Here is a 288358-nt window from a genome sequence, read left to right on the forward strand (position 1 = left end):
CCTGCAAGAAGAGGGATGCCTGGTGGATGTTCATCAGACTGTGATCTTCATTGTACACTAGCACAGTAGACCTAGAACACAGAGACCAGGGTTGCAGTTGGTTTTTAACTCTTTTTCTTCTGTATTCCTGGATGACAAAAACACAAATATGTCTTTCGACCAGAAACTGCTTTCTTTCAACTCATGTCCACTCTTGCATCTCTTCCTTTGAAGTGCCTCTGTCTGCAATAAGATGCAACATTCTGTGCTGTTTGGACTAGTTGGTCAAGTGTAATCTGCAGAGGAATATCAGCAAGTGGTTAATTAATAGTCTGAACCAGATTTTGCTTGTATGTCCTTTGTTTATAAAAATAAATCATGTCTTAAAAGTTCAAAATATCCAAGTAATTTGGGGCTATGATCCATTGTCATGATGGAATGTATATTTAAGGCTGGTTAAAATATGTCTGAGTTATGGTATCAGCAGGGAGACAGGAATGACAGGGTCATGGGATCCATCCTGGGGCAGGTTAGATGTGAACTCCCTAATGATTTGTCCCTTGGTTCAAGATATTATGCAATCAAGATTAGTTGAGGTGGCCCAAGGACTTTGGAGAAGTTTTCCAGCAAACAGACAGACATTCTTGGCCTTTTGGCTAAGATCAAGCGCCATCAGATCAAGCCCAAGATGGGATGCAATGTCTTATCTTGTCAACTTGGATCTTGTTTATCTCTGTTGTGGATACCATGAATTGAATTCCACTGAATGCCTCGGAAAAGCAGCCAGCATAATTAAGGGCCCCATGCATTGCAGACATACTCCCTTCCACCTTCTTCCGTCAGGAAAAAAATACAAAAGTCTGAGATTACATACCAACCAACTCATAGAATCCCAACAGTACAGCAAGAGACCATTCGGCCCATTGGGCCTGCACCAAAACAATCCCACCCAGGTCCTATTCCCGTAACCCCACATATTTACCCTGCTAATCCCCCTGACACTAAGGGGCAATTTACCCAACCTGCACATTTTTGGACTGTGGGAGGAAACCCACGCAGGCACAGGAAGAACGTGCAAACTCCACACAGACAGTGGCCCAAGGCCGGAATTGAACCCGGGTCCCTGACAACAGGGAGACAACAGTGCTAACCACTGTGTTACCGTGCTGCCCTCAAGAACAGCTTCTTCCCTGCTGCCATCAGACTTTTGAATGGACCCACCACATATTAAGTTGATCTTTCTCTACACTCTAGCTATGACTGCAACACTACATTCTGCACTCTCTCCTTTCCTTCTCCCCTATCAACTCTATGAACGGTATGCATTGTCTGTATAGCGCGCAAGAAACAATACTTTTCATTGTATGCTAATACATGTGACAATAATAAATCAAATCAATGGGATTTTAAATTTTATTGTCACCTGTATTTACAGTGAAAAGTATTGTTTCTTGCGCGCTATACAGACAATGCATACCGTTCATAGAGAAGGAAAGGAGTGCAGAATGTAGTGTTACAGTCATAGCTAGGGTGTAGAGAAAGATCAACTTAATGCAAGGTAAGTCCATTCAAAAGTCTGACAGCAGCAGGGAAGAAGCTGTTCTTGAGTCGGTTGGTGCGTGACCTCAGACTTTTGTATCTTTTTCCCGACGGAAGAAGGTGGAAGAGAGAATGTCCGGAGTGCGTGGGGTCCTTAATTATGCTGGCTGCTTTGCTGAGGCAGCGGGAAGTGTAGACAGAGTCAATGGATGGGAGGCTGGTTTTTGATTTGATTTGATTTATTGTTGTCACATGTATTAACATACAGTGAAAACTATTGTTTCTTGCGCGCTATACAGTTTGTGTGATGGATTGGGCTACATTCACGACCTTTTGTAGAATTTGATTTTGGGAGCAAGCAAGGAATGGATTTGGGTTTTCCCAGTCCATTGAATTTGTAACTTCAAGAATGGAGTTTTAAAAAAACCCAAAACAATAGCCCTTATAGATCAGTAAACCTCAGTAATAAACATAGGTATTTATAAATGTACCCTAGCAAACTTCAGATATCACTGTGTGTGTGTGTGTGAGAACATCTATATGAGGCGTGGATGGGCTGGAAAGTTTGCAATTGAGTGCAATGGAGAGATTGAGGAGCTGTGCTCGTGCCCGAGCTCTTCACCCTTGGGTGGCAGGTGCGCGCCCCCGATGGCTGCTCGGGGGCGTGCGGCAGCGCGCTCCCGGCCCCGGGGAGGAGCTGCGCTGAGACAGGGACTGCGCTGCGCTGAGACTGGGACTGCGCTGCGGGGCAGTCGCTGCAGAGATGGAGCTACGGAACGAGCTGCTGAAGTCTATCTGGTACGCATTCACAGCGCTGGATGTGGAGAAAAGTGGCAAAGTGTCCAAATCTCAGCTCAAGGTAAAAGTTGCCCTGGGGTTGGGGGTTTGCTGGAATTGCACACACACTGTAACAAACTCAGCTTCCAGGCTCAGAGTTAGTGTTGATATTGTGGAGTGTGGCATGTTTCAAAACAACTCCATTTCAGGCTTTGCTGTTTGTATATTTCTGTTCTTTTTTTAAAAACAAAACCTCCCAGCACGTTTCCAGTGACAGGAAGTTACAGTGTGTCAAAAAGGCAGGCTGTCGTTTTAAAAGTGTCTTGTTGCGATTGAAATGAAATAGCTTGTGTAATATTTTTGTTACATTTGGAGCTCTGGGTGTCACCCCTTTCCCCGCCCCGGGTTATTTGAACCGTAGATTGGCCCCGGGAAACTTTACTTTCCACTTGTAAGCCCCGACAGAGATCATGTCAAGTTTCTGCTCAACCTTGGGACCTCTGCATCAAGACTTTCAAAGTTGCCAAGCGCGACCAGACTTTTCCTATGTGTCAGAGATACGCGCACACAGGAAATACACAGCTACACCAGCACAGAAGTGGTCACAGTTGCTCTGCGGTACAGCTTCAGTCGTGACTCACGGGTTCTTTAAAACTAAACATCCCATAATCATGGGGCGATTAACGAGAAAGATTAACCCCCCCCCCCCTCCCCAAGCACATACATTTCATTCCTGGGTTTTGTTAAGTGTTGCTCTAACTGATCTGAAGTTGCAATGCTTAGTGCACACGAGGTTGACTGCTGACGTGAAAGATGCAGCTTGGAGGGTTTGACATCCTGGACCCTCCCTTTGCAGCGAATTCGTTGGGCACTTGGTCAGGCAAAAAGTTGAACTTGACGTCTCGTACAGCTTTAAACCACATGCTGAGTAACATTCTGAAAGATAGCTCTTATCAGCACTGATGTGCCTTTTCAATAAGCCTTTGCCAAGACCCTTCTCTTGTTCAAGTTTAAAAATAGATGAGAAGGGGAGTGCAGAGGAAGTCCTGTTACTGCTGATGCAATAGGCAACCCTATTGGTTCAGGGCTGAGGAGGTACAAAGAAAAATTCAGGCCTCTGAGGGGAAGAATGAAAAACAATTAATGACTTCCGAGAGCTTTGTGAACGCAGCACGCTTTACATGTTTCAGAATCTGTACAGTGCAGAAGGAGGCCATTTGGCCCATCGAGTCTGCACCGACCACAATCCTGCCCAGGGCCTATCCCCACAACCCCACACATTTACCCTAGCTAGTCCCCCTGACACTAGGGGAGAATTTAGCATGGCCAATCAACCTAACCTTTGGGAGGAAACCAGAGCACCCGGAGGAAACCCACGCAGACGTGGGTAGAATGTGCAGACTCCACACAGACAGTGACCCAAGCTGGAATTGAACCCGGGTCCCTGGCGCTGTGAGGCAGCAGTGCTAACCACCGTGCTGCCACATTTTCTGGTGTGTGTGAGAGAGAGGAAAGTGGCTCTAGTTTGATTCTGACTGATCACCGGTGAGAATTGCAATCAGAAAATGAATGTTCAGCCATCTGTATAAGGGGAGCTTTGTAAATCAGTATTAACAAGTCCCCATGGTCCCAGATGGCCACAAGCTGTGACTGGTGGTAATTTAACCTAAACATACAGTCTCTGTTCAAGGCGTTTTAGTTGCTCTGTATTACAGGGAAAGTTGCAATTTAATAAATTGTTACGTGGAGTATAGTTTCCCCGTCTAGACAATAGTCACTGAACTTCACTTGCATATGAAGTGTTTCGAGATGTTTCTGAGAGCTGTGAAAAGATATTGTGTTTTTAAAGTATTTACAGTGTTACTGCTTTGGTCGGAGTGATAGTACAAAGACCCAGACGATTTTGTTTTTCATAATATTTAAAAAGAGTTCATCAGTGTCATACTGGTTATAGGAAACTATATTAAGGAAAGAACTTGCATTTAGATGGCACCTTTCACAATCTCTGGATATCCCCAACACACTTCACAGCCAGTAAAGTATTTTTGAAGTGCAATGGCTGTTGTAATATGGGCGAATGAGGCAGCCAACCAGTGCTCAGCAAGATCCCACATGCAGTGACAGGGCAAAAGATCATCTGTTTTTCAGAATCGCAGAATTGTTGCAATGCAGAAGGGAACCATTTGGCCCATTGTGTCTGCACATGTGGCGGTGTTGATTGAGATGAACGTTGGGTCTGGGCGAACTCTACAATCATCTTTCAAAAGAAATTGCAATGGGATCTTCCCTGTCCATATGAGAAAGCGGACAGATATCTCACCCAATAGACAGCACGTCAGAGAGTGCAGCCTTTCCTTGGTACTGTGTCAAAACTTAGGTCTAGATTATGCATTCAGGTTCTGGGAGTAAGGTTTGAATCTGTGATGTTCTGACTGAATGCTACCACTGGGCCAAGGCTGACACTTTTAGCTTTGATACAAAAACAGAAAATGCAGGAAAATCTCAGCAGCTCTGACAGCATCTGTGGAGAGAGAATAGAGCCAACGTTTCGAGTCTGGATGACCCTTCGTCAACTGGACAAAGAGACAAACGGAAATTCTATTTTCTCTGACGAAGGGTCATCTAGACTTGAAACGTTGGCTCTATTCTCTCTCCACAGATGCTGTCAGGCCTGCTGAGATTTTCCAGCAATTTCTGTTTTGTTCAGATTCCAGCATTTGCAGTATTTTGCTTTTAAACATTTGCTTTGATGTTTCGTTTGACCAGCAAGTGAAGCAATGAAATTATTTGGTGATGTAGGTTTGAGTTATTCAACACAACACTAGTTGGAGCTGAATTATTGGAGACTGTCTCCTTCATACTCTCATAGTTCTCCTCACCCTTTGATTAATGTAATGCTAAAGTTCATGTGCTAATCCATTTGACACACCAACCATCCATTTGGTCTTTGAAGGGAGCTCCTCAAACCGTAACCATATTTATATTTTCGTGTGCACGCACATGCACTGTGTTACAAGGTCTCAAACTCGAACTCCACAAATAATCAAAAGAATTATCTCCCACTCACATCCCTAGAGAGAAAGGTCCATGTTCTTCAGGTACGCCCCCCCACTCCTCAACTCCCGAATTAATTCTCCAACATTGAATCTTGCAGCAAGATTTTGTTCCATAGGCTCATTTAGCATCTTGCCAAACAACCCCTTGACAGTTTTAAATTTAGATGTTTCGCTAGCCAATTTAGGAGCGATTTAGAAGGAATCACTTCTTAGATGGTAGTGGAAATCTGGCACTCTTTCTGCATGACCCCCCTCTTCTGTATTCCAAACAAAATATCTTTAATCTAAGCAATATTTCATGATATTATCAAATGTAAAGAGTGTGGGCAGAACTTTAGTGGCCCCTGGGTGGCACGTTGGGGGTTGGGGGGGGGGGGGTGATCAGTAAAAGTGCAGGGAGCTATATTGGGATGGCTCCCTGATGCAGTCCTCCCACCGGGGAATTTTCCTTTCCGGATCGCCTGCCTGCTGCAAGGGAGCTGATTGATATCAAGGCACATTCTGATCCGACTGAAATTTCCTCCTTCCAGTTTACTGAAGGAGCCAGATGTTGCGGTTCAGTGTCTTGGCCGCATCCAAAGCTTCATCATAAAGTTTTAAAGTTTATTTATTAGTGTCACAAGTAGGCTTACATTAACACTGCAATGAAGTTACTGTGAAAATCCCCTAGTCGCCACACTCCGGCGCTTGTTCGGGTACACGGAGGGAGAATTTAGCATGGCCAGTGCACCAAACCAGCACATCTTTCGGACTGTGGGAGGAAACCGGAGCACCCGGAGGACACGGACAGAATGTACAGACTCCACAAAGACAGTGACCCAAACCAGAATCGAACACGGGTCCCAGGCGCTGTGAGGCAGCAATGCTAACCACCGTGCCACTGTCATGTTGTTGAAGTGGCCATTCTTCCCCATCCTAGGCACTTCATTCCAGCAATCCAGTTGGGCAAGGGGAGCATCATGAACAACATTACAATAGGTGCCTCCTGTTGGTATGTGCCAGAAGTCATTTCATTAGCAATGCAGAATGGGGATTCTACCTGGACCCCAGGGGTGTCATGACCCGCTATTTTTTATTCATTTGTGGGACATGGCGTTACTGGCTGGCTAGCATTTATTTCCCAAGGGCAGTTGAGAGTCAACCACATTGCTGTGGGTTTGGAGTCACATGTAGGCCAGACTGGGTAATGATGGCAGACTTCCTTCCCTAAAGGACATTAGTAAACCAGATGGGTTTTTCCCACAATCGACAATGGTTTCATGGTTATCAATAGATTCTTAAAAAGATAGATTTTTTAAAAATTCAAATTCCACCGTCTGCCATGGTGAGATTTGAACCTCTGTCCCCAGAACATTAGCTGAGTTTTTGAATTAATAGTCTAGCAATTATACCATTAGGCCATCGCCTCCCCTGTTGCATGTTGTTGCATGTTGTTGCATGTTGTTGCATGTTGTTGCATGTTGTTGCATGTTGTTGCATGTTGTTGCATGTTGTTGCATGTTCCAGTTAAATTCACACAACTTGGCACAGAATCGAACATTTGTGGGTGGCTTAACTTTGGATATTTCAAAAGTTAAAAGACAAGGTGAGAACGCCAAGCGATTTAAAAGGGTAGTCAGTCCCTTGATATTAAATCAAATGGCTTTAGAAAAGAGATCACGTAACTTTTTACTGAACTTTTTCCTTAATTTGTGTTGAATATTGTTGGTAACTATTGTAACTTGGTCGTCGGGAACAACTAAACTGATTGTACTGATATGGAGTCACAAATTCATGGAAAGGTTGTAAATAAACTTGAAGGGCAGATAAGGTCTGTATAACTGTCACAATCTGTATTTTGTTTTAAATTCCCTGCGGTTTAAACTTGAACAGGCTGCAGCTGCAACGGAGAGCTTTTTTAAAAAACTCGACTGAACTGCTTTGATTGACTGTCTATCTGCTGTAGGTCAGAAAAGATCAGTACCATTGAGCAGTTTCAATAGAATTCTTTGTTGACATTTTCCCAAGGGTTACTGTTGTGTCATTATGATTGCTTGGCTGGGTTTCGAAAGCTACGATTATCTCAGCAGGGTGCTCTGACTTCACTGTTTGATTGACAGTTTAAAGTGGGTATTAAACGTTTAACTGTCTTGTTGCTGCGGGGGGGCTGCAATAAAGTTTGCTTTTCTATGAGATTAATCATTTGAGATTTAAAAGCTTTGCATGGATTTTATGAATGGGACTTTTTCACTCAAGTGTGCATGAGTGAGAGCTCTGATGTGGAGATGCCGGCATTGGACTGAGGTAAGCACAGTCAGTAGTCTCACAACACCAGGTTAAAGTCCAACAGGTTTATTTGATAGCACGAGCTTTCGGAGCGCTGCTCCTTCATCAGGTGAGAGTTGTATTAGATTGTTAGACGTGCTTTTCATCTGCAGATGCCTGTTCATGGTGAATACTGGGTGAATGGCTGTGGAGGGGAGATGGGGATTAGGTGATGGCCTGAGTTGGCATTGAGTCAGCATGAAGGGTATGGGGGGCCGGGGGGACTAAGAGGGTATAGTTGGTGGGGGGGTTGAGGGGTGGTGATGGTGAGAGCTTAGCAGCTTCTGAAACAACTGGTCTGCAGACCTTGAGAACCGAGGCAGGCCTTCTAACCAGCCCCACCTCGTCGACTTGAGCCACCCGCCTTGGGAGGGAAAATCAGGCCGAAGATGTGTATCACAAAGAAACAGTTTAATAATCGACAAATGAGTGCTTTCTGAAGATAGTCAAAAAACGCACCTTAATCACACAAAGACACCATAGGACTTAAAAAGAGTGAAACAGATTCAGTAAAACACGATGAGAAAATCAAAGAGGAACAAAGACTGCTGCAAAGCAATGGAATGAAGTGGAAAGTGTGTGAGAAAGAGATAAGAAAATGGTACAGACAGCAATTCTGTAAAGTCAGTGTTTAGATTATCGAGTTGGCAGGAAGTAGTTGAGATGCAGATCTGGAAGTTTACACTGCGCTTAGTTGAAATGGGGTAGGAAGTCAAAGAGAAACACCGTGTACCTATCAGTTCACCACATGGCCTCTGCATGTTGTGTTGTGTACACATGTAGATTTGAACATGCTCTGACATGTATGGGTAAAATGGCAAAATCCTGCCAAATTAGTGGTGAAATTAGTATTAAGTATTTCTCAGTACCAGATTAAGCTGAATACTGGAGGTAATTGTGTCATTTCCATATACTTAGCAAGAATTTTGCTCTAGTTCAAAGAACACACATTATACACAGTAACTTTCTTAACCTCTCACCCGTTAATCAATCGCACTCTATTCTCAGTATGACATTGAAATGTAGAAAAGATGTAATGAGTGATTAGCTTTTAAATACCTGTAGGAAGTTGAGGTGGGATAATTCCATTGGCTGCTTGTAGTAATTCTCTGAATGTTTCCACTGAGTGCGGCATCATTTCGTCCCCCTCCCAGTCAGTGTGTGGAATGGGACTGCAGTATGGGTCAGTCAGTGTGTGTGGAACGGGACTGCAGTATGGGTCAGTCAGTGTGTGTGGAACGGGACTGCAGTATGGGTCAGTCAGTGTGTGTGGAACGGGACTGCAGTATGGGTCAGTCAGTGTGTGTGGAACGGGACTGCAGTGTGGGTCAGTCAGTGTGTGTGGAACGGGACTGCAGTATGGGTCAGTCAGTGTGTGTGGAACGGGACTGCAGTATGGGTCAGTCAGTGTGGAACGGGACTGCAGTGTGGGTCAGTCAGTGCGTGTGGAACGGGACTGCAGTATGGGTCAGTCAGTGTGTGTGGAACGGGACTGCAGTATGGGTCAGTCAGTGTGTGTGGAATGGGACTGCAGTATGGGTCAGTCAGTGCGTGTGGAATGGGACTGCAGTATGGGTCAGTCAGTGTGTGGGGAACGGGACTGCAGTATGGGTCAGTCAGTGTGTGTGGAATGGGACTGCAGTATGGGTCAGTCAGTGCGTGTGGAATGGGACTGCAGTATGGGTCAGTCAGTGTGTGTGGAACGGGACTGCAGTATGGGTCAGTCAGTGTGGGTGGAACGGGACTGCAGTATGGGTCAGTCAGTGTGTGTGGAACGGGGCTGCAGTATGGGTCAGTCAGTGTGTGTGGAATGGGACTGAAGTGTGGGTCAGTCAGTGTGTGTGGAACGGGGCTGCAGTATGGGTCAGTCAGTGTGTGTGGAATGGGACTGCAGTGTGGGTCAGTCAGTGCGTGTGGAATGGGACTGCAGTGTGGGTCAGTCAGTGCGTGTGGAATGGGACTGCAGTATGGGTCAGTCAGTACGTGTGGAATGGGACTGCAGTATGGGTCAGCCAGTGTGGAACGGGACTGCAGTATGGGTCAGTCAGTGCGTGTGGAACGGGACTGCAGTATGGGTCAGTCAGTGTGTGTGTGGAATGGGACTGCAGTATGGGTCAGTCAGTGTGTGTGGAACGGGACTGCAGTATGGGTCAGTCAGTGTGTGTGGAATGGGACTGCAGTATGGGTCAGTCAGTGCGTGTGGAATGGGACTGCAGTATGGGTCAGTCAGTGTGTGTGGAATGGGACTGCAGTATGGGTCAGTCAGTGTGTGTGGAACGGGACTGCAGTATGGGTCAGTCAGTGTGTGTGGAACGGCACTGTAGTTTGGGTCAGTCAGTGTGTGTGGAACGGGACTGCAGTATGGGTCAGTCAGTGTGTGTGGAATGGGACTGCAGTATGGGTCAGTCAGTGCGTGTGGAATGGGACTGCAGTCTGGGTCAGTCAGTGTGTGTGGAACGGGACTGCAGTATGGGTCAGTCAGTGCGTGTGGAATGGGACTGCAGTATGGGTCAGTCAGTGCATGTAGAATGGGACTGCAGTATGGGTCAGTCAGTGTGTGTGGAACGGGACTGCAGTATGGGTCAGTCAGTGCGTGTGGAATGGGACTGCAGTATGGGTCAGTCAGTGCATGTAGAATGGGACTGCAGTATGGGTCAGTCAGTGTGTGTGGAATGGGACTGCAGTATGGGTCAGTCAGTGTGTGTGGAACGGGACTGCAGTATGGGTCAGTCAGTGTGTGTGGAATGGGACTGCAGTATGGATCAGTCAGTGCGTGTGGAATGGGACTGCAGTATGGGTCAGTCAGTGCGTGTGGAATGGGACTGCAGTATGGATCAGTCAGTGCGTGTGGAATGGGACTGCAGTATGGGTCAGTCAGTGTGTGTGGAATGGGACTGCAGTGTGGGTCAGTCAGTGCGTGTGGAACGGGACTGCAGTATGGGTCAGTCAGTGCGTGTGGAATGGGACTGCAGTATGGATCAGTCAGTGTGTGTGGAACGGGACTGCAGTATGGGTCAGTCAGTGCGTGTGGAACGGGACTGCAGTATGGGTCAGTCAGTCTGCGTGTGGAATGGGACTGCAGTATGGGTCAGTCAGTGTGTGTGGAACGGGACTGCAGTATGGGTCAGTCAGTGCGTGTGGAATGGGACTGCAGTATGGATCAGTCAGTGTGTGTGGAACGGGACTGCAGTATGGGTCAGTCAGTGCGTGTGGAATGGGACTGCAGTATGGATCAGTCAGTGTGTGTGGAACGGGACTGCAGTATGGGTCAGTCAGTGCGTGTGGAACGGGACTGCAGTATGGGTCAGTCAGTCTGCGTGTGGAATGGGACTGCAGTATGGGTCAGTCAGTGTGTGTGGAATGGGACTGCAGTATGGATCAGTCAGTGTGTGTGGAATGGGACTGCAGTATGGGTCAGTCAGTGTGTGTGGAATGGGACTGCAGTATGGATCAGTCAGTGTGTGTGGAATGGGACTGCAGTATGGGTCAGTCAGTGCGTGTGGAATGGGACTGCAGTATGGGTCAGTCAGTGCGTGTGGAATGGGACTGCAGTATGGGTCAGTCAGTGCGTGTGGAACGGGACTGCAGTATGGATCAGTCAGTGTGTGTGGAATGGGACTGCAGTATGGGTCAGTCATGGAGTCATTCTGTGCAGAAAAGACCCTTCAACCTATCAAATCTGCACTGACAATAACTACCACTAATGTCGAGCTAATTCCATGTTGATTTGATTTATTATTGTGGCATGTATTGGGATACAGTCAAATATATCTACATAGAGTACATCAGGGATCAGAAAAGGATAGGGTGCAGAATGTAGTGATACAGTTACAGGTAGAAGAGAAAAATCAGCTTATTGTGTGATAGGACCATTCAAAAGTCTGACATCAGCAGGGAAGAAGCTGTTCTTGAGTCGGTTGGTACGTGTCCTCAGACTTTTGTATCTATTTCCCGGTGGAAAAGAGTATGTCTGGGGTGCGTGGGGCCCTTAATTATGCTGGCTACTTTGCTGAGGCAGCGGGAAGTGAAGACAGAGTCAAATGATGGGAGGCTGGTTCGAGTGATGAAATGGACTTCGTTCACAAGCCTTTGTAGCTTCTGGCGGTCTCGGGCAGAGCAGGAGCCATACCAAGCTGTGATACAACCGGAAAGAATGCTTTCTATGATGCATCTGTAAAAGTTGGTGAGAGTCATAGAGGTCATATCAAATTTCCTTAGTCTTTTGAGAAAGTAGAGGTGTTTGTGGGATTTCTTAACTATAGCATTGGCGTGGAGCGATCAGGACAGGTTGTTGGTGATCGGGACACTAAACACCTGAAGCTCTTGACCATTTCCACTTCATCACTGTTGATGTAGACAGGGGTGAGTCCACCACTGTTTCCTGAAGTCGATGACTAGCTCCTTCCTTTTACTGACATTGAGGGCGAGATTATTGTTGCTCTACCAGTTCACCTATTTCTCTGTCTCTTTCCAGTGCTACATGTCGTTATTGTTTGAGATCCGACCCACTACAGAAGTGTCATCAGCAAACTTGAAATTGGAGTTGGAGGGGAATTTGGCCACACAGTCATAGGTGTATAAGGAGTATAGTAGGGGGTTGAAGACACAGCTTTGTGGGGCACCCGTGTTGATAATCATGGAAGAGATGTAACCTTTCTTTACTGATTGCGGTCTATGGATTAGGAAGTCAAGGATCCCATCGCAGAGGGAGGAGCTGAGCCCTAGGCCACGGAGTTTGGAGATTGTTGGAATAATGGTGTGGTCAATAAATAGGAGTCTAACATAAGTGTCCTTGTTATCTAGGTGTTCCAGGGTTGAGTGCAGGGCCAGGGAGATGGCGTCTGCTGTGGACCTGTTGTGGCGGTAGGCAAACTGTAGTGGATCCAGGCAGTCCAGGAAACCAGAATTGATGTACGCCATGACTAACCTTTCGAAGAACTTCACAATGATGGATGTCAGAGCCACCGGCCGATAGTCGTTAAGGCACGCTGCTTGGTTTTTCTTTGCTACAGGAATGATGGTCGTCGTCTTGAAGCAGATAGGGACCTCAAATCGGAGTAAGGGGAGGTTAAAGATGTCTGCGAATACCCCGGCTGGTCCGTGCAGGATTTAATTACTCGTGCCGGTCCCCCAAGCAGGCCAGTTGCTTTCTGAGGGTTGACTTTCAAGAAGGCTGATCTGATGTCTCCGATGGTGACCACGGATACCGGTTCAGCTGAGGCTGTCAGAGGGGGTGATATCCTCTTGCTGACCTGCTCAAAACGGGCGTAGAATGCACTGAGCTCATCGAGGAGGGGTGCGTTGTTTCCGGCGATTCTACTCGTCTTCACCTTGTAGCCTGTTATGTCATGTAGACCTTGCCACAATTGATGGGTGTCAGTGTGGCTAGCCTGGGGCTCTAGCTTGGTTCGGTATTGTCTCTTGGCATCTTTGATGGATCTCTGTAGGTCGTATCTGGACTTCTTGTATGGTTCAGGGTCACCTGACTTAAATGCTTCAGACCTGGACTTCAGGCAGTGGATATCCCTGTTCATCCATGGTTTCCAGTTGGGGAACACGGATTTGCTTTTTTGGCACACAGTCTTTGACACAGTCACGAATGAAGTCAGTTACTGTAGAGGCGTACTCCTTCAGGCTGTCGCAGTTTGTAACTACTGACCAATCCACTGACTCGAAGCAGTCCCGTAGGAGATCATCCGATTCTTCAGACCAACATTGCACGACTTTCTTTGATGGATTCTCCCACTTCAGTTTTTGCTTGTAAGCCGGGATCAGGAGCACAGCCTTGTGGTCTGATTTGCCAAAGTGTGGGCGGGCGATAGAGCGGTAGGAATGGTTGATGTTTGTGTATCAGTGCTCGATTTTCCTGCACATGTCGCATATCCTTGAATGTTCTGATATTTGGAGTGTTCATCCAAATATTTTTTTCAGGTTGTAAGGTTTCCAGCCTCCATTACCTTCCCAGGCAGCGCATTCCAGGTTCCCACCACCCTCTGAGTGAAAAGGTATTTTCTTGAATCCTATTTGAATCACCTGCCCCTTACCCTAAAACTTTGCCCCCTCGTGATTGACCCCTCAATCAAGGCAATAGCTGCTCCATACCCAACCTGTCCATACCACTCATAATCCTCCACACCTCAATCATGTCCTCTCACAGCCCCTCCCATTATAAGGAAAACAATCCAAGCCCAGCCAGTCTCTCCTTAAAGCTCAAATGCTCCGTCCTAGGCAACATCCTGGTGAATCTCCTCTGTGTCCCCTCCCTTGTGATCATATCCTGCCCACAGTGAGGTGTTACAACACCAGGGTAAAGTCCCAACAGGTTTATTTGGTAGCACAAACCGCAAGCTTTTGGAGCGTTGCTCCTTCATCAGGGTGAGTAGGAGTCGTCTTCACAAAAAGGGCATTTAAAGACACAAACTCAATTTACAAGATAATGGTTGGAATGTGAGTCTTTACAGGTAATCAAGTCTTAAAGGTACAGACAATGTGAGTGGAGAGAGGGTTAAGCACAGGTTAAAGAGATGTGTATTGTCTCCAGCCGGGACAGTTGGTGAGATTCTGCAAGCCCAGGCAAGTCGTGGGGGTTGCAGATACTGTGACAGTCTTCTACCACGACTCATTCTGCCTGTGGAACGGGACTGCAGTATGGGTCAGTCAGTGTGTGTGGAATGGGACTGCAGTATGGGTCAGGCAGTGTGTGTGGAATGGGACTGCAGCATGGGTCAGTCAGTGTGTGTAATGGGACTGCAGCATGGGTCAGTCAGTGTGTGTGGAATGGGACTGCAGTATGGGTCAGTCAGTGCGTGTGGAACGGGACTGCAGTGTGGGTCAGTCAGTGTGTGGGGAACGGGACTGCAGTATGGGTCAGTCAGTGTGTGTGTGGAACGGGACTGCAGTATGGGTCAGTCAGTGTGTGGAACGGGACTGCAGTATGGGTCAGTCAGTCAGTGTGGAACGGGACTGCAGTATGGGTCACTCAGTCAGTCAGTGTGGAACGGGACTGCAGTGTGGGTCAGTCAGTGCGTGTGGAACGGGACTGCAGTGTGGGTCAGTCAGTGCGTGGGGAACGGGACTGCAGTATGGGTCAGGCAGTGCGTGTGGAACGGGACTGCAGTATGGGTCACTCAGTCAGTCAGTGTAGAACGGGACTGCAGTATGGGTCAGTCAGTGCGTGTGGAACGGGACTGCAGTATGGGTCAGTCAGTGCGTGTGGAACGGGACTGCAGTATGGGTCAGTCAGTGTGTGTGGAACGGGACTGCAGTATGGGTCAGTCAGTGTGTGTGGAACGGGACTGCAGTATGGGTCAGTCAGTGTGTGTGGAACGGGACTGCAGTGTGGGTCAGTCAGTGTGTGTGGAACGGGACTGCAGTATGGGTCAGTCAGTGCGTGTGGAACGGGACTGCAGTATGGGTCAGTCAGTGTGTGTGGAATGGGACTGCAGTATGGGTCAGTCAGTGCGTGTGGAACGGGACTGCAGTATGGGTCAGTCAGTGTGTGTGGAACGGGACTGCAGTATGGGTCAGTCAGTGTGTGTGGAACGGGACTGCAGTATGGGTCAGTCAGTGTGTGTGGAACGGGACTGCAGTATGGGTCAGTCAGTGTGTGTGGAACGGGACTGCAGTATGGGTCAGTCAGTGTGTGTGGAACGGGACTGCAGTATGGGTCAGTCAGTGTGTGTGGAACGGGACTGCAGTATGGGTCAGTCAGTGTGTGTGGAACGGGACTGCAGTATGGGTCAGTCAGTGTGTGTGGAACGGGACTGCAGTATGGGTCAGTCAGTCCGTGTGGAACGGGACTGCAGTATGGGTCAGTCAGTGTGCGTGGAACGGGACTGCAGTGTGGGTCAGTCAGTGCCTGTGGAACGGGACTGCAGTATGGGTCAGTCAGTGTGCGTGGAACGGGACTGCAGTATGGGTCAGTCAGTGTGTGTGGAATGGGACTGCAGTATGGGTCAGTCAGTGTGTGTGGAACGGGACTGCAGTGTGGGTCAGTCAGTGTGTGTGGAATGGGACTGCAGTATGGGTCAGTCAGTGTGTGTGGAACGGGACTGCAGTATGGGTCAGTCAGTGTGTGTGGAATGGGACTGCAGTGTGGGTCAGTCAGTGTGTGTGGAATGGGACTGCAGTGTGGGTCAGTCAGTGTGTGTGGAACGGGACTGCAGTATGGGTCAGTCAGTGTGTGTGGAACGGGACTGCATTATGGGTCAGTCAGTGTGTGTGGAATGGGACTGCAGTATGGGTCAGTCAGTGTTTGTTGAACGGGACTGCAGTATGGGTCAGTCAGTGTGTGTGGAACGGGACTGCAGTGTGGGTCAGTCAGTGTGTGTGGAATGGGACTGCTGTGTGGGTCAGTCAGTGTGTGTGGAACGGGACTGCAGTATGGGTCAGTCAGTGCTTGTTGAATGGGACTGCAGTATGGGTCAGTCAGTGTGTGTGGAACGGGACTGCAGTGTGGGTCAGTCAGTGTGTGTGGAATGGGACTGCAGTGTGGGTCAGTCAGTGTGTGTGGAACGGGACAGCAGTATGGGTCAGTCAGTGTGTGTGGAATGGGACTGCAGTGTGGGTCAGTCAGTGTGTGTGGAACGGGACTGCAGTATGGGTCAGTCAGTGTGTGTGGAACGGGACTGCAGTATGGGTCAGTCAGTGTGTGTGGAACGGGACTGCAGTATGGGTCAGTCAGTGTGTGTGGAACGGGACTGCAGTATGGGTCAGTCAGTGTGTGTGGAACGGGACTGCGGTATGGGTCAGTCAGTGCGTGTGGAATGGGACTGCAGTATGGGTCAGTCAGTGTGTGTGGAACGGGACTGCAGTATGGGTCAGTCAGTGCGTGTGGAATGGGACTGCAGTATGGGTCAGTCAGTGCGTGTGGAACAGAACTGCAGTATGGGTCAGTCAGTGTGTGTGGAACGGGACTGCAGTATGGGTCAGTCAGTGCGTGTGGAATGGGACTGCAGTATGGGTCAGTCAGTGCGTGTGGAACGGGACTGCACTATGGGTCAGTCAGTGTGTGGAACGGGACTGCAGTATGGGTCAGTCAGTGCGTGTGGAACGGGACTGCAGTATGGGTCAGTCAGTGTGTGTGGAACGGGACTGCAGTATGGGTCAGTCAGTGTGTGTGGAACGGGACTGCACTATGGGTCAGTCAGTGTGTGGAACAGAACTGCAGTGTGGGTCAGTCAGTGTGTGTGGAACAGAACTGCAGTATGGGTCAGTCAGTGTGTGTGGAACGGGACTGCAGTATGGGTCAGTCAGTGCGTGTGGAACGGGACTGCAGTGTGGGTCAGTCAGTGTGTGTGGAATGGGACTGCAGTATGGGTCAGTCAGTGTGTGTGGAACGGGACTGCAGTGTGGGTCAGTCAGTGTGTGGAACAGAACTGCAGTGTGGGTCAGTCAGTGTGTGTGGAACAGAACTGCAGTGTGGGTCAGTCAGTGTGTGTGGAACGGGACTGCAGTGTGGGTCAGTCAGTGCGTGTGGAATGGGACTGCAGTGTGGGTCAGTCAGTGTGTGTGGAACAGAACTGCAGTATGGGTCAGTCAGTGTGTGTGGAACGGGACTGCAGTGTGGGTCAGTCAGTGCGTGTGGAATGGGACTGCAGTATGTGTCAGTCAGTGCGTGTGGAACGGGACTGCAGTATGGGTCAGTCAGTGTGTGTGGAACGGGACTGCAGTGTGGGTCAGTCAGTGTGTGGAACAGAACTGCAGTGTGGGTCAGTCAGTGTGTGTGGAACGGGACTGCAGTGTGGGTCAGTCAGTGCGTGTGGAACGGGACTGCAGTATGGGTCAGTCAGTGCGTGTGGAACGGGACTGCAGTATGGGTCAGTCAGTGTGTGTGGAACGGGACTGCAGTGTGGGTCAGTCAGTGTGTGGAACAGAACTGCAGTGTGGGTCAGTCAGTGTGTGTGGAACAGAACTGCAGTGTGGGTCAGTCAGTGTGTGTGGAACGGGACTGCAGTGTGGGTCAGTCAGTGCGTGTGGAACGGGACTGCAGTATGGGTCAGTCAGTGTGTGTGGAACGGGACTGCAGTGTGGGTCAGTCAGTGTGTGTGGAACAGAACTGCAGTGTGGGTCAGTCAGTGTGTGGAACGGGACTGCAGTATGGGTCAGTCAGTGCGTGTGGAATGGGACTGCAGTATGGGTCAGTCAGTGTGTGGAACAGAACTGCAGTGTGGGTCAGTCAGTGTGTGTGGAACGGGACTGCAGTGTGGGTCAGTCAGTGCGTGTGGAACGGGACTGCAGTATGGGTCAGTCAGTGCGTGTGGAACGGGACTGCAGTATGGGTCAGTCAGTGTGTGTGGAACGGGACTGCAGTGTGGGTCAGTCAGTGTCTGTGGAACAGAACTGCAGTGTGGGTCAGTCAGTGTGTGGAACGGGACTGCAGTATGGGTCAGTCAGTGCGTGTGCAATGGGACTGCAGTGTGGGTCAGTCAGTGTGTGGAACAGAACTGCAGTGTGGGTCAGTCAGTGTGTGTGGAACGGGACTGCAGTGTGGGTCAGTCAGTGCGTGTGGAACGGGACTGCAGTATGGGTCAGTCAGTGCGTGTGGAACGGGACTGCAGTATGGGTCAGTCAGTGTGTGTGGAACGGGACTGCAGTGTGGGTCAGTCAGTGTGTGGAACAGAACTGCAGTGTGGGTCAGTCAGTGTGTGTGGAACAGAACTGCAGTGTGGGTCAGTCAGTGTGTGTGGAACGGGACTGCAGTGTGGGTCAGTCAGTGCGTGTGGAACGGGACTGCAGTATGGGTCAGTCAGTGTGTGTGGAACGGGACTGCAGTATGGGTCAGTCAGTGTGTGTGGAACAGAACTGCAGTGTGGGTTAGTCACTGTGTGTGGAACAGAACTGCAGTGTGGGTCAGTCAGTGTGTGGAACGGGACTGCAGTATGGGTCAGTCAGTGCGTGTGGAATGGGACTGCAGTGTGGGTCAGTCAGTGTGTGTGGAACAGAACTGCAGTGTGGGTCAGTCAGTGTGTGGAACGGGACTGCAGTATGGGTCAGTCAGTGCGTGTGGAATGGGACTGCAGTGTGGGTCAGTCAGTGTGTGTGGAACAGAACTGCAGTATGGGTCAGTCATTGTGTGTGGAACGGGACTGCAGTATGGGTCAGTCAGTGCGTGTGGAACGGGACTGCAGTGTGGGTCAGTCAGTGTGTGTGGAATGGGACTGCAGTATGTGTCAGTCAGTGCGTGTGGAACGGGACTGCAGTATGGGTCAGTCAGTGTGTGTGGAACGGGACTGCAGTGTGGGTCAGTCAGTGTGTGGAACAGAACTGCAGTGTGGGTCAGTCAGTGTGTGTGGAACGGGACTGCAGTGTGGGTCAGTCAGTGCGTGTGGAACGGGACTGCAGTATGGGTCAGTCAGTGCGTGTGGAACGGGGCTGCAGTATGGGTCAGTCAGTGTGTGTGGAACGGGACTGCAGTGTGGGTCAGTCAGTGTGTGGAACAGAACTGCAGTGTGGGTCAGTCAGTGTGTGTGGAACAGAACTGCAGTGTGGGTCAGTCAGTGTGTGTGGAACGGGACTGCAGTGTGGGTCAGTCAGTGCGTGTGGAACGGGACTGCAGTATGGGTCAGTCAGTGTGTGTGGAACGGGACTGCAGTATGGGTCAGTCAGTGTGTGTGGAACAGAACTGCAGTGTGGGTCAGTCACTGTGTGTGGAACAGAACTGCAGTGTGGGTCAGTCAGTGTGTGGAACGGGACTGCAGTATGGGTCAGTCAGTGCGTGTGGAATGGGACTGCAGTATGGGTCAGTCAGTGTGTGGAACAGAACTGCAGTGTGGGTCAGTCAGTGTGTGTGGAACGGGACTGCAGTGTGGGTCAGTCAGTGCGTGTGGAACGGGACTGCAGTATGGGTCAGTCAGTGCGTGTGGAACGGGACTGCAGTATGGGTCAGTCAGTGTGTGTGGAACGGGACTGCAGTGTGGGTCAGTCAGTGTGTGGAACAGAACTGCAGTGTGGGTCAGTCAGTGTGTGGAACGGGACTGCAGTATGGGTCAGTCAGTGCGTGTGGAACGGGACTGCAGTATGGGTCAGTCAGTGCGTGTGGAACGGGACTGCAGTGCGGGTCAGTCAGTGTGTGGAACAGAACTGCAGTGTGGGTCAGTCAGTGTGTGTGGAACAGAACTGCAGTGTGGGTCAGTCAGTGTGTGTGGAACGGGACTGCAGTGTGGGTCAGTCAGTGCGTGTGGAACGGGACTGCAGTATGGGTCAGTCAGTGTGTGTGGAACGGGACTGCAGTATGGGTCAGTCAGTGTGTGTGGAACAGAACTGCAGTGTGGGTCAGTCAGTGTGTGGAACGGGACTGCAGTATGGGTCAGTCAGTGCGTGTGGAACGGGACTGCAGTATGGGTCAGTCAGTGTGTGTGGAACGGGACTGCAGTATGGGTCAGTCAGTGTGTGTGGAACAGAACTGCAGTGTGGGTCAGTCAGTGTGTGGAACGGGACTGCAGTTTGGGTCAGTCAGTGCGTGTGGAATGGGACTGCAGTATGGGTCAGTCAGTGCGTGTGGAACGGGACTGCAGTGTGGGTCAGTCAGTGTGTGGAACGGGACTGCAGTATGGGTCAGTCAGTGTGTGGAACGGGACTGCAGTATGGGTCAGTCAGTGTGTGTGGAACGGGACTGCACTATGGGTCAGTCAGTGTGTGTGGAACGGGGCTGCAGTATGGGTCAGTCAGTGTGTGTGGAACGGGACTGCAGTATGGATCAGTCAGTGTGGAATGGGACTGCAGTATGGGTCAGTCAGTGTGTGTGTGTGGAATGGGACTGCAGTATGGGTCAGTCAGTGTGGAATGGGACTGCAGTATGGGTCAGTCAGTGTGTGTGTGTGGAATGGGACTGCAGTATGGGTCAGTCAGTCAGTGTGTGTGGAATGGGACTGCAGTATGGGTCAGTCAGTGTGTGTGGAACGGGGCTGCAGTATGGGTCAGTCAGTGTGTGTGGAATGGGACTGCAGTATGGGTCAGTCAGTGTGTGTGGAACGGGACTGCACTATGGGTCAGTCAGTGTGTGTGGAACGGGACTACCGTATTGGTCATTCAGTGTGTGTGGAATGGGACTGCAGTAAGGGTCAGTCAGTGTGTGTGGAACGGGACTGCATAGAACCATAAAAAGTTACAGCTCAGAAACAGGCCTTTTGGCCCTTCTTGTCTGTGCCGAACCATTTTATGCCTAGTCCCACTGACCTGCACTTGGACCATATCCCTCCACACCCCTCTCATCCATGAACCCGTCCAAGTTTTTCTTAAATGTTAAAAGTGTTAAAAGCATTTACCACTTCATCCGGCAGCTCATTCCACACTCCCACCACTCTCTGCGTGAAGAAGCCCCCCCTAATATTCCCTTTAAACTTTTCTCCTTTCGCCCTTAACCCATGCCCTCTGGTTCTTTTCTCCCCTAGCCTCAGCGGAAAAAGCCTGCTTGCATTCACTCTATCTATACCCATCAAAATCTTATACACCTCTATCAAATCTCCCCTCAATCTTCTACGCTCCAGGGAATCAAGTCCCAACCTATTCAATCTCTCTCTGTAACTCAGCTTCTCAAGTCCCGGAAACATCCTTGTGAACCTTCTCTGCACTCTTTCAATCTTATTTACATCCTTCCTGTAACTAGGTGACCAAAACTGTACACAATACTCCAAATTCGGCCTCACCAATGCCTTATATAACCTTACCATAACACTCCAACTTTTATACTCGATACTCCGATTTATAAAGGCCAATGTACCAAAGGCTCTCTTTACGACCCTATCCACCTGTGACGTCACTTTTAGGGAATTCTGTACCTGTATTCCCAGATCCCTCTGTTCAACTGCACTCTTCAGAGTCCTACCATTTACCCTGTACGTTCTTCTTTGGTGTGTCCTTCCAAAGTGCAATATCTCACACTTGTCTGCGTTAAATTCCATTTGCCATTTTTCAGCCCATTTTTCTAGTTGGTCCAAATCCCTCTGCAAGCTTTGAAAACCTTCCTCACTGTCCACTACACCTCCAATCTTTGTATCATCAGCAAACTTGCTGATCCAATTTACCACATTATCATCCAGATCATTGATATAGATGACAAACAACAATGGACCCAACACCGATCCCGGCGGCACACCACTAGTCACAGGCCTCCACTCAGAGAAGCAATCCTCCACAACCACTCTCTGGCTTCTTCCCTTGATGTGGAGATGCCGGCGTTGGACTGGGGTGAACACAGTAAGAAGTTTAACAACACCAGGTTAAAGTCCAACAGGTTTATTTGGTAGCTCTTATTTATAAGCTCTGTTTGTGAACAGAATTCCCACTCACCTGAAGAAGGGGCTTAGAGCTCCGAAAGCTTGTGTGGCTTTTGCTACCAAATAAACCTGTTGGACTTTAACCTGGTGTTGTTAAACTTCTTACTGTGTTCTTCCATTGAGCCAGTGTCGTATCCAATTTACTACCTCCCCATGTATACCGAGCGACTGAACCTTCCGAACTAACCTCCCATGAGGGACCTTGTCAAAGGCCTTGCTGAAATCCAGGTAGACAACATCCACCGCCTTCCCTTCATTCACTTTCCTGGTAACCTCCTCGAAAAACTCTAATAGATTGGTCAAACATGACCTACCACGCACAAAGCCATGTTGACTCTCCCTAATAAGTCTCTGTCTATCCAAATATTTGTAGATTCTATCCCTTATCACACCTTCCAATAACTTGCCCACCACTGACGTCAAACTTACTGGCCGATAATTTCCCGGATTTCTTTTGGAACCTTTATTAAACAACGGAACAACATGAGCCACCCTCCAATCATCCGGCACCTCCCCCGTGAGTACTGACATTTTAAGTATGTCTGCCAGGACCCCTGCAAGTTCAACACGAGCTTCCCTCAAGGTCCGTGGGAATACCCTGTCCGGTCCTGGGGATTTATCCACTCTGATTTGCCTCAAGACAGCGAGCACCTCCACCCCTTTAATCTGTAAAGGTTCCATGGCCTCCCTACCTGTTTGCCCTATTTCCGTAGACTCCATGCCCATTTCCTCAGTAAAGACGGATGCAAAAAAACCATTTAGTATCTCCCCCATCTCTTTTGGTTCCATACACAGTCGACCAATCTGGTCTTCAAGAGGACCAATTTTATCCCTCACTATCCTTTTGCTCCGAACATACCTATAGAAGCTCATTGGATTTTCCTTCACTCTTTCTGCCAAAGCAACCTCATGTCTTCTTTTAGCCCTCCTGATTTCCCTCTGCAGTATGGGTCAGTCAATGCGTGTGGAATGGGACTGCAGTATGGGTCAGTCAGTGTGTGTGGAACGGGACTGCAGTATGGGTCAGTCATGTGGAACTGGACTGCAGTTTGGGTCAGTCAGTGTGTGGAATGGGACTGCAGTATAGGTCAGTCAGTGTGTGGAATGGGACTGCAGTATGGGTCAGTCAATGTGGACCGGGACTGCAGTGTGGGTCAGTCAGTGTGTGTGGAACGGGACTGCAGTATGGGTCAGTCAGTGTGTGTGGAACGGGACTGCAGTATGGGTCAGTCATGTGGAACTGGACTGCAGTTTGGGTCAGTCAGTGTGTGGAATGGGACTGCAGTATGGGTCAGTTAGTGTGTGTGGAACGGGACTGCAGTATGGGTCAGTCAGTGTGTGTGGAACGGGACTGCAGTATGGGTCAGTTAGTGTGTGTGGAACGGGACTGCAGTATGGGTCAGTCAGTGTGTGTGGAATGGGACTGCCGTATGGGTCAGTCAGTGCGTGTGGAACGGGACTGCAGTTTGGGTCAGTCAGTGTGTGGGGAACGGGACTGCTGTATGGGTCAGTCAGTGTGTGTGGAACAGAACTGCAGTATGGGTCAGTCAGTGCGTGTGGAACAGGACTGCAGTACGGGTCAGTCAGTGCGTGTGGAATGGGACTGCAGTATGGGTCAGTCAGTGTGTGTGGAACGGGACTGCAGTATGGGTCAGTCAGCGTGTGTGGAACGGGACTGCAGTGTGGGTCAGTCAGTGTGTGTGGAACGGGACTGCAGTATGGGTCAGTCAGTGTGTGTGGAACGGGACTGCAGTATGGGTCAGTCAGTGTGTGTGGAACGGGACTGCAGTATGGGTCAGTCAGTGTGTGTGGAATGGGACTGCAGTATGGGTCAGTCAGTGTGGAATGGGACTGCAGTATGGGTCAGTCAGTGTGTGTGGAACGGGACTGCAGTATGGGTCAGTCAGTGTGTGTGGAACGGGACTGCAGTATGGGTCAGTCAGTGTGTGTGGAACGGGACTGCAGTATGGGTCAGTCAGTGTGTGTGGAACGGGACTGCAGTGTGGGTCAGTCAGTGTGTGTGGAACGGGACTGCAGTGTGGGTCAGTCAGTGCGTGTGGAACGGGACTGCAGTGTGGGTCAGTCAGTGCGTGTGGAACGGGACTGCAGTATGGGTCAGTCAGTGCGTGTGGAACGGGACTGCAGTATGGGTCAGTCAGTGCGTGTGGAACGGGACTGCAGTATGGGTCAGTCAGTGTGTGTGGAACGGGACTGCAGTATGGGTCAGTCAGTGTGTGTGGAACGGGACTGCAGTGTGGGTCAGTCAGTGTGTGTGGAATGGGACTGCAGTGTGGGTCAGTCAGTGTGTGTGGAATGGGACTGCAGTATGGGTCAGTCAGTGTGTGTGGAACGGGACTGCAGTGTGGGTCAGTCAGTGTGTGTGGAACGGGACTGCAGTATGGGTCAGTCAGTGTGGAACAGGACTGCAGTATGGGTCAGTCAGTGTGTGTGGAACGGGACTGCAGTATGGGTCAGTGAGTGTGTGTGGAATGGGACTGCACTATGGGTCAGTCAGTGTGTGGAATGGGACTGCAGTATGGGTCAGTCAGTGTGTGTGGAACGGGACTGCAGTGTGGGTCAGTCAGTGTGTGTGGAACGGGACTGCAGTATGGGTCAGTCAGTGTGTGTAGAACGGGACTGCAGTATGGGTCAGTCAGTGCGTGTGGAATGGGACTGCAGTATGGGTCAGTCAGTGCGCGTGGAATGGGACTGCAGTATGGGTCAGTCAGTGTGTGTGGAACGGGACTGCAGTATGGGTCAGTCAGCGTGTGTGGAACGGGACTGCAGTATGGGTCAGTCAGTGTGTGTGGAACGGGACTGCAGTATGGGTCAGTCAGTGTGTGTGGAACGGGACTGCAGTATGGGTCAGTCAGTGTGTGTGGAACGGGACTGCAGTATGGGTCAGTCAGTGTGTGTGGAATGGGACTGCAGTATGGGTCAGTCAGTGTGGAATGGGACTGCAGTATGGGTCAGTCAGTGTGTGTGGAACGGGACTGCAGTATGGGTCAGTCAGTGTGTGTGGAACGGGACTGCAGTATGGGTCAGTCAGTGTGTGTGGAACGGGACTGCAGTATGGGTCAGTCAGTGTGTGTGGAACGGGACTGCAGTATGGGTCAGTCAGTGTGTGTGGAACGGGACTGCAGTATGGGTCAGTCAGTGTGTGTGGAACGGGACTGCAGTATGGGTCAGTCAGTGTGTGTGGAACGGGACTGCAGTATGGGTCAGTCAGTGCGTGTGGAATGGGACTGCAGTATGGGTCAGTCAGTGCGTGTGGAACGGGACTGCAGTATGGGTCAGTCAGTGTGTGTGGAACGGGACTGCAGTATGGGTCAGTCAGTGTCTGTGGAACGGGACTGCAGTATGGGTCAGTCAGTGCGTGTGGAATGGGACTGCAGTATGGGTCAGTCAGTGTGTGTGGAACGGGACTGCAGTATGGGTCAGTCAGTGCGTGTGGAATGGGACTGCAGTATGGGTCAGTCAGTGTGTGTGGAACGGGACTGCAGTATGGGTCAGTCAGTGTGTGTGGAACGGGACTGCAGTATGGGTCAGTCAGTCTGCGTGTGGAATGGGACTGCAGTATGGGTCAGTCAGTGTGTGTGGAACGGGACTGCAGTATGGGTCAGTCAGTGTGTGTCGAACGGGACTGCAGTACGGGTCAGTCAGTGCGTGTGGAACGGGACTGCAGTACGGGTCAGTCAGTGTATGTGGAACGGGACTGCAGGATGGGTCAGTCAGTGTGTGTGGAACGGGACTGCAGTATGGGTCAGTCAGTGTGTGTGGACCGGGACTGCAGTATGGGTCAGTCAGTGTGTGTGGAACGGGACTGCAGTGTGGGTCAGTCCGTGTGTGTGGAACGGGACTGCAGTACGGGTCAGTCAGTGTGTGTGGAACGGGACTGCAGTATGGGTCAGTCAGTGTGTGTGGAACGGGACTGCAGTGTGGGTCAGTCAGTGTGTGCGGAACGGGACTGCAGTGTGGGTCAGTCAGTGTGTGTGGAACGGGACTGCAGTGTGGGTCAGTCAGTGCGTGTGGAACGGGACTGCAGTATGGGTCAGTCAGTGCGTGTGGAACGGGACTGCAGTATGGGTCAGTCAGTGCGTGTGGAACAGGACTGCAGTATGGGTCAGTCAGTGTGTGTGGAACGGGACTGCAGTATGGGTCAGTGAGTGTGTGTGGAATGGGACTGCACTATGGGTCAGTCAGTGTGTGGAATGGGACTGCAGTATGGGTCAGTCAGTGTGTGTGGAACGGGACTGCAGTGTGGGTCAGTCAGTGTGTGTGGAACGGGACTGCAGTATGGGTCAGTGAGTGTGTGTGGAATGGGACTGCACTATGGGTCAGTCAGTGTGTGGAATGGGACTGCAGTATGGGTCAGTCAGTGTGTGTGGAATGGGACTGCAGTATGGGTCAGTCAGTGTGTGTGGAATGGGACTGCAGTGTGGGTCAGTCAGTGTGTGTGGAACGGGACTGCAGTATGGGTCAGTCAGTGTGTGTAGAATGGGACTGCAGTATGGGTCAGTCAGTGTGTGTGGAATGGGACTGCAGTATGGGTCAGTCAGTGTGTGTGGAACGGGACTGCAGTATGGGTCAGTCAGTTTGTGTGGAACGGGACTGCAGTATGGGTCAGTCAGTGTGTGTGGAACGGGACTGCAGTATGGGTCAGTCAGTCAGTGTGTGGGGAACGGGACTGCAGTATGGGTCAGTCAGTGTGTGTGGAACGGGGCTGCAGTATGGGTCAGTCAGTCCGTGCATTTGGAATGGGACTGCAGTATGGGTCAGTCAGTGTGTGTGGAACGGGACTGCAGTATGGGTCAGTCAGTGTGTGTGGAACGGGACTGCAATTTGGGTCAGTCCGTGCATTTGGAACGGGACTGCAGTATTGGTCAGTCAGTGTGTGGGGAACGGGACTGCAGTATCGGTCAGTCCGTGCATTAGGAACGGGGCTGCAGTATGGGTCAGTCAGTCCGTGCATTTGGAATGGGACTGCAGTATGGGTCAGTCAGTGTGTGTGGAACGGGACTGCAGTATGGGTCAGTCAGTGCGTGTGGAATGGGACTGCAGTATGGGTCAGTCAGTGTGTGTGGAACGGGACTGCAGTATGGGTCAGTCAGTGTGTGTGGAACGGGACTGCAGTATGGGTCCGTCAGTCTGCGTGTGGAATGGGACTGCAGTATGGGTCAGTCAGTGTGTGTGGAACGGGACTGCAGTATGGGTCAGTCAGTGTGTGTCGAACGGGACTGCAGTACGGGTCAGTCAGTGCGTGTGGAACGGGACTGCAGTACGGGTCAGTCAGTGTGTGTGGAACGGGACTGCAGTATGGGTCAGTCAGTGTGTGTGGAACGGGACTGCAGTATGGGTCAGTCAGTGTGTGTGGAGCGGGACTGCAGTATGGGTCAGTCAGTGTGTGTGGAACGGGACTGCAGTATGGGTCAGTCAGTGTGTGTGGAACGGGACTGCAGTATGGGTCAGTCAGTGTGTGTGGAACGGGACTGCAGTATGGGTCAGTCAGTGTGTGTGGAACGGGACTGCAGTATGGGTCAGTCAGTGCGTGTGGAACGGGACTGCAGTATGGGTCAGTCAGTGTGTGTAGAACGGGACTGCAGTATGGGTCAGTCAGTGTGTGTAGAACGGGACTGCAGTACGGGTCAGTCAGTGTGTGTGGAACGGGACTGCAGTGTGGGTCAGTCAGTGTGTGTGGAACGGGACTGCAGTACGGGTCAGTCAGTGTGTGTGGAACGGGACTGCTGTGTGGGTCAGTCAGTGTGTGTGGAACGGGACTGCAGTATGGGTCAGTCAGTGTGTGTGGAACGGGACTGCAGTATGGGTCAGTGAGTGTGTGTGGAACGGGGCTGCAGTATGGGTCAGTCAGTGTGTGTGGAACGGGACTGCAGTATGGGTCAGTCAGTGTGTGTGGAACGGGACTGCAGTATGGGTCAGTGAGTGTGTGTGGAACGGGGCTGCAGTATGGGTCAGTCAGTGTGTGTGGAACGGGACTGCAGTATGGGTCAGTCAGTGTGTGTGGAACGGGAATGCAGTATGGGTCAGTCAGTGTGTGTGGAATGGGACTGCAGTATGGGTCAGTCAGTGTGTGTGGAATGGGACTGCAGTACGGGTCAGTCAGTGTGTGTGGAACGGGACTGCAGTATGGGTCAGTCAGTGTGTGTGGAACGGGACTGCAGTATGGGTCAGTCAGTGCATGTGGAACGGGACTGCTGTATGGGTCAGTCAGTGCGTGTGGAACGGGACTGCAGTATGGGTCAGTCAGTGCGTGTGGTGCGGGGCTGCAGTATGGGTCAGTCAGTCAGTGTGTGTGGAACGGGACTGCAGTGTGGGTCAGTCAGTGCGTGTGGAACGGGACTGCTGTATGGGTCAGTCAGTGCGTGTGGAACGGGACTGCAGTATGGGTCAGTCAGTGTGTGTGGAATGGGACTGCAGTGTGGGTCAGTCAGTGTGTGTGGAACGGGACTGCAGTGTGGGTCAGTCAGTGTGTGTGGAATGGGACTGCAGTGTGGGTCAGTCAGTGCGTGTGGAACGGGACTGCAGTATGGGTCAGTCAGTGCGTGTGGAACGGGACTGCAGTATGGGTCAGTCAGTGTGTGTGTGGAATGGGACTGCAGTGTGGGTCAGTCAGTGTGTGTGTGGAATGGGACTGCAGTGTGGGTCAGTCAGTGTGTGTGTGGAATGGGACTGCAGTGTGGGTCAGTCAGTGTGTGGAACGGGACTGCAGTATGGGTCAGTCAGTGTGTGGAACGGGACTGCAGTATGGGTCAGTCAGTGTGTGTGGTGCGGGGCTGCAGTATGGGTCAGTCAGTGTGTGTGGAACGGGACTGCAGTGTGGGTCAGTCAGTGTGTGGAACGGGACTGCAGTATGGGTCAGTCAGTGTGTGGAACGGGACTGCAGTATGGGTCAGTCAGTGCGTGTGGAACGGGACTGCAGTATGGCTCAGTCAGTGTGTGTGGAACGGGACTGCAGTGTGGGTCAGTCAGTGTGTGTGGAACGGGGCTGCAGTACGGGTCAGTCAGTGTGTGGAACGGGACTGCAGTACGGGTCAGTCAGTGTGTGTGGAACGGGACTGCAGTATGGGTCAGTCAGTGTGTGTGGAACGGGACTGCAGTATGGGTCAGTGAGTGTGTGTGGAACGGGACTGCAGTATGGGTCAGTCAGTGCGTGTGGAATGGGACTGCAGTATGGGTCAGTCAGTGTGTGTGGAACGGGACTGCAGTGTGGGTCAGTCCGTGTGTGTGGAACGGGACTGCAGTACGGGTCAGTCAGTGTGTGTGGAACGGGACTGCAGTATGGGTCAGTCAGTGTGTGTGGAACGGGACTGCAGTGTGGGTCAGTCCGTGTGTGTGGAACGGGACTGCAGTATGGGTCCGTCAGTGTGTGTGGAACGGGACTGCAGTGTGGGTCAGTCCGTGTGTGTGGAACGGGACTGCAGTATGGGTCCGTCAGTGTGTGTGGAACGGGACTGCAGTGTGGGTCAGTCCGTGTGTGTGGAATGGGACTGCAGTATGGGTCAGTCAGTGCGTGTGGAACGGGACTGCAGTGTGGGTCAGTCAGTGTGTGTGGAACGGGACTGCAGTATGGGTCAGTCAGTGTGTGGAACGGGACTGCAGTATGGGTCAGTCAGTGCGTGTGGAACGGGACTGCAGTATGGGTCAGTCAGTGCGTGTGGAACGGGACTGCAGTGTGGGTCAGTCAGTGTGTGTGGAACGGGACTGCAGTATGGGTCAGTCAGTGTGTGTGGAACGGGACTGCAGTATGGGTCAGTCAGTGCGTGTGGAACGGGACTGCAGTGTGGGTCAGTCAGTGTGTGTGGAACGGGACTGCAGTATGGGTCAGTCAGTGCGTGTGGAACGGGACTGCAGTGTGGGTCAGTCAGTGCGTGTGGAACGGGACTGCAGTATGGGTCAGTCAGTGTGTGTGGAACGGGACTGCAGTATGGGTCAGTCAGTGCGTGTGGAACGGGACTGCAGTGTGGGTCAGTCAGTGTGTGTGGAACGGGACTGCAGTATGGGTCAGTCAGTGCGTGTGGAACGGGACTGCAGTGTGGGTCATTCAGTGCGTGTGGAACGGGACTGCAGTATGGGTCAGTCAGTGTGTGTGGAACGGGACTGCAGTATGGGTCAGTCAGTGTGTGTGGAACGGGACTGCAGTATGGGTCAGTCAGTGTGTGTGGAACGGGACTGCAGTATGGGTCAGTCAGTGTGTGTGGAACGGGACTGCAGTATGGGTCAGTCAGTGCGTGTGGAACGGGACTGCAGTGTGGGTCAGTCAGTGCGTGTGGAACGGGACTGCAGTATGGGTCAGTCAGTGTGTGTGGAACGGGACTGCAGTGTGGGTCAGTCAGTGCGTGTGGAACGGGACTGCAGTATGGGTCAGTCAGTGTGTGTGGAATGGGACTGCAGTATGGGTCAGTCAGTGTGTGTGGAACGGGACTGCAGTATGGGTCAGTCAGTGCGTGTGGAACGGGACTGCAGTGTGGGTCAGTCAGTGCGTGTGGAACGGGACTGCAGTATGGGTCAGTCAGTCAGTGTGTGTGGAACGGGACTGCAGTATGGGTCAGTGAGTGTGTGTGGAACGGGACTGCAGTATGGGTCAGTCAGTGCGTGTGGAACGGGACTGCAGTGTGGGTCAGTCAGTGTGTGTGGAACGGGACTGCAGTGTGGGTCAGTCAGTGCGTGTGGAAAGGGACTGCAGTATGGGTCAGTCAGTGCGTGTGGAACGGGACTGCAGTATGGGTCAGTCAGTGCGTGTGGAACGGGACTGCAGTGTGGGTCAGTCAGTGCGTGTGGAATGGGACTGCAGTATGGGTCAGTCAGTTTGTGTGGAACGGGGCTGCAGTATAGGTCAGTCAGTGTGTGTGGAACGGGACTGCAGTATGGGTCAGTCAGTGTGTGTGGAACGGGACTGCAGTATGGGTCAGTCAGTGCGTGTGGAACAGGACTGCAGTATGGGTCAGTCAGTGTGTGTGGAACGGGACTGCAGTATGGGTCAGTCAGTTTGTGTGGAACGGGGCTGCAGTATGGGTCAGTCAGTCAGTGTGTGTGGAACGGGACTGCAGTATGGGTCAGTCAGTCAGTGTGTGTGGAATGGGACTGCAGTATGGGTCAGTCATTGTGTGTGGAATGGGACTGCAGTATGGGTCAGTCAGTGTGTGTGGAATGGGACTGCAGTATGGGTCAGTCAGTGTGTGTGGAACGGGACTGCAGTGTGGGTCAGTCCGTGTGTGTGGAACGGGACTGCAGTACGGGTCAGTCAGTGTGTGTGGAACGGGACTGCAGTATGGGTCCGTCAGTGGGTGTGGAACGGGACTGCAGTGTGGGTCAGTCCGTGTGTGTGGAACGGGACTGCAGTACGGGTCAGTCAGTGTGTGTGGAACGGGACTGCAGTATGGGTCAGTCAGTGTGTGTGGAACGGGACTGCAGTATGGGTCAGTCAGTGTGTGTGGAACGGGACTGCAGTATGGGTCAGTCAGTGTGTGTGGAACGGGACTGCAGTATGGGTCAGTCAGTGCGTGTGGAACGGGACTGCAGTATGGGTCAGTCAGTGTGTGTGGAACGGGACTGCAGTATGGGTCAGTCAGTGTGTGTGGAACGGGACTGCAGTATGGGTCAGTCAGTGTGTGTGGAACGGGACTGCAGTATGGGTCAGTCAGTGTGTGTGGAACGGGACTGCAGTATGGGTCAGTCAGTGTGTGTGGAACGGGACTGCAGTGTGGGTCAGTCCGTGTGTGTGGAACGGGACTGCAGTACGGGTCAGTCAGTGTGTGTGGAACGGGACTGCAGTATGGGTCCGTCAGTGGGTGTGGAACGGGACTGCAGTGTGGGTCAGTCCGTGTGTGTGGAACGGGACTGCAGTACGGGTCAGTCAGTGTGTGTGGAACGGGACTGCAGTATGGGTCAGTCAGTGTGTGTGGAACGGGACTGCAGTATGGGTCAGTCAGTGTGTGTGGAACGGGACTGCAGTATGGGTCAGTCAGTGTGTGTGGAACGGGACTGCAGTATGGGTCAGTCAGTGTGTGTGGAACGGGGCTGCAGTATGGGTCAGTCAGTGTGTGTGTGGAACGGGGCTGCAGTATGGGTCAGTCAGTGTGTGTGGAACGGGACTGCAGTATGGGTCAGTCAGTGTGTGTGTGGAACGGGGCTGCAGTGTGGGTCAGTCAGTGTGTGTGTGGAACGGGGCTGCAGTGTGGGTCAGTCAGTGTGTGTGTGGAACGGGACTGCAGTGTGGGTCAGTCAGTGTGTGTGTGGAACGGGGCTGCAGTGTGGGTCAGTCAGTGCGTGTGGAACGGGACTGCAGTGTGGGTCAGTCAGTGTGTGTGGAATGGGACTGCAGTGTGGGTCAGTCAGTCAGTGCGTGTGGAACGGGACTGCAGTGTGGGTCAGTCAGTGTGTGTGGAATGGGACTGCAGTATGGGTCAGTCAGTGTGTGTGGAACGGGACTGCAGTGTGGGTCAGTCAGTGTGTGTGTGGAACGGGGCTGCAGTGTGGGTCAGTCAGTGAGTGTGGAACGGGACTGCAGTATGGGTCAGTCAGTGTGTGTGGAACGGGACTGCAGTATGGGTCAGTCAGTGTGTGTGGAACGGGACTGCAGTATGGGTCAGTCAGTGTGTGTGGAACGGGACTGCAGTATGGGTCAGTCAGTCAGTGTGTGTGGAACAGGACTGCAGTATGGGTCAGTCAGTGCGTGTGGAACGGGACTGCAGTATGGGTCAGTCAGTCAGTGTGTGTGGAACAGGGCTGCAGTATGGGTCAGTCAGTGTGTGTGGAACGGGACTGCAGTATGGGTCAGTCAGTGTGTGTGGAACGGGGCTGCAGTATGGGTCAGTCAGTGTGTGTGGAACGGGGTGCAGTGTGGGTCAGTCAGTGTGTGTGGAACGGGACTGCAGTATGGGTCAGTCAGTGTGTGTGGAATGGGACTGCAGTATGGGTCAGTCAGTCAGTGTGTGTGGAACGGGACTGCAGTATGGGTCAGTCAGTCAGTGTGTGTGGAACGGGACTGCAGTATGGGTCAGTCAGTCAGTGTGTGTGGAATGGGACTGCAGTATGGGTCAGTCAGTCAGCGTGTGTGGAATGGGACTGCAGTATGGGTCAGTCAGTGTGTGTGGAACGGGGCTGCAGTATGGGTCAGTCAGTGTGTGTGGAACGGGACTGTAGTATGGGTCAGTCAGTGTGTGTGGAACGGGACTGCAGTATGGGTCAGTCAGTGTGTGTGGAACGGGGCTGCAGTGTGGGTCAGTCAGTGTGTGTGGAATGGGACTGCAGTATGGGTCAGTCAGTCAGTGTGTGGAACGGGACTGCAGTGTGGGTCAGTCAGTGTGTGTGGAACGGGACTGCAGTTTGGGTCAGTCAGTGTGTGGAATGGGACTGCAGTGTGGGTCAGTCAGTGTGTGTGGAACGGGACTGCAGTATGGGTCAATCAGTGTGTGTGGAATGGGACTGCAGTTTGGGTCAGTCAGTGTGTGTGGAACGGGACTGCAGTATGGGTCAGTCAGTGTGGAATGGGACTGCAGTATGGGTCAGTCAGTGCGTGTGGAACAGGACTGCAGTATGGGTCAGTCAGTGTGTGTGGAACGGGACTGCAGTATGGGTCAGTCAGTGTGTGTGGAACTGGACTGCAGTGTGGGTCAGTCAGTGCGTGTGGAACAGGACTGCAGTATGGGTCAGTCAGTGTGTGGAGAACAAGTCTGCAGTATGGGTCAGTCAGTGTGTGTGTGGAACGGGACTGCAGTGTGGGTCAGTCAGTGTGTGGAGAACAAGACTGCAGTATGGGTCAGTCAGTGTGTGTGGAACGGGACTGCAGTATGGGTCAGTCAGTGTGTGTGGAACGGGACTGCAGTATGGGTCAGTCAGTGTGTGTGGAACGGGACTGCAGTATGGGTCAGTCAGTGTGTGTGTGGAACGGGACTTCAGTATGGGTCAGTCAGTGTGTGGAGAACAAGACTGCAGTATGGGTCAGTCAGTGTGTGTGGAACGGGACTGCAGTGTGGGTCAGTCAGTGTGTGGAGAACAAGACTGCAGTATGGGTTAGTCAGTGTGTGTGGAACGGGACTGCAGTATGGGTCTGTCAGTGTGTGTGGAACTGGACTGCAGTGTGGGTCAGTCAGTGCGTGTGGAATGGGACTGCAGTGTGGGTCAGTCAGTGTGTGTGGAACGGGACTGCAGTGTGGGTCAGTCTGCGTGTGGAATGGGACTGCAGTTTGGGTCAGTCAGTGTGTGTGGAATGGGACTGCAGTATGGGTCAGTCTGTGTGGAACGGGACTGCAGTATGGGTCAGTCTGTGTGGAACGGGACTGCAGTATGGGTCAGTCAGTGCGTGTGGAACGGGACTGCAGTATGGGTCAGTCAGTGTGGAACGGGACTGCAGTGTGGGTCAGTCAGTGTGTGTGGAACTGGACTGCAGCATGGGTCAGTCAGTGCGTGTGGAATGGGACTGTAGTATGGGTCAGTCAGTGTGTGCGGAACGGGACTCCAGTATGGGTCAGTCAGTGTGTGTGGAACGGGACTGCAGTGTGGGTCAGTCAGTCTGCGTGTGGAATGGGACTGCAGTATGGGTCAGTCAGTGTGTGTGGAATGGGACTCCAGTATGGGTCAGTCAGTCAGTGTGTGTGGAATGGGACTGCAGCATGGGTCAGTCAGTGCATGTGGAACGGGACTGCAGAATGGGTCAGTCAGTGTGTGTGGAATGGGACTGCAGTATGGGTCAGTCAGTGTGTGTGGAATGGGACTGCAGTATGGGTCAGTCAGTGTGTGTGGAACGGGACTGCAGTATGGGTCAGTCAGTGGGTGTGGAACGGGACTGCAGTATGGGTCAGTCAGTGCGTGTGGAATGGGACTGCAGTATGGGTCTGTCAGTCAGTGCGTGTGGAACGGGACTGCAGTATGGGTCAGTCAGTGTGTGTGGAACGGGACTGCAGTGTGGGTCAGTCAGTGTGTGTGGAATGGGACTGCAGGATGGGTCAGTCAGTGTGTGTGGAATGGGACTGCAAAACGGGTCAGTCAGTGCGTGTGGAATGGGACTGCAGTGTGGGTCAGTCAGTCAGTGCGTGTGGAACGGGACTGCAGTATGGGTCAGTCAGTGTGGAACGGGACTGCAGTATGGGTCAGTCAGTGTGTGTGGAATGGGACTGCAGTATGGGTCAGTCAGTGTGTGTGGAACGGGACTGCAGTATGGGTCAGTCAGTGTGTGTGGAACGGGACTGCAGTATGGGTCAGTCAGTGTGTGTGGAATGGGACTGCAGTATGGGTCAGTCAGTGTGTGTGGAACGGGACTGCAGTATGGGTCAGTCAGTGTGTGTGGAATGGGACTGCAGTATGGGTCAGTCAGTGTGTGTGTGCAATGGGACTGCAGTATGGGTCAGTCAGTGTGTGGGGAACGGGACTGCAGTATGGGTCAGTCCGTCAGTGTGTGTGGAATGGGACTGCAGTATGGGTCAGTCTGTGTTTGTGGAATGGGACTGCAGTTTGGGTCAGTCTGTGTGTGTGGAACGGGACTGCAGTATGGGTCAGTCAGTGTGTGTGGAACGGGACTGCAGTGTGGGTCAGTCTGTGTGTGTGGAATGGGACTGCAGTTTGGGTCAGTCTGTGTGTGTGGAACGGGACTGCAGTATGGGTCAGTCAGTGTGTGTGGAACGGGACCGCAGTATGGGTCAGTCAGTGTGTGTGGAATGGGACTGCAGTATGGGTCAGTCAGTGCGTGTGGAACGGGACTGCAGTATGGGTCAGTCAGTGTGTGTGGAACGGGACTGCAGTGTGGGTCAGTCTGTGTGTGTGGAATGGGACTGCAGTTTGGGTCAGTCTGTGTGTGTGGAACGGGACTGCAGTATGGGTCAGTCAGTGTGTGTGGAACGGGACTGCAGTATGGGTCAGTCAGTGTGTGTGGAACGGGACTGCAGTGTGGGTCAGTCATTGTGTGTGGAACGGGACTGCAGTATGGGTCAGTCAGTGTGTGTGGAACGGGACTGCAGTATGGGTCAGTCAGTGTGTGTGGAACGGGACTGCAGTGTGGGTCAGTCAGTGTGTGTGGAATGGGACTGCAGTTTGGGTCAGTCAGTGTGTGTAGAATGGGACTGCAGTATGGGTCAGTCTGTGTGGAACGGGACTGCAGTATGGGTCAGTCTGTGTGGAACGGGGCTGCAGTATGGGTCAGTCAGTGCGTGTGGAACGGGACTGCAGTATGGGTCAGTCAGTGTGGAACGGGACTGCAGTGTGGGTCAGTCAGTGTGTGTGGAACTGGACTGCAGCATGGGTCAGTCAGTGCGTGTGGAATGGGACTGCAGTATGGGTCAGTCAGTGTGTGCGGAACGGGACTCCAGTATGGGTCAGTCAGTGTGTGTGGAACGGGACTGCAGTGTGGGTCAGTCAGTCTGCGTGTGGAATGGGACTGCAGTATGGGTCAGTCAGTGTGTGTGGAATGGGACTCCAGTATGGGTCAGTCAGTCAGTGTGTGTGGAACGGGACTGCAGTATGGGTCAGTCAGTGTGTGTGGAACAGGACTGCAGTATGGGTCAGTCAGTGTGTGTGGAACGGGACTGCAGTATGGGTCAGTCAGTGTGTGTGGAACGGGGCTGCAGTGTGGGTCAGTCAGTGTGTGTGGAATGGGACTGCAGTATGGGTCAGTCAGTCAGTGTGTGGAATGGGACTGCAGTGTGGGTCAGTCAGTGTGTGTGGAACGGGACTGCAGTTTGGGTCAGTCAGTGTGTGTGGAACGGGACTGCAGTATGGTTCAGTGAGTGTGTGTGGAACGGGACTGCAGTGTGGGTCAGTCAGTCAGTGTGTGTGGAACGGGACTGCAGTATGGGTCAGTCAGTGTGGAATGGGACTGCAGTATGGGTCAGTCAGTGCGTGTGGAACAGGACTGCAGTATGGGTCAGTCAGTGTGTGTGGAACGGGGCTGCAGTATGGGTCAGTCAGTGTGTGTGGAACGGGACTGCAGTATGGGTCAGTCAGTGTGTGTGGAACTGGACTGCAGTGTGGGTCAGTCAGTGCGTGTGGAACAGGACTGCAGTATGGGTCAGTCAGTGTGTGTGGAACGGGACTGCAGTATGGGTCAGTCAGTGTGTGTGGAACGGGACTGCAGTATGGGTCAGTCAGTGTGTGTGGAATGGGACTGCAGTTTGGGTCAGTCAGTGTGTGTGGAACGGGACTGCAGTATGGGTCAGTCAGTGTGGAATGGGACTGCAGTATGGGTCAGTCAGTGCGTGTGGAACAGGACTGCAGTATGGGTCAGTCAGTGTGTGTGGAACGGGACTGCAGTATGGGTCAGTCAGTGTGTGTGGAACTGGACTGCAGTGTGGGTCAGTCAGTGCGTGTGGAACAGGACTGCAGTATGGGTCAGTCAGTGTGTGGAGAACAAGTCTGCAGTATGGGTCAGTCAGTGTGTGTGTGGAATGGGACTGCAGTATGGGTCAGTCAGTGCGTGGAGAACAGGACTGCAGTGTGGGTCAGTCAGTGTGTGTGGAACTGGACTGCAGTGTGGGTCAGTCAGTGTGTGGAGAACAAGACTGCAGTATGGGTCAGTCAGTGTGTGTGTGGAATGGGACTGCAGTATGGGTCAGTCAGTGTGTGTGGAACGGGACTGCAGTTTGGGTCAGTCAGTGTGTGTGGAACGGGACTGCAGTATGGGTCAGTCAGTGTGTGTGGAACGGGACTGCAGTATGGGTCAGTCAGTGTGTGTGGAATGGGACTGCAGTGTGGGTCAGTCAGTGTGTGTGGAACGGGACTGCAGTATGGGTCAGTCAGTGTGTGGAGAACAAGACTGCAGTATGGGTCTGTCAGTGTGTGTGGAACTGGTCTGCAGTGTGGGTCAGTCAGTGCGTGTGGAATGGGACTGCAGTGTGGGTCAGTCAGTGTGTGTGGAACGGGACTGCAGTATGGGTCAGTCAGTGCGTGTGGAACAGGACTGCAGTATGGGTCAGTCAGTGTGTGTGGAACGGGGCTGCAGTATGGGTCAGTAAGTGTGTGTGGAACGGGACTGCAGTGTGGGTCAGTCAGTCAGTGTGTGTGGAACGGGACTGCAGTGTGGGTCAGTCAGTGTGTGTGGAACGGGGCTGCAGTATGGGTCAGTCAGTGTGTGTGGAACGGGGCTGCAGTATGGGTCAGTCAGTGTGGAATGGGACTGCAGTATGGGTCAGTCAGTGCGTGTGGAACGGGACTGCAGTGTGGGTCAGTCAGTCAGTGTGTGTGGAACGGGACTGCAGTGTGGGTCAGTCAGTGTGTGTGGAACGGGACTGCAGTATGGGTCAGTCAGTGTGTGTGGAACGGGACTGCAGTATGGGTCAGTCAGTCAGTGTGTGTGGAACGGGGCTGCAGTATGGGTCAGTCAGTGTGTGTGGAACGGGACTGCAGTATGGGTCAGTCAGTGTGTGTGGAACGGGACTGCAGTGTGGGTCAGTCAGTGCGTGTGGAACAGGACTGCAGTATGGGTCAGTCAGTGTGTGTGGAACGGGACTGCAGTATGGGTCAGTCAGTGTGTGTGGAACGGGACTGCAGTATGGGTCAGTCAGTGTGTGTGGAATGGGACTGCAGTATGGGTCAGTCAGTGCGTGTGGAATGGGACTGCAGTATGGGTCAGTCAGTGTGTGTGGAACGGGACTGCAGTATGGGTCAGTCAGTGCGTGTGGAACGGGACTGCAGTATGGGTCAGTCTGTGTGTGTGGAATGGGACTGCAGTTTGGGTCAGTCTGTGTGTGTGGAACAGGACTGCAGTATGGGTCAGTCAGTGTGTGTGGAACGGGACTGCAGTATGGGTCAGTCAGTGTGTGTGGAACGGGACTGCAGTGTGGGTCAGTCTGCGTGTGGAATGGGACTGCAGTTTGGGTCAGTCAGTGTGTGTGGAATGGTACTGCAGTATGGGTCAGTCTGTGTGGAACGGGACTGCAGTATGGGTCAGTCTGTGTGGAACGGGACTGCAGTATGGGTCAGTCAGTGCGTGTGGAACGGGACTGCAGTATGGGTCAGTCAGTGTGGAACGGGACTGCAGTGTGGGTCAGTCAGTGTGTGTGGAACGGGACTGCAGTATGGGTCAGTCTGTGTGGAACGGGACTGCAGTATGGGTCAGTCAGTGCGTGTGGAACGGGACTGCAGTATGGGTCAGTCAGTGTGGAACGGGACTGCAGTGTGGGTCAGTCAGTGTGTGTGGAACGGGACTGCAGTATGGGTCAGTCAGTGTGTGTGGAACTGGACTGCAGTATGGGTCAGTCAGTGTGTGTGGAACGGGACTGCAGTATGGGTCAGTCAGTGTGTGTGGAACGGGACTGCAGTGTGGGTCAGTCAGTGCGTGTGGAATGGGACTGCAGTATGGGTCAGTCAGTGTGTGTGGAATGGGACTGTAGTATGGGTCAGTCAGTGTGTGCGGAACGGGACTCCAGTATGGGTCAGTCAGTGTGTGTGGAACGGGACTGCAGTGTGGGTCAGTCAGTCTGCGTGTGGAATGGGACTGCAGTATGGGTCAGTCAGTGTGTGTGGAATGGGACTCCAGTATGGGTCAGTCAGTCAGTGTGTGTGGAATGGGACTGCAGCATGGGTCAGTCAGTGCGTGTGGAACGGGACTGCAGAATGGGTCAGTCAGTGTGTGTGGAATGGGACTGCAGTATGGGTCAGTCAGTGTGTGTGGAATGGGACTGCAGTATGGGTCAGTCAGTGTGTGTGGAACGGGACTGCAGTATGGGTCAGTCAGTGTGTGTGGAACGGGACTGCAGTATGGGTCAGTCAGTGGGTGTGGAACGGGACTGCAGTATGGGTCAGTCAGTCAGTGTGTGTGGAATGGGACTCCAGTATGGGTCAGTCAGTCAGTGTGTGTGGAATGGGACTGCAGCATGGGTCAGTCAGTGCGTGTGGAACGGGACTGCAGAATGGGTCAGTCAGTGTGTGTGGAATGGGACTGCAGTATGGGTCAGTCAGTGTGTGTGGAATGGGACTGCAGTATGGGTCAGTCAGTGCGTGTGGAATGGGACTGCAGTATGGGTCAGTCAGTCAGTGCGTGTGGAACGGGACTGCAGTATGGGTCAGTCAGTGTGTGTGGAACGGGACTGCAGTGTGGGTCAGTCAGTGTGTGTGGAATGGGACTGCAGGATGGGTCAGTCAGTGTGTGTGGAATGGGACTGCAAAACGGGTCAGTCAGTGCGTGTGGAACGGGACTGCAGTATGGGTCAGTCAGTGTGGAATGGGACTGCAGTTTGGGTCAATCTGTGTGTGTGGAACGGGACTGCAGTGTGGGTCAGTCAGTGTGTGTGGAACGGGACTGCTGTATGGGTCAGTCAGTGTGTGTGGAATGGGACTGCAGTATGGGTCAGTCAGTGTGTGTGGAACGGGACTGCAGTATGGGTCAGTCAGTGTGTGTGGAACGGGACTGCAGTTTGGGTCAGTCAGTGTGTGTGGAATGGGACTGCAGTATGGGTCTGTCAGTGTGTGTGTGGAACGGGACTGCAGTATGGGTCAGTCAGTGTGTGTGGAATGGGACTGCAGTATGGGTCAGTCAGTGTGTGTGGAACGGGACTGCAGTATGGGTCAGTCAGTGTGTGTGGAACGGGACTGCAGTGTGGGTCAGTCAGTGTGTGTGGAACGGGACTGCAGTATGGGTCAGTCAGTGTGTGTGGAACGGGACTGCAGTATGGGTCAGTCAGTGTGTGTGGAACGGGACTGCAGTGTGGGTCAGTCAGTGTGTGTGGAATGGGACTGCAGTTTGGGTCAGTCAGTGTGTGTGGAATGGGACTGCAGTATGGGTCAGTCTGTGTGGAACGGGACTGCAGTATGGGTCAGTCTGTGTGGAACGGGACTGCAGTATGGGTCAGTCAGTGCGTGTGGAACGGGACTGCAGTATGGGTCAGTCAGTGTGGAACGGGACTGCAGTATGGGTCAGTCAGTGTGTGTGGAACTGGACTGCAGTATGGGTCAGTCAGTGTGTGTGGAACTGGACTGCAGCATGGGTCAGTCAGTGCGTGTGGAATGGGACTGCAGTATGGGTCAGTCAGTGTGTGTGGAACTGGACTGCAGCATGGGTCAGTCAGTGCGTGTGGAATGGGACTGCAGTATGGGTCAGTCAGTGTGTGTGGAACTGGACTGCAGCATGGGTCAGTCAGTGCGTGTGGAATGGGACTGCAGTATGGGTCAGTCAGTGTGTGTGGAACGGGACTCCAGTGTGGGTCAGTCAGTCTGCGTGTGGAATGGGACTGCAGTATGGGTCAGTCAGTGTGTGTGGAATGGGACTCCAGTATGGGTCAGTCAGTCAGTGTGTGTGGAATGGGACTGCAGCATGGGTCAGTCAGTGTGTGTGGAACGGGGCTGCAGTATGGGTCAGTCAGTGTGTGTGGAACGGGACTGCAGTATGGGTCAGTCAGTGCGTGTGGAACGGGACTGCAGAATGGGTCAGTCAGTGTGTGTGGAATGGGACTGCAGTATGGGTCAGTCAGTGTGTGTGGAATGGGACTGCAGTATGGGTCAGTCAGTGTGTGTGGAACGGGACTGCAGTATGGGTCAGTCAGTGTGTGTGGAATGGGACTGCAGTATGGGTCAGTCAGTGTGTGTGGAACAGGACTGCAGTATGGGTCAGTCAGTGTGTGTGGAACGGGACTGCAGTATGGGTCAGTCAGTGCGTGTGGAATGGGACTGCAGTATGGGTCAGTCAGTGTGTGTGGAACGGGACTCCAGTGTGGGTCAGTCAGTCTGCGTGTGGAATGGGACTGCAGTATGGGTCAGTCAGTGTGTGTGGAACTGGACTGCAGCATGGGTCAGTCAGTGCGTGTGGAATGGGACTGCAGTATGGGTCAGTCAGTGTGTGTGGAACGGGACTGCAGTGTGGGTCAGTCAGTCTGCGTGTGGAATGGGACTGCAGTATGGGTCAGTCAGTGTGTGTGGAATGGGACTCCAGTATGGGTCAGTCAGTCAGTGTGTGTGGAATGGGACTGCAGCATGGGTCAGTCAGTGTGTGTGGAACGGGACTGCAGTATGGGTCAGTCAGTGTGTGAGGAACGGGACTGCAGTATGGGTCAGTCAGTGTGTGTGGAACGGGACTGCAGTATGGGTCAGTCAGTGTGTGTGGAACGGGGCTGCAGTATGGGTCAGTCTGTGTGTGTGGAACGGGACTGCAGTATGGGTCAGTCAGTGTGTGTGGAACGGGACTGCAGTATGGGTCAGTCAGTGTGTGTGGAACGGGACTGCAGTGTGGGTCAGTCTGCGTGTGGAATGGGACTGCAGTGTGGGTCAGTCAGTGTGTGTGGAATGGGACTGCAGTTTGGGTCAGTCAGTGTGTGTGGAATGGTACTGCAGTATGGGTCAGTCTGTGTGGAACGGGACTGCAGTATGGGTCAGTCTGTGTGGAACGGGACTGCAGTATGGGTCAGTCAGTGCGTGTGGAACGGGACTGCAGTATGGGTCAGTCAGTGTGGAACGGGACTGCAGTGTGGGTCAGTCAGTGTGTGTGGAACGGGACTGCAGTATGGGTCAGTCTGTGTGGAACGGGACTGCAGTATGGGTCAGTCAGTGCGTGTGGAACGGGACTGCAGTATGGGTCAGTCAGTGTGGAACGGGACTGCAGTGTGGGTCAGTCAGTGTGTGTGGAACGGGACTGCAGTATGGGTCAGTCAGTGTGTGTGGAACTGGACTGCAGCATGGGTCAGTCAGTGCGTGTGGAATGGGACTGTAGTATGGGTCAGTCAGTGTGTGCGGAACGGGACTCCAGTATGGGTCAGTCAGTGTGTGTGGAACGGGACTGCAGTGTGGGTCAGTCAGTCTGCGTGTGGAATGGGACTGCAGTATGGGTCAGTCAGTGTGTGTGGAATGGGACTCCAGTATGGGTCAGTCAGTCAGTGTGTGTGGAATGGGACTGCAGCATGGGTCAGTCAGTGCGTGTGGAACGGGACTGCAGAATGGGTCAGTCAGTGTGTGTGGAATGGGACTGCAGTATGGGTCAGTCAGTGTGTGTGGAATGGGACTGCAGTATGGGTCAGTCAGTGTGTGTGGAACGGGACTGCAGTATGGGTCAGTCAGTGGGTGTGGAACGGGACTGCAGTATGGGTCAGTCAGTGCGTGTGGAATGGGACTGCAGTATGGGTCAGTCAGTGCGTGTGGAACGGGACTGCAGTATGGGTCAGTCAGTGTGTGTGGAACGGGACTGCAGTGTGGGTCAGTCAGTGTGTGTGGAATGGGACTGCAGGATGGGTCAGTCAGTGTGTGTGGAATGGGACTGCAAAACGGGTCAGTCAGTGCGTGTGGAACGGGACTGCAGTATGGGTCAGTCAGTGTGGAATGGGACTGCAGTTTGGGTCAATCTGTGTGTGTGGAACGGGACTGCAGTGTGGGTCAGTCAGTGTGTGTGGAACGGGACTGCTGTATGGGTCAGTCAGTGTGTGTGGAATGGGACTGCAGTATGGGTCAGTCAGTGTGTGTGGAACGGGACTGCAGTATGGGTCAGTCAGTGTGTGTGGAACGGGACTGCAGTTTGGGTCAGTCAGTGTGTGTGGAATGGGACTGCAGTATGGGTCAGTCAGTGTGTGTGTGGAACGGGACTGCAGTATGGGTCAGTCAGTGTGTGTGGAATGGGACTGCAGTATGGGTCAGTCAGTGTGTGTGGAACGGGACTGCAGTATGGGTCAGTCAGTGTGTGTGGAACGGGACTGCAGTGTGGGTCAGTCAGTGTGTGTGGAACGGGACTGCAGTATGGGTCAGTCAGTGTGTGTGGAACGGGACTGCAGTATGGGTCAGTCAGTGTGTGTGGAACGGGACTGCAGTGTGGGTCAGTCAGTGTGTGTGGAATGGGACTGCAGTTTGGGTCAGTCAGTGTGTGTGGAATGGGACTGCAGTATGGGTCAGTCTGTGTGGAACGGGACTGCAGTATGGGTCAGTCTGTGTGGAACGGGACTGCAGTATGGGTCAGTCAGTGCGTGTGGAACGGGACTGCAGTATGGGTCAGTCAGTGTGGAACGGGACTGCAGTGTGGGTCAGTCAGTGTGTGTGGAACTGGACTGCAGCATGGGTCAGTCAGTGCGTGTGGAATGGGACTGCAGTATGGGTCAGTCAGTGTGTGTGGAACTGGACTGCAGCATGGGTCAGTCAGTGCGTGTGGAATGGGACTGCAGTATGGGTCAGTCAGTGTGTGTGGAACGGGACTGCAGTGTGGGTCAGTCAGTCTGCGTGTGGAATGGGACTGCAGTATGGGTCAGTCAGTGTGTGTGGAATGGGACTCCAGTATGGGTCAGTCAGTCAGTGTGTGTGGAATGGGACTGCAGCATGGGTCAGTCAGTGTGTGTGGAACGGGGCTGCAGTATGGGTCAGTCAGTGTGTGTGGAACGGGACTGCAGTATGGGTCAGTCAGTGCGTGTGGAACGGGACTGCAGAATGGGTCAGTCAGTGTGTGTGGAATGGGACTGCAGTATGGGTCAGTCAGTGTGTGTGGAATGGGACTGCAGTATGGGTCAGTCAGTGTGTGTGGAACGGGACTGCAGTATGGGTCAGTCAGTGTGTGTGGAATGGGACTGCAGTATGGGTCAGTCAGTGTGTGTGGAACAGGACTGCAGTATGGGTCAGTCAGTGTGTGTGGAACGGGACTGCAGTATGGGTCAGTCAGTGCGTGTGGAATGGGACTGCAGTATGGGTCAGTCAGTGTGTGTGGAACGGGACTGCAGTATGGGTCAGTCAGTGCGTGTGGAACGGGACTGCAGTATGGGTCAGTCAGTGTGTGTGGAACGGGACTGCAGTGTGGGTCAGTCAGTGTGTGTGGATTGGGACTGCAGGATGGGTCAGTCAGTGTGTGTGGAATGGGACTGCAAAACGGGTCAGTCAGTGTGTGTGGAATGGGACTGCAGTTTGGGTCAGTCTGTGTGTGTGGAACGGGACTGCAGTGTGGGTCAGTCAGTGTGTGTGGAACGGGACTGCTGTATGGGTCAGTCAGTGTGTGTGGAATGGGACTGCAGTATGGGTCAGTCAGTGTGTGTGGAACGGGACTGCAGTATGGGTCAGTCAGTGTGTGTGGAACGGGACTGCAGTATGGGTCAGTCAGTGTGTGTGGAATGGGACTGCAGTATGGGTCAGTCAGTGTCTGTGGAACGCGACTGCAGTATGGGTCAGTCAGTGTGTGTGGAACGGGACTGCAGTATGGGTCAGTCAGTGCGTGTGGAACGGGACTGCAGTATGGGTCAGTCAGTGTGTGTGGAACGGGACTGCAGTATGGGTCAGTCAGTGCGTGTGGAACGGGACTGCAGTATGGGTCAGTCAGTGTGTGTGGAACGGGACTGCAGTATGGGTCAGTCAGTGCGTGTGGAACGGGACTGCAGTATGGGTCAGTCAGTGCGTGTGGAACGGGACTGCAGTATGGGTCAGTCAGTGTGTGTGGAATGGGACTGCAGTTTGGGTCAGTCTGTGTGTGTGGAACGGGACTGCAGCATGGGTCAGTCAGTGTGTGTGGAACGGGACTGCAGTGTGGGTCAGTCAGTGTGTGTGGAGTGGGACTGCAGTTTGGGTCAGTCTGTGTGTGTGGAACGGGACTGCAGTTTGGGTCAGTCAGTGTGTGTGGAACGGGACTGCAGTATGGGTCAGTCAGTGTGTGTGGAATGGGACTGCAGTATGGGTCAGTCAGTGTGTGTGGAACGGGACTGCAGTATGGGTCAGTCAGTGCGTGTGGAACGGGACTGCAGTATGGGTCAGTCAGTGTGTGTGGAACGGGACTGCAGTATGGGTCAGTCAGTGTGTGTGGAATGGGACTGCAGTATGGGTCAGTCAGTGCGTGTGGAACGGGACTGCAGTATGGGTCAGTCAGTGCGTGTGGAACGGGACTGCAGTATGGGTCAGTCAGTGCGTGTAGTGCGGGGCTGCAGTGTGGGTCAGTCTGTGCGTGTGGAACGGGACTGCAGTGTGGGTCAGTCAGTGTGTGTCGTGCGGGACTGCAGTGTGGGTCAGTCAGTGTGTGTAGTGCGGGACTGCAGTGTGGGTCAGTCAGTCATTGCTTTTGGAACGGGACTTCCCTGCACGGGATTATTTGCAGATATGGTCATGTGATGGGGGAAGTTGTTCTTACACAGAATTCAGGCTTCGTGCTTTTTTTAAATGCTGCTTTTGGTGTTGAGAGTCAGCAGTGACTTTTTTTATCCCCTCTGTGAAGTTGGAGACTGGAATCTGCGAGTAGATCAGGTTCTTTCTTTTGGAGATTCCTCTTTCTCTTCGAGTTGCTGTTTTGGAGGTTGCAAAGAGAGAGGTGACCTCTTCTGTCTCTGGGGTGTGAGACTCGGAGCTGCTGGAGACTGTATTTGCTTCTGAATTTTTCCTGCTTTGACGATATATCCTGCTCTGAAGATTACTGTCTGGATCTCTGTCCAGAGGTGGTGGGCTGAGGGTCGAGCATCACGTGGGCACCTTTGGTTTGTCTGCTGACTGACCCTACAGAAAGAATTTCTGTCTATGGGGTATTGCTTTAAATTGGAACAACAGAGATAGGACTGTACTTTACCAAGTCCAAGTATTTTAATTGGTAAAAGCTATGTGGACTCTTTTTGTTATATTCTAACTGTGTTCTTAAATAGAGTTTGTTTTGATAAAAGCTTCCGAGTGGGTCACTTGAATCATACCTGGAGTGAAACACCTGATGCCGAAATCAAATGTCGAAGTTAGGGTCTGGCTAACTTCACAATATACCTTGGAGTTTCTGGTCTGGGCATTAGCAGTATCCTGTGGTTTGATATATTGGTACCACAATCTTGTATGAAAAGTCCTGAAGACATTGAAGTGCTGATTACATGAATTATAGAATCCCTGCAGTGTAGAAAGAGGCCATTCGGCTCATCGAGTCTGCACTGACAACAATCCCACCCAGGCCCTATCCCCGTAATGCCAGATATTTACCCCACTAATCCAAATTATTTACCCCCCCAATTTCAAATTCATAGATCATTGGGAAATCTTCAAGAGAGGATGGCACCTGTACAGAAAGGATGGGTTACACCTTAACTGGAAGGGCACAAATATCCTGGCTGGGAGTTTTGCTGGAGTGTTTCGGCAGGGTTTAAACTAGTGTGGCAGGGGGGTGGGGATCAAAACAGTAGGTCAGTAAGTACTGAGGCTGGGGTCGAGCTGGGGGCCAGGGCAAGGCTCGCTAAGAAGAAGAGCACTCTGGAGCAGGATGACCTGAGTGGGCCTGGAGGTCTGGAGTGCATCTGCTTCAATGCGAGGAGCGTAACGGGTAAGACAGACGAACTTAGGGCCTTAATGCTTACGTGGAATTTGGATGTGGTTGCGGTGACGGAGACATGGTTAAAAGAAGGACAGGACTGGCTGCTGAATATTCCGGGGTATAAGTGTTTTAGGCGAGACAGAGGAGGGGCTAAAAAAGGCGGGGGAGTAGCGGTATTAGTTAGGGAGCATATTACAGCGGTGCAGAGGGTGGACAATTTAGAGGGGTCATGTAATGAGTCGCTGTGGTTGGAGCTCAGAAACAGGAAAGGTGCAATCACTATGCTGGGGGTATACTACAGGCCACCCAACAGCCCACGGGAAGTGGAGGAACGGATATGTCAGGAGATTCTGGATATGTGCAGAAAAAATAGACTTGTTGTAGTGGGAGACTTCAATTTCCCTGGTATAGACTGGAAAGTGCTTAGGGCTGGGGTTCGGGACGGGGAGGAATTTGTAAAATGCGTACTGGATGGTTCTTTGGAACAGTATGTAGATAGCCCAACTAGAGAGGGGGCTATACTGGATCTAGTTCTGGGAAATGAGCCCGGTCAGGTCGTCAAAGTTTCGGTAGGGGAACATGTGGCAAATAGTGACCACAACTCTGTTAACTTTAGGATAGTAATGGACAAGGACAAGTGTTGTCCTAAGGGCAGGGTGCTAAATTGGGGGAAGGCTAACTATAGCCGGATTAGGCAGGAATTGGTGGCCGTTGATTGGGAGAGGCTGTTCGGGGGTATGTCCACGTCTGGCATGTGGAAGTCTTTTAAGGAACAGTTGATAAGGCTGCAGGACAGGCATGTGCCTGTAAAAAGGAAGGATAGGAAAGGTAGGATTCGAGAGCCGTGGATAACCAGGGAAATTCGGCCACATGAACGGAGTGGGAATAGAGGGATACAAAAGAATGGTCTAGTTTGGACCAGGGAGCAGCGCGGGCTTGAAGGGCCAAAGGGCCTGTTCCTGTGCTGTATTGTTCTTTGTTCTTTGAGGATTTGATCAAGAGAGGCGTACGTTGGGTCCAGGCAACTGAAAACAGATGGAGCTCTGGAGGAATACAGAGAGAGTAGGAAAGAACTCAAACGGGGAGTTGGAAGGGCAAAAAGAGGTCACGAAATGTTCTTGGCAGACAGGATTAAGGAGAATCCTAAGGCATTTTATTCATATGTTAGGAACAAAAGAGTTGTCAGGGAAAAAGTCGGACCTCTCAGGGACAAAGGAGGGGAATTATGCTTCGAACCCAAGGGAATAGGGGAGATCCTAAATGAATACTTTGCATCGGTATTCACAAAGGAGAGGGACTTGTTGACTGGGAATGTCTAGGAGGGAGGTGTTGACCCGTTAGAGAGAATCTCCATTACAAGGGAGGAAGTATTATGTTTTTTAGGTGACATTAAAGCTGACAAAGCCCCAGGGCCTGATGGCATCTATCCTAGACTGCTCAGGGAGACAAGAGATGTCATTGCTGGGCCTCTGATGGAAATCTTTGTCTCTTCATTGGACACAGGTGAGGTCCCTGAGGATTGGAGGATAGCGAATGTGGTACCGTTATTTAAGAAGGGTGGCAGGGATAACCCGGCTACTTATAGGCCAGTGAGCTTGACGTCCGTGGTAGGGAAGTTGTTGGAGAGGATTCTTAGAGACAGGATGTATGCGCATTTAGAACTAAACAATCTCATTAGTGACAAACAGCATGGTTTTGTAAGAAGGAGGTCGTGCCTTACAAATTTGGTGGAGTTTTTTGAGGAAGTGACAAAAACGGTTGACGAAGGAAGGGCCGTGGATGTCGTCTATATGGATTTCAGTAAGGCATTTGACAAAGTCCCTCATGGCAGGTTGGTTAAGAAGGTTAAGGCTCATGGGACATGAGAGGTAGCTAGATGGGTAGAAAACTGGCTTGGCCACAAGAGACAGAGGGTAGCAGTCGAAGGGTCTTTTTCCGGCTGGAGGTCTGTGACCAGTGGTGTTCCGCAGGGTTCTGTACTGGGACCTCTGCTATTTGTGATATATATAAATGATTTGGAAGAAGGTGTAACTGGTGTTATCAGCAAGTTTGCGGATGACACGAAGATGGCTGGACTTGCGGATAGCGATGAACATTGTCGGACAATACAGCAGGATATAGATAGGCTGGAAAATTGGGCGGAGAAATGGCAGATGGAATTTAATCCAGATAAATGCGAAGTGATGCATTTTGGAAGAACTAATGTAGGGGGGTGTTATACAATAAATGGCAGAGCCATCAAGAGTATCGAAATACAGAAGGACCTCGGTGTGCAAGTCCACAAATCCTTGAAGGTGGCAGCACAGGTGGAGGAGGTGGTGAAGAAGGCATATGGTATGCTTGCCTTTATAGGACAGGGTATAGAGTATAAAAGCTGGAGTCTGATGATGCAGCTGTATAGAACGCTGGTTAGGCCACATTTGGAGTACTGCGTGCAGCTCTGGTCACCGCACTACCAGAAGGACATGGAGGCTTTAGAGAGAGTGCAGAGAAGGTTTACCAGGATGTTGCCTGGTATGGAGGGTCTTAGCTATGAGGAGAGATTGGGTAAACTGGGCTTGTTCTCCCTGGAAAGACGGAGAATGAGGGGAGACCTAATAGAGGTGTACAAAATTATGAAGGGTATAGATAGGGTGAACAGTGGGAAGCTTTTTCCCAGGTCGGAGGTGACTATCACGAGGGGTCACGGGCTCAAGGTGAGAGGGGCGAAGTATAACTCCGATATCAGAGGGACGTTTTTTACACAGAGAGTGGTGGGGGCCTGGAATGCGCTGCCAAGTAGGGTGGTGGAGGCAGCCACGCTGGCATCGTTTAAGACTTACCTGGATAGTCACATGAGCAGTCTGGGAATGGAGGGATACAAACGAATGGTCTAGTTGGACCAATGAGCAGCACAGGCTTGGAGGGCCGAAGGGCCTGTTTCCTGTGCTGTACTGTTCTTTGTTCTTTGTTCTAATCCCCCTAACACCAAGAGGCAATTTAGCACGGCCAGTGTGCCTGAGCTAATGAAGCACTGTGCTGGATTTTCCATGGAGAGGTAATCACTGTCCGATTGCCTTGTCACTCTTACCCCTTTTACCCGGCATTGGAGCTCTGCATTTCTGGTCTGGGTTTCTGAACTGGGTCTCTTCAGAAATGCAGGGTGCACTTGTTCAAATGTCCTTCTTCATAATTCCAGATCATCAGGGGAAGCAAAGCCAGGTCCCCTTTAACCACTGTATTTGTCCAAGTCTTCAATCATCAACAGTGAAAAGCTTTGGGACACCTGAATAGCATTTCATTGTGTGAACAAGTAAGTACGAGTGAGGTAAGTGGGTCGGGTTGTAGCATGCCAGCTGGGCAGGGTGGCAGGGTGATTGGTTGTAGGGTGGGTCAGGTTGGGGTGTGGGGCAGTTGCGGTCCGGCGGGGGGGGGGGGGGGGGGTGCGGTGAGGAGTCAAAGGAGGTCAATTGTATATTTACCCAGGAGTTCGGCCTGGTTTTTCTCTGTCTAACCTTTCCTGGGTAGCCATTCAGGTCAGTGAGCTGGAACCCCCTGACTGTAACTTGGAAACTTTTTCAAGGATTCGGGTTACAGGGGAATTGCCAATCGGAAGTTAAAACATCCTCGGCAATTCCTGCGGAGTCTTTAGGATTTGCTGGAATCCAGTAGCTCATCCTTGGATACGTTTGGTATGAAGCAATATGGACACCATTAGTTCTGGACTATTATGTTTCGCTGGCAGAAAACTGGTATTATTTGATCCCTCTGTCTCTGACTTGCAGATACTTAATTCAAGTCATAGAATCTTAGAATCCTTACAGTGCAGAACGAGGCCATTTGGCCCATCGAGTCTGCACCAACGGCAATCTCACCCAGGTCCTATCCCCGTAACCCCATATATTTACCTCCCTAATCCCCCTGACACTAAGGGGCAATTTAGTATGTCCAATCAACTCACCCACACATCTTTGGACTGTGGGAGGAAACCGGAGCACCCAGAAAAAATCCACGCAGACACGGAGAACGTGCAAACTCCACACAGACAATGACGAGGGCGGCACGGTGGCACAGTGGTTAGCACTGCTGCTTCACAGCTCCAGGGACCTGGGTTCGATTCCCGGCTTGGGTCACTGTCTGTGTGGAGTTTGCGCGTTCTCCTTGTGTCTGCGGGGGTTTCCTCCGGGTGCCCCGGTTTTCTCCCACAGTCCGAAGATGTGCGGGTTAGGTTGATTGGCCGTGCTAAAATTGCCCCTTCATGTCCTGAGAGGCGTAGGTTAGAGGGATTAGTGGGTAAAATATGTAGGGATATGGGGGTAGGGCCTGGGTGGGATTGTGGTCGGTGCAGACTCGATGGGCCAAATGGCCTCTTTCTGCACTGTAGGGTTTCTATGATTCTATGACTCGAGGCTGGAATTGAACCCAGGTCCCTGGCGCTGTGAGGCAGCAGTGCTAACTTCTGTGCCACCGTGCCACGCTAAAACCTAAAATTTTTGACATTCGAGTTTGACTTGGAGAAAAAGAAAGGTTTTTTTAAATCAATCCAGTCACAGATCCAAAGATATTTTGCCCAAATGTAGCCAGAAACTGTTGAAAAATTAGATTAAAAATGTTGTGGAACATGTGGTGGAAGTCTTCTGTTTACCGCCAGAGGTTTAATCAACAAATCAACAAATATCTGTTCAGTTTAGAATCTTCTGTGCTGCACCTGATGAGAGGAAAATGGTTGAAATTTCAGGATTTAGTGGTAGGCGGTGTTAAGAAGCTGAATCTCCTTTATATGTCAGCCTTGGCTCGGTTGTCGCTCTCTTACCTGTGAGGCAGGTGATTGTGGCTTTGAGACTGGGATTACACTACAGTGCAGTACTGAAGGAGACCATTCAGGTGACGTTTTCCTCTCTCTGCCCCCTCCACTGAGTGCTAAAGATCTTCTGGCCACTATGTGAGGAAGGGCAGGGGAGATATGTAAATGTCCTGGCCAATATTCAACCCTCAACCAACTTCACCAGACAGATTATCTGGTCATTGTCATGCTGCTATTTGTGGGACCTTATGTCACGCTCTAGATTCCAATTTAGCACTTCAATGTGCTACCAAAGAGTGTCATTTGCTGTAAAGCTATTTGGGATGTTCTGAGGTCATTAAAAGAGTTTTATAAATTCCAGTTTTCTCATCAGTAATTCTGTTTTTTAAAAAAATTTGTGGGACGTAGGTGTCACTGGCTGGCCAGCATTTATTGCCCATCCCTAGTTGCCCTTGGGGGGCGGCTGAGAGTCAGCCACATTGCTGTGGCTCTGGAGTCACATGTAGGCCAGACCAGGTAAGGACGGCAGATTTCCTTCCCTAAAGGGCATTAGTGATTCAGATGGGTTTTTACTACAACTGACGATGGTTTCATGGTCACCAATAGGTTTTTAATTCCAGGTATTTTTTATTGAATTCAAATTCCACCATCTGCCGTGGCGGGATTTGAACCCGAGTCCCCAGAACATTGGCTGAGTTTCTGGATCAGTAGTCTGGCGATAATACCACTAGGCCATCGCAAAATATTGCACCTTATCGGGTGAACAATACTAAGAAAAGGTACAATAAATGGAAAAGATTTCATAGGTGATCTGCTCTGGGATCACCCCCAACTGTGTCCATGTGCTGTTAAACTGCTAGGGGTGGTTTTGAGGGTTACTGAGCCCTTCAAATGTCAATAAAGGGTTAACCACACATTGATGTGGGACTGGAGTTGCGAGCAGGCAGACCAGACTGAGTACGGCGACATGTTTCCTTTCCTGAAGGGCACGAGGGAGCAATTTGGATTGATGCGATAGTTAGTCAGCTTCGTGCTAACTCTAATTTTGCTGGGGGTCCTTTTTTTTAAAGGTTCCAGATTTTTCTCAAAGCTGAATGTCAGTCCTCGCCGCCCTGGCGGGGATTTGAACTCTTCGTTCTCTCGCTGGATTCAGTCCAAGGTTCTGGACTGCTGGTGAAAAGTGAAGCTGGTGATGCTGTTTTCAAAGTTTCACAGCTCAGCGAATTGGAAAGTAGCCCCCATGAAGAATGTGGCTTCCTGGCGTCCCAGAGGCTACAGTTTTTTCTCTCAAAAGCAGTGGCACAGGGACAAAGGTCAGGAGAGCTGCTGCGGTGCTGAATCATTTCCCTGATTTCTAAACAAAACATTTCACTATAAACAGGACAAATGGCTAAGAGACACTAAATATTCTTTGGTTTTGGTAAAATCCCCTCACATTTTTAGAGTCACAGAGAGTAGGACAAGTTGCTGCCTGCTTACCACCTGAGGTAAAAACCCCTGATGACCATAGACTGCTCTCCCCTTTCAGGGGGAGAGCTGACCGGCGGTGATTTAACCTGAGGCTCACACCTCAGGCAAGGGGCAGGCTTGAGAAAGTGAGGCCTTCATGAATAATAGGGGAGGCACGGTGGTTAGCACTGCTGCCTCGCAGTGCCAGGGGCCCGGGTTCGATTCCCAGCTTGGGAGAATGTGCAAACTCCACACAGACATTCTCTCCCGTGTCTGCGTGGGTTTCCTCCAGGCGCTCCGGTTTCCATAACCATAAGCATAAGACCATAAGACATAGGAGCAGAATTAGGCCACTCGGCCCATCGAGTCTGCTCCACCATTCAATCATGGCTGATATTTTTCCCATCCCCATTCTCCTGCTTTCCTCCCACAGTCTAAAGTTGTGCGGGTTAGGTGGATTGGTTATGCTAAATTGCCCCTTGCTGTCAGGGGAACTAGCTCGGGTAAATGCATGGGGATAGGGCCTGGGTGGGATCGTGGTCAGTCCAGACTTGATGGGCTGAATGGTCTCCTCCTGCACTGTAGGGATTCTCTGGGAACCTCAGCCGGTGTGGGTATTGAACCCATGCTGTTGGCATTGCGCTGCATCACAAACCAGCCACCCAGTCCAACTGAGCTAATTCCATGGTGACTGTGCAGAGTTTGCACATTCTCCCCGTGTCTGTGTGGGTTTCCTCCGGGTGCTCTGGTTTCCTCCCACAGTCCAAAGATGTGCGGGTTAGGTCGATTGGTCATGCTAAATTGCCTCTTAGTGTCCCCAGATTGGGGGGGATTAGTGGGGTGAATGCGTGGGGTTAAGGGAATAGGGCGGTGTTGGGTCTGTGTTGGATACCCTGTCGAAGAGTCGGTGCAGAATCAATGGGCTGAATGGCCTCCTTTGGGGTCTCTATGATTTAGAATAGAATAATCTCTTTTGGACTAGGTTTACTAGTCCAAAAAGGACTAACTTAGGGGTTTTTAAAAAAAAGGGCGGCATGGACAAGTTGGGCCGAAGGGCCTGTTTCAATCCTCTACGACTCTCTTGTGCCTAGTTGCTGTTGTTTGAGGTACAGTTACTGTACGCAGTCACTGATAGCTGGTGTAAATGAGACTTTGACAATTTCAAAGTGGGTTAACAAGTATCAGCTTTATCAAGTGATGTCTTTCACAGTCTTGTACTGCGTTGCTTTTAGTATTGAGGTGACTGAACTCCCACTATTGGGTCACTGATGGTTAAAAAAAAAAACTGCTTCACTGAACCTGCCAAGAAAGAAGTGGCCCACACTGCAGCACAAATTCTGCACTGACTGAATAAACCCTTGTTTTTTTCAATCTTTGCAAACACAAATTAAGATGTAACTAATTTATGTTCTTCGCTGATTTTGTGGCTTGACTCTGCCCCATTTCTTTACTTAACACAAACGTGACTGAGGAGAAGCAGGAGCTGTGTGTGAGTCACAGACCTAACACACCCCATGGAGCTGTCATACTGATACTGAAACTCATTTTAAATTCATAGGACGTTGGTGTTTGATTCAGTCCTGTCAGGCTGACTCCTGCCATGTGGTTGCGTATAACTGTAGAATGTTACAAACATCCGATGGCTTCCCATTGATAAGTAAATAAGAAACTGAACCATTCTGAGCAGGAATGCCCCAAGTATGATTCTGGGACTGTGCTAACTACAGCTTGGAGCCCATAGAATCCCTGCAATGCAGAAAGAGGCCATTCAGCCCATCCAGACTGCACCAACACCAATCCCGCCCTATCCCCGTACTCCCACGCTTTTATCCTAGCTAATCCCCCTGAAAATAAGGGACAATTTAGCGTGGCCAATCCACCTAACCCGCACACCTTTGTACTTTCCTCCCATTCAATGAGATTGTGACTGATCAGTGACCCAGATCTAATTAACTACCTTTTCCCCCATATTCCTTAAAACCCTAGATACTGGAAATCTTTGATCTCAGATTTAAAATTGCAGTTAACCTAACGTCAACTGTGACTTGTGAAAGAACGTTCTGAACCTCTACCAACCTTTTTGTTTTCTGAAGTCATTTTATGTCTGAAAGATCTGGTTCAAACTTGTAGACAATGTCCTCTCATCCTCAGCTGCCCAGTCAGTGGAAACACTTCTCTCTGCCCACCCCACCTGTCCTTATTAATATCTACAACACTTTAAGCAAATCACCCTTTAATTCCTAAATTCCAGGGAATACAATGTTGTGGAGATGCCGGCGTTGGACTGGAGTGGGCGCAGTAAGAAGCCTCACAACACCAGGTTAAAGGGCAACAGGTTTATTTGGAATCACGAGCTTTCGGTGCGCTGCTCCTTCATCAGGTGAGTGATCTGTAACTCACCTGATGAAGGAGCAGTGCTCCGAAAGCTCGTGATTCCAAATAAACCTGTTGGACTTTAACCCGGTGTTGTGAGACTTCTTACAGGGAATACAATGCTGGTTTGTGTAATCTCTCCTGGGAGTCTAATTATCATTTTAGTAAATCAGCTCTGCACTCCCTCCAAGGTCAATATATCCTTCCAAAGCGGTGCGCAGAATTACTCGCAATACTCCAGCTGTTGTCTAGCCTGCATTGCCTGAAGGAGAATTTTTGACTATTACACTCTTCCCTTCCCTCTTACTGGTTTTTCCACCCGAGCCTCCATGTTACACTTCTTCTGACCACCCTATACCTTTTCCACCAGGACCCTGGTCCCAGCTTGGTTCAGGTGGAGTTCCTACCAGTGCTGGTGACAATACCCCATGAAATGGAATCCCTCTCTCCCACGCCACTCCTTCAAGCACACGCCCGCCTCCCCAATCTGTTCATCCCTCTGCCGATTTGCACTTGATTTGGGTAAAATCCAAGAGGTTATAACACTGGAGGTCCAGTTCTTTAATTTTGATCCCAGTTCCTGGAATTCTCCAAACACGCCTCCTTTCCTACTCTTTGCCATGTTATTGGTACCAACCTGGATCATGAGAATTGCTTCCAACTTTGCTCCCTCTCCAATATCTTTTCAAGACGGTTTGAGATATCCCTGACACTCGCACCAGATAAACATCACCCCTAAAACCTTCCAGTCTTCAGATTGTTGGAAATCAGAAGTACGACTGGGGATGTGTGTTGGGGGCCCTGTGAATGTCCAGATGCACTGAGCCATGTGGGAATTGAAGTTTGAGCTTCCAGTGGGTAATTTCCCTGTTCCCTGGGATCCCCTGGGAATATCCCTAACTCTGAGCTAAAGCCGGAGACTTTGGGCAGTTTCAATTTACCTATCTGAGTGAAAATGAAAATCTTGAAACTGAATCGAATTCCTGAGTAACTCTAGGACTGATACCCGAATCACTCTCACGATTACGCTTCGGGGAGGCGATGGCCTAGTGGCCTAGCTGGACTTTCAATCCAGAAACTCCACTAAGATGTGCAAGGCATATTTTTTTACACAGAGTAGTGGGTGCCTGGAACTCGCTGCCAGGGGAGGTAGTGGAAGCAGACTCGGCAGTGACTTTTAAAGGGCGTCTTGACAAATACATGAATAGGATGGGAATAGAGGGATATGGTCCCAGAAGGGTAGGGGGTTTTAGTTCAGTCGGGCAGCATGGTCGGTGCAGGTCTAGAGGGCCGAAGGGCCTGTTCCTGTGCTGTAATTTTCTTTGTTCTTTGTTCTAATGTTCTGGGGACCCGGGTTCGAATCCCGCAATGGCAGATAGATGGTGGAATTTGAATTCAATAAAAATATCTGGAATTCAGAATCTACTGATGACCATCAAACCATTGTCGATTGTCAGAAAAACCCATCTGGTTCACTAATGTCCTTCAGGGAAGAAAATCTCCCGTCCTTACCCGGTCTGGCCTACATGTGACTCCAGAGCCTCCACTCACATTGTCTGTATCTTTAAGACCTGGTTGGTTGTAGGGATTCGCATTCTAATCAGTATTCTGTAACTTGATTTTGTGTCTCTGTGCCCTGTTTGAGAGCACATTTCCACTCCATCTGACGAAGGAGCAGCGCTCCGAAAGCTAATAGCATTTGCTACCAAATAAACCTGTTAGACTTTAACCTGGTGTTGTTAAAACTCTTAGTATGTTCTGTTCTGCAGTCACACTTTGCCAACCATTGAGGCTAATCCAGTTGTTCACAGGATCTTCCCAGTGCAGTATTTCCACTTGCTAGTTTGTTTGTTGTACACCAAGGAGTGTGACACCAGTAAGAAAGTACATGGAAACATTGAAATCATTCTCACCTGTGTACAGAGAGAGGAAAGGGTGGCACAGTGGTTAGCGCTGCTGCCTCACAGCGCCAGGGATCCGGGTTCAATCCCAGACTCGGGTAACTGAGTGGAGTCTGCGTGGGTGTCCTCCGGGTGCTCCGGTTTCCTCCCACACTCCAAAGATGTGCAGGTTAGGTTGTTTGGCCATGCTAAATAGCCCCTTAGTGTCAGGGGGACTACCAGGGTAAGTGTGTAGGGCCTGGGTGGGATTGTTGTCGGTGCAGGCTCGATGGGTCGAATGGCCTCCTTCTGCACTGTAGATTTTATGATAAAAAAGGAAATGTATTATAGAGTGACATTTCATATTATCTGTCCTCTTCATAATCAGTTGACTTGTGTGTATTTCTTTGTTTCTGTTTATCACAGCTCATATCCCTGTTTTGTCTCCTGTATTATTCCTTCCACTATTCCCAGCTTATACCTGCCTTGAAATGAGAATCAGAGCGCTAACTGCAACAACAAAATGTCTCTCATCATGCTCAGAATAATCACTGGTGGTTACCCCAAGACTGTCGAGTAATAGTGTTTGAGAATCTGTAGCAATACTGCTCCAGGGATTCTGTGCTTGGATCTAGTTTCCACCTGGGATTCGAGGGATACAGGACTTTCAATGGATGAACCTTTCCTGTGCCTGTCACTTTGCTTCATTTATCATGGGAGGTTAAGGAGAATTTTTGGATATGCTTTTAGTTAGGATGGCGTCTGGGAACATCCTGTTTGACCCCGAGGTGAGGGGAGGAGACACTAAGTACCCATCACCATGTTGTTTGTTGTGTTGGTTGCAATCTGCAGTACGGACCGCACCTTCTCTGCTCCTTGAGGAACACTAATTGGCAAAGTGGGAAGAACATCAGTTTTCTGATGTTCTCATTATGGTAGCATGGTCCCTTTAAGGGGGCCTTCCCCGGGGGCCATGTGATCGAGCCAGACCCTATGGAGTGGCGAGGTGGGAAGCTGCGCCAATCGGGTGCAGGGGGCGTGTCCCGGGTGTGGCGAGGATCCTGAGTTGGAGCCAGAGTGTTGTACAGTCGCATAGTTTATTCTGTCCGACTCTTTATTGTAAATACCTGTTTATCGTAGGCAATAAATCCTTTGTTACTTTGAGCCACATCGAGTTGCCCTCGATTTATTACACTGGCGATGAGGAAAATGTCTCAAAGTTGTTGGGGATCGCGGTGTAAAACTAGAGGAAGAGACTTGAGCATCGAAAATACAAAGAGCGACATCAACTCGCCCTTGATGTATTACACTCATTTTGCATTTTTTTCAGAAGGTGAATTAAGCAAAATCTACTCGAAGTGAAATGCTGAAATGAAGTCTGTCTGAATGGAATACAAGAATAATTTTGTTGCCTGGGCTAAGCTCTAAGCTCGGCAATACCCTCCCTACACCTCTCTGCCTCTCAATCTTCCTTTCCCCCTTTAAAATACTCTTTAAAATCAAGCTTTAGTCATCTGACTTAATAGCCCAGATTTTCAGGGAGACTCTATGCATCATAAAAGGTGGCAGGACCTGACTCTGAGATTCACGTCCCCAGTTTTCCCTGGCACGGGGTAAGGTTGTGGGTCACAAGCCTGCGCCCTGCACTCCCAACCCATCCAGCTCCGTTATGGGGGTGGGCATCTCCGCCATTATCATTGAGTTGGGCCAGTTTCTTGTGGTTCACCGATCTCAGCGAACTCAAGAACCAGAGTCTGAATTTGGGAAGGTTTTTAAAGGTAACTTCAGCAAGTCATATCCATGCCAACCCATGACCTCCACCCACCTCTATGGTCCCTCATACCCACCAGACTGAATTATAGCACTTACACACCCATGTTCAGAACCTATGAATCCAAGAGTAACACCTGGCAATGTGTGGAACTGCTTAAAAAAACCCATTCATAATTTTTAAATAAAAAATCTGTAGTTGCTCCAACACTATAAAAGTGTCAATTAACCAGACCTTTGAAGTATTAATAACAAAAGCTGTATAGGCTGAAACTCTTTATCGTGTGTAACTAAACGTTGAGTCATTGACAAAAGAGATCACAGAAAAAAGAGCTTATTACCACAACATAAAGCTTCTTGTCTTTGCCCCGGCTGTGTCAACAAAAGAAGCTAAACCTTTTTATGAGCTTTGGGGTGTAGGTGGGAGGGCATAAGTTGGCATGGAAGCTATGATGGACCATCGGTTATCAGTGAGGGTATGAGTAGTATGGACCTGCCCCAGCATTTAGCACCACTGTAGCCATCTAGCCATCTCCGATCTCTCAGCTGGAAAATATTCAAACTCGAGCTTTTGGAGAAAAAGTCCGGGCCAATATCTCCTTATGCAACTCAATGTCATATTCTGTTTTATAACACTACCTTGGAGTGCTTTGAGATGTTTTATTACATTAAAGGCACTATATATGTTGTCAAACTGTGCACACTGGGTTGTTAACACATGGTCTGCAACTTCAGCTACGGGTATAATGAATCTTGTGAGCGGCACAGTGCTCAGCACTGCTGCCTCACAGCGCTAGGACCCAGGTTCAATTCCGACCTTGGGTGACTGTCTGTGTGGAGTTCTCCCCGTGTCTGCGTGGGTTTCCTCCGGGTGCTCCCGGTTTCCTCCCACAGTCTGAAAGAAGTGTGGGTTAGGTTGATTGGCCAGTTTTACTGCCCCTTAGTGTCACGGCCAATAAATATGTGGGATTGTTGTCGGTGCAGGCTTGATGGGCTGAATGGTCTCTTTCTGCACTGTAGAGATTCTATAGTTGTGGAATGGAGAAGGGAAAAGAAAATTTGGTCACTGCTGTGCCTTTTGCTTTTTCCTCTTGCCACATTAAGCTCCACCTCATTATGGCTCGGTCAATGCGAGCTAATTATTTTGTATATTTAAACAAATCATTTGAGATCCCAGCCAAACATACAATCAGGGTTCACCTAGCCTTGTAAAGTCGAATCTAACCTGGTCTGTGATTGCGACCCAATAGCGACTGATTTTCAGCGTTGGCATTTGTGGGATTTCCAGATGTATGTGGACCAAGGAAGCGAGAACATGCGCAGATTCTCTGTCCTCAGGAACTTTCAAAATGTTTCACAGGCAAAAAAAAAATCCTCTTGAAATGTAGCCACTGTTGTAAAGGAGGAATGATGTGGAGATGCCGGCGTTGGACTGGGGTGAACACAGTAAGAAGTCTCACAACACCAGGTTAAAGTCCAACAGGTTTATTTGGTAGCAAATACCATAAGCTTTCGGAGCACTGCTCCTTCAATACCTATGTTTAATGTTCCCTCCACCCACATTGTCTGTACATTTAAGACCTGGCTGGTTGTAGGATTCACATTCTAATCTGTATTCTGCGACTTGATTCTGTCTGTTTGCACTGTTTGAGAGCAGATTTCCACTCCATCTGATGAAGGAGCAGTGCTCCGAAAGCTAATGGCATTTGCTACCAAATAAACCTGTTGGACTTTAACCTGGTGTTGTGAGACTTCTTACTGTAAAGGAGGAAAGCATTGCAAACAGTCTGCTCAAGCCAAGGCCCCACAAAGAACAGTGAGAAAAGTACTAACGGATTGGTATTGGTTGAGAGATAAATGTTGATCAGGACATTGAGAGAAATCACTTTTATTTGTTGTAACTCTGCTGCCAACATCCTAACTCGTACCAAGGCCCTTGTGTTTACTGACTTACACTGACTCCTGTTCCAGCAACATCTCAAATTTTAAAAAGCAAACATTTCCGGATGCTGAAATAAAAGCAAGAAAAATGCTGGAAATACTCTTTAGAATGCAATGAAAAGTCACAGACCCTGAAATGTCTCTCTCTCCCTCCGCCCACCAATCCTAAGTATTTCCTGTTTTTGCCTCAGATTTAAAATTCTAATCCTCGTTTTCAAACCCCTCCTTGTCCTCACTCCTCCCTATCTCGCTAACCTCCTCCAGCCTGACAACCCTTCAGTTCTTGTGCCTTCCAGATTTGGATTACTCCGCCATTGGCGATCATGCCTTCAGCTGCCCAGGCCCTACCGATCGATCCCTCCTGCTTTAAGATGCTGCTTAAAACCTACCTCCAACCTGTCCCAGAACCTCCTTGTGTGGCTCTGCGTGAAAACGTTTAACTACGTTAAAAGCACTTTATGAATGCAAATGGTTGTTGTAATAGGATGTTTTTTGCCTTCATTTGAACTGTGTGTGTAGGGCTTCATTTTAGCAATGATTTGTACCTCGGAGAGTGACTTCTTCCACTGTATTGCACTTGAGTTTTAGCCTAGATTACAGGTTCGGGTCTTGTGGAGGTTTAGAATGGCTTGACCAAAAGGTGAGGGAGTCACCACTGACCCAAGACAGGTTCAGTCAAAGAGATGAAATGTCTCTGATACTTTAGAACAGCTTTGATTGGGCGATTAAGTTCGAGAAGGGAGTTACATGTAGAGCATGAGATGTGGCACTTGCAAAATTGAGTTAAATGTTACTATTCTATAGAGTGCGTACTCCTTATCAATTAATTCTCCTTAAAATTTATTGCGCATTGCAAAACACCAACATTTACAAATGAGTGACCTGACTTGTAGTAATTTGCTTCTTGACTGCGGATGTATTTGCATGCTGTTAATTTAATAAAAGGAAAAATATTTCCAGTCAAAGGTAGATTGGGATGTTACAATGTAACCAATGGCAACATGCTGTGGTGGTCAGCTGACCCAGTAAGAATAGGAAGCCGATGGGGATTGGGGGGGGAGAAGCACTTGTGGCCCAGGGCGTGGCCCAAGTGCTCGTGTATTCAAGGATCTTTATCAGATCTTTACTTTGGATTTACTTTGTGAAGTTGGTACTTCTGTTTATTATCGCTTGTTACTGGAGAATTCTTACTGCCAGTTGAACATGCGACACATGTGCACATGCATTCTTTACTATTTGCCTTTTGCTTTTGAGGTTTGGGGGGAGTTTTCTCACCATTTTAACTCTGGCGTAGACACTCCCTGTGGTTCTAGAATTAGGAAATGATCTTTTTTAGTCAATGGTGCTGTCAGCAGCGACTCCGGGGGCTGTATTCGTTCTGTGGCTCTCCCAATCATTATCACGGCCAAGGTGGCTTCCGTGAGGAGTTCACGGAACAGGAAATTCCACCTTTGGTTTGCACACGCAGCCAAAGTGAAGTAATAACTGGGCACTGGTGCCATGCAGACTGATGAGTGGCAGTCCCAGTTTAGCCTCTTGTGCATCACAGTTACACAGGAGCAGCACAATATGATGGATTTTATGTTGAGTTCTGAGGTGTATAGAATCCTACAATGCAGAAGGAGACCCATTGGGCCTGTACCAACCACTACCCCACCCAGGCCCTATCCCCAAATCCCCATGCGTTTACCCTAGCTCATCCCCCTGACGCTAAGGGGCAACTTAGCGTGGCCAATCCACCTAACCCGCACACTTTGGACTGTGGCAGGAAACCCACGCAGACACGGAGAATGTGCAGACTTCACACAGACAGTGACCCAAGCCAGGAATCGAACCCGGGTCCCTGGCGCTGTGAGGCAGCAGTGTTAACCACTTGGATGAATGAAATAAAAACAAGAAATGCTAGAAAAGCTTCGCAGATCTGGCATCAGAAAAAATGAGTTCTGAAGGAGCGTCATGTTGGACTCGAAGCTGTTGCCAGACCTGCTGAGTTATTCCAATACTGTTTATTGAAATCTCCAGCAGTATTTTGCTTTTATTTACTTGGATGAGTGAACTTGTCATGGTTCTTCATTAGTCTAACTCTAAGTTAACGTGCAAACATAACATTCGGAAGAGGAGGAGGCCAGGGCTGGTCTGATTTGTAACCTCAGCACCACATGCCCTACAACCCCTGATAACCTTTCACCCCCTTGTTTATCAAGAATCTGTCTGGCTCTGCCTTAAGTGTTCAAAGACTCTGCCTCCACTGCCTTTTGAAGTAGAGAGTTTCAATTTGGCATGTCAGCTACGACTCTCACCAACTTTTACAGATGCACCATAGAAAGCATTCTTTCTGGTTGTATCACAGCTTGGTCTGGGCTCCTGCTCTGCCCAAGAGCGCCAGGAACTACAAAAGGTCGTGAATGTAGCCCAATCCATCGCGCAAACCAGCCTCCCATCCATTGACTCTGTCTACACTTCCCACTGCCTCGGCAAAGCAGCCAGCATAATTAAGGAATCCACGCACCCCGGACATTCTCTCTTCCACCTTCTTCTGTCGGGAAAAAGATATAAAAGTCTGAGGTCACGTACCAATCGATTCAAGAATAGCTTCTTCCCTGCTTGACTTTTGAATGGACTTACCTTGCATTAAGTTGATCTTTCTCTACACCCTAGCTATGACTGTAACACTACATTCTGCACTCTCTTGTTTCCTTCTCTATGAACGGTATGCATAGCACGCAAGAAACAATACTTTTCACTATGCTAATACATGTGACAATAATAAATCAAATCAAATACTCTCGACACTTGGAGAGAAAACATTTCTCCTCATCTCTTGTTTTAAATGAGTGATCCCTTATTTTTAAACTGTGACCCCTAGTTCGAGATGTTGAACATATTAAACATATTCTAGATATTACCCAAATTAAATATACAGCATTGAATATATAACCTGCATTGGAGATTTAAAATTATCCACCCTAACCCATTCCCTCAAACTAAATTCAGTTCCTAGCTTCAGCAGATACTCCAGAACCCAGCAGGACTTTGTCCCAATCACAATAAAACTCCACATCTCATCCCCCACACACTCTTCATGCCTCATCTATTTCAGCACATATCAGCTCATGCCCCCATCAATTCCCTACAGCCCTTCATACTCCCCCATACCCGCTCCCCACGGCCCCTTGTAGCACCTATGTCAACATAATGCCAATTCACAATCCTCACTCACTCCCAATGCTACTTATAGACCCTATGCTACCTTAGTGTCAACTCATGCCCTCCCTACCCACCTTCCTTGCACCTTCCATCCCAACTCAGCCAGTCTCCACCATGGTCAGACCTCAGCCAAGCTGAGATGAGACTAAATACATTTCTCAGTATCTATTATAGATTTCACTATCTTAAAAATGTTCTAATTGATAAAAGCCCGACCAGCACATTTAAGTCCCTTCTAGTAATTAATCCCTTATTAAAAACAAACGGTTATGTTCATTGTCCCACATCAAAGATAGCTGATCCCTTTATAACCACTTGAAGCTGTCAATCAAACTGTGAACTTACAACCCTCCCCCCCCCAACTGTTATAATATAGGTTGTGGAATCAGTTAAGCAGCACTAATCCTATAATTATCACTAATCCTATAATGATTACCCTCAGGTTTATATCAAGAAATAGCTATTGAAATTTCAAGCTCCATTTCTGTTCGTCATAGCAGTCTGCTTGCTTTCAAAGTTTAAGGGATTTAAATGGCTTGACAACTTGACAGTTCCACAGCTCTTATCCATCATTTACGCACATTAGCATCCAGTCTAAACTATTCCAAAAGGGTGTTAGATCTCAGCAAATGGAAATCTGACCTGTCTGGTAAGTCCAGATCTTTTTCCCAAATTCGGAAATCCCGTGAGTCATGTTTTAGAAATTGTTTCCATGTGAAGGCAGCTGCACTTTTAGACACATGGCTGCCTCTGTGAACAGCACCTGTGCAAAATACATCCCACAAAGAACAGTACAGCACAGGAACAGGCCCTTCGGCCCTCCAAGCCTGCGCCGATCACTACCTAAACCAACCGCTTATATCCCTCTATTCCCCGTCTGTTCATATGCCTATCAAGAGAAGTCTGAAATGTGGCAAACGTAACTACCTCAACCACCTCACTTGGCAGTGCACCTCCATCATCTTCCTACCATTTCCGTATTCGGGACTCTGGCTAAGATGCTCATCCGTCCGTCTCTGCACAGATTCGGCCCTCAGTTCTCAATGTGCCCACTCGAACCCTGACCTCTTGCTTGCCTCAAGCCATCGCTGCAGCCATCTCCTGCAATGCCCAAACTCCCCAAACAGCGATATCAGAGATTCTCACCGACGAAGCATTTCAGAAATCTGAAACGGCAACAAAACAATTGAAGGAAAATGTTCAAGAATCAGACTTGTGAGTTTAATCAGTATTTTGCAAAGTTAATTGGAACATTCCTATTTCTGTCAGCTCAGTTTTCCAGCCTGGATTTCCGCTTCTGCGCCAGTGCCCATCCATTCATGTGAATCTGCATTGTGAGCTGCCCACTGTCTCGCCACACTCGAGTGGTTTCACCTAGTTTTATTTGACCTTCCTTGGCAGGATCACAACCCAATTTTGTTACGGGTGTTCTTTGAGTAAAACTCATGCTTCTTTTAATGTCCTGCGGCTCTTTTTTAAAATATAAACAGCTGCAATAGAGTGAACGTTCAAAGACTATTTCCTCGGGTGGATGGAGCTATTACAAGGGGGCATAACTATAGGGTTCGTGGTGGGAGATACAGGACGGATATCAGAGGTAGGTTCTTTACGCAGAGAGTGGTTGGGGTGTGGAATGGACTGCCTGCAGTGATAGTGGAGTCAGACACTTTAGGAACATTTAAGCGGTTATTGGATAGGCACATGGAGCACACCAGGATGATAGGGAGTGGGATAGCTTGATCTTGGTTTCAGATAAAGCTCGGCACAACATCGTGGGCCGAAGGGCCTGTTCTGTGCTGTACTGTTCTATGTTCTATGCAATAACAAAGTTGATATTTAAATATATTCATTAGTTACCCCTACTGATTTGCTGGTCCCATTGATGTGAACCTATACAGTTGCACGCACTTTCTTCCTGCCTTGATACCTGCGGAAACATCTTAATATTTATGTTTTGAGTGCGGATATTCAGTGAATAAATTGACCTTACAATGTCATACTGATGCACACAGGTGAGTAAGACCACTCTCAGATGAAGTGATATTCAGAATATGGCATCTTGATTTATTGTACACAGACTAGAAGGGGAAGAAATCATCAGTATTGACGACTGATCATTCGCCAATTTTTCCTGCGGTCAGCTGAAATGTTCGCGCAACTGGATCTGAACTAAGGAGAGAATAAGGCTTGTCTGTGATACCCTCTGGCACTGCATAGCTGTACAACAAGGTAGCGAGTGTGATCTTCCCATGATGGGGAAAAATAGAGCAAATAAATTCAGAACTCCTTGGATGCCAAAAAGAGAAGGAAAAGAATGTGATGATACTGTGCCTTTAAAAATGTATTTGTCATGTTTCTTGTGTAGGATCTGTTTTGGCAGTTTTTAAAATTATTGGTGCCGTTAAGTCTGGAATCTCCTGTTGTCACTGCAGCAGCGTAATCGCTCCTCATTGCTGGAATGTTGGTTTTTAATCCAGACTAATGTTGTTCTGTTGTTGTTAGTGTGCAATAATTCTGAATATGCCCTATTCTGAATATCACTTAATCTGAGAGTGGTCTTACTCACCTATGGGGTTTTGCAAAGTAGGACTTGATTGTGTTGATTGACAGTAATATCAGGTGACTGGGTGGAGCTAGGCTTACACAGAGAACTCAAACTGAAATGCTGCTTGGAGTTCTTACAGAGCAGTGCCTCTCTTTTCCCCTGTCTAAAGTTGGAGACTGGAATCTGCCAGGAAATGAGTCTCTTTCTCTGAGATTCTGCCGTTTGGGAGTGGATCCTTCTCAGAATCTGCTTAAAGAGAGTTAGAAGACAGGTGTCTGTCTGCATCTCTGTGCAGAGGTGTTTGAAGGCTGGAAATCTAGTTCCACATGAGCATATTTTTGGTGCTAACTGGTTCTGTGGAAGGGATTTATGTCTTTGGGGTGCTTTTTACAATTGGAAATATGGAGATTGCTAGCTGTTAAGAGTTATACTTTATCATATTTAAGCATTTTAATTGTTAATAGTTATGTTAATTCTTTTTGTTATATTGTAATTGTATTCTTAAATAAAGTTTGTTTTCATAGAAATCATAGAAACCCTACAGTGCAGAAAGAGGCCATTTGGCCCATCGAGTCTGCACCGACCACTATCCCACCCAGGCCCTACCCCCATATCCCTACATATTTACCCGCTAATCCCTCTAACCTACGCATCTCAGGACACTAAGGGGCAATTTTAGCATGGCCAATCAACCTAACCCGCACATCTTTGGACTGTGGGAGGAAACCGGAGCACCCGGAGGAAACCCACGCAGACACAGGAAGAATGTGCAAACTCCACACAGACAGTGACCCAAGTCGGGAATCGAACCCAGGTCCCTGGAGCTGTGAAGCAGCAGTGCTAACCACTGTGCTACCGTGCCGCCCGTTTGATAAAAGCTTCCTTGTGGGTCAATTGAATCATACCTGGAGTGAAATACCTTGTATTCACCCTAATGCCAAAATCAAATGTAAAAGTTAGGATCTAGGCTAACTTCATAATATACCTTGGAATTTCTGATCTGGTCCCTAACGAGAAGATGAAGCAGCAAAATTGTGCTTATGATAGATGTCAGATGGATAATACAATTGAGAACCAGATCTAATGGAGAAGGTTCAGAAGGGAATTGGAACAGCAAGTTGGAGAAACAAGGAGAGAGTATGAGAAGAGACTGGCAACTAACATAAAAGGGAATCGCACAGTCTTTTTAGACACAAAACGAGTAAAAGTGTAGTCAGAGGGGGAATAGAGCCAATAATGGATCGAAAAGGGGATTTACAAATGGAGGCGAGGTCAGGGCTGAGATATTCAGTGAGTACTTTGCAAGTGTCTTTACCAAGGCAGATGCTGCAGCCCAGGTCATGGTGAAAGTGAAGGTTATTCACACACGTGGAAGAACTAACCCATAAAAGGCAGGGGAATCAAGTCCAGCCAGTTAATGCATCACTACGCAAAGATTGTTGAATGTGGGAGCATTCCCACATTCAAGGGACGATCCTTTAGAACAGAGATGAGGAGGAATTTCTTCAGTCAGAGTGTGGTGAATCTGTGGAAGTCTTTGTCGCAGAAGGCTGTGGAGGCCGGGTCATTGAGTGTCTTTAAGACAGAGATAGATAGGTTCTTGATTAATAAGGGGATCAGGGGTTATGGGGAAAAGGCAGGAGAATGGGGGATGAGAAAAAAATCAGCCATGATTGAATGGCGGAGCAGACTCGATGGGCCGAGTGGCCTGATTCTGCTCCTATGTCTAATGGTCTTACGGTCTTCCATAAACTAAGAGACACACAGGAAACAGTTTTGGGATGGGTGAAAAGACCTTAGCTGCCCACTTAGTGCCTACATCGCAAGGTCACCACGCTGTGACATGCTTTCTAAATTTAAGTTTACTTATTATTCACAAGTAGGCTTACATTAACACTGCAATGAAGTTACTGTGAAAATCCACTGGTCGCCACATTCTTGCACCTGTTCGGGTACACTGAGGGAAAATTTAGCATGGCCAATTCACCTAACCAGCATGTCTTTCGTACTGTGGGAGGAAACCGGAGCACCCAGAGACAACCCACACAGACACGGGGAGAATGTGCAGACTCCACACAGACAGTGACCCAAGTCGAGAATCGAACCGGGGTCCCTGACGCTGTGAGGCAGCAGTGCTAACCACTGTGCCACCGTGCTGCCCCACTCACCCATTTCAACCACTCACTGGGTATTCATTGCTTAATCCCTAGTCTGCCTTGGTATTTATACTGTAGGATGAAAATAATTGCCCAGACTACATAAATTGCTCAGTGAGTGATATAATTGAAGGTTCTGGAAGGACAGTATCTACACACTGGAACAATGCTTCAGTTGCGACTTCTATGGAAGCCAATTAAATAATGGGGCAATTACCTGTGGACCAAATTGAGTAGAAACTAAAGTTACAAATTCCAGTTGCATCATGGTACTGCTTATGAGAAAGGCAAATCAAACATAGCTTATTTACAACAGCCAATGACAGCTCATTAATTCAGAGGTAGGCAGGAATGTGGGGTCGGAGGTTACTATCATATCAGCTTTGAACTCATTGAATGACAGAGCGTGCAAGCTTGAGGGGCCGAGTGGCCTACTCCTCCCCCTCGTTCACCTAAGTTGAAATTAAGCACCAGCAATGTAAGAAGTGTAAATGTATATACTTAAACAAGCTTCAGTAGCGGCGACAATAAATAAAAGCAAATTACTGCAGATGCTGGAATCTGAAACCAAAAGAACGCTGGAAAATCTCAGCGGGTCTGGCATCGTCTGTAAGGAGAGAAAAGAGCTGACGTTTCAAGTCCAGACGACCCTTTGTCAAAGCCAAATTGAGCCAGTGGGGGGAGGGGCCAATGGGGGAAAGGGTCCACTGCCACTCGGCAGCGATCGATGAGGGGGAGGGAGCGGGTCTGCCATCGATTGGGGGGACGGCGGTGGCTCCGCAATTAATCTGGGCGGCGGGGGTTCGATGGGGGCGATATCTCGGCACACGGGCCCCGTGATTGTGGTGGGGGGGGGAGAGCTGCTTCAGGCAGCCTGCACTAGCAGGCTTTGACAAAGGGTCATCTAGACTCGAAACGTCAGCTCTTTTCTCTCCTTACAGACGCTGCCGGACCTGCTGAGATTTTCCAGCATTTTCTCTTTTGGTTTCAGTGGTGACAAAAATGAAGGTGAGGATGTAAACTTCTAAACAGTGCCTTATCCCCCTCTCCAATCTCAAACAGGAAACTGGGAGCTTCTGGAGGGTTTTTTTGGAGAGGCAAATTGATCTATTTCCAGATGGACCAAACTCCTGAACAACAGCTTAAATATTTTGGGGGTGAAGCTTCTACTTGTGCAGTTTGATAGTGGAATCACTGGCGTTACCTATCATTCTGTTCTTGATGCTTTGACTAAGCTGAGAAAATAGCCTTGTCCAAGATAACACCAACGTCTATTAAGATTATATCTTGATAAGGGAAGTGTGAGGAGCCTCCCTCCCCCACTTGTTACTGTGGCAGAATGCTGTAATGTTGCCTCACCACATACTTACAAGTTTACCTTCCACAGTGGACCAGAGTTCACATTGTCGCATTATTTAGGGATGGCACGTGGTTGATTTATTACTAGCCTTGTTCTATGGCATTGCATAAAAATTGCCCATTTTCAAGTTTTAGTGCAGTCAGCATTCAAATAAGAGATCAGAATCAGGTGTGACGTCTGCTGCATGAGTAAGCTGCTGAACTGGGCCATCGGGCAGAGTGCTGAACAGACACAACGCTAACAAATGGGAGATTGGGTTGGCTTCAGCTCCTAGGCCTTCTCCAATGCCAGTACTGACCGTTGGAGGCCACAGAGTTGTCTACTTTGTTTGTATGTTCCCGGAACAGAGATCCAGACGTAGAGAGGCTATCAAAAAAGTGGCAAATACCCTCCTGCTTAAATTCATGGACATCACCTGGACTGATTTTCCCGAAGCTTTGTGGCATTATCGCGTGAGGGGCTTTCAGTCAATTTTGAATAGATATTTGGCAACCGTTTAGAGCTCCAGGAGCTTCACTGATTTGATGGAATATTTAATTACTCTTTGTGTCAAAGAGGCTGGGAGGCGACTAACCTGGTGACTTAGTGAATGGTGATCCAGGCACATCTGTAAGGTACCGAGCTTGCTGATCTTAGTTGGAATGGGTGTCGGTTAGCTCAGTTGGTTGGATAGTTGGTTTGTGATGCAGAGAGGGTTCAATTCCTGTACCGGCTGAGGTTATTCATGAAGACCCACCTTCTCAACCGTGCCTGAGGTGTGGTGAACCTCGGGTTAAATCACCACCAGTCAGCCTATGGTCATCTGGGCCCAAGGCGACTTTACCTTTAGTTGGCGTGGCTGTGAGAGCATGGCAATTTTCACCAGCAGTTTTGAGGTAGTCTCTGGATTGGTTATTGTGTGATCCCTGCAGCAGGGACCCATTGATTATTATTGGATAAGGACAGGATTAGGCTCGGCTCTCCTGCTGACGCTCATTCTCAAGGCTAGCCTTTGGGTGATATCAGAGAGCTCATGGAAAAGGGTTGCCAACCACGATTAAATATATTCCTGGAGGTTTCATCACATGACTTGCATCCATGCTCCAGCCATTCATTGGCTAATGCACTGGTGGTGCACTGTCTTCCTACGCCAAAGCCAATTGGCTGCTGCTTGACTCTCAGCCAAAGGGCCATTTTTGCCCCTCAGTTCCAATATTTTTATATCTGGGAAAGAAAATGCCAAAAACATTTTTTTTTTCATGTCCCGGTGATTTTTCTCCGTGGTGGCACACAGCAGTGTCCTAGAAATTGATTTTCAATCCCTGGAGATTCCAGGCCAATCCAGGAGGACTGGCAACCCCCATCGTGGAATCACATCCCAGGAAAGGAGTCAACATCTTAAAGAGGGGAAGAAAAAGTATGACAGTGAAAACAAAGAGACTCGAACTAGAATTGAGAGAATTGGACAAAGTGAGGAAGGAAAGAGGAAATATCTCGGGCTTGGCAGAATTCCATACCTGCTCACAATGAGCTCTTGTGACACAAAATTCCATCGTCTCCAGAGTTAAAATGTTTTTATATCAGTTTTGGGATTTGTTATATAGGTCAAAGTACACACAAGTATGAAGAATTTTACAGCCAGGCTAGTGTGGTTTGCTCAGTAAACTCCCTGTACAATAATAGCAGAAGAAAACCCAACAGGAAACCAGTCTAGTGAACTAATTGTAGCTTTGGATAGCAGGGAATAAAGATCCAGAGAGATGAGGTGAGACTTTTTCCACCTCCGTTGTTAGAATTGTGACTGCTCTACTTGAAAAGGTGAAGGAAGCTGATTTTATAAATAATTTGAGTCGGATTCCCCTGGTCCGCACCACTTCTAAGTCAGCTGCTAGGCTGACTTAGAAGTGGAATTCCCTCCCTAACAGCATTGTGGGTCAACCCACAGAACATGGACTGCAGCGATTCAAGAAGGCAGCTCACCACCACCTTCTCAAGGGCAACTAGGGATGGGCATGGATGTGTCTGGAACAAGCTGCCAGCGGTAGTAGTAGAGGCGGGTACAATTTTGTCTTTTAAAAAGCATTTAGACAGTTAAATGGATAAGATGGGTATAGAGGGATATGGGCTAAATGTGGGCAATTGGGATTAGCTTAGGGGTTTAAATAAAAGGGCGGCATGGACAAGTTGGGCCGAGGGGCCTGTTTCCATGCTGTAAACCTCCATGACTCTATGGCAATAAACACTGGCCAGCCAGCGATGCCCATGTCCCACGAATGAATAAAGAAAAGAATTGAAAGGGCAGCTACCTGAGCAGGGATTTGCAGGGTCACAAAAATAAAGGGCTGTGGGACTGAGCACGACTGTTCTTTCAAATAGCCAGCACAGGCACATTGGCTGAATGGCCTCGGTGTGTACCATAGGTTTTTAAGAGTCCATGAATTTGTCTGAAGAGTTTGTGAAGATGTTCAGAATTCAACATTTCATAAAACTGCGTGGCACAATTTGCACATTTAACAGGAAATTGAAGCCTTTATAATGACATCAGTTGTGTAAACTACATCTAACAAATCCACAAGTTTTATTAATTCCTATAAATTCCAGGTGTTTTATATGTTTTTTTCACAAAATGTACGCTATGGCTGTATGCTATACGGGCGGCACAGTGGCAGAGTGGTCAACTCTTAGCTGCCAGGGACCCGGGTTAAATTCCAGCCTCGGGTAACTGTCTGTGTGGAGTCTGCACGTTCTCCCCCGTGCCTGCCTGGTTTTACGTCGGGTGCTCCAGTTTCCTTCGGCAGTCCAAAGATGTACGGGTTAGGTGGACTGGCCATGCTAAATTGCCCCTTGGTGTCCAAAGGTGTGTAGGTTAGGGGATGGTTAAATGTGTGGGGTTACGGGGAGAGGGGCTGTGGAAGATAATCTGTCAGAGAGTCAGTGCAGAGTTGATGGGCCAGATGACCTCCTGCGCTGAACGGATTCTATGATAGCACACGTGTAAGTTAATATTGAGTGTGTGAAACCGGAGTGCTGGGTGCCATTTTCATCGAGGCAATGACAGGACTGATTCTGTGTCTTCTGGTATTATTTAATTTCTGATTATCAGTCGAATCCAAATCCTGGTGGTAAGGAGATCTTTGCATACAGAGTCACAGAATTGCCGAAGGCGGCCGTTTGGCCCTGCATGTCTGCACGAGCATACAGAGACAGGGGTATGCTGATATAGGACAGAATGGGTCAATGGTACTGTTACCAGGTTCTCCACACTCAGCTGGCAGCAAGACTGTAAGAGTTTTAACAACACCAGGTTAAAGTCCAACAGGTTTATTTGGTAGCAAATACCATAAGCTTTCGGAGCGCTGCTCCTTCGTCAGATGGAGTGGAAATCTGCTCTCAAACAAGGAGCAGCGCTCCGAGAGCTAATGGTATTTGCTACCAAATAAACCTGTTGGACTTTAACCTGGTGTTGTTAAAACTCTTACTGTGTTCACCCCAGTCCAACGCCGGCATCTCCACATCATGGCAGCAAGACTCCCAGGGAGGTAGCAAACTGGACTGAGGGGCAGACCTCTTATCACAGAGACACGGTGGCGCAGTGGTTAGCACTGCTGCCTCACAGCGCCAGGGACCCAGTTTCAATTCCGGCCTTGGGTGACTGTGGAGTTTGCACATTCTCCCCATGTCTGCGTGGGCTTCCACCGGATGCCTCCGGTTTCCTCCCACAGTCCAAAGACGTGCGGCTTAGGTGGATTGGCCATGATAAATTGACCCTTAGTGCCATGGTAAATTAGCAGCATAAATATGTGAGGTTACAGGGATAGAGCCTGGGGGATTAGCCATGGCAAATGTGTGGGGGTAACAGGAATAGGGCAGGAGAGAGGCCCTGGGTAAGATACTCTTTCGGAGAGTTGGGGCAGGCTCGATGGGCTGAATGGCCTCCTCCTGCGTGTAGGGATTCTATAATTCTAACTGCCACCTCTTGCTCGTGTAGATGTCGGTTTAGCGAGACAGAATTGTAGCTCTGAGCAGCATCCTGTTAACAGCCGTTAAAGTGAAGATCGGGAGAGGCTGGGAAATTGTTATCCCATCAAAAGATTTCGGTACAAAGTAATGTTTAACGTTAATACGTTAAACATTAATACAAGGTGTAATTTAGTTACCGTGCTGTCAGAGCAGCTGAGCAAGCTGGTGCTGCTGTGTGATGAACTGACCTCTATTTGACAGAGGCTGAAAGCCAACTTTCCGACATTTCTCCTTCCCTCTTCCTGAAGCATAACCCCAGCCTGGAACATCAAGCCGCCATCTCCTTGACCCTTCTGGTGAAATTCCCTCTACAGCCTCCAACGTCATCGTCCCCTCCCCCTCCCACCCCCCAACAGCCTCTACCTCCTACCAGAGGTCCACAAACAGGAACTGGTCCTGGTGGACCTATCTTTTCAACCTGCTCATATCCCACTGAACCAATCTTTTCCTATCGCGACTCTTATTTCTGCCCCACTGTCCAATCTCCTCCCACCTACATCTGTGAAACTTCCAATGCCATCCGTAACTTGAACATGTTCCAGTTTCCCTAACCGTCTCCTGTTCACCATGGGCCTCCGATCTCTTTACACCTCCAGGTGCTTTGTGCTTCTTCCTGAATGAAGGGTCCAGCCAGTCGCCACCCCCTCCCTCAGCCTGACTGAGCTTGTCCTCTCATTGAACCATTTCTCATTTAACTCTCCCCCCCCCCCCCCCCCCCCCCCCCCATCCTCCAAATAAAAGATTTTGCTCCATGGTCTTGTATGTTAGCCCTCCCTGGCTTGTTGTGGGATGTGTGGGAGACTCCTCCAGTCCTACTCTGGATCATCTCCTTTCTGATATGTTGGTGAGTGGATCAGTGCCGCTTCCTGCTCTTGGCCTAAGCTGGAAAATTTTGTCAACATTGTTTCCAATTTCCACGAGTCTCGCCAATTCTCCAGGACCATGTCGAACTCTGCCTTTGCTCTCCTCAACTTTCCGGTCATATTCAATGGATAACCTATCAACCAATATTCGCCACGACCTCAATTATACCGCCTCACACCCGGCCTCCTGTTAGACTCTGTTCCACTCTCCCAGTTTCTCTTACTCTGGCAATGCAACCTTCAATATCAGCACTTAAGATATCATTTCCTCTTCTTCCACAACCCCGGTTGACAATGCCATCAGACCTCTCTGTCCCATTTCACTTTCCCTCTTCCTGTCCTTCCCTGAACCATGACAGTGTTCTCGCCTATCCTCGCTTTCCGCCCCACTAGCCCTCATATTCAGTTGACCACTCGCTGGCATTTGCCACCACCACTACCACCAAAGACATAATTCTCTTCCCTCCCTTTTCAGCATGGCAAAGGGACCGTTCTCTCCGTGACACCTTGATCCACTAGACAATCGCCTCCTAACATCCCATCCTCTTCCCAGGGCTTCTTTCCGTGCAAGTGCAGGAGATACAATACCTGGCTTTTTCAGATCCTCCTTGTTCCTCACCGTCCAAGGCACTCCGCACTCCTTCCAGGTGATTTACGTATACATCTTTCAACCTAGTCTACTGTGTTAGTAGACTGTTCACAAAATGATATGCTGTACACTGAGGGGACAGGACTCAAACTAGTGACCACTATCTGTTTAGTCCGTAAGCATACCCCTGAGCCTCTGGTCGCCTATCATTTTTATCACCTTGCTCTTGTGGTGAGCTCTCTGTCCTCGGCTTCCTGCACTGTTCACATGAAGCTCAACATAAGCTAGAGGAACAGCCCACCTCACCTTTCAATCACTCAGACCCATCCCTGAGCTCAGTAATTCCACATCGTAACCTCCGCCCTATTTTGTTCCCTTTCTCGCTGGTGGTTTTGGTTTTATTCTCAATTTTCCCTTGTTTTTGCTTTTGGACAAATGTTCATCATTCTGCCTTTCACACCTCCCCCGGACACATGGGGTGGCACAGTGGTTAGCACTGCTGCCTCACAGCGCCAGGGACCCGGGTTCGATTCCCGGTTTGGGTCACTGTCTGTGTGGAGTCTGCACGTTCTCCCCGTGTCTGCCTGGGTTTCCTCCGGGCGCTCCGGTTTCCTCCCACAGTGCGAAAGACATGCTGGTTAGGGTGCATTGACCCAAAGAGGTGCCGGAATGTGCCGACTAGGGGAATTTCACAGTAACTTCATTGCAGTGTTAATGTAAGCCTTACTTGTGACGAATAAATATACTTTACTTTACATCTTTTAGTCCCATTACCACTCACTCTGGCCTTGCACCATTCAACTCTTTGTCAATTAATCTCCCTTGTTGTCCACCCTATCATAGACCTTCCCTGTTTTTCTTTTTTCCACACTCATCCCTTCCCTTGCTCCAAACCGATTACATTTCTAATTCTTGCCAGTTTGAGTAAAAGCTCACCAATCTGAAACGCCAACCCTGTTTCTCTCTCCGGAGTCGCCACCTGAGTATTTCAAACGTTTTGGCCAAAACCTTCCATCCGTTCCCGCCAGCGGGATCCTCCGGTCCTATTGATGCTGACCCTCTGAGGCTTCCCTGGCAATGAAGGGTGCGAACCATGGAAAAACCCAATGATTTGATTTGATTTATTATTGTCACATGTATTAACATACAGTGAAAAGTAGTGTTTCTTGCGCACTATACAGACAGAGCATACCGCTCATAGAGAAGGAAACAAGGGCAGAATGTAGTGTTACAGTCATAGCTAGGATGTAGAGAAAGATCAACTTAGTGCAAGGTAAGTCCATTCAAAAGTCTGACAGCAGCAGGGAAGAAACTGTTCTTGAGTCGGTTGATACGTGACCTCAGACTTTTGTATCTTTTTCCCGAAGGAAGAAGGTGGAAAGAGAATGTCCGGGATGCGTGGGGTCCTTCATTACGCTGGCTGCTTTGCCGAGGGAGCGGGAAGTGTAGACAGAGTTAATGGATGGGAGGCTGGTTTGAGTGATGGATTGGGCTACATTCACGACCTTTTGTAGTTCCTTGCGGTCTTGGGCAGAGCAGGAGCCATACCAAGCTGTGATACAACCAGAAAGAATGCTTTCTATGGTGCATGTGTAAAAGTTGGTGAGATTTGCAGTAGGCAGTGACGGAGAGGAAGATCCCCTCCGCTGGCTAATGGCAAGTATCCCTCTGTCGGAAAGAGGAGGGAATAATCCCGCCTTTTTGTTTGTGCTTCACAGTTCCAGTGTCTGTAGTATTTTGCTTTTGTGTCATTTTTTTATTGTATGTGTTGAGATTATATATGGTATATGTAAGCATCTGGACTCATTGTAAATCCAGTTTATATCTCTTACTGTAATATTTCACTTTGCTTCTAATTCAAGTCCCCCCCAGTTCCAAACATCTCAAAATTAGAACCCAGTTAAAATCAGGATGTCCGCTCGAATGGAATGTATTTCCAACTAACCCTAACAAGCCAGGAGGGAAAACTTTCAGTTTGATTTTCCTACCCCGAAGTCAGCCATGGACCAGTCACTGCGTCTTGAATATTTTTATGGCAGGGCTAGACAGATTCTTGATTAACAAGGGGGGGGTAAAAGGTTATTGAGGGTAGACGGGAGTGTGGGGTTGAAGTTACAATCAACTCATCCATGATCTTATTGGGTGGCAGGTTCGAGAGGCCGAGTGGCTTACTCCTACTCCTAGTTTGCCTGTACTCTCTCCACTTGAGTCAGAAGGTTGTGAGTGCGAGTGGTACCCCAGAGACACAAGCACGCAATATATGTTGACATTCCAGTGCAGCATCGAGGGAGTACCGCATTGTCGGGGGTGGTGTCTTTTGGATGCAGTGTTAGACCGAGGCACCATCTGGCTTCTCGGGTGAATGATCCCATGGTAATTCATCTAAGAAGAGCAGGGGGAATGCTTCTGTGATAACCCCCAGGACTTGCATGGGGAACCATTGATTGACTTCCCTGTCGGACTCGTAGAACATGAGCTCCCTGGTGATTGATAATCACTTACCAGGTGGAGCGCCTATGCCAACCCTTTATAAAGCAAGCCCCTGAGTGGGTCCACTGTCCCAGTTGGGACCTGTCTGTGTTCACCATAGGCTTGTGGTTTTATTTTATTATGTGCAATATAGCACTGTTCCTTTACAGCCGTTCTTATATCTTGCCAGCGTCTGGGTGAGCATTTATCTCTGAACCACAGTCACTCAAACAGATTATCTGACCATTATCATATTGCTGTTTATGGGATCTTGCTGTGCATAATTTGGCTGCTGCTGTTCTTCGGAGAGTGATTACACTTCAAAAAGGTTTTCATTGGTTGCAAAGTGCTTTGGAACATGCTGAGGTCATGAAATGGGCTATATAAATGCAAATCTTTTCTTTATCTTAGAATCATAGAAACCCTACAGTGCAGGAGGAGGCCATTTGGTCCATCTAGTCTGCACCGACCACAATCCCACCCAGGCCCTATCCCCGTAACTCCACATATTTACCCGACTAATCCCCCTGACACTAGGGTCAAAGTAGCATGACCAATCTGCCTAACTTGCACATCTTTCGGACCGTGGGAGGAAACCGGAGCACCCGGAGGAATCCCACGTAGACACGGGGAGAATGTGCAAACTCCACACAGTGACCCAAGCTGGGAATCGAACCCGGGTCCCTGGCGCCGTGAGGTAGCAGTGCCACCCAATGAAATACATACCAACTTGGTGTGATGGGCAAGCATTAGAAGTACGACTGTTACATTTTTAAAAAAACAATATCAAATTTGCTTGAATGTTTGTAACGCAGAGCCTGGTGCTGCCACTGCATTGCTCTGAACCCTGTTTTCTAAAGAGTTTAGCTTTTGTTAAAGTTTTTCACAATAATTGAGGGTGGATGTAAACTTTATAGATACCCACCTGATATTTGTTGTAATTTAAACTGATACAAACCCCTGGAGAAGTTTCAGAAAGGTGGAGGAAACCGACAGCGATGTCATAATCCCCGTAACCATAACAACAGCGAATCCGTTGCACAGGAAGTGCCGTACAGGAAATTAGCTTCATCTTTTGGTCTATTTGGTTAAGAAATGTAACATTGGCCCATTTTCATCCTTGGCATTAACTTAAGAAATGGATTTTTAAAATTCTTCACATTTTCTCTATCACGCTGTGCAGCTGCTGGGATAATACTTAAAGAGCAATGCATGCAGTCTAAGTAGCACACATTCGAGTGTAAGCTTTCTGTTTGTTTCTATGTGACCTGGAGATCTTATCACAAACTTCCTGTAATTTTTTTATGAAATGCACAAGATGCAAAAGCAATGGCAGGTCAGCTTTTCCCTTCCCAGAAGCTGTGAAGCTTATTTAAAGGAGTTACTTCACCAATCTATGTAATGTTAGAACATAGAGAACATAGAAAAGCTACAGCACAAACAGGCCCTTCGGCCCACAAGTTGCGCCGAACAATTTCCTTACCTTCTAGGCTCATCTATAACCCTCTATCTTACTAACCTCCATGAACCTATCCAAAAGTCTCTTAAAAGACTCGATCGAATCCGCTTCCACCACCACTACCGGCAGCCGATTCCACGCACCCACCACCCTCTGAGTGAAAAACTTACCCCTAACATCTCCTCTGTACCTACTCCCCAGCACCCTAAACCTGTGGCCTCTCGTGACAACCATTCCAGCCCTGGGTAAAAGCCTCTGAGAATCCACTCTATCAATACCTCTCAACATCTTATACACCTCCATCAGGTCACCTCTCATCCTTCGCCTCTCCAAGGAGAATAGACCCAGCTCTCTCAACCTATCTTCATAAGGCATACCACTTGTTCCTAAATTTTAAAACTCTTTCTGTCACAGGATGTGAGCATCGCTGGCTGGGTCTGCAATTATTGCCCATCTTAATTTACCCTTGAACTGAGTGGCTTGCTAGGCTATTTAAGGGGACAGTTAAGAGTTAACCATATTGCTGTGGCTCTGGAGTCACGTGTAGGCCAGACCAGGTAAGGATGGCAGATTTCCTTCCCTAAAGGACATTAGTGAACCAAATCATAGAATCCACACAGTGGAGGAGGACGCCATTCGGCCCATCGAGTCTGCACCGACCACAATCCCACCCAGGCCCTATCCCCATAACCCCATGCATTTACCTTAGCTAGTCCCACTGACACTAAGGGGCAATTTAGCATGGCCAAACAACCTAACCCGCACACCTTTGGAGTGTAGGAGGAAACCGGAGCACCCGAAGGAAACCCACACAGACATGGGGGAAATGTGCAAACTCCACACAGACAGTTACTCGAGGCTGGAATCGAACCCGGGTCCCGGCACTGTGAGGGAGCTGTGCTAACCACTGTGCCACCAGGGGTCTTTACAGCAATTGACAATGGTTTCATTAGACTTTTAATTCTAGATTTTTGCTGAATTCAAATTTCACCTTCTGCCATGGTGGGATTTGAACCCGGGTCCCTAGTGCACTACTCTGGCTGTCTGGATTAATAACCTCGTGACAATAGCACTATCCACCACCTTCCCAAAACAGTGAAAACTTTAAAGGCATGGACAAATCCAGGAAAGGGATGCTCTTTCACTATTGTTTGGCTGAATTGTGATCTAAAAGTATGTTTTACAAGTCGCTCCTGTTGATATGGTGCTGAGGCCACCATAGCGTGGCATTGTTTACATTTTAAAAGTTTGTGTTCGGAAATGCTTTGTGTGTCAGAGATGTTTGACCACTTTCGATCCACCAACTATCTGTTACAATGGTACAGGTCTGACTGCACTACTAAGAGCTGAGTGTGCCAAAAATTGATGACAGGAAGGCTATGGCAGGTGAGGGCCTAGAAACTATCATTATCACGAAAGAGGTCGTGTTGGGCAAGTTAATGGGGCTAAAGGTAGACAAGTCTCCTGGTCCTGATGGAATGCATCCCAGGGACTAAAAGAGATGGCGGAGGAAATAGCAAATGCACTAGTGGTAATTTACTAAAATTCGCTGGACTCTGGGGTGGTTCCCGCAGATTGGAAAACAGCAAATGTGACGCCACTGTTTAAAAAATGAGGTAGACAAAAGGCGGGTAACTATAGGCCGGTTAGCTTAACTTCTGTAGTAGGGAAAATGCTTGAATCTATCATCAAGGAAGAAATAGCGAGACATCTGGATATAAATTGTCCCATTGGTAAGACGCAGCATGGGTTCATGAAGGGCAGGTCATGTTTGACTAATTTGTTGGAATTCTTTGAGAACATTACATGCGTAATAGACAATGGGGAACCTGTGGATGTGGTGTATCTGGATTTCCAGAAGGCATTTGACAAGGTGCCGCACCAAAGACTGCTGCATAAGATAAAGGTGCACGGTGTTACAGGTAATGTATTAGCATGGATAGAGGATTGGTTAACTAACAGAAAGCAAAGAGTGGGGGCAAATGAGTGTTTTTCTGGTTGGCGATCAGTGACTAGTGATGTGCCTCAGGGATCAGTGCTGGGACCGCAATTGTTTACGATTTACATAGATGATTTGGAGTTGGGGACCAAGTGTAGTGTGTCAAAATTCACAGATGACACTAAGATGAGTGGCAGAGCAAAGTGTGCAGACAACGCTGAAAGTCTGCAAAGTGATATAGATAGTCTAAGTGAGTGGGCGAGGGTCTGGCAGATGGAGTACAATGTTGGTAAATGTGAGGTCATCCATTTTGGTAGGAATAACAGCAAAATGGATTATTATTTAAATGGTAAAAAATTGCAGCATGCTGCTGTGCAGAGGGACCTGGGTGTCCTTGTGCAGGAATCTCAAGGAGTTGGTTTGCAGGTGCAGCAGGTAATTAAGAAGGCAAATGGAATTTTGTTGTTCGCTAGAGGGATGGAGTTTAAAGACAGTGAGGTTATGTTGCAGCTGTATAAGGTGCTGGTGAGGCCACACCTGGAGTACTGTGTACAGTTTTGGTCTCCTTACTTGAGAAAGGATATACTGGCACTGGAGGGGGTGCAGAGGAGATTCACTAGGTTGATTCTGGAGTTGAGAGGGTTGGCTTATGAGGAGAGACTGAGTAGACTGGGGCTATACTCAATGGAGTTCAGAAGAATGAGGGGATATCTTATAGAAACATATAAGATTATGAAGGGAATAGATAAGATAAAAGCAGGGAAGTTGTTTCCACTGGCGGGTGAAGCTAGAACTAAGGGGCATGGCCTCAAAATAAGGGGGAGCAGATTTAGGACTGAGTTGAGGAGGAACTTCTTCAGACAAAGTGTTGTGAATCTATGGAATTCCCTGCCCAGTGAAGCAGTTGAGGCTACCTCATTGAATGTTTTTAAGGCAAGGATAGATAAATTTTTGAACAGTAAAGGAATTAAGGGTTATGGTGAGTGGGCGGGTAAGTGGAGCTGAGTCCACGAAAAGATCAGCCATGATCTTATTGAATGGCGGAGCAGGCTCGAGGGGCCAGATGGCCTATTCCTGCTCCTAGTTCTTGTGTTCCTATGTTCGCTCACTGAACATCTTTCTTAGTCAACAGACCCGCAATACCATGTGTTCATCAAGCTTTTTGCAGGTCCGGTATTCCAGCAACTTTTTTCTTTTTATTCTTATTTTTTATTTGCACTTTTAAAAAATTATATCTACATTATGGGCAGAACGGTGGCACAGTGGTTAGCACTGCTGCCTCACAGTGCCAGGGACCCAGGTTCGATTCCCGGCTTGGGTCACTGTCTGTGTGAAGTGTGCACATTCTCCTCGTGACTGCGTGGGTTTCCTCCGGGGTGCTCCGGTTTCCTCCCACACTCCAACGATGTGCGGGTTAGATGGATTGGCCGTGCTAAATTGCCCCCGAGTGTCAGGGGGATTAGCGAGGTAAATACGTGGGGTTACGGGCCTGGGTGGGACTGCTGTCGGTGCAGGCTCGATGGGCCAAATGGCCTCATCCTGCGCTGTAGGGATTCTTTCATTATATTATTTTCATTTTGTATTCTTACATAAACTAGACTACAGTTATGGTGCTAAGAGGAGTGGCGGTTGGAGCAGGAGCATGCCAGCATCAGGTTAATGCCTGTGTGTTTGGGTGCCAACTCTGGACAAAGGGCCTGGAACCTCGAGGAATTGAAGAATAATCTCCAGGACACTTGCGAGCCAGCCAGGGAATATTTTAAAAAATCAATCAAGTTTCTTTGAATCTTTTCCTTTGTTGGTTTGAAAGCTGTTCGAAATGAGAAGGCGATTGAGCAAGATTTAAAAACAGAATGCTGCGTGTGTCCGATTTACAGGTCTTTAAAATTATCCGAGGCTTCTCGAGTAGATGCAGAGAAAGTGTTTCCATTGTACCGAAGAGTAAAACTGGAGGCAATTAGTATAAAACAGTCGCCAACAAATCAAATAGAGGATTCAGAAGAAACATCTTTACCAGGGAGTGGTTAGAGTATGGAACCCGCTACCCCAGGGAGTGGTTAGAGTATGGAACCCGCTACCCCAGGGTGTGGTTAGAGTATGGAACCCGCTACCCCAGGGTGTGGTTAGAGTATGGAACCCGCTACCCCAGGGAGTGGTTAGAGTATGGAACCCGCTACCCCAGGGTGTGGTTAGAGTATGGAACCCGCTACCCCAGGGTGTGGTTAGAGTATGGAACCCGCTACCCCAGGGTGTGGTTAGAGTATGGAACCCGCCACCCCAGGGTGTGGTTAGAGTATGGAACCCGCTACCCCAGGGAGTGGTTAGAGTATGGAACCCGCTACCCCAGGGAGTGGTTAGAGTATGGAACCCGCTACCCCAGGGAGTGGTTAGAGTATGGAACCCGCTACCCCAGGGAGTGGTTAGAGTATGGAACCCGCTACCCCAGGGAGTGGTTAGAGTATGGAACCCGCTACCCCAGGGAGTGGTTAGAGTATGGAACCCGCTACCCCAGGGAGTGGTTACAATATGGAACCCGCTACCCCAGGGTGTGGTTAGAGTATGGAACCCGCTACCCCAGCGTGTGGTTAGAGTATGGAACCCGCTACCCCAGGGTGTGGTTAGTGTATGGAACCCGCTACCCCAGGGTGTGGTTAGAGTATGGAACCCGCTACCCCAGGGTGTGGTTAGAGTATGGAACCCGCTACCCCAGGGTGTGGGTAGAGTATGGAACCCACTACCCCAGGGAGTGGGTAGAGTATGGAACCCGCTACCCCAGGGTGTGGTTAGAGTATGGAACCCGCTACCCCAGGGAGTGGTTAGAGTATGGAACCCGCTACCCCAGGGAGTGGTTAGAGTATGGAACCCGCTACCCCAGGGTGTGGTTAGAGTATGGAACCCGCTACCCCAGGGAGTGGTTACAATATGGAACCCGCTACCCCAGGGTGTGGTTAGAGTATGGAACCCGCTACCCCAGGGTGTGGTTAGAGTATGGAACCCGCTACCCCAGGGTGTGGTTAGAGTATGGAACCCGCTACCCCAGGGTGTGGTTAGAGTATGGAACCCGCTACCCCAGGGTGTGGTTAGAGTATGGAACCCGCTACCCCAGGGAGTGGTTACAATATGGAACCCGCTACCCCAGGGTGTGGTTAGAGTATGGAACCCGCTACCCCAGGGTGTGGTTAGAGTATGGAACCCGCTACCCCAGGGTGTGGTTAGAGTATGGAACCCGCTACCCCAGGGAGTGGTTAGAGTATGGAACCCGCTACCCCAGGGTGTGGTTAGAGTATGGAACCCGCTACCCCAGGGAGTGGTTAGAGTATGGAACCCGCTACCCCAGGGAGTGGTTAGAGTATGGAACCCGCTACCCCAGGGAGTGGTTAGAGTATGGAACCCGCTACCCCAGGGAGTGGTTAGTGTATGGAACCCGCTACCCCAGGGTGTGGTTAGAGTATGGAACCCGCTACCCCAGGGTGTGGTTAGAGTATGGAACCCGCTACCCCAGGGAGTGGTTAGAGTATGGAACCCGCTACCCCAGGGTGTGGTTAGAGTATGGAACCCGCTACCCCAGGGAGTGGGTAGAGTATGGAACCCGCTACCCCAGGGAGTGGTTAGAGTATGGAACCCGCTACCCCAGGGAGTGGTTACAATATGGAACCCGCTACCCCAGGGTGTGGTTAGAGTATGGAACCCGCTACCCCAGCGTGTGGTTAGAGTATGGAACCCGCTACCCCAGGGTGTGGTTAGAGTATGGAACCCGCTACCCCAGGGTGTGGTTAGAGTATGGAACCCGCTACCCCAGGGTGTGGTTAGAGTATGGAACCCGCTACCCCAGGGTGTGGTTAGAGTATGGAACCCGCTACCCCAGGGTGTGGTTAGAGTATGGAACCCGCTACCCCAGGGAGTGGTTACAATATGGAACCCGCTACCCCAGGGTGTGGTTAGAGTATGGAACCCGCTACCCCAGGGTGTGGTTAGAGTATGGAACCCGCTACCCCAGGGTGTGGTTAGAGTATGGAACCCGCTACCCCAGGGTGTGGTTAGAGTATGGAACCCGCTACCCCAGGGTGTGGTTAGAGTATGGAACCCGCTACCCCAGATAGTGGTTACAATATGGAACCCGCTACCCCAGGGTGTGGTTAGAGTATGGAACCCGCTACCCCAGGGTGTGGTTAGAGTATGGAACCCGCTACCCCAGGGTGTGGTTAGAGTATGGAACCCGCTACCCCAGGGTGTGGTTAGAGTATGGAACCCGCTACCCCAGGGAGTGGTTACAATATGGAACCCGCTACCCCAGGGTGTGGTTAGAGTATGGAACCCGCTACCCCAGGGTGTGGTTAGAGTATGGAACCCGCTACCCCAGGGTGTGGTTAGAGTATGGAACCCGCTACCCCAGGGTGTGGTTAGAGTATGGAACCCGCTACCCCAGGGTGTGGTTAGAGTATGGAACCCGCTACCCCAGGGTGTGGTTAGAGTATGGAACCCGCTACCCCAGGGAGTGGTTAGAGTATGGAACCCGCTACCCCAGGGTGTGGTTAGAGTATGGAACCCGCTACCCCACTGGAAATTTGGGCAAAGAAATGGCAGATGGAGTTCAATCCTGATAAATGCGAAGTGATGCATTTTGGTAGAACAAACGTAGGGAGGAGCTATACGATAAATGGCAGAACCATAAAGGGTGTAGATACGCAGAGGGACCTGGGTGTGCAAGTCCACAGATCCTTGAAGGTGACGTCACAGGTGGAGAAGGTGGTGAAGAAGGCATATGGTATGCTTGCCTTTATAGGACGGGGCATAGAGTATAAAAGTTGGGGTCTGATGTTGCAGATGTATAGAACGTTGGTTCGGCCGCATTTGGAATACTGCGTCCAGTTCTGGTCGCCACACTACCAGAAGGACGTGGAGGCTTTGGAGAGAGTACAGAGGAGGTTTACCAGGATGTTGCCTGGTATGGAGGGGCTTAGTTATCAGGAGAGATTGGGTAAACTGGGGTTGTTCTCCCTGGAAAGACGGAGAATGAGGGGAGACTTAATAGAGGTGTATAAAATTATGAAAGGCATAGATAGGGTGAACGGTGGGAAGCTTTTCCCCAGGTCGGTGGTGACGTTCACGATGGGTCATAGGTTCAAGGTGAAGGGGGGGGAAGGTTTAACACAGATATCAGAAGGACATATTTTACACAGAGGGTGGTGGGGGCCTGGAATGCGCTGCCAGGCAAGGTGATGGAGGCGGACACACTGGGAACGTTTAAGACTTATCTAGACAGCCATATGAACGGAGTGGGAATGGAGGGATACAAAAGAATGGTCTAGTTTGGACCAGGGAGCGGCACGGGCTTGGAGGGCCGAAGGGCCTGTTCCTGTGCTGTATTGTTCTTTGTTCTACCCCAGGGTGTGGTTACAATATGGAACCCACGACCCCAGATGAACAGTATAGATACATTAAAGCAAAAGCTAGAGAAGCATGTAAGGGATAAGGACACCTGAGGTTCTGTTAATAGTTAGGTGAGGGAAGGTGGAAAAGTTTATTTATTACTGCCACAAATAGGTCTACATTAACACTCCGGCCACACTCTGGCGCCTGTTCGGGTACACTGAGGGAGAATTTAGCATGGCCAATGCACCTAATCAGTATGTCTTTCGGACTGTGGGCAGAAACGGGAGCACCCGGAGGAAACCCACGCGGACACGGGGAGAACGTGCGGACTCCGCACAGACAGTGACCCAAGCCGGGAATTGAACCCGGGTCTCTGGCGCTGTGAGGCAGCAGCGCTAACCGCTGTGCCACAGAAGAGACTAAGTGGAATGTAAATGCTGGCATGGACTGGTTGCACCAATTGTGCTGTGAAGCAAAGTCTCTAATGGGCACAAAACATCATTGAGGCTAACCTCCTACCTCTAGCCTCATAGCACTGTTAAGACTTTGCTTGTCATGATGTGGAGATGCTGGCGTTGGACTGGGGTAAACTGGGGTAGTGGGTTCCATATTGGAACCACTCCCTGGGGTAGCGGGTTCCATACTCTAACCACACCCTGGGGTAAACACCAGGTTAAAGTCCAACAGGTTTATTTGGTAGCAAAACGAAGGAGCAGTGCTCCGAAAGCTAATGGCATTTGCTACCAAATAAACCTGTTGGACTTTAACCTGGTGTTGTTAAAACTCTTACTGACTTTGCTTGACTCAGGATTCTTGCTGCCACATCTTCAAATGCCTTTGGAGAAAGAAAGTGTGATCCTCCGCTGAAGGGTTGATTCCCTGCGGAGGACTGTTTCTTATGTTTAACTCATGTTCTTAACAAGCTTCCTTTTTGAAAGGTGGAAAAACAATGGGAGTGTCAGTAAAATAGAGAGACGTCTTAACTATTGTTAATTCTGACTTGTAGAGCATCTGTAATTTTCATCAGTCCAGCCTCCGACTGCCAAGCTGTGGAATTCCCTCCCTAACCCTCCCAGCCTCTCCTTCCAAAACACTCCCTCTAACAAAAACGGAAAATGCTGGAAAATCTCAGCAGGTCTGACAGCATCTGTGGAGAGAGAACAGAGCTAACATCTCCACAGATGCTGTCAGACCTGCTGAGATTTTCCAGCATTTTCTGTTTTTGTTTCGGAATCCAGCTTCCGCAGTATTTTGCTCCCTATAGCCAACCTCCTTATCATTCCTACCATCTCTTCCTACTATCAGTGGCAAACCCTGTTTGATAACCTCCTAATAAGTACCTTGGGATTCCAATTTAAAGGCATTAATAAATACAAATCCACTGCTCATCTAGAATGATTCCTCTGATTTTGGAATTCCATTGTGGAATAACCCACCTTGATATCTGTGTTTCTGTCTCATATTATTTGGCCCCCTAACTTCTGGATGGTTTTCTTAAATGCAGAAAGACAATAGAAGGTGAGACTCTAGGGTGGCACGATGGCACAGTGGTTAGCACTGCTGCCTCACAGCGTCAGGGGCCTGGGTTCGATTCCCGGCTTGGGTCACTGTCTGTGTGGAGTTTGTGCATTTCTCTCGTGTCTGCGTGGGTTTCCTCCGGGTGCTCCGGTTTCCTCCCACAGTCCAAAGATGTGCAGGTTAGGTGGATTAGACATGATAAATTGACCCTTAGTGTCAGGGGGACCAGCTAGGGTAAATGTATGGGGATAGGGCCTGGGTGGGATTGTGGTTGGTGCACACTCGATGGGCTGAATGGCCTCCTTCAGCACTGTAGGATTCTATGACCTGAACTAATCATTTTTTATCATAAAAGTTAGTTTAGAAAGATTTTTTTAAAGAAAATAGCAGAAATCGCAAATGGCAAAGTGTTCCGGTGTAAGGGTGGTGAATCTTCATAGTTTCTTCTAGAATTAAATGTTTAGGGTGCGATCTTACCAGCTGTTCACACACCGCTGCAGCAAGGATGGAGAATTTGGTGCCCAGCCAAATCTCCATTGTCTGCAGCGGGACCGGAAAATCGCACCGGTGTGACTGTCCGGCCTCCATGTTTTGACAGGAGCAGGGCCGCCGCTGCAAAGTGACGTTATTAATCGTGTTAGATCAGGGCCAAGACTTGCACAATCCTCCAGAACATGAAGATTACATTGGCGACATAGAAAATCGGCATGTCATTGGTGGCAGAGGAAGTAACAATATTTGCAAGTCATTGAATAGCCAACCCTAGCGACATTCCAGTAGTTGTATAGAACGGTAATATTTTGAAACAACAAAAAAATCTAGATATAAAGTTCTTGAATGAATCTGCCACAATTACACATTTGCCCCGTCAAGTGGGGACCCAAATGTTAACACAACAAAAACACAGAGATGTCAGTTTTTTGGGGAAAATTTTCATTCGATGAATGGTTTCTCCGTTGTGTTAATGGGAGCAACATTTTAAGACTCCACTTAACTTCCAATGAATGAAGTTACTTGATTTCCACCATTGTGGGAATTCCAAGCAGAAAAGAGGCCAATTTTGACCCTTTGTCCCACACCCCAAAGATTGTGATTGAAACTGTGGTACAGTTCTTTCAGATGTTGACCTGAATCATGTAAGTCTGGTTATAGTGGGTGTCTTCATTGTGGTGGAGTGGGTGGGGAGCCGAGTCTGACCCTACTTTCACTCGCTCTTCACTCTTTCCTCGAAACTTATTTTTGCTCGGGAATTAAAATCGAACGCTTCCTGTTCAGGATCTACTCATTCCAAGCTGGAAGCCCGAGAAAGGAGTCTTTTTGGTTGCGTTTACATTTCATTATTACAGTTAGCTGGAAGTCACAGCACTTAGGCATACTGGGTTGTACCTTCAGAGCTGTCAGGAAAAGTTGTTCAGACTAAAGTCCTTCCTCATCACCACATAGCTAAGGAGAGAAAATCAGAGGCACAATTCGCCAACTCTGCTCTTGTGGCCAGTTTATAATTTATTTATTAATGTCACAAGTAGGCATACACTAACACTACAATGCAGTTACTGTGAAAAGGGCGGCACGGTGGCACAGTGGTTAGCACTGCTGCCTCACAGCGCCAGGGACCCGGGTTCGATTCCCAGTTTGGGTCACTGTCTGTGTGGAGTTTGCACATTCTCCCCGTGTCTGCATGGGTTTCCTCCGGGTGCACCGGTTTCCTCCCACAGTCCGAAAGACGTGCGGGGTTAGGTTGATTGACCGTGCAAAATTGCCCCTTAGTGTCAGGAAGACTAGCGGGCTAAATATGTGGGGTTACAGTGATAGGGTCTGGGTGGGATTGTTGTCAGTGCAGGCTCGATGGGTCAAATGGCCTCCTTCTGCACTGGAGGGATTCTATGAAAATCCCCTAGTTGCCACACTCTGGCGCCTGTTCGGGTACACTGAGGGAGAGTTTAACATGGTCAGTGCACCTAACCAGCACGTCTTTCGGACTGTGGAGGAAACCGTAACACCCAAAGGAAAGCCATTTGCAGACTCTGCACAGACAGTGACCCAAGCCGGGAATCGAAGCCGGATTCCTGGCGCTGTGAGGCAGCAGTGCTAACCACTGTGCCACCGTGCTGCCCATTGCAGAGGTCTGGAAAAATAAATTTTTGCAGTTGGCTGGGGAGTGTTTACAGAGAACTGAGAGACTTGTGCCCTGAGAGCAAGACGAAGATGACAATTTTGTGGAAGGGACTAATTCTTGAGGCAGCAGAAAATACATACGCCGTGGCACCGGAGGTGTGTTATCCATGCTTGTTAGCAATCCAACAACTGAATCTGGAGACTCTTCCACACTCTATAAATGTGCCAGTGATCTGTGTTTACTGGCTCTGCTTCACACACAAACTGCGTCACACACAGTTGTACAATCTATCACACGATCACTCATCAACAATGTCTGGGATGTTGCAATCTTTTCATAGCAATGAAGATCACCAAGCTGAATCTTTTCAAGGATGTGGAGGGTACCTGTCCCATCCAGAGACAGCCACTATGTTGATGGGCAGTAAAGTTGCCTTCACTTTCCCCGTGGAGAGGAACAATGAGCTTGACAAGACGCAGAGATTTTACTGCAGTGCACTGAAGGTGACATCAGCCTTCTGACCTACTTAACACAAAAGATTTAGAATTCATGTTTATTTGGCACCTTTGTATAGATCAGCTAATACCTTAGAACCAGCCATGATGCCATTATTGGTGATGTCTGTGGTTCTTGCATTTTTGAAGCAGATGGAATGCTGTGTGGTGTCTCTGTGCAGGTCGTGGTTAACGAATGCCAGTGGGAGAACCACTATCTGCGCGGAGGCTTTATTTGCACCTTTATTTGCTGTTCCTTCTGACCAGCAGCTGTATCCGCCAGAAAGTTGGACTGCCCTACTTTGCACAATGAGCGAATAGGCAACGGTTGAATGCAGTACTGAAGTTAAGTTTATTTATTAGTGTCACAAGTAGGCTTACATTAACACTGTAATGAAGTTACTGTGAAAATCCCCTAGTTGCCATATTCCAGCGCCTGTTTGGGTGCATGGAAGGAGAATTTAGCACGGCCAATACACCTAACCAGCACGTCTTTCGGACCGTGGGAGGAAACCGGAGGAAACCCACGCAGACACGGGGAGAACGCGCAGACTCCGCACAGACAGTGACTCAAGCGGGAATCGAACCCAGGTCTCTGGCGCTGTGAGGCAGCAGTGCTAGGCGCTGTGAGGCAGCAGTGCTAACCACTGTGTCACCATGCTGCTTAAGTAATACTTAAGTAATACCTCCCAAAACTTAGTTTTATGCCATGCCCGATGGACACCTCCAATCCCAAAAGAAATGTGGGTAGAAGTCAAAGGCCCTCGCCTTCTTCCAGATGCCTGAAAATCTCTTCCTCATTTCAGCCAGTTCCGAGGTGAAGCACTAACTCAGTCACTGAACTTCCCTCAGTGACACTGGCGCCCGTCCTGTTCCTGCCTCCGTGACACTGGCGCCCGTCCTGTTCCTGCCTCAGTGACACTGGCGCCCGTCCTGTTCCTGCCTCAGTGACACTGGCGCCCGTCCTGTTCCTGCCTCAGTGACACTGGCTCCCGTCCTGTTCCTGCCCCAGTGACACTGGCGCCCGTCCTGTTCCTGCCTCCGTGACACTGGCGCCCGTCCTGTTCCTGCCTCAGTGACACTGGCGCCCGTCCTGTTCCTGCCTCAGTGACACTGGCGCCCGTCCTGTTCCTGCCTCAGTGACACTGGCGCCCGTCCTGTTCCTGCCTCAGTGACACTGGCTCCCGTCCTGTTCCTGCCTCAGTGACACTGGCTCCCGTCCTGTTCCTGCCTCAGTGACACTGGCTCCCGTCCTGTTCCTGCCTCAGTGACACTGGCTCCCGTCCTGTTCCTGCCTCAGTGACACTGGCTCCCGTCCTGTTCCTGCCTCAGTGACACTGGCGCCCGTCCTGTTCCTGCCTCAGTGACACTGGCGCCCGTCCTGTTCCTGCCTCAGTGACACTGGCGCCCGTCCTGTTCCTGCCTCAGTGACACTGGCTCCCGTCCTGTTCCTGCCTCAGTGACACTGGCTCCCGTCCTGTTCCTGCCTCAGTGACACTGGCTCCCGTCCTGTTCCTGCCTCAGTGACACTGGCTCCCGTCCTGTTCCTGCCTCAGTGACACTGGCGCCCGTCCTGTTCCTGCCTCAGTGACACTGGCGCCCGTCCTGTTCCTGCCTCAGTGACACTGGCTCCCGTCCTGTTCCTGCCTCAGTGACACTGGCTCCCGTCCTGTTCCTGCCTCAGTGACACTGGCTCCCGTCCTGTTCCTGCCTCAGTGACACTGGCTCCCGTCCTGTTCCTGCCTCAGTGACACTGGCTCCCGTCCTGTTCCTGCCTCAGTGACACTGGCTCCCGTCCTGTTCCTGCCTCAGTGACACTGGCTCCCGTCCTGTTCCTGCCTCAGTGACACTGGCGCCCGTCCTGTTCCTGCCTCAGTGACACTGGCGCCTGTCCTGTTCCTGCCTCAGTGACACTGGCTCCCGTCCTGTTCCTGCCTCAGTGACACTGGCGCCCGTCCTGTTCCTGCCTCAGTGACACTGGCTCCCGTCCTGTTCCTGCCTCAGTGACACTGGCTCCCGTCCTGTTCCTGCCTCAGTGACACTGGCTCCCGTCCTGTTCCTGCCTCAATGACACTGGCGCCCATCCTGTTCTTGGAGGTGACCCTGAACTAGAATAGGGCCATCCTCCCTTGATGCAACTTTGCAGCTGGGCCTGAAACTCCCCACGCCATTGGGAATGGTACTGTTCACATCTCTCTGCTAAGCCACTGTGAATTGCTGATAGGTTTTAAGCTGAGGTCCCGTCTGCTTTCTTCAGAGGTCCAGGCACGATTGCACAATGGGAATAGAGGCCCCTTGTGGTCAAGGTACAATTCCTTCCTCCAGCAACAGGAGCAGAAATAGATTGATTGGTCATTCATCTTGCTGCTCATTTGTTGCAATATTATACACAAAACAAGAGTCACTGTACTTCAAAGTCATTCATTCTAGATGAAGCATTGGGAGAAATCTGAGATGTAATTTATATAGACGATCTGGAGGAGGGGACTGAGTGTAGGGTAACAAAGTTTGCAGACGACACAAAGATAAGTGGAAAAGTGAATCGTGTGGAGGGCGGAGAAGATCTGCAGAGAGATTTGGACAGGCTGAGTGAGTGGGCGAGGATCTGGCAGATGGAGTATAACGTTAACAAATGCGAGGTTATTCACTTTGGAAGAAATAATAGCAAATTGGATTATTATCTAAATGGAAAGAAATTGCAACATGCTGCTGTGCAGAGGGACCTGGGGGTCCTTGTGCATGAGATGCAAAAACCCAGTCTGCAGGTGCAACAGGTGATCAAGAAGGCAAATGGGATGTTGGCCTATATCGCAAGGGGGATAGAATATAAAAGCAGAGATGTCTTGCTGCATCTGTACAGGGCATTGGTGAGGCCGCAGCTGGAATACTGTGTGCAGTATTGGTCCCCTTATTTGCGGAAGGATATATTGGCCTTGGAGGGAGTGCAGAGAAGGTTCACCAGGTTGATACCAGAGATGAGGGGTGTTGATTATGAGGAGAGACTGAGCAGATTGGGTTTGTATTCGTTGGAATTTAGAAGGCTGAGGGGGGATCTTATAGAGACCTATAAGATAATGAAGGGGCTGGATAGGGTAGCGATGGAGAGATTCTTTCCACTTAGAAAGGAAACTAGAACTAGAGGGCACAGCCTCAAAATAAAGGGGGGTCAGTTTAGGACAGAGTTGAGGAGGAACTTCTTCTCTCAGAGGGTGGTGAATCTCTGGAATTCTCTGCCCACTGAAGTGGTGGAGGCTACCTCGTTGAATATGTTTAAATCACGGATAGATGGATTCCTGATCGGTAAAGGAATTAGGGGTTATAGGGATCAGGCGGGTAAGTGGAACTGATCCACTTCAGATCAGCCATGATCTTATTGAATGGCGGGGCAGGCTCGAGGGGCTAGATGGCCTACTCCTGCTCCTATTTCTTATGTTCTTATGTATGAGAACAGCTGAATGCAAAAGGTGAGATGAGCGTGACTGCCCGTTTTTTGATTTGATTTATTATTGTCACATGTATTAACATACAGTGAAAAGTATTGTTTCTTGCATGCTATATAAAGCATACTGTTCATAGAGAAAGAAACGAGAGCGTGCAGAATGTAGTGTTATAGTCATAGCTTGGGTGTAGAGAAAGATCAACTTAATGCGAGGTAAGTCCATTCAAAAGTCTGACAGCAGCAGGGAAGAAGCTGTTCTTCTGTCAGTTAATACGTGACCTCAGACTTTTGTATCTTTTTCCCGACGGAAGAAGGTGGAAGAGAGAATGTCCGGGGTGCGTGGGGTCCTTGATTATGCTGGCTGCTTTGCCGAGGCAGTGGGAAGTGTAGACAGAGTCAATGGATGGGAGGCTGGTTTGCGTGATGGATTGGGCTACATTCATGACCTTTTGTAGTTCCTTGACATCGAGGTGTTTGACTGAGTGTGGCATCGAAACGCCCAGGCAAAATTGAAATCCGTGGGAATCAAAGAGGGAAATCTCCGCTGGTCGGAGACATTCCGAGCACAAGGGGAGATGAGTCTGGCTGCTGGAGGGTCAATCACTGGATTCCCAAGGCATGAGGTACAGTCGCTCCTCAGGCTAGTCTCCTCTCAGGCTAGTCTCCTCTCAGGCTAGTCTCCTCTCAGGCTAGTCTCCTCTCAGGCTAGTCTCCTCTCAGGCTAGTCTCCTCTCAGGCTAGTCTCCTCTCAGGCTAGTCTCCTCTCAGGCTAGTCTCCTCTCAGGCTAGTCTCCTCTCAGGCTAGTCTCCTCTCAGGCTAGTCTCCTCTCAGGCTAGTCTCCTCTCAGGCTAGTCTCCTCTCAGGCTAGTCTCCTCTCAGGCTAGTCTCCTCTCAGGCTAGTCTCCTCTCAGGCTAGTCTCCTCTCAGGCTAGTCTCCTCTCAGGCTAGTCTCCTCTCAGGCTAGTCTCCTCTCAGGCTAGTCTCCTCTCAGGCTAGTCTCCTCTCAGGCTAGTCTCCTCTCAGGCTAGTCTCCTCTCAGGCTAGTCTCCTCTCAGGCTAGTCTCCTCTCAGGCTAGTCTCCTCTCAGGCTAGTCTCCTCTCAGGCTAGTCTCCTCTCAGGCTAGTCTCCTGGGCCCTTCCATCTTCAGCTGCTTCATCAATGACATTCCCTTCCTCATAAAGTCAGAACTGGGATTATTTGATGATGATTGCCGAGTGTTCAGTTTCATTTGCCGCTTCTCAAATACTGAAGCAGTCTGTGCGTGCATGCAGCAAGACCTGGAAAACCTTCCAGCTTGAGCTGATAACTGGCAAGTAACAATTGTGCCACACAAATGTCAGGCAATAGCCACCTCCAACGAGAGAGAATCGAATGATCTCCCCCAAGACATTCAATGGCATTCCCATTGCCGAAACCCCCGCCAACAACATCCTGGGCTTACCACTGACCCAAAACTGAACTGGACTGGCCCAGCCATAAAAATACAGCGGCTACCAGAGCAGGCCAGGGGCTGAGAGTTGAGTAACTCATCTCCTGACTCCACAATGCCCGTCGACCATCTACAAGATGAAGGTCAGGAGTGTAATGGAATACATTCCATTTGCCTGGTTGAGTGCAGCTCCAAGAAGCTCAATACCATTCAGGACAAAGCAGCCAACTTGACCAGTATCTCCTATCGCCTTAAACATTCACTCCCTTCACCATCATTGCACTGTAGCTGCAGTGTGTATCATCTACAAGATGCAGCAGCTAGCCAAGTCCTTCAACAGCACCTTACAAACCTGTGACCTCTACCACCCTGAAGGACAACAGGAACAGATACTTGGGAACACCACCACCTACAGGTTCCCTCCTCAGCCCCACACCATCCTGACTTAGAACTTATATTGCCATTCCTTCACTGCCGCGGGGTTAAAATCCTGAAATTGGCCCCTTAACTGCCCTGTGGGTATACCTACAGCACGTGGACTGTAGTGGCTCAAGAAGGCAGTTCACCATCACCTTCTGAAGAGGATGCGCGACAAATACTTGCTGTGTCATTGGTACCTATATCCCATGAAGGAATAAAATATGGAATTAAATAAATACAACCTTCCCAACCATATTTAGATTTGAGGGATAAAAGTGGAGCTTTTGGTTGATCTGGTTCTAAACCTCTTTATAAATCAGCAGTCAGTGTAAAATTTAGATGACAAACTGAGGTCTTGGTTGATGGTTACAAGTTGGCCCGCTGCTCTATGGGGACGTTAGATTATTGTGGGATTTAGGAGTGTGTATGAGACACGTTGCTGATGTACTGTCTTTGGTCCCATTACTGAAATGCTGTCACATTGTATCCATCCAGATGTCTGATTTGACCAGATCTGTAATGAAGCCATTGTCTTCTTTGTTTAGTTTAAAAATATTCCTTTAACTCAACGCCAATGCTCACATCTAGCCTCCCACAGTGGTTAGCACTGCTGACTCACAGTGCAGGGGCCTGGGTTCGAATCCCGGCTTGGGTCACTGTCTGTGTGGAGTTTGCACATTCTCCCCGTGTCTGCGTGGGTTTCCTCCGGGTGCTCCGGTTTCCTCCACAGTCTAAAGATGTGCGGGTTAGGTGGATTGGCCATGCTACATTGCTGAGTGTCTGGGAGGGGCTAGCTAGGGTTAATGCATGGTGTTATGGGGATAGGGCCTGGGTTTGTGGTTGATGTAGACTTGATGGGCTGAATGGCCTCCTACACTGTATGATTCAATGATAACTTCTATGATAACCATCACAGCGCTCCATGAAGTTTAGTTGTCTGTTTACCAAGGCACTTTTTCCCCTCTGCACAATTTGGAATCCCTACAGTACAGGAGGAGGCCATTCGGACCATCAAGTCTGCACAGACAACAATCCCACCCAGGCCCTATCCCCGTAACTCCCCACGTTTACCCTACTAAACCCCCTGAAACTAAGGAGCAATTTAGCATGGCCAGTCCACCTAACCCGCACATCTTTGGAGTGTGGGAGGAAACCAGAGCATCCGGAGGAAACCCACGCAGACACGGGGAGAACGTGCAAACTCCGCACAGACAGTAACCCGAGGTCGGAATTGAACCCGGGTCCCCGGCGCTGTGAGGCAGCAGTGCTAACCACTGTGCCACCCATGTATTCAAAAACCTGCCTTGTACTATTCTGTGTGAATCAAAGTCGCTTGCAGTGGTTTGTGTCCAGGCATGTTGCGGGGGAGCCTGTTTACAGTTGGGGAATTATCCTCGAACACCATTGAGAGAAAGAGGTTATTTCATCTCCCACTTACTCTCGAAACTGGTCCAAAAACCACAATGATAATCAAGCGTACATCTTCCTCACAGCTGTTTCCTGGTATGTTAGCACTCCAGTGCACTGTATGTCAAGGCGTCCAAAAATACATTTTTTTGGGAAATAGTTGGTGACTCGTAACTTAATAAGCACTGAAGATAAATGGTCTATAAAACCCAGAGAGCCAGAAATAGGTAGGGTGCAGAGCTAGCCTATAATCTATTCAGGGTCTTGTCACACATAATGGATAGTATTGTCTGGTCTGGAGTAAACCACAGATTGTCACCGCAAGGCTTGTTGAAGCAAAATGGAAAAGGGTGACTTCAGTAAGTCTGTTTCTGTCTTGGCTCAGGATAAACAGCATGCTTTGCAGCATCTTGGAAAGCGTGAATGCAAATTAAAAATCTTGATATCTCTTTTTGGAAATGTTTCAAATAAATCTTTTTGGCCTAAAATAAAAGCAAAGTGCTGTGGATCTGAAATAGAAAGGGCTGGAAAGCAGAGGGGATTGGGCGGGATTTTCTGACCTCTCCTGCCGGTGGGATTGTCCAGTCTCGCTGAAGTCGACTTCACCCCCAACCCTCCCCCACTGCCCGACCCACGACTGGTTCCCCAGTGGCAGGGTGGGTGAATCATGCAAAAGCCCATAGATTTGGGTGGGACTGTAAGATTCCGTTGGCGGCCACCGCATTCCCCCATTGGAAACGCTGCTGCAGGGGGGCTGGAAAATCCCAGCCAATGTATCACAATGACTTTTCTTCAGAACTTCTAAGCATAGATGTGTTCCGAGAGCGCTGTCAACTGTTGTCCTGTAAAATGGGATTATTGCAATTTGTATACATCGCAACTTTCTGTTTTCTATTTTCTGCAACTTAGAAGTTTCAAAAAATCCCTACAGTGCAGAAGGAGGCCATCTGGCCCATCGAGTCTGCACCAACCACAATCTCACCCAGGCCCTATTCCCGTAACCCCGGGTATTTATACCCTGCTAATCCCCCTGGCACTTAGGGCCAATTCATCAACCTAACCTGCACAGATTTGGACTGTGGGAGGAAACCCACAGAGACACGGGGAGAACGTGCAAACTCCACACAGACAGTGACCCAACCCGGGTCCCTGGCGCTGTGAAGCAGCAGTGCTAACCACTGTGCCACCGTGTCACTCTTGTTCAATGACACTGCCTTGCTAATGGAAGCATGGGGAATGCAGTACCTGAGAACTCTCTATCTTCTAGCACTGCTATACAGAACACTCCCATTGTTCAATTAGACAATAAATAAATCTGAAAATAATGATAAACTAGAATCCGTAATGGTGTCCATGAAACTCCCAGATTATTGTAAAAATCCTTTTGGTTCACTGATGTCTTTTAGGGAAGGAAATCTGCTGCCCTTACCCGGTCTGGCTTACATGTGACTCCAGAACCACAGCAATGTGGTTCACTCTTTCTCACCTTCTGAAATGGCCGAGCAAATCACTGTTATATTCAAGTATGTGGCTCCTAGCACTTTATCAAGGATAATCTGGGATGGGCAAGAACTGCTGTGCTTGCCGACTATATTATTCTTCGTACTATCGGGCTAATACAGAGTATTTACTGAATGTACTGAGGTGTGGGAATCAGGGCTTTATTGGGAAATATCTTACTCTACAGGCTGCATCTTATACGAGGCTACAAGAGAGGGAGCAAAAGCATGTGATGTTGCATCACTTCCTGTGAGGGTGTACATATTAATTCCTCCTCCAGGTACTGTGCCCTAAGAGGGCGTGGCAGACCATGTACTTTCATTGGATTGGTCCATGATTTGCTTGGCAAAGTGCAGCAGTGGTTTGCCGTTGCCTTTTGCAGTGTGGTTGACCAGAAACACTCCCGCTCTTTACCACCTGCCCCGCCAGTGTATTGCAAGGATTTACAGGCTAATAATCAATCCACTTGGCAATCACATTGTGAACTGGGACCATCAAGTCCTGAAGTGGGACTTGAACCCAGAGCTTCTGGCTCAGAGGTAGGGATGTTACCCATTCTGCCTCAAGACCTCCAATTAGCATATTGCACAGTTAAAATTAACCTGTTCTCCTGCACCAGTGATGTTCACATCCCATGCTAAATTCATTCTCAGTGTTCCCAAACGGGCACCAGAGTGTGGCGACTAGGGGATTTTCACACTAACTTCATTGCAGTGTTAATGTAAGCCTACTTGTGACACTAGCAAATAAACTTAAACTTACGTGACACTAGCTACAGATTGGTATCACTCAGTTACTGGTTCTCTCCAAATCCATCTGAATGGTGTTACTAATTCATTGTAATAATTAATGAGCTGTAGTTCACAGATAAAATCCTCAAATGTTCCAGCAAACCAGTGTTACTCCCTCTTTTGGTTTGAGTTGATGCCTTCTGACTCCGGACAATGTTTTGTATGTCCTCAGTGATGGGGTTATCTGGGAATCCTTCAGTGTCTATCATTTCCTTCATAAGGATAAGTATTACATGCTGGAGTGCTGGTGCTTTACACCATCGCTATATTTTACTGCTTGTGATCTGGGATGGCTACTGGCTCCAGTTGTTATTCACTGACTCCCACTGCTCATGCTTTCTGGCATGTCATGAACAATGTGCCTAGATCCTTGGGAAACATCCAAATAATGTGACAATATCGGACGCGGTCACACCGCCTCCCTGAATAAGCATGTGGGATCTAAACCGTGTTGACACTGCTTGAGAGCCATGCATTGATCTCATTCTTTAAGTTTGGTAGGAATAGAACATAGAATCCCTGCAGTGCAGGGGCAATCCATCTAACCTGTAGATCTTAGGACTGTGGGAGGAAACAGGAGCACCCGGAGGAAACCCACGCAGACATGGGTAGAACGTGCAAACTCCACACAGACACAGTGACCTGAGGCCGGAATTGAACCCGGGTCCCTGGCGCTGTGAGGCAACAGTGCTAACCACTGTGCCACCGTGCTTATTTTCATTGAGAGTACAGTACCTCACCAAGAAGGAGCTGTCTGTTTTAAATAATTGCATCTTGCAAGGGCAGAAGGAAGAACAAAAGAATTCCAGGAGTAATGCACGCGGGGCCATTCTTCGTAACGGATGACATTTTGGTTTCCCGGTTAGAAGTGTGCAGGAACTTGTTACAAATTGCATTGTGATTTTGGACAAACAGCAGTTTGCGACTGATATTGAAATGCCAGGTTATGGATTATTACTTTGATCAGCAGAGTAGGTTTATTGACAGACAACCATTAAGCCTTCTTTTGATTATTCTACTGCCTGCTTTGACTCAGTGGTCGCACCCTCCAAACCAAAAAGCCCCGAGTTCAAGTTCCATTTCAGAGACCCGGCAACATAATCTCGGTGTGGTACTGACGTGCGAGCTTGAGGATAAGACATTAGCTGCCCTGTCAAGTGGCACTATTTCAAGAAAGGCCGCAAAGTTCTCCTGTTGTCCTGGCCAACATTTATCCCTCTGCCAACATCATTTAAACCCCCAGATCATCGAATTGTTCAACTCATTTCTGTTGTACGATCGAGCCATGCACCAATCGGACGGCGCACTTTTGTACAATTCAAACACATTCTTTCAAAAGTACTTCAATGCCTGTGAAATACTTCAAGACATTCTAAACCCATCAAAGGCATTTTATAAATGGAAGCTGCTACTTTTTTTGCGCGCTCAGTGGTATCATAGAATCTCTACAGTGCAAAAAGAGGCCTTTTGGCCCATCGAGTCTGCACTGACTCTCTGACTGAGTATCTTAGATGTGGAGATGCCGGCTGGGGTAAGCACAGTAAGAAGTCTCACAACACCAGGTTAAAGTCCAACAGGTTTATTGTGGCTTGTGCTACCAAATAAACCTGTTGGACTTTAACCTAGTGTTGTGAGACTTCTTACTGTACTGAGTATCTTGTCCTCTATCCTTCCCTAGCATACACAACTTCAACTGGTTATGTTGCAATATCTGTGATGCTAATCTACACCAAATAAGTTTAATGCTGTTTCCCTGTGGGGGCTAATCCCTCACTGCTTACTGACTGAAATACCCTAGGCGCACTCTCCCTTGTGCATTCAGAATGGTATAGTCAATGCACAGGACTTGCCAAGCCATCTAAACCAAAGCTCAACCAGCTGAACTTGTGACTTGTACAATTTTCATTTTAAATAGAGTGGGTTATAAACTCTTGAGTCATTGTTTGTGCTAGCTGCATTTCAAATACTTGAGCGTCAGTGCTCACATTACATAATTAATGGCACTGATATACATCTGGCAGTTTTATCGCCAACTAGTTTGTTGATTTGTCCATCTGCGTAACGTGTGGAGGAATTGCTGGCTAATATTTACCTTGTGACCGATTGTTCAGGGAAAACTGTGTGACAATACTGCGCTCTTATCCAGATTTAGAAGGATCATAACCGGAACTAAACAGTTCTTACTCGCAGGAAAAACTCAACAAGCTGAGGTTCTTTTTTTCTAGGGAAGGCCAATCTAATAGAGGTCTTTAAAATTGTGAAATGATTTGATAGGGCGGGCTTGTTGAGCAGTCAGAAACTCTATGGGTTAAAATTAGAAAGGGAAGATAGTGGCGTTGTGGAAATGTCGCTGGAAGGACAGGGGTAACGGTCCAGGGGCATTGGTTCAAAACCCACCAATAGCAGTTAGTCTCAGTGATGGTGAGAATGAAACCACGGAAAGGTCCGTTGACCTTGGGCGGGATTTTCCAGTTTTGGGGCGAGCGAAAAATCCCACCCTTTATGTTTTTAATATTTCATGCTATTTCTTCCTTTGTAAAATCATACAATGGTACAGCACAGAATAAAGTTATTCAGCCAATTAAGTCTACAGGAGCCCTTTAAAAAAACAACTCAGTTCTTCTCTCTCTCCTGCACATTCCCCAAATCCCTGTAATTCTTCAAGACGAGAAGCTGGAATGATTCACCTTGGAGCAAAGGCGGGCGAGGGGAGTCTTGATAGAGGTCTATTACAATTTTGATAGGTTTAGCTGCGGATAAAGGGGAACCAGTGGATGTACTGTACTCAGATTTCCAGAAGGTATTTTATAACGTGCCACATTATATTGCGCAAAATAAAAGCTCATGGTGTAGTGGGCAATATATTGGCATGAGTAGAAGATTGGCCAGCTAACAGGAAACAGAGTTGGCATAAATGGATCTTTTTCTGTTGACAAGGGATGTGTCACAGGGTCAGTGCTGGGGCCTCAACCTTTTGCAATCTATGTAACTGACTTGGATGAAGGGACTGAAGGCAGGGTTGCTAAATTTGCCGATGACACAAAGATAGGTAGGAAAGTAAATTGTGGAGAGGATGTAAGGAAGCTACAAAAGGACATAAACTGGTTAAGTGAGTGGGTCTGGCAAATGGAGTAGAATGTGGACAAATGTGAAATTGTCCATTTTGGCAGGAAGAATAAAAAATAAACTTATTAGCGAAATGGTGAGAGATTGTACAGCTCTGAGGTGCAGAGGGATCTAGGTGTCCTCTTGAGCAAAACCTTTAAGATCCTGAGGATTATTGGAAGAGTGGATGTGGAAAGGACGTTTTCCCTTGCTGGAGAATCTAGAACGAGGGTTCATGGATGCAGAAACAATGTCTTCCTGGATGTCTAATGGGGTCCTCGGCATCCCCGTAGCTGTTGCAGATGGTTCATCTATGGAAGGAAGGCATAACATGAGTGAATTTAATTATTGTCACTAAGTCCTAGCTGGACGGCTGAGACAGTGGAGAGATGCTGCAAGGTGACATCTGCATTGGAGCTTCAGTGGGCACTCTGGGTGGGACAACTCACTTTCTGATAATAGGGGGCCATGAACTCTCCTGTGCCCAAGGCAGACGCATCTGGAAATCTGGGACCTGCACATTCATCCCAGACCTGCACCTCACCAAGACCATGGGAGCGAGCTGGCCAATGGCACTCCGGCTTCAGAGAATCACTTTCACTGCTGGTGAGGTTCAGCAGATTGCGGACTCCCCCACCCGCTCTGCTGCCTTGTGACTTGTCTTCTCCCGACAGGAGACAATGGAAAGCTTCATTAGTGTTCCATCTTCCCCAAGGTCCAATCCAGATATCCCATTCCTCTTGTCAGGCATTTAGTGGGCCACTGTTTTTTATACATTGTGGGACATGAGCGTCACTGGCTGGCCAGCATTTATTGCCCATCCCTAGTTGCCTGAGGGCAGTTGAGAGTCAACCACATTGCTGTGTCTCTGGAGTCTGTAGGCCAGACCAGGTAAGGAAGACAGATTTCCTTCCCTAAAGGACACTAGTGAACCAGATGGGTTTCCCCAACAATCGACAATGGTTTCATGGTCAGCAGTAGATTCTTAATTCCAGATTTTTAAAAATTGAATTCAAATTCCACCCTCTGCCATTGCGGGATTAGCTGAGTTTTTGAAATTTTGAACAAGAAACGAACCCTCAACTAAGAGAATAGCAGGAGTATAAGAGAAAGCAATTCCATTTCCCTCAGACAGAATGTGAATGCCATTGACCACACAATGTTAAACTTAAAACAGTTGTTACACGCATTTAAGTAAAAACCAGCATCATTGTATTTAAAGGCAAATTACTGCGGGTGCTGGAATCTGAAGCAAAAGCAGATGAAGGGTCATCCAGACTCTAAACGTTGGCTCTATTCTCTCTCCACAGATGCTGTCAAACCTATTGAGATTTTCCAGCATTTTCAGTTTACTGAATTCAACACCCTTAGAACAGAACATTACAGCGCAGTACAGGCCCTTCGGCCCTCAATGTTGCGCCGACCTGTGAAACCGATCTAAAGCCCATCTAACCTACACTATTCCAATATCATCCATATGTTTATCCAATGACCCTTTAAATACCCTTAATGTTGACGAGTCCACTACTGCTGCAGGCAGGGCATTCCACACCCTTACTACTCTCTGAGTAAAGAACCTACCTCTGACATCTGTCCTATATCTATCACCCCTCAATCTAAAGCTATGTCCCCTCGTGCTAGCTATCACCATCCGAGGAAAAAGGCTCTCACTATCCACCCTATCTAATCCTCTGATCATCTTGTATGCCCCTATTAAGTCACCTCTTAACCTTCTTCTCTCTAACAAAAACAGCCTCAAGTCACTCAGCCTTTCCTCATAAGACCTTCCCACCATACCAGGCAACATCCTGGTAAATCTCCTCTGCACTCTTTCCAATGCTTCCACATCCTTCCTATAATGCGGCGACCAGAACTGTACGCAATACTCCAAGTGCGGCCGCACCAGAGTTTTGTACAGCTGCAACATGACATCATGGCTCCGAAACTCAATCCCTCTACCAATAAAACCTGACACACTGTACTCCTTCTTAACAACCCTATCAACCTGGGTGCCAACTTTCAGGAATCTATGCACATGGACACCGAGATCTCTCTGCTCATCCACACTACCAAGTATCTTACCATTAGCCCAGTACTCTGTATTCTTGTTACTCCTTCCAAAATGAATCACCTCTCACTTTTCCGCATTAAACTCCATTTGCCTTGGTACAAGGTTATTCCACATTAAAGCATAGATTTTGTGCATTGGGCAACACTGTGGCACAGTGGTTAGCACTGCTGCCTCACAGCGCCAGGGACCCGGGTTCAACTCTGGCCTCATCTGTGTGGCGTTTGCACTTTCTCCCTGTGTCTGCGTGGGTTTCCTCCGGGTGCTCCGGTTTCCTCCCACAGCCCAAAGATGTGTGGGTTAGGCGGATTGGCCATGCTAAATTACCCCTCAGTGTTCCAAGATGTGTAGGTTAGGGGGGGTTAGCAGGGTAAGTGAGTGGGGTTACAGAGAGTCGGTGCACACTCGATGGGCTCCTGGAGGGATTCTATGATTCTAAAGTGAGTTGGCATGCCCTGGGGTTCCGAAAGGTGCTGTATAAATGCAAGTCTTTAAAAGAAAAACTTACCTTGCATTCATATTCATCACAGAATCAGCTGGTCCCAAACTAAGGTAGGTAATAAAATCTAATATTGACTGAGTTCTGACCAGCCTGCAGCTTTTGTGATTCTCTGATTGGAATTAGATGGTGCAGGAAGTTTGTGGATGTGAATAACTCAGCGTGTAATTACTTGATTCATTCAATCAGCCATCACTCGCGCCAATTTCACCACATTTACTTGACACAGGGCCAGCAGTGTGCTTGCAACATTGTCAAGCAATCATTGAACCTTTTCTCTTGAATTATCTTTCTTCCCCCTTGACATTTACGGAGCTTTTGTGGTTATTTTGTGGTGTTGCCTTTTGCTTCTGCTGGTTCCATGATGAGCTTTCCACTGAGAAAACCCCCTGAGCACTTCTGCCGTGCTTTCGGGAGGAAGGCGGACGGAAAGATGACGAGAAGGTCAGCTTAAGATGTAACTCATCCACCTGTCAGTCCGCCCACACTCTGATCTACCGGCGGTGCTGCGTGTAAGCCCAGGGTGTAGTGCTCAGTGCTTGCAGAGGCTTCAGTGCACCAGGGACACTGAGATGGAGGGATGTTTTTGTGCTGTGTGTGCGCAGAGCTGCCACTCACAACCGCATTGAATTGTTACAGGCTCTGAGCACTGGGGGCTATTTTGAATGATCTTGAGATGCCGGCGTTGGATTGGGGTAAACACAGTAAGACGTCTAACAACACCAGGTTAAAGTTCACCTGGTTTATTTGGTAGCAAATGCCACTAGCTTTCGGAGCGCTGCTCCTTCGTCAAGTGAGTTCTGTTCACAAACAGGGCATATAAAGACACAAACTCAATTTACAGAATAATGGTTGGAATGCGAGTCTTTACAGGTACATTCACCTAGTACAATCACACAGTTTGATTTAGCTGGATGTTACCCAGACAAAGATAATCACTATTATTTCTTAAATTGCAAAGACATCGAAACCCATTTCCGCATAATAACCTAATACCGTCTTCATTCACGAAACCAGCCAGAGACATTGAAATACATTTGCATACATCTAGACCGGTGGGGTGCCTTGATGGGCCCCTGTTCTTTACTAATCCTGATTGCTGTCTGATTTCTGGCAATTATCAGGATCTCATTCTGTGATTGTCTTGTTGATGAGTCTTTGTGTATGTGCTAATGTCTTTAAGCTGGTGGGCTAACTCAAACTCCATAACGTACAGACTGGACATTCTGTGCTGTCAGCCTTTAAGCTGTAAGATCTTTAACCTTGTTTTGTCCCAAAATGGATGCTAAGTGCCATCTTCTGTACCCTAGTGAAGGGGGCTGATTTGTTCTCCCCCAACAGAAAGTAGTACATGTGAATTGCTGTTTAACCTTAAGGACTTATTTGGGACCCTGAAGGAGGGAAGAAGCAGGTAAGAATAAGGCAAGTGTTGCATCTCCTGTGCTTGCATGAGACGGTATCATGGGAAGTGCGTGGGCTGGTGGGGGGGGGGGGGGGATTGAGGAGCGGATCGGGATATCCTGGAGGGAATGGTCCATTCCGAATGGCAAAGGGCTGGGGAGGAGAGGGGAGGGCGAGGGTAGGTGTGAAGGGCATGGGACAGACATCATTGAGGACCCTGTCAACCACAATGGAGAGAGATTCTCACCCTTGGAAAAAGGAAGATACATCAGAAGCACTGGTATGACATTGTCAGAATAGATTCAACAGAGACAGCGAATCTGTGAGAATGGAACAACATGTCTTGTGGTCCCCATTACCAGAAATTTGAAATAAAGATACTTCTAAACTCAAATGTTGGATCTTTATCCAATATCTTTTCCAGATCACAGCATGTGCTGCAAACAGATACATTACCAATTTGATATACAGACTGGAATGCAGTGAGAGTGATGTGGCACCCGGATATTTATGTATACATATGTGTGTACAACTAGTTCCTAGATCATACTGGGATAATATAACAAATAATTTTTCAAGGAAATAGGGTGGAAGGAAGTGGTGTTGAGGTGGCTGAGGGAGTCAGAGGGCTTCTAGTGGATATTAGTCAACAGTTTATCCCCAGAAACGGAAACGCAGAAGTTGAGAAATGAAAATAAAAGGGTCAGGAATGGACCATACGACAGCGAAGGAAACTGGAAGCCAAGTCGATGACATTTTCTGATTTGGGGCAAGAGCAGTAAAAACTTCAAGACCTGTATTCCTCACTGAGACAATCATCAAAATACTAAGTAACTTGATTTTACAAAAATCATTTTTAGCCAGTGAAAGTCCTCCGGGGCATTGGTGGAGCGGGTGTGGCATTTCTGCCTTAGTAGGATGGGTCAGGGCACTGATATGTGCAAGGAAATTCAGCTAGCACGCAACAACAACAGCTTGTATTTAGATAGTGCCTTTAATATTTCAAGGTGCTTAATTCACAGGAGCATTGTAACGCAACATTTCACACCGTGCTATATAAGGCAATATTAGGACAGATGGCCCAAAGATTAGTCAAATAGTAGGTCTTAACAAGCATCACTAAGGAGCAAAGGGAGGTGGAAAGAGTTAGGGAGGGAATTCCAGAGCAGACAGCCCAGGCAGCCAAACGCATGGTCACCAGTGGTATAGGAAGAAGTCTCACACCACCAGGTTCAAGTCCAACAGGTTTATTTGGAGTCATGATGAAGGAGCAGTGCTCTGAAAGCTCATGACTCCAAATAAACCCGGCTATTTTGAATACCAGCTGTGTCACAGATGCATGAAACAAGTCACATTATTTGCTCAAGCATCACAACTCTGGTTTCTCCCACTGAACGGCCAGCGCTATTCTGAGGGCTGTCAGGCTTCCCGATGTGTTAACGGAGTCACAGTGTGTCCCCTAGAATGTGCCACTCAATTATCTACTTGCCTGCAGCCCTCAGCACCACATTATTGCTGCTAAATGATTGATTTCCTCAGCTGGTTTTACGATACTTCCATGCAGACTAGGAGCTGGAATATGAGGTCGTGAATGTAGCCCAGTCCATCACGCAAACCAGCCTCCCATCCATTGACTCTGTCTCCACTTCCCGCTGCCTCGGCAAAGCAGCCAGCATAATTAAGGACCCCACGCACCACGGACATTCTCTCTTCCATCATCTTCCGTCGGGAAAAAGATACAAAAGTCTGAGGTCACGTACCGACCGGCTCAAGAACAGCTTCTTCCCTGCTGCTGTCAGACTTTTGAATGGACCTACCTTGCATTCAGTTGATCTTTCTCTACACCCTAGCTATGACTGTAACATTACATTCTGCACTCTCTCCTTTCCTTCTCTATGAACGGTATGCTTTGTCTGTATAGCGTGCAAGAAACAACACTTTTCACTATGTTAATACATGGGACAATAAATCAAATCAGATTAAAATAAGGGGCTAGTTTGATTTTTTCCTCTTTTACTGTTGGCCGGTGCAGACACAATTGGAATGCCCCTTTCTGGGCTGTAACTTTTCTCTGGTTCCGTTTTCGGGCAGTCCAGTGCAATTTTTGAATATGTAAAAAAATAAACCTCAGGATGGCTCCTTGGAGAAATCAGAGCTGTTATTTATTTATTTGTTTATTTATTAGTGTCACAAGTAGGCTTACCTTAACACTGCAATGAAGTTACTGTGAAAATCCCCCAGTCGCCACACTCCGGCGCCTGTTCGGGTTACACTGAGGGAGAATTTAGCACGGCCAATGCACCCTAACCAGCACGTCTTTCAGACTGTGGGAGGAAACCGGAGGAAACCCACACAGACACAGGGAGAATGTGCAGACTCCGCACAGTCACCCATGACTTAATGTGTCGTAGTGACATATGACAACCTCTAGTGCCCTGTATACATGCTGCACTCGGATACGGTGAGGCGTGTGTGCCTTGGCCCGTCTAATCATATCGTCTAAAAGCAAAATACTGCAGATGCTGGAATCTGAAACAAAAACAGAAAATGCTGGGAAATCTCAGTGGGTCTGACAGCATCTGTGGAGAGAGGCTCGAGGTGAGAGGGGCGAAGTATAACTCCGATACTAGAGGGATGTTTTTTTACACAGAGGGTGGTGGGGGCCAGGAATGCGCTGCCAAGTAGGGTGGTGGAGGCAGACACGCTGACATCGTTTAAGACTCACCTGGATAGTCACATGAGCAGCCTGGGAATGGAGGGATACAAACGATTGGTCTAGTTGGACCAAGGAGCGGCACAGGCTTGGAGGGCCGAAGGGCCTGTTTCCTGTGCTGTACTGCTCTTTGTTCTTTAGAACACAGAGCTAACGATTCATCCAGACTCGAAACGTTGGCTCCAGCCTCTCTCCACAGATGTGTCAGACCTGCTGAGATTTTCCAGCATTTTCTGTTGGTGTAATCATGTCTCAGTGACAGACTGAAGCAATGCTTCTGGTGCCTCGATCGACCCAGAGGCGCTCTGCAATGTTGTGAACATTTCAAGAATTGTTGCTCAATGATGCAAGTCGCAAAATGTTGGCTGTGGAACAAGGAAGGAGCTGAGCACAGGAAGAGGCCGGAGCAGCAACATGGAGAGAGAACAGAAGCAACATGTTCACCAGCTGTGAGAGCAATTTATGCAGCTACCCAAAACAGACGACTTAATTTGCAATGTGCTTCCTGCATAATTGTTCCAATGATGTTTTCTCCGTGTCCTCACAACACACTCGCCGTGAAGCGTTCCCTTCCTGTTTCACTGCTGCTCCTTTCATTCAGACCTCTCGATGGTTTGAGTGCTGGCGGGCTGGGTGAGGGAATGGGAACTTTATCCTCTGAACCCTGACCTGGTGCTCCACATGTATTTTCCTCAGCAATGCCAGTCCATGAGGTGAAGCTGTGTCGCAACAGGACTCCCTTGGAGTTGAGTTGACCATCGTCTCATTGCAGCAGAGCCCTGAAGGTGGACGGACCTGCTGTCTGTGGTAATGTTATCTGCTGCTCTGTGCACCCCCTGAGCCTTTGCTTTCTGGCAACTCTTCAGGCAGGGGAAAAGGCATCCTGAGAGACAGCATCTTCTCTGTACAATTCAACTTTTACAGATGCACCACAGAAAGCATTCTTTCTGGTTGTATCACAGCTTGGTATGGCTCCTGCTCTGCCCAAGACTGCAAGGGACTACAAAAGGTCATGAATGTAGCCCAATCCATCACGCAAACCAACCTCCCATCCACTGACTCTGTCTACACTTCCCGCTGCCTCGGCAAAGCAGCCAGCATAATTAAGGACCCCACGCACCCCGGACATTCTCTCTTTCACCTTCTTCCTTCAGGAAAAAGATACAAAAGTCTGAGGTCACATATTAACTGACTCAAGAACAGCTTCTTCCCTGCTGCTGTCAGACTTTTGAATGGACCGACCTTGCATTAAGTTGATCTTTCTCTACACTCTCGCTATGACTGTAACACTACATTCTGCACGCTCTCCTTTCCTTCTCTATGAACGGTATGCTTTGTCTGTATAGCGCGCAAGAAACAATACTTTTCACTGTGTGTTAATACATGTGACAATAAATCAAATCAAAACCATGTCATTCCAAGGCGCTCCCTTACTATGGCAATGGATTGATATGACTATAAACAGAATGGCATCATTAATGCCCGTTTGAGGACCCTGTAGTGGTCTATTCAGCTTGTTGAGACTGGAAGCATTAGGCTCCTTCTGGAATATCTGATCTTCCCAGAGTTTCCGCACTGGTTTGGGACTGCCATATTGCAACTCAACCCTCATGCATGGATGTTGCACCCATCCTGAATCTATTAGTATAAAACAGTTTGGCGTGGCTCCCGTCTCTGACATCTCCTGCTCGCTATCACTGTCCAAGGTAAGGGGCATACAAGAAATGAGAAGCTGCGGGAATAAAGATTAAATGTACTGTAAATATATCCAAGCTTTTGCATTTCCTCCAAAGCGGGTCTAATGAAGTACTGTACTTGTAACAGTCAGCTACATTAGATGGGAGAATGTGTCTGAGCTGAATGCGTGTACACGAGAGTAGGAATACCATTGCAGGCTCCAGGAAGTATAAAGTGTACTTTATGGTATACACTGCTCTTGGGCATTTGTGGTAAAGTTTGTAAATTATTTAAATCCTAGTTTGAAGTTTGTTTATTAGTGTCACAAGCAGGCTTACATTAACACTGCAATGAAGTTACTGTGAAAACCCCCTAGTGGCCACACTCCGGCGCCTGTTCGGGTACACTGAGGGAGAATTTAGCATGGCCAATGCACCGAACCAGCGCGTCTTTCAGACTGTGGGAGGAAACCGGAGCACCCGAAGGAAAACCATGGGAGAACGTGCAGACTCCGCACATACAGTAACCCAAACCGGAATCGAATCCAGGTCCCTGGTGCTGTGAAGCAGCAGTGCTAACCACTGTGCCACCCATCAACCTCACTTCTTCCACAATATCTCAAAAGAGAGGCTAATTGGTTTGATTCCTTGGATGAGAGGCCTGTCTTGTGAGGAGAGATTGAGTAGAATGTTTCTATATTGTCCAGAGTTTAAAACAATCTCACCTACAGGTATAACATTCTTAGAAAGCCTGACAGGATTGAGGCTGAGAGGCTGTTCCTTGGCTGGAGAACAGAGAACAAGGGATAGTCACTGAGGACCAAGATGAGGAGAATTTGAGTAAAGTGGTTACTTCTGCCAGAAATTGTCTGGTAAACGCTCCAGTTTTATTGAAACTACTGCAATGTGATATACTGAGAATGAAACCTGGTATGGAGGGTCTTAGCTATGAGGTGTACAAAATTATAAAGGGTATAGATAGGGTGAACAGTGGGAAGCTTTTTCCCAGGTCGGAGGTGACGATCACGAGGGGTCACGGGCTCAAGGTGAGAGGGGCGAGGTATAACTCCGATATCAGAGGGACGTTTTTTACACAGAGAGTGGTGGGGGCCTGGAATGCGCTGCCAAGTAGGGTGGTGGAGGCAGACACGCTGACATCGTTTAAGACTTACCTGGATAGTCACATGAGCAGCCTGGGAATGGAGGGATACAAACGATTGGTCTAGTTGGACCAAGGAGCGGCACAGGCTTGGAGGGCCGAAGGGCCTGCTTCCTGTGCTGTACTGTTCTTTGTTCTTTGTCTTCACACTGGGAGAACCTTCTGTCAAGGTAGATGAGATAGATTCAAAACAGAACTGGCAGCTCAAAACTGGGCATCCATGGGGTGATGTGGGCCATCAGTAGCGTTAGAATTATGTACAGCTACAGTCTGTAACCTCATGACCCAGAATACCTCTCACATTGCCACTACCAGCAAGTTAACGGACCCAGCCTGTTTCTGTGAGGTGTGTACAGAGCACGCCAGGAACAGCATCGGACAAAGCTAAACGTGAGGTGACCGTCTGGTGAAGCAACCGCACATGACGACATGAATGCTAAACAGCAGCAACGACTTTTGATTTGATTTATTATTGTTGCATGTACTAACATACAGTGAAAAATATTGTTTCTTGTGCGCTATACAGACAAAGCATACTGTTCATAGAGAAGGAAACAAGAGAGTGCAGAATATAGTGTTAGTCATAGCTAGGGTGTAGAGAACGATCAACTTAATGCAAGGTAAATCCATTCAAACGTCTGACAGCAGTAGGGAAGAAGCTGTCCTTGAGTCGGTCGGTACGTGACCTCAGACTTTTGTATCTTTTTCCCGAAGGAAGAAGGTGGAAGAGAGAATGTCTGGGGTGCGTGGGGTCCTTAATTATGCTGGTTGCTTTTCTCCAAGGCAGCGGGAAGTGTAGACAGAGTCAATGGATGGGAGGCTGGTTTGCGTGATGGATTGGGCTACATTCACGACCTTTTGTAGTTCCTTGCAGTCTTGGGCAGAGCAGGAGCCATACCAAGCTGTGATACAACCAGAAAGGATGCTTTCTCTGGTGCATCTGTAAAAGTTGGTGAGAGTCGTAGCTGACATTACAAACTTCTTTTAGTCTTGCTTCCTTAGTCTTAGACTTCCTTAATCTACATGATGTAGACAGAGCTAAGCAATTCCACAGCCAGCAGATCAGCTCAATGATCTGCAATTCTGCCACATCCAGCCTTTAATCATGGTGGACAATCAAACAGCTAATCAGCAGAGGGGGCTCCATAAACATCACCAACCGCAGTGATGGCGGAGTCCAGCACCTCCATGCAAAGGTCGAGGCCTGAAACATTTGTGTCCATCTTCAGCCAGAAGTGCCAAGTGTATGATCCATCTCAGTCTTCTTCTGTGGTCCCCACAGCCGCCAGTCTTTAGCCAATTCGATTCATTCCATGTAATACCAAGAACTGACTGAGGACACTGGATACAGCAAAGATTAAGGGACCTGACACCATTCCAGTTACAGCACTGAAGGCTTGTGCTCCAGGATTAGGGGTGTCTCCGGTCACGTTGTTCCAGCACCATTGTAACACAGGTATTTCATCAGCAAAGTGGAAAATTGTCAGATATGTCCTGCCCACAAAAAGCAGGATAAGTCCAATCCCATCAGTTACCACCCTATTAATCTACTCTCATCATTAGCAGCGATGGGTCAACCACTTCAATACTGTGGCTACAAGAGCAAGTCAGACACTGAGTATTCTGCAGTAAATAACTCACCTCCCAACTCCCTATAGCCCTTTCCATCACTTACTAGGCACAAGCCAGAAGTGTGATGAAATACTCTTTGCTTGCCTGGATTAGCGCAGCTCCAACAACACTCAAACTTGACTCCATCCAAGACAAGACCACAGAAAAAGGCCGAGATGGATCATACACGTGGCACTTTTGACTGAAGATGGATGCAAATGTTTCAAGCTTCATCTTTTACGTGGAGGGGCTGGGCTGCACCATCACTGAGGTTGGTGATGTTGATGGAGCCTCCTCTAGCTGTTTGGTCATGCACCATGACACCATCCAAGACAAGCCTGGCAACACCAGCACCGACACCTTCCCTGTCAAGTTTCATACTATCTGAATTAGAAATATATGATTTCTTCAATTTTTTTCTTTGACCATTATCAATCTTAGACTTCAATCTTAGCATCTGGACAAGCATCTCTTACACTGGGTTCAACGTTCAAAATGTGCATCACTGGGTGGCACGGTGGTTAGCACTGCTGCCTCACAGCGCCAGGGACCCGGGTTTGATTCCCGGCTTGGGTCACTGTCTGTGTGGAGTTTGCACGTTCTCCCCGTGTCTGCGTGGGTTTCCTCCGGCTGCTCCGGTTTCCTCCCACAGTCCAAAGATGTGCGGGTTGGGTGAATTGGCCGTGCTAAATTCTCCCTCTGTGTACTCGAACAGGCGCTGGAGTGTGGCGACTAGGGGATTTTCACAGTAACTTCATTGCAGTGTTAATGTAAGCCTGCTTGTGACGAATAAATAAACTTTAAACTTTACTTTAACTTTCCTGACCTGGTCCATTAAAACTTTGTTCATATGAATCAAGTGATGTCAAGATAGGCCTGTGACGAGTGCCTCCGAGGCTCTGCGTTTGGGAGGGGGGAGAGATATTTATCACCGCCCTGTCTCCTTGTCTCTATCCTGCTGAGATCAGGTGAGACTTATCACACAAATAACATGCCTTTCCAGGCTGATATCTCAAGAATGAACATGTCGGCTAGATTTTCAACTTGTGAGTAAAACTGGCTTCACAGATTGATTGCGCTTTTTCACTTCCATTGATTTCAAATGGACATTTATATGTAACCAGTGGTAACAGGCTGTGAGGGTCAGCTGACCCAGTAGACAATGTAACCAATGGCAAAATGATGTGGTGGTCAGCTGACCTGGTATAAATAGAAAGCAGATGGGGATTGTGGGGAACATTTTTTAAAGTTTATTTATTAGTCACATTACATTAACACTGCAATGAAGTTACTGTGAAATTCCCATAGTCGCCACACTCTGGTGCCTGTTCGGGTCAATGCACCTAACCAGCAGAATCATAGAAATCATAGAAACCCTACAGTACAGAAAGAGGCCATTCGGCCCATCGAGTCTGCACCGACCACAATCCCACCCAGACCCTACTCCCATATCCCTACATATTTTACCCACTAATCCCTCTAACCTACACATCTCAGGACACTAAGGGGCAATTTTAGCATGGCCAATCAACCTAACTCGCACATCTTTGGACTTGTGCTATTTTGCTACCTTATTCTTGTGACCAAAGTGAATAACTTCACATTTCCTTATACTACACACCATCTGCTATCTTGTTGTCCACTCACCTGAAACTGCTTATGTCTCTTTGCAGCTTCTCTGTGCCCTCCTTGCTGCTTACTTTTCCATCTAGTTTGGTATCGTCAGCAAACTTATATACACGGCTCTTGGTCTCTTCATCCAAGTCATTAATATAGACTGTAAATAGCTGAGGCCCAGAACTGATTCTTACACCAATCTACTATTCACTTCCTACCAGCTTGAAAAAGACCCATTTATGCCCGCTCTCTGCTTCCTGTCCATTAACTAATCCTCAGCCACGCTAATATACCACCCCCAACTCCATGCACCGTAATTGTGCCTATTAGCCTTTTGCCCATTACCTTATTGAATATCTTTTGGAAATTGGGCTTTACAAATCTACTGGTCCCCACTATCTCCACTCTACGAGTCACATCCTCAATAAACTCAATACATTTGTCAAACAGGATTTCCCTTTCGTACGGCCATGTTGACTTGTCCTAATCAGACTCTGCTTTTCCAAGTGCATTGTTAAGACTTCCTTAATAATAGATTCCACCATTTTCCCCAACAACTGATGTTCGGCTAACTGGCCTGTAGTTCACGGTTCTCTCCCTCCTTTCTTGAAAAGCGGTGTAACATTTGCCAACTATCAATCTAGTGGGGTTGGATGGTGACGGTGGTGGTGGGGGGGGAAGAGAAATGGAAGCAGCAAGTCATATGGCAACAGTCATTCCACAGGTACTTTAGAGCAACACTCACTTTCCTCCCACTCAGAATGTGGGAGGAAACCGGAGCACCCGGAGGAAACCCACGCAGACACTGGGAGACTGTGCAAACTCCACGCAGACAGTGACCCGAACCGGGAATCGAACCCGGGTCCCTGGCGCTGTGAGGCAGCAGTGAAATTCCCCAGCAAGTGAAATTTGTGGCCTAAGTGGTGGTGTAATGAAGTTTTTTTTAATTAAAACTTTTATTTGATTTACTTTGTGAAGTTACTTCTTTTATTGTCTGCTACTGGGACACCCTTACTGCCAGGTAAACGCAAAGCACCCCAGGCTTTATTTCCGACCCATTTTGTTCCCAGGGTACTGAACGCCTGAAGCCCTTCATGCTTCTCACTTCCCCTTTGGCCGCCTTTAGGTCTTGGAAAAGTCTTTTTGCTTTTTGCTCATCGACCTCCCTGACTATTCACCCACCAGGCCGACCCTTCCTGTTGCCTGTCCTGTTTGCTCCTTTCCACCTTTTGCTTTCTCTTCTGGCAGTGCGTGTATTTAAAAGATCAGATATTTAGATACGGGCCTTTCGTGACCTCAGGACATCCCAGGCACTCTCTGTTCTGAATTGTAATCACAGTTGTAATGTAGGAGCATTGCAGCGGCCACTCAGTGCATGGCAAGGTCTCACAAGTGGCAGTGAGAAAACTAACCAAATATCTGTTCAGTGATGTTGGTAAAAATATAAATATTGACCAGGGCACCAAGAGAACCCCCCCCCCTGCTTTTTAGAATCGTCTCATGAGATGTTTTACCTCCACCCTTAAATATTCCTTTTCTACAGGGAGGGCAGAGAAATGATTCAATTGGAATATTGCGTCCAATTCTGGGCGCCAACCTGAGGGAAGATATGAAGGCTTTAGAGAGGGCGTAGAAAATATTGACAAGTTTTAAAGAAATGAGGGACTTCAAGTTACTTTGGATAGTTTGGAAAAAGCTGGGCTCAAAACAGAAAATGTTAGAAATGTTCAGGCCTGACAGCTGCGAGAGAGAGAGAAACACAGTTAATGTTCCAGGTTTACAAACTATCGTCTGACCTGAAACGTTAAATGTATTTCTGTTTCCACAGCTGTGGCAGATTTCCACTCCATCTGACGAAGGAGCAGCGCTCCGAAAGCTAATGGTATTTGCTACCAAATAAACCTGTTGGACTTTAACCTGGTGTTGTTAAAACTCTTACTGTGTTTACCCCAGTCCAACGCCGGCATCTCCACATCATGTCCACAGCTGTTGTCAGAGCTGCTGTCCACATTTTCTGTTTGTCTTTCCGATTTCCAGCATCCACGGTACAATTTCGTTTTTGAGAAGCTTGTGGTGTTCTCCTTTGAGAAGAGAATGTTGAGGGGAGATTTGGTCGAGGTGTTCAAAATCATGAGGGATTTAGGCAGAGTCGGGGAACTGTGTTCCCATTAGCAGAGGGTTGAGCACCAGAGGACACAGATTCGAAGTGATGGGGCATTTTTACATGATGGTGTGTGGTTAGAATCTGGAATGTACTGTTTGAGAGAGGCAGATTCAACTGGAGTGATCGAAAAAAAATTGAATAAGCACCAGAAGAGAAAGTACTTGCAATGCTATGAGGGAAAGGCAGGGGAGCAGGATTGCTTGATTTGATGATACAAGAACTAGCATGGACATGATGGACCAAATGGCCGCCTTCTGCCTGGAACAATTCGATGATTCAGCAAGAGGGCAGATCGAGGCTGCAATTCAAAGTCTCTTTGCAAGACAGCACCTCTGATAGTCCAGCAGTCAATCTCCGTTACACTAGCCCGGATTATACTGAGAGCGGGTCTTAAACCCAGAATCATCTGACTCTGATGTGAGAGTGATACAACTGACTCAATGCTAACACGTCACATCACTGAGAATCGCAGAGAGTAGCTTATAGACACTGTCTTCTGGTGAGAAAACTCATAGCTTTAATTGAAAGCACGGGTGTCACAGTGGGTTAGCACTGCTGCCTCACAGCGCCAGGGACCAGGGTTCGATTCCCGGCTTGGGTCACTGTCTGTGCGGAGTTTGCACGATCTCCCCGTGTCTGCGTGGGTTTCCTCCGGGTGCTCCGGTTTCCCCCCTCAGTCTGAAAGACGTGCTGGTTAGGTGCATTGGCCATGCTAAATTCTCCCTCGGTGTACCCGAACAGGCGCCAGAGTGTGGCGGCTAGGGGATTTTCACAGTAACTTCATTGCAGTGTTAATGTAAGCCTACTTGTGACACTAATAAATAAAGTTAAACTTAAAGGGCCTGTTCCCCGGTGACTCCCCAATGCAGAAGTTGTTTGCAGTTTAGTAGTGTGGCACAATTCGAATCGGTGCTGGAGGAAGCGTACATACTACATGTTTATGTTTGTGGAAGAGATATTTCATTATAACTGTCCAACAGCTCCTGTAAGGAAATGGCTGCAGAACCTGACAGCTTGATTACAGTGACAAATGTCTGAGACTCTAAAAAGAAAAGACTATTTCCTCGGGTGGATGGAGCTATTACAAGGGGGCGTAACTGTCGGGTTCATGGTGGGAGATACAGGAAGGATATCAGAGGTAGGTTCTTCACGCAGAGAGTGGTTGGGGTGTGGAATGGACTGCCTGCAGTGATAGTGGAGTCAGACACTTTAGGAACATTTAAGCGGTTATTGGATAGGCACATGGAGCACACCAGGATGATAGGGAGTGGGATAGCTTGATCTTGGTTTCAGATAAAGCTCGGCACAACATCGTGGGCCGAAGGGCCTGTTCTGTGCTGTACTGTTCTATGTTCTATGAGTAACCCTGTTTATCCTTATTTTCTAGGTCTTGTCTCACAATCTTTGCACAGTGTTGCACATCCCGCATGATCCTGTGGCACTGGAAGAGCATTTCAGGGATGATGATGACGGGCCTGTCTCCAGCCAGGGTTATATGCCGTATCTCAATAAGTACATCCTTGATAAGGTAACCTTTACTTTCCAAATGGTTATATTGTTCTGCTTTATGTTAGGATTTTTGGATTCCCCATCTCTATGAGGGTTGTGTCACTTTGCATACATAGTACGGTTGACTAGTACAGGAGGGGTATGCATCTAGGAGCAACTTTCTTGAAGACATTGCAAGACTATCACACTCGTTGCCTGGGGCTGACCGGATATCATTCCAGGCTTAATAACAGTGCCTGGGCTTCGAGTAGATACATTCCACAAAACCTGGTTTATCAATTAAATGTTGGTGAAAAGGGAGACACATTACAGAAGCTTAATTATCTTCCACAAATGCAAAACCGTCAAATTGCAAACAATCACAATTTATACTGTAGGCGAAACGGGATGCTAATTGGTTGGCAAGTTGACTCTGATTGGCTAATGCATGGAGAGGACAACAGTGAACAATAGGCCCTCACTTGGAAAGCCCAAAACAAAATGGCTGCTATTAGATACGATTCCACTATTGGGCAGCACTAGCCAGATAATCCTGAGTGTGCTACATTAACAACCAATTTAAGATAATCAGTGGAGCGCGTTACATGGCTCATTTACACTTGTTAGAAGTAACTTGCGGTCATGCACAGAGACCAGTTCCCTGCAAAGGAAAGGAACATATTCAAGCCTTATACTTTTTTTGAGTTACCCAGAAGCATGAGGAGCCTTTCTCCATGGCACTGCCTTGGCCAATTAGAGTTGGCTGGCTGGCAAATTAACCCCCCCTTTCACCACTATTATACATTGTGATTGTTTAAAATGTGGCATTGTCGTAGTATAAAGATCTGGCATGTGTCGGGTTAACCTGGGATTGAATACAGTACTGCCCACACAGTGATGTGAGAGAGCACATGACTCACACCCAGCATCCATCCAGTGCTGGACAGAGCCCTGTGTACCAGCCAGCACGGAGACAATGGGGGGAGTATTCCGGCCGTGTGTGTCTCGGTGACGGGAGGTGGCACGCTGGTTACTGGCAGCGGGATTCTTGGGTCCTGCCGCTGTCAATGGGATTTCCCATTGATGTCATCCCACGCTGGCAGGAAACCAGCAGGTGGGGGTGCACTGCCAATGGGACCAGAGAATCTTCCTGGTGTGAACGGCCAGAGAATTCCCCCCAATCTTTGGCTTGTAATCTTAACTGTACATTTGTATATAGTTCTAAGTGTCAATAAAGATATGCAGTCAACCTACTTATGACTATGAAGACTTCTTCAAACCCTTCAACTGTGTGCATGCGTGTTTTTGTGCGTGCGTGTTTTTGTGCGTGCGTGTTTTTGTGCGTGCGTGTTTTTGTGCGTGCGTGTTTTTGTGCGTGCGTGTTTTTGTGCGCGCGTGCTTTTGTGCGCGCGTGCTTTTGTGCGCGCGTGTTTTTGTGGGTGCGTGTTTTTGTGGGTGCATGCTTTTGCGCGCGTGTGTTTTTGTGGGTGCGTGTTTTTGTGGGTGCGTGTTTTTGTGGGTGCGTGTTTTTGTGGGTGCGTGTTTTTGTGGGTGCGTGTTTTTGTGGGTGCGTGTTTTTGCGCGTGCGTGTTTTTGCGGGTGCGTGTTTTTGCGCGTGCGTGTTTTTGCACGCGTGTGTTTTTGCGCGCCCGTGCTTTTGCATGTATGTTTTTGTGTATGTGTCCTGATGAGTTCAAGATAATAAACTTTGACAGCACAATAATCAATTTCATAATACGAAGCAACTGATTTTTTTCTTGATTACCTGCGTTGTATTTATATTGTCTCTGTATAATTGTGAGCTAAATATAGCTCAGATTTCCCGTGCCAATAATGAGCACTTCTTTGTTGTATCTTGTTTTATATGATTGCGTTTCAGCTAAAATGTTTGGAAAGGTGTTCTTTGTTTTGAGATGTGCGGTTGATTTGAATCTAAGTCTCAAGGGCATAAGACCGTGTTTTAATCTATGGTGGAGGGTGGGGAGGGAGGGATCCTCTCTCAGTTCTGATGCATTTCCTGAGCTATGCCTTTGTAGAGAAACACTCTGCCTGACTTTGTTTCGACCTGAAACAAGTACCGACAAGAATTCTGATCGCTATCTCTTTCTCTATCTCCGTGAGGTTTGAGTCTTCTTTCCACTTTTCAGACAAGTGGAGATTGTTAGTGTGAATGTTACAGGCTGGGCTGTGACTGTGAAATGTGAGAGGCTTGGAGTTTTCCCAACTCCTTCAATGGAGTTCATTGTACTGAAATGTTTAACCCTAGCGTCGAATGTACAGAACAGAGTCAGGCTACATAGAACATTACAGCGCAGAACAGGCCCTTCGGCCCACGATGTTGCACCGACCAGTTAAAAAAAAACTGTGACCCTCCAACCTAAACCAATTTCTTTTCGTCCATGAACCTATCTACGGATCTCTTAAACGCCCCCAAACTAGGCGCATTTACTACTGATGCTGGCAGGGCATTCCAATCCCTCACCACCCTCTGGGTAAAGAACCTACCCCTGACATCGGTTCTATAACTACCCCCCCTCAATTTAAAGCCATGCCCCCTCGTGCTGGATTTCTCCATCAGAGGAAAAAGGCTATCACTATCCACCCTATCTAAACCTCTAATCATCTTATATGTTTCAATAAGATCCCCTCTTAGCCGCCGCCTTTCCAGCGAAAACAATCCCAAATCCCTCAGCCTCTCCTCATAGGATCTCCCCTCCATACCAGGCAACATCCTGGTAAACCTCCTCTGCACCCTCTCCAAAGCCTCCACATCCTTCCTGTAATGTGGGGACCAGAACTGCACACAGTACTCCAAGTGCGGCCGCACCAGAGTTGTGTACAGTTGCAACATAACGCTACGACTCCTAAATTCAATCCCCCTACCAATAAACGCCAAGACACCATATGCCTTCTTAACAACCTTATCTACTTGATTCCCAACTTTCAGGGATCTATGCACACATACACCTAGATCCCTCTGCTCCTCCACACTATTCAAAGTCCTCCCGTTAGCCCTATACTCAACACATCTGTTATTCCTACCAAAGTGAATTACCTCACACTTCTCCGCATTAAACTCCATCCGCCACCTCTCGGCCCAACTTTGCAACCTGTCTAAGTCTTCCTGCAAACTACGACACCCTTCCTCACTGTCTACCACACCACCGGCTAGGTGGGTATTTATGCTACACACAAACCCTCTTCCACCCTACTCCATCCAGCCTCATCAGCATAACCTATTCCTTTCCCACATGCTCCTCTTAAATGAAACCTGGAGGAGACAAACTCCCGTTTTCACACTGAGCACCCCCTCCATCTTGCTCTGCTGTGCTATGACTGTAATGAGTTAGATACCAGAACAGGTCTAGCAGCTCAAAACTGGGCATCCATCTGGCAGTGTGGCAGGAGCAGCAGAATTGTATTCAACCACAACCTGGAACCTCAAAGTACGGAGGGCTTGTCCCTCCGTATACACAGGATCTGCTCAGATGAGGAGGATCGCAACAGATACCTCCAGACGCTGAAAGATGCCCTTAGAAGAACAGGATATGGCGCTCGACTCATCGATCGACAGTTCCGACGCACCACAGCGAAAAACCGCACTGACCTCCTCAGAAGACAAACACGGGACACGGCGGCAGAGTACCCTTCGTCGTCCAGTACTTCCCCGGAACGGAGAAGCTACGACATCTTCTCTGGAGCCTTCAACATGTCACTGATAAAGACAAACATCTCGCCAAGGCCATCCCCACACCCCCACTTCTTGCCTTCAACCAACTGCACAACCTCAAACAGAACATTGTCCGCAGCAGACTACCCAGCCTCCAGGAGAACAGTGACCACGACACCACACAACCCTGCTACAGCAACCTCTGCAAGACGTGCCGGATCATCGACACGGATGCCATCATCTCGCGTGAGAACACCATCCACCAGGTACACGGTACATACACTTGCAACTCAGCCAACATTGTCGACCTGATACGCTGCAGGAAAGGATGGCCTGAGGCATGGTACACTGGGGAGACCATACAGACGCTACGACAACGGATGAATGAACACCGCTCGACAATCACCAGGCAAGAGTGTTCTCTTCCTGTTGGGGAACACTTCAGCGGTCACGGGCATTCGGCCTCTGATCTTCAGGTAAGAGTTCTCCAAGGTGGCCTTCACGACACACGACAACGCAGAGTCGCTGAGCAGAGACTGATAGCCGAGTTCCGCACACATGAGGACGGCCTCAACCGGGATCTTGGGTTCATGTCACACTATCTGTAACCCCCACGACTTGCCTGGGCTTGCAAAATCTCACTAACTGTCCTGGCTGGAGACAATACACATCTCTTTAACCTGTGCTTAACCCTCTCTCCACTCACATTGTCTGTACCTTTAAGACTTGATTACCTGTAAAGACTCACATTCCAACCATTATTTTATAAATTGAGTTGGTGTCTTTATATGCCCCGTTTGTGAACAGAACTTCCACTTACCTGATGAAGGAGCAGCGCTCCAAAAGCTAGTGGCTTGTGCTACCAAATAAACCTGTTGGACTTTAACCTGGTGTTGTGAGACTTCTTACTGTGTTTACCCCAGTCCAACGCCGGCATCTCCACATCAATGCACCTAACCAGCACATCTATCGGGAGGAAACCGGGGCACCCGGAGGAAACCCACGCAGACACGGGGAGAACGTGCAGACTCCGCACAGACAGCGACCCAAGCCGGGAATTGAACCCGGGTCCCTGGCGCTGTGAGACAGCAGTGCTGACCACTGTGCCACCCATACTCTGGCGACCAAATAGTTTTGTTGCCAGATGGGAGTAGAGAAATATTTCTTGCCATCTGTCTCAAGCTTCACCACGGTACTTTCAACACACTGCCCTCAGTGCTCTGGATAGCACAGATATTGCTTTTAGTTCTGTGGAGGTGCTTCAGATGAACTCAATAGTGGATATTACCCATGTTGACTCCCTGTATTCTCTTTTCCCCCATCTCCCGGACCTTAAGTCTTTCCTATTATCTAATTTAGTTATTACAAATTCATTAACATGGTCTGCTTTGTTTCCTGTACTCATGACTGCCCACCTCGCTGTTTTGCTTCTGTAGACTTGACACTGATTGCTTTTGTTCTTCAACAGTTGCATGCTTTGTGATTTGTTGATCCTCATTTAATTTGCCCCCAAGAGGCATTGATTGGCTCGCCTCGGTTTATTTATTTCGGGATTAGAATTTGGAACCAATGAGGTGCCTTTAAATCTGGCATATTTAGCTTTTTGGAAACTTGTCTGTAAATGCCAGTCACTATCTGCTGGGAAGTGTTTGCTATTCGAGTGAGCAACCTCTCACTGCTGAGGGAAAGGTTAAGGTTTTGGGAGAGTTGTTCCATCTGGGCATGTTCCAGTTTAACTTTGCAAATATAGTTGGGAAGTGTTTGCTGATTTTTGTCTGTGTGTGTGAGATGTACAGAACTTCCTGCTCAGGAGAGTTTAGTTAGGGCTGAGAATTCTAGTTTGCTGCCTCTTTTACTGCAGCACATTTTGAAACTGTTTATTTGTTTGGCGGTGTGTTTCCAGCCTAGCTTTTGTGTGGTGTTCTTTGACTGAACAAGTCTGGACAGTTGATTTTTGTGGGAGGAATAATTGTTTGGTTGGGTTGCCTCCTTCAAGCTTCCAACATAAGAGGCTGCAGCTTTCACTTGGTTGTGCCAGTTTTCTCTACAGACCTCGCCTAAAATCTGGGTAACCAGCACAAAAGGTGGTGCATTTCAAAATGCCAATTGTGTTCTGTACCAGTCGTGTTTCTAACATGAAGTTAGAAGTAGCCAAACCTCCTCCCGCACCCTCCCCTCCCCCCCACCTCCCCCATCACCACAACCTGGGTGAATTAATCACATCCCACTATTGTGCAGAAAGTGCTAGAAAAACTCAGCAGGTCTTCGGAACAAGAAGCAAATTGGACTCTAAACGTTAACTCTCTTTCTCGCTCCACAGATTCTGCCAAACCTGCTGAGTTTTTCCAGCATTTTGTATTCTTATTCTCAATGGGGCTTTCCCTTTGGACATCCATCCCTGGTCAGGGAATGCAGCATCTTGTTCTGTCTCCTGTGGAGTGTTTTTGTAATAAATTCAAAGGCGACTGGTTGTGGCTTCAAATAATAATTGGTTCAATAACAATATATACAAGATAAGGGTCTGACAGAATTGAAATACACGTCTACTGTCTTCTCTGTCCTGACTAGCGATTCTGCCCACTCCCGTCCCAGGACACAGTCTGGAAGATGAACCAGATTGGTTCATCTTCCTGGGTGGCCTCTTCATAGGGTCTGGCCCAAGCATGTGTCCCTCCAAGTATCACCTCCTTAAAGGGGTCATGTTACCACAGTTTTATACTCCAGATTTCTGAAGGTCAGTGGGTATTTTAATGCATTTCATATAAATTTAGCATAACTTCCTTGTCTCTGTACACTCTGCCACTGCAAATCAAAGATCCTTTGTCTTCTCAACAACCTTCTTTGCATGTCCTGCCACCTTCAAAGACTTGTGCACATATCCCTGAGTTTCTCTGGTTCGTAGATTCATAGACATTTAAAGCACAGAAAAAGGCCATTCACCCCATCATGTCCACTCCAGTCAACAAAGATCTGACGACACTAATCCCACTTTCCAGCTTTGACCCACAATCCTGGAAGTTATGGCAGTGCAAGTGAAGATCTAAATACTTCTAAAATGTGAGTGAGTTTCTGACTCAACTCAGTGAGTTCCAGACTCTCAACACCCTCTGAGTGAAAACATTTCTCCTCAACTCCCCTCACAGCCTCTCCCTCTTACCCTAAATCTATGTCCCTGGTCATTGGCCCTTCTACTAAAGGAAAAAGTGTATTCCTATCCACCCTATATATGTCCCTCATCATCTTTATACACCTCTATCAGATCCACACTCAACCTTCACTGCTCCAAAGAATTTACCCCAGCCTATTCAATCTTTCCTCATGGCTCATTCCCTCCCACCCAGACAACACCCTGGTGTCCCCTCTGTACCCTCTCCAGTGCGATCATGTCCTTCCTATAATGTGGTGACCAAAATTGCACACAGTATTCCAGTTGTGGTCTAACCTGCATTTTATACAGTTCCAGCATGACCTCCCTGCTTTTGTATTTTATGCTTCAGCCAATAAAGGCAAGTATCCCATAGGTCTTCTTAACCACTTCATCCACCTGTCCTGCCATGATCAGGGATCTGTGGATATGCACTCCAAGGTCCCTCTGATCTTCAGTAATTCCCAAGGTCCTAACCGTTCATAGTGTAATCCTTTGCCTCTCCAAGTGTATTACCTCACACTGCTGGTTGAATTCCATTTGCTACCGCTCTGCCCACCTGACCAGACCATTGATGTATTCCTGCAGTCGAAGGCCATCCTGCTCACTATTTACTACCCAACCAATATCATCCCTGAACTTCCCTGTATGTTTAAGTCTAAATCATTAATATACACCAGAAATGTTCTTGCACCTTCTAAGCTGCAGAATTTAGTTTACATTGCCTTTCCACACCCCTTCTACCAAAATGAATCACTTCACAACCCTGTTAAATTTTACCTGTCATGTATCTTGTCCATTTCACGAGTCTGTCCTGTCCTCTTGCGGTCTGTTACCATTCTCCTCATTGTTTACTGCATTTCCCAGTTTCATGTCATCTGCAGACTTTAAGGTTACACATTTGCACCTCAATTCAGGTCATCAATATCTGTCAAAAAGAGCAGTGGCCCCAACATCGACCTTGGGAAACATAATTTCACACTTCCCTCCAATTGGGAAAACAGCCGTTCGCTATTACTCTCTGCTTTCTGTCCTGTTTTACATCTATGTAACCACCGCTTTTTTGATCCCACGAGTATCAACCCTGTTAACATCTTCCTTACATGCCACTTTATCAAATGCCTTTCGAAAGCCCGTTGACACAACATCAACCACATTACCCTTTTCATCAACATGTTCCAATAGATCATCATTTAATCGCCTGGAACCGGACCCGGGTTCGATTCCCGGCTTGGGTCACTGTCTGTCTGGAGTCTGCACATTCTCCCCGTGTCTGCGTGGGTTTCCTCCGGGTGCTCCAGTTTCCTGCCACAGTCCGAAAGACGGGCTGGTTAGGTGTATTGGCCGTGCTAAATTGACCCTCAGTGTACCCAAACAGAGTGTGGCGACTAGGGGATTTTCACAGTAACTTCATTGCAGTGTTAATGTAAGTCTTGCGACACTAATAAATAAACTTTAAACTTTAGTTTGTCAGGCATTGTTGGCCTTTAACAATTTACAACTGGGTTTCATTTATTAAGCCATAGTTTAACAATTACTGATGCATTTTGTCCCAAAAACCTTTGACTTATCTGGATTTCAATTTATTCCCTGCTCAATGGTGTTTGTGATGAATGCTGTGGCTACAATGGAATCTATTTCCATACGGGTTGGATAGACTTTGTATTTATCTCTGTTGGTTTATTCTTTGGAGGTAGATGATCTTGTTGAGTTGCTGGGCTGAGGTCCGAGGCCATTGATGACCTTTCTTAGAAATCAAGGACCAGATTTTAACAGTGAGGCAAATGGCATTCAGCGTTATCTAATGATACAACAACGTCAGGCAAGGGTCAGTCAGATCAACGGTTAAATGTCAGAATCTAAAATTTGCTTTCTTAATTTGTATGTCTTAAGAACATAAGAACATAAGAAATAGGAGCAGGAGTAGGCCATCTAGCCCCTCGAGCCTGCCCCGCCATTCAATAAGATCATGGCTGATCTGACGTGGATCAGTACCACTTACCCGCCTGATCCCCATAACCCTTAACTCCCTTACCGATCAGGAATCCATCCATCCGCGCTTTAAACATATTCAGCGAGGTAGCCTCCACCACCTCAGTGGGCAGAGAATTCCAGAGATTCACCACCCTCTGGGAGAAGAAGTTCCTCCTCAACTCTGTCTTAAACCGACCCCCCTTTATTTTGAGGCTGTGTCCTCTAGTTTTAACTTCCTTACTAAGTGGAAAGAATCTCTCCGCCTCTACCCTATCCAGCCCCCGCATTATCTTATAAGTCTCCATAAGATCCCCCCTCATCCTTCTAAACTCCAACGAGTACAAACCCAATCTCCTCAGCCTCTCCTCATAATCCAAACCCCTCATCTCCGGTATCAACCTGGTGAACCTTCTCTGCACTCCCTCCAATGCCAATATATCCTTCCTCATATAAGGGGACCAATACTGCACACAGTATTCCAGCTGCGGCCTCACCAATGCCCTGTACAGGTGCATCAAGACATCCCTGCTTTTATATTCTATCCCCCTCGCAATATAGGCCAACATCCCATTTGCCTTCTTGATCACCTGTTGTACCTGCAGACTGGGCTTTTGCGTCTCATGCACAAGGACCCCCAGGTCCCTTTGCACGGTAGCATGTTTTAATTTGTTTCCATTGAGATAGTAATCCCATTTGTTATTATTTCCTCCAAAGTGTATAACTTCGCATTTCTCAACGTTATACTCCATTTGCCATATCCTCGCCCACTCACTCAGCCTGTCCAAATCTCTCTGCAGATCTTCTCCGTCCTCCACACGATTCACTTTTCCACTTATCTTTGTGTCGTCTGCAAACTTCGTTACCCTACACTCCGTCCCCTCCTCCAGATCATCTATATAAATGGTAAACAGTTGCGGCCCGAGTCTTAACCACTAACATTGAGAAAAAGGCATCTCGCTGTCTGTCTCCCCTTTGAAAGTTGTGGAGTTGTTGGATGTGTGTGATATATGAAATAAATTGGACATGGAAAGTTAAGTCTCGACGTTCCAAATGTGGGTGGAGGGGAGGTGAGGGCCCAGTGGTATTATCGCTAAACAATTATTCCAGAAACTCAGCTAATGTTTCCATGGCAGATGCTGGAATTTGAATTCAATAAAAAAAATCTAGAATTAAGAATCTACCAATGACCGTGAAACCATTGTCGATTGTCAGAAAAACCCATCTGGTTCACTAATGTCCTTTAGGGAAGGAAATCTGTCGTTCTTACCTGGTCTGGCCTACATGTGACTCCAGAGCCACAGCAATGTGGTTGACTCTCAACTGCCCTCTGAACAAGGGCAACTAGGGATGGGCAATAAATGCTGGCCAGCCAGCGACGCCCATGTCCCAAGAATGAATATAAAAGGTACCTCTTTAACGTTAATTACTGCTAAAAACCTCACTGAGAATTAACGATTAAAAATATGGAATCTCATTGCTTTAGTTACTAATTGTTGGAGATTATAAAATGTATTATTTAATTTTCTATTATGTAGTTTATATAGATTCCAGCAAAGCCTTTGACGTGGACCCATGTGAGAGACTTATAAAGAAAGCAAATGCACGTGGGATACAGGGTAATTTGATAAGGTAGATTCAAAATTGAATCAGTTGTAGGAGACAGAGGGTGATACAAGAAGGTTGCTTTAGTGACTGGAAGCCAGTGTCCACAGGGATCTGTGCTGGCTCCCCTATTATTCATCATTTATATAAATGACATAGATCACTATGTGGGGGTAGGACTCAGTAAGTTTGCAGATGACACAAAGATTGGCCAGGTGTTTAACAGTGAGGTTGAGTGTCTTGGGCTACAAGAAGATATAGACGGAATGGTCAAATGGGCAGATAAGTGGCAGATGGAATTTAACCCTGAAAAGTGTGAGGTGATGCACTTTGGAAGGAGTAATTTGACAAAGAGGTATTCAATGAACGGCATGACACTAGGAAGTTCTGTGGAACAAAGGCACATTGGTGTGTTTTTCCATAGATCTCTGAAAGCGGAAGAGCATGTTAGTAGGATGGTGAAAAAGGCATTTGGGACACTTGCCTTTATCAATTGAGCATACACTGTAAAAGCAGGGAAGTCATGTTGGAGTTGTATAGAACTTTGGTGAGGCCATAGCTGGAGTATTGTGTGCAGGCCATATTATAATGTGGAGATGCCGGCGTTGGACTAGGGTAAGCACAGTAAGAAGTCTCACAACACCAGGTTAAAGTCCGGTAGGCTTATTTGGTAACACAAGCTTGTGGCTTGTGCTACCAAATAAACCTGTTGGACTTTAACCTGGTGTTGTGAGACTTCTTACTGCACCATATTATAGGAAGGATGTGATTGCACTGGAGGGGGTGCAGAGGAGATTCACCAGGATGCTGCCTGGGATGGAATATTTAAGTTATGAAGAGAGGTTGGATAGGCTTGCGTTGTTTTCATTGGAGCAGAGAAGACTAAAGGGCAACCTGATCGAGGTGTCCAAGATTATGAGGAACACGGACAGAGTGGATAAGGAGCAGCTGTTCCCCTTAGTTGAAGGGTCAGTCACAAGGAGACATAAAGTCATAGAGTCATAGAGGTTTACAGCATGGAAACAGGCCCTTCGGCCAAACTTGTCCACACTGCCCATTTTTTTTAAACCCCTAAGCTAGACCCAATTTTGGCCCATATCCCTCTATACCCATCTTACCCATGTAACTGTCTAAATGCTTTTTAAAAGACTAAATTGTATCCGCCTCTACCACTACCTCTGGCAGTTTGTTCCAGACACTCACCACTCTGTGTGAAAAACTTGCCCCTCTGGACACTTTTGTATCTCTTCCCTCTCACCTTAAACCTTCATAGGTTCAAGGTGAGGGGCAGGAGGTTTAGGGGGGATGTGAAGGAATACATTTTTACCCAGAGGGTGGTGACGGTCTGGAATGTGCTACCTGGGAGGGTGGGAGAGGCAGGTTGCCTCATATCCTTTAGAAGTACCTGTGTGAGCATTTGGCACATCATAACATTCAGGGCTATGGGCCAAGTGCTGGGAAAATGGATTGGGGGAGGTCAGGTATTTCTTGCGTGTTGGTGCAGACTCAATGGGCCAAAGAGCATCTTCTGCACTGTGTAATTCTATGATTAGTTTCACCTTTCTTTTTCTTTCCGTCTCAAATCAGTTTTTCTTTCTCTCTGTCAACCTGATTTGACATTGGTTTTGTCTGCTCTAATTCCTATTACCCTCACTGTGTTCATTCCTCAATCCTTCAGTCTGATTGGCTAAAGGGGTACAGAATGGCTTGACCTGGTTGCTGTGGTCCTGGGTGCCCTGGTTCCCTCAGCTCTCACCCTCGGGGGAAATAGCTACGGAAAAAAAAATTTAAATTGCGGCTTTCAAAAGGAGTTGGATATGAAGACTGAGTTTGATAGATTCTTGACTGACAAGGGAATCGAAGAGTATAAGGGGTAGGCAGGAGAGTAGAGACTACAAACAGATTAGCTGTGGTCTTGAGGGGCCGAATCTTGAGAACTGTGGGGAATGGATAGGGGAGTGGAGTCTTCTGTGTTGCTCTTGCAGAGAGCAAGCATGGACATGATGACTCAAGTGTCCAGAGGGGCAATTTTTTTGCAGAGGGTGGTGAGTGTCTGGAACAAGCTGCCAGAGGTAGTAGTAGAGGCGGGTACAATTTTGTCTTTTAAAAAGCGTTTAGACAGTTACATGGGTAAGATGGGTATAGAGGGATATGGGCCAAACGTGGGCAATTGGGACTAGCTTAGTGGTTAAAATTGGGTGGCATGGACAAGTTGGGCCAAAGGGCCTGTTTCCATGCTGTAAACCTTTATGACTCTAAATGGCCTCCTTTATGTTGTAACTGTACAATGGTATGACTCTCTGAAAGATGTATGAAGTTAAATGTGCAAGGTCAAATCTAACCATCAGCAGGCACCATTAGATGTCCTGCTACAATAAAATCTGGGCCCATGTGGAAGAGTTGTCAGTTGTTCAGTAACATTAGTTGGAGAGCATATTTCCTCCCTCTCCAATTGTAGCAGGCTCCATTCTCAGTGTTTTCTACTATGGTCAACAGAATGTTCACCAGTTCTCAAGCAGACTGTGTACCTCGCCATGTGTCACTCTTTCTGTTGAAGTAGAAATAGGGTGGGATTTTCTACCCCCTCCCCTGGTGATTTTTCCATCGTAAGAAGTTTAACAATACCAGGTTAAAGTGCAACAGGTTTATTTGGTAGCAAAAGCAAAAGCTAAATTTTTCCATCAGCAGAGGTGGCTCATCATTGGCCATGTCGGGATCTTCCAATCCCGCCGATATCTTCCAATCCCGCCGATATCTCTGCCGTTTTGCATGGCACGTCTGTCCCACCACCAGGGAACCCATCAGGGCTGGGGGGTTTTGCCACCTTCACCGGGATCGGAAGATGCGGCAGGCGGGAAGGGCAGGAAAATCCCACCCACAGTCTAAATCTACCTGATCTGCCAAAGGCAGAATGCATGGTAAGATACCAAGCCTGGAAAGAACTATTGAACTTTCTCTACTTGGACCTACTGCAAGTGAGACCTTCTGTGGTTTGTCACAGAGACTGTGGTTGTGGAGACATGTCTTTAGATGTGCACATGCTTTCATTCAGTCTGCTTTTAGTAGCTAGTGGCTGCTGTGGAGAAATAAAGGATGTATGTGTTGACCAGAATGCATGGTCTCTCCTAAATCTGTTCCAAAAGCATTCTCTTATGTCAGATCAAAGCAATTCGATTCAGTGTGTGAGATAGTTTTACGGTGTTAATGTGCGTTATAGTGTCAAATTCAAATGATAGACCCATTTGAATCCACTTCATTTTCAGAGAAAAATGATTTTAGTTTGCAGGCATAATGAGAATTGAATTAGTAACGAGAATACAAAATGACCTATGTGTTGGGTAAAAATATGTGTTCCTCATGCATGCTTTGCGATGGGTCAGTGCTGTTTACGGTCCCAACCTGTAACTAAACAAAAATGTAAATTGTCAACTTTAAAATCTGAAAATAATGTTTGTCATCAAACCCTACAATTAGAATATAGAAAAACCCAAAAAAATAGAACTTTATATTTGTAATTAGAGGGAAATGGTGGAAGAATTGGGTGGAGACAGTGGGGCAGTGGTAATGTCTCTGGACTAGTAAGCCCACCATTAGATTTCAGGGACCTGCATTCAAATCCCACCATGGCAGCTGGTGCAGTTTAGTTTCAATTCGTAAATCTGAAGTTCAAAGCTAGTTTTGGTATTAGTGACCATAAAACTATCATCCGTTTGTCGTAAAAACCCGTCTGATTCACTAATGTTCTTGAGGGAGGGAAATCTGCCATCCTCACCCGGTCTGGCCTATCTGTGACTCCAAACCCACAGCAGCGTAGTTGACTTTTAACTGCCCTCCGAAATGGCCAAGTAAGCCATTTGTTTCGAGGGCAAATAAGGTTGAGCAATAAAAACAAAGAACAAAGAAAATTACAGCACAGGAATGGGCCCTTCGGCCCTCCAAGCCTGCACCGACCATGCTGCCCGACTGAACTAAAAACCCCTACCCTTCCGGGGACCATATCCCTCTATTCCCATCCTATTCATGTATTTGTCAAGATGCCCCTTAAAAGTCACTATCGTATCTGCTTCACTACCTCCCCCGGCCTTTACCGCGACGCTCATATCCCATGAAAGAATCATTTTAAAAGGTATTTCAGTAATTTATTCTGTGTGGAAATTAAGCTAGTGAACTGTGGCAGGTGTGTGACTTGTGAGGAAAGTATAAGATCAGCGACTTTGCAACTATATATATTTATAATTAAAACATTGCAAATCTAGAAGCAGTGGCTCACCTTTGAGACCCTTTACGGTCTTTGTACATAGATTATTAAAATATCATGAGCAGATACAAAACAATATTGTAAAAAAAACTAATGACCGACTGGCCTTTATATCTAGAGTACCAGAATACAAGGGGTGGCAATAATGCTCCATCTCTACAAAGCTCTTGCAGGACCATACCTGTAGAGTTGTGTTCAGTGCCGCACTTTAGGAAAGGTGCATTGGTCTTGGGAGGAGGGCAGCTTAAAATGACCAGAATGATACCTCAAGACTTAAATTAAGAGGCGAGTTTACACAAAGTAGGGTTCTATTCCCTGAAACATTGAAAGTTAAGGGGTGCTTTGATTGAATATCATTGAAAATTATTAAAAGGAACCGATAGGGTAGATGGTGAGATTACTTCAATGGAAAGGGATGAACATGGTGTACAATGGGTGGCTAATTCAATATTACCCCTGTTACAACTTCACTCAAAGTTAAGGTGACCCCACTGGGTGTTTCTGAGATACTTATCCTGAGCATGTTGTGTCACCATATTTCAGCCGCAGTTTGAGCTAGCGTTACCATAACTACCACATTGTCTGGCCATGTTGGTCGTGATGTGGAGATGCCGGCGTTGGACTGGGGTAAACACAGTAAGAAGTTTAACAACACCAGGTTAAAGTCCAACAGGTTTATTTGGTAGCAAAAGCCACACAAGCTTTCGGAGCTCTAAGCCCCTTCTTCAGGTGAGTGTTGGTCATTGCAGCAACACAATTAAGACACAGCTTTGAGTGATAATTTGTGGTAAGGTTTCTCAGGTTGTAATACTGAAGGAGACCTCCAGTGCTGATCCCACTGGACTTGGTGATGCCCACAGGAGGACACCTTCATCAGCCATGTGAACTGAGTGCCACTTCGGGCGCATCTCTGGCATCTGCCAGGCCAAGCCTGCAAGAAGCTCTGGCACCTCATTCCTGAGGAGGCAGTTTTCAAAGACTTGACACTTCTTATTCTGCCTTCAGTTTCCATAGCAAATGGGCCAACTTCCCAACAACTTATTAAAAATTCAGCTCGCGTACCTTTTTGTGAAGGCCGTTATGCCTCCAATCGGTCAGCGTACTGGCTCAGACAGAGTGAGGTCCTAACTGCAAGCACGTGTGGGGACTCAGAATCTGCGAATTCCTCTTCCAACCATCATTTGCCTAAAAATAGTGGATAGCAATGATGACAACAACTTGTGTTTACATAGTGTCTTAACCCAGTAAAATGCCTCACAGGAGCATTATCAAACAGCATTTGACATTTAGCCACATAGGGGCCAAACGCTTGGACAAAGAGAGAGGTTTTAAAGAGTGTCTTAAAGGAGGAAAGAGAGATAGAGAAGCAGAGACATTTAAGGAGGGAATTCTAGAACTCTGGCAGCAGAAGGTGCAACCACTGAGGCAAGGCCAGAATTGGAGTAGGGTTGCAAGGCTGGAAGAGCTTACAGAGATAGGGAGAAGTGGGATTACAGAGGGATTTCAAAATAAGGATAACTGGGAGCCAGTGTAGATTAGTGCGCATGGGGATGAGGGTGGACAGGATTTTGTGCAGGTTAGGACACGGGCATATAGTTTTGTGTGACCTTAACCTTCCTCCTCCATGACCTCCTTATGTGGCCAGCCAGGAATGCCCTGGAATAGTCAGGTCTCGAGGTAAGTATTTGTAATAAGTCCTCGAAGGCAGAAGTTCCTTCACCAAAATCCCTTTATTTACAAGTCTGACAACAGCTTACAGAGTGCTTTCAGTGAGCAGTCTACACTCGGAGCCCCAGAGGAACTGACACTCCAGGTTAAGTATAAAGCAAGCGATTCCCTGATTGGCCCATCAATTTGGGGAGTTCATCAGGCCAACCTCAGTTGCCTGATTAAAGTCATTACAGTGTTGATAAGAGGCTTAGTTGGGCGATGTAATGGAGGTGAAGGCAGTGACAGCACAGATATGTGGTTGGCAGGGCTTTTCAGAATGAAATAGGGCAAGAAAAGCAGAAGCTTCGGCTCTGAGAAGTAATTGAGGAACCCCTTTCTGAAACTCGTTCAAATGACCCATCGTGGAGTCAAGAAACTAGAAGCAAGCTTGCAAAATGTGACTGATTTGCACTTGCTATTCTGATTCAGTCAGGATGTCTCAATCTTGTGGAAAAATAGTCCAGACAAAAAAAATGTATTTCATATATAAAATCTGCTGGTAATAGAATGCTGTCTTACTTTGATGGGTTAATTGTGGATGTTCTGACTAAGGACAGGAAAGGTGCATTTTACTTGAATCTATGGTTGAGACAGTTTACTGAGGGGGCTGACTTTTCCTGTTGTGATAATTGTGTGAAAGAAAATGTGCTTTCAAATTGTGTGCCTGGTTATAGTGACTAAAAGTAAATGCTGAATATCTGCCTGTCTTAGGTTGAGGAAGGTGCCTTTGTCAAAGAAAACTTTGATGAGCTCTGTTGGACTCTGACTGCTAAGAAGAACTACAAGCACGACAAGAATGGGAACTGCACGCTCTCTGACCATGATGCCTTCAGGTTATGGTGTCTCTTCAACTTTCTCTCCGAGGACAAGTATCCACTCGTGATGGTTCCTGACGAGGTGAGAATCTTCTCGGAATTATTTACAGTTGAATTGGTTTGAAAGGAATGTGTGTGCTTGGATTAAATGCTGTGGGCGGGGCTACTGCTTTTTAATCTTGGTTTTTGGGTGTGGGGTTAATTTTGTTTTTGTCCACTCTCTGCCACCCTCATCAATGTAATGTCAGGAGGAACTTGCTTTGCTCCCCAGTATAGATTGGGTGAATTCCTCACTTCTGTTGGACCAGATCTGCCCCTGTTCAGGGCAAGATAGAGAATTTGATGTAGTGCGCGATGGATCCTATTTCCCTGTACAACCTGGTAGAACATTAGTGTCATTTGATTTATTTTACATTGCGTTCCTTGTTGCTTCTAATTAATAATTTGGGAGGAGGCAGTGGTGTAGCGGTATTGTCACTGGATTAGTAATCCAGGGACCCACGGTAATGTTCTGGGACACGGGTTCGAATCCCACTGTGGCAGATTGGTGAAATTTGAATTGGTAATTAAGAGTTTAATCATGATCATGAAACCATTGTCGATTGTCATTTAAAAAAAATCTGGTTCACTAATGTCCTTTAGGGAAGGAAATCTGCTGCCCTTACTTGGCCTGGTCTACATGTGACTCCAGAGCCACAGCAATGTGGTTGACTCTCAACTGCCCTCTGCAATGGTTGAGCAAGCCACTCAGTTCAATGGCAACTAGGGATGGGCAATAAATGCTGGCCAGCCAGCGACACATACGTCCCACGAATGAATAAACAACAACTAAATCAGAGAGCAGGTTATTCGAGACCTGGTAATGTGCATTGAAACAGGATTGATTAATGAGCTCATAGCAAAGGGCCCTCTGGCTAACAGTGACCATAACATGATAGAATTTCACATTCAGTTGCGTCTTAAATTTAAATAAAAGGTGAAGCCGCCATAGTCCCAGTTGACCAGAGGCTGCCCTTTGAGGAGGAGCTGACTGGATCACATCTAAGGCAAGGGGTAAGGTTGAGAAAGTGGGTCTGTCATGAATAACCTCCTCCAGTATGGGAATTGAACCCATGCTGTTAGCGTCGCTCTGCACCACAAACCAGCTGTCCAACCAACTGAGCTAAACCAAATTTAAGCATAGGGAATTGCAAGGATATGAAGATAGAGTTGGCTAAAGTGAACTGAGAAAATAGGTTAAAAGTTAGGACAGTGGAAAAACAATGGCAAACATTTAAGGGGATACTTTCTAACTATTAGCGAAGATATATTCCATTGAGAAAAAAAGAAGGTTTCACCATCCGTGGCTAACTAAGGAAATTGAGGTTAATATCAAATATCAGATCAGTTGTGATCTCATTAAATGGCAGAGCAGACTTGATGGGCCGAATGGCTGCCTTCTACTCCTGCCTCTTATGATCTTATAGAAAGAAAATTTGACACTGCGAAGGTAATTGGTAGATCAGAGGATTGGACAGATTTCAGAAAGCAGCAAAGAATAACCAGGAAAATAATGAGGGAGAAATTAGAGCTGGAAATATGAAAACAGGTAGTAAGTTTCTCTGCAACTATATTTAAGAAGGAAAAGAATAACAGAACTTTAGTGAGCATTGGTCCCTTGGAGGGTGAGACTTGGGGAATGAAGATTGGGAAACCAGGGAATCGCAGACAGCATTGAACAGGTCTTTCCTGTTTGTCTCTACTGTGGAATTGACAAAAGAAAATCCCAATACCTGAAAATCAAAAGGTAAAAGGAAGGGAAAAAGTACTGGGAAAATGATTAGAACTAAAAGTTGACAAATCCCCTGGACCCAATCACTGGCATCTTAGAGTCTTAAAAGAAATAGTGCTGAGATCTTCCAAAGTTCCCTAGATTCTGGATAAGTCCCAGCTGGTTGGACATTTATAGTTGTTACACTTCCATTTAAGAATGGAGGGAGACAGAAAGTTAGCCAAACATCTGTCGTGGAGAAAATGCTGCAGTCCATCATTAAGGAGCCCCAAGAGCAGGAAAATCAAAGGATAGTCAGGCAGAGTCAACATGTTTTTTGAAAGGGAAATTATGTTTTACCAATTTATTAGATTTCAAGCAAGGTGGATAAAGGGGAACCTGGAGATGTGGTGTATTTGAATTTCCAAAAGGCATTCAATAAGATGCCACAATAAAGGTTACTACACAAAAGAATGATGTCGGGGTAACAAAATAGCATAGATAGAGGATTGGCTAGCTAACAGGAAACTGAGATTGGGATAAATGGCTCATTTCCAGGTTGCTGTAATTAGTGGAATGCCACAGGGATCATAGAATCCCTACAGTGCAGAAGGAGGCCATTCGGCCCATCGAGTCTGCACCGACCACAATCCCACCCAGGCCCTACCCCCACATATTTTACCCGCTAATCCCTCTAACCTACGCATCTCAGGACTCTAAGGGGCAATTTTTAACCTGGCCAATCAACCTAACCCGCACATCTTTGGACTGTGGAAGGAAACCGGAGCACCCGGAGGAAACCCACGCAGACACGAGGAGAATGTGCAAACTCCACACAGACAGTGACCCGAGCCGGGAATCGAACCCGGGACCCTGGAGCTGTGAAGCAACAGTGCTAACCACTGTGCTACCGTGCCGCCCATCAGTACTGGGGCTTGCACTATCTACAATCTATATCAATGATTTGGTTGAATGGACTGAATTGTATGGTGGCTAAATTTGCCAAAAATGCAAGGATAAATAAAAAAGTAAGTTGTGAAGTGGACTTAGAGTCCATAAAGGTGGGTAAAGATTTGGCAGCTGAAGTATGATGTGAGAAAATTGACTTGTGTACATTGGCAGGAAGAATAGAGAAGCAGTATGTTATTTAAATGGAGAAACAGTGCTGAACTCTTGAGTACAGAGAGGGGATCTATGTGTCCTTGGCTTCGCAGGTAGAGCAAGTGATTAGGAAGGCAAATGGAATGTTGGCATTTATTGCAAGAGGAATTGGGAGTAAAAGGTGGAGTGTATTGCTACAACTGTATCGGCTCTGAGAGAGACTGCATCTGGAGCACTGTGTGCAGTTTTGATCTCCTTATTTAAGAAAGGATATAATTATATTTGGAACGGTTCAAAGAAAGTTCTTGTGATTGATTGCTGGCATGAAAGAATTATCATATGAGGAAATGTTGAGGTTGGCCCTGTGCCATTTGGAATTTAAAGGGATTGGGGGGGTGGTGTGATCTGATGAAGCAAGATTCTGAGGGGGCCTGACAGGGTGGACACTGAGAGGATGTTTCCTCTTATGCAGGAGTCTAAAACTTAGGGACACCGTTTAAAAATAAGGTTCTCCCATTTAAGACTGGGATGAGGTGACGTTTCTTTCCCTCAGAGGGTCATTAGTCTGTGAAATTCTCTTCCCCAGGGAGCAATGAAGCTCGGGTCATTGAATATATTCAAGGCTGAGTTAAAAGTGGGTTTTTTGATCAACAAGGGAGGGGAAGGGTTAGCGGGTGCAGGTGGGAAAGTGGACCTGAGGCTACCGTCAGATCAAGCATCATCTTGTCAAATGCCAGAGCAGGTTCGAGGGACGGAATGACCTAGTTCTTGTGAACTATTTGTCATTGTAGAATTAAGCAGCATGTTACTTCCCATTTTAAGATGAAGTAAAATTTCTTGATTTTCCGTGGATGAAAGCATCAAACTAAATAATGTACGTAAGCCAGAATTCAGTGGAAAACTCAAATCCTTTGGTTGGAACCCATTCCAGTAGATGTGTTAAATAACACAAGCCCATTACTGGTCTATGTGTGTTCAGTGTATATAGCAGGACTGCTAAATGTTGTTCCTGTTTAGAATCAGTATTGCATCAATTTATGAATGATCAACAAAGTGGATCTTGGACATATTTTAAACCAATCACTTGTGTCCATCGTTGCTGACCTTTCCAGAGTGTTTATTTAAAAAGGTGTTCTTGTTGTAACCGACCTCGATATCACTTTGTGAAAAAAACGTGAAATGCTACCTAATAAACATGGCGAAAATTTTAATATGTTCATTGTTTTGGCAGTATTTAGGGTGGCACAGTGGTTAGCACTGCCACCTCACAGCGCCAGGGACCCGGGTTCGATTCCTGGCTTGGGTCACTGTCTGTGTGGAGTTTGCACATTCTCCCTGTGTCTGCGTGGGTTTCCTCCGGGTGCTCCGATTTCCTCCCACAGTCCAAAAGATGTGCGGGTTAGGTTGATTGGCCGTGCTTAATTGCCCCTTAGTGTCAGGGGGATTGGCAGGATAAATACGTGGGGATAGGGCTGGGTGGGATTGTTGTTGGTGCAGACTCGATGGGCCGAATGGCCTCCGTTTGCACTGTAGGGATTCTATGAATGTCTGACTAAAAGAGGCAGCAACATTAGATGTTCTTTCATTGAGATTTACTGTTTAGTTGCTCACGCCTGCACATTCAAACCCCATATTGAAACACTCTCGTGCCCTGCTATGAAAGCTTCTTGAAGTTAGAAATAAACAGAAAATTTCCAAAGTAGCAGCAAATTACAATTCGATTGTGTCCCTGATGACTATGCCTTTATGAGGATAGCAGGTGGCTCAATGTTCCTTGGCAAAAGGTTTAAGTGAGAAGGTGCTCAGATTACATTATAATGATTCCGTCACAAACATTGAAGAGGTCTGTCGGTGCTTAACACGGCTGCTCATTGCAAATCAGCCTTATGTTCACTCGTCACTCCAGTTCTCTGTAAGAAAGGAGAGTGGATAATTCCTGGCACATTGCAATAACTTCAGTCTTGGTGAGTTGATCATCCATATGTAGGAAGGAATCTTCTGCTCTTGCTATGGCAGATTGGAAGGGGGAAGGGTGAGTAATTAAGCCCGATGTGGTGTCCCAGAATCACGCAGCCTCCACTGGAATTCAGTTCAGGGTGTGAAGGCCCATTTTAGGCTTATTGGTACTATCCCAGTGATGGGCAGACCTGCCACCATGCAGTGTGTACGGTAGCTAAAAACCCCCACAGCTATATTACCATCACTGGGGGGGCAGAGGGGACGTGGGGTGGCACGGTGGCACAGTGGTTAGCACTGCTGCCTCACAGCGCCAGGGACCTGGGTTTGATTCCTGGCTTGAGTCACTGTCTGTGTGGAGTCTGCATGCTCTCCCCGTGTCTGCGTGGGTTTCCTCCGGGTGCTCCAGTTTCCTCCCACGGTCCAAAAGACGTGCTGGTTAGGTGCATTGGCCATGCTAAATTCTCCCTCAGTGTACCGGAACAGGCGCCAGAGTGTGGCAACTAGGCGATTTTCACAGTAACTTCATTGCAGTGTTAATATAAGCCTACTTGTGACACTAATAAATAAACTTCAACTTGTCCCTTGATCAAAGGGACAGTGGTTAGCACTGCTACCTCACAGCGCCAGGGACCCGGGTTCGATTCCCAGCTTGGGTCACTGTCTGTGCAGACTTTGCACGTCCTCCCCGTGTCTGCGTGGGTTTGCTCCAGTTTCTACCCACATTCTGAAAGACATTCTGGTTGAGTGCGTTGACTCGAACAGGCGCCGGAGTGTGGCGACTAGGGGAATTTCACAGTAACTTCATTGCAGTGTTAATGTAAGCCTTGTGACACTGATAAATAAACTTTTTAAACTTTTAAGACTGGGTTTTGTTCCCTATCTATGTTTTATTGGCATTTTTGTTTCTGGAGATCATTCAACTGAGATGAAATAAACCTCACACAACCAACATTCCTGATTCCTGCTCTGTTACTGCATCGACTCATCGTTCCTCTACTGGTCCAATACCATTGCCCGACCCTTTGGACTTGTGCAGCACAATGAGGTCTGAGGTTTTATGAGATTCCTTCAAGCTCAGACGCCTGACAAGCATTACTCAATACTTCAGGAGAGGTCATGGACCTGAAAGGTTAACTCTGTTTCTCCCTCCACAGCTGCTGCCAGTCCTGCTGAGAACTTCCAGCATTTTCTGTTCTTATTTTTAGATTCCGTGCTCTGCATTTTCATAGAAATCATAATAAACCCTACAGTGCAGGAGGAGGCCATTCGGCCCATCGAGTCTGCACCGACAACAATCCCACCCAGGCCCTATCCCCATCACCCCACATATTTATCCCACTAATCCCTCTAACCCCTGCACATTCCCGGGACACTAAGGGTCACTTTAGCACGGCCAATCCACCTGACCCGCACATGTTTGGAGTGTGGGAGGAAACCGGAGCACCCGGAGGAAACCCACGCAGACACGTGGAGAATGTGCAAACTCCACACAGACAGTGACCTCAGCCGGGAATCAAACCCAGGTCCCTGGAGCTGTGAGACAGTGGTGCTAACCACCGTGCCACCATGCCGCTTGTTACATATGTTCAGTCGCTGTCATGGGTGCTGCTGATGTCATATGGACCATGTTAATATATTTAAATTAGCCTTGCTTACCAATAGACCAACAAAATTGTGGCTTAGCGACACAGTCTGAAATACGCTGCCTTGAGGTGTCAGGCTCTGCAGCAGATACCAGGTTAAATGCTCTGCATTTCCTTGTGGTTTGGAGAGTATGCCTTACACAAACCACATGATCATTTACAATGAAGTCAGAGCTAGAGTTTTAGAGACATTGTGGCACAATCGGAAGCCAAGGAAGCAAGTCAAATAAGAATAATGTTAGAAGTGAGACTTCTCACAGCGCCTTGTCCTGGTCTGCTTCCGTGGAAGGATGGGATCACTCGGTCCATTGGACTTTCCACGTTTAAGCCTGTTTTCTGATACTTTCAACCTTTGTCTTTTGTCCTCGCTGTGATACAGTGAGCAAAGCTGAGACAGGCATCAATCCAGGCTCCTTCCACCAAGGTTTGTGTGATATGCAGTCGCATCCTGTTCCATCGCTCTGATGACACAGACTTAGAACGTGCATCCCTTAGCTCAGTTTGTAAAAACTGAGACACGAAAATTACTAAGTTGTAGACGGTCGTACTCCTAACTCATCTGGGGAATCATAGAATCCTCACAGTGCAGAAGGAGGCCATTCAGCCCATTGTGTCTGTACCGACTACAATCCCACCCAGGCCTAATCCCCATAACCCCATGCATTTACCCTAGCTAGTCCCCCCGACACTAAGGGGCAATTTAGCACGGCCAATCCACCTAACCCGCACACCTTTGGACTGTGGGAGGAAACCGGAGCACCCGGAGGGAAACCCACGCTGAAACAAACCACACTTGTCGTGAGTGAGTCAGGATCAGCTGGAGAAGAAGGTTACATTTTACTAATTTGCTCAAATTGTTTTGAATCAGTTACGAGGTGAGAGTTGGCTTCATTCCTGCCAGCAGAAAGTTCTCATTAGTGCCATCAAATCTGCTTGGAGTCCAGTTTCCACCTCTGTTCCACGGGGAATGGCACTGGGAATAATGCACGTTAATATTTGTACAAATGGCCTAAATCTAGGTGCTGGTAGTCAGGACTACTCACTGATAAATGATCTGGAAGAAGGTGTAACTGGGGTGATCAGTAAGTTTGCGGATGACACAAAATTGGCAGGACTTGCAGATAGTGAGGAGCATTGTCAGAGGCTACAGAAGGATATAGATAGGCTGGAAATTTGGGCAAGGAAATGGCAGATGGAGTTCAATCCTGATAAATGCAAAGTGATGCATTTTGGTAGAAATAATGTAGGGGGGAGCTATACGATAAATGGCAGAACCATAAAGGGTGTAGATACGCAGAGGGACCTGGGTGTGCAAGTCCACAGATCCTTGAAGGTGACGTCACAGGTGGAGAAGGTGGTGAAGAAGGCATATGGCAACCTTGCCTTTATAGGACGGGGCATAGAGTATAAAAGTTGGGGTCTGATGTTGCAGATGTATAGAACGTTGGTTCAGCCGCATTTGGAATACTGCGCCCAGTTCTGGTCGCCACACTACCAGAAGGACGTGGAGGCTTTGGAGAGAGTACAGAGGAGGTTTACCAGGATGTTGCCTGGTATGGAGGGGCTTAGTTATGAGGAGAGATTGGGTAAACTGGGGTTGTTCTCCCTGGAAAGACGGAGGATGAGGGGAGACTTAATAGAGGTGTATAAAATTATGAAAGGCATAGATAGGGTGAACGGTGGGAAGCTTTTCCTCAGGTCAGTGGTGACGTTCACGAGGGGTCATAGGTTCAAGGTGAAGGGGGGAGGTTTAACACAGATATCAGAAGGACATATTTTACACAGAGGGTGGTGGGGGCCTGGAATGCGCTGCCAGGCAAGGTGGTGGAGGCGGACACACTGGGAATGTTTAAGACTTATCTAGACAGCCATATGAATGGAGTGGGAATGGAGGGATACAAAAGAATGGTCTAGTTTGGACCAGGGAGCGGCACGGGCTTGGAGGGCCGAAGGGCCTGTTCCTGTGCTGTATTGTTCTTTGATGTTGTGAAAATGAGTGCAAGCATCAGAATTGCGGAGGGTCATTTTTTTTCAAGCAAATTTAGATGCTTTTGGGAATGGGCCTAACTTGGGCAAATTATATTTAATCCAAATAGATTCAGTGTTATGCTTTTGGGCAGATGCAACATAAAATATACTTACCACTTACATGGGATAGAACTGAGAGAGTAAGTGGCCTCAGTGCTATAGTTAATAATTCTCTTAAAAATTCATGAACACTCTCAGGGAGCCAAAAACCAAAGCACAAATCTATTCAATACAGTATTAAAGGACACCATCTTGTCATTGTACAAGGCTTTGAACCCAAGAACGAGAAGCAGGAGTATAAGCCACCAGGCCATTCAAACCTGCCGCACCATTGAATATGATCATGGCTGATCTACACTGGCCTCAATTCCCTTTCTGTGCCATTCCCCCCATAGCCCTCGATCAATCAAATATTTATCCACCTCCACGTTGAATACTTTGTAAGAAGTCTCACAACACCAGGTTAATGTCCAACAGGTTTATTTGGTAGCACGAACTTTCGGAGCGCTGCTCCTTCATCAGGTGAGTGCCCAGTGCCTGTTCATCAGGCACTCACCTGATGAAGGGGCGGTGCTCCAAAAGCTTGTACTACCAAATAAACCTGTTGGACTTTAACCTGGTGTTGTGGGACTTCTTACTGTGCCCACCCCAGTCCAACACCACATCTCCAGATCTTGAATACTTTGGTTAGACAATGTTTAGCATCCTGTGCCTGGTTTTGATTTCCTGGATGATATGGGTGATTTCATGTAAAATCCAGAGAAGGACCACAAGACTGATGAGCAACTTTAAAAATTTAGGTCCCCCTACGGCCGGTTTTCCCACAAGGGAGGCAGCCAGCCATTGGTCAGCAGCAGGATGTTCCAGACCCACCAAAGGCAATGGTATTTTCCATGTCTTACTGGCTGAGCCGCCGGGGAACCCATCAGTCAATGATGGGCACCTCTGCCACAAGATAACCCGCCGAGGTTCTGAGGGGCGGGGGGAAGTGGGGGGAGTCCCGGCCTTAATTTCACAGAGCTACAAACCTCAGGCTACCTCCCCCTGGACCATGACCCCACCACCAGACATCAAACTATCCTCAACTGGACTCTTACCGACCTCATCTCCTTTGGACCTTCCACACCCTCCAACCTCATCGTCACCCAATTCCCACAGCTCCCTTCTACCCCCACCTCCCACAAACTGGACTGCTCTGGTGGACCTATTGCTTTAGCCTGTTTCTGCCCAGCTACAGAACTGATGTTTTTCCGATCACAAGTCTATTTTTTTTCTTCACTTGTCTGGTTTCTCCTCACCTATATCCACAGCTTTTCCGATGTCCTCCTTCACTTAATGATGTGGAGATGCCGGCGTTGGACTGGGATGGGCACAGTAAGAAGTCTCACAACACCAAGTTAAAGTCCAGCAGGTTTATTTGGAATCACGAGCTTTTGGAGCACTGCTCCTTCGTCAGGTGAATCAGGAGATTTTCCGACCCCTACCCCCTCACCCAATGAAGGAGTGGCACTCTGAAAATTCGTGCTACCAAATAAACCTGTTGGATTTTAAGCTGGTGTTGTGAAGCTTCTTACTCCTTCACTTATACAGTTTCCAATTGCCTGGCTCTAACCATCTCCTCTTCACCACAGCTGTCCAATATCTCTACCTCTCCATCTCCACACCAGGACAGTCTAAGGGCACTCCACGCCAGCGTTAATTTATCAGGAAGTGCATGCTTTGGCAATGACATTGTTAAACTAATTGTATTGTTAAAGACAGGTGATAGTCATTGGTTCGACCTCTGAAAGAGTATGAATGGGCACAGCTGGAGTAGTTGGGGGGACCGTAAGGAGATGTATGAGAAATAAACTTGCTGAAGGTAAAAGATAAGCTGTTGCATTATCCCTCCACCATATACTAATATTGATCTTAATCAGATCTACATCCCACCTCCACTCTCCTCAGCCTGGCTAAATAGTTCTCGCATTGAATAACTCCTTTAACTCTGCTCATTTTCTCCACATAAAAGGCCCTGCTGTCGGGTACCCACTTGGGTCCGAGCTATGTCTGACGGTTTTTGGGATGTTCCTTGTTCCGGCCCTGCTCCGGTCTCCTCCCTCCCTTACCTTTCTGTTGATGACTGGATTAATGCTGTTCTTCCCCTTAACTGGGAGATTTAATCAACTTTGCTTCCAATTCCCACCCTTTAGTCATCTTCACTGGTTCACCTTTGACTCTTCTTTTCCTTGACTTCTCTGTTTCCGTTTCTAGGGATAACTATCAGCCAATATTCACTCTAAACCCACTGACTCACACAGTTACCACGACTACACTCCCTCACACCCTGCTTCCTTTAAGGCAGAGCTTCCCAAACTGTGCAACGTAACATCCAGTGGCTGCAGAGGCCCCTTTAAATCCCCGCGGTTTTAAAATGGTGGCCTAATGAAGGGGGACGTGGTGGCATTGTACTATTGTTACTGAACTAGTAACCCAGAGGCCCTTTGGGACCCAGGTTTGAATCCCACGATGTCAGTTGGTGGAATTCAATAAATATCTGGAATTAAAAGTCTAATTTGACCATGACACCATTGTGGATTGTCACAAAAACCTATCTGGTTCACTAATGTCTTTTAGGGAAGGAAATCTGCTGTCCTTATCTGGTCTGGCCCACATGTGACTCCAGAGCCACAGCAATGTGGTTGCTACATTTTCTCTGAAATGGCCAAGCAAAACCACTCAGTTCAAGGGCAATTCAGGGTGGGGAATAAACACTGGCCTGTGGGGTGCCCACATCTCATGAATAATTTTCTTAAAAACTGACCAATCTGTTCCCCTAATCCAGAAAGAGAAGTGGAACGATCAGTACTTTTTATTTAAAAACCCTGCAGTTTAATCAGCCCCATATTACGCAGCTCTCTTCAACCTCAAGATAGGGTCACTGTAGGAAAATGATTTGGAAGTTCCCTCAGTTTCTCCATCTCCATCGCTTCTGTTCAAATGATGCAGAAAGCGTTCTTTCTGGTTGTATCACAGCTTGGTCTGGGCTCCTGCCCAAGACCGCAAGGAACTACAAAGGGTAGTGAATGTAGCCCAATCCATCACGCAAACCAGCCTCCCATCCATTGACTCTGTCTACACTTCCCGCTGCCTCAGCAAAGCAGCCAACATAATCAAGGACCCAACGCACCCCAGACATTCTCTCTCCCACCAAAGGTGACCCCCCACCACGGGTTCCGCCGCAGTTTACAGCGGCAGGACTGGAGGATCCCGCCTCCACCCAGCGGTGTGCTGCCTCTGCCACCACAAAACACGCCACAGAGAGGGCGGATAATCCCGCCCCATGTTTCTCTCCACAGCAGCTGCCAGACCTGCTGAGTATTTCCAGCATTGCGTTTGATGTTATTTCCAGTTTCCTGAATCTGCAGCATTTTGCTTCTGTGTGAGACACAAAGAACTTTTGAATCGATTTTTCGAAGCAGAATTAGAGCGGTGGTTCCTTTTTAAAAAAATTTCTTGATTGCAGTGAGCAACGGATGCCCAGGAGCCAGAGTGCTTTCAAATATATTTCATGCAAGGTTTTTATTTTAACTGAATGAAACACATTTAAAGTGAGGAGGTTTGAGGTACCTGTCAACAACTTGCAAGAGGTGGAGGAACTGGAGAGCCGGCTGTGTACAAATGTATGGTGTAAATGAAGTAACTTGGTAACCGTGGAGTTATTACATGTACTTTATTCTTGAAATTAGTTATAGCTCAGACAGGCCTTTGAAGTCTAATTGTTGGGTAAAAAAATTGATAACTTACAGTTTAATTGTTGCTTTGCCAGGTAATTTTGCAGATCAGAAAGTACAGGTTAAACTTTAAACCATCCTGTTAATTCTTCTAAGATTGTTTTAGTGCGATGTACGTGTGCATCCTTTTAGTAGCATACATTCTGTTTTGTTACTTGGCGTGGGAGAAGGTGCCATTTTATCAGATAAAGGAATGTTGTGTACACAGAACGTAGGAATTCTACAGCCACCTCCCACCGGTGGACGTGATCTTCCTGTCCTGCCGGAAGGATGGACTTGAGAACGATTCGCTGCATTTTCCTGTCACCCCGCCAGGATGGGGACCCTAAAATTCCTCCTGTAGCGTAGTTGTGTGGCTGAAGATGAGTTTCCCTTCCCTGTGCCCTGGGCGGCACAGTGGTTAGCACTGCTGCCTCACAGCGTCAGGGACCCAGGTTCAGTTCCGGCCTCAGGCCACTGTCTGTCTGGAGTCTGCACGTTCTCCCTGTGTCTGCGTGGGGTTTCCTCCGGGTGCTCCGGTTTCCTCCCACGGTCCAAAGGTGTGTGGGTTAGGTGGATTGGCCGTGCTGAATTGCCCCTTACTGTCCCAAAGTGCACAGGTTAGGGGGGTTAGCGGGGTAAATGCAAGGGGCGTTGGGGATGGGGTAGGCCTGGACCCTGTTGGAGGGTTGGTGCAAACTCGATGGGCCAAATGGCCTCCTCCTGCACTGTAAGGATTCTATGATATGTGCTCTGCAGTGGTGACATAAAGGGCCAGATTAGTTCAACTAAAACCCAGCTTTGATTACAATTCATTCTGAGTCACATGTTTAAATGGAACTCACAGCTCTCTATTAAACTATCCACGTTAGTGTACTATTTTAAGGCACTTGCATGTCTATATCTAAGTTGAAGACATTTAGAGTTAGAAAGGGGAAGGAAATCTAGGGACGTACTTTTGCTTCAGACAAATTCCCTTTGAACAGAAAATAAGCCTCACCACAAATTCCTTGGATGCCCTCGAATAGGGCCTCACGTTAGTTAGACCGTCCGAAGCCAGGCTTGCCTGCTGGGTTTATCCAGCACTTTTGGTTATTATTGTTAAACACCATCGTGAGCTAACTGCCTTTTGCCAGCATTCGAAAGATAGAAGGTGCGGACTTGTATCAAAGCAAACTACTACGGGTGCTGGAATCTGAAACCTAACCGGAAAATCTCAGCGGCTCTGACAAAGGGTCATCCAGACTTGTAGCTCTGCTCTCTCTCCACAGATGCTGTCAGAGTGGCTGGGATTTTCCAGCATTTTCCATTTATGTTGTCGGAGCAAACTTGTATTTATTTAGCTCCTTGCACCTTCAGAGGTAATTATTCCACATTGCGTCACAGTCAATTAATTCAGTAGAACAAAGAGCAAAGAACAGTACAACACAGGAATAGGCCCTTCGGCCCTCCAAGCCTGCGCCAACCATGTTGTCCTATCTAGACCAACCGCCTGTATCCCTCTATTCCCCGTCTGTTCATCTGTCTATCCAGGTAAGTCTTAAATGTCGCTAACGTGTCTGCCTCAACCACCTCATTTGGCAGTGCATTCCAGCACCCCCCACCCCCAAATTTCCCCCACATATCTGCACTGAACCTTTCCCCCCTTACCTTGAACTTGTGCCCCCGTGTAATTATCATTTCTGCCCTGGGGAAAAAGCTTCCAACTGTTCACCCTATCGATACCGTTCATAATTTTACAAACTTCAACAGATCGCCCCTTAGCCCCCGTCTTTCCAGGGAGAACAACCCCAGTTTATTCAACCTCTCCTCATAGCTAATACCCTCCATACCAGGCAACATCCTGGTAAACCTTTTTTGCAATCCAGATATGTGGGACATATTAGAAATGTAACCTTTCAACCGTCGGTTTTGCCACACTGTTGAACAAATGTAGAGAATTTGAAACAAATTGACGATTAATTTGTTGAGAGTAAATGTGTGGAACTTCCCCACATGAACAGACAAACCCGTCACATCCGATTCCACAGGAATAGGTGGAAACTTGTCACTTATTATTTAAACTGCTGTTCCCTGAAGGTGAAGGATAAGATTTTACTTGTATTGCAGTATCCGATATAAAGCCAACTTTTTGTTTTGTAGGAGTAGCGGCAGCGGTGTGGCAAACCACTGTTAGCTTATTGCCTGTGTGTGTGACATGCCTGGACACATCCCTGCCGGCCCTGCCCGAGACTCCTTCCCCCCCCCCCCCCCCCCCCACGGTCCAGGTATAAAGGCGACTGCTCCCCACCCCCCTGCCTCAGTCTGGACCAGTTCATCGGCATGGGTGTGCTCCAAGTCTTTTGCTAATAAAAGCCTATTTGTTCTTGCATACTAACTAGTCTTTGCTCGATTGATGGTGCATCAAGCAGATAAGCCTCTCCTTGCAATGTTAGGAATTTGTTGTCTTAAGCTTGCAAAATGCTGCCTGCATCTCGTTGAAAAGTTGGGCTAGTTTGGGTCGGCTGTTTTGTGTTTAAATGCAATATACTTTTTTTAAAAATCATAACAAATGATTCTTGGCAGCCGCATTGAGCCGGGCCTCTGGAGTCCATTCTGCATGTGATAAAAGCCTGGCACATCTATCATGTTTTTCAGCAGTTTGTAAGATTGTGATCTCCCACCTCCTTGCCTCAGGATCGCAGTCTTGTGCTTGGTTATGCTTCCTGGCATTTTCCTTGCTGATCGGTGAGAGGGGGCAAGAGAACGGGATTGAGACGGGGCTTAGCTCAGCAGTGAGAGACTGCCAAACCCCTATTCTCCCTCAAATCTGGTCTACGCTGCCTCGGTAAAGCAGCCAGCGTAATCAAGGACCTCACGTATCCCGGGCATACTTTCTTCCGCCGGGAAAAAGATACTAAAGTCTGAAAACACATACCAACCAACTCAAGAACAGCTTCTTCCCTGCTGTCATCAGACTTTTGAATGGTCCGATCATTTATTAAGCTGATCTTTCTCTTCACCCTATCAGTAACTGGAATGCTATATTCTGCACCCTCTCCTTTCCTTCTCCCCTATGTACTCTATGAACGGTATGCTTTGTATAGCTTGCAAGAAACAATATTTTTCACTGTATCCCAATTAATGTGACAATAAGTCAATTCAATCAATTCAAGACCAATTATTTTAATAGAGACCCTTCACTACCACAATTCTGGCTTGGTCTTGCTTTTCTTAGGCTCAGTAACACTCCTAGAGACGTATATAGGACATCCAGTAGGAGGCCGAGGAAAACAACATGGCTGTGGTGAGGGGGCAGGGTTATGGTGACATCAAGGTCAAAGGTGAGGGTTTTGAAAGCTAAGGGAGGGGGTGGGGGAGAGGATCCGTCAGAGGTGTTTGTAGAAGACACTCCACTGGAGAGAGCCATAAAGAGGGATTTTCACTCTCTCTGGCCTGTGATTGAAATGAAAGTAAGAAGTCTCACAACACCAGGTTAAAGTCCAACAGGTTTATTTGGTAGCAAATACCATAAGCTTTCGGAGCGTGCTGCTCCTTCGTCAGATGGAGTGGTCTCTGTTCTCCAACAGTGCACAGACACAGAAATCAAGTTACAGAATACTAACTTGATTTCTGTGTCTCTGTGCACTGTTGAGACAGGGCTCCCAGTTTCAGAATTTGCAAAATTACTTGCGAGTAGACGAGCTGTAATATGACAGCACAGATTGCATTAAGATGAAGTCAAAATACCACGGATGCTGGAGTCGGAAACAAAAACAGAACATGCTGGAATGACAAAAGGCCATCCTGATTCAAAACATTGGCTCTGTTCTCTCTCGACAGCATCCGCTGAGATTTTCCAGCATTTCCTGCTTTGCTTTGTTTGGTTTCGCAAAAAGAAACTAGAGTTGCAATTTTTGTAATGAATTATTATTTTCTCTAAGTTCACATTTTTGGTGTACAATGATCCTTTTTCCTATCTTTCTCTACTATGGAAGCTACAGTGGTTTTATCCAGCTCCTAAAGCTAAAAGCTGATGTACTTCTGATTCAGACAATTATTTTTAAATACCCCTGACATGTTGCACGAACTTCTTTGGATGAAATTCCTGCCAACTCAAATCATAAAGAGGTTCTCAATCATATACATAACTGAACCAATCACATAGCCTTGCTTATGTTTGAATGATTGATATAAGTCCTCTCATAGCTCATTGACCTGTTCATAAAACCTTGTGACATTTTATCATTTTAGCCTGAAGACATGTAGTAAAGGTAGTTGCTACATGGGCAGCATTGTGGCACAGTGGTTAGCACTGCTGCCTCGCAGTGCCAAGGACCCGGGTTCGATTCCCGGCTTGGGTCACTGTTTGTGTGGAGTCTGCAGGTTCTCCCCGTGTCTGCGTGGGTTTCCTCTGGATGCTCTGGTTTCCTCCTACATTCCAAAAGACATGCTGGTTAGGTGCATTGGCTATGCTAAATTCTCCCTCAGTGTACCCGAACAGGTGCCGGAGTGTGGCGACTAGGGGATTTTCACCATATCGCCATTGCAGTGTCAATGTAAGCTGCTTGTGACTAATAAATAAACTTTACTTTAACCCAACCGTGAGTGCGAGTACTTTGTGGGAGAGAAGAGGGTGTGGATGTTAACCCAGGTTCCCAGTGTGCTGCCCAAGACCCCATTTATAACAATGATTTTAATATTAATGCTAAATCATTGGTAGAACTGTGGACAGTTTTATCTCTGGGTTTATTGTGTGAAGTTCAATGTTGTTAACTGTAAGAATTATCCATGGCTGTATAAAATATACGGGAGATGGTTTTTTTACACTCACTGTTGCAAAATAGCCTCTTTGGCTGCAAACAGTTTTCCAGCTACATTTTCATGATCAAGAATAGATCAATTTTCAGCAAACGTTAGCTGACTATTTTCTTCAGCTCTGACGAAGGGTCTCCCAGACTCAAAACATTGGCTCTATTCTCTCTCCACAGATACTGTCAGACCTGCTGAGATTTTTTTGATTGGATTTGATTTGATTTATTGTCGCATGTATTAACATACAGTGAAAAATATTGTTTCTTGCGCGCTATACAGACAAAGCATACTGTTCATAGAGAACGAAACGAGACAGTGCAGAATGTAGTGTTACAGTCATAGCTAGGGTGTAGAGAAAGATCAACTTAATGCAAGGTAAGTCCATTCAAAAGTCTGACAGCAGCAGGGAAGAAGCTGTTCTTGAGTCGGTTGGTACGTGACCCTCAGACCTTTGTATCTTTTTCCCGATGAAAGAAGGTGGAAGAGAGAATGTCCGGGGTGCGTGGGGTCCTTAATTATGCTGGCTGCTTTGCCGAGGCAGCGGGAAGTGTAGACAGAGTCAATGGATGGGAGGCTGGTTTGCGTGATGGATTGGGCTACATTCACGACCTTTTGTGGTTCCTTGCGATCTTGGGCAGAGCAGGAGCCATACCAAGCTGTGATACAACCAGAAAGAATGCTTTCTCTGGTTTCTATTCAATATAGAATGCTTTCTATTTTCCGGCATTTTCTGTTTTGGATTCCAGCACTGGTTAGCACTGCTGCCTCACAGCGCCACGGACCCATATTCAGTTCCAGCATCGGGTGACTGTGTGGGGTCTGCACGTTCTCCCCATGTCTGCGTGGGTTTCCTCCGGATGCTCCAGTTTCCTCCCACACTCCAAAGATGTGTGGGTTAGGTTGATTGGTCATGCTAAATTGCCCCTCAGTGTCAGGGGGGTTAGCAGGATAAATACATGGGGTTAGCAATGGGATTACGGGGATAGGAGCTGGGTGGGATTGCTGTCAGTGCAGGCTTGATGGGCCGAATGGCCTCCTGCACTGTAGGGATTCTGTGATCTACAGTATGTTGCTTTTATTTTTCTAATCAGCCTTGCTGTTAATCTCCTCTACTGCCTCTATCATTATAAACTGGCAAGAGAATGATCCAATGCGAAGCTTCTTCCCCATTGACCCGGCTGCTTAATCCTTCGCCCACACCCGCTCGCTGCCCCCAGTGAGGCCGGTGTAATGCCCCAGCTGACCCATGCGCTGCTCAGTCATCAACGATATTAGAAACTGCTGTTGTTGCTTTAAAGCAGAAAAAGCAGCAGAAGTGTTGGAAACACCGGATAGGAAGAGACCACAAATACAACTTGCTGATTCAGCTCAACTGCAGATGGGAATTTTTTTTAAAAATTCACTTCAGGCAAACAATCCAGTTCATTGAACGATCTGGAAAGGACCGGGGGTGAGGGGGGGGGGGGGTGGTGGAGGTGTGGGACAACCCTAACAAGAAAAGGATTTATGTACAGAGACTTCACTCACCAAAGCTGTCTCAGCTGTGAAAACTGCAGTGGGAACTGGGTAAAACAGCAAATGTGACGCATTCAAGATTATAGCAAACCGGAGTCGTCATTCTTTAAAAAAATAACTATATGACTGAGTGTAAAGAGTGAAAACAAGGCTCCCGTTTTATATCCTGCAACTCCAAACTGCTTCATAGGGATTTGGTGGAAAATCTGTAGTGGAATAATTAAAGTGTCTGGATAGGTTTATTATGTCTGTAGTTGCAAGTTCCTCTGCTTTCCAAACTGTTCCAAGTGTTTCAAAGGTATTTTAAAATTAATACCTAATGGTTACCTTCTGTAACCAAACATGAGTTATTACCCAGCTTTTCAGCGATTTAATGTTCTTGATTGCAATGGGCAGCACGGTGGCACAGTGGTTAGCACTGCTGCCTCACAGTGCCAGGGACCCGGGTTCAATTCCCAGCTTCTCTGATTATCTGCGCAGAGTCTGCACATTCTCTCCATGTCTGCGTGGGTTTCCTCTGGATGCTCCAGTTTCCTCCCACAGTCCAAAGGACGTGCTGGTTAGGCGTATTGGCCGTGCTAAATTCTCCCTCAGTGTACCCGAACAGGCGCCAGAGTGTGGCGACTCGGCAGCGGTGACCACTAAACTACCATCCATTATTGTAAAATCCTATCTGGCTCATTAATGTCCCTTTAGGGAAGGAAATCTGCCAGTGTTCCCTGGTCTGGCCTACATGTAACTCCCATTCCCAGTAATGTGGTTGACTCTTGGTCTGAAATGGCCTAACAAATAAAGTAAAGTTTATTTATTATTGTCACAAGTAGGCTTACATTAACACTGCAATGAAGTTACTGTGAAATTCCCCGAGTCGCCACACCCGACGCTTGTTCGGGTCAATGCACCCTAACCAGCACGTCTTTCGGACTGTGGGAGGAAACCGGAGCAGCTGGAAGAAACCCATGCAGACACGGGGAGAACGTGCAAACTCCACACAGACAGTGACTCAAGCAGGGAATCGAACCCAGGTCCCTCATGCTGTGAGGCAGCAGTGCTTAGCACTGTGCCACTCAAGCCACTCTGTTCAAGGGGAATGAGGACTAAATAGGCAGCGAATGTTGGCCTTGCCAGTGACACCCACATCTCATGAAAGAATAAAGAAAAAAATTAAAAGGTGCAAAATATTAGATGAGTAAACTGTTCTTTCAGTTTTAGGAGTTGAATGTGACGCAACATCAGACTAATGGGATGGAAGCCTCTTTGCTCTGTGAGACCTGTATGTGAAATAACCTTCCAACCCAGATACCAACTGCATCATCACATGAGGTTTCTGCTGGGAAAGACATCTCTGATGTACATTGTTTGGGTCAGTGTTGTGTTATTATCAGGACTGGGCTCTGGGTATCTTCAATAGAAGGGAGCTGGAAACCATGTTGTTGCAAGCCCGTGAACATTTCCCAGACACTTTTGAGATTTTAAACATATTATCATTGATTCTTCCATTGACTCTACAAAAAAAAAACCATTTGTGACATTGCAGTGTTACACAGGAACAGGAGGAGCCATTCAGCCCGTTAAGCTGATCATCTACCTCAACACCACTTTCTTGCGCTATCTACATATCCCTTGATGTCATTAGTCTCTAGATATCGATATCAATTTCTGTTTTGAACATGCTCAATGATTGAGCCCTCTGGACTGGAGAATTCCAAAGATTCATAACCCTTTGGTGAAGAAATTCCTTCGCATCTCATTCTTAAATGGCCTTCCCCTTATCCTAAGATTATATTTCCTGGTTTAAGACTCACAGGCCAGGGGGAACACTTGATCTACATCCATCCTGTCACACCCTGTCGGAATTTTGTAAGTTTCAATATCACTCCTCATTCTTCGACACTGAGCTTGTATTTTCGAATTGCTCCTCATAAAACAATTCCTCCAACCAGGAATCAGTCTGGTGAACCCCCGTTGCACTCCCTCCATGGCCAAGTATATCCTTCCTTAGATAAGGAGACCAAAACAGTACACAATGCTCCAGGTACGGTCTCTCCAAGGCAGCAAGACATTTTTACTCCAGTGTTCAATTCCCCTTGCAATGAAGGCCAAGAATCTATTTATCTTCCTAATTGCTTTGCTGCACCTCCATGCTCAAGCTGAAGGGACGATCCTTTAAACCAGAGATGAGGAGGAATTTCTTCAGCCAGAGAGTGGTGAATCTGTGGAACACTTTGCCGCAGAAGGCTGTCGAGGCCTGGTCATTGAGTGTCTTTAAGACAGAGATAGATAGATTCTTGATTAATAAGGGGATCAGGGGTTATGGGAAAAAGGCAGGAGAATGGGGATGAGAAAAATATCAGCCATGATTGAATGGCGGAGCAGACTCGATGGGCCGAGTGGCCTAATTCTGCTCCTATGTCTAATGGTCTTATGCTAGCTTTTAGTGACTCATGAACAAGGACACCCAGGTCCCTTTGGACATCAACACTTCTTCATTTAAAAAATATTTCTGGTTTTTTTCCATCAAAGTGGATAATTTCACATTTTATATTCTACCTGCCATGTCCTTGCTCATTCGCTTAGCCTGTCCAAGTCCACTTGAAGCCTCCTAGCACCCTCCTCACAACTTCCATTCCTAGTTTTATGTCATCAGCAAATGTGGAAATTTTACGATTGGTCTCTACATCCAAATCATTTCTATAGATTGTGAACAGTTGTGGCCCGAGCACCGATCCTTGCAGTACCCCACTAGTAACAGTCTGCCATCCTGAGAATGATCTGTTTATTCCTACTCTCTGTCTATTAACCAATTCTCAATCCATGCCAGTATATTACCTCCAATCCCATGCGCTCTAATTTTATTAACCTCCTGTATAGGACCTTATCAAAAGCCTTCTGAAAATCCAAATAGATTTTCCATCTATTCATCCACTGGTTCTCCTTTATCTGTGCTCCAGGTAACATCCTCAGAAAAACTCCAACAGGTTTACCAAACATGATTTCCCTTTCATAAATCTATGATAACTCTGTCCTATTTTACCGTTACTTTCTCAGTGTCTAGTTATCACATCCTTTATAATATATTCTAACGTTTTCCCTACTACTGATATCAAACTAACAGGTCTGTAGTTCTCCCAATCATAGAATCCACCAGTGAACCCTGCAGAAGAAGGCCATTGAGCCCGCACTGACGACAATCCTACCCAGGCCCTATCTCTATAACCCCATATATTTATCCTAGCTAGTCCCCCTAACACTCGGGCAATTTACCATGGCCAATCCACCTTGCCCGCACATCTTTGGAGTGTGGGAGGAAACCGGAGCACCCGGAGGAAACCCACGCAGACACGGAGAGAACGTGCAAACCCCACACAGACAGTGACCCAAGCAGGAATCGAACCCGGGTCCCTGGCGCTGTGAGGCAGCAGTGCTAACCACCATGCCACCGTGCCTCTCCCTCCCTTGTTAACTAGTGGGGTTACAGTTGCTGCTTTCCAGTCTGTAGGAACCTTTCCAGAATCAATAAAACTTTTAATCTTTAAGAATGGGCTTAGAGCTTACACAAGAATTGCATATGCACTTTTTAAAAATTCATTCTTATTTCGAATACATAGTGGACATCAGTTTTCCTCTCTGCTCCAAGCATAGCACATTTATTAATCTGCGGTTTACAATTCCGCTGATAGACAGGACTCTGCTGAAAGCTTCACCAGTGGATTACTTGTTACTACCGCTCTGCAGACCTGGAGTTCAGATGGAATGGGTAAGGAAACCCACGCAGACACAGGGAGATATTTTAACTCTGTGCTTTGTCGAGTTTTTAGTTCAGGCTCCAGGATCCTGCACCCACTATTTAGCTAAATAATTGTCCACCAGTGTTCAGATTTGGTTCCACCGGACCACTTTACACCACACCTCATGAGCCAATGAGTTGAATTCCAGAAGTGAGGTGAGAGTGACTGCCCTTGGCATCAAGGCAGCATTTGACTGAGTGTGACATCAAGAAGCCCTAATCAAATTGAAGTCGATGGAAATCAGTGGGACAATATTCGTCCGGTTGGAGTCATACTTAGCACAAAAGAAGATGGTTCTGATTATCGGGGGCCAATCATCTCAGCCCCAGGGCATCGCTGCAAGAGTTCCTCTGGACGAAGTCCGAGGCTCAATCATCTTTAGCTGTTTCATCAATGATCTTCCCTGTCCTTGTCCACACGCAACAAGACCTGGACAGGGCCAGTAAGTGGCAAGTAACATTCGTGCCACACAAGTGCCAGGTAATGATCATCTCTAATAAGAGGGAATCTAACCATTTCCCCCTAGATATTCAGTGACATTGCCATCACTGAATTCCCCACTAACAACATCCTGAGGGTCACCATTGACCAGAAACATAACTGAACCAATGCATAAATACTGAGCCTAGACCCCACCCACTGCCTTAAACATTTACGTTTTCCAACACGGGTGAAGTGTCTGCAGCAACTTGCCAAGGATTCAGTAATGGCACATTCTTAACCCCTCTACCTCTACCACCAAGAAGAGCAAGTGTAACCTGTGCACGGGTGCACCACCACCTATAAACTGCCCTGTGAGTCACACAGCATTCTTACTTAGAACTATATCACTGTTCCAGATCCTGGAGCCTGTTTCCTAACAGCACTGTGGCTGCACATACACCACATCCACCACAGTGATTCAAGAAAGAGGTTCGCTGCCACACACTTGAGGGCAATTAAGAATGGACAATAAGTGCCAGCCTTTCCCACAACACCCGCATCCCAGTGGATAATAAAAATGGGCCAGCGATGTTATTGAGGGTTGAGACACCTCTGAGGCAAAACAGCTGACTTTAGCTTTGCCTCATTTAGCTGACAGACATATCAGCTGGTCTATGTTTTACAGAATATCTACTTATAGTTAGAACAATTCTTTCTTCAATGTAGTGTGTTAGGAAGCCTGCGGAGGATGCTGTGACCAGTTGTGATTCTTTATCAACTGCTACCTATTTTACTGGTTCCCAACACGCAATTGTGTATTTAAAATATTGGTGCAGATTTTATAGTTAACATAATGATGAGGCTTTAGTGTCATTATTGTTTTCTCCATTATTATAGATAAAATCTGACAGCAACTCCCAGCATTCACCTTTGCGCGTGTAAACACACCAACATGGAAGTTACTGTTAGGGGCCCCACAGGAAGCACTAATAGTCCTCACTGATAGACAAGTGTTGAAATAACCTGAAGGGACCCAGACTTATGGTATTGCCCACTTTTCCCCCCACAAAAGATGCCATAAGCCGTTTGGGCTAAATTCTCTGCAAACATCAAGAACACGTTTAAACCTTGTGCCTTTTTTGAATTACCCAGAAGCCTGGGGAGCCTATACTTCCACTTTACATCCCCATGGCAATGCCTTGCTAGTCAGGGTCAACTAATAAGCACCTTTTTCTCCTGTAGTACAAGCAGTTAATCATTTGAAATTTGGATGAGTACAACACATCAGGGTGAATTTTCCCGCCCCGCCTGCCACAGGAATCGGAAAGGTCCGTTGACCTCGGGCAGGATTTTCCGGTTTCGGGGTGAGCGCGGCTGGAAAATCCCACCCATAAAGTTTTGGTAACATGTCTCTCTTTTTAGCAATATCAGGGCTAGTTCATTCAGCTGTAAGTGAATTTTTAACGGCTCGATAATTACTGTGGAACCACCTCTCTGGCCTTGAAACTTTATAAATGTGGAGACTCATTCCTTCAGAAGTTAATCAGTGTTGGAGATTTTTACTTTAATCTAATTTCTTTCTGAAATCTCTCTGTGTTTTATCTCTCACAATCCCATCTGTCTGTCTTGAACTTTATTTTGCTATTTGGGCATAATTGGAATCTAATTTACACTCCCTGGTTCAGACCCTGTGTGCCTTGGTGAGAGTTCTTCCATCTGTTAGGTTGTAGCGCCACTCTGCTTGTTGCCCTGTTCACAGATGCCCTTTAGTGGCCGTTGTTCTGAAGTGGACACTAGATTTGAGTACACCTCAGCTCAAAATCTGCAAAAACTTTTCAATCACCAAGGCCGCACAGTCCAGAACAGTTTACCATGCTGCAGCAGTTTACACAGACAATGGTGCGGTAAGAAAAAGTAAAGTCCTCTGGGACTGCACCCAATATACAGTAAAAGACCAGCTTCATAAAAATGTGTACCGTGAGGGCACACACAGGGGCAGAGCAAGCTGTCACTCAGAAATAGAATGAAATTGAAAATAAAAACCCGTAAAACCTGATTTAAAAATCTTTGCAGCAGTAAATAGAATTTAGAGAATCACCAGGCTGGAGGGTTCCCTTCCTGTCGGGGAACACTTCAGCGGTCACGGGCATTCGGCTTCTGATCTTCGGGTAAGCGTTCTCCAAGGCGGCCTTCACGACACACACAACAGCGCAGAGTCGCTGAGCAGAAACTGATCGCCAAGTTCCGCACACATGAGGACGGCCTCAACCGGGATTCATTGGGTTCATGTCACACTACCTGTAACCCCCACGACTTGCCTGGGCTTGCAAAATCTCACTAACTGTCCTGGCTGGAGACAATACACATCTCTTTAACCTGTGCTTAACGCTCTCTCCACTCACATTGTCTGCACCTGTAAAGCATTGATTACCTGTAAAGACTCACATTCCAACCAGTATCTTGTAATTGAGTTTGTGTCTTTATATGCCCTGTTTGTGAACCCAACTCCCACTCACCTGATGAAGGAGCAGCGCTCCGAAAGCTCGTGCTACCAAATAAACCCGTTGGACTTTAACCTGGTGTTGTGAGACTTCTTACTGAATTTAGAGAATGACATTGTACTGCTTCTGACAACTGGAATATTTTTATTTCTTACCCCTGAGAATACTTTGTGGTTTTGATTCTTTACAAGTGGCATTTGTGATCATTCTAAACACTTGGGAGCAGTGTTTTATGCAAAATAAGCCACAATATGTGAATGTTAAAGCTCCTTTTGTGCTTATACAATTTCCCAATAACGTGTCTGGGGTTACTGAATGCTTTCCAGTCCCACCAATTGCCACTGTGCTTTTCAAATCGTAATTTAGCAATCAGTATATCTGGATATTGTTACTAATTTTAGTTTTGGGTTTGATTTGGACAGACCAACTAGTTTGCATATCATTCAGTCATTGGTGTCAAGGTGGAGGCAGAGGTTCCAAGAGCAACAGAAAGGTTCCAAGAACAATACATTGCAAACCATCCCGAACAAGCTCTGATAGATCACAGGATTCATGCCTCAACATTGGTGTTGCTTCTGGCAGTGCCAGGTTTCTCAGTGAGTGGGAGTGGTATTTCTCACAAGCTGACATGTTTGCAAAGCTTCTTTCACCTCCAGACCATTGGTTTTTAGACAGACAGAAGGAGACCTGTGGCCAGTCTTTGAAAGAGATTTGTCTGGCTACAGATTCAGATATTCAGTGTTGAAACCCAATTATAGTATTGGAATTGTAGGGAATCTTGCTTTGTGCACGCTTTTGGAATATTATTTTTTCCCCCAAGTTGTGCGCAGCAAAACTTCAATTTCTTTTACTCGTGTTCTCTGTTTCTAAAACTTCATTCGAACTCTTTTAAACTTTCTCAACATTTTTTAATTCAATCTCTTCCATCAGACTTTTGGATGAACCTGCCTCACATTAAGTTGATCTTTCTCTACACTCCAGCTATGACTGTAACGCTACATTCTGCACCCTCTCCTTACAGTACAGAAGGGGGCTATCGAGTTGGTACCAACCACAAAGCCACCCAGGCCCTATTTCCGCAGATTTCCACGGATTTACCCTGCTAATCCCCCTGACACTAGGGTCAGTTTAGCATGGCCAATAAACCTAACCCGCACATCTTTGGACTGAAACTGGAGCACCCGGAGGAAACTCAGGCAGACATGGGGGAGAACGTGCAAATTCCGCACAGTGACCCAAGGCCGGAATTGAACTTGGGACCCTGGCGTTGTGAGGCAGCAGTGTTAATCACTGTGCCAGCGTGCTGTGCATTTCCTTCTTTATGAACGGTATGCTTTGTCTGTATAACACGCAAGAAACAATACTTTTCAATGTATACCAATACATGTGACAATAATAAATCAAATCAATGTGTGTTTGTACACAAATCTCTCTTCCTGTCACATGTTCTTACTACATTACTTCCAGGTGAATTTTACAATGGTAACGGTAACCTCTCAGAGGTCAAACATCTCAAACCACTCGCAACAAAAGTAGAATACTGCAGGTGCTGAAATCTGGTGCTGTCTGGACTTCTCGTCCCAAAATCCCCATCTTGAAGAAGTTCAGACGCTGCCTGACCTGCCGAGTATTTTTCTTTCAAATTTCCAGCATTGTTGTATTTTGCTTTTCTATGTGCCAAAACAAGCCCTCGTTGTCGAGGTGCTGTTTTACATTCATGATTCCTTAATCAGCTCCACAAGTGTCTATTGGAGTGACATAATAATTAACCATGGTGAGTTCACAATTGTGAAACCATTGTCGAAACCAATCTCTATAATTAATGATTGACATCAGCAGCAATTAATGCACACCCTCAGACTCAAAGTCACTATCGTTAGGGAGCTATTCAAAACATCCACTCATCGTCCCAGTGCTCTTAACTCTGAGGTCATGAGGTCAACTCCCACTCCAGAGATGTGAGCACTGACATTTCACAACAGTACCTGAATGTCCCAGTGTCCCGATCAATACCGGAATGTCCCAGTGTCCCGATCAGTACCTGAATGTCCCAGTGTCCCGATCAATACCGGAATGTCCCAGTGTCCCGATCAATATCTGAATGTCCCAGTGTCCCGATCAATATCTGAATGTCCCAGTGTCCCGATCAATATCTGAATGTCCCAGTGTCCCGATCAATACCGGAATGTGGTAGTTTGTCTCATTGCTGTGAGTGGAATCTTTGCGTGTGCAAATTATCCGTCACTGCTCCCGCAGTACTTGATGAAATATTTCCTGGCACGCTATATTGTAACCATGACTACTCCTCAAAAGTATTTTGTTTGTTTATAAAGCACATGGGGACATTAAGTGTTCATGAACAATTGTGTGTAAATACAAATCTTTCTTTCTATCTCTGTATCTGTCTTACTCTCCATCTCTCTCTCTCCCCTCTCCCCTCTTTCACTCTCTCCATCTCTCTCTCTCTCTCTTTCGCTCTCTCTCTTTCCCCCTCCGTCTCCCCCTCCGTCTCCCCCTCCGTCTCCCCCTCCGTCTCCCCCTCCGTCTCCCCCTCCGTCTCCCCCTCCGTCTCCCCCTCCGTCTCCCCCTCCGTCTCCCCCTCCGTCTCCCCCTCCGTCTCCCCCTCCGTCTCCCCCTCCGTCTCCCCCTCCGTCTCCCCCTCCGTCTCCCCCTCCGTCTCCCCCTCCGTCTCCCCCTCCGTCTCCCCCTCCGTCTCCCCCCTCCCCCGTCTCTCCTCCTCCCCCCGTCTCTCTCTCTCCCCCCCCCCGTCTCTCTCTCTCCCCCCCCCCCGTCTCTCTCTCTCCCCCCCCCCCCCCGGTCTCTCCCCCCCGTCTCTCCCCCCCTCCCTCTCCCCCGTCTCTCCCCCCCCGCCGTCTCTCCCCCGCCGTCTCTCCCCCGCCGTCTCTCCCCCGCCGTCTCTCCCCCGCCGTCTCTCCCCCGCCGTCTCTCCCCCCCCCGTCTCTCCCCCCCCCGTCTCTCCCCCCCGCCGTCTCTCCTCCTCCCCCCGTCTCTCCTCCTCCCCCCGTCTCTCCTCCTCCCCCCGTCTCTCCTCCTCCCCCCGTCTCTCCTCCTCCCCCCGTCTCTCCTCCTCCCCCCGTCTCTCCTCCTCCCCCCCGTCTCTCCTCCTCCCCCCGTCTCTCCTCCTCCCCCCCGTCTACCCTCTCCCCCCGTCTACCCTCTCCCCCCGTCTACCCTCTCCCCCGTCTACCCTCTCCCCCCGTCTACCCTCTCCCCCCGTCTACCCTCTCCCCCCGTCTACCCTCTCCCCCCGTCTACCCTCTCCCCCCGTCTACCCTCTCCCCCCGTCTACCCTCTCCCCCCGTCTACCCTCTCCCCCCGTCTACCCTCTCCCCCCGTCTACCCTCTCCCCCCGTCTACCCTCTCCCCCCGTCTACCCTCTCCCCCCGTCTACCCTCTCCCCCCGTCTACCCTCTCCCCCCGTCTACCCTCTCCCCCCGTCTACCCTCTCCCCCCGTCTACCCTCTCCCCCCGTCTACCCTCTCCCCCCGTCTACCCTCTCCCCCCGTCTACCCTCTCCCCCCGTCTACCCTCTCCCCCCGTCTACCCTCTCCCCCCGTCTACCCTCTCCCCCCGTCTACCCTTTCCCCCGTCTACCCTCTCCCCCCGTCTACCCTCTCCCCCCGTCTACCCTCTCCCCCCGTCTACCCTCTCCCCCCGTCTACCCTCTCCCCCCGCCTACCCTCTCCCCCCGCCTACCCTCTCCCCCCGCCCCCTCTCCCCCCGCCGAGCACCCTGCTCCACAGCATTGGGGTAGATCACACACCCAGCATCTTGCTCACCCCGTGCTCCAAATGATGTGCATCGCCTTCAGAAGTCTTTGCAAATGTTTTCTTTGTACAGGAGTGTTTTGTTCCAGCCGAGACTAATTAACTTCAGCAGAGGATAGTCCTCCTCCGCCAACTCAAAGAACATGTAGCCAACCCCCATTACTGATTAACACCCAGTTTCAGTTCCAGTCTCATGGGATGACAGCAAATTCACTGTGACACTTCTCTCCGCTCTATGGGATACTCTGATATACATCAGCAGTATTCACACAGTGTAATATTCCATCTGGAACATGCAACCATCTGTGACTAGTACATCTTTTTGAGGTTATCAGTGTAGTTACTCAGTACAATACAATGGGGACATGCTGGAAGACTCAGCAGGTCTGGCAGCATCTGTGGGAGAGAAACCATTACCATTTCATATCCAGACACACACACACTCACACACAGACACACACCCGCACTCACACTCACACACACACACTCAGACACACACACGCACTCATACTCAGACACACGCACACAAACTGGAGGAGTAACAAACTGGGGAGAGGGAGAGAGACACACACAAACTGGGGAGAGAGAGTTTACTGTTTATTATTAAAAGTTAAATTTTGTCTGAAAACTGAAGTTACTTCAGTGATATTTTTGTTGAATCAGCTGTATTTGGTATCATTCGTTGTGGTTGCTATTGCAATAACATCGCAGAAGTGTTTTTGAGTTAAGCTTTACTTATCCTGATTTTTCTCTGCTTTTATGTTCTTTCCTTGTTCCATAAATTGTTTTCAATCTCATTATAAATAAAGTATGATATTTCCAGTTTGGCGAGATTAAACCAGACAATTAATCTATCATTGCTGTCATCAAACCTCATGATTAGGCATCACGAGTTGTCACCTGATCAAATGGCGCGCAATCACATTTCCAGGAATAGGTCCAACCAAAGTTAGCAATCTTGCTGCTGTTTGAGCTGGCCTTCTCCGTGCCTGTCCACTGCTCCCTCCTCCCCCAACTCCCCCCCCCCCCCCCCCCCCACCCATTCCCCCCAACTCCCCATCCCCCATTCCCCCCAACTCCCCCCCCCCCCATTCCCCCCAACTCCCCATCCCCCATTCCCCCCATCCCCCCAACCTTCCCCCACCCCCAGTCACCTTTCTTTCTGAAGGGCATTGTGTAATGATGTCTTTTGCCAGCAGTCTGTGCCGACACTGTGGTAAACCACTGTTATGCCGAGCTGTATATATTGTTGCCACTACTGTTCGTATATGAGACACTCCCTGACACCTTTAATTCGGCTGCACCTTTAACTGGAGGCTCCGCCCTCGGTATAAAGGCTGCAGCCCTCCCCCTCCGGCCTCAGTCGGGAGGTCCACATGCCCAGTATTGTTCTGTTTATTGTCTGTTCCACATCGTTCCTTTTTAGCGAATAAAAGCCTTCTGTTCCTGGCAACATCAGCCTTGTCTATTTATCAGACGCGCCTCACACACAAATGGTAAATACATTATGCCCGCAACACTATGGCAGCCCTTATGTCAAATTAAAGTGGTTTATTTATTAGTCACAAGTAAAGCTTACATTAACACTGCAATGAAGTTACTGTGAAATTCCCCTAGTTGCCACACTCCGGCGCCTGTTCGGGTCAATGCACCCTACCCAGCACGTCTTTCAGACTGTGGGAGGAAACCGGAGCACCCGGAGGAAACCCACGCAGACACAGGGAGAACGTGCAAACTCCACACAGACAGTGACCCGAGCCGGGAATCGAACCCGAGTCCCTGGCGCTGTGAGGCAGCAGTGCTAACCACCGTGCCACCCTGGGGTTACTGGGGTTGAGGGGGAATTGCAGCTTTCACCCAGTCCCATTCCCAAACCTCTATCTCTGCTCACAGCCGCTCCCAGTGCTCATGCCTTTCCAGACGCCAACCACCCAGCTCCCAAACCTTTCGTGGTACTTCTGCTCTACAAAACCCGACTGTTCAAGGGAAACCTCCTACTTCCACATTTTACACTGCGGTATTCTTGGGGGAAAAAAACGACTGCGCTTTCAGTAAGATAGCACTTTACGCTGCATGAAGCCAGCTACTCGGGCTGTAGCTACTGACTGGGCCCCATTTCTTTTACTTCTTGTCAGTCGCTGATCATCCTACATCGATTGACTGTCTACTGGGGGAACATTGTTGTTTTTCAGGCAGATATAAAAAACTTGTCTCATGATAAAGAAACAAAATTGACACACACGTTTATGACAGGTCTATCAATTTGAAGCATAATTACTGATTGTGAAGGCTGATAAAGCACTGTGCCTTCTTGCGTGCTATACAGACAAAGCATACCGTTCATAGAGAAGGAAATGAGAGAGTGCAGAATGTAGTGTTATAATTATAGCTAGGATGCAGAGAAAGATCAACTTAATGCAAGGTAGGTCCATTCAAAAGTCTGACAGCAGCAGGGAAGAAGCTGTTCTTGAGTCGGTCGGTACGTGACCTCAGATTTTTGTATCTTTTTCCCGAAGGAAGAAGGTGGAAGAGAGAATGTCCGGGGTGCGTGGGGGTCCTTAATTATACTGGCTGCTTTGCCGAGGCAGTGGGAAATGGAGACAGAGTGAATGGATGGGAGGCTGGTTTGCGTGATGGATTGGGCTACATTCATGACCTTTTGTAGTTCCTTGCGGTCTTGGGCAGAGCAGGAGCCATACCAAGCTGTGATACAACCAGAAAGAATGCTTTCTATGGTGCATCTGTAAAAGTTGGTGAGAGTTGTAGCTGACATGCCAAATTTCCTTAGTCTTCTGAGAAAGTAGAGGTGTTGGTGGGGTTTTCTTAACTATAGTTTCGGCATGGGGGGACCAGGACAGGTTGGTGATCTGGACATCTACAAACGTGAAGCTCTCGACCCTTTCTACTTCAACCCCGTTGATATAGACAGGGGCATGTTCTACTTTACACTTCCTGAAGTCGATGACAATCTCCTTCTTTTTGTTGACATTGAGGGAGAGATTATTGTTGCCGCACCAGTTCACCAGATTCTCTATCTCTTTCCTGTACTCTGTCTCGTCATTGTTTGAGATCCGACCCACTACGGTGGTGTCGTCAGCAAACTTGAAAATCGAGTTGCTGGAGAATTTGTCCACCTTAAAGTAAAATTCACAGTTTATACATGTTTGTGGTTTCCTGTACTGCTTGAGGGAGCGGTGCACATGCCTGTCCACGCAGCTTATGAAGATGAAAATAAAGGGACGAGAGGGTTGCCAAGTTAAACATGATAGCTGGTTCCACATTCCCCTCTGTGTCCCAAGGTTCCAGATTCATGTCTCAGTTGAGGACATGTAAGCTCCAAAAATCAAAGGCAGTTTGCTCAGTGTTCAGTGCAGTGCTGAGGGAGTGGTGCGTGGCACTGGTGGATATCCGCTCTTTTCAATACAATGTTAAAGTGAGGCGCTGAGCCCGATTTTACCATCGCGTTGCGCTCATTTTCGGGCGCAAAAACTTGGTAAAGTCGGGTGTGAGGCGAGCAGCGCGATCCGCGCCCGCTTCTGCGCACATTCCCCCTTTACCCAGGGCCGAAAATGTCCGCGATCGGGACCACGTCCGAAATGCACGCGGCGGCCATTTAAATGCATTTAAATTAAATTAATGGGCTGCGCGCCCAACCTTACCGGCACCTCCCCCTTTACCACAGCGTTCGCCCGTCCAGAATCGGCGCAAAACAGACATGCTCCACAAAAGTCCGATTCGGGCGCTCCAGTTAGTGAGGAGGTGAGTGCAGAGCGTCCGACAGCGCTCTGCTTGAGATCGGTGTGGGGGGGGGGTCCGCTGCCACTCTGCCTGTGATTGGTGGGGGAGTAAGGGGGGGGGGGGGACCCGCGATTGGTCTTGGTGGTGAGGGGGTGGGGGGATAAGGGGGTCAGTAATGTTGTGGGGGTGGGGCAATGTCTGTGGGGCCAGGGGAAGGCATTATCCGGCCTGGGAGCGATGTGGCAGGGGAGCGTTATTCTATCATTTCTTTCTGCTCATGCGCAGTTGGAGGTGCCGATCGGAGCTGCAGGATTTTGGGTGCGTTAAGCCCCGCCCACAGCGCGATTCGGAATCGCTGATATTTTTTCAGGCAGAGTGCGTATGGGGGAGCCTGAGAACGGGTCTAAAAGTCAGATCTGAAACACTCCCAGTTTCAAGTCCGCTCAGCACTGGTAAAATGGGGCCCCCTGTCTGCGTTCCGGGGTGGATGGAAGGGATTCCCATGGCATTATTTTGAAGAAGAGAAGGGAGTTATCGCAGGTCGCCTGGACAGGGTTAATCCCTCAATCAACATCATTAAAATTCAATTATCCATTCATTTACACGTTAATATAAAAGCAAATTACTGCGGATGTTGGAATCTGAAAGAAAAGCTGGAAATATTACAAAATCTCAGCGGGTCTGACAATATCTGTGGAGACAGAATAGAGCCAATGTTTCGAGTCTGGATGACCCTTCATCAGAGCTGTTGTTCTTTAATCCTAACACCACTCACTCACTCACTTTCGCACTCTCTCACGCGCTCTCTCACGCGCTCTCTCACGCGCTCTCTCACGCGCTCTCTCACGCGCGCTCTCTCACATTCTCTCTCACGCACACACACATACTCTCTCACACACACAAGCGCTCTCACGCGCTCTCTCACACGCTCTCTCACACACTCTCTCTCACACTCGCACTCACACTCACACACTCACAGGCACACACAAAACACACTGTTGTTCTGCTCCACTGAAGCCAATCTTCTTTACCCCTATATTACTGGGGTCCCAAGTCTGGTTATACTTCAGATTTGAACCTTGCATTTTTGAAGCAGGTATGTGCGGAAACTGGTTCTGTTGTAACCAGTTGAGTTTGCGCTGCCTCTGAAACCACACTTCCTGTCACATTTGAAGTACTTGCTGAGAAATACTTGAAAGCTTGAATCTAGTTGTCGTTGCAGTGTTTAGTTATTTACACGTACAATCCCTATTTAATATGTGAAGTTTTAACATTCAGCCAGGGGCTGATGAGTGGCAGTAACATTTACACGGCACAAGTGCTAGTCTCCAACAAGAGAATCCAAACACTACTTGGTGGTAGTTTTGCCAGCAATCACCTTTTTTGTTCTTATCTTCAACGTGACTTTAGTTTGTATCTTTTTTGCCATTCTTTGACAACCTTTGCTCTCCCTTTATTCTGATCCTTTTAAATTGTTGTTCACCTGTAAAATCCTCCAATTTTGCCAAGAGGCCACTCCTAAAGCAGGGACCCTGTCTGCCCTCCACAGGTGCTGACTGATGTGCTAAATTTCCAGCATGTTCACAGGCCGCTTGCCCCTCACCAGCGAGTCTTTATGCCCCGTTTGAATCTCCTCCCATCTTTTTGCATCTATCAGCGTAACCATCAACTTCCGTCTCCCTCAAACATTTGTCTAACTTCCCCTTAACTGCGACACCACTCAGTTCAACCTCTCCTTGTGGTGGCGGGTTCCACATTCTCACCACCGCCTGGGTAAAGAAATTTCTTTTGAATTCCCTGTTGAATTTCTTCATGAATGTGTTATATTGAGAGCCTATGCTGTTCCCCACAAGAGGAGAGATTTTCTCTGCACCCGTCTATCGAAATCTACTGTTTTTATTCGAGTCGCACGTTTCGATGATTCAGAATTTAGTTTGGGAATGGAGGGATGCTCTGAGCCTTGGAACTGAAGCCTCGAGACTTTCAACATCCTCACGTTGACCAGAGACCCAATAGAAAAATCATTTCAGCAGAATGTACTGTCGCAGACAGATGTCCCTTTCTTGTGGCTATTGTACTCTGTATGAAAATATTCCCATCAAACCTTAATGAATGGGGTTGTTAACATGGGTCCCAGGCAGTGTCATTACTGTTAGGTACCTGGTGCCTGTGCAGGAACAAGGTGCCCCATGATGTTGGACCATTTGAACACTTTTCTAATGGTCCAGGCACATCGGTAATGACATGCCAGGAAGCAGCACAGCCACAATTCCCAATAATGGGACTCAGCAAAAGGCTGCTCAACCCTGGAGCATGAGGCAGAGTTCGTACCTGACTGGGATGTGGGAGGGTGGGGGGAATTGGGCAAGGTGGAGAGGGGTTTTACATTTGGGCCTTCCCTTCAGTGCCTCTTCCAAAGGTGCACCAAGAGTAATAGAGGTTTAGAACATAGAACAGTACAGCACAGAACAGGCCCTTCGGCCCACGATGTTGTGCCGAGCTTTATCTGAAACCAAGATCAAGCTATACCACTCCCTATCATCCTGGTGTGCTCCATGTGCCTATCCAATAACCGCTTAAATGTTCCTAAAGTGTCTGACTCCACTATCACCGCAGGCAGTCCATTCCACACCCCAACCACTCTCTGCGTAAAGAACCTACCTCTGATATCCTTCCTATATCTCCCACCATGAACCCTATAGTTACGCCCCCTTGTAATAGCTCTTGTAATAGCCCTTGTAACAGCATGGAAACAGGCCCTTGTAATAGCTCTTGTAATTGCCCTTGTAACAGCATGGAAACAGGCCCTTTGGCCCAACTTGTCCATGTCGCCCCTTTTTTTAAACCCCTCAGCTAATCCCAATTGCCCGCGTTTGGCCCATATCCCTCTATACCTATCCTACCCATATAACTGTCTAAGCGCTTTTTAAAAGATAAAATTGTACCCGCCTCTACTACTACCTCTGGCAGCTTGTTCCAGACACACTCACCACCCTCTATGTGAAAGGATTTCCACTCTGGACCCTTTTGTGTATCTCCCCTCTCACCTTAAACCTATGCCCTCTAGTTTTAGACTCCCCTACCTTTGGGAAAAGATATTGACTATCTAGGTGATCTGTGCCTCTCATTATTTTATAGACCTCTATAAGATCACTCTTTAGCCTTCTACGCTCCAGAGAAAAAAGTCCCAGTCTATTCAGCCTCTCCTTATAACTCAAGCCATCAAGTCCGGGTAGCATCCTAGTAAATCCTTTCTGCACTCTTTCTAGTTTAGTAATATCCTGTCTATAATAGGGTGATTAGAGATTGAATCACTGCTCAGGTGTGCCAGTTAACACATGGGTTGACATCTTTAATTTGATCATTTTTTCAGAAGCCTAATGAACCTGGAGAACAATCCCATTGGGGTGGCACAGTGGTTAGCACTGCTGCCCCACAGCGCCAGGGACCCGGGTTCGATTCCTGACTTGGGTCACTGTCTGTGCGGAGTCTGCACGTTCTCCCCGTGTCTGCGTGGGTTTCCTCTGGGTGCTCCGGTTTCCTCCCACAGTCTGAAAGATGTGCTGGTTAGGTGCATTGGCCGTGCTAAATTCCCCCTCAGTGTACCCGAACTGGCGTTGGAGTGTGGCGACTAGGGGATTTTCACAGTAACTTCATTGCATTGTTAATGTAAGTCTACTTGTGACACTAATAAAATTAACTTTTTTTTTAAAAACTTAAAACGAAAATTGTATGTAAGTAAGAATTGGTCAACACCTGGGGTTGGGAAGGTCAGAATAATTTTGGTAAAAATTGTATTTTATATTCTAAAATGTCATCCGGTTCATTCCGCTGCTATCAAAAAAGGCTGAGATCCACCTGGTCCTATGTGACTGACTGAAAGGCAGCGTTTTGACTGAGAGCTTTGTATCTGAGTGGCGTTTGTTGTTGGTTCTGTAGGTGGAGTATCTGCTGAAGAAGATCTGCACCGAGATGAATGTGGAGTGGTGTGCAGGGGAGCTGGATGATTACTTCACCCAGGAGCCCTTACAGCAGAACGGGATCACAGTCTGGGTGTTTCTGGAGTTGGTGAACTCTGGCAGGTTTACCCGAGGGATTGAGAAAGAGACGGTCACCATGGCAGTGGAGGAAGTCTATCAAGAAATCATTGAGGATGTGCTTAAGCAGGTATGTGTCTTTCAGGTTTGGAATTTTGTTTTTCAAAAAATGTACTTTATTCATAAAAAATAGTCAGGGTACATTTCCTAACAGTTCAAATTTGGCTAAACATGAAGTACAATACAAAGAGCAAAGAATGGCACAGCACAGGAACAATTCTTTGGCCCACCAAGCCTGTGCTGATACACAGTTTCTATCCCTCTGTTCACCTCCCGTTCAAGATCCACCTTGAACATTGCTAACCTGCCTGCACCCACTACCTCCACTGGCAACCCGTTCCAGGCACCCTCTGGGTGCTCAACTTCCCCGTGTGTCTCCCCTGAACCTACCATCTTTCACCTTAAACCTGTCCCCTCTTGTAGTCGACCCTGCCATCCTGGGAAAAAGCCTCTGACTCTCCACCCGAGCTCTGCCTCTCATACAATTCTATCAGCTCGCCTCTGAGCTTTCGTCTTTCCAGTGATAACAATCTGAGTTTATGCAACCTCTCCTCAAACCTAAAACCCTCCACACCAGGCAACACCCCGGTAAATCCTTTTTGCATCCTCTCCAAAGCATCCACGTCCTCCTGGTTGTATGTTTACAATTTATTATCTTCCAGAACAGTCTGTGATATGCTGGTGGGTCTCAAACTTACAATTACAAGTTATATTTACAGTATACATTTTATATTTCATGTCAAACATTCTGTTACCTACAGCCCGGTGGGTTTTACGTGGGTTTCAGCCCTGTGCTATACGGTGTGAAGAGGGTGTGAGCTTGTTCCCCATTGAACCTCACACTTTAGTGCATCCCTCAGCATAAATTCCTGGACCTCTGAGTGTGCCAGTCTGCAACACCCGGCCGTGCGCAGCTCCTTGTATGGAAAGGCCAGCAGGTTTCGGGCAGCCCAAAGAGCATCTTGCACTGACTTTATGGTCCTCCAGCCGCAGTTGGTGTTTGCCTCAGTGCCACATCCCTGGGAACAGTCAATGCGGCACAACAGTCCTGCGTAACTAAGCTGTGTGGGACGAACCTTTATTTAAAAAAGACACTACATCTATTTTTGGTTTATTCCACAACTCTTTCTGCACCTTTACCTGAGCCACAAGCACAGGCAGGTGGATCCACATTCCTGCATTCCAACATTCCATGACTGTAGTGTCATCATGAGTGCAAGGTAGCACTTGCCATTGGGAGCAGAGCTGTGCAGGGTATGGGCAAAATGTTCAATTCTTCTAGTGCCCCAGTTGAAAATAAATGAACAGAATTGGATTGTTATCTGAAAAGGAAAAATGTGCAGGGCTATTGGGAGAATGGGGCAAATCAAGGTGAATTGTTCCTATGGAGATGTGGCTCATACACAGTGGGCCAAATGATCACCCTCTGTGCTGTAATGATTGTGATTCTGTGATTTTGGAAATGAAGGCATAAAATAAAAAACAGTTATTCTAAACTCCACCCACTAGGGATTAACGACAAAACTAAAAGGAACTTTACTGTAGGACTCACTGAATCCCCACTATGAATCCTCACCAACTTTTACAGATGCACCATAAAGCGTTCTTTCTGGTTGTATCAGAGCTTGGTATGGCTCCTGCTCTGCCCAAGACCCCAAGGAACTACAAAAGGTCATGAATGAAGCCCAATCCATCACGCAAACCAGCCTCCCATCCATTAACTCTGTCTACACTTCCCGCTGCCTCGGCAAAGCAGCCAGCATAATTAAGGACCCCACGCACCCCGGACATTCTCTCTTCCATCTTCTTCCGTCGGGAAAAAGATACAAAAGTCTGAGGTCACGTACCAACCGACTCAAGAACAGCTTCTTCCCTGCTGCTGTCAGACTTTTGAATGGACTTACCTTGCATTAAGTTGCTCTTTCTCTACACCCTAGCTATGTCTGTAACACTACATTCAACACTCTGTTGTTTTCTCCTCTATGAACAGTATGCTTTGTATAGCGTGCAAGAAACGATACTTTTCACTATATACCAATACCCGCGACAATAATAAATCAAATCTTCATAGAATAGAATCCCTACAGTGCAGAAAGAGGCCATTTGGCCCATCGAGTCGGCACCGACCACAATCCCACCCAGGCCCTACCCCCATATCCCTACATATTTACCCACTAATCCCTCTAATCTATGCATCTCTGGACACTAAGGGGCAATTTTAGCAAGGCCAATCAACCTAACCCGCACATCTTTGGACTGTGGGAGGAAACCGGAGCACCCGGAGGAAACCCACGCAGACACGAGGAGAATGTGCAAATCAAGTCAAACAAAATCAAATCAAAAGGAATATTTGATTTACCTTGCGTGTATTCTTATTTATACCATCACCATGTCTCACGAATGAATAGCAACAACAATAACTATTTTTAAGACGGAAGGTGGATTATTTCTGATCTGTTTTCACCTTCCTGTGTTGTGCCAGGGTTACTTATGGAAGAAGGGTCAGTTAAGGCGCAACTGGACTGAGCGTTGGTTCATCCTCAAACCGAGCATCCTCAGCTACTACGTGAGTGAAGATCGAAAAGAAAAGAAAGGCTGTATCGCCCTGGACAGGAACTGCTGTGTGGAGGTGAATGTGGTTTACTGACTGCGACGCGTTTCATTGGTCACAGGATTTGCAGATGAAACACCTGTCATTAATTGGCAGGAAATTCTGCCACAGATTTGGAATTCAAATAGACATCATTATTCGTGCATTTATTTTTAAGATTCTGTCGGACCGAGATGGAAAGAGATGCATGTTCTGTGTGAAGACGCCATCAAGAACTTACGAAATGAGTGCATCGGACACAAAGCAGCGGCAGGAGTGGACAACAGGTAATAGGGTTAACCTGCAATAAATGTTATTTACTCAAAGCGCACCCACAAGATTGCGTTTAGATAATTTTGTTAAGGAGTTTTGGTACAAAGTTGTCCGTCAGTAGCCCAGAACTTGGCTGGCATCTCTCTGCCATTCAATACATCAAGTGTTATCTGATAGCATTTAGTTCCAAACAAAACTAAAATTGCACTCAATTTTAGCTCTATATTTTTTGTCAAATGCGCCTCCTCCCCTTTCTCAAAGCACACATTCCAGTTCGTGGTTGCAAAGGTGGGAGCAGCCTTTACACAACCTGCTTACATCCGGAGAAGCTTTGTACTCAATCTCCTTGATCAGGGAGCAGGACAGCCTTAGCCACGGTTCTCATTCTGTTTGGCTATTGATTATTAGCAGGAAGGTGTGTGGAAACATCATGTGAAAGAAGCATTGGGATTGGCTCTAAGTTTCACCTCTCCTGACGCCCGTGAATAGTTGACGGAATAGTCCATCACACTCCATGTCTAGACTCACTCATGAGGGATGGTCAGTGACAGAAGGCTGTCCGTGTCCATGTGACAGGACACCAACAATGAGATACCGCCTCAGGATCAATAAGGGAGGAGGCAAGGACATAGGCAGCAATTCTCTGGGGCCACGAGTCCCCATTTGGAATTGCAACGGCCTGCTTAATTGGACGTTAGGCAAAGAACGGTATTCTCACCAGGCATCAAACCCGTTGCGAGTCTCCCTGTCCACAGCGCCATCCTCATAAACAGGTTCCTAACCGGAGTGGCTGGGAACATAATGAATGATCAGAATTATCAGGCTGTAAGCTCAACTCAACACCCTCATGTGATGCACCCAGCTCCCTCCAATGGGGCATCCAGCAGGTGGGATTTGCTGACAGGCGTGAACCTGGCATCTTGGACTCCAAGGGGGGGCCAAGTAGGTAAATTTTGTGCCCATGTGCCCCTCTGCCACTGCCAAGCTGCAGAAGGGTCCCCCAAGAGATCTGTTGATTGGGTGGACTTGGACTGGGGGGAAGACGTTGACCTTGGAACTCTCCCCAAGGATGGGGTCTCGTTGCTGGACTGATCTTTCTTGTCCTGGGTAAAGTGGAGATCATTTTTGGCCTGGTGATCTCAGGTGGTGCCACCCTGCTGGTGCCACCCTGCTGGTGCCACCCTGCTGGTGCCACCCTGCTGGTGCCACCCTGCTGGTTCCACCCTGCTGGTTCCACCCTGCTGGTTCCACCCTGCCGGTGCCGCCCTGCCGGTGCCGCCCTGCCGGTGCCGCCCTGCCGGTGCCGCCCTGGCAGTGCCGCCCTGGCTCTGCCGCCCTGCCGGTGCCGCCCTGGCTCTGCCGCCCTGGCTCTGCCGCCCTGGCTCTGCCGCCCTGCCGGTGCCGCCCTGGCTCTGCCGCCCTGGCTCTGCCGCCCTGGCAGTGCCGCCCTGGCTCTGCCGCCCTGGCTCTGCCGCCCTGGCTCTGCCGCCCTGGAAGCAACACCCTGAGGAGGGGCCTGGGGCAGGGCGGTGCTTGAGGGGACCCCATATTGGAGTGTCTCTCTTGTGGGGGTGGGTGAGGCCTCTGATTGGCGGGGGGGTGGGGGGTGGGAATCAGGTCACCATTGCGCCCGTGTGTTGTGGCCGGGGTGACTTGTTCTTTTGGTGGTGGGGGTGGATATCCCTCTGTGCTGAGGGGTTGGAGTGCTCCCCTTCCCAGCGGGATGTCATCATGCCCATAGTGGCACGGAGGGAGGGCATATCTCTGAAATATCGCCCTGATTTCTGTGAAGCCTGGCCTGCCAGCGTGTTCTCCATTTTGAATGTATTTGCATTGTAAAGGTGGCTGAAAACCACCTGACAGGTGCTGCCAGCACCAACGGGCAACACTCCGGCTTTCCCACTGGCGGGAACACTTAGAACAAACATGTCCGGAGTTCCTCTCATTTCTTTTCTGGGATTTTAAGGAGCCTGGCTACATTTCGCGTTTCATTTCCCTTTGATCTTTGTTTCTTCAGCCATACAGACAGCAATTCGGTTACAGGCAGAAGGGAAGAAGTCTTTGCACAAGGATTTAAAACAGAAAAGGCACGACCAACGCGCCCTACGGGAGAAACAGAAAGCAGCAAAGGAGGAAGAGCTTCAGAGACTGAAACAGCTCCAGGAAGAGAAGGAAAGGAAACTACAGGAGCTGGAATTACTTAAAGAGGTAACAATCGTTAGCAGAGCGTAAAGGAAAAGGTGTCTTTGAACCAACAGCAAAGAGTAGATTCCTCCAAAGCTTGCAGGGCAGGTAGAGGTTACAGAGATAGGGAAGGTGCGAGGCCGCGAGGGGATTTGAAAGCAAGGAAGAGAATTTTAAAGACATTATTTAACCGGGCGTCTAAGTCGGTCAGTAAATACAGGAGTGATAATCAAACAGGGCTCTGGATATTCTCCAGTTTACAGGAGCTGAAAGATGGGAGATCGGCCAGGAGAGGATTGGAATAGTCAAGCCAAAAGGAAACAAAAGCAAGGATGAGGGTTTTGGCAGCTAAGGTGGAGGGGACGGAGAGACGCGCAGCGTTAGCTGTGAGGGGAGGTTGGAGAAACTTGGTTTGTTCTCACTGCAGCGATGGAGGTTGAGGGACGACCTGATAGAAGTCGACAAGATTGTGAGGGGCATGGACAGAGTGGAGAGTCAGAAGCTTTTTCCCAGGGTGGAAGAGTCAATTACTAGGGGGCACAGGTTTAAGGTGCGAGGGGCAAGGTTTAAAGGAGATTATACGAGGCAAGTTTTTTACACAGAGTGGTGGGTGCCTGGAACTCGCTGCCGAGGGAGGTAGTGGAAGCGGATACAATAGTGACTTTTAAGGAGCATCTTGACAAATACATGTATAGGATGGGAATAGAGGGATATGGTCCCCGGAAGGGTAGGGGGCTTTAGTTCAGTCGGGCAGCATGGTCAGTGCAGGTTTGGAGGGCCGAAGGGCCTGTTCCTATGCTGTAATTTTCTTTGTTCTTTGATATGGAGGAGGAAATAGGAGGTCTCGGTGATGTGGTCAGACATTCAACACCATGCCACATATGGCACCCAGGTTGCGAAATGTCTGGCCCAGTCTCAGAGCGTTCCCAGGGACAGGGCTGGAGTCAGTAGGTGGGGAATGGAGTTTTGTGGTGGGAATCGAAAACAACAGCCTCAGTCTTCCCCATATTTAGTTGGGAGATGTTTCTGCCCTTTCAGTACTCAATGACATTCACATGGGTGACGTTCTGGCTGTTGGCTAGCTCCAATACAGATACAATATGGACAACAAAATCGAGATACCATTTCCTTTAATGCCCGAATTAAGAAGAATCCCACTTTAAAGAACAGAGATGTCTACATTATAACAACTCGATGGACTTTGTGATGGCGATACAGTTGATCAGCTCAAGACCAGATTGTAAATGTTACTGTGACCTTTCAATTCAGCCAAATTGAGGCTGTTTTGTTTTAGTTGTATTCATTCGTGGGACATGGGCGTTGCTGGCTGGCCAGCATTTATTGCCCATCCCTAGTTGCCCTTCAGGGGCAGGTGAGAGTCAACCACATTGCTGTGGCTCTGGAGTCACATGTAGGCCAGACCAGGTAAGGACGGCAGATTTCCTTCCCTAAAGGACATTGGTGAACCAGATGTGTTTTTCCGACAATGGTTTCATCAGTAGATTCTTAATTCCAGGTTTTTTTATTGAATTCAAATTCCACCAAAGAACAAAGAAAATTACAGCACAGGAACAGGCCCTTCGGCCCTCCAAGCCTGCACTGACCATGCTGCCCGACTGAACTAAAGCCCCCTACCCTTCCGGGGACCATATCCCTCTATTCCCATGCTATTCATGCATTTGTCAAGATGCTCAGTAGATTCTTAATTCCATCAAATGTAGTGGCTGGATTCGAACCCAGGCCCCCAGAACATTAGCTGAGTTTCCTCGATTAATAGGCTAGCGATAATACCACTAGACCATCGCCTCCCCTGTGACTTTCAGGATAAATACCAACTTTGAGGTGTCCAAGTAGCTTTTCAAGAGTTTCTCAAAGTGGCAGTGAGGTTATCCAGTAAGTAGTGCATGCAGACCAGGGAAGTACTAATTTTCTCACCACATCTATGCTGAATGAGGTAATTGTTGGACAAGTGCTACAAATATCCACTGGATTCCTTTTAATAACATCCACACAGGCTGGAATGACAGAACAGACACTATGGTTTGCCAAATTAAGCAATGTAATTTATATAAAGTTTAAAGTGGCCATTACATTGATTGTGAGGGGCTTCTACTGTTACTGGTTCCCAGAATTTCCACGTTATATGCCAGAGGAAGTTCATTTTGAGTCTGTGAAATGACTTCCTCTATCTGTCCACTGTTGATTTGGTCTTGTAGTTTTTAAACATCACGCTCTAATTTCACCAAGTTAAACCTTCCATCGATGGTCTGTTCGGCATCCTTCCCATAGACTGCACCCTGAGGGATGGATTGCAAGAATTCTGGAGTACAAAATTCTCAACATCTCATGAGGATTCTGGGCCACAGCACGACCCACCAACCCAGTTGTTTTCTTCTGGATTCCTGGATTAGAGGAAAGGCAATCTGTTAATAAGCCTCATCAAATGAGTCCCCCCCCCCCCCCCACAATATATAGCCTGCCAACACAATCAGGCCTCACACATGAACGTATTTGAGTGAGTTACTGGAGATATCTGGTATTCACTGATTTTTCATCCCCACAAATTGAAGAGTTAGACTCGAGAGAAGATTGACAATGGGGGAAGAAACGACCTTTACTGACTAGATCTTTTGTTAAGGGTAATCACAGAATCCACGGAATCCCTAGAGCGCAGAAGGAGGCCATTTGGCCCATCAAGTCTGCACCGACTCTCAGACAGAGCATTTTATAGAGGCCCACCCCTGGCCTATACCCGCTAATCCCCCTAAACTACATGTCTTTGGTCATTAAAAGGCAATTTATCATGGTCAATCCATCTAATTTGCACATTTTTGGACTATGGGAGGAAAGCGGAGCACATGGAGGAAACCCACGCAGACACGGGGAGAACGTGCAGACTCCACACAGACAGTGACCCAAGCTGGGAATCAAACCTGGGTCCCTGGCGCTGTGAGGCAGCAGTGCCAACCACTGTGACACCGTGGCGAGAGGGGATTAATCTTACCTTCAGTTAAACCAATTTAATACCATTAGCTAAATAAAGCTCTTCGCCCAATTGTACATGTTCCATCAAGTGCTTTAATCACAGTGTCCTGTTTCAAAGTCATCTTGAACAGACGTAGTGGGTGGGGTTTTACAACCTTGCTCGAACGAGACTGGTGGGGGGAGGGGGGGGCAGATGGATATCTGGTGGGGGGGGCAGATGGATATCTGGTGGGGGGGCAGATGGATATCTGGTGGGGGGGACAGATGGATATCTGGTGGGGGGGGCAGACGGATATCTGGTGGGGGGGGCAGACGGATATCTGGTGGGGGGGGCAGATGGATATCTGGTGGGGGGGGCAGATGGATATCTGGTGGGGGGGGCAGATGGATATCTGGTGGGGGGGGCAGATGGATATCTGGTGGGGGGGGCAGATGGATATCTGGTGGGGGCGCGGGGCAGGGCAAGGGGGTCTGCTGCCACTGCGGGCGATCGGCAGGGGTGGTGATCGGTCTGGGCAGCAGGAGGGGGTGGGTGGATAAGGGGGACAGTGGTGCGTGTGGGTAGTGGGGGGGTGGATAAGGGGGACAGTGATGTGTGTGGGTAGTGGGGGTGTGGATAAGGGGGACAGTGATGTGTGTGGGTAGTGGGGGGGTGGATAAGGGGGACAGTGATGTGTGTGGGTAGTGGGGGGGTGGATAAGGGGGACAGTGATGTGTGTGGATAGTGGGGGGTGGATAAGGGGGACAGTGATGTGTGTGTGTAGTGGGGGGGTGGATAAGGGGGACAGTGATGTGTGTGGGTAGTGGGGGGGGGTGGATAAGGGGGACAGTGATGTGTGTGGGTAGTGGGGGGTGGATAAGGGGGACAGTGATGTGTGTGGGTAGTGGGGGGGTGGATAAGGGGGACAGTGATGTGTGTGTGTAGTGGGGGGTGGATAAGGGGGACAGTGATGTGTGTGGGTAGTGGAGGGATGGATAAGGGGGACAGTGATGTGTGTGGGTAGTGGGGGGATGGATAAGGAGGACAGTGATGTGTGTGCGTAGTGGGGGGGTGGATCAGGGGGACAGTGATGTGTGTGGGTAGTGGGGGGGTGGATAAGGGGGACAGTGATGTGTGTGGGTAGTGGGGGGGTGGATAAGGGGGGCAGTGATGTGTGTGGGTAGTGGGGGGGTGGATAAGGGGGGCAGTGATGTGTGTGGGTAGTGGGGGGGTGGATAAGGGGGGCAGTGATGTGTGTGGGTAGTGGGGGGGTGGATAAGGGGGGCAGTGATGTGTGTGGGTAGTGGGGGGATGGATAAGGGGGACAGTGATGTGTGTGGGTAGTGGGGGGATGGATAAGGGGGACAGTGATGTGTGTGGGTAGTGGGGGGGTGGATAAGGGGGGCAGTGATGTGTGTGGGTAGTGGGGGGGTGGATAAGGGGGGCAGTGATGTGTGTGGGTAGTGGGGGGGTGGATAAGGGGGGCAGTGATGTGTGTGGGTAGTGGGGGGGTGGATAAGGGGGGCAGTGATGTGTGTGGGTAGTGGGGGGGTGGATAAGGGGGGCAGTGATGTGTGTGGGTAGTGGGGGTGTGGATAAGGGGGACAGTGATGTGTGTGGGTAGTGGGGGGGTGGATAAGGGGGACAGTGATGTGTGTGGGTAGTGGGGGGGTGGATAAGGGGGACAGTGATGTGTGTGGGTAGTGGGGGGGTGGATAAGGGGGACAGTGATGTGTGTGGGTAGTGGGGGGTGGATAAGGGGGACAGTGATGTGTGTGGGTAGTGGGGGGGTGGATAAGGGGGACAGTGATGTGTGTGGGTAGTGAGGGGGTGGATAAGGGGGACAGTGATGTGTGTGGGTAGTGAGGGGGTGGATAAGGGGGACAGTGATGTGTGTGTGCACCATCGCTCCCGCTTGTCGCTCCCGCGCCGCTTTCTCCGCTTTCTGCACCTCGGGAGCGATCTGACACGGGCGCTTTTTCAAATTTTTTTCTAACTGCGCGTGCGCAGTTCAGAGCTCCAATCGCTTCGGGCACGCTAAGCCCCGCCCACAGCGCGAATGGGACTGGAGATGTTTCTTTCAGGCTGAGTGCGTATGGGGGGCGCCTGAAAGCAGATTTCCAAGTCGGATCTGAATTACGCCCAGATTCAGCACTTAGAATGAAAATGGTAAAATCAGGCCCTTTGTCTAAAGGCAGTGAAATGACTCTTTAAGGCCCACCGGGTGGCACGGTGGCACAGTGGTTAGCACTGCGACCTCACAGCGCCTGGGACCCGGGTTTGATTCCCAGTTTGGGTCACTGTCTGTGTGGAATTTGCACATTCTTCCTGTGTCTGCGTGGGTTTCCTCCGGGTGCTCCGGTTTCCCCCCACAGTCCAAAGACGTGCTGGTTAGGTGAATTGGTCATGATAAATTCTCCCTCAGTGTACCCGAACAGGCGCTAGAGTGTGGCGACGGGGATTTTCACAGTAACTTCATTGCAGTGTGAATGTCAGCCTACTTGTGACTAATAAATAAACTTTACTTTATAAGTTAATGTTTCTGTGGAATGTCATTCATCCTTCTTCTATAGCCTTTCCTTCCCTCTTTTGGGGTTGGATATGATTGATAACATGTGAAACTGTAAGGCCTCTGAAAGTGAGATGTTGATCAGGATACAGGCCCTGGGCAGTGTTATTAATGATGTGGAGATGCCGGCGTTGGACTGGGGTGAACACAGTAAGAGTTTTAACAACACCAGGTTAAAGTCCAACAGGTTTATTTGGTAGCAAATACCATTAGCTTTCGGAGCGCTGCTCCTTCGTCAGATGGAGTGGAAATGTGCTCTCCAACAGGGCACAGAGACACAAAATCAAGTTACAGAATACTGATTAGAATGGGCCGGCTGTAGGGATTCGCATTCTAATCAGTATTCTGTAACTTGATTTTGTGTCTCTGTTTGAGTGTTATCAATGCCAGTGTCGTGTGATAGGGTTGTGTTTAAAAAGTAAGAGGCACGAGATTTAGTTTGAAATGATTGAAGCTGATGTGCTAAAATACGAGGTATTTTTCTCCTGCTTCACTTCAGGCCCAACGCCAGGCGGAGACGCTTCTCAAGGAGGAAGAACAGCGAAGAAAGCAGCAACATGAGGAGATGCAGAAGGCCTTGGAGATCCAGCTCCAACAAGCTGAACAGGTCAGGAGCCAAATTGACTGGATCAGGCCGGTGAATGGTAACAGAGGAAACTCTGGATGGTGAAAGATTCCTCCATCAACGTGGGGGTTGTGGGGGGGGCAGCAGGGGGAGGAGTTAAAAACGTAATACAGGCCAAGACTCCTTTATCCGTAAATCCAAAAACCAAACACATCCAAAGACTGCGTTCTAACCTCGTCAACCTTCAGCGTGGGAAGTCCAGTTGTTTGTCTGCGCTTTTAACCTTGTGACTTTTGAGGTGAACCATAGAATCCCTACAGTGCAGATCGGCGACCATTCGGCCCATTGAGCCTGCACCCCCGACAGCAATCCCGCCCAAACCCTATCCCCGTAACCCCCTATATTTACCTGGTTAATCCACCTGGCACTAAGGGGCAACTTAGCATGGCCAATCAACCTAACCCGCCCATCTTTGGAGTGTGGGAGGAATCCGGAGGAAACCCACGCAGGCACGGGGAGAACGTGCAAACTCCACACAGACAGTCACCTGGGGCCAAACGAGAAAATGCTGGAAAATCTCAGCAGGTCCGGCAGCATCTGTAAGGAGAGAAAAGAGCTGACGTTTCGAGTCCAAACGACCCTTTGTCAAATCTGGTTTCAGATTCCAGCACCCACAGTAATTTAGTCACCTGAGGCACCTGTCAGAAGGAACTTATTTCAGGTACCCTGTATTTATTATTCAATGATACATCTTACTTTCTTTAGCCATTTTATTTACTCTGGGCTGTAGCTAGCCAAGGCTATTGTAATGTAAGTTTTGTAATGCAGTATCCAATAACCGAAGTGATTGGAAATCCGGAATGCAATGGGCCCTGAGTGGTGGATAAAGGATACTCGACCTGTAACAAAGTCCATTACTCAGCACTAACAATAAGACCATAAGACATAGGAGCGGAAGTAAGGCCATTCGGCCCATCGAGTCCACTCCACCATTCAATCATGGTTGATTTCAACTCCATTTACCCGCTCTCTCCCCATAGCCCTTAATTCCTCGAGAAATCAAGAATTTATCAATTTCTGTCTTGAAGACGCTCAACGTCTCGGCCTCCACAGCCCTCTGTGGCAATGAATTCCACAGACCCACCACTCTCTGGCTGAAGAAATTTCTCCTCATCTCTGTTCTAAAGTGACTCCCTTTTATTCTAAGGCTGTGCCCCCGCGTCCTAGTCTCCCCTGTTAATGGAAACAACTTCCCTACGTCTATCCTATCTAAGCCGTTCATTATCTTGTAAGTTTCTATCAGATCTCCCCTCAACCTCCTAAACTCCAATGAATATAATCCCACGATCCTCAGACGTTCATCGTATGTCAGGCCTACCATTCCTGGGATCATCCGTGTGAATCTCCGCTGGACCCGCTCCAGTGCCAGTATGTCCTTCCTGAGGTGTGGGGCCCAAAATTGCTCACAGTACTCCAAATGGGGCCTAACCAGTGCTTTATAAAGCCTCAGAAGTACATCCCTGCTTTTGTATTCCAAGCCTCTTGAGATAAATGACAACACTACATTTGCTTTCTTAATTACGGACTCAACCTGCAAGTTTGTCCTGTCAGTGATTTGCTCGACATGAGGGCTATGGTTATTTTCAGTCAGTCAGATCTGTTCTGCTTTTTATTCTGCTTGACATGCATTTATATTCTTGCTGGGCTCTCACTTTACTCCGCACTATGTTTGAGGAATTTTATTTTTATTTTTTGAGAAGTTGGTCATTTCACTTGTTTTCAGGTGAAAAGAGGATGGTTTCCCATTCTTTTACAATGGAATTCCCCCTCCCAATCCCCACAATGTTACTCAGCCCCAATCTCAAAAAATACTCTGTTGAAATGTTCTTTCATTGCTTGCATCAACTTTATGCTTCTTCTGAATGAAATTATGATGGATTTGTGCAAATAAGGTGTCCATTAGGAACTGAAATCTTAGAATCCTTACAGTGCAGGAGGAGATCCATCGAGCCTGCAGTGACAGCAGTCCCACCCAGGCCCTATCCCCGTAACTCCATGTATCCACCCTCCTAATCCCCCCTGACACTAAGGGGCAATTTAGCATGGCCAATCAACCTAACCCGCGCATCTTTGGAGTGTGGGAGGGAACCGGAGCACCCGGAGGAAACCCACGCAGACACGGGGAGAATGTGCAAACTCCACACAGACAGTTACCCGAGGCCAGAATCGAACCCGGGTCCCTGGCACTGTGAGGCAGCAGTGTTAACCACTGTGCCACCGTGCCGCCCCGGGTCCCTGGCACTGTGAGGCAGCAGTGCTAACCACTGTGCCACCGTGCCGCCCCGGGTCCCTGGCACTGTGAGGCAGCAGTGCTAACCACTGTGCCACCGTGCCGCCCCGGGTCCCTGGCACTGTGAGGCAGCAGTGCTAACCACTGTGCCACCGTGTCGCCCCGGGTCCCTGGCGCTGTGAGGCAGCAGTGCTTGCCACTGTGCTACCGTGCCGCCCCGGGTCCCTGGTGCTGTGAGGCAGCAGTGCTAACCCACTGTGTCACCGTGCCGCCCCGGGTCGCTGGCGCTGTGAGGCAGCAGTGCTAACCACTGTGTCACCGTGCTGCCCCGGGTCCCTGGCACTGTGAGGCAGCAGTGCTAACCACTGTGTCACCGTGCCGCCCCGGGTCCCTGGCACTGTGAGGCAGCAGTGCTAACCACTGTGCCACCGTGTCGCCCCGGGTCGCTGGCGCTGTGAGGCAGCAGTGCTTGCCACTGTGCCACCGTGCCGCCCCGGGTCCCTGGCGCTGTGAGGCAGCAGTGCTAACCACTGTGTCACCGTGCCGCCCCGGGTCCCTGGCGCTGTGAGGCAGCAGTGCTAACCACTGTGCTACCGTGCCGCCCCGGGTCCCTGGCGCTGTGAGGCAGCAGTGCTAACCACTGTGCCACCGTGCCGCCCCGGGTCCCTGGCGCTGTGAGGCAGCAGTGCTAACCACTGTGCCACTGTGCCGCCCCGGGTCCCTGGCGCTGTGAGGCAGCAGTGCTAACCACTGCGCCAACGTGCCTGGATTGGGATGGTTCGGAAAGGACCTCTTGCAGTTCGCAGGCAGAGAAAATTCTCATCCCATCAGTCAGACAAGTCTTCAGACCAGATCACTATCTAACCCAATGATCAAAAGTGCCAATACTTTGACTAGATGAGTCAAACCGTTGTTAAGGCTACAGGCCACAGGCAGGCATGGCTTACATTTTAATTTGTGAACTGTGGTTCCTCTTCAGGCTCGGGCCAGTATGCAAGCAGAGATGGTGCTGAAGGAGGCAGAGGCTGACCGTCAGAAGAAGCGGATTCGTGAGCTCGAGGACATGCAGAAACTCCTCGAGGAAGCCCTTCATGCCGAGGTTACTGCGCGTCAGGAAGAGGAAGCAAAGAGATACGCACAGACCAGGTACGAGAAATATAACAGTAAATGTACCTCTAGAAGGGCGATTATGTACTATGTGGTGGCGTAGTGACATTGTTATTGGGCTAATAATCCAGAGCCTCAGGGTCATGCTCTGGTGACCCAGGCTCCATTCCTTTTGAATTTGATTTGATTTATTATTGTCACATGTGTTAGCATACAGTGAAAAGTATTGTTTCTTGCACGCTATACAGACAGAGCATACCGTTCATAGAGAAGTAAAGGAGAGAGTGCAGAATGTAGTGTTACAGTCATAGCTAGGGTGTAGAGAAAGATCAACTTAGTGCAAGGTAGGTCCATTCAAAAGTCTGACAGCAGCAGGGAAGAAGCTGTTCTTGAGTCGGTTGGTACGTGACCTCAGATTTTTGTATCTTTTTCCCAACGGAAGAAGGTGGAAGAGAGAATGTCCGGGGTGCGTGGGGTCCTTAATTATGCTGGCTGCTTTGCCGAGGCAGCGGGAAGTGTAGACAGAGTCAATGGATGGGAGGCTGGTTTGCGTGATGGATTGGGCTACATTCACGATCCGTTGTGGTGTCTACCACTGCAGATGGCAATTTGGATTCAATAAAAATCTGGAATTAGAAGTCTAATGATAACTATGAAACCATTGTCAATTGTTGTCAAAACCCTAATTCACTAATGTCATTTAGGGAAGGAAATCTGCCGTCCTTACCTGGTCTGGCCTACCTGTGACTCCAGATTCTTAGTTATGTGGTTGACTCTTAAAATACCCTCTGAAATGGCTTAACAAGCCACTCATTCAAGGGCAGTTAGGGATGGGCAATAAATGCGGGCCCAGCCAGCAAGGCCCACATCCCCCAAATTAATTTTTAAAAGGTACCATGGGTGAGGCAGCACATTAATAGGACTTTGGGGCCACATTCACCTGTTGAGGTCCCAGTTTAATTCACGTTGGTGTGCGGAAGGAGAGGTTTGGCGGGAAAGCAGTATCTCTGCCTTGGCCAGTTTGCATTGTTGATCAGTCTGTTCTGTTTCAACATGTGACGTAGAGATGACAACAGCGGGAAATTCCTGGATCTGACCAATAACCTTGCCCATTGCCGCGAGAAGGCCGGATTGTTGACTTGTGAAAACACATTGCTCGCTTGTACGGGCAGAGAAGATGAACCTGGCATTGGGTGATCCTGGCAGAAGCATGTTTAAATTTGATGGCAGTGTCAAGGACAGAGGGTAAAATACCCACCCACAGGAATGAAGTTCCAGTTTAACCTACAGCATTAACACTGGGTCAACTCAGTTTTGGATTATGTGCCATCACACAGTTATTGGAGGCAAATCTGTGGGAGAGAGAAAAAAGGACGGCACGGTGGCACAGTGGTTGGCACTGCTGCCTCACAGCGCCAGGGTTCAATTCCAGCCTCGGGTGACTGCCTGTGTGGAGTTTGTACATTTTGCCCGTGTCTGCATGGGTTTCCTCCGGGTGCTCCGGTTTCCTCCCACAGTCCAAAGATGTGCAGGTTTGGTGGATTGACCATGCTAAATTGCCCCTTAGTGCCATGGTAAATTAGCAGCACAAATATGTGGGGTTATAGGGATAGGGTGTGGGTGGGACTGTTGTTGGTTCAGGCGCAATGGGTCGAATGGCCACTTCCTGCACTGTAGGGATTCTATGATCTATGAGAAGGTGACTGTTGGGAAATAAGTGGACAATCCTACAGTCTGTTGTTTCTGTTCAGCAACTAGCTGTGTTCCGACAGCAGGCTTCCCCCAACCTCTTCTTCCTTCAGTAAACCAAGGGCAGAATTTTACAGCTCCTCCCAATGGTGGGATTTTCCAGTCCTGCCACACTCAATGGACTTTTAAATGTCTCGTTGCATTTTACCCTAGTGATTCTGGCAGTACCTCTTGGCAAGTCTTGATTCCAATCTGCTGAGTGTAAGTTTTTTAAAAATTCATTCGTGGGACATGGGCGTCGCTGGATGGCCAGCATTTATTATCCATCTCTAGTTGCTAATAAATGCTGGCCAGCCAGCGACCTCCGTGTCCCACGAATGAATAAAAAAAAACTTACGCTCAGCAGATTGGAGTCAAGACTTGCCAGGAGGTACGGCCAGAATCACTAGGGTTCTTGATGATTACCTGCTAGGTATGGGCTGCAGAGGCCAGTGTGGGTCAAAGGGACATGCTTATATCCCTTTGACCCACACTGTCCATAGCATTGTCTCTGGGTCCCATTGAAACTTTACAACAGTTCATTTATCTGAGGATGGTATGAAGTAATGAAAGGTTGCTTAACGTGACACTACCCTCTACAGCTGTATGACTGACTGACAACCATGAAATTTGGACTGCGATCTGACGGAAGTGTGGAGTTTGCATGTTCTCATTCAATTTGATTTGATTTGATTTATTATTGTCACATGTATTAACATACAGTGGAAAGTATTGTTTCTTGCACGCTATACAAAGCATACCGTTCATAGAAAAGGAAACGAGAGGGTGCAAAATATAGTGTTACAGTCATTGCTAGGGTGTAGAGAACGATCAACTTAATGCAAGGTAGGTCCATTCAAAAGTCTGACAGCAGCAGGGAAGAAGCTGTTCTTGAGTCGGCTGGGACGTGACCTCAGACTTTTGCATCTTTTTCCCGATGGAAGAAGGTGGAAGAGAGAATGTCCGGGGTGGGTGTGGTCCTTAGTTATGCTGGCTGCTTTGCCGAGACAGCGGGAAGTGTAGACAGAGTTAATGGATGGGAGGCTGGTTTGCGTGATGGATTGAGCTACATTCACAACCTTTTGTAGTTCCTTGCGGTCTTGGGCAGAGCAGGAGCCATACCAAGCTGTGATACAACCAGAAAGTATGCTTTCTCTGGTGCATCTGTAAAAGTTGGTGAGAGTTGTAGCTGACATGCCAAATTTCCTTAGTCTTCTGAGAAAGTAGAGGCATTGGTGGGCTTTCTTAACTATAGTGTCAGCATGGGGGGGCCAGGACAGGTTGTTGGTGATCTGGACACCTAAAAACCTGAAGCTCTCGACCCTTTCTACTTTGTACCCGTTGATATAGACAGGGGCATGTTCTCCTTTATGCTTCTTGAAGTCGATGACAATCCCCTTCATTTTGTTGACATTGAGGGAGAGATTATTGTTGCCGCACCAGTTCACCAGATTCTCTATCTCATTCCTGTATCTGTCTTGTCATTGTTTGAGATCCGACCCACTACGGTGGTGTCGTCAGCAAACTTGAAAATTGAGTTGGAGGGGAATTTGGCCACACAGTCATAGGTGTGTAAGGAGTATAGCAGGGGACTGAGAACACAGCCTTGTGGGGCACCGGTGTTGAGGATGATCGTGGAGGAGGTGTTGTTGCCTCTCCTTACCAATTGTGGTCTGTGAGTTAGGAAGTTCAGGATTCGGTCGCAGACGGAGGTGCTGAGGCCCAGGCCATGGAGTTCGGAGATCCTTCGGGTGCTCTGGTTTCCTCTCTCAGTCCAAAGATGTGTGGGTTCGGTGGATTGGCCATGGTAGTGTCTCAAGATATATATAGACTCGGGAGGATCAGTGAGGTAAAATATGTGGGGTTTCGGGGATAGGCCTGGATAAGAATTGGGGCAGACTTGATGGGTTGAATGGCTTCCTTCTGCACTGTAGGGATTCTATGATTCTAAAATTCATTCTGAATTTAAATTGCTATCAATTGCTTCAGCATTGGTTGGTTTGAAAGCTACTATATCTGGATACTTGGATGCATTGTCAATATGCAGTGTTTTTCATATTTACTTCAAAGCATTAATATTTAAGCTGTTATTTGATTTGGATTCAGTCTCCCATATCCCCATTTTCTAGAATCAATGGCAATTTGCTGCATCTTTGATATGCTTTTGGATGAGCATTTCCCTTTGGCATGTCCAGTGAACTGACTCATGGTTTTCAATTCCAGATCACAGAGCAGTGGATTGGTGCAGCACAGAAGGCCATTTGGTCCATCAATACTGTACTGGTTCTTTTGAAGAGTTTGTCCCCCTCTCACTCTTTCCTCACATCCCTACAATTCTTTACTCTATCCGATTGCCTTGTGAATGTTACAATTAAATCAGTATCCACCTATCAGGCATTAAATTCCAAATCCAAACTACTTGTTGCATATTAAAGCTTTTCCTTGCGTTACTCTGATTCTTTTATCAATCACCTTCAATCTGTGCCCTATCGATCCTTTTGCATTGGAAGAACTTTCTCTTTATTAACTCTGTCAGCGTCTATATCTCAACTCCATCCACATATTCTAACTCCATACCCTTTATCCGTTTGTCCAGAAAAAAACCTTATTGATCTCTAATTTAGAATTATTAATAGAGCTAGCTGAGATCTAGCATCTACAGCTTTGCCACTGTTCATGTGGAGAAATGTTTCTCGACTCATCTCCTAGTCTGGCCGTGATTTGAAAGTTCTGTCCCCTTGTCCCGAGCTCTCCATCAGCAAATAAAGTTTCACTCTACCCTATCAATTCCTTTCAATAACTTAAAAAACCACAATTAAATAGCCCCTAAGCATTATATTTCAGGAATATAACCCCAGTGTATGCAATCTCTCCTCATAATCTAACCCTTAGTAACATTCTGATGAATCTGCACTGCATTCTTTCCAAGGCTAATATTTTCTTTCTAAAGTTCGGTGCCCGGACTACGCACAGTGCTCCAGATGTGGTTTAACCCATTGTATGGCTATAGCACGACTTCCTTTCCTTTATATTTGAGCACTCATTATAAAGGCTAACAATCCTTTAGACTCTTTGATTTTCATTTGTACTTGTTTACTCCATTTAAATGATCAATGTACACAGATCCTTAAATCTCCTGGGACCTCCTTTGTTCCTATTTGTGCAGTATTTAAAAAAAAAAGCTTGGCTCTATCGATGCCGGCATTGAAATCTATTTGTCACAGTTTGCCCATATGCTTAATCTATGAATGTCTTTGTTATTTTCTGCACCATGTTTACATTGCTCACTTTGCCACTAATCTGTACGTCCTTGGCAAACTTGGATAGGTGGCTGTCTATTGTGTTATCAAAATCATTAGTAAATAGTCAATAGTTGAGGCTGCAACACAGATACCTATGGGGCACTGCCAGTCCATGCCTTCCAACTTGGGTACATAAGACAACGGAATATCATTGTTGTCTTTTCCAGTTGGTCATACAAATGTCTTTATTGACACTTGAGCAGAGGCAGGAGCCATCGCCGATTTGATTTCCTCCTCTGTCACGCAGGGATAAGGGTAAATCAAATCAAGGTGAAGATTGGCCATAATATAATTGAAAGGCCGAGCAAGCCCAAGGGGCTGAATGGCCTTCTCCTTTTCCTAAGACACTGAGACCCGTTGTAGTATCCTCCACGCCCACCTGAGGTCAGCTAACTGAGCACCGATCAGGGGCCGAGTCTGAATCCTTTCAGGTCTGTTTGGCCCAAGATCACACCTCCTGGTGGTACATTTACCTACAAGTCATCAGGTGAACCACTTGGCCGAGAATTTATTGGTAAAATTTAAGTGTAAGTGCCAGCGGGCTCTTTGTGTACCTCAACAGCGTCCCCGCTGGTGAACATATTTCTCCAACTTTTGCATTCTTAACGTATTTGCACAAACTACATCCGGAGACAGGTCACGCCAAAACTATTTCTGTGGTTGGGTATCAAGTGGGCTTGAGGCAGGCGAGCTAATTGTTGACCTTGTTTTGTATATGTCTCAAGTTTGCTTTCAAGACTGTCTTAGACCCTGTGCCAGCAGAGTGACATAAATCTCCTTTGAAGCTTGAAACTCACTGAAAGACAGGTTTTGCAATAACTGTAGTTTGTCCACCCTGGTGACAGACAGAAGCTCAATCAAACTAAGCTAGCCTGCTACTTCAAACACAGAATTGGAGGATTCACACTGAGTTAGGTAAATAATGTTGTGGAGATGCCGGCGTTGGACTGGGGTGGGCACAGTAAGAAGTCTCACAACACCAGGTTAAAGTCCAACAGGTTTATTTGGTAGCACGAGCTTTCAGAGCGCGCTCCGAAAGCTTGTGCTACCAAATAAACCTGTTGGACTTTAACCTGTTGTTGTGAGACTTCTTACGGTAAATAATGTGGCTGAGCTTGTTGAGACAATGAGAAGTTGAGCAATATCGGCCCAGTCAATTAACCATTGTCAAGAAGTAGCCCGCCAGAATATCCAGATTGCCTCTCTGAAAATATCTTTAGTATTCAATGTGATCATTTCAGTGCTAAAGGAATTGTGAACACCCCGTGATACAATGAGTACCTGACCCATAACCACAGGGGGGAAAATTACACTGCAAAGGTTTAATAACGCCTTCGAGTCAGAGAATAATGCGCCAAAGAAAGAGTCCATCGAGTTTGCATCAGCTGTTTCAAAGAGCAATCCAGTTAGGCCCACACCCACTTGTTTGTATACACTGTATTTTGTGAAAAATAACTATGTAAAAAATAGAATCATATTTCCCCAGCTGCCCGGACTGGCGCAACTTGCTTTTTTTCTGTTGGTGATATAGTACGTCTCTTATTTTTACAGTTCCGACATTAGGTCATTCTAACACTAGCAGGAAACCTACTGAATTAATGATGGAGTCTGAGGCAGCATTTAATCATTTCTCGTACATTTATCAGTTGATTCTTCATAATTTTTACCTTTTATCTCAACGCTATTCCGTTCAGTGCAAACAGATTCATGAAGGCTCAAACGTGATCCCATCTTTATTCATCTTACCAATCAACTGTTTGATATGCTGTTGCCTCAGTCAGCATAGCAAGTGTTTCCCCTGTCCAAATCAGGAAATGTGAATACTTTGAGGAGTTGGAATGTTGCGGTTTCCCCGGCTGAAACAACATTACTTGATGCCAAGTCGTGTAACTTGTGCATATTAATCTTTTGCATTTCCTCACTCTTCCCACTAGCAGCATTTTCTTGATACTCAACACCAGGAAGAAGAAGTCAAGTACTTCTCTAATACAGCAGAGAATAAATATCCAGATTCTGTCTCAGTAAGACCTGGGCAAAAGAGCTGTTAAAAAAAAACATATTTTCAACCCAGGCTCAAACCATGCGTGGAAACAGTGTAATGTCTCAGCATGTTGTGACGGCGGCAAAATTTTGTTGGAGTGGTTTCCTAACTGATGCACCCAAAGAACAGGAAAAAAACAAGAAGTAGTCTCACAACACCAGGTTAAAGTCCAACAGGTTTATTTGGTAACACGAGCTTTCGGAGCGCCGCTCCTTCATCACTCACCTGATGAAGGAGCAGCGCTCCGAAAGCTCGTGCTACCAAATAAACCTGTTGGACTTTAACTTGGTGTTGTGAGACTACCTACTGTGTTTACCCTAGTCCAATGCCGGCAACTCCACATCCTGGAAAAAAACAAGGCAAAGAAAACTCTTGACTGATGTTTTGTGTATATCAAGGCAGCAAGAATATGTATTCTCAAAGTGAAGGCAGCTATTTGAGTCCACATGCTGGCTTTCTTTGGGCGGCACAGTGGTTAGCACTGCTGCCTCACAGGACCAGGGACCCGGGTTCGATTCTGGCTTGGGTCACTGTGCCTGCGTAGGTTTCTTCCGGGTGCTCCGGTTTCCTCCCACAATCCAAAGATGTGCAGGTTAGGTTGATTGGCCATGCTGAATTGTCCCTTAGTGTCAGGGGGATTTGCAGGGTAAATATGTAGGGTTACGGGGATCGGGCCTGGGTGGGATTGTTGTAGGTGACGGGCCAAATGGCCTTCTGTACAGTAGAGATTTTATGAATTGATGATTTTATGATATGATGCATAGTCTATCCATTTTGTTATTAGATTGCTGTCTGAGGAGGAGGATAAAATGAAGGCGCTGATGCAGCTTAAAGAAGAGCAGGAGGAACTCATTAGAAAAACCCAGAGAGAAAAACAGGAGTTGAAGCAAGAGATGGACAACAAGTCTAAGATCCTCGAAGAGGCCCAGAAACAGCTGGAGGAAGTCCGGGTCAACAGACAGCGAGCAGACCAGGATGTGGTGGTAAGTGTCCGCACTAACCAACCATAGCAAACAAGCTGTATCAGCACTCAAAACAGCCAACTTCCTTACACAAGATCAGGAAGAAGTTAATCTGCTGGGGACTAGTCTGTTCCTAAAATCACAACATGATTGGGAGCAATACTTTCTGAGCAATTAGATGATGTTCGAAGAGTAGAAATTAATTTTGGTGATGTTTATCACAGCAGTGTCCAATGTGTTCCAATCAAGCTCCTTTCTCTGCATTTTTACCAGCAGAGTTCACCCGTTTAGTTCAAATTGTGTTCAAATTAAAACTATAATAAGGATGTCTCTGACTTGCAGAGGTCAAGAAGGGGCATCATGGTGGCACAAAAAGGCGGCACAGTGGTTAGCACTGCTGCCTCACAGCGCTAGGTACCCGGATTCAATTCCAACCTTGGGTGACTGTCTGTGTGGAGTCTGTGCATTCTCCCCGTGTCTGCATGGGTTTCCTCCGGGTGCTCCCGGTTTCCTCCCACAGTCCAAAGATGTGTGGGTTAGGTTGATTGGCCAGGACAAATTGTCCCTTAGTGTCAGAGGGATTAGCAGGGTGAATACATAAGGTAATGGGGATATATAGGCCTAGGTGAGATTGTGGTTGGTGCAGACTCGATGGGCTAAATGGCCTCCTTCTGCACTGTAGGGATTCTATGATTCTAAGTCCAAATATGAGCCATAAGTATTCAGCAGCCTGCCGTGTTACAGAATTCATGGAGAAAGTAAAGTAGAAAGGTTATATTTTTTTTGTTTGTTTGGCTATATCGAGAATGATGAAAAGTATTTCATTCCAATCCGGACTGTAAAACCAAAGCCCCAGAGGTGGAATTTTCCAGCCCTGTCGCAGGATGTCTCCGATGCAGCGAGCCGTTCAAATCCCTGTTGATTTCGGACTGGAAGATGCCACATAGCGGGAGGGGCTGGAAAATCTCACCCAAGATCGAAAGATTATGCTGCTTTTGTCAGGACCAGGATGAGACAATGGGAATCTGTTGACATGTAATATTCTGAGATTGGTCACCATTTTGGAACCAACGATTTACAGCTGCGAAACGGGCTGAAACTCTGAAAGAAAAAGGGATAATGTTGGAAAATTCAGCAAGTCAGCAGGATCTGTCGGGCAGAATACAGAGCTGATGTTTTAATGATCCCTCATGAGTTCTGAGGATAAGTCGATGACATGCAAAATTAGCCTCCATCCCACCACCCCCTTCCCCCGTGACAAGTGAGATATTGTATAATAAGTTCAGCAAATTTTAGGTTGTTTTGAAGCCACTTTTCAGACTCTAGCTCACTCATTGTATGTGGATTGGTTCCCTGTACCATTTTCTTTCATGCGAATGAACCTGGATCTGTTTAATTTCCCCCTCGCTCTGCAGTGACAGTGACCAGTTGGTGTTTCTAGAAGCTGCCACAATACAAACCTCTGATCTACAATGGGCAGTGAATGCCCTGGTTTTGATGTATCCTGTAGATGAGTAGCATGTTGCTTCAACCACTGGAGATGCCGAGATGGTTGTCTGTCCTTCTCCCCAACCTTATAGGAATTTAAATCATGTTTTATTGATCCACAAGGAGCTTTCAGTGTCCCTGGATTCCGAACTTGGAGATCTAAGACATTTGTGTCCGATGGGGGGGGATTCTCACTCATAGAATCCTACAGTGCAGAAAGAGGCCATTCGGCCCATCGGGTCTGCACCGACCACAATCCCACCCAGGCCCTATCCACATATCCCTACATATTTACCCACTAGCCCCCCTAACCTATGCATCCCGGGACACTAAGGGGCAATTTAGAATGGCCAATCAACCTAGCCCGCACATCTTTGGACTGTGGGAGGAAACCGGAGCACCCGGAGGAAACCCACGCAGACACAGGGAGAATGTGCAAACTCCACACAGACAGTGACCCGAGCCGGGATTCGAACCCAGGTCCCTGGAGCTGTGAAGCAGCAGTGCTAACCACTGTGCTACCGTGCCGCCCACTCCTGGTGAGTATCGCGATGACCCGGAGAATTGTGAGTCGGTGGAGAAACAGGTTGTGAGCCGGTGGCCAAGCCCGTTGTGACCCTCCCAGGCCGTGCTGCCAGGACCGCTTGGGTTCCTGCCCACAGCTTTCAATGGAATTAGCAGGCTTGAAGCCCAATTCAAATGGCTCTCGCTATTCACCCGCATTGCCAGTGGAATCTGCCTGCACTGGGCAGGCTTTCGTACAGGTCCCCACAAGCATGTTGGACCCTAAAGGTCAAGGAAGCACCACCAACTCCTCAGCAAAGAGAGGCATCCTGCCACTGCATCTCCACCCACCCCCACCACCATGCAGGCACAAGGTTTATCCGACCCAACTCCCCATTCATGCCCCTTACCCTCCCCCCTCAGAACCCCCACATATCCCCCATTCCCTCCCAGACCCCACATTCAGCCCCCCCCCTCCCTCCACTGACACCCACTTAGCCCTCCTTCCCCCTCAGACCCTCCGCCCAGCCTCTCTCCAGGTCCCATACCTTGGAGTATCAACAGTGCATTGCCCCCTGGCGCCGACACCCTGGCCTGGCGCTTTGGGGCCCGTGGAGGCTCAAGGCGTTAGGTCCAGTGACCATTTGCCCCTCTGCCACTGCCAGGCTGCAAAGGATGCGTCCTTCAAGGACCCTGAGGGTTGGGTGGGCTCGGGCTGAGGGCAAGGGGTTAACCGCAAGGACTGCCCCTTCTCGCTCTGGCAGACCTGAAGATTACCACTGGCAAGTGATTTCAGACAGCTGTATTCCTGTCTGTCAGCTGTGCTAATTATGAAGTGGCCAGGTCACTTTAACCTCCATGCCCCCAGTCAGCTGTCAGGATTTTAAATCGTTGCAACACTCCATTCTGCAGCAGAGATTTTTCTTTCTCCCTGTCAGAATCTGCAGGTGTGAGCAGACCCCTTTGAAGTTTTCTGACAGGATGTCAGTTTCACCTGGGGGTAGTTCCGGTCTGCCCAGCTGTGCACTCAGCCCCAGTGTATTCACACAGCTTTGATTTGAAGTTGTTGGGGTTTCCCAGCAAGCTGAAATTGTTGAAACTCTCTCCATTGCACTTGAAATCTTTCGTCAAATTCAACATGCAGTGCCTCGTAAAAGATTCAGCTGCCAGCTCAATGGATTTCTAGCATTCTCCAGCCACCTGTGTTTATTTTTATTTCCCTTCAGAATTGAATGCGCCGCAAGTACTCCACTGATCCTGACCGCAATATTGACAGAGTCTAAGCCTGACTGGCGGTCTGTGGTTTAACTTCCTCTTTGAAGTGGTTTGCAAAAGAGCAAGTGAGACCACAAGCAGTCCCGCCACGACACCCCCATCCTTGGGGAGAATGGGGAGGTCAACCCCTCCCCCCCAGCCTGAGCCCACCCAACCCTCAGGATCAGGATGTTGCCTGGTATGGAGGGCATTAGCTATGAGGAGAGGTTGGAGAAACTTGGTTTGTTCTCACTGGAGCGACGGAGGTTGAGGGGCGACCTGATAGAAGTCTACAAGACTATGAGGGACATGGACAGAGTGGATAGTCAGAAGCTTTTTCCCAGGGTGGAAGAGTCAGTTACTAGGGGGCATAGGTTAAAGGTGCGAGGGGCAAGGTTTAAAGAAGATGTACGAGGCAAGTTTTTTACACAGAGGGTGGTGGGTGCCTGGAACTCACTGCTGGGGAGGTAGTGGAAGCGGATACGGTAGTGACTTTTAAGGGGCATCTGGACAAATACATGAATAGGATGGGAATAGAGGGATATGGTCCCTGGAAGGGTAGGGGTTTTAGTTCAGTCGGGCAGCATGGTCGGTGCAGGCTTGGAGGGCCGAAGGGCCTGTTCCTGTGCTGTAATTTTCTTTGTTCTTTTTTCTTTGACCCTTGAGGGACCAGTCCTTTGCAACATGGCAACAGCAGAGGGGCAAATGGTCACTGGACCTTCTTCAGCCAGCGAGTGATGAATCTGTGGAACACTTTGCCGCAGAAGGCTGTGGAGGCCAGGTCATTGAGTGTCTTTAAGACAGAGATAGATAGGTTCTTGATTAATAAGGGGATCAGGGGTTATGGGGAAAAGGCAGGAGAATGGGGATGAGAAAAATATCAGCCATGATTGAATGGTGGAGCAGACTCGATGGGCCGAGTGGCCTAATTCTGCTCCTATGTCTTATGGAACTATCTCCTCGAGCCTCCTCCGGGCCCAACATGCCAGGCCAGGGTGTCAGTGCCAGATGCCAGGGGACAGTGCACTATTGGTACTGCACATGGCCTGAAGGGGACCTGAGTGTGAGAATCTGAGGGGAAGGGGCTGCGCCAGGGAGCGGGGGTGTCGGATTGGGTAGGGTCAGGTACCCTCATGCCTGCGTGGTGAGGGAGTTATCTGTTATTTGTGGGTTCGGGATGGGGGAGGGGCAGAGATGCCTCTCACTGGTGACAAGTTGGTGGTCCTCCCTTGGTCAGTGTGGGGGCCACCATTTGTGGGAAGGGGTGCCTGTCTCCAAGCGAGTAGATCGGGTCGCCATTTAAAAATGGCGGCCCGGTCTCAGTACAGCAGGGCTGGCTGTCCACATTGCATTAATTCGCTGGCAGAATCCTAGTTGATAGACAGGAAACCCTTCAGGTTGGACACTTTGTCCCAATTCAAGAGAATCACAGCCGATATTACAAAACAGAGAAGAACAAAATTAGCCGTTTTTGTAAATTCAATCTGGCTGTTATCAGGGAACGAAAGTTTATCATGCATTTTTTTAAATATAGTATCACCACATGGGCTAATTTTAATTGTGACTTCACTGAGGGAGGAGAGTGGGAGTAACAGAATAATTTCACAATGTGGAAGTTTGCCATTTAGCATGTGGTATCTGTGGTGATGTACAGAATACAGGTCAAAGTAACATGACTCTGGCTCATGTTGAAACCTTCACAAAGTGTTTATTGGGACTTTGCGTTAATCATTTTGAAATTCATAGAAGTATTACAGTTGACAGCTTGCGCTTGCTGTCGGCTGCTTTCAAATAACTGATGCAAAGCAGCAAAGATCGAAGGTGCGACATTAACTATCAGAGTGCAAGACCAGGAACGCAAATCACGCAACCATAAAATGGAAACAATGCCGCTTAGCAAGTTTAGTTTATTTATTAGTGTCACGTGTAGTTTTACATTAACACTGCAATGAAGTTATTGTGAAAATCCCCTATTTATTTCTTTACTATTAAAATCCCCTTTAAGTCATGTCTTAGATTGAGAACAGGAAATGCTGGTAATACTCAGCTGGTCCTGGCAGTATCTGTGGACAGCAATGAAGTTTATGGGAGGGATTTTCCAGCCATTCCTGCTGCTGGGATCTTCCAGTCCCGTCGATGGTTGTCCCACCCCCCCCACCCTGCAGTGCCTCTCTCCCCCCCCCCCCCCCCCCCCCACTGCGGGTTCGCCAGGAGCAGATTCGCCAGGAGCAGAAAATGTGGACAATTAGCAGCAGCGGGAATGGAAGATCCTGCCATTGGCCAATGGCAGGCTTCCTCCGCCACTACAAATCACAGCGGGGAGGGCGGAGTTTGTGGATAACCCCGCCCCCAGTGTTTCAGACTCTGAACTTTCATCAGAACTGAGGGAACGTTCAAGAAGGAATGGGGTTTTGAGCAGGGAGTGGGCGCCAGGCACAGCAGGAGGTCCTGTGCTCGGCTGGCAGTCAGGAGAAGAGGAGTTAGTCTTCCAAGGCCAAAGAGAATGATGACTGGACAAGAGAAGACACAAAGGAACAGGGCCAATGTGCTGCTGACTGAAAGCAAAACTGAAAGAAAAACTGCAACTTGAACAGAGAAAGGGAACAAAATGCCCCTTAGTGTCAGGGGGATTAGCAGGGGAAGTACAAGGGGTTACGGGGATAGGACCTGGATGGGATCGTTTTCAGCACAGAGTTGATGGGCTGAATGGCCTCCTTCTGTACTGTAAGGATTCTGTGATTCTAAAATGGGCACTGAGATCATGATCTGAAATTGATGAACTGAATGTTATGTCCAGAAGCCTGTAAAGTGTCCAATCGGTGGTTAGCACTGCTGCTTCACAGCGCCAGGGAGCCGGGTTCAATTCCCGGCTTGGGTCACTGTCTGTGTGGAGTTTGCACATTCTCCCCGTGTCTGCGAGGGTTTCTTCCGGGTGCTCCGGTTTCCTCCCACAGTCCAAAGATGTGCGGGTTAGGTTGATTGGCCAGGTTAAAAATTGCCCCTTAGTGTCAGGGGGACTAGCCGGGGTTACGGGGATGGAGCCTGGGTGTGATTGTGGTCGGTGCAGGCTCAGTGAGCCTAATGGCCACCTACGGCACTGTAGGGATTCAGTGATTCTAAGAAAGATGAGGTGCTGCTCTTCCAGCTTACGCTGAACCTCACTGGAGTGACACAGTGGGCCGAGGACAGAGATGTCAGCTTGAGTCCACGGGAGAGAACTAAAATGATAGGCCACTGGAGGCTCCAGGTCATGCTTGCGGACTGAACAGAGGTGTTCTACAAAGCAGTCACTCATTCTGCCGTCGGTCTCTGAATGCGGAGGAGACCACATTGTGAGCAGTGAATACAATAGGCTGGATCGAAAGTAGGAAAAGTAGCGCAGTGGTTAGCACTGCTGCTCCACAGCTCCAGGGACCTGGGTTCGATTCCCGGCTTGGGTCACTGTCTGTGTGGAGTTTGCACATTCTCCTCGTGTCTGCGTGGGTTTCCTCCGGGTGCTCCGGTTTCCTCCCACAGTCCAAAGATGTGCAGGTTAGGTTGATTGGCCATGCTAAAATTGCCCCTTAGTGACCTGGGATGCGGATATTAGAGGGATTAGCGGGTAAAATATGTAGGGATATGGGGGTAGGGCCTGGGTGGGATTGTGGTCGGTGCAGACTCGATGGGCCGAATGGCCTCTTTCTGTACTGTAGGGTTTCTATGATTCTAAATCATTGCCACATCTGGAAGGAATGTTTTTTGGATCTTTGACACCAAGGAGAGAAGAGATCAAAGGGCAGATGCTATAAGTGCTGCATTTATACAGAAAGATGCCTGGGGGCGGAAGACAGGGTTTTGGGAGTGACTTAAGGAGTGGGTCAGGATATTCAGCCCATCGAGGCAACTCCCCGACAGAATATCTTACCCTATTAAAGTTACGCAGGCCCTCCCCCCACCCTATCCCTGTAACCCCACGTATTTACCCCACTAATCCCCCTAACCTACACATCTTGGGACACTAAAGGGCAATTTGTCATGGCCAATCCACCTAACCCATACACCTTTGGACTGTTGTTGGAAACCTGAGCACCCGGAGGAAACCCACGCAGGGACGGGGAGGACGTGCAAACTCTGCACAGCCACCCAGGACCAGAATTGAACCCAAGAGCCTCTTGCTGTGAGGCAGCAGTGCTAACCACTGTGAATCTCAATACAATAAAAATATTGAATATTGCAGAGAGCTTGTGCAGGCATTGACACCAGCCCAGCTGCCATTTGTTCATTAACGGGCCTTCATTTGGTGACAGTTTTCTCCCTTTTGCAGGCTGCACAGAAGAAATTACGCCAAGCAAGTTCACACGTTAAGCACTGGAATGTCCAGATGAACAGGCTAATGCATCCGATTGGACCAGGAGGTAACCATACATTGAAGTTAATTACGTCGTTGAGAAGAAATGTTTTTATTATATTTTTTTCAAATTGCTGATTTTGCTTAAAAGTTTACCTCAAAATGCAAAACCCAGAAATATTATGCTCCAACAAGAACCTGCAGCGAAAGATTGTAAGTGAATTTTGAACCTAAACCTGGAGGCCTGCGCATGAACCATGATGAGTGAGTAGGTAATCTCCCAATGATTAACTTTAACATGGGCGATTGACTATTTGACTGCAGTTTCTGTCAATCCTCTGCCAAAGTGGATGATCACGCAAGCTTGCAGAAATTCCTGCTTCTTATATTTCTGGGTGGATAGACATCTCCCGTTGCGTTTGTGTTGGTACAGCAACAATCAACTGGAGGTGTTGCAATGCTTCGTCACTTACCCACAGACTATTGCAAGCCACTTCCTGTCGCTTACCACTCCAACGCCCCCACCCTGCTCTCCTGTTCACGTGTCCATCCTTGGCCTTTTGCAATGTTCCAGTGAAACCCCAACACAAACTGGAGGAACAGCATCTCTTCTTCCGATTGGGTACTTTACAATGCCCCGACTCTCTACCTCCAGACTCAACATTGAGTTCAACAACTTCAGAGCATGAACTCTCCCCTCCACCTTCAGCCCATTTCCATTTATTTTATTTCATTTCTGCTTTTATCTCATTCATCCATTTTCATCACCTTTTATTCTTTTTCCACTCCTCCAATCTCATTCTCCATCTCATCTCCAAACCCCCACCCCTCCCGGCCACCTCCAGGGCAACTTCCAACTTTCCTTGGGTAGTCCCTTAACAATCTGCGCCTCTGATTTGCCATTCACGCGTTCCGATCACTTAATGATCTTTTTGCCTCTTTCTCAGCCTTCATCATCATCCTTGACATTTCCTTTGTCCAATTACAGGCCCTCCCCCCCCCCCCCCCCCCCCAACCCTCACCGTGTAAATCTTGTCTGATTCTCTTCGCTCTCAGCTCTGACGAAGGGTCATCCAGACTCGAAACGTTGGCTCTGTTCTCTCTCCACAGATGCCGTCGGACCTGCTGAGATTTTCTGTTTTTGTGACTGTTTCACGGCTCCATCTTGGATTTCCCATCCTTTTATCTTCGACTGGCTTCTTTCCCATCCACTCCCATCCAGCCTCAGCAAGAGTTGACAAATATCCCATTCCCGTGCAAAATTCAGACACAAGTGGGTGGCGTTTATGTTTGCATCCCCTGAGCCATTTATTAAAAGGGCCGCCTGATGTTGCTGACACACAACGCCCAAGACATTTGCTGTTCTCCTTCCCCAGCAACAGTTTTTGGCCTCCCAAACTACCTCAGACCCGACCTCCTGCCTTTCTCTATGTGAGAGCCAGCCGATAAGTCACGGCGATGCCTCTTGTGTGCCTGCACCACACCTGTGGCATTTAAGTGCAGTATGATGTTGAATTTGGCTCCACCTTCAGACTGATGTGGGCCTCCATGGAAAACCAGCATACACCCAACAGTTGCGTTGGGCACAAGCTAACCTGCTCACCTGATCAGTCTTCCCTGATTGAACCCACAGTGCGACAAATGGTTGGCTCCTGCTCTGCCCCAAGACTGCAAGAAACTACAAAAGGTCATAAATGTAACCCAATCCATCACGCAAACCAGCCTCCCATCCATTGACTCTGTCTACACTTCCCGCTGCCCCGGCAAAGCAGCCAGCATAATTAGGGACCCCACGCACCCCGGACATTCTCTCTTCCACCTTCTTCCTTCGGCAAAAAGATACAAAGGTCTGAGGTCACGTACAAACTGACTCAAGAACAGCTTCTTCCCTGCTGCCGTCAGACTTTTGAATGGACCTACCTCGCATTAAGTTGATCTTTCTCTACACCCTAGCTATGACTGTAACACTACATTCTGCACTCTCTTGTTTCCTTCGCTATGAACGGTATGCTTTGTCTGTATAGCGCGCAAGAAACAATACTTTTCACTGTATGTTAATACATGACAATAATAAATCAAATCAAAATCGATGCAATAATTCCCTGACTGCTAGAAGTAGCAGCCCATCTCAAAGTGTTAACAAATTCTTAACATTGATATCTCAAAGAGTGAGCAGTCTGTGTTAAATTAGTTTCTACATGTTCCCAACTCAAATACCACCTGTGGAAGTGACTGCACATCAGAAGGTGATTTTTACCTCCAGCAACAGGTAGAAAGCAAGCGAAACAAAACCAAATTATAAGTGCCCAGTCCCCTCTCACAAATAGACCTAAAAAAAATTATAGATTTTCTTTTAACTTCAAGTGCAGCAGCACCTCACATTATTACAATCTGTTAGTATTAAATGTCTGAATATTTCCATATGTTTGAAAGCGAGGGAAGGTTTAAGGCAAGTAATTGCTAAAATAGCAGAAATACTGATTAAAAGGGGAGAAAATGGGACTTGGAAAATATAAGTTGGGATTCGAATTTGGGAAAGATGTTGCTGAGTGACCAGCTGTTTGTGAGGGAGAATTCAGGAAGTTTCCCACTGGGAACCGCTGAACAGCAGTTCAGGAGTTATGCCCGTACACGTACACAGATGTACGTGCAAACTCACAAACCCCATCCCCCACCAGAGTACCAGTGATACACAAATATTTTTGCCATTGATACAGTTCAGTGCTGCTTTCTGCTGTTTGGTTCTCTGAAATTGGGTGGATTGAGTTCTCAGAGTCTCCTCCTCTAGGCCAACAATTCCGTTTCCGCATTCCTGACCTGTGCTGTATATGCTTCTTCAGGAAGTTGTAGGCGGTCCACGTTAGTGCAACCAGTAAGGGATCTGCTGGTGTGAAGGAGAACAGGCTGCACAGACAAATAGGGCCAGATTCACCGGCTTCCCAGCCGCGTGTTTCCCGCTGGCGGGAGGTGGCGTTTTGTTTGCTAGCGGCGGGATTCTCGCTGCTGTCAATGGGAATTCCCGTTGACATCACCCCACGCCAGCAGGACCGGAGAATCCCACCGGCGTGAATGGCCGGAGAATTCCAGCCATAGTCTTTTAGCGTTCCACACACACTGGCACATGTAGCCATTTTCAACATTCTTGTTCACATTTTTTTAGATAAACGGCCCACGGCCACGCCCACTGTCGGGACCAGCTTTCGAGGAACAATAGGAGGACAGAAGGATGGACGAGTAAAATTATTGGGAAAGTTGGAGGAGAAAGATGACGCCAGCGAGCATGGTAAAGAAAACCTCCACCAATCACTCTCAAACTGTCCTTCAAACGCAAGCTCAATTGTGGAAATGGAAACCACGGCCTTAAATGGACAGTTGAAAAGAAATTCCATGGAAGTAAGAAAACCGGTACAAAGATCGTCCACAGAAGATTCGGAGGATAATCCAACGGAGGAACTCATGCGATAGTTCAGACGTCACCAGAAGGTGATTTGGTTTGTTTGGTGTTCCATTGCTTCACTTTGGACGGTAAACATCACAACAACAAGAGCATAAAGTTCAGAGTCACCAATGAATAGCATAAAAAGTAGATGTCAAAAATGATGTCAACCAATATCTTGAGCTTCTTCCGCAAGGATAATTGACGTCTCTAAAAGTGAAATGATCCCAAGTTTCCTGAGGCCACCAGCTATTGTTTGCATTCAGTAGAGAGCAGTCCCTAACGTGACCTTGGATCAAGAATGGTGAAGGAAAGCTTTAATTTGAGATTGAAGCTTCATCATATAGTTACATTCTTACACCTGCATGCTGTGGTAGAATTGAACCCGGGTCCCTGGCGCTGTGAGGCAGCAGTGCTAACCACTGTGGGTCGCATTCTTACACCTGCATGCTGTGGCAGAGTCTGGACATCTTGAATTTTTAAAAAACTTTTAATTGATAAAAACATCTTTGTTAAAATTGGAGACCAAATGTCCAGTTTTGAATACTATCAACTTCCTCACCATTAAACATTCACCCTGAGCTTTATTTCCAATGGAATAGAATTGAAAAGTAGGAAGGTTACGTTAAACCTATATTGAATTTTGATTAGACCCCACTTAGGATATTGTTTGCAGTTTGGGTGACATTATTGGAAAATTAATACAAAGATGCCAGCAAGGGTGCAGAGAAGACTTGCATGGATGATAGCAGAATTGTGTATACAGATCAGGAAAGGATTGGTCTCTTTTCTCTTGTCGGAAAGAAGACAAGTGAGTGAGAGATCTTTAAAACGGTGAAAGGTTCTGACAGAGTGGACACAGAGGAAATGTTTCCTCTTGTGAAAATGAACATTAATAGAAGCTGTCAATATAAGATAGTCATCACGAAATCCAGTAGGAAATTCAGAAGAACCCAGAAGAGGAGGAAAGATTTTTTAAAATCTATTAGTGTCACAAGTAGGCTTACATTAACACTGCAATAAAGTTACTGTGAAAATCCCCTAGTTGCCACACTCCGGCGCCTGTTCGGGTACACAGGGAAAATTTAGCATGGCCAATCCACCTAACCAGCATGTCTTTTGGACTGTGGGAGGAAACCGGAGCACCCGGGGAGAACATGCAGACTCCACACAGTGACCCAAGCTGGGAATCAAACCGGGTCCTTGACGCTATGAGGCAGCAGTGCTAGCCACTGTGCTACCGTGCCTCCAATGGGAGGAGACTCCGGCGGCTCAGTCTGTTTCTGTGCCACACAGTATTCGTAACCCAACGAATGAGCGGTCTGGAAATTACTTAATTCTAACCTGAACAACCAAAGTTTACTGTCAAAATATAAGTCTATTCTTTTCCGATTTGTTCATGTTTTATAATACAGTGACAGTGCCTATTGAAGCTATTAAAATTTCCTATTTCATCAGCAACAAAGCAGTGCTCGGAATTTAAGCCCTTACCCATTCATTGACGAGTGTTGATGTGGAGTTGCCGGCGTTGGTACAGTAAGTAGTCTCACAACACCAGGTTAAAGTCCAACAGGTTTATTTGGAATCACGAGCTTTCGGAGCGTTGCCCCTTCATCACTCACCTGATGAAGGAACAGCGCTCCGAAAGCTCGTGCTACCAAATAAACCTGTTGGACTTTAACCTGGTGTTGTGAGACTAATTATTCTGACTAGTGTTGTTTGAAATCTAAAGCTGCACTTGCCTAAACTTGCCAGCATGTGTCAGCCAAAGCTAGAATTGTCCAAGCAAACCGTTCGTATCCATTAGAAAGTGTTTCAAAGTTCCAGGTTCGGGGGACCTGTATCTCTATTAAATGTGAATAGGAGAAATGTACAAATGTTTCTTCAATGTCATCATACAGATTTTGGTTTGACTCTAATTTTGTACAGGATGTTCGAGTTCAAGGTGCAGAATCAAAGGCGCTTCTGCGATTCATAAATAAAGACAAGCTTCTCTCCAGATAAATGCTTTTAAATGAGTGCGTCCTTTATTCCTGGGCTGCAGTCAGAAGTATCTCAAATCATCTCAACATTGCTTTAATTCTCATGCTTGACGCTTGTAAAATATATATGCAGCTGTTTTTAATAAATATTTAGTTCAAACGCTGAAGTTTTTTTAAAAGTGAAGGGCAGGTACTGGCTAACTCCAGACGTATTTATTTTGGAAAGGTTACAATTTGATACAACTGGGATTTGTTAGCACAAATGACATGTATTTGTATAGTTTCTTTATTGACAAGTAAGCATGCTTACAAAGTACACGCAATCAATGTGATTCCATCATAACAGTTGTTACTTAATCCACAATCAAACTTAGGTGGGATACTGGCTTCCTGTGTCACATTCTAATTAAACAACTGATTATGGGTCAGAATTATGCATTAGTTGCAGCTGTAGCTAAGTTTCATTATAAACATTATTTTTAAAGTCATCAAAATAACACCTGTACAGTATTGTTACGTTTCTACTGTAATAAAATAGTTTTCTTAAGATGTGTGACTCGATGTCTATGCTTCTGCACACAGTAACAGGGCAGGGGGGACAGCTAGTTATTGCCTTGTCATCTCTAGAAGCTCGTCCTAAAATTCCAAAACATCAAACAATTTTCATTTTAAAATATTTAATTCCCAAGTGGGCATAGGCATCGATCTTGGGAAGATGGCCAAACACGTTGAGAAAAGCAGTCAGCAAAGCATGTGGGATCATGGTCTTTATAAGTGGGGCGGCACGGTGACACAGTGGTTAGCACTGCTGCCTCACAGCGATTCCCAGCTTGGGTCACTGTTTATGCGGAGTCTACTCGTTCTCCCCGTGTCTGCCTGGGTTTCCTCCCACAGTCCGAAAGACTTGCTGGTTAGGGTGCACTGGCCGTGCTAAATTCTCCCTCGGTGTACCCGAACAGGCGCCGGAGTGTGGCGACTAGGAGATTTTCACAGTAACTTCATTGCAGTGTTAATGTAAGCCTACTTGTGACACTAATAAATAAACTTAAAAAGCTATCAAGAAATATCTTTTTTAACTTCAATCATGGGATATAGGCGTCACAGGCTAGGCCAGCATTTATTGCCCATCCCTAATAGCCCTTCAGTTAAGTGGCTTGCCAGGCTATTTTCAGGGGCAGTTAAGAGTCAACCACATTGCTGCTGCTCTGGAGTCACAGTGTTAATGTAAGCCTACTTGTGATGCTAATAAATAAAGTTAAAACTTTAAATGGTCAGCTAAGCACATGGGATCATGGGCTTCATAAATTCAGACACTGAGCACAAAAGCAGGGAGGTTTTGGTCAACTATCTGGCAGGGGGGAGTCAATGACCAGGCAGGCTGGTCTCCCGGGATCAGGCTATCCCATTGCACTCTGGGAGTGCTGATGCTTGCAATGTCCCCAAATGTAGGATACTCGACTGCAGTTTACACTCTTGTGAGTGGCACAGTGGTTAGCACTGCTGCCTCACAGCGCCAGGAACCCGGGTTCAATTCCGGCTTGGGTCACTGTCTGTGCGGAGTTTGTACGTTCTCTCCGTGTCCGTGTGGGTTTCCTCCGGGTGCTCCGGTTTCCTCCCACACCCCAAAGATGTGCAGGTTAGGTTGATTGGCCATGCTAAATTGACCCTAGTGTCAGGGTGATTAGCAGGGTAAATACGTGGTTATGGGGATAGGGCCTGGGTGGGATTGTTATTGGTGCAGGCTCGATGAGCCAAACGGCATCCTTCTGCACTATAGGGATTCTATGATAACTTTTATGAAGCTCTGATTAGGCAACCACCAGAGTATTACGTCCAGTTCTGGTCACCATATTTTAGGAAAGATGTGAGGTTCCTTGAGTGGGTACCAGAAGGGATTTATCAGAATGGTCCCAGAATTGGGGGATGTTGACAACAAGGTTAGATTGGAAAAGCTGGGGCTGTTCTCCTTGGGGTAAAGGATATTGATTTGATCAAAGTGTACAAGATTATGGCAGGCTTAGATAAAGTGGAGAAGGACAGACTGTTCCCATGAAGTTTAAAGTTTATTTATGAGTCACAAGTAGGCTTATATTAACACTGCAATGAAGTTACTGTGAAAATCCCCTAGTCACCACACGCCGGTGCCTGTTCGGGTACACTGAGGGAGAATTTATCATGGCCAATGCATCTAACCAGCACGTCTTTGGACTGTGGGAGGAAACCGGAACACCCAGAGAAACCCATGCAGAGAATGTGCAAACTCCACACAGGCAATAGCCCGAGGCTGGAATTGAACCCGGGTCCCTGGAGCTGTGAGGCAGCAGTGCTAACCACTGTGCCATCATGATGATACAAGGACTAGGAGACACTAATTCAAGGTTTTGAGGGTAAGAGATGCGGGGCAACGTGAGGAAGGACTCTGACGAAGGGTCATCCAGATTCGAAACGTTGGCCCTATTCTCTCCACAGATGCTGTCAGACCTGCTGAGATTCTCCAGCACTTTGTTATTTTTGTGAGGAAGAACTTGCTAATGGCCTGGAACTTGCTGCCCGCGAGGGTGGTGAAAGTGGAAATGATTGATATTTTCAAAAGTCAATTGGATGGGGACTTGAAGCAAATAAACCTCCGGGGCTGTGGGGATTTAAAGGGGGAGTGGGACTGACTGGATTGCTCTGAGGAGAGGCAGTATCAACTTAATGGGTTGAATGGTCTCCTTCTGTGGCATAAATGACTCATTTAGCTTCAAAATGTTCTCTTGATTAAAGCATCATAGAATCCCTACAGTGCAGAAGGAGGCCATTCGGCCCATCGAGTCTGCACTGACCACAATCCTACCTATCCCTATCCAAGTAGCCCTACCTATCCCTATCCAAGTAGCCCCATGTATTTACCCTGTTCGTTCCCCCTGACACTAAGGGTCAATTTAGCACAGCCAATCAACCTAACCCACACATCTTTGGACTGTGGGATGAAACCGGAGCACCCGGAGGAAACCCACGCAGACACGAGGACAATGTGCAAACGCCACACAGACAGTGACCCGAGGCCGGAATTGAACCTGGGACTCTGGTGCTATGAGGCAGCAGTGCTAACCACTGTGCCACCGTGCTGCCCTCATGTGAGAAGGTTGCAAATAATTTAAATTTATATTTTAGATGTAAGTACTTGAGGTGAGAACATCTTCAGACCAACGTTAAAACTGAACTTCTGTTATAAATCGTTGTACTTGTGTCTGTTGGGGTAGGTTCACCTGTGAAGCTGGTATTACTGTGTTTACCCCAGTCCAACGCCGGCATCTCCACATCAAGCTGGTATTATCCAGTTGCCTGTTTGCCCTTTGCAGCCAGTTAAATAACCCAATTCAGACTTGAAAGTAGCTAAAACGTTCAGAGACTTGAGTGTACTCACACAAGGAACACAAAATTAACACGCAAGTATAGCAAATAATTAGGAAGGCAAAAGGCATGTTAGACCATTGCCAAAAAGAGAGAATCTAAACATTGTTCCTTGATATTCAATTGCATTACCATCGCTGAATCCCCACTATTGACATCCTGGGGGTTACCACTGACCAGAAATTGAACTGAACCCGCCATATAAATACTGTGGCTACAACAGTAGGTCAGAGGCTGGGAATCTTGTGGTAAGTAACTCACCCAACTACCCAAAGCCACCTCTACAAGGCATAAGTTAGTAGTGAAATGGAACATTGTCCACTTGCCTGGATGATTGCAGCTCCAACAACACTTGAAAAACTTGACACCATCCAGGATAAAACAGCTCATTTGATTGGCATGCCTCCACAAACATTCACTCCCTCCACTACCGATGAACAGTGGCAGCCGTGTGGACCATCTACAAGATGCACTGCAGGAACTCGCCAAGGCTCCTTCGACAACACCTTCCAAATGCACGACCACTACCACCTAGAAGGACGTGGTCAGCAAGCAATGGGAACACCACCACCTGGAGGTTCCCACTGGAGACACTCACTATCCTGACTTGGAAACATATCGCCATTTCTTCACAGTGGCCAGGTCAAAATCCTGGAACTCTCCTTAACAGTACGATGGTGTATTTACACCACAGAGACTGCAGTGGCTGAAAAAGGCAGCTCAGCACCTCCTCCTCCAGGGCAATTAGGGCAATAAAATACCGGCCTAGCCAGCGACACCTATAAATGAATTTTCAAAGATGAAACTGTATGCAAAGTAGTTTTATTTTGTACTAGAGGCATAACCATTATGAGTTATTGAGTTCTATTTAACCAATGATCTGTTTGTTATTGATACTCTTGGATAAATGATCAAATGATTATCAGGAAAGTTTCAACAGAAATGATCTTTCTCCCTATTAGCCAAATGGTCCGGCTCCTGTCCAATACGGCCCAACAATGAAGGGGTACATTTGTCGGTTTGGGGTAACCAAAAAGGACTGCTTTATACGAACAGTGGGAAAGCAATATTTCTATGCCACAGACAAGTGAGGGACATAGGAAAGAAATAGCAACAAGGTGTGCAATTGTACGACACTTTTTACATGTAAATAATGACCACATGCCCGAGATACTAAAGTGTGCCTACCAACTGTTGTGTCTTGGCAATGAATTAATCGCCACTGGCTAGGAAGGAAGGAGAGGGGAAAGGACTTGTTGAGATAAAGATTTTTTTTTACACATTTGTAAAATAACTAAATGCAACCTGCAGTGCTTCATGAATGAATTTCTCTCATTCTAGGGGTATTTACACTGCGTTAGGTCCACAAGTGGGTTTGAATTAAATGTGGAACTGCAATGTCCGTTGATTTGTTGGACCATTGGATTCGATAGCTGAAAAGAAAATTGAAATTAGATATTTGCGTGGGCTAAATATCCACTGGCTTCTCCTAGATCCCCTATCCAAATGCTGAACTCCAGTTTATGTATTAGTCACAAGTAAGGCTTACATTAACATTGCAATGAAGTTACTGTGAAATTCCACCTGTCACCACAGTCCAGCACCTGTTCAGGTCAATGCACCTAACCAGCACGTCTTTCAGAATGTGGGAGGAAACTGGAGCACCCAGAGAACGTGCAAACTCCACACAAACAGTGACCCAAGCCGGGAATCGAACCCAGGTCCCGGGTGCTGGGAGGCAGCAGTGCTAACCACTGTGCCACCCAGGACTCTATGATTAGTCGCTACTCCATGTTTTATATGCTGTCTCTTAATGGCATTACAAAGAAGCATGGAGTCAACTTCCATATTTGCAATAAGACACTAAGCCTTCCGTCTCCTCCACGACTCCCACTCTTAACTGTGTGTTCAACATTGAAAACTGCATGAGGCATAGTTATTTCCAGCTAAATGTTAAAATAACTGAGGCCATTCTCTTTGGCTCCTGCCAGAATATTAAGCGCCGACCAACTTTAGTTCCATCAATCGTCCCACCTAAGGCAGACCCAGATTTATACACCTTTTGGATATTGTTCCACGCAGAGTTTGAGTGATTTTACCCACCCTGATCCTTTGATAAGACAGTTTCTTCCCTTCTACAACAGGTGATGAGCTTCAGCCCTGTTACTCCTCCACTACTGCTGATAGCCATTCTGATCCATGTACTTTCCACCTCAATGTTTAGCATTCAAAGTGATCAACTTGTTTTTCTCCATCCCTTATAAAGGAGATCAAAGTGATGGTCTTGCAATTTCACTCATATGAAAACCCTCAATCTAACCCGTCTATGCTTTGGTGAATTGATTTCATGTCCTCATCCTTGCCTTTAAATCACTCCATAGCTGGCAATCCATCTGATCTCATTCATCTCCAATTATATGTCTGTCGCACATCTTCCATCCCACTGACGTTAGCTTCCTCCCCACTCCCAACGGTCCATCATTGAATCATGGACACAGAGGTTTACAGACCCCTGAGAACAGACCCTTTGGCCCAACTTGTCCATCCCACCCTTTTTTTTAACCACTAAGCTAGTCCCAATTGCCCGCATTTGGCCCATATCCCTCTATACCCATCGTACCCATGTAACAGTCTAAATGCTTTTTAAAAGACAAAATTGTATCTGCCTCTACTACTGCCTCTGGCAGCTCGTTCCAGACACTCTCCACCCTCTGTGTGAAAAAATTTTGTATCTCTCCCCTCTCACCTTAAACCTATCCCCTCTAGTTTTAAACTCCTCTACCTTTGGAAAAAGATATGCTGATCTATGCCCCTCATTATTTTATAGACCTCTATAAGATCATCCCTAAGTCTCCAAGCTCCAGGGAAAAGAGTACCAGTCTATCCAGCCTCTCCTTATAACTCAAACTGGTGCTGGAATTTCAACCACTATTCACCTCCCCTCAGGAACTTCCATCTAAAACACCTCAGACAAACCACTTCCCTTATGCCTCTGGCTGTGTTTCTCTTGCCTCTCTTCCCACCCCCATCACCTTAGCTTTTTTGCTCCATCCTCCCTCCTGCTTGCTGTCTATGTTTATGCTATGGAGCATTCATAAGGTTTGAAGTTTATTTATTAGTGTCACAAGTAGCCTTACATTAACACTGCAATGAAGTTACTGTGAAAATTTCCCAGTCGCCACACTCCGATGCCTGTTCAGGTTCACTGAGGGAGAATTTAGCACGGCCAACGCACCTAACCAGCACGTCTTTCGGACTGTGGGAGGAAACCGGAGCACCCGGAGGAAACCCACGCAGACACGAGGAGAACAAGGTTTTTCTGTTTGTGAAAAGTACTATAAAACTGTACATTGTTGAGTGTGAACTCATATTTCATAGAATCATAGAATCTATACAGTGCAGAAGGAGGCCATTTGGCCCTTCAAGCCAATCCCACCTAAGCCTGTAACCCCACATGTTTACCCTGCTGGTCCTCCTGACACTAAGGGACAGCTCAGCATGGCCAATCCACCTAACCCACACATATTTGTATTTTATTAATAAGGATATCTAGCACTGAGGGTGGTCTAAGAGTTTTTGTATAAACCAATAAGATGGCATGATTCCCAGACTGAAATAAATGCCGTTGATTCAAGATATAGTCAGTTACGGCCAACTGGGAAAAGAGAAGATGCAGACTGGGACTGAGGGAGTATCAAGGATCATGTGTGACTCAAACTATCACTGCATGGAGCAGTAAGAAGGGGAGATTTTGAATTAATCATAACCATCTGCCTCAATTGTGGTTCTAATTTTGTTTCATGGCCTGTGATATGAAGAAACATCTGTTGAATATGCCACACAGCACTTCTTCCAAAACAGTGCAGCCTCTGTTCGTTTTAAAGACAACTTGCATAAAGCAATGTCAGAAGGCTTGCTGTTTGCAGCAGCAAAAGCCTTCAAGCAGGCTTGTTCGTTTACTGGTATTCTGACTTAATTTCCAAGCTCGTAACCTCCCACCACCGAAGTTGCCAGAGACAATGATAACAAATATATGGGTTCAACTTCAGGAAGCGTAGAGGAGAATATGTCCCTGTCTACATCAACGGGGATGAAGTAGAAAGGGTTGAGAGCTTCAAGTTCTTGGGTGTCCAGATCACCAACAACCTGTCCTGGTCCCTCCCATGCCAACACTATAGTTAAGAAAGCCCACCAACGCCTCTACTTTCTCAGAAGACTAAGGAAATTTTGCATGTCAGCTACAACTCTCACCAACTTTTACAGATGCATCATAGAAAGCATACTTTCTGGTTGTATCACAGCTTGGTATGGCTCCTGCTCTGCCCAAGACCGCAAGGAACTACAAAAGGTCGTGAATGTAGCCCAATCCATCACGCAAACCAGCCTTCCATCCATTGACTCTGTCTACGCTTCCCGCTGCCTCAGCAAAGCAGCCAGCATAATTAAGGACCCCACACACCCCGGACATTCTCTCTTCCACCTTCTTCCTTCGGGAAAAAGATACAAAAGTCTGAGGTCACGTACCAACCGACTCAAAGAACAAAGAACAAAGAAAATTACAGCACAGGAACAGGCCCTTCGGCCCGCCAAGCCTGCACCGATCATGCTGCCCAACTTAACTAAAACCCCCTACCCTTCCAGGGACCATATCCCTCTATACCCATACTATTCATTTGTCAAGACGCCCCTTAAAAGTCACTACCGTATCCGCTTCCACTATCTCCCCCGGCAATGAGTTCCAGGCACCTATTACTCTCTGTGTAAAAAATCTGCCTCGTACATCTTCTTTAAACCTTGCTCCTCACACCTTAAACCTGTGCCCTCTAGTAATTGACTCTTCCACTCTGGGAAAAAGCTTCTGACTATCCACTCTCTCCATGCCCCTCATAATCTTGTAGACTTCCTCAACCCCCGTCGTTCCGATGAGAACAAACCAAGTTTCTCCAACCTCTCCTCATAGCTAATGCCCTCCATACCAAGCAACATCCTGATAAATCTTTTCTGTAAGCCTCCACATCCTTCTGGTAGTGTGGCGACCAGAATTGAACACTAACTAAAGTTCTATAAATCTGCAACATGACTTGCCAATTTTTAAACTCAATACCCCGGCCGATGAAGGCAAGCATGCTGTATGCCTTCTTGACTACCTTCTCCACCTGCATTGCCACTTCCAGTGACCTGTGTACCTGTACACCCAGATCCCTTTGCCTATCAATACTCTTAAGGTTTCTGCCATTTACTGTATATTTCCTATCTGTATTTGACCTTCCAAAATGCATTACCTCACATTTGTCTGGATTAAACTCCATCTGCCATCTCTCCGCCCAAGTCTCCAACCGATCTATATCCTGCTGTATCCTCTGATGGTCCTCATCGCTATCCGCAAATCCACCAATCTTTGTGTCGTCCGCAAACTTACTAATCAAACCAGTTACATTTTCCTCCAAATCATTTATATATATTACAAACAGCAAAGGTCCCAGCACTGATCCCTGAGGAACACCACTTATCACAGCCCTCCATTCAGAAACACACCCTTCCACTACTACCCTTTGTCTTCTTTGACCGAGCCAGTTTTGTATCCACCTTGCCAGCTCACCTCTGATCCCAAGAACAGCTTCTTTCCTGGTGCTGTCAGACTTTTGAATGGATTTACCTTACATTAAGTTGATCTTTCTCTACACCCTAGCTATGACTGTAACACTACATTCTGCATTCTCTCGTTTCCTTCTCTATGAACGGTATGTTTTGTCTGTATAGTGCGCAAGAAACAATACTTTTCACTGTATGTTAATACATGTGACAATAATAAATCAAATCAAATCAAATCAGAGTAGATGTATACAAGCCACAAACTTCAATCACTACACCTCTCTCTTCCTCAACCCCGACATCTCTCCTCACGCCGACGCACAATTACCCTGTTTGAACAGCCACGGTTCAAGTAGAAGCTTCGCCACCATCGCCACAAGGGCAATTAGGGATAGGTAAGAAATGCAGGCCTTGCCATATCCTGTGAATTAATATGAAAGAAAATGCCTTGAAGTCTCCTCAAGCTCTCTGATCGCCTCCCCTCATTCTCCAGGTTAATCTTTGCTCCTCTTCCCTCTGTTGCGAAACATTTTGGGATGTTTTGCTCAGTTGAAGGCAGCAGATAGCTTCATGTTGCTGCTTTTGTTGTCCATTACATTCAGTGTTGCTGAGTCACACTGTGATAAAGTGAGCAACAGGTCACTGCTTCAGTTGTGTGAAAGCTGACCAGTAAAGACAGTGAGAAGGAATGACTAATAACAGATTTCTGAAATTCACCAACCTAAAAACAGCTGGATCCAGAAATTCCATTCAATGAGGTCAAAATTTGCAGATGATGCTCAACTGGGGTGGGGGAGAGGGGGGGGGTGGGGAGGGGGGTGGGGGGGGCGGTGTGGAGGCAGCTCCAAAATGTCTGAGTGAGTTGGACAAGATACGGAAATGGCAGGAGAAATTAAAATGAAGGCAAATGTAAAGTGTTGGACATAGAAAGCAGAATGGATGCTATGACTGGTGTTCGAACAAGGGTTAGAAACCTTAATGCATTTGATGTTATAAATATCAGCTAATTCCAAACAACAGCAACAAAAAGTTAACCAAAACAGCAGAGTTTTCTTGAAATCCTAGCTAACACAAGCGACACTCCCAAAGAGGTGGCCTATCATTTGTCTCATTGCTGTTTACAGGATCTTGCAGAGGCTGAAGAGTGACTGCTTCATTTCTCTACATTACGGCAGCAACTGGGGGTGGCACGGTAGCACAGTGGTTAGCACTGCTGCTTCACAGCTCCAGGGACCTGGGTTTGATTCCCGGCTTGGGTCACTGTCTGTGTGGAGTTTGCACATTCTCCTCGTGTCTGCGTGGGCTTCCTCCGGGTGCTCCGGTTTCCTCCCACACTCCAAAGATGTGCGGGTTAGGTTGATTGGCCAGGTTACAAATTGCCCCTTAGAGTCCTGAGATGTGTAGGTTAGAGGGATTAGCGGGTAAATATGTGGAGGTAGGGCCTGGGTGGGATTGTGGTTGGTGCAGACTCGATGGGCCGAATGGACTCCTTCTGCACTGTAGGGTTTCTATGATTTCTAACTATACATCGCTAAATTGTACTTCCTATGCCGTCAAGCTTTTTGGGAAATCCTGGAGTCATGAAAAGCTTTCTCGAAATGTATTATCTTCTTATTAGCCAAAATAATAGAAAGATATGCAGGTTAGGTGGATTGGCCATGCTAAATTGCCCCTTAGTATCCCAAGATGTGTAAATTAGTGGGATTAATACGTGGGATTGCGGGGTTAGGGACTGGGTAAGATGCTCTGTCAGAGAGTCAGTGCAGACTCAATGGGCCGAATGGCCTTCTTCTGCACTGTAGGAGTCTATGATTCTATAAGTTAGAGAAGGCAATTATCAAACTCGATGCACCATGAGTGCTGCATCCAGGTCCAATTTGAAAGGAAATAAGAGGGACTTTACAGGAAATGATATAAGAAAGAGTCCTCCTCCTTCAGGTATCATTCTCTAAGAGGGTATTGATAACCATGGACTTCCATTGGATTGTTCCATGATGATGCTTGGCAAAGTGCTGCAGTGGTTTGCCATTGCCTGCCAGGAAGAGTCATAAGGCTAAAACTTAGTGTGCTGGGGTATGACAAACTAAATTTTTCGGCCTAGCGAGGCGACACCTAGCTCATGGGATTTGGGCATCACTCGCAAAGCCAGCATTCATTGCCCATTCCGCTTTGCGAAATTGGTGAGCCATTTACTTGAACCACTGCACCCTATGAGATGAAGGTCATTCCACTGTAATGTAGGAAGATTCAGGATTTTTACCTAGGGATGAAGAGGGAATAAATTATCAAGAGATTATGGTGCATGCCTTGTAGGGAACTTGCAGCCAGTGGTGTTCCTCCCATGAGCCTGCTTCCCTTGTCCCTCTAGACATTCCAGGTTGCAAGTTCTAAAAGTTTTGCAGAGGAAGCCTTGGCTAGTTGCGCATCATGTAGACAGTGCACACTGCGGCCAATATGTGTCAGTGGCGGAGGACATGAATGCTCAGGGTGATGGTAGAGTGTCAAAGTGGGCTGCAGCAATGCTTTAGTTAGTAGCACTCCCACCTCTGAATCAGGACTTTGTGGATTCAAGTCCCACTTCAGGATTTGAGCAGAAAAATCAACGCTGAGACTCCAGTGAATACAGAGAGAATTCTGCGCTGAGAGAGATGCCATCTTTCAGAACAGACATCAAACGGAGGCCAGGCCTGCCTCTTAGGTGGATGTAAAAGATTCCCATGGTATTCTTTTGGTGGGAAACCTGGGAGTTTTCCTGGTGTCCTAGCCAATATTCATCCCTCAATCACCATCACAAAAAATAGATGATCTGGTCATTACCCTATTCTGTTTGTGGGAACTTGCTATGTGAAAATTGGCTGTTAGGTTTACAATTTACAACAGTGGCTACACTTCAAAAACGCTTCATTGCATGTAAAGCGATTAGGGACATCCAGGGGACGTGGAAGACATTATAATTCCCCCCCCCAAACCGAGACTGCTTTCCTTCTGTCCATCCATTCGTCCCTCCAGTTTCTTGAGTGCTGTTGGAGCTGCACTCTTCCAGTTAAGTGGTGTGTATTAGAGCATAGAGTCATAGAGGTTTACAGCATGGAAACAGGCCCTTCGGCCCAACTTGTCCACGCTGCCCTTTTTGTTTTTAAACACCTAAGCTAGTCCTAATTGTCCGCATTTCATCCATATCCCTCTCTGTCCATCTTACCAATGTAACTGTCTGTGGTGAACCATAGATGGTTACCACTATAGGTACTTGTACATATGTTATTCTTGTTGCTGTTGGGGTTAGGGTTGGGGTGTTCCACCTGTTAGCATTGTTCTGTGGTACACTCCGTTTGGCCCCGCCTTCTTACAGGGGTATAAAGGTCACTGCTACTTCCTAGTAGCCCTCAGTCTGGGATAATATTGTTAAGCAGTGTGCTCTATTCTTGTTGTGAATAAAAGCCTTTATTCCCGGGTACGACCTTGTCTCCCGTGTGGATCAATCGCGCATCACTGTCTAAACGCTTTTTAAAAGACAAAATTGTACCCGCCTCTACTACTACCTCTGGCAGCTTGTTCCAGACACTCACCACCCTCTGTGTGAAAAAATTGCCCCTCTGGACACTTTTGTATCTCTCCCCTCTCACCTTAAACCTACGCCCTCTAGTTTTAGACTCCCCTACCTTTGGGAAAAGATATTGACTTTCTAGCTGATCTGTGCCCTCATTATTTTATAGACCTCTATAAGATCACCCCTCAGCCTTCTGTGTTCCAGAGAATAAAGTCCCAGTCTATCCAGCCTCTCCTTATAACTCAAACCATCAAGTCCCAGTAGCATCCTAGTAAAACTCTTCTGCAGTCTTTCTAGTTTAATAATATCATAAATATTGCAAGGTAAAAGGTAATATTGTCATAGTCCCAGGTGACCATAGACTGCTTTCCCCTTTGAGGGGGAGAGCTGACTGGTGGTGATTTAATCTGAGGGTTGCCACACCTCAGGTGAGGGGCAAGGTTGAGAAGGTGAGAACTTCATGAATAACCACAGCCAGTATGTGAATTGAACCCGCACTGTTGGCACTGCTCTGCATCAGCTGTCCAGCCAACTGAGCTAAACTGCCCCCCGAATCGCATCACATTACTGATTTGCATTTGGTCGATGGTGGAAAGACTTTAGCAGGTAAGAGGGTGAATCACTCGCTGCACAATACGCAGCCTTTGACTATGGTCTTGTGACCATAGTAATGATGTGACTTGTCCAGTTAAGTTTCTCATCAATAGTGACCCCCACCCGTCCTTCCCCACTTACCCCCACTCCCCAGGTTGTTGGTAATGGGAAGTCAATTATCTTGCTGAATGTCAAAGGTTGGCTCTCTCTCTTGTTGGTGATGGTCTTTGCCTGGAACCTGTGTGGTGGGAATGTTACTTACCACGTATCAGGCCAGAGCTGACATGTGATCCTTGTCTTGCTGCCTGCAGGTATGGCCTGCTGCAGTGGGGAGCTGCGGATGAAACGGAAAACTGTTCAGTCATCAACAAAGATCTCCATTTCTGATCTCCTGTTGGACAGCAGTTCACTGATGAACTACTGTGAGAAACTCCAGCAGGGGTGCCCTGGAGTTGAGATGATTAATCGCCAAACATCTTCCTTTGGGTTACATATGACACCAGTCAGTTTTCATCATAGTTCAGGGTACAAAAACAGTTCACAGAATCACACAGTTCACAAGAGGCCCTTTGGTGCATCGAATCTGCACCGATACAAGAGAAACACCTAATCCACCCACCTAATCCCATTTACCAGCACTTGACCCATAACCTTGAATGTTATGATGTGCAAAGTGCTCATTCAGGTACTTTATAAAGGGTGTGAGGCACCCTCCCAGGCAACGCATTCCAGACTGTCACCGCCATCATTTTCCTCACTAAACCTCCTGCCCCTCACCTGAACCTATGTCCCCTCATGACTGACCTGTCAACTAGGGGTACAGCTGCTCTCTATCCACCTTCTCCATGTCCCTCATAATCTTGGACACCTCCAAGATGGCCCTTCAGTCTTCTCTGCTCCAACAAAAACAACCCAAGCCTATCCAACCTCCCTTCATATCTTAAATGTTCCATCCCAGGCAGCATCCTGGTGAATCTCCTCTGCACTCCCTCCAGTGCAATCACATCATAGAAATCATAGAAATCATAGAAACCCTACAGTGCAGAAGGAGGCCATTCGGCCCATCGAGTCTGCACCGACCACAATCCCACCCAGGCCCTACCCCCACATCCCTACACATTTTACCCACTAATCCCTCTAACCTATGCATCTCACATCCTTCCTACAGTGTGGTGACCAAAACTGCACACAGTACTCCAGTTGTGGCCTCACCAAAGTTCTAAACAACTCCAACATGACTTCCTATTTTTGTAATCTATGCCTCAACTAATAAAGGCAAGTGTCCCATTTACCTTTTTCACCACCCCACTAACATGCCATTCCATCTTCAGAGATCTATGGACAAACACGCCAAGATCCCTTTGATCCTCAGAACTTCCTAATGTTTTGCCATTCATTGAATACTTCCTTGTCAAATTACTCCTTCGAAGGTGCATCACCTCACACCTTCCAGAGTTAAATTCCATCTGCCACTTATCTGCCTATTTGACCATCCCGACCACAGCTTCCTGTAGCCCAAGACCTCAACCTCAATGTTAACCAACTGACCAATCTTTGTGTCATCCACAAACTTACTAATCCTACTCCCACATAGTCATCTATGTTGTTTATATAAATGACAAATAATGGGGGACCTAGCACAATAACAAAGAACAAAGAAAATTACAGCACAGGAACAGGCCCTTCGGCCCTCCAAGCCTGCACCAACCATGCTGCCCAACTGAACTAAAACCCCCTACCCTTCCGGGGACCATATCCCTCTATTCCCATCCTATTCATGTATTTGTCAAGATACCCCTTAAAAGTCACTATCGTATCTGCTTCCACTACCTCCCCCAGCACCCCCCCCCCCCCCCCCACCCCCCTCCCCCGGCAACGAGTTCCAGGCACCCACCACCCTCTGTGTAAAAAATCTGCCTCATACATCTCCTTTAAACCTTGCCCCTCGCACTTTAAATCGATGCCCCCTAGTAATTGACTCTTCCACCCTGGGAAAAAGCTTCTGACTATCCACTCTGTCCATGCATCTCATAATCTTGTAGACTTCTATCAGGTCTCCCCTCAACCTCCGTCGCTCCAGTGAGAACAAACCACGTTTCTCCAACCTCTCCTCATAGCTAATGCCCTCCATACCAGGCAACATCCTGGTAAATCTTTTCTGTACCCTCTCCAAAGCCTCCACATCCTTCTGGTAGTGTGGCGACCAGAATTGAACACTATGGGCCTGATTTTACCATTGCGTTGTGCCTGTTTTTGGGCGCGAAAACGTGGTAAAGTCGGGTGTGAGGCCATTAACGTGATCCGCGCCTGCGTCCGCACAGATGCCCACTTTACCGACGCCTGGGAATGGCCGCGATCCGACTCGCGTCCGAAACGAGTACAACGGCGATTTAAATGCATTTGCATGCATTTAAATTGAATTAATGAACTGCTCGCCCAACTTTACCAGCATTTCCCACTTTACCATCGCGTTCGCACGTCCAGATTCGGCGTGAAACAGACCTGCTCGGCAAAAGATCTGTTTCGGCCACTCCAGCTGCTGAAGAGGGAGGTTCAGAGCTTTCAACGGCTTTCTAACTCAGATCGGTGGTGGAGGGGGGTGGGGGAGGCGGGCCAGATCGTTCTCTGGTGGGGAGGGGGGGAGGGAGGAGGAGGCGGGTCAGATCATTCTCTGGTTGGCGGGGGGAGGGGGGGAAGAAGGGAGGCCAGATCATTTTCTAGTCGGGGGGGGGAGGAGGAGGTGGATCAGATGTATCTCTGGTGGGGGGTGGGGGAGGGAGGAGGGAGGCCAGATGGATCTCTGGTTGGGGGCGGGGATGGAGGCCGGATGGATCTCTGGTGGGGGTGGGAGGGAGGAGGAAGGCCCAATGGATCTCTGGTGAGGGGGAGGGCGGCCAGATGGACCTTTTGTGGGTACTGGGTAGGGGGCAGAGGCAGGGGGGTCCGCTGCCACTCTGCGGGCGATCGGTGGTGGTGAAGGGGGCAGAGGGTCGCGATTGGTCTGGGTAGCGGGGGCGGAGGCGTGGGTGGATAAGGAGGAGAGTTATGTTGTGGGGGTGGGGTGATATTTATGGGGCCATCGCTTCCGGGCTGCTTTATCCGCTTTTTGCAGAGCGATGTGAAAGCGGCGCCATTTTCAGTTCTTTTTTCTAACTGCGCATGCGCAGTTCAGAGCTCCGATCGTTTCGGGCGCGATAAGCCCCACCCACAGCACGATTCAGACTCGCGATTTGTTTTTCAGGCTGAGTGCGTATGGGGGCGCCTGAAAGCAGATTTCCAAGTTGGATCTGAATTGCACCCAGACTCAGCACTTAGAATGAAAATAGTAAAACCAGGCCCTATATTCCAAGTGCGACCTAACTAAGGTTCTATAAAGCTGCAACATGACTTGCCAATTTTTAAACTCAATACCCCAGCCGATGAAGGCAAGCATGCCGTATGCCTTCTTGACTACCTTCTCCACCTGCGTTGCCACTTTCAGTGACCTGCGTACTGGAAGGTTCTTTGGAACAGTATGTAGATAGCCCGACTAGAGAGGGGGCTATACTGGACCTAGTTCTGGGAAATGAGCCCGGTCAGGTCGTCCAAGTTTCGGTAGAGGAACATGTGGCAAATAGTGACCACAACTCTGTTAACTTTAGGATAGTAATGGACAAGGATGAGTGCTGTCCTACGGGCCGGGTGCTAAATTGGGGGAAGGCTGACTATAGCCGGATTAGGCAGGAATTGGTGGATGTTGATTGGGAGAGGATGTTCGAGGGTAAGCCCGCGTCTGGCATGTGGGAGTCTTTTAAGGAACTATTGATAAGGCTGCAGGATAGGCATGTGCCTGTAAAAAGGAAAGATAGGAAAGGTAAGATTCGAGAGCCGTGGATAACCAGGGAAATTGAGGATCTGATTAAAATGAAAAGGGAGGCGTACGTTAAGTCCAGGCAACTGAAAACAGATGGAGCTCTGGAGGAATACAGAGAGAGTAGGAAAGATCTCAAACGGGGAGTTAGAAGGGCAAAAAGAGGTCACGAGATGTTCTTGGCAGGCAGGATTAAGGAGAATCCTAAGGCATTCTATTCATACGTTAGGAACAAAAGAGTTGTCAGGGAGAAAATTGGACCTCTCAAGGACAAAGGAGGGGAATTATGCTTAGAACCCAAGGGAATAGGGGAGATCCTAAATGAATACTTTGCATCGGTATTCACGAAGGAGAGGGGCGTGTTAACCGGGAGTGTCTCGGAGGGAGGTGTTGACCCGTTAGAGAAAATCTCCATTACAAGAGAGGAAGTGTTAGGTTTTTTAGGGAACATTAAAACTGACAAAGCCCCAGGGCCTGATGGCATCTATCCTCGACTGCTCAGGGAGACGAGAGGTGAAATTGCTGGGCCTCTGACGGAAATCTTTGTCGCTTCTTTGGACACGGGTGAGGTCCCTGAGGGTTGGAGGATAGCAAATGTGGTCCCGTTGTTTAAGAAGGGTAGCAGGGATAACCCAGGAAATTATAGGCCGGTGAGCTTGACGTCCGTGGTAGGGAAGTTGTTGGAGAGGATTCTTAGAGACAGGATGTATGTGCATTTAGAACGGAACAATCTCATTAGTGACAGACAGCATGGTTTTGTAAGAGGGAGGTCGTGCCTTACAAATTTGGTGGAGTTTTTTGAGGAAGTGACAAAAACGGTTGATGAAGGAAGGGCCGTGGATGTCGTCTATATGGATTTCAGTAAGGCATTTGACAAAGTCCCACATGGCAGGTTGGTTAAGAAGGTTAAGGCTCATGGGATACAAGGAGAAGTGGCTCGATGGGTGGAGAACTGGCTTGGCCATAGGAGACAGAGGGTAGTGGTCGAAGGGTCTTTTTCCGGCTGGAGGTCTGTGACCAGTGGTGTTCCGCAGGGCTCTGTACTAGGACCTCTGCTATTTGTGATATATATAAATGATTTGGAAGAAGGTGTAACTGGTGTAATCAGCAAGTTTGCGGATGACACGAAGATGGCTGGAATTGCGGATAGCGAAGAGCATTGTCGGGCAATACAGCAGGATATAGATAGGCTGGAAAATTGGGCGGAGAAGTGGCAGATGGAATTTAATCCGGATAAATGCGAAGTGATGCATTTTGGAAGAAATAATGTAGGGAGGAGTTATGCAATAAATGGCAGAGTCATCAGGAGTATAGAAACACAGAGGGACCTAGGTGTGCAAGTCCACAAATCCTTGAAGGTGGCAACACAGGTGGAGAAGGTGGTGAAGAAGGCATATGGTATGCTTGCCTTTATAGGAGGGGGTCTAGAGTATAAAAGCTGGAGTCTGATGATGCAGCTGTATAGAACGCTGGTTAGGCCACATTTGGAGTACTGCGTCCAGTTCTGGTCGCCGCACTACCAGAAGGACGTGGAGGCATTGGAGAGAGTGCAGAGAAGGTTTACCAGGATGTTGCCTGGTATGGAGGGTCTTAGCTATGAGGAGAGATTGGGTAGACTGGGGTTGTTCTCCTTGGAAAGACGGAGAATGAGGGGAGATCTAATAGAGGTATACAAGATTATGAAGGGTATAGATAGGGTGAACAGTGGGAAGCTTTTTCCCAGGTCGGAGGTGACGATCACGAGGGGTCACGGGCTCAAGCTGAGAGGGGCGAAGTATAACTCAGACATCAGAGGGACGTTTTTTACACAGAGGGTGGTGGGGGCCTGGAATGCGCTGCCAAGTAGGGTGGTGGAGGCAGGCACGCTGACATCGTTTAAGACTTACCTGGATAGTCACATGAGCAGCCTGGGAATGGAGGGATACAAACGATTGGTCTAGTTGGACCAAGGAGCGGCACAGGCTTGGAGGGCCGAAGGGCCTGTTTCCTGTGCTGTACTGTTCTTTGTTCTTTGTTCTTTGTGTACCTGTACACCCAGATCCCTCTGCCTATCAATATTCCTAAGGGTTCTGCCATTTACTGTATATTTCCTATCTGTATTAAACCTTCCAAAATGCATTATCTCACATTTGTCTGAGTTAAACTCCATCTGCCATCTCTCCGCCCAAGTCTCCAACCGATCTACATCCTGCTGTATCCTCTGATGGTCCTCATTGCTATCCGCAAATCCACCAACCTTTGTGTCGTCTGCAAACTTACTAATCAATCCAGTTACATTTTCCTCCAAATCATTTATATATATTGCAAACAGCAAAGATCCCTGAGGAATGTCACTTGTCACAGCCCTCCATTCAGAAACGCACCCTTCCACTGCTACCCTCTGTCTTCTTTGACCGAGCCAGTTTTGTATCCACCTTGCCAGCTCACCTTTGATCCCATGCGACTTCACCTTCTGCACCAGTCTGCCATAAGGACCTTGTCAAAGGCCTTACTGAAGTCCATGTAGCCAACATCCACTGCCCTACCCTCATCAATCATCTTCGTCACTTCCTCGAAAAACTCGATCAAGTTCGTGAGACACGACCTCCCCTTCACAAAACCATGCTGCCTCTCACTAATACGTCCACTTATTTCCAAGTGGGAATAAATCCTGTCTCGAAGAATCCTCTCCAATAATTTCCCTACCACTGATGTAAGGCTCACCGGCCTGTAATTACCTGGATTATTCTTGCTACGCTTCTTAAACAAAGGAACAACACTGGCTATTCTCCAATCCTCTGGGACCTCCCCTGTAGCCAGTGAGGATGCAAAGATTTCTCTCAAGGCCCCAGCAATTTCCTCCCTTGCCTCTCTCAGTATTCTGGGATATATCCCATCAGGCCCTGGGGACTTGTCTACCTTAATGTTTCTCAAGAACCCCAATACCTCCTCCTGTTTGATCTCAACATGACTCAAACTATCTACACATCCTTTTCCAGACTCATCATCCACCAAGTCCTTCTCTTTGGTGAATACTGATGCAAAGTACTCATTTAATACCTCACCCGTTTCCTCTGGCTCCACGCATAGATTCCCTCCCTTGTCCTTGAGTGGGCCAACCCTCTCCCTGGCTACCCTCTTGCTCTTTATATATGTATAAAAAGCCTTGGGACTTTCCTTATTCCTGTTGGCCAATGATTTTTCATGACCCCTTTTAGCCCTCCTTACTCCTTGCTTAAGTTTCTTTTTACTTTCCTTGTATTCCACACTTGCTTCGTGTGTTCCCAGCTTCCTAGCTTTGACAAAAGCTTCCTTTTTCCCTTTGACTAGGCTCACAATATCTCTCGTTATCCAAGGTTCCCAAAACTTGCCATACTTATCCTTCATCCTTACAGGAATGTGTCAGTCCTGAATCCCTATCAACTTACACTTGAAAATCTCCCACATGCCAGATGTTGATTTGCCCTCAAACATCTGCCCCCAATCTACATTCTTCAGTTCCTGCCTAATATTGTTGTAATTAGCCTTCCCCCAATTTAGCACATTAACTTGAGGACTACACTTATCTTTATCCATCAGTACCTTAAAACTTACTGAATTGTGGTCACTGTTCCCGAACTGCTCCCCTACTGAAATATCGACCACCTGGCCGGGCTCATTCCCCAATACCAGGTCCAGTACGGCCTCTTCCCTAGTTGGACTATCTACATACTGTTTCAAGAAGCCCTCCTGGATGCTCCTTACAAACTCTGCCCCATCCACGCCCCTAGCACTAAGTGAGTCCCAGTCAAAATAGGGGAAGTTAAAATGTCCCACCACAACAACCCTGTTACTTTTACACCTTGCCAAAATCTGCCTACATATCTGTTCCTCTATCTCCCGCTGGCAGTTGGCCTATAGTAAAGCCCCAACCTTGTGACTACACCCTTCCTATTCCTGAGCTCTACCCATGTTGCCTCGCTGTATGAGCCCTCCGTGATGTCCTCCCGGAGTACAGCTGTGATATTCTCCTTAACCAGTCGTGCAACTCCCCCATCCCTTTTACATCCCCCTCTATCCCGCCTGAAACATCTGTACCCTGGGATGTTAAGCTGCCAATCCTGTCCTTCCCTTAACCAAGTCTCTGTAATAGCACAACATCATAGTTCCAAGTACTAATCCAAGCTCTAAGTTCATCTGCCTTACCCATTACACTTCTCGCATTGAAACAAATGCACTTCAGTCCACCAAACCCTCTTTGATTAGCAACCTCACCCTGCCTGCTCTTTCTCTGAGTCTTACTGGCCCTACTCTCTGATTCCCCTTCAGCTAATTCACCTTTGGTTCCCAACCCCCTGCCAAACTAGTTTAAATCCTCCCGTGTGACAAAAGCAAACCTCCCGGCCAGAATATTTATGCCCTTCCAGTTTAGATGCAACCCGTCCTTCTTGTACAGGTCCCACCTGCCCCGGAAGAATAGAATAGAATAGAATAGAAACCCTACAGTACAGAAAGAGGCCATTCGGCCCATCGAGTCTGCACCGACCACAATCCCACCCAGGCCCTACCCCCATATCCCTACATATTTACCCACTAATCCCTCAAACCTACACATCTCAGGACACTAAGGGAAATTTTAGCATGGCCAATCAACCTAACCCGCACATCTTTGGACTGTGGGAGGAAACCGGAGCACCCGGAGGAAACCCACGCAGACACGAGGAGAATGTGCAAACTCCACACAGACAGTGACCCAAGCCGGGAATCGAACCCAGTTCCCTGGAGCTGTGAAGCAGCAGTGCTAACCACTGTGCTATCGTGCTGCCCAACCACTGTGCTATCGTGCTGGAAGAGACCCCAGTGGCCCAGATATCTGAAACCCTCCCTCCTACACCAGCTGTTTATCCACATGTTGAGCTGCACTATCTTCCTATTCCTAGCCTCACTAGCACGTGACACAGGGAGTAATCCTGAGATTACAACCCTAGAGGTCCTGCTTTTTAAATTTCCACCTGTGGTGAACCATAGATGGTTACCACTATGGGTACTTGTACATATGTTATTCTTGTTACTGTTGGGGTTAGGGTTGGGGTGTTCCACCTGTTAGCATTGTTCTGTGGTACACTCCGTTTGGCTCCGCCTTCTTACAGGAGTATAAAGGTCACTGCTACTTCCTAGTAGCCCTTAGTCTGGGATAGTATTGTTAAGCAGTGTGCTCCAATCTTGTTGTGAATAAAAGCCTTTATTCCCGGGTACGTCCTAGCCTCCCGTGTTAATTAATCGCGCATCACTACCTAACTCCCTAAACTGCTGCTATAGGACCTCATCACTCTTCCTGCCTATGTCGTTAGTACCAATATGTACCACGACCTCTGGCTGTTCACTCTCTCCCTTCAGAATGCTTTCTGCCCATTCAGAGACATCCTGGACCCTGGCACCAGGGAGACAAGATACTATCCTGGAGTCTCTTTCTCTTTCTGGTACGCCACTGGACACTAGCTTTCAGTCTCGAAAGCAGCCTTCATCATCACCCTCTGCCTTCTACAACTAAGTCAATTTTGAATCCACCTCCTCAAATTCCCCTGTTTCCCATGTTGCATTTGCCTTCTTTATAAGTCTCCCATGTGGGGCCTTGTCAAAGGCTTTGCTGAAATCCATATAAACATGAACTATACTACCCTCATTTACACCCTTGGTCACCTCCTCAAAAAATGTAATCTAATTTGTTAGGCCTGAGCTCCCTCTGACAAAGCCATGCTGACACCTCCCTGATCAAATCTCTGCCTCTCCGAGTGGATATAGATTCTCTCCTTTAGAATTTTCTCCAATAGACTGTAGTTCTCTGGCTTATTCTATAATCCTTCTTAAATCGTGAAACATTATTAGCTGTTCTCCAGTCCTATGACACCTCCCACATAGTAAGAAGTTTAACAACACCAGGTTAAAGTCCGACAGGTTTATTTGGTAGCAAATGCCACAAGCTTTCGGAGCCTTAAGCTCCTTCTTCAGGTGAGTAGGAATTCTGTTCACAAACAGGGCATATAAAGACACAGACTCAATTTACAGAATAATGGTTGGAATGTGAATACTTACAGCTAATCAAATCTTAAAGGTACAAACAATGTGAGTGGAGGGAGCGTTAAGACAGGTTAAAGAGATGTGTATTGTCTCCAGACAGGACAGCCAGTGAGACTCTGCAGGTCCAGGCAAGCTGTGGGGGTTACAGATAGTGTGACATGAACCCAATATCCCGGTTGAGGCCGTCCTCATGTGTGTGGAACTTGGCTATCAGTTTCTGCTAAGCGACTCTGCGCCGTCGTGTGTCGTGAAGGCCGCCTTGGAGAATGCTTACCCGAATATCAGAGGCTGAATGCCCGTGACCGCTGAAGTGCTCCCCAACAGGAAGAGAACAGTCTTGCCTGGTGATTGTCGAGCGGTGTTCATTCATCCGTTGTCGCAGCGTCTGCATGGTTTCCCCAATGTACCATGCCTCGGGACATCCTTTCCTGCAGCGTATCAGGTAGGCAACGTTGGCCGTTGACAACCTCCCACATAGCCAGAGAGGAATTAAACATTTGGGTCAGAGCCCCTGCAATTTCCTCCCTTGCCTCCTACAGCAGCCTGGGACACCATTCTTCCAGACCTGGAGTTAACCCAGAATTTTACTTTAAATTAAATTGTGAACCGTAAGGTGCCAGTTCAAAAAGGAGTAGGGCACCAGGAAATTCTTCATCCACAATGAATAATCAACAAGTGATATAATATTTCAGATGGGGCAATTGAGTCAAGAACAGCGGAATCACTTAATAAGCAATTTGACACAATGGTTGAGAGTTGTTAGGATCACTCAGATTTGGACTGAAATCCAAGGGGGGTGGGGGTTCCTACTTAGCACCCGGGTAATTCCAGTGCTTATGACAAGCAAAGGAAGATCCTGAACTTGAACAATGCCATTCACAACCTCCCAAAGTGCTTCACAGAGTGTTGTAATGTAGGAAACAAGGCAGCCAATTTGCACACAGCAAGGTCTTGGCAAGCCAGAGTGAAATAATGAGCAGACATTGGTTTTAATGTTGGTTCAGAGATAAATATTAGCTCGGACACCGAGGAGAACTCACCTGCTCTTCTTTGAGATAGTCCCATGTTGTTTATGTGCGTCTGGGAGGGCAGATTAAGCCTCAGACAGTTTAACGCATTGGTAGACAACCTGCAACCCAGGGGCCACAGGAGGGCCCTCAGGGTCTGAGTACGGCCCAGTGAGGCATTTTGTTGACTGTTGCCCATGCGCAAGGTTATCACATTCCACTGATTTCCTTTGTGTAGATTATTTTTCCTACCGCTTTGATTGAAATGATAGGCACATAAGGCAAGGACAAGTGAAGCATGCTGATTACGCACAACATTGACTGTGAGAGCCGTGTGCTCCCTCTGAGTCCATAGTCTAAGTATTTCTTTACCATTTGAAGTTGATGATAGTTCTATAAATATATAAATGATTGAACATTTACTATAACTTGTTATAAAATATCTGGCCTGTACTAAATATATTCAATCTTAGTCATGGGGCCACGGTTGGTGAACAAGCCTGATTTCAATCTTGTGGCCCACTGAGATGAAGGAGGGCCACTCTTGCGGCCCACTCACTAGCTTAGCTTCCCTATCACTGCCATCTATCCAAAAGACAGTACAGGATTCCCTCTGTACCACACTGAGGCACCAGCTTAGGGATTGTAGTCATTGTCTGAACCAATAACTAACTGACTCAGAAACAAGAGTGCTGAGATACAGCCTTTGTAAAGCAGGGAGTATAGAAATTGAGATGATGCATAGGAAAATAGAGGCAGGAACTGGGTACTCAATGATATTTATTCTGAATCTCTGAATTTTCAATTTAATCTTTGAGTGATGTCAGATGAGAGCCTAAAAGGTATTTTGTTTTGGACTGGGGCACACAGTAACCAGGGGGAATACAGAGGAAGTATTCAAGCACTGCCTGGAACTGGAAGAATTTTGTTTTCCGAAGCATTAAGTATAGGGTTTTCATTCGTTGTGTTTTTAAAATAACAAAACCGCAATCAGCAGGGAATATTTAAATTGTAAATGGTAGCTCCAATACTTTGCAGGCTGCCAATTTTCCAGAATTAGAAGTAAAGATATTTGGAAAGGTATGAGCTTTCCTTGTTTATCAGGAACACAAAAGGGTCTGGTATGTATGGCACTGCGCTGGGGTTTGACATAATTCAAATGCAATTGTAAAATGCCATCTTAAACCTGGTTCAGGATGTACAAGGGTGCAGAGATTTGATTTGATTTATTATTGTCACATGTATTAACATACAGTGAAAAGTTGTTTCTTGCACACTATACAGACAAAGCATACCCTACATAGAGAAGGAAACAAGAGGGTGCAGAATGTAGTGTTACAGTCATAGCTAGGGTGGAGAGAAAGATCAACTTAATGCAAGGTAAGTCCATTCAAAAGTCTGACAGCAGCAGGGGAGAAGCTGTTCTTGAGTCGGTTGGTACGTGACCTCAGACTTTTGTATCTTTTTCCCGACGGAAGAAGGTGGAAGAGAGAATGTCCGGGGTGCGTGGGGTCCTTAATTATGCTGGCTGCTTTGCTGAGGCAGCGGGAAGTGTAGACAGAGTCAATGGATGGGAGGCTGGTTTGCATGATGGATTGGGCTCCATTCACGACCTTTTGTGGTTTCTTGCGGTCTTGGGCAGAGCAGGAGCCATACCAAGCTGTGATACAACCAGAAAGAATGCTTTCTATGGTGTATCTGTAAGAGTTGGTGAGAGTCGTAGCTGACATGCCAAATTTCCGTAGTCTTCTGAGAAAGTAGAGGTGTTGGTGGGCTTTCTTAACTATCGTGTCGTCATGGAGGGACCAGGACAGTTTGTTGGTGATCTGGACACCTAAAAACTTGAAGCTCTCGACCCTTTCTACTTCATTCCCGTTGATGTAGACAGGGGCATGTTCTCCTTTACGCTTCCTGAAGTCAATGACAATCTCCTTCATTTTGTTGACATTGAGGGAGAGATTATTGTTGCCGCATCAGTACTTGTATCTGTATTTTTGAGAGAAGCATAATTTTAAAACAAATGAACAGGCCAGTCACCTCAACGCTTTGTCCAAGCCTGCTATGTACAAAATGGCTGAGGTGTTTGACTTTTCTTTTATTCATTCATGGGATATGGGCGTCGCTGGCTGGCCAGCATTTATTGCCCATTCCTCGTTCCCCGGGGACAGTTCAGAGTCAACCACATCGCTGTGTCTCAGGAGTCACAAGTAGGCCAGACTGAGTAAGGAAGGCAGATTTCCTTCCCTAAAGGAAACCAGATGGGTTTTTCCGACAATCAACAATGGTTTCATGGTCATCAGTAGATTCTTAATCCCAGATATTTTTTATTGAATTCAAATTCCACCTTCTGCTGTGGTAGGATTTGAACCTGGATCTCCAGAACATTAGCTGAGTTTCTGGATTAATAGTCTAGCGATAATACTATGAGGTCATCGCCTTCCATGTACAGAAACCAGGAGGTCGGGTTTGAGGAAGTACGTAACAATAACTGCATTTCAAAGAAATGAATTGAATGTGAAGTGTGTTTAGATATTTCAGAGCGACATTGGAATATGATAAATGCGAACCTTTCTTTCTTCCTTGGTGGATGTTATGGTTTTTTGAGTGCAATTTTCATGCTTCAGTTTTTTGATGTGTAACATGGCCTGTGATGTGATATGCCTTTAGTCCATGGAACAATTCAGGCCCCCATTTGTTCCTGATTTTGGAGTCCCAAAGGCTGCAACAAAACCTCCTGAAAGGCTTCATTGGCATTAGAAGTAACTTCCGTCCATGGACAATTCACTTGAGAGGGGATTGTAGGGGAGGAGGTTGTGGGGAGTGTTTTTACAGGCAGGAGTTGACATTTGGAATCAAGCCACATGCTGAATTCCGATCTTGAATTCTGATTTTTTAAGAATTCATTTATGGGATGTTGGCTTCGCTGGCTAGGCCAGAATTTATTGCCCATCCCTCGTCGCCCTTGAGAAGGTGGTGGCGAGTTGCCTTCTTGAACCGCTGCAGTCCATGTGTCCTGATACAGCTGTTAGAGAAGGAGTTCCATGATTAAGACTCTACGACAGTGAAGGAACGGCGATATATTTCCAGATCAGTAGGGTGCAGCTCTCTGCTCCCATCAATGCCCCCAAGAGCGATGGCCACCGCATCTAGTCCCCAGTGGAGATCTTTGCTTGAGCTGGATAGGGAAGGAAATTGTAGGGGGGTGGGTGTGGTTAGGCTGGCCCAGGTTAAGAGGCCCGACTGAAAAGGGAAAGAGGGTGGGAACCACAGTGCACAGGCTGAGAATAGGAGGGGGGCAACACATTGGGGTAGGCCACTAATGGGCCCAGGGATGGTCGGGTAGGAGGAGCCCCTCCCTTTTCCTGTCAATAACCTGAGGAATGAAGTGTGTTAGGCTTCAACTTTGGCTCTGGCCTCTGGCTGCCATGACAGAAATTGTGGCGGGGTAAGAAGAGGCCCCTAAAAGGCCATTAATTGGCCAATGAAGAATCTGAATTGGCCCAGGGCAGCCTGGCGTCTTCCCCACTCGGGCTTAGGTGTGGACAAGGAAGTGCTGGGAGCAGATGCACTCAGTTTTACCCCCCCCCCCCCCACACACCACCAACTGCCAACAATACTTCAACAAACGTCATCCCACACCTCTGGGAGCAAAGGACAACTTGGAGAGTGGAATTTGTCCTTGCCCTTTCCAGAATCAGCTTGCTCAGCCACCAGGGGAGGTGCAGCAGATGGTTTCAGCTGACCAAGTTCTGAGGCTGCATTGCCATTGGAAGGATGCCATTCAAATTCCTAAACAATGAGGAGAATGGTAACCGACCTTTGGAGGACATAGAATGGTGAAGTGGCAGAAGAAGCCACACTTTAGGAAGGCTATCGATGCCCAGTTAGCTCTGATTCTGCCTCCACAGATGCTGCCAGGCCTGCTGAGTTTTTCCAGCACTTCCTGTGGGGCCTTGTAGATAAGCATCTTGCTCCTGTGGATCAATTTGTTGTTTTCCATGCCTGCTGTTTTAGTTGGTCAAAGTTGGTGGCTGCCTTTCCAAGGCTGAGCTGTTTGTCAAGACACAGGTTGCCTGTCACTTTAGATCCAAGGTAACTGAATTTACTGCCTCTTTCCTGTGGGTTGAGTCTGATTACAGGTGGAAGTATCGCACTCTGTCCCATAACTACAGCAATGCTACATTCCCATGTTTCGTATCATCTGAAAATGTGAAGTTATTGCCCTGTAATCCATTAATTTTTTAAAAAACTATCTGAACACTGACTCCCGGGAAGACCACTGATTCCCATTCTCTGTTGCTCCTCATTTTCCAACTCTGAGCCAATCGCATACTCATGCTTACGGTCTACAGTTAACAGCAGTTCATAATTGCGATGCTTTGGTTACATCTACCAGTGGGTAGATATATATTGATGTGGAGATGCCGGCGTTGGACTGGGGTAAGCACAGTAAGAAGTCTCACAACACCAGGTTAAAGTCCAACAGGTTTATTTGGTAGCAAATACCATAAGCTTTCGGAGCGCTGCCCCTTCGTCAGATGGAGTGGAAATCTGTTCTCCAACAGTGCACAGAGACACAGAAATCAAGTTACAGAATACTAATTAGAATGCAAATCTCTACAGCCAGCCAGGTCTTAAAGGTACAGATAATTAGTATTCTGTAACTTGATTTCTGTGTCTCAGTGCACTGTTGGAGAACAGATTTCCACTCCATCTGACGAAGGGGCAGCGCTCCGAAAGCTTATGGTATTTGCTACCAAATAAACCTGCTGGACTTTAACCTGGTGTTGTGAGACTTCTTGCTGTAGATATATATTGCCAGATACAATGTTGCTCAGTACCACACTCCAGTATTTAATTCCGCTAATTTTTGCATAACTGCAACTTACATCATTGGGTAGGATGAGGGGAGTGAAGGCATTGGAGCTAAATCTGCAGATGGCACAAAGATAGGTAAGGAACGTATATTGTGAAGTGGACAACAGGAAGTTGCAGATGGAGATAGATAGGTTGCGTGAGTGGGCAAAAATCTGGCAGATGGAGTGTGGGAAAATGTGAATTTGTGAAGAAGAATAAAAAAGCAGAGTATTACTTAAATGTAGAATTTGGAGGTGCAGAGGGATCTTGGTGTCCTTGTGCATGAGTCACATAATGTTAGTATGCAGGTTGCAGCACGTAATTAAGAAAGCTACTGGAATGCTATATTTTATTACAAGAGGGATTGAACATAAAAGTAAAGGTGTTAAACTTCCGTTATACAGAACATTGGCGAGATGACGAGGGCGATTCTCCTAAAAGTGCTGAATTGGTGGGAGAACTGTTCTAAATTCCGACTGTTTTGTCAGTTCAGCTTCTCACCTGAATCTCCGCACTCTGTGCACTGCAGAGGTCCCAGTCGTGAATCTCATTAAAAGCCGAGGGGTTGGCGGGGCCTATTCTCGCCGGAGTCTGACAGTTCTGGAACTCTGTGCATGCGCAGTGGCCCCAAACTGTCAAACTCCCTGGGGGATTAGCAGGGTAAACAAGTGGGGTTACAGGAATGGGGGCTGGTGGGATTGTGGTCGGTGCAGACTCGATGGGCCGAATGGCCTCAAAGAACAAAGAACAAAGAACAATACAGCACAGGAACAGGCCCTTCGGCCCTCCAAGCCCGCGCCGCTCCCCGGTCCAGGATTGAATCCTGAATCCAGGATCCCCGCCCAATTTTCCAGCCTATCTACATACTAATATCCTATCCACCGAGCTGTCCCTCACAGCTACGATGCTTTGTTCATCACAACCTATTAACTCACCCCCACCCCTCCATTCCAGACCATGTGATCTCCAGGGAGAGAGCCTCCTCCTGCACTGTAGGGATTCTATGATTCCCGTTTGCTGGCCAACTTGATTGCAGCCCCCGCAACAATTCCCGGGCCAGCCCTGACTCGACCCACCCCCCCTCTCCGTCCCGGAGCGTCCCGATGTCCAGGCCCCATCCAGCCCCCCCAGCAGCGGCAATCGCCCCACCCCCCCTCACCCCGGCAGACCCCTCCCCCCACTCTGCTGCCCCCACCCCGGAGTCAGAACCCCAGAGGCTGCGCCCCCCCCCCCCCTCCCAGGGAGATCACCCCCCCAGCCCGCCCCGATTGGTGTCCTCCATCCCAGACCGATCCCAATGCAGCGAGACCCCCCCACCCTCACCAATCGCACCTAGGCCCCGAACAATAGGCTCCACCTCCTTGGCACAGCCTGATGGGAGTGCCAGGGTGTCCCCTGGGCAATGGGCACTTTGCCCCTTGGGCAGTGCCGGGGGGCACAGGCTGGCAGTGCCAGAGTGCCCATGCCCAGGGGGCACCACCCCCCCCCCTCTGCCCAACCCCTTATCGAGGCCTGGATTGCCCCCCCCTTCATTCCGGCAGGGCCTCCCGCTAGTTCCTCGAACATGGGGAGCTACTCTAAACCCCGCTGGGATGAAGTACTCTTGGCGGGTGGGACCTGAAAGGTCCCAATTATTAACTAATGAACATATTTCAAATAGATTTTAAAAATATTTAAATGACTTACCTGCCTTCCCGCCGGTTTCCAGCGTGGTCTGACCAGCGACTGGTCTCCGGCTCTGGGAAACGCGCATCCCTGTTCAGGGCCGCAGACGCGCGTCTCCCGGTTGGACTCGCCAGAAAAGTGGCGGGGCAGATGGGAGAATCCCGGCCCACATCTCGAATGCTATGCGCAGTTTTGGAATCCATATTTAAGGAAGGAAATGCATTGGTGGTGGTTCAGAGGAGGTTTGATACCTGGGATTAATGGGTTGTCTTGTGAAGAAAGGGTGGACAGGGCTGGACCTGTTTCCACTGGAGTTTAGAAGAGTGAATGGTGACTTAGAAACATAGAAAATAGCAGCAAGAGTAGGCCATTCAGCCCTTCGAGCCTGTTCCGCCATTCATTATGATCATGACTGATCATCCAATACAACTGCCTGATCCCACCTTCTGTCCATATCCTTTAGCCCCAGGAGCTATTTCTAACTCCTTTTTGAAAGCATACAATTTTTGGCCTTAATTGTTTTCTGAGGTAGTGAACTCCACAGGCTTATCGCTCTCTGGGTGAAGAAATTACTCCTCATCCTGATTGAAGTATATAAGATCCTAAACGGCCTTGACAAGGTGAACATGGAAAGGATGTTTCCTCTTGTGGGTGAGTCCAGAACTGGAGCACTGTTTTAAAAGTAGTTCAGTAAAACAAACGTGAGGTAATGCATTTTGGAAGGTCTAATAAGAATACTTCATTAGATCCCTGCATCCCTATTTTTCAGAAGCTGTTTTTGACGTGCTGTAGCCTACCCTGCATTTTACAAACATACGAAATCAGAGCAGAAGTTGGCCATTCAGCCCCTCGAACCTGCTGTGCCATTCAATAAGAATGGTCAATCAGTTAGTGTTCTGGGTTCCATAGTCCCATCTAGCCCTGATAACCTCTGATTCCCTTGGCGAACGGGGATCTATCTACCTCTGTTTTAATAATATTAAGTGATCCCGCTTGCACCGCCTTCTGAAAGTCACACAACCCTCTGAGAGAAGAAATATACAGTAAATGGCAGAACCCTTAAGAGTACTAATAGGCAGAGGGATCTAGGTGTACAGGTACACAGGTCACTGAAAGTGGCAATGCAGGTGGAGAAGGTAGTCAAGAATGCATACGGCATGCTTGCCTTCATCGGCCGGGGTATTGAGTTTAAAAATTGGCAAGTCATGTTGCAGCTTTATAGAACCTTAGTTAGGCCGCACTTGGAATATAGTGTTCAATTCTGGTCGCCACACTACCAGAAGGATGTGGAGGCTTTGGAGAGGGAACAGAAAAGATTTACCAGGATGTTGCCTGGTATGGAGGGCATTAGCTATGAAGAGAGGTTGGAGAAACTTGGTTTGTTCTCACTGGAACGACGGAGATTGAGGGGCGACCTGATAGAAGTCTACAAGATTATGAGGGCATGGACAGAGTGGATAGTCAGAAGCTTTTTCCCAGGGTGGAAGAGTCAATTACTAGGGGGCACAGGTTTAAGGTGCGAGGGGCAAGGTTTAAAGGAGATGTACGAGGCAAGTTTTTTACACAGAGGGTGGCGGGTGCCTGGAACTCGCTGCCGGGGGAGGTAGTGGAAGCGGATACAGTAGTGAGTTTTATGGGGCGTCTGGACAAATACATGAATAGGATGGGAATAGAGGGGGCTAAAGGATATGGACAGAAGGTGGGATCAGGCAATTGTATTGGATGAACAGTCATGATCATAATGAATGGCGGAACAGGCTCGAAGGGCTGAATGGCCTACACTTGCTGCTATTTTCTATGTTTCTAAGTCACCATTCACTCTTCTAAACTCCAGTGGAAACAGGTCCAGCCCTGTCCACCCTTTCTTCACAAGACAACCCATTAATCCCAGGTATCAAACCTCCTCTGAACCACCTCCAATGCATTTCCTTCCTTAAATATGGATTCCAAAACTGCGCATAGCATTCGAGATGTGGGCCGGGATTCTCCCATCTGCCCCGCCACTTTTCTGGCGAGTCCAACCGGGAGACGCGCGTCTGCGGCCTTGAACAGGGATTTGTGCTTGTGCCGGGAACACATGCGCGTTTCCCAGAGCCGGAGACCAGTCGCTGGTCAGACCACGCTGGAAACCGGCGGGAAGGCAGGTAAGTCATTTAAATCTTTTTAAAATCTATTTGAAATATGTTTTTTGGTTAATTATTGGGACTTTTCAGGTCCCGCCCGCCAGGAGTACTTCATTCCAGTGGGGTTTAGAGTAGCTCCCCATGTTCGGGGAACTAGCGGGAGGCCCTGTCGGAATGAAGAGGGGGCAATCCAGGCCTCCATAAGGGGTCGGGCAGAGGGGGGGGGGGGGTGTAGAGGATGGTCCCGGGAAGGGTAGGGGGTTTTAGTTCAGTCGGGGCAGCATGGTCAGTGCAGGCTTGGAGGGCCGAAGGGCCTGTTCCTGTGCTGTAATTTTCTTTGTTCTTTGTTCAGTAGTACAGCCCTTTTAGGACAGAGTTGAGGAGAAATTTCTTCTCTCAGAGGGTTGTGTGACTTTCAGAAGGCGGTGCAAGCGGGATCACTTAATATTATTAAAACAGAGGTAGATAGATCCCCGTTCGCCAAGGGAATCAGAGGTTATCAGGGCTAGATGGGACTATGGAACCCAGAACACTAACTGATTGACCATTCTTATTGAATGGCACAGCAGGTTCGAGGGGCTGAATGGCCAACTTCTGCTCTGATTTCGTATGTTTGTGAAATGTAGGGTAGGCTACAGCACGTCAAACAGCTTCTGAAAAATAGGGATGCAGGGATCTAATGAAGTATCTCTCTATGGGTGGCACGGTGGCATCGTGGTTAGCATTGCTGGCTCACAGCGCCAGGGACCCGGGTTCAATTCCAGCCTTGGGTCACCGTCTGTGTGGAGTTTGCACATTCTCCCCGTGTCTGCGTGGGTTTCCTCCGGGTGCTCTGGTTTCCTCCCACAGTCCAAAGACATGCGGGTTAGGTTGATTGGCTATGATAAATTGACACTTGTGTCAGGGGAAGTAGCAGGGTAAATATGTGGGGTTACAGGAATAGGGTGAGATTGTGATTGGTGCAGTCTCGATGGGCCGAATGGTCTCCTTCTGCACTGAAGGGATTCTGCGCTTCACCCACTTTGTTACCATGTCTTCCTCCATCAGTTCTCTCCTCTTTCAGACTTTCAACAATTTCTGGTTTGGTCTGAACATTTGTAAATGTTTCTTTTTAATTTGGCTGCTGTCTATTTCTTAATTGTCAACTGGACTTGGGTTTATGCAGGTCACAGATGTAACAACAACTGAATCGCAATAAACACTCCATTTTGCCCATTCACAATGCTTTCAGTGTTCTGCTGTTGGAATCTCAAAAAGGATTAGTGAGTCCAAGTTGGAGGAAGGAAAAATAAACAGACTATTGTTCACTCTTAAACAAGTTTCAATTGGTAAATCATCAGGAATCAAAAAAAAAGCTTGTTTAGTAGAACTTGGTTTAAAATGTAAATCCTAAGAGGCTCTTCAGAAGCTCGCTACACTAACACCACTTCTTCCGTTGTACAACTGTTGCATTGTTCAGAATGATAATTAACTCATTTAAAACTTCCTCTTGGAATAAGGTTCTATTTGTCTACAAGAAAAAGCACACGCGTACAGTTCTATCTTCTGAATGCAGACAATTATCTCTCTGGACTGATTAACTCCAAGTCAGCGGAACATCCAATTCTCAAAAGGGAGTACAGCATGTTGAGTTCACTTTGACCTCCTACTCAGTAAAGTTTCAGATAGTCCCAGTGTGGGTTAAACTCAGAGGCTTCATCGTGAATGTGTTTGCGAATCACTTTGGGGATGGCAACATCTGCACTGTACAATGCTGACTCAACACATGTCGTATCCCAGCATTACTGCTAACAAGCAAACACCCTTTGGCCTATCCGGTCTGTACATAAAAACATAGAAAATAGGAGCAGGAGTAGGCCATTCAGCCCTTCGAGGCTACTCCACCATTCATTAAGATTTGGCTGATCAGCCAACTCAATAGCCTGATCCCGCCTTCCCCCCCATATCCTTTGATCCCCTGAGCTCCAAGAGCTATATCTAACTCCTTCTTGAATATATACAAGGTGGGATGTTACAGCCATTCGCAAGGCAGGATTTTCCCATCCTGCTGCAGTGAACGGAGATTTGGCTGGGCGCCGGATTCTCCAGCCTCGCTGCAGCGGAAGCATGGTGTGAATGGCTGGCAAGATTGTGCCCACAATGCATTGGCCTCAACTGCTTTCTGTGGTCGTGAATTCCACCGGCTTACCACTCTCTGGGTGAAGAGATTTCTCCTCATCTCCGTCCTTAAAGGTTTGCCCCTTATCCTTAGGCAATGACCCCTGATTCTGAACATCTTCACCATCGGGAACATCCTTCCTGCACCTACTCTGTCTAGTCCTGTTAGAATTATATAGGTTTCAGTGAGATCCCCCTTCACTCTTGTAAACTCCGGCTAATATAATCTAATCAACTCAATCTCTCCTTTCACATCAGTCCTGCCATCCCAGGAATCAGTCTGGTAAATCTTCTCTGCATCCCTCCATAGCAAGAACATCCTTCTTCAGATAAAGAGGCCAAAACTGCACACAATATTCCAGGTGTGGTCTCACCAAAGTCCTGTATAAATGCAGCATGACATCCCTGCTCGTGTACTCGAACCCTCTTGCTATGAAGGCTAACCATTTGCCTTCTTTACCACCTGCTGCACCTGCATGTTTACATTGGGTGATTGGTGTCTGAGGACACCTGTGTCTCGTTGCACATCCCTTCTCTTAATTTATAGCCATTCAGATAATAATCTGCCTTCCTGTTTTTGCTACGAAAATGGATAACCTCATATTTTTCCACTGTACTGCATCTGCCATGCATTTGCCCACTCACTCAGCTTGTCCAAATCACATTGAAGTATTTTTGCATCCTCCTCACAGCTCACCCTCCCACCCAGCTTTGTGTCATGTGCAAATTTGGAGATATTACATACAGCTCCCTCATCTAAGTCATTAATATATATTGTGAATAACTGGGGTCCTAGCACATATCGCTGTGGTACCCCACTAGTAAGGAGTCTAACAACACCAGGTTAAAGTCCAACAGGTTTATTTGGTAGCAAACGCCACTAGCTCCACTAGTCACAGCCTGCCATTTCTTTCTTTCCTGTCTGCTGACTAGTTTTCTATTCATCTCAATACACTACTCCCAAACCCATGTGCTTTGATTTTACACACTAATCTCTTATGTGGGACTTTGTCGAAAGCCTTCTGAAAGTTCAAATAAAGCACATCCACTGGCTCCCCCTCATCAACTCTACGAGTTACATCAAAGAATTCCAGTAGATTTGTCAAGCATGATTTCCCTTTTGTAAATCCATGTTGACTCTGCCTGATTTTACCACTGTTTTTCAAGTGCTCTGCTATAAAACCTTTGATAAAGGACTCTAGAATTTTCCCCACTACCGACATCACTCTGACTAGTCTATAATTCCCTGTTTTCTCTCTACCACCTTTTTTTAAATAGTGGGGTTACATTAGCGACCCTCCAATGTGGAAGAACTGTTCCAGATTCTATAGAATCTTGGAAGATGACCGCCAATGCATCCACTATTTCTAGGCCCACTTCTTTAAGTCCTCTGGAATGTATCAGGCCCTAGGGATTTATCGGCCTTCAATCCCATTAATTTTCCCAACACCATTTCTCGACTAATACTGATTTCCTTCTGTTCCACCCTCACACTAAATCCTGTATTCCCCAACATTTCTGATATGTTATTTGTGTCCTCCTTTGTGAAGACAGAACCAAAGTATGTATTTAGTTGGTGAGCCATTTCTTTGTTCCCCATTATAAATTCCCCTGTTTCAGACTGTAAGGGACCTACATTTCTCTTCACCGATTGCATTTATTTATGGAGTAAAAACATTCCTCGACAGTTCACAGATGTATAAATGAGCACTGAGATATTAAGAGGGTCGACCAAAAGGTTAGGGCATATCTTTTAGCTAACATGTGTTTTGAGCATGTTTATGAAGGGTGCAGGGAGAAATGTGGTGACTGAGAGATTCAGAAAGGTGCTCTAACAAGCAGGGGACTGATGCAGCTAAAGACCGGCACTAGGATAGGGAGAGAGGAAAGGAGGATTCGACAGGGGGAAGGGGGCAGGGGTGATTGCACGGAAAAGTAAAAGAACATTAGGTCAGGATCATTCTCAGTTTGTGGAAACGTCTCACTTACAGGTCAATCTATTTGTAGCAGTCCAGCATCTAAGGAAGGATGTGCCGGCCTTGGAAAGGGTCCAGAGGAGGTTCACAAGAATGATCCCTGGAATGAAGAGCTTGTCGTATGAGAAACGGTTGAGGACTCTGGGTCTGTACTCGTTGGAGTTTAGGAGGATGGGGGAGAATCTTAATGAAACTTACAGGATACTGCGAGGCCTGGATAGAGTGGACGTGGAGAGGATGTTTCCACTAGTAGGAAAAACTAGAACCAGAGGGCACAACCTCAGGCTAAAGGGACAATCCTTTAAAACAGAGATCAGGAGGAATTTCTTCAGCCAGAGAGTGGTGAATCTGTGGAACTCTTTGCCGCAGAAGGCTGTGGAGGCCAGGTCATTGAGTGACTTTAAGACAGAGATAGATAGGTTCTTGATTAATAAGGGGATCAGCGGTTATGGGAAAAGGCAGGAGAATGGGGATGAGAAAAAAATCAGCCATGTTTGAATGGTGGAGCAGACTCGATGGGCCGAGTGGCCTAATTCTGCTCCTATGTCTTATGGTCTTATTTGCGAGGAGAGACTGACGTAATTAGGATTAGATTAAGTTGAAGAAGAATTTTGATGGATGGATGGATGGCTGAGAAGCCATATGTGCCTGGTTTCTCTTGGTCCCAGAGCCTTTAATGTGCTTGAGTAGTATAAGTTACAGAAAGAAACTTTGCAATATTTAAAATAAGCATGAAATAAACTCTGCCTCAATCAACCGTTGGCTTTGGCCTCATCCGGTTCTGGTTTGCATGAAAATAGTTGTGGAACAACGCATTGCAAACCCACGACCTTTTACTCACTAGAGCTTAATGCGGAAATAGATTATCAGTAAGTTCAGACACGTGGGTGAACATGGCAAGCTTGAGAGGGCTTGATGTTCCTTGTGGTCAGAGTCAGATAGCTCTTACTTCCTGTATCATACCATACAAGCAAGATTTTCTGTAGAGCACAACGCACCTCAATTACTACATCAGCAGATCCATTTTTAAGATGAGTGACAGGTTCTCAGATGTCACATTCTAGTGCTTCATAGGGTCATAGATTATACAGAAAAGGCCCCTATCACTGGCATAAAACTCAAGCAGATAACAAAGAAGATTGTTTTTACAGCATTGATTCACCTTTTCCTTGCAACTGAAGAAAAAAGAGGAATCTTGCGCAAAAACAAGATCTATAAAATACCACCTTCCCTGACAAACAGGGCCACTCTCACACAGAGCTTACCAAACCACACAGCGAAGGACCGAATAAATCTGCTGCATTATGCAGATATGACAAAGGGTGTGCAACTTAGCAAATGATTTCAGTCAGGAAGTGTTCCACTGCGTGTGCAATCTTAATACTATGCAGGTAAAAGATACAGAAAAAATAAAATTACATGTTGAGTACTTGAAAATAAGCTCATTTTTGAAATGTCGCCCTCAGAAGCATTGTCAGAAGGCAGAGAGTTCATTTTCACAAGTACACTGACAACATCCAGTTCTACCACTCCAACACCTTACTTGACTCCTCCACTGTTGCTACATTAACAGGTGGCTTATCCAATACCTAGTACGAGACGAGCAGACATTTCCTCCAGTTAAATATGGGGAAAATTGAAGCCATTGGGCGGGATTTTCCAGCCGCCTGCACCGGAAATTCCTGCCTGAGGTCAACGGACCTTTCCACGGTCCCCTGGATTTTCTGTCCCACCGGCTAGGATTCCCGTGGCAGGTGGGGTGGGACATTTCTGGCCATTGTTATCACTCCCTGCATCTTTTTGGCTGCCAGCTCCATCCCTCCCACTGGCAACAGTCTGAGATTAAGCCAATCTGTTTGTTACCTTGGTGTCACATTTGAGTTTCTGATCTCGCATTTGTGCCATCACGAAGGTCGGCTGGCTCCACCCCCGTAACATTTCCTCACTGTCTCAGCTCACCTGCTGCTCAAATTCTCACTCACGCATTCATTACCACAAGCCCCGACTTTTCCAACGCACCCCTGGCTGCTCCCTCACATCCCTCTCTAAACTTGCTGTCACCCAAACTTCTGTTCGCTGTGCCTTAGCTGACAGTAAGTCCCGTTCCGCTATCGCCCCTGTGCTCGCTGGCCTACATTGGCTCCAAGTCAAGCAATGTCATGGCTGTGAAATTCTCATCCTTGTTTTCAAATCTCTCCGTGGCCCTGCCCCTCCCCTTTCTCTGTAATCTCCTCCAGCCACACAACCCTCCGAGATACCTGCTCTCTAATTCTGGCATCTAGTGCATTCCCAGTTATAATTGCTCCACCACTGGTGGCCATGCCTTCAGTTCAAAGAACAAAGAACAAAGAAAATTACAGCACAGGGACAGGCCCTTCGGCCCCTCCAAGCCTGCACCAACCATGCTGCCCGACTTAACTAAAACCCCCTACCCTTTCGGGGACCATATCCCTCTATTCCCATCTTATTCATGTACTTGTCAAGACGCCCCTTAAAAGTCACTACCATATCCGCTTCCACTACCTCCCTCGGCAACGAGTTCCAGGCACCCACTACTCTCTGTGTATAAGATCTGCCTTGTATATCTCCTTTAAACTTTGCCCCTCGCACCTTAAACCTGTGCCCCCCTAGTAATTGACTTCCACCCTGGGAAAAAGCTTCTGACTATCCACTCTGTCCATGCCCCTCATAATCTTGTAGTCTTCTATCAGATCCTCAACCTCCGTCGTTCCAGTGAGAACAAACCAAGTTTCTCCGACCTCTCCTCATAGCTAATGCCCTCCATTCCAGGCAACATCCTGGTAAATCTTTTCTGTACCCTCTCCAAAGCCTCCACATCCTTCTGGTAGTGCGGCGACCAGAATTGAACACTTTATTCCAAATGCGGCCTAACTAAGGTTCTATAAAGCTGCAACATGACTTGCCAATTTTTAAACTCAATGCCCCAAAATTAGTTCCCTAAATCCCAAGCTCTGAAATTCTTTCACCACATCTTTCCGCCTCGCTACCCCACTTTCCTTCTTTAAGTTGCTCCTTACAACCAACTCTTTGTCAAAGGTTTTGGTCATTTGACCTAAAATCTCCTTATGTGGCTGAGTGTCATACTTTGTTTTATAATGCTTCTGTGAAATGCCTGAGGACATTGAAGGTGCTCCATGAATAAAAGTTGCTGTCTGTAACTGTACCAACAGGTCTTCCTTTACATGAAATGATAGAACATAGAACATAGAACAGTACAGCACAGAACAGGCCCTTCGGCCCACGATGTTGTGCCGAGCTTTATCTGAAACCAAGATCAAGCTATCCCACTCCCTATCATCCTGGTGTGCTCCATGTGCCTGTCCAATAACCGCTTAAATGTTTCTAAAGTGTCTGACTCCACTATCACTGCAGGCAGTCCATTCCACACCCCAACCACTCTCTGCGTAAAGAACCTACCTCTGATATCCGTCCTGTATCTCCCACCACGAACCCTATAGTTATGCCCCCTTGTAATAGCTCCATCCACCCGAGGAAATAGTCTTTGAACGCTCACTCTATCTATCCCCTTCATCATTTTATACACCTCTATTAAGTCTCCCCTCAGCCTCCTCCGCTCCAGAGAGAATAGCCCTAGCTCCCTCAACCTTTCCTCATATGACCTACCCTCCAAACCAGGCAGCATCCTGGTAAATCTCCTCTGCACTCCTTCCAGCGCTTCCACATCCTTCCTATAGTGAGGTGACCAGAACTGCACACAATATTCCAAATGTGGTCTCACCAAGGTCCTGTACAGTTGCAGCATAACCCCACGGCTCTTAAACTCCAACCCCCTGTTAATAAAAGCTAACACACTACAGGCCTTCTTCACAGCTCTATCCACTTGAGTGGCAACCTTTAGAGATCTGTGGATATGGACCCCAAGATCTCTCTGTTCCTCCACAGTCTTCAGAACCCTGAGATCATGAGGAAACCATTTGTATAGATGTCTGAAGTGAAGTGGCAACAGCAATCACTAATTCCAGGGTTTACCCATGATATTGGTCTATAAAATCTGGATTCCGTGCGAACACCGCACTATAAAGCAATGGTTCCCAACCACATCTTTTATGTTGGTCAGGCCCATGCCTATGACCAACGGGACTTGGGGCTGAGGGCAAAGGTCCCACGTGTGCCCATACTAAAAGGGCGCAAAAAATCCGGGAGAATTGAGAGAGAGAGAGGGAGAGGTTAAATATTAACAGGCAAGAGGACAGAGGGAAGTTAAAATCAAGTTCCAAGTAAGGGAAGAAGACAGAGAAAATAAAAAATACACTTCAATTTTTTCTATAGAATAGAGGTGTGCCATGACATATAAATGGTGGGAAACATAGAACATAGAAAAACTACAGCACAAACAGGCCCTTCGGCCCACAAGTTGTGCCGAACACATCCCTACCTTCTAGACCAACCTATAACCCTCCATCCTATTACGCTCCATGTACTCATCCAGGAGTCTCTTAAAAGACCCTATTGAGTTCACCTCCACCACCACTGACGGCAGCCAATTCCACTCGCCCACCACCCTCTGTGTGAAAAACTTACCCCTAACATCTCCCCTGTACCTACACCCCAGCACCCTAAACCTGTGTCCTCTCGTAGCAGACATTTCCACCCTGGGAAAAAGCCTCTGAGAGTCCACCCGATCTATGCCTCTCAACAAATTATACACCTCTATTAGGTCTCCTCTCATCCTTCGTCTCTCCAAGGAGAAAAGACCGAGCTCCCTCAGCCTATCCCCATAAGGCATGCCACTCAATCCAGGCAACATCCTTGTAAATCTCCTCTGCACCCTTTCAATCTTTTCCACATCCTTCTACCACCTTCTACCATCCTTAAACCACTGCTATAAAGTACACATCTCTACAGCTTCTCTCCTTTCGACCACAAGCCTAGCACACTGTCCTCTGCTGGCCCATTACATTACATTCTCCCCCTGACAATTTATTGTCAAGTTAGGAGATTGAGTGAGTAGTTTGTGCTCTGAATCTGTGTTTACTGATATTAGCACTGTCGCTGTGGTTGCCATGTTAGGGTATCAGTCGTAACATATTATACATTATTACTGTCAGTATGATGGCCAGTTTATTGTCTGCTTGCCAGTGATCAACCTGAGCTGTGCTCAACATTTCTGTAATGTGATAAGAAAAAACAAATGATATATTTTTTTTAAATGTGCTATTTCCTGCATAAATATAAACATAGAATCTATTTTTGGTAAGTTAAAGGCAGTGATTCAATATTGAGGTTCTCCTGACACTGATATATCCGAACTATTCTCATTTTTTCATTTACATTAATAGGGTCAATCCAATGACCTCTCAAGCAAGTAGCCTAGACTTTGCTGGAATAATAGAGACATCTATAGAGGCAGTGGTGTAGTAGTATTGTCACTGGACTAGTAATCTATAGGGCCAGGGTAATGTCCTGGGGACCTGGGTTCAAATCCCACCACGGCAGACAGTGAAATTTGAATTCAATAACAATCTAGAATTAAAAGTGTACTGATAACCATGAAACCATTGTTGTGAAAACCCATCTGGTTCACTAATGTCCTTCAGGGAAGGAAATCTGCTGTCCTTACCCAGTCTGGCCTACATGTGACTCCAGAGCCACAGCAATGTGGTTGACACTCAACTACCCTCAGGGATGGGTAATAAATGCTGGCCCAGCCAGCGATGCCCATGTCCCATGAACGAATTTTTAAAAATCTCAATGGCCAGGCTGTTATTAATGTGCACATTGGCCGGCACCTTGTGATATGGAAGGAATCGCCTGTGAATTGCAAATTGCCACTGGATGATTTGGGCCACTCTGCTGTTAGACTCTGAGATTTTTATGAAGTTGCTGCAGTTACACAGTAATTGTACATTCAACTTGTCTTAAAAAGTTAAATCCACTAATTATCAACGTAACTACTCTTTTAGAGTCAGCGAGTCATTTAGGGCACAGAACAAGGCCATTCAGCCCACTAAGCCTATGCTTGGCTCCTTGTAGAGTAATCCAGTCAGCCTGTGATCCCATCGCCCTGAAGGTTTATTCCACCAAGTGCTCTTTTGAGATCACTGATCTGCTTCCAGCGCCCCCTTGTGGGCAACAAATTTCAGCTCATTGTCACTCGCTACGTAAAATATTCTTCCTCACGCTCCCCAACGATACGATCATTGTTAAAGGCTGCCAATCAATATCTGGAATGATTACTTGCAGGGCATATTAGTCCTTCTACACGTGTACTCATTATAGGAAGCCTGGTTATTGAGTGAATAGCCTGAAGAGTGGTTGGGATCTGTGCATGTATACACTTGATCAGTCATGCATGCACCTAGACTCCATAGATTTGACTGGAGGTGAAACTGATTTTGATTTGATTTGATTTATTATTGTCACATGTATTAGTATACAGTGAAAAGTATTGTTTCTTGCACACTATACAGACAAAACGTACTGTTCATAGAGAAGGAAATGAGAGTGCAGAATGTAGTGTTACAGTCATAGCTAGGGTGTAGAGAAAGATCAACTTAATGGAAGGTAAGTCCATTCAAAAGTCTGACAGCAGCAGGGAAGAAGCTGTTCTTGAGTCGGTTGGTACATGACCTCAGACTTTTGTATCTTTTTCCCGATGGAAGAAGGTGGAAGAGAGAATGTCCGGGGTGCGTGGGGTCCTTAATTATGCTGGCTGCTTTGCCGAGGCAGCGGGAAGTGTAGACAGAGTCAATGGATGGGAGGCTGGTTTGTGTGATAGATGAGGCTACATTCACGACCTTTTGTAGTTTCTTTCGGTCTAGGGCAGAGCAGGAGCCATACCAAGCAGTGATACAACCTGAAAGAATGTTTTCTATGGTGCATCTGTAAATGTTGTTGAGAGTTATATTGAACATGCCAAATTTCCTTAGTCTTCTGAGAAAGTAGAGGTGGGCTTTCTTAACTATAGTGTCAGCACGGGGACCAGGACAGGTTGTTCTGGACACCTAAAAACTTGAAGCTCTCGACCCTTTCTACTTCATCCACATTGATGTAGACAGGGGCATGTTCTCCTTTACGCTTCCTGAAGTCGATGGCAATCTCCTTCGTTTTGTTGACATTGAGGGAGAGATTATTGTTGCCGCACCAGTTCACCGGATTCTCTATCTCATTCCTGTACTCTGTCTCGTCATTGTTTGAGATCCGACCCACTCGCTGGTGTCATCAGCAAGCTTGAAAATCGAATTGGAGGGGAATTTGGCCACACAGTCATAAGTGGGGGGGCAGGGGGCTGAGAACACAGCCTTGTGGGTTACCGGTGTTGAGGATGATTGTGGAGGAGGTGTTGTTGCCTATCCTTACTGATTGTGGTCTGTGAGTTAGGAAGTTCAGGATCCAGTCGCAGAGGGAGGTGCCGAGGCCCAGGCCACGGAATTTGGAGATGCGTTTTGTGGGAATAATAGTGTTGAAGGCTGAGCTGTAGTCAATAAATAGGAGTCTGACACAGGTGACCTTGTTATCGAGGTGTTCCAGGGTTGAGTGCAGGGCCAGGGAGATGGCGTCTGTTGTGGACCTGTTGTGGCGGTAGGCAAACTGTAGTGGATCCAGGTAGTCCGGGAGGCTGGAATTGATTTGTGCCATGACTAACCTTTCGAAGCATTTCATAATGATGTCAGAGCCACTGGCCGATAGTCATTAAGACACGCTGCTTGGTTTTTCTTAGGTACTGGGATGATGGTCGTCTTCTTGAAGCAAATAGGGACCTCAGATTGTCGTAAAAAGAGGTTAAAGATATCTGCAAATACTCCGCCAGCTGATCCGCGTAGGATCTGAGTGCCTGTCCGGGTATCCCATCTGGGCCAGTCGCTTTCTGTGGGTTGACCTTTGAGAAGGCTGCTCTGACATCTGCAATGGTGACCCCAGATACAGGTTCATCCAGGGCTTCCAGGGTGGAGGTCATGCTCTCACTGACCTCTTGCTCAAAACGGGTGTAGAATGCATTGAGCTCATCAGGGAGGGGTGTGTTGGAGCCGGCGATTTTACATGCCTTCATCTTGTAGCCTGTTATGTCTTACAGACCTTGCCATAGTCGGCAGGGGTCGGTGTGGCTGGCCTGGGACTCTAGTTTGATCCTGTACTGTCTTTTGGCATCTTTGATGGATCTCCTTAGATCGTATCTGGCTTTCTTGTATAGGTCAGGGTCACCTGACCTGAACACCTCAGACCTGGAGTTCAGCAGCAGTGGATATCACTGCTCATCCATGGTTTCCGATTGGGGAACACATGGATTTGCTTCTTTGGCACACAATCTTCTGCACACTTACTAATGAAGTCAGTTACTTTAGTGGCGTACTCGTTCAGGCTGTTCGCAGAGTTTTTAAAGCCAGTCCACTGACCCTAAGCAGCCCCTGGAACTCGGGCCTACCAAACCAGGCTGCTATGCCGAGCCTGGAGCTGCTCTCTGCTGGCCCTGGGTGCGTGACTTATGGATCGCTGAATGATTGGAGTGTAGGAAGCGTTTGCCACATTCCACGCAGCATAAGGTTTGCTCGTCTGGCTCAAGAGGACAAAGACTGTGCAGGAAGTGACCCATTCAAAGAGCCAGTGCTCCATGTGAACTCTGCAGTGTTTGCTCAGGCTCCTATCGATGGTGAAGTCTTGTCCACAGGCCTCACAGATGAAGAGTCTGGCCCCAAATGCACACCCTGATGGGTCATCCCGTGTTTGCCACATCTTCTCCCCTGTATGGACGCACTAAATAAAACCCTTCTTGAAGGTCAGGCAATGGAAGGAGAGGTTTCTTGTCCATGTGAATGCATTGATGGCTGCTCAGGTTGTAGTGGTGGGCGATGGAAAGCCTTGCCGCATTCACCAGGACAGAAGAGCCACTTGCCACTGTGACTGCACCCAAGCCTTGAATTTTAATGACCATTTCTGCCTTAAAGTTGTCACCTTGGCCTTAAGGTCCCTTCATTCGAGTTAAAGAATTATCATCAAAATTTGTTTTCACACGATTGACTTGGATCTGGAATGATCTGCCTGGAAGTGTGGTGGAGGCAGATTCACTCAACGCAAAGAAACATAGAGAAAACAGGCATAGAGAATCGGAGTAGGAGAAGGCCATTCAGTCCTTCGACGGCATTAGATGATTACACGCCAATGCCATCGAATCAGATCATCCATGATCTTATTGAATGGCGGAGCAGGCTTGAGGGGCTTGATGGCCTCCTCCTGCTCCTATTTCTTATGTTCTTATGACAATGTGCAGGGGTACACGGAAAAGGCAGGGGGATGGCATTAAGCCATCATGCACATTTGGAGAGCTGGTGCAGAACAATGGGCCAAATGGCCTTCTTCTGCATTGTAATGAATCTGCGATTCTATTTTCAATTCATTCGTGGGACATGCGCATCACTGGCTAGGCCAGCATTTATTGCCCATCTCTAGTTGCCCTTGAGAACAAAGAACAAAGAACAAAGAACAGTACAGCACAGGAAACAGGCCCTTCGGCCCTCCATGCCTGTGCCGCTCCTTGGTCCAACTAGACCAATCGTTTGTATCCCTCCATTCCCAGGCTGCTCATGTGACTATCCAGGTAAGTCTTAAACTATGTCAGCGTGTCTGCCTCCACCACCCTACTTGGCAGCGCATTCCAGGCCCCCACCACCCTCTGTGTAAAACACATCCCTCTAATATCTGAGTTATACTTCGCCCCCCTCTCACCTTCAGCCCGTGACCCCGCGTGATCATCACTTCTGATCTGGGAAAAAGCTTCCCACCGTTCACCCTATCTATCCCCTTCATAATCTTGTACACCTCTATTAGATCTTCCCTCATTCTCCGTCTTTCCAGGGAGAACAAGCCCACTTTACCCAATCTCTCCTCATAGCTAAGACCCTCCATACCAGGCAACATCCTGGTAAACCTTCTCTGCACTCTCTCCAACGCCTCCATGTCCATCTGGTAGTGCAGCGACCAGAACTGGATGCAGTACTCCAAATGTGGCCTAACCAGCGTTCTATACAGCTGCATCATCAGACTCCAGCTTTTATACTCTATACCCCGTCCTATAAAGGCAAGCATGCCATATGCCTTCTTCACCACCTTCTCCACCTGTGTTGCCACCTTCAAGGATTTGTGGACTTCCACACCTCGGTCCCTCTGTGTTTCTATACTCTTGATGGCTCTGCCATTTATTGTATAACTCCTCCCTATATTATTTCTTCCAAAATGCATCACTTCGCATTTATCTGGATTAAATTCCATCTGCCACCTCTCCGCCCAATTTTCCAGCCTATCTATATCCTGCTGTATCGCCCGACAATGCTCATCGCTATCCGCAAGTCCAGCCATCTTTATGTCATCTGCAAACTTGCTGATAACACCAGTTACACCTTCTTCCAAATCATTTATATATATCACAAATAGCAGAGGTCCTAGTACAGAGCCCTGCAGAACACCACTGGTCACAGACCTCCAGCTGGAAAAAGACCCTTCGACCGCTACCCTCTGTCTCCTATGGCCAAGCCAGTTCTCCACCCATCTAGCCACTTCTCCTTGTATCCCATGAGCCTTAACCTTCTTAACCAACCTGCCATGTGGGACTTTGTCAAATGCCTTACTGAAATCCATATAGACGACATCCATGGCCCTTCCTTCGTCAACCGTTTTTGTCACTTCCTCAAAACACTCCACCAAATTTGTAAGGCATGACCTCCCTCTTACGAAACCATGCTGTCTGTCACTAATGAGATTGTTCCGTTCTAAATGCACATACATCCTATCTCTAAGAATCCTCTCCAACAACTTCCCTACCATGGACATCAAGCTCACCGGCCTATAATTTCCCGGGTTATCCCTGCTACCCTTCTTAAACAACGGGACCACATTCGCTATCCTCCAATCCTCAGGGATCTCACCTGTGTCCAAAGAAGCAACAAAGATTTCCGTCAGAGGCCCAGCAATTTCATCTCTCGTCTCCCTGAGCAGTCTAGGATAGATGCCATCAGGCCCTGGGGCTTTGTCAGTTTTAATGTTCCCTAAAAAACCTAACACTTCCTCCCTTGCAATGGAGATTTTCTCTAACGGGTCAACACCTCCCTCCGAGACACTCCCGGTTAACATGTCCCTCTCCTTCGTGAATACCGATGCAAAGTATTCATTTAGGATCTCCCTTATTCCCTTGGGTTCTAAGCATAATTCCCCTCCTTCGTCCCTGAGACATCCGATTTTCTCCCTGACAACTCTTTTGTTCCTAACGTATGAATAGAATGCCTTAGGATTCTCCTTAATCCTGCCTGCCAAGAACATCTCGTGACCTCTTTTTGCCCTTCTAACTCCCCGTTTGAGTTCTTTCCCACTCTCTCTGTATTCCTCCAGAGCTCCATCTGTTTTCAGTTGCCTGGACTTAACGTAGGCCTCCCTTTTCATTTTAATCAGATCCTCAATTTCCCTGGTTATCCACGGCTCTCGAATCCTACCTTTCCTATCTTTCCTTTTTACAGGCACATGCCTATCCTGCAGCCTTATCAATTGTTCCTTAAATCCATATAGACGATATCCACGGCCCTTCCTTCATCAACCGTTTTGTCACTGCCTCAAAAAACTCCACCAAATTTGTAAGGCACGACCTCCCTCTTACAAAACCATGCTGCCTGTCACTAATGAGACATGATGTGGAGATGCCGGCGTTGGACTGGGGTGAACACAGTAAGAAGTCTCACAACACCAGGTTAAAGTCCAACAGGTTTATTTGGTAGCAAATACCATCAGCTTTCGGAGCGCTGCTCCTTCGTCAGATGGAGTGGAAATGTGCTCTCAAACAGTGCACAGAGACACAAAATCAAGTTACAGAATAATCAGTATTCTGTAACTTGATTTTGTGTCTCTGTGCACTGTTTGAGAGCACATTTCCACTCCATCTGACGAAGGAGCAGCGCTCCGAAAGCTTTTGGTATTTGCTACCAAATAAACCTGTTGGACTTTAACCTGGTGTTGTGAGACTTCTTACTAATGAGACAGGCAGCTCACCACCATCTTCAGAAGGGTGATGTGCCAGAAAGTACCCCAGTGGCAGTCTCCCATAAAAGAAAGGGATGGGCAACAGATGGGATAAGGGAAGGGAGTGAGCAGACGTGGACTTACCCTCGAACATCCTCTCCCAATCAACGTCCACCAATTTCTGCCTAATCCAGCTATAGTTAGCCTTCCCCCAATTTAGCACCCTGCCCATAGGACAGCACTCATCCTTGTCCATTACTATCCTAAAGTTAACAGAGTTGTGGTCACTATTTGCCACATGTTCCCCTACCAAAACTTTGACGACCTGACCAGGCTCATTTCCCAGAACTAGGTCCAGTATAGCCCCCTCTCTAGTCGGGCTATCTACATACTGTTCCAAAGAACCTTCCAGTATGAAGTTTACAAATTCCTCCCAGTCTGGAACCCCAGCTCTAAGCACTTTCCAGTCTATACCAGGGAAATTAAAGTCTCCCACTACAACAACCCTATTTTTTCTGCACCTATCCAGAATCTCCTGACATATCCTTTCCTCCACTTCCCGTGGGCTGTTGGGTGGTCTGTAGTACACCCCCAGCATAGTGACTGCACCCTTCCTGTTTCTGAGTTCCACCCACAGCGACTCAGTACATGACCCCTCTAAGTTGTCTACCCTCTGCACCGCAGTAATATGCTCCCTAACTAATGTCGCTACTCCCCCACCTTTTTTAGCCCCTCCTCTGTCTCGCCTAAAACACTTATACCCCGGAATATTCAGCTGCCAGTCCTGTCCTTCTTTTAACCAAGTCTCCGTCACCGCAACCACATCCAAATTCCACATAAGCATTAAGGCCCTAAGTTCATCTGTCTTACCCGTTACGCTCCTCGCATTGAAGCAGATGCACTCCAGACCTCCAGGCTCACTCAGGTCATCCTCCTCCAGAGTGCTCCTCTTCTTAGCTAGCCTTGCCCTGGCCCCCAGCTCAACCCCAGCCTCAGTATTTACTGACCTACTGTTTTGTTCCCCACCCCCCTGCCACACTAGTTTAAATCCTGCTGAAACATTCAAGCAAACATCCCAGCCAGGATATTTGCTCCCTTCCAGTTAAGGTATAACCCATCCTTTCTGTACAGTTGCCATCCTGACTTGAAGACTTCCCAGTTATCTATGAATTTAAAGCCCTCCCTCTTGCACCAGTCCTTTAGCCACGTGTTCAACTGTAGAATCTCCCTGTTCCGAGCCTCACTTGCACTAGACACCGGGAGCAGTCCAGAGATTGCTACCCTGGAGGCCTTACTTTTTAGCCTAGCACCCATCTCCCTGAATTTCTCTCGTATGACCCCCCTGCTCTTCCTACCTACATCATTTTCACCAATGTGTATAATTTCGTTCGTTTGACTACCTTCCTTTTTTAATATGCTTCCCACCCTCTCGGAGACATCCAGTACCCCGGCACCAGGGAGGCAGACTACCATCCTGGATTCTCGTTCGCTCCCACAGAACCGCCTGTCCGTGCCTCTAACCATTGCGTCCCCCACCACTGTCGCTCTCCTAAACCCCTTCTTTCCCTTCCGGACCCCTGAGCCTGTCTCCGTGCAGGCGATCTGGTCCTCGTGGCTTACCCCTGGAGGGTCATCCCCCTCCACAGAATCCAAAACAGTTTACCTATTTTGGAGGGGGACAACCACAGGGGATCCCTCCACAGACTGCTCACTCCCTTCCCTTATCCCATCTGTTGCCCATCCGTTTCTTTTATGGGAGACTGCCACTGGGGTACTTTCTGGCACATCACCCTTGAGAAGGTGGTGGTGAGCTGTCTTCTCGAACCTCTGCAGTCCATGTGCTGCGGGTTGATTCATTTCCAGAAGGAAACCAAAACACAAAAACTTCAACAAAGTAACAAACGCACTAATTAGATTATAAAGTATTTTATTTTAAAAGCCAAGATTAATGAGAATTACAATTACAGAACGAGATAAGAAGGCCTTCACAAAGCTAACCACAGCCCCACTTTGTGCATTCCGCTGAGTTACTGTTCTCACATGGACCGCACCTTCCTTACATTGTATAATCACAGCAGCACGATGATTTAATTTGATTTGATTTTTTATTGTCACATGTATTTACAGTGAAACATATTGTTTCTTGCATGCTATACAGACAAAGCATACCGTTCATAGAGAAGGAAATGAGAGAGTGCAGAATGTATTGTTACAGTCATAGCTAGGGGTGTAGAGAAAGATCAACTTAATGCGAGGTAGGTCCATTCAAAAGTCTGACGGCAGCAGGGAAGAAGCTGTTCTTGAGTCGGTTGGTACATGACCTCAGACTTTTGTATCTTTTTCCCGACGGAAGAAGGTGGAAGAATGAACGTCCGGGGTCCTTAATTATGCTGGCTGCTTTGCCGAGGCAGCGGGAAGCGTAGACAGAGTCAATGGATGGGTGGCTGATTTGCGTGATGGATTGGGCTACATTCACGATCTTTTGTAGTTCCTTGTGGTCTTGGGCAGAGCAGGAGCCATACCAAGCTGTGATACAACCAGAAAGAATGCTTTCTATGGTGCATCTGTAAAAGTTGGTGAGAGTCGTAGCTGACATGCCAAATTTCCTTAGTCTCCTGAGGAAGTAGAGGTGTTGGTGGGCTTTCTTAACTACAGTGTCTATATGAGTGGATTAATGTACACAATGCAGAGATCAATGAATCATCCTCCAGCACACAGAATCAAATTACACATTCCAAAGTAATGGGTGTGCCTAGTCCTCCCAACTGGAAACCAATCAGAAATCTGGCCCCATTCAGTTCAGGTGCAAATAAATGCTGCTGTTAATCTCTCTTGCCAGGAGATAAACAATTATAAGCGTGGAATCTCATTCCTTCAGGTTGTGAATGTAAATAATATGTAAATATACATATATATATATTTGGGGTGCGGACTGCCCCTTTAAGAGCACGGGCCAGGTGACCCCCCTGGGCTATGCTCTGCTGAGCCGTCTTAATGTGGAGATGCCGGCATTGGACTGGGGTAAGTCCAGTAAGGAGTCTAACAACACCAGGTTAAAGTCCAACAGGTTTATTTGGTAACAAATGCCACCAGCTTTCGGAGCGCTGCTCCTTCGTCAGGTGAGTGGGAGATCTCCCACTCAAGTCGGCCCACTCACTCCAGCAACATTTGACTCAATGGCCAAGGTTCGGCATGGTGGCACAGTGGTTAGCACTGCTACCTCATAGCGCCAGGGACCCGGGTTCGATTCCCGGCTTGGGTCACTGTCTGCGCGGAGTCTGCACATCCTCCCTGTGGGTTTCCTCCGGGTGTTCTGGTATCCTCCCACACTCCAAAGATGTGCGGGTTTTGGTGGATCGGCCATTCTAAATTGCCCCTTAGTGTCAGGGGGACTAGCTAGGTTAAATGTATGGGGTTATTGGGATAGGGCCTGGGTGGGATTGTGCAGACTCAATGGGCCGAATGGCCTCCTTCTGTAGGATTCTGGATCTGGATTCTCCGAGCTTGTCCGTGGCTGGGATTCTCCGGTCGCCCTGCTGTGAATGGAGATTCGGTTGAGCGTTAAAATCTCCATTCACGCTGGCAGTGGTGCGTGGCGGGTCGGGGCGTGCGAGACCGGAGAACTTCGGCCCGTGTTTTCTAATTGAATATGTATCCAACAGAGGGAGCTATTCCTCAACATAACATCCTCATTGACAGAGGCAGCTGCTGACTGGTATGTTGAGGTTTAATAATTATGGACCTGAAAGAGTGATCTGAGCAAGAGTAAAAACACAATTAGCGCACATCTAGTTATTAGATTTTATTTTTAAGAGCAGGCTGATTTCTAGAACATGTGAGCAGCTGGGGGCATTTTATTTTCATTCGTAGATCACAGAAGGATGAAGGATGAAGGGTGTCCAGAACCAACAGTCATAGTTGGAGGATTTGGATCGAGTAAATCATGCATAAGGAAAAGTTTTGAACAGAGGTGGGGAGAAATCGCTTCACCCAGTCAGCCTGGGCGGGATGCTTTGTCGAAGAGTCGGTGCAGAATAGAAGGGCCGAATGACCTCCTATTGCTCTGCATGGATTCTCCTATGATCATAATGAATGGTGGAGCAGGCCGAATGGCCTCCTCCTGCCCCTGTTGTCTATGTTTCTATATCAGGTGAAATTATGAATTTATAGTATTCCCACTTCATGTTTATGTCTTTCCTGTGGAGTTCTCTGCTGGTCCCCATTCATGACACATGCTCGTGACTCTTTTTCTGTGTCTTCTCCTGTAAAATACAGAAACACCCACAAGTGAGGACGCACCAAGGGAGGTGTGGAAACCATGGTCAGCTTTAATGTAATGTGGGTGTGTAAGGATAAATATGGAAAGGAAACCACGAAAAGAAATAATGGTCAGCATTGCAAAAAAAGTAAAGTAAAGATTGATTGGTATGCCTGTGAATATACAAAGCATTCTAAACACTGGAAAATTGGAACTATTAATAGATATAAAAGAGTATCATTTAGTAGCTATAATGGAACTGTGGTTAGGTTTGGGCTGGGCAGGTTGTTTAAAATTCTTGGTTGTAACATTTTCAGGAGAAAAAGTAGAAAGTAGAAAGGGTCAAGAGCTTCAAGTTTTTAGGTGCCCAGATCACCAACAACCTGCCCTGGTCCCCCCCATGCCGACACTACAGTTACAAAAGCCCACCAACACCTCTACTTTCTCAGAAGACTAAGGAAATTTGGCATGTCAGCTACGACTCTCTCCAACTTTTACAGATGCACCATAGAAAGCATTCTTTCTGGTTCTATGACAGCTTGGTATGGCTCCTGCTCTGCCCAAGACCGCAAGGAACTACAAAAGGTCGTGAATGTCGCCCAATCCATCACGCAAACCAGCCTCCCATCCATTGACTCTGTCTACACTTCCCACTGTTTCGGCAAAGCAGCCAGCATAATTAAGGATCCCATGCACCCCGGACATTGTCTCTTCCACCTTCTTCCTCCGGGAAAAAGATACAAAAGTCTGAGGTCACGTACCAACCGACTCAAGAGCAGCTTCTTCCCTGCTGCTGTCAGACTTCTGAATGGACCTACCTTGCATTAAGTTGATCTTTCTCTACACCCTAGCTATGACTGTAACAATACATTCTGCACTCTCTCATTTCCTTCTCTATGAACGGTATGCTTTGTCTGTATAGCGCGCAAGAAACAATACTTTCCACTGTATGTTAATACATGTGACAATAATAAATCAAACCAAATCAAATCAAATCAAAAAGAGGAAGGTAAAACAAGGATGTGTGAGAGCATTCAGTTGGAATTTCATTTCAGTGCTAGAATGTCAGGATGCCTCAGAGGGTTGTTTCAAACAAAAATCAGTTTGAACAAGTCAAGGAAAGGGAGGGGCAATTATCAGTGTGTATTACAGGCTAGCAAACAATAGAGTGGAGACAAGCAATATTGGTCAAGGACTGGCAGAACAAAATAATGGTGTCTGAACACAGCCACCCCTGATGATTCACAAATCATGATGTGGAGATGCCGGCGTTGGACTGGGGTAAACACAGTAAGAAGTTTAACATTTAGCCTGGTGTTGTTAAACTTCTTATTGGATTCACAAATCAGCAGGAACTTGTGGAGGGGAAGAGATGTGAATCACCACGTGTTACTGGCCTATTTGTACAAAAATGTGTTAAGTCTAGCAGATTTTTATGAATAAATTGGTGCATTGGCAGATTAGTTGCCCATTAAACTAGCCATGGACGTGACATTTGATGCATTTTTTTTTGTTCTTTAGAGGGATATGGTCCCTGGAAGGGTAGGGGGCTTTAGTTCAGTCGGGCAGCATGGTCGGTGCAGGTTTGGAGGGTGAAGGGCCTGTTCCTGTGCTGTAATTTTCTTTGTTCTTTGATGAGGAGGTCTCATAGTGGAGTGAGCATCTCCCTACCTCTGAGCTAGAAGCTCTGGGTTAGAGTCCCACCCTGAGGCATGGTGGAGATGGTCCCTTTAAAGATTCATCTGCAGAGTAACGGTCATAAGACCTGGGGAACCAATCGGGGTGCAGAGTTGGGGATCATCCTGGTCTGCTAGGGTTTTTGTTCCAGAACCTTCCTGGAGGTTGACTGCAGCCACGAGGCTGCTCCTGTGTATAGCCTTTACTTGTAAACAAATGTGCTGCTGTTTTACCATGAACTGGTGAACAAGAATTACAGTAAGAAGTTTAACAACACCAGGTTAAAGTCCAACAGGTTTATTTGGTAGCAAAAGCCACACAAGCTTTCGAGGCTCTGAGCCCCTTCTTCAGGTGAGTGGGAATTCTGTTCACAAACAGAACTTATAAGACACAGACTCAATTTACATGAATAATGGTTGGAATGCGAATACTTACAACTAATCCAGTCTTTAAGAAACAAAACAATGGGAGTGGAGAGAGCATCAAGACAGGCTAAAAAGATGTGTATTGTCTCCAGACAAGACAGCCAGTGAAACTCTGCAGGTCCACGCAACTGTGGGAGTTACAAATAGTGTGACATAAATTCTGATTCTAGGATCGCATGATAAAGACTCAGGAGGAAAAAAGCAGAAATATTTATGTGAAATAGTGTGACATAAACCCAATATCCCGGTTGAGGCCGTCCTTGTGTGTGCGGAACCTGGCTATCAGTTTCTGCTCAGCGACTCTGCGCTGTCGTGTGTCGCGAAGGCCGCCTTGGAGAACGCTTACCCGAATATCAGAGGCCGAATGCCCGTGACCGCTGAAGGATGAGGAGGATCGCAACAGACACCTCCAGACGCTGAAAGATGCCCTCATAAGAACAGGATATGGCGCTAGACTCATTGATCAACAGTTCCAACGCGCCACAGCGAAAAACCGCACCGACCTCCTCAGAAGACAAACACGGGACACAGTGGACAGAGTACCCTTCGTTGTCCAGTACTTCCCCGGAGCGGAGAAGCTACGGCATCTCCTCCGGAGCCTTCAACATGTCATTGATGAAGACGAACATCTCGCCAAGGCCATCCCCACACCCCCACTTCTTGCCTTCAAACAACCGCACAACCTCAAACAGACCATTGTCCGCAGCAAACTACCCAGCCTTCAAGAGAACAGTGACCAAGACACCACACAACCCTGCCACAGCAACCTCTGCAAGACGTGCCGGATCATCGACACAGATGCCATCATCTCACGTGAGAACACCATCCACCAGGTACACGGTACATACTCTTGCAACTCGGCCAACGTTGTCTACCTGATACGCTGCAAGAAAGGATGTCCCGAGGCATGGTACATTGGGGAAACTATGCAGACGCTGCGACAACGGATGAATGAACACCGCTCGACAATCACCAGGCAAGACTGTTCTCTTCCTGTTGGGGAGCACTTCAGCGGTCACGGGCATTCGGCCTCTGATATTCGGGTAAGCGTTCTCCAAGGCGGCCTTCGCGACACACGACAGCGCAGAGTCGCTGAGCAGAAACTGATAGCCAGGTTCCGCACACACAAGGACGGCCTCAACCGGGATATTGGGTTTATGTCACACTATTTCACATAAATATTTCTGCTTTTTTCCTCCTGAGTCTTTATCATGCGATCCTAGAATCAGAATTTATGTCACACTATTTGTAACTCCCACAGTTGCGTGGACCTGCAGAGTTTCACTGGCTGTCTTGTCTGGAGACAATACACATCTTTTTAGCCTGTCTTGATGCTCTCTCCACTCCCATTGTTTTGTTTCTTAAAGACTGGATTAGTTGTAAGTATTCGCATTCCAACCATTATTCATGTAAATTGAGTCTGTGTCTTATAAGTTCTGTTTGTGAACAGAATTCCCACTCACCTGAAGAAGGGGCTCAGAGCCTCGAAAGCTTGTGTGGCTTTTGCTACCAAATAAACCTGTTGGACTTTAACCTGGTGTTGTTAAACTTCTTACTGTGTTTACCCCAGTCCAACGCCGGCATCTCCACATCAGAACAAGAATTAGTCATGTGTTTGTGACATGCCCAAATAGGTTGATTATCAACACGCAAATCCTTCCAGCATGACAGGCAGTGAGAGTGGAAGAGTGTCCTGGTCAACCAGAACTATTTGATAGCTATAGAACAACATCTTCTCCTCAACCACCACATTAATGAACACCACATGCAGCTCCTTGCCATGGGCTGTTCTCTGTGGCAGCTTATCCTCCCCAGTTTGAGGACCTACCCATCATCAATGTTAATGACCATCAATCAACCCTCTCTCACACATAAAGATAACAACTGAAAGTGGGGAAAGTTCCATAGTTTAAAAATAAAAATTTTATTGGTAAAAGATTTTTCTTAATTTTCCTTTTCATCCGTGCGTTTTCTCTCTCTGACTTGAGTCTTTCTTTTCCTTTATTTTTCTCTGTATCTGATATTCATCGAATCATTAGATCCCTACAGTGCAGAAGGAGGCCATTTGGCCCTATCCTTGTAACCCCACATATTTACCCCGCTAATCCCCCCGAAACTAAGGTAAATTTGGCATGGCCAATCAACCTATATCAAAGTGCATCTTTGGACTGTGGGAGGAACACAGTAAGAAGTTTAACAACACCAGGTTAAAGTCCAACAGGTTTATTTGGTAGCAAAAGCCACACAAGCTTTCGAAGCTCTAAGCCCCTTCTTCAGGTGAGTGGGAATTCTGTTCACAAACAGAGCATATAAAGACACAGACTCAAATTACATGAATAATGGTTGGAATGCGAATACTTACAACTAATCAAGTCTTTAAGAAACAAAACAATGTGAATGGAGAGAGCATCAAGACAGGCTAAAAAGATGTGTATTGTCTCCAGACAAGACAGCCAGTGAAACTCTGCAGGTCCACGCAACTGTGGGAGTTACAAATAGTGTGACATGAACCCAATATCCCGGCTGAGGCCGTCCTCGTGTGTGCGGAACCTGGCTATCAGTTTCTGCTCAGCGACTCTGCGCTGTCGTGTGTCGTGAAGGCCGCCCCGGAGAATCAAGCCTTCGCGACACACGACGGCGCAGAGTCGCTGAGCAGAAACTGATAGCCAGGTTCCGCACACACGAGGACGGCCTCAACCGGGATATTGGGTTCATGTCACACTATTTGTAACTCCCACAGTTGCGTGGACCTGCAGAGTTTCACTGGCTGTCTTGTCTGGAGACAATACACATCTTTTTAGCCTGTCTTGATGCTCTCTCCATTCACATTGTTTTGTTTCTTAAAGACTTGATTAGTTGCAAGTATTCACATTCCAACCATTATTCATGTAAATTGAGTCTGTGTCTTTATAAGTTCTGTTTGTGAACAGAATTCCCACTCACCTGAAGAAGGGGCTTAGAGCTCCGAAAGCTTGTGTGGCTTTTGCTACCAAATAAACCTGTTGGACTTTAACCTGGTGTTGTTAAACTTCTTACTGTGTTTACCCCAGTCCAACGCCGGCATCTCCACATCATGACTGTGGGAGGAAACCAGAGGAAACCCACGCAGACACAGGGAGAACGTGCAAACTCCACACAGACAGTGACCCAAGCTGGGAATTGAACCGGGGTCCCTGGCGCTGTATCGCACACACTAATTTACACTTCACCTTAGTTCTTCTGTTTCTTTCTCTATCCTTTTAATGTCAGTGGTTTAGGAGGTACATTGTTTGTCCCATTGTTCATTGGGATCCCAAGTGGCCCGTTTCCCTGGCTGTGTCATTATCAGTGTGTTTGTCCAGATACTTTCTGAACAAAATATTTCAAACCTTAAACATGCACGAACAAGTCTAACTACAAAACAATCATTAAAAAGTAACGAAGCCACTACTTATCGTCTGTCAGTGCTAATGGTCTATTCCCAATGAACTGAAACTTTTCCTTATGCATGACTTACTCCGGGACAACATGCCCTGAGCAATCAATGAACACCTCCTAAACTATGCCTCACGTCACTTCAGAAAGTGGATAATATGACTCACACCAGATACTTCTGTAACAAACCTAACCACTAAACAAGATTATTCATGAACAATGATCAGCTATTCACAGAAGCAAGCAATGAAAACAATATGGAAATTTTTCCAAAATAATAGTTCCAATCCATTTATAAAGGGGAGGTGATGGCCTAGTGGTATTATCGCTAGACTATTAATCCAGAAACTCAGCTGATATTCTGGGGACCTGGGTTCGAATCCCGCCACGGCAGATGGTGGAATTTGAATTCAATTAAAAATATCTGGAATTAAAAGTCTAATGATCCGTGAAACCATTGTCGATTGTCGAAAAAACCCAATCTGGTTCACTAATGTTCTTTAGGGGAGGAAATCTGCCATCCTTACCCGGTCTGGCCTTCATGTGACTCCATGTGACAGCAATGTGGTTGACTCTCAAATGCCCTCGGGGAACTAGGGATAGGCAATAACTACGGGCCAGCCAGGAACACCCATGTCCCATGAATGGATAAAAAAAAGGGTGAAACAAGCAGCCTCATCTAATATCACCTTGTGAGAAGTTTGTAACTATAAACTTGGCATAAAATAATTACTCATCAGAGAGAGAAACAATTCATTAACTGACCACAGGTCATTCTTTACAGGGTGTACATCAGTACATACAACTGAACCAAGTCCATCCCTGTTTCTCACAGCTAGGCCCCAACCAGACAATGCAATCATTGGCATTGACGTGTGGCATTCATTTTTGACCCAACGGTCGTTTCAGCTTAGTTTTCAGTAAGCTGGTGGTGGTGTGCTACAGTTCACTCAGGGCGTCTTGAGTTGCTGTGGACCTTTACATTTATATTGCAGTTTGAGCTGTGGACAGTGAGAGTAGAGTCTCTCCTGATCTTATACCTTTTGGCTAAGATCAAGCCCAAGATCAAGTGTAATGTCTGTTCTTGTCAACTTGGAATTCATTTGCCAATTTTATGGGCACCATGGATTGGATTCAATTTGAATTTGAATTGGTTTTTGGAGCAAGCAAGGTAATGGATTAGAGGCTTGCCCCATCCACTCTGCACTTTGGCTTTGTAACTCTGAGAAAGGAATAACTTTTTAAAAAAAATCTTTCCTGCTCTTACCACCAGCCACTGGAGTGCTGGAAGGATTTGCAGGTTGATAATTAACCTGTTTGGCCTAGATAAGAACATACTTTCCTTGGCCATCAAGTGGGACTTGAACACGGAGCTTCTGGCTCAGAGGCAGGAATGCTACCACTGTTGTCACAAGACCTCCTCTCTCAGTAATCTACCCTGAAAGTTTCACAAGAAGAATATAGGTTATTAGTCTGTAACAGTGGAATATCATCTTTTAATACATTTGCAGTTAAAATGTTAGTATATTAAGATTGCTTTGCAATTTCAAAATATTACCAGTGATCAGAACAGAGAGCACTTGATTTGAGCTCAGTCTCCCCAGTATAGAGGAGACCAATCAGGAATAACAAATGCAGTATAGTAAATTGAAGAAAAGGACAATTAAATTGCTGTTTCAGTTGGAAGGAGTGTTTGGGGTCCTTGTGGGATGGGAAGAGTGCAAGGGCAGGTGTTGCATCTGTGGAGAGAGAGAATAGAGCCAAAGTTTCGAGTCTGGATGGCCCGTTGTCAGAGCTAACAGCAAAGGAAATCATAAAAGATTTATACTATGATGGTTCATAGAATCCCGATGTGGAAATGTAGAATCCCTACATAGAATCCCTACAGTGCAGAAGGAGGTCATTCGGCCTATTGAGTCTGCACCGACCACAATCCCAGCCAGCCCCTATCTGGCACTGGACCAGTTGTATGTACTGATAAAGTACATACCCTGTAAAGAATGACCTGTGATCTGTTAATGAATTGAGAATGAATTGTTTCTCTCTCTGATGGATATTTGTTTTATGCCAAGTTTAGTTTCAAACTTCTCACAAGATGATGTTAGATTAGGCTGCTTGTTTCACCCTTTATAGCTGGTTGGGGTGGGTCTGTAATAGGACAAAGGGAATGTAAATGAGGATAAAGACGGTTGAGAGAGGTGCTAAAAGTGTTCATTAAGAAATCAGAATATGTGAATGGCAGAATAATTGCCATGGTTAAGGCAGTTGCCCTGAGGGCGGGGGTGGGGTGGGGGGGAGGTTTGTTGGCAAGAAGAGCCGAAGTGTAAAAATGGAAGAGAGAAAGAAGGATGACCAAAATGGATGAATGAGCTGAAAAGAAGAAACAGAATGAAATAAAATAAATGGAAATGGGGTGAAGGTGGAGGGGAGAGCTCATGTTCTGAAGTTGTTGAACTCGATGTCCAGTCCAGAAGGCTGTAAAGTGCCCAATTGGAAGATTAATGGACACTTTTAGCACCTCTCTCAGCCACATTTATCCTCATTTACATTCCCTCTGTCCTATGACAGCACGATGTGGAGATGCCGGCGTTGGACTCGGGTAAACACAGTTTAACAACACCAGGTTAAAGTTCAACAGGTTTATTTGGTAGCAAAAGCCACACAAGCTTTCGGAGCCTTAAGCCCCTTCTTCAGGTGAGTGGGAATTCTGTTCACAAACAGGGCATATAAAGACACAATTACAGCACCCGATCCCTCATAGTATAATTCTTTTCTGATTTTCTTTGCTCTTAGCTCTGACAAAGGGTCATCCAGACTTGAAAGATTGGCTCTATTCTCTCTTCACAGATGCTTTCAGACCCACTGAGATTTTATAGCATTTTCTGTTTTTGTTTCAGATTCCAGCATCTGCAGTGTTTTGCTTTTTTTAGGTGTTGCATTTCCTGCGCTCACACGGGAAGGTGCCATGGGTAGGGGAGCAGGTGTTGTGGGTAACTGAAGAGTGGCCATGGTCTTTTCAGAACATTAAATGGGGAGGGTGGAGAGAGCGGGGGGTGGTGGAGATGTCTTTGGTGTTTATGTGCGTAATCTACCTTTTGGCCGAAGTGCTGCTTTTCTTTTATTTTTATCTGGCTAAAGTTTTAAACTCTAAAATTCAAAAGTTTGCCTACTCCATATGAATCCACATCAACAAAATTAATCATAAAGGCTTGTACATGGGGAGGCGATGACGTAGTTGTATTGTCACAGGACTAGGAATACAGAGGACAAGGCTTCGAATCCCACCACGGTGGATGGTGAAATGAGAGTTTAATAAAAATCTGGAATTAAAAGTCTGCAGATAACAATTATCCAATGATTGCCCACATCCTGTGAATGAATTATAAAGAAGAACATTAACCATTTTGATTTCAAGACCAGTAGGAATTGTAATCATAAATATATATAGCAGTTGAGGCTACCTCATTGAATGTCTTCAAGGCAAGGATAGATAAATTTTTGAACGGTAAAGGAATTAAGGGTTATGGTGAGTGGGCGGGTAAGTGGAGCTGAGTCCACGAAAAGATCAGCCATGATCTTATTGAATGGCGGAGCAGGCTCGAGGGGCCAGATGGCCTACTCCTGCTCCTAGTTCTTATGTTCTTATACAGGAAAGTTTACATTAAGAGAGGTGCAGTTAATGTTGCATAACAGGATGCTATTTATGGATACCAGGTTAACAGAACCACAGCAAAAATGTACAAATCATAGCCAGAGTAATTTCAATAATATAATACTCTTCAAGCGCAACACAATGGAGATTAACATTTGTGGCAATGATTGGAGCTTTTGCCATCATCGTGATAGACCAGAAAAATGAATAAGTTGCTTCATTAATTACTAATTCTCAATGTGTCTTTCTGCATCTTAAGTTCTTATCATCTATATCGTTGGCGGTTTTATTTACCATTTCGCAGTGGTACTATTTTTACACAAACAGTAATATTTTGTGGCCATTTCTGCACAACATTAAGACAGAAGCAGTTAAGCACAAGGACTTTGGTCAAATCCATTAATAAACTCTTAATAAGTAAAGTAAATACCCTCAGGCATATCCCTAACTTTGGCAAGTTCGCTATGTTCAAATCCTAGCAAACCGGATTATATTTATTAAGATTTGAATTGGTACAGGATTTCTACAATCTTTCTGATATACTTCCATGTTGTTAGTCATTCAACAAATTCATCTAAATAGGAACAGGAAATATAGAGAAAGGAAAATTCAATCATTTTAAGTGCCGTTGTCCTTGTGTGAAATTTTAGCGGGTCAACTATAATTAGGGAGGCCAGCTCTAAAAACTGTACAATCTTCACAAAAAGATTATTATAAGAACCACAAGAAATGTTGGACGTACGCAGAAGTCTGTCAGCGTCTGAATAAAAAAATATTTTTCTCAATTCAACAGAGAGAAGTTGAAAGTCATACTTCATGCTTCCTCTCCACATGCATACTCACCAGTAACTATTCCCCTTTAGCAAGTTCACACAAGTTGTGTCTTGTGTATGTTCTGTTTGTCTTAAATTGTTTTTTCGTTGGGTTCAGTGGTACAGAGTTGGAAGATTGTGACTTCAAGTATTACTGCGGAGACTTACACATCAAATTCGCTGGTGCTTCTGTACACCACTGAGGGAGTGCTGCACTGTAAGAAGTCTCACAACACCAGGTTAAAGTCCAACAGGTTTATTTGGTAGCAAATACCATAAGCTTTCAGAGCGCTGCCCCCTTCGTCAGATGGAGTGAAAATCTGTTCTCCAACAGTGCACAGAGACACAGAAATCAAGTTACAGAATACTAATTAGAATGCAAATCTCTACAGCCAGCCAGGTCTTAAAGGTACAGATAATGTGGGTGGAGGGAACATTAAACACAGGTTAAAGAGATGTGTATTGTCTCCAGACAGAACAGCTAGTAAGATTCTGCAAGATCAGGGGGAAAGCTGTGGGGGTTACTGATAATGTGACATAAATCCAACATCCCGGTTTAGGCCGTCCTCATGTGTGCGGAACTTGGCTATCAGTTTCTGCTCAGCGACTCTGCGCTGTCGTGTGTTGTGAAGGCCGCCTTGGAGAACGCTTACCTGAAGATCCAAGGCTGAATGCCCGTGACCGCTGAAGTGCTCCCCCACAGGAAGAGAACAGTCTTGCCTGGTGATTGTCGAGCGGTGTTCATTCATCCGTTGTTGTAGCGTCTGCATAGTTTCCCCAATGTACCATGCCTCGGGACATCCTTTCCTGCAGCGTGTCAGGTAGACAACGTTGGCCGAGTTGCAAGAGTATGTACCGTGTACCTGGTAGATGGTGTTCTCACGTGAGATGATGGCATCAGTGCTGCACTGACAGAGGTGCCATCTTTTAGATAAAATGTTACACACTCACAAGTGAATACAAAAGAACCCCTTGCATTATTCAACAAAAGGGCAGGTATCCTGGTTCTTATAACCCTCAACAAACATCTAAAAACAGATGAGACTGGGGGTGGATTTTTAAAGGGTTGGAGAGGGAGGTTAATTCTATCCTCAGAAAGTCTGTGGTCAGCCCACCCGCCTGAAACCTGCCTGCCTCCCCCAGTGGTATTATATTGGGGGCAGCCTGCATTGAGTCAGATTTATCCTTCTGCCCCATTTGGGAGAAAGTCCCACTCTCAAGGCGACTGCTAGTGGCCACTGCTGGGACTGACTGATCCTGAAGCTCAGGTGTGTCCAGGGGTTTTGGGTGAGCCGACCTGGCACCGGGCACCGAGCGGCCCCAAAGGAGGTCCCCCCCCTTCCTACCCAATGGCAGCCTACAGAGCGAAAACGCCTGAGCAACCCTCCTTGCTTTCTTCTTCCCCCTCCTGCATCTTCACAGTGGTGGAGGCAGGATAAGACCCTTAAGTGCCTCAACAGGCCTAAGGGCAGGCAGGCTGCCTGACACCTTCCTTGCCCACCATGATATGGGAGGCAGGTCATGTGGGGGAAAGAAGAAAATGGACAGGCCATGTTTTTTTTAATGAACCGTTCCCCCGCTCCCACCCCCCACCCCTCCCTCCGCAACCCACCCTGCTTTTAAATACACCAGCGGCGGGGGGTCCATAAAACTCAGCCTCTGATTATTTACTTCATTGCTGTTTGTGGGAGTTTGCTGTGTGTAGATTGGTTGCTGTGTTTCTTGCTTTGTAACAGTGAGTGCACTACAAAACACTCAATCGTCCGAAAAGCACTCTGGCATCTCTGAAAGTTGTGAAAAACGCCTTGGAAATATGACTTGTTTCTTTCTTGACTGTCCCTCCTTTTGTCTCATGTGAAATTACTACAACCATTTAACACAGAATCCCTACAGTACAGAAGGAGGCCATTTGGCCCATCGAATTTGCACCGAACACAATCCCGCCCAGGCCCTATTCCCGTAACCCCACACATTTACCCTGCTAATCCCCCTGACACTAAGGGGCAATTTAGCATGGCCAATCCACCTAACCCGCACATATTTGGACTGTGGGAGGAAACCGGAGCACCCGGAGGAAACCCACACAGGCACGGGGAGAAGGTGCAAACTCCACGCAGACAGTGACCCGAGGCCGGAACTGAACCCAGGTCCCTGACGCTGTGAGGCAGCAGTGCTAACCACTGTGCCGCCCACCACTGTGCTACCGTGCCGCCCATCTACTATTTTTCATTTCAGTGATTTACTGTTCATTCTCTTTGCTCTTTATGTGTCTGTGTTCTCCTTTCCTCTTTGTTCTTTTTTAAATGCTGTGTATCTGTAGTCCTTATGAAGGGCACGCACACTAAATATGAATACATACGTTTCTCTCCAGGGCTGCTGACTGACCTGCTGAGTTTTCTTCCACCACTTTCAGCATGTGGTAGCAACATGGTTAAAAGTTAAACAGACTGTGTGTTTTCTGAACTGGAGGGATACAAACTGGAGTCCTCCAGCCGTCGGTACTGGGAACCATTGGTACGTCTTGGGAGGATGAACAAGATGGTATCCAGATTACTTAAGAAAACTTCAAAAGAAGTCGAGGAACAGGAATGCATCATGCTGTAAAAGTGGAAGAACAAGTTAATAAAGTTGCCAAACGCAAGTATAGGGCCTCCTATGTTTTATAAATAAAGTCAGAGTGCAAACGAAAAGAAGGAACAATAAATCAATATAAATCATAGCTGGGGTGGCACAGTGTCACAGTGGTTAGCACTGCTGCCTCACAGCGCCAGGGACCCGGCTTCAGTTCTGGCCTTGGGTCACTGTCCGTGCGGAATCTGCATGTTCTTCCCGTGCCTGCATGGGTTTCCTCCCTAAGGTGTGCTGGTTAGGTGCAGCGGCCATGCTAAATTATCCCTCAGTGTATCCCAACAGGTGCCGGAGTGTGGCGACTAGGGGATTTTCACAGTAACTTCATTGCAGTGTTAATGTAAGCCTATTTGTGACAACTCATACTTAAACTTAAATACAATATTGGGAATATTACATCCAGTTTTGGACTACTTGAAGAGGTTTGGACAGACTGCAGAATTTGTTTTAACTGAGATGATTTCAGGTTTAGTTGTGGGGAGACGAGAGATGCAGGGCGGAATTTACCACTGAACCTGCCGTGCGTTTTGAGGAGGCGGAAGGCACACAGGCTGGCGGTGGGATCTTCTGGTCCCGCTGTTGTCAATGGGGTTTCCTGTTGAATGCACCCCTTGCTGCTGTGAAACCTGTGGCAGGGTTGCACCGTTGACAGGACTGGAAGATCCCACCGGCATGAATAGCCGGAACGTTCCAGCCACTGTATTTCTGGTAATTGGAGAAAAATAAATGAAGAGGTGATAGAGATATTCAAAATTAATAGGTGTGGGTCAGGAAAAAGTATTATTTCATCTCTGAATCTTTTGCCAATCACCAAAAATCTGTTTCTACTATTCACCGACCCTTCTGCCACTGGAAACAGCGTCTCCTTATTTACTGCTGTAGTTTTGGACACATAGCCAATCTTGCCTGCTGTCAGGAGAGCCCCAGCTTTCTCAGTCTCTCCACCTCCAGATAACTTTTCTGGAACTCCATGTTTGAATCCTCCCTCAGGTTTCTTTCACCACCGTTGGGAGATAAAAGTTGAGAAATCGTAATTATCGTTGGCACAGCGTTACCATGGTGTCTGGGGCATGACTTTTCTGGACGCAGTTCAACATCACTTCAAAGACAAAAAAGAGGGACATTGCCTGTGCTGACAACACCAAGAGCCACTGGGAGCTTGAGAGATGAGAAACCTCTATATTGTCTTCACTGCTTCTATCAAAGTCACAAATGGCACGAGCGTAACCATGACAAAGGTAAACTTTCCTTCCTCATCCGATTCAACATGTCTGCACCCTATGATATGGTTGACCCCATAGTACCTCCTCCAACTCCCCCCCCCCTCCCCCAGTGTACTCCAGCTGGATGGGACTGCTCTGACCTGGTTCCATTCTGATTTAATCATTGTCAGAGAATCACTTGCAATGGCTTCTCTTCCTGCTCCTGCACTGTCGTTGACTTCAAACACGGCTGGTGTCTGCCACTTGTATACGGTCGTGAAACAGACCGTTCCAATTATTAACTGGCGAGGCACTTAATTTAGTGGTGGAACATAATTCCAGTGAGTTGGCCTTTTGGCATTGTAAGGTGCAGGGTTTCGACGTATAAAATCCTTCCAATTAAACAAAACTCGAAGTTTTGAATTTTTAATTTCTAACATTAGGGTCCTCAGTTTGACCTACAAGGTATAAATAGCTAGTATTTATAAATCAATTAGAATTTATTAAGCAAGATTTTACATATCCTTAACAAGAAGCAGTGAAGACAATATAGAGGGTTCTCATCTCTCAAGCTCCTAGGAGCTCTTGGTGTTGTCAGCACAGACAATGTCCCTCTCTTTTTGTCTTTGAAGTGAAGTTGAACAGCGTGCAGAAGTCATACCCCAGACGCCATGGTAACGCTGTGCCAACGATAATTACGATTTCTCAACTTTTATCTCCCAGTCGCCCATTCCACCTTCCTTATTTGGAAATGATCCACCTATTGGATTATTTGGAAATCACTCCTCCTATTGGCTGTAGAACGCAAATCACCCCACCTTTGCAACCACCCCTGCTCTGTAGGTCATAAACTCCCAAAGTTTACATTCCATCACAAACAAGTTTCTTTCCAGATACAGACCAGCCATAAATAATGTCATATTCTCTTGTCAGCATACCTTAATACAAGCCCCACACTAAAGCTAGCATTCCTTCTGGTTGTATCACAGCTTGGTATGGCTCCTGCTCTGACCAAGACCGCAAGAAACTACAAAAGGTCATGAATGTAGCCCAATCCATCACGCAAACCAGCCTCCCGTCCATTGACTCTGTCTACACTTCCTACTGCCTCGGCAAAACAACCAGCATAATCAAGGACCCCGACGCACCCTGGATATTCTCTCTTCCACCTTCTTCCATTGGGAAAAAGATACAAAAGTCTGAGGTCACGTACCAACCGACTCAAGAACAGCTTCTTCCCTGCTGCCGTCAGACTTTTGAATGGACCTACCTTGCATTAAGTTGATCTTTCACTACACCCTAGCTATGACTGTAACACTACATTCTGCACTCTCTTGTTTCCTTCTCTATGAACGGTATGCTTTGTCTGTATAGCGCGCAAGAAACAATACTTTTTAATGCGCTATCAATTAGGCAAAAGACTACTTGTGTGCCAATACAACTGTAGGCTTTTATTCATTACAGAACCAGGAACACATCCCAACAGGTAACCGACCCGAACTGAACAAGGGGGAGGAAACAGCCACCTTTATACTAGGTGACAAGGGGGAGGAGCCGACAGGGGATGTGTCCAGGCATGGCAAACACACAACGGTGGTCCAGGCAGGACAAAGGCACAACTGAAGTCCACCACACTTTTCACTGTATGTTAATACATGTGACAATAATAAATCAAATCAAATAGAAAAATCAACAGTTAAGGCAACTTCTCATCAAAATATCAGAGAATAAAGGTTCCCTCTCAGGTACAGATCAATTAAGGCAACACATGGTTTTTTAACATAAGGGCTGGAATTTTACCCACCTGCCCACCACGGGAATCGGAGCGGGTGAGGGCTGGAGCATGGGAAGGTCTCTTGACCTTGGGTGGGACTTTACGGTTTCAGGACGAGCCAGGCTGGAAAATCCCACTCATGGTGTCATTCTAAATTCACAATGTTTTAACCGTTCCTTCAAACCAATTTAAAAACAAACAAAGGCCACTAAGAGAGCTTCAACTCAAGACCCAAATGAGCTCTGTCATAAAACAAGTTTATTTCTTCACAAACAACTGCCTTTCCTCTTCCCCAATTAGTTTGACTGCTGATTGCCCAACAAAAAGTCAAAACGGAACGACTTAATTTCAAACTGCTTAAGAAAATCCTACAGCATTCATGAGATGCAAATGAATGCAAGTGTGGTTTCCGACGTGGGTGAGTAGAAAACCCCAACCACCTTTAACTCGTCATCAAAGTTTCCCAAGGTCCTTGAGCATGTCCATGTGAAACCCAACACTGTGCTTTTGGATGATGTCACTGAGGGATGGCATGAAAATGAGAAATAAGAAGGGGCTGAGGGTAGATCAACCTGGGAGTGGTCTCAGAGGGTCTGGGTGGAGTTCAGCACAGCAATATTTGACTGATTAAAGCAGCACCCTATCTCTCTCCTGCTCAAACCACAGCTCAGCCAAGTGCTGGACTTGTGAGTCAAATGCACAATGAATGAGCTAAACCTTCACTAATGGTGAGCATTCAGGTGAGAAATCCATGATGCTTCAGTGCTGCGGTGCATTTGGTCTTAATTGGCAGCTGATCCTCACAGAGGCTTGTGGGAATGGGTCAAAGAATCAATGGCCACATCCGCTGTGCAGAGGCGGCCTGAGCCCTACAGCCCTCCATGTTCCAATGTATACTGGTCATGACATTCAAGCCACCATGCTTGTAGCCATGAGGTTAGTGCAAGGATTGGGTATTGATAGTATAAAAGCAAATTACAGCGGATGCTGGAATCTGAAACCAAAAGAGAAAACGGTGGAAAATCACAGCAAGTCTGGCAGCATCTGTGGAGAGAAAAGAGCTGACATTTCGAATCCAGATGACCTTTTGTCAAAGCTCTGACTAAGGATCATCTAGACTCGAAACGTCAGCTCTTTTCTCTCCTTACAGATGCTGCCAGACTTGCTGAGATTTTCCAGCGTTTTCTCTTTGGGTATTGATAATTATTGTCAAGGCCACTGGAGGACAAGCATAAGGTTGACTGCGGCTCTTAGGGCTTGGGTCTTCTGACCCTAATTGAGACCCTGGTTGTGAAAACACAGTCACTCCTGAGGGAAAGCTCAGCCACACATCATTCTCCGGGGTGATATCAGCCTGCAAGGTGTGGCCTTGGTATGTGATGTGTTGACTGAGGGTAAGTCAAGGGCATTCCTGCCTTGTATAGGGAGGGAGGTCATTCCACATGAACTGCCATTGATGCTCAATGGTATGTGTTCACGGATACAAGGAGGAGTAGAGAATGCAGGCTGCAGGCAGCGCTGCCTTGTGAGAGCTTTGATTAGAATGAGGCTGCTACGAGAGGACACAGGTTTAAGGTGCTGAGGGGTAGGTACAGGGGAAATGTTAGGGGGAAGTTTTTCACACAGAGGGTGGTGGGCGAGTGGAATCGGCTGCCGTCAGTGGTGGTGGAGGCAAACTCAATAGGGTCTTTGAAGAGACTCCTGGATGAGTACATGGGACTTAATAGGATGGAGGGTTATAGGTAGGCCTAAAAGGTAGGGATATGTTCGGCACAACTTGTGGGGCCGAAGGGCCTGCTTTGTGCTGTAGTTTTCTATGTTTCTAAGAAGGGCCTGTCACTGATTGGCACAGGTGAAGGAAGACCATCGCCCTGAGGATCAAGAGCCAGGTGGGCCCCAGAAAGACCCAGACGCTGACAAGAAAGGGCCAAATCCATGAAGACGTTTGGCATGGCCAAGGGTCTACAGAAGATAAAGTAAAGTAAAATAAGTACAGTTTATTTATTAGTGTCACAAGTAAGGCTTACATTAACACTGCAATGAAGTTACTGTGAAATTCCCCTAGTCGCCACATTCCGGCGCCTGTTCAGGTCGATGCACCTAATCAGCACGTCTTTCAGACTATGGGAGGAAACCAGAGCACCCGGAGGAAACCCACACAGACACGGGGAGAACGTGCAAGCTCCACACAGACAGTGACCCAAGGCTGTAATTGAACCCGGGTCCCTGGCGCTGTGATGCAGCAGTGCTAACCACTGTGCCACCCACAGATGCAGCTCATACATGGAGATGAGAAAAAGAGAGTGCTGCAGGTGCTTGTCTGGAGATGTGATAGTTCACATTGTCATGTTCTCCGAAAGGAACTCATGTTGCACAGACTGGGAGGTTGCCTGTGACAACCTCAGAGCTACAAGATTCCAGGAAGAATTAGGTGAAGACAAGTTGTCATGATTTCAGTTCTCATCATTCTTCAATGCGACCCAACAACACCTTCATTGCCATCTTCAGCTTATCACAAAAGGTCATCGTTTTTCTCCACAAGGCAGTGGTGCCTGTAGTCTGCGTTATCCACTACTAAGGGTGGTGGTCTTCCCAAAGCTGTGCCAATTAGTGTTGGGCCCTTCTTCATAACAACATGGTTCCAAGATGAAGAACATTCAACAATGGTTAGCACATGGCCATCTGAAGAGGGAGATTCATCTCGACAGCACCATCTCTCCAAACACCAGCCCTCAAGCATGATTAAGGCAGAGGCTGCATCTTTATTTTGAGCTCCAAGATGCCATCTGACACGAGGACACAGAGATCTGTTACACGACTGACAACACCCATAGCTGTGAGTAATGTTAACATTTCTCCTCACAGGGAGTTGTTCAGCAGGAGCATTGTGTCATTATTGACAAATACTCCTTACCTGTGTTTGTCACAAACCTGCCAAGTTTATGTCCTACAGTGCCTTGGCATTTGGGAGCAACGTGCCCCAGTCAGTTTTGACCCAGTCAATGATAACTTATTCTCTTCATAGATCCTGCTGAGCACTCAGGAGATGTGCTGGAGCAGCACTTCATAGAATCATAGAATCTCTACAGTACAGAAGGAGGCCATTTGGCCCATCGAGTCTGCACCGACCACAATCCACCCAGGCCCTATCCCCACATATTTTACCCCGCTAATCCCTCTAACCTATGCACCCTGGGACACTAAGGGACAATTTAACATGGCCAATGCACTGAACTCGCACATCTTTGGACAGTGGGAGGAAACCGGAGCAGCCGGAGGAAACCCACGTAGACACAGGGAGAACGTGCAAACTCCACACAGTGAACCAAGCCGGGAATCGAACCCAGGTCCCTGGAGCTGTGAGGCAGCAGTGCTAACCACTGTGCTACCGTGCCGCCTGTTTGAACAGTAACTTTCATAGCATTGCAGCCCTCAACATTCTCCATCTCACAGAGGCCAATCTTTTCTATGAAACCTAAATTATGCAATGAATTCCATAGCGATTTGCATTCTGCAACTTCACAGAGGGAATGTGTGAAGCACCACTAGGCAGCCCTTCAGGTACGCAGTAAGATCCTCACAGATAAGTGGACAGGTTCATCAGGATGAGCACACACCTTGACAGCACGCATTCATTCCCAACTAGCAGACATTTCAAATGTTACCAAGTGGAACCAACTTCCAAAGCTCAGTGCCATGCAGAGATCTGTTACACGACTGACAACCAAGTCTCTCATGAACTTTTACAGAAGCACCATAGAAAGCATTCTTTCTGGTTGTATCACAGCTTGGTATGGCTCCTGCTCTGCCCAAGACTGCAAGAAACTACAAAAGGTCGTGAACGTAGCCCAATCCATCACGCAAACCAGCCTCCCATCCATTGACTCTGTCTACACTTCCCGCTGCCTCGACAAAGCAACCAGCATAATCAAGGACCCCACGCACCCTGGACATTCTGTCTTCCACCTTGTTCCGTCGGAAAAAAATGCAAAAGTCTGAGGTCACGTACCAACCGACTCAAGAACAGCTTCTTCCCTGCTGCTGTCAGACTTTTGAATGGACTTATCTCGCATTAAGTGGCAACCAATAAAGGAATAATGTACAAAGACGAAACAACCCTTCAGTGAGGCATGGAAGGCTATGATGCTCGATGATGAATACTACTTTTCCCAAAATCTCACAGTCTTAAAATATATGCCATTGCAAAGTTCATTTAGGTGAACTTTGGTCGCGATAAATATTTATAACATCCACAGACATCCGTGTGACTCATTAGGATAATTCTCATGAGGTGACATAATGTTTGCCTGAGTTGCAAGGGTTACATGTGTATTATCCAGTCATAATTTTCATATAGGAAGTGCCTTTCTTCATGTTGCAGATATGGAACTAAAGGCGATTCATTATTAGATTGAGTGAGACCTAATGGAACTGAGGGCCAAGATGGGAGATTGGGGGGTTTAATTTTGTATCCTTGAATGAATGTGGGACCTTGCATCACATCAATTAACCATTTAATACCTCAGACTTTTTGATTTGATTTATTATTGTCACATGTATTAACATACAGTGAAAATTATTGTTTCTTGCACGCTATACAGACAAGGCATACCATTCATAGAGAAGGAGAGAGTGCAGAATGTAGTGTTACAGTCATAGATAGAGTGTAGAGAAAGGTCAACTTAATGCGAGGTAAGTCCATTCAAAAGTCTGACAGCAGCAGGGAAGAAGCTGTTCTTGAGTCGGTTGGTACGTGACCTCAGACTTTTGCATTTTTTCCCGACGGAACAAGGTGGAAGACAGAATGTCCAGGGTGCGTGGGGTCCTTGATTATGCTGGTTGCTTTGTCGAGGCAGCGGGAAGTGTAGACAATGCCAATGAATGGGAGGCTGGTTTGCGTGATGGATTGGGCTACATTCACAACCTTTTGTAGTTCCTTGCAGTCTTGGGCAGAGCAGGAGCCAAACCAAGCTGTGATACAACCAGAAAGAATGCTTTCTATGGTGCATCTGTAAAAGTTCATGAGAGACTTGGTGATGGATAAATACAAAATATATTTACAATAGTGCAGATTATACGCAGGGAATGAACACTCATGACACCATTGTGCTTTTGCAACTTCTTAATTTTCCTAACTCTTCCGCTATGTCTAGGTGCAGCCCTGGCTTCCTGAAATGGAGGCTGCCTGCTGACTGCTACACCCTGTTGTCTGAAATGACTTTGGCAGGTGTTCTCTGGAGGCCCGAGGCCTGCATGGCCCCTGCCTGCTAAGTGTCTGCTGTTCGAGGGCAGGTGCACCCTCCTCAGACTGACCTGGGGTCACAGGCAGAGGGGATTTGGAGACACCCATGGGGTGTCCTGAGTGGATTTCCCCATGGTGATAGTTGGTTCTCCTCCTCCCTTTCGAGACTCTTCCCCGAAGGGACACTTGGACAGAGGTTGAGGTGCCCCTCTTGCCCAGCCACAACTAAAATGCATCCATGACTAGAGCGATGGTGTGCAGTACTGAGCACAAGTTGAACAGAAATTGCGGACCTGGGTCTTCAAGGTGCCTGTCACCCTTCCCATGGAGACTTAGAATCATAGAAGTCCTACAGTGCAGAAGGAGGCCATTCGGCCCATCAAGCCTGCACCGACAACAATCCCACCCAGGCCCTATCCCCATAACCCCACATATTTAATAAAAGCAAATTACTGCGGATACTGGAATCTGAAACCAAAAGAGAAAATGCTGGAAAATCTCAGCAGGTCTGGCAGCATCTGTAAGGAGAGAAAAGAGCTGACATTTCAAGTCCAGAAGACCCTTTTCCAGCATTTTCTCTTTTGGTACCCGATGTATTTACCCTGCTAATCTCCCCTGACACTAAGGATCAATTTAGCATGGCCAATCGACCTAACCAGCACATCTTTGGACTGTGGGAGGAAACCGCAGCACCCGGAGGAAACCCACACAGATATGAGGAGAATGTGCAAACTCCACACAGGCAATCACCCGAGGCCGGAATTGGACCCGGGTTCCTGGTGTTGTGAGGCCGTAGTGCTAACCACGGTGCCACTTCAACGCACTCGTATGTCAAAGTCACAACATCAGGTGGAATGTGGATAAACTCCTCCATCCATTGCTCCAGCCTGGTGCTGCCCTTTGACAATTCTTTCTGATGTTCTCTGGCCTTTGCAGGGTTAATTGCAGAGGCTCATCATTGGACTCAGACTCTGCTGGGGCCTAGTCTCCAGCAGTCTCCGAGTGTCAGAAATCTTGGCCGTCGCTGCCTCCGCCTGCTGTGGACAGGTTTCCGTGAGTGATCACCAGATTGTGACCCCCGAGTCTATACTAGAAATAGGACCCAACGAGATGTGTATTTCTGCACTGGCGGAGGGTGCAGGTGAACGCAATGAAGGGTCTTCCTCGGATACTTCCTCTGCCTCCTCCTCTGAGATGCCTTGGGGACTGGGGCTCGGGTTCTAGCTTGTTGTCTTCCTCAACTTTTCTTGCTGGTGGCTGGAATCGAAAGAAGAGCTAATTAGTGATTGCAAAGCAGGTCCCTATATTATAGGTCACCCACTTTCACTGTCAGATCAATAAGAAACAGGGCAGATGACAAACTTCTGTTGGGCTGCTAACCCCCAGTCTAGAGTCTCCAGGACACAGCTCTATGCAAAATATCATCGGGGAGTTAAAAAATAATATTTTTGTCAATTTCTTTGTACATTCCTCTTATCAGTGTCATGATCCAGGCCAGAAACTGCAAGCTGTTTTACAAAGTCAGCCTAAACCATAAGTTTTGCACTTTGAATTTGGCCCGGGTGAGCATAAGGGTTCGATTGGGGATTGCGGGGCTGGCCGGTGATCAGGAGGCCGGCAGTGCGGGGCTACTGCGCATGCGCCGATCTCCGCTCTGACAGATCGATGCACGTGCAGTGGCCCGCTCAGTGCTATGCTGCCGGCCTCTCCAGCGGGTATAGGCCCCAGCCCTGGATTTTCAACATGAATCTCCTGAGGCACTCTGCAGTGCTACAAAAACCAGCAAGAGTTACTCTAGTTTTTACTCAAAACTCAAACCCACTGTAGTCCATGGTACCTGAGGAATCTTAGTGTAAGCCATGGTGATGTAGAAGATCAAAAAGAACACTGAACACCCAATAAAAGACTGCCACAATCATTACCCAGCCAAACGCAGAGACGGAGAAATATTCTGTACTCGCTATTAATATCCACACCAACAGCCCCCAGTATCTTTCATTTGGCACTTAGAATTCTTTTGGGAGAATCCTGGCCAAGGTGTTTCACGATGTGGAGATGCCGGCGTTGGACTGGGGTAAACACAGTAAGAGTTTTAACAACACCAGGTTAAAGTCCAACTACCAGATAAACCTGTTGGACTTTAACCTAGTGTTGTTAAAACTCTTACAAGGTGTTTCACTCCAGGTATGATTCCAGTGACCCACGAGGAAGCTTTTATCAAACAGTTTATTTAAGTCACAGTTAACATATAATAAGAAAAAATGGCATAACTTTTACCAATTACAAAAAAAAACAACCATGATATTGTGTAAACCTTAACAGTTAGGTGCATTGGCCATGCTAAATTCTCCCTCAGTGTACCCGAACAGGTGCCAGAGTGTGGCGACTAGGGGATTTTCACAGTAACTTCATTGCAGTGTTAATGTAAGCCTACTTGTGACACTAATAAATAAACTAAAAAATAAACTCAAAAAGCTAACTGGAATGTTCCAAAACAAACAACATTGTATAAACCTACACCACTTTTAGGCTCAGCACAAAAAGCAAGTATATGTGATGCTGGATTATGTACCTTTTTACACCTGCTGTGAATTGGGCCTTTGGAATGTTGGATTGAAACTCTGAAACTTCCCAGTCCTGGAACTTTCAGCACACCTCGAGAGAGCGAGAGATGGAGACACTGCTTGCCTCTAGCTTCTAGCTAGCAACCCACAGACAGCAGGATTTCCAACGCCAGGGGGAGTAACAAGAGACAATGCGTTCTGTCTCAAGTCCAAACAGCTCTGAGCCAAAATGAAACGAAACCCTTGGACTTTGCTGTGGAAAAATGACTGTGTCTCAGGCGTCACCTGACGTGTCAATCATTCACCACCAGCAATTTAACAGAGTCATAAAAATCCCAGGACACTGCATTAGACGTGATTAAAAATAAACATTGCTTCAATTATCCTGCTTCAGCAACAATAAAAGATACTGGTTACTGACATGGCCTGCTAGAAAAAATCCTGCAGAGAACATGATTAAAATACATTTCTTAAAGGTACAGTAGTGTCAAATCAGATATAAAACTACTAACAATGGGAAGGGGGGGGGGGAGGTTCTTTGGCTAACTGTTAAGCATCATCCAAATGGGCAGAGTTTTTAGCTTTCCAATTGGTATCGGAGGACCATGCAACATGGGGTGGATGTAATGGCTTCAGCATGGGGACAGGTCATGTCATGAAACCTCCAGGAATACTTCTAATGCACCTTTCAAAGGGATATCATAGAATCCCTACAGTGCAGAAGGAGGCTATTCGGCCCATCGAGTCTGCACTGACCACAATCCCACCCAGGCCCCATTCCCGCAACCCCACATATTTACCCTGCTAATCCCCAGACACTAGGGTCAATTTAGCATGGCCAATCAACCTAACCCCACACATCTTTGGACTGTGGGAGGAGACCGCCCTATACTAAAAGGGAATGCAACAATAATTCACCAGACTAATTCTTGGGGTGGCAGGATTGTCTTATGAGGACAGATTGGGGAAATTGGGCCTGTATTATCTAAAGTTTCAAAGAATTGAGGGCTGATCTCATTAAAACATTCAAAACTCTGACAGGGCGTGACAGGGTAGATGGACACAGGATGCTTTCCCTGGCTGGTGATCCTAGAACCAGGCAACTCAGTCTCAGAATAAGGGACAGGCGTTTAAGACTGAGACTGAGGAATTTCTTCACTCAGAGGGTGGTGAATTTTTGGAAATCTCTACCCAAGAGTCTGTGGAAGGTCAACCTTTGAGCATGTTCAAGACAGAAATCAACAGTGTAATAAATCGAGGGCGACTCAATGTGGCTCAAAGTAACAAAGGCTTTATTGCCAACAATAAATAAGTGCAATAAAGGGTCAGACAGAACAAGCTGTGACTGTACAACGCTCCTCCCTGGCTCCAACTGAGGATCCTCCCCAGACCCGGGATATGTGCCTTTGCATTCGATTAGCTCAGCTTCCTGCCTTGACACTTTAGGAACTGGCCTGGTCACATGGCCCTCAGGGAGCACCCCCTTAAAGAGGCCATGCTACCGCACTCTCCCACCTGAACCCCTGAATTCACTGATGGATGAAGTTAACAAATTGCAGAAAAACATCAGGAACAACACCCCTTTCTCAGAAGACTAAGGAAATTTGGCATGTCAGCTACGACTCTCACCAACTTTCACAAATGCACCATAGAAAGCATTCTTTCTGGTTGTATCACAGCTTGGTATGGCTCCTGCTCTGCCCAAGACCACAAGGAACTACAAAAGGTCATGAATGTAGCCCAATCCATTGCGCAAACCAGCCTCCCATCCATTGATTCTGTCTACACTTCCCGCTGCCTCGGCAAAGCAGCCAGCGCACAAGAAACAATATTTTTCACTGTATGTTAATAAATGTGACAATAACAAATCAAATCAAGTCAAATCCAGGGCAAGTTAAATGTTTTAAAGTTTATTTTTAGCATGGCCAATGCACCTAACCAGCACGTCTTTCCGATTGTGGAAGGAAACTGGAGCAACAGGAGGAAACGGAAGCAGAGACAGGGAGAACATGCAGACTCCGCACAGTCAGTGACCCAAGCTGGGAATTGAACCCAGGTCCCTGGCGCTGTGAGGCAGCAGTGCTAACCACTGTGCCACCTCAGAGTCATAGCATGGAAACAGGCCCTTCGGCCCAACTTGTCCATGCCGCCCTTTTTTTTTTAAAACCCCTAAGCTAATCCCAATTGCCCGCATTTGGCCCATATCCCTCTGTACCCATCTTACCCATGTAACTATCTAAATGCTTTTTAAAAGACAAAATTGTACCCACCTCTACTACTACCTCTGGCAGCTTGTTCCAGACACTCACCACCCTCTGTGTGAAAAAATTGCCCCTCTGGACACTTTTGTATCTCTCCCCTCTCACCTTAAACCTATGCCCTCTAGTTTTAGACTTCCCTACCTTTGGGAAAAGATAATAACTATCTAGCTGATCTATGCCCCTCATTATT

The 288358-nt window shown here is 47.5% G+C and overlaps 1 protein-coding gene across 1 annotated transcript; it reads left to right on the forward strand.

Annotated features, from left to right (window-relative positions):
- Positions 1 to 2138: 2138 nt before the first annotated feature.
- On the forward strand, positions 2139 to 210025 carry def6a (DEF6 guanine nucleotide exchange factor a). The gene is made up of 12 exons (XM_078197830.1): positions 2139 to 2377; positions 119762 to 119902; positions 136933 to 137118; positions 173756 to 173983; positions 176396 to 176542; positions 176682 to 176790; positions 178794 to 178984; positions 184994 to 185101; positions 188329 to 188495; positions 196312 to 196510; positions 204039 to 204129; positions 207223 to 210025. The coding sequence occupies exons 1-12, from the start codon at positions 2282 to 2284 to the stop codon at positions 207525 to 207527; spliced, it is 1968 nt and encodes a 655-aa protein (XP_078053956.1). The 5' UTR covers positions 2139 to 2281; the 3' UTR covers positions 207528 to 210025.
- Positions 210026 to 288358: the final 78333 nt, after the last annotated feature.

This window comes from Mustelus asterias, chromosome 25 (genome assembly GCF_964213995.1).
Source record: "Mustelus asterias chromosome 25, sMusAst1.hap1.1, whole genome shotgun sequence".
Classification (NCBI taxonomy): domain Eukaryota; kingdom Metazoa; phylum Chordata; class Chondrichthyes; order Carcharhiniformes; family Triakidae; genus Mustelus; species Mustelus asterias.

What these genes read in the sequence shown, in the direction of transcription:
- def6a (XM_078197830.1), top strand. Translation starts at nt 2,282, where the DNA reads ATGGAGCTACGGAACGAGCTGCTGAAGTCTATCTGGTACGCATTCACA. An exon ending in AGCTCCAACAAGCTGAACAG is followed by an intron (nt 185,102 to 188,328) that starts GTCAGGAGCCAA and finishes GTTCCTCTTCAG; the next exon opens with GCTCGGGCCAGTATGCAAGC. An exon ending in GAGCAGACCAGGATGTGGTG is followed by an intron (nt 196,511 to 204,038) that starts GTAAGTGTCCGC and finishes TCCCTTTTGCAG; the next exon opens with GCTGCACAGAAGAAATTACG.